This window comes from Podarcis raffonei, chromosome 12 (assembly GCF_027172205.1).
Source record: "Podarcis raffonei isolate rPodRaf1 chromosome 12, rPodRaf1.pri, whole genome shotgun sequence".
NCBI lineage: Eukaryota > Metazoa > Chordata > Lepidosauria > Squamata > Lacertidae > Podarcis > Podarcis raffonei.
The window spans coordinates 34686309-34952728 of NC_070613.1; the positions used below are offsets into that span (position 1 = coordinate 34686309).

A 266420-nucleotide genomic window follows, 5' to 3' on the forward strand; every position below is an offset into this window, starting at 1 on the left:
CGTGAATGCACGGGGAGAATGGTGTTGCACATAACCTTCTCTACACATTTTAATAAGGTCTGAAAAGAGAACCTATGTGTATAATTGCGCACAGGGTACATAGACCTCGCTCCATGTGACTAAAATGCCCAAACAACAGGGGTTCCAATCATGCAGAAAACCTTACAGTTGTATGTCCAAGGGGCTCTTTTTAGAAAGCTTGTCTACATGTAGGGAAAATAGAATCCTGAGGTAGCAGAGTGGATGGTACTGCTTCAGACTGCTGATGGGAGATCACTTTTTTTAAAACATTCCTCCATGTAAACTCCCCTGTAAGCTAAAAAGAATTAGTAGTACATCAGGAAGAAGGTTCTAGCCCAGACTTGCTCCCTGCTGTGCTTGTTTTCTACTTTAAGGAACTGTGTTCTGTTTTTTTGCTTTTGTTTTTACATAAAGGAATTTTCACAGATATTATCTTTACCCTGTAGACTAAAGTAGCAGCAGCTTGCTCTCTTTTTTACTACATTTGTAGCTCATGCTAGAGTCAGACAGAGCCAGTGTCAGATTTCAGGAGGCACTGAAGAGCTTCCTGGGAGCAGCTGGGTGGGTGGTGGCACTTGTGAGAAAATCACTTATAATTTCTGGAGTTCAAAGGCCTTATTCATGCATTAACTATTTGTAGGATGAGTGGAGATGAGAGAGAGTGGAAAAAATCAGACATTTTGTTTGTCTCAAGTTGAGAAAGAGCAATAAAACAAAATGGCTCAGCATTTATGGATGAAGTTAACTTAGGCAGAGAAGCTACAAACAGAAGGTGGCTGGATCACTAGACAAAGAGTGCCCTCATGTGGTTTAAAGTAACAAGTGTATGAAATGCAAACTCAAGAGAAGGAAAAGTATTTGCTTTTCTCTAACAATATATGGGTTCATGTCATCTTTAGGCATGGGACTAAAATTGCATGTGCTTTGCTCCTTCCCCTCTCCCTCCTACTGAGCTGCTGGGAGCTGAGTCTTGGTTTGCTTTAGTGTTACATCTGGGTTCATGGTTTGTTCCCCCCCCAAAAAAAAACTTCAAAAAAGAAAAATCTCTATGTCTTGGTGTTCATGTGCCAACCAAAATATGCACAAATACAACATGCACTCATTCAAAAATATAGCAGCACAATCCTATACAGGTTTTCTCAGAAGTAACTCCCACTGAGTTCAATGAGATCTTTGCATGCATGGAATTGCAGGCTAAACTTCCAAAGGCTCTGTGAAGGGAGCCAATACACCCTGATGAATGACAATGTTAGCAACTCTCACTAACAAAAATTTAACACAGCTTCTACAAAATAGGGACAAAATCGGGGACATGGATTTACAAGTGACCATAAAAGAGGGACAGGATATGCCATAATTGTGGTAGAACTTCTAGCTTTCCAGGGTTGCAATGTCAAAAGCAGCTACTCTTACATTCTGGAGGGTTCAATATAGTTGAGCTGAAGCTTTCTTTTCCGCTCAATAGGTTCTTTCATGCTTTCTGCGCCAACTGGAGGTACGTTTTACAGTCAAGTTAGTTCCTATTTATATTTCCTGCAGGAAGGCTATTTACTTTTTAAATAACAGCAAAGTGGCAGGCATCCATTATGAAAGGAATGGAATTTGTAGGGCATAAAAAGTGGCAAAATGAAAGGCTGCATTCTGGCTCCACATCTACTACTTGAACGATTACAAAAAGATTTGATGGTTCTGAGTTTTCCCCCTCCCTCAATGAATACTCAAACCCTAGAGGAGTGGCAACCTAGAAAAATGAAAACAGCTCCCTAGAAGCCACAGCCACTGAAATCTAGATGCCTTGAGGGTGGTTTTTGCTGGTCCACCCAGTTGATAACATAATAGTGCTGCCACACACTTCAGAATCAAGCCAGCAATCTCTTGTCAGCTGAGCTGCACAAATAACTTTGCTTCCTTTTACTGCTGTTTTAAGTAACTAGAATAAGAAAGAATAATTAAAAACTACTACATTAGCACTCATTGAAAAGTGAAAGATTAAAAGCTGCCTTGGCAGTCGACAAGTGCTGCTGAAAGACACAGCTGGGCCAGGTGGGTGTTTGGCAAGAGCATCTGGCCAAGCGAGCAGATCAGCAGGAGTTTCTGAGGGTGGGCTGTGACTTGCAGAAGAAAGAGCTGCTGTGAGGAGGATCAGTAAGCATTTCTTCCTACTCCACACTACAATATTGGATGTGATGGTCAGCCAAACCAGCAAAGCACACTGTACGGATAAGTTCAGGGATCAGGAAAGAGAAGATCTCTGAAATGGTGAGGCCCAAATATCTCAAGTCATTGTTGCAAATCAATCTTGAGGATGCTTTCAGATGCCAAGATTACTGGCTGTAATACTCATGTTTGTTTTCCAAAGCAACACTTGTGAATAGGGGGTGACCATTTTAGGCACATCCAATTGACGCACGATCACCGACATTCAGGTACTTTTGGGCCCAGAAGGCGGCAGTATGGGGGTGAAATCGGGTGGGGCGTGCTTATATGTGCTCCAGCAATATGCACAGGGGCTGGGAACAGAACCCCTGTGCAAAATGGTCACCACCTGTACCTTTTAGTGCCTGTTTTTAAATGATTCATTCACATAAAGACAGGCTTGCCATACGTCAGGAAAAATCCAGACATGTCCTGGTTTTGGGGTGTAAAAATGGCGCCAGGAGAGAATTTTGCCAAATTTGCCAAATGTCAGGGAAAACCCACAAAAAGCAGTGGAAACAGTTCCAAAAGCTTAAAATAACTATTTTGTGGGGAGGTTCCCCCCAAAAAAGCTCAACAATTTAGGTGTTTTTCTTTGTGAGTGTCAGCAATTTTACTTTTTGAAATATGGCAACTCTACATAAATATTTAAAGATTAATGTATTAATTAACCTGGTTTTAAGAAGCACCCCCAGTTGTTTGCGAATGATTAGTTCCCCTACACATGCACACACCCCAACATATCTCAAAGCTGGATACAAGTTCAGTTCAGTTCGGCTGAGAGAGCTGAGCAACTTGTCAGTGAGGGGATGAATGCAAGAAATGAGCCATGAGCCCTGTTGAAAATACCAGAGTGTTCTCACTGGAGCGGACAGGCTGCTGGAAACAGCCAAGCTGAGCAACTTGTCAGTGAGGGAAAAACAACGGCAAGGAAGAGCACTCTCAGGCAGGCAGGGACCAAAGGAAGGGAGCAAATGAAGGACAGTCGAGTGGTCAAATGCTCCGGAAATGCGTATTACAGTGGTACCTTGGGTTACATACGCTTCACGTTACATACGCTTCAGTTTACAGACCCCGCTAACCCAGAAATAGTGCTTCAGGATGAGAACAGAAATTATGCTCGGCGGCATGCAGCAGCAGGGGGCCCCATTAGCTAAAGTGGTGCTTCAGGTTAAGAACAGTTTCAGGTTAAGTCCGGACCTCCGGAACGAATTAAGTACTTAACCTGAGGTACCACTGTATAGAATTTATCGGGGTAGAAGGTGGAAGCTACAGACACTGTAGATTCCCCCCCCCCCAACTTCACAGAGGCCTTCAAACAAGATGTAGTTGTAGCCATCGCTACCCCAATTTTCCCTAGTACGATTGCTACATGTGACTTGCATGCAGGTCTGTTTTATTATTTTTGCTGCCACCAGAGATACTGCTGCTTCAGCCAGATTCGGTAGGTGGCTGAGGAGCCAGCCCTGCAGAGGTTCATAATTTCTGCATATAAGCGCTCATTCTGTGTGTGTGTGTCCATTTTCAGAAATGCCTCCAGTTATGGGACATGGTAGTAGAAGCTGTGCCATGCTGGAAGCAAGGAATCCTTACTCAGTGCTGGCAGGATATGTTGCCACCAGCAGTCTGCCTTTTTCATTTGCTTGTAGAGAGAGGCAGCATGTGAAATTACTAATACAGTGGTACCTCAGGTTACATACGCTTCAGGTTACAGACGCTTCAAGTTACAGACTCCGCTAACCCAGAAATAGTACCTCGGGTTAAGAACTTTGCTTCAGGATGAGAACAGAAATCGTGCTCCGGTGGCGCAGCGGCAGCTGGAGGCCCCATTAGCTAAAGTGGTGCTTCAGGTTAAGAACAGTTTCAGGTTAAGAACGAACCTCTGGAATGAATTAAGTACCGTATTTCTTGCTCTATAAGACTCATTTTTTCCCTCCTAAAAAGTAAGGGGAAATGTGTGCGCGTCTTATGGAGCGAATGCAGGCTGCGCACCTATCCCAAAAGCCAGAACAGCAGGAGGGATTGCTGCTTTCACTGCGCAGCGATCCCTCTTGCTGTTCTGGCTTCTGAGATTCAGAATATTTTTTTTCTTGTTTTCTTCCTCCAAAAACTAGGTGCGTCTTGTGGTCTGGTGCGTCTTATGGAGCGAAAAATACGATACTTAACCTGAGGTACCACTGTAGTAACTTCTGGCTGCTACTGAAAAGCAATTGTGTGGAGGAAGATTCCCGTGCTTATCATAAACTATTGGGAAGTGGTGGTTGAGGCAGGAGGCACCTCAGTCAGCGCCACCCAAGTATGTGATTGCTGACAGGTCAGCTGCCCGTGCTGATATCAGCAGCTCATATAGTTAAGGGTGCTGGGAATTGTAGCTCTGTGGAGGTCAACTACAGTTCCCAAGATTCTTTGGGGGAAACTGGGTGCTTTACAAGTATGGTGTAGGTCCTACCTATAAAACTGCTAATTACTTGTAATAAATATTCCCTCTCTTTTTTATTTTAAGAACTGTATGAGCCACCTTTCTGGACCATGCCCACCTAAGCAGTTGTCTCTTCTTTAAATGGCTTGGGGCACTGGCTTGTGCCGTACATTTGCCTCTGGGCAATAGCTTGGGTCTCACCAGCACCAGTGCTGTGCAGTGGCCTGTGCCACCTTGTAAGCAAAGTTAATAAAATACAGTGGTACCTCTGGTTATGTACTTAATTCGTTCCGGAGGTCCATTCTTGACCTGAAACCGTTCTTAACCTGAGGTACCACTTTAGCTAATGGGGCCTCCCGCTGCCACTGCACCGCTGGTGTGCTATTTTTTGTTCTCACCTGAGGTAAAGTTCTTAACCCAATGTACTACTTCCAGGTTAGCGGAGTCTGTAACCTGAAGTGTTTGTAACCCGAGGTGTTTGTAACCCAAGGTGTTTGTAACCCGAGATACCACTGTAACAAAGCTGGAAAGGGCAGGTGCCCAGTGCAAAAGACCCAGATTTCAGTCCCTCTTGGCCACCTCCTAATAACATCCCTGGTCCCACTGCCCTGTGGCCTATTGCAATCAAGGCCAGCTTCACAAGACTACAATTCCATCCATGTGCCAACTGCAGAGTGCACAGAATAAAACTAAAATCTTTAGAATAACGAAATTCTGAATTACTCAAAAAAAAAAAAATTGGCTCAGAGAATTAGGTAAAGGTAAAGGTAATATACCTAAATGACCCCTGGATGGCTAAGTCCAGTCAAAGGCAACTATAGGGTTGCGGCACTCATCTCAATTCAGGCCAAGGGAGCTACATTTGTCCACAGACAGCTTTCCGGGTCATGTGGCCAGCCTTACTAAACCACTTCTGGCACAACAGAGCACCATGACAGAAGCCAGAGTGCACGGAAACGCTGTTTACCTTCCTGCCACAGCGGTACCTATTTATCTACTCGCACTGGTATGCTCTCAAACTGCTAGGTTGGCAGAAGCTAGGTCAGAGCCATGGGAGCTCACCCTGTTGCACGGATTCCAACTTTCAGCCTTCTGATTGGCAAGCCCCAGAGGCTCAGTGGTTTAGACCACAGTGCCACCTGCATCCCTTGCTCACGGAATTATTCATACCTCGAAGTATGTCACCTGTACACCTTTATGACGGATGCAAAAATATCAGCCACTGGATAATTGCAGGACCATGAGGAAGGCCTCATCATAACTTTAAATATTTACTGTTTTAAAAAAATAAGATTTTAGTTCCATGGCATTTTTTGTGTGGCTCTTTTCAGCTTTGCCTCTCCATTATCTTGCAGCTGTAGCTATTGACCGCAATCTAACGAAGCCACACTTCCCCTACCATAGTGACACCTGCTAAGATTGTCGGGTACATGAGTTGCATTATAACAACAGCTTTCCCTCCCTCTCTCCACAAGGCTGCAAAATGTTTGGCGCTTGCCATCAATATATTACACCAGCACAGCTGGCGTGCTCACAACAAGTAAAAATCCTACACATTGTCATTATAAACTCACCCTTCGGCACCAGATTAAGTCATCCAGAAGACAAAGAAGTGCTGAGTGGAATGTCAAGGAAGCCAATGAGGACAGAGATATAACTAAGTTGCTAAACAGATGGTATTTCCGGCAATAGTCTATGCAGGCTCAGGCATTTTTTTCAGAGGAAGAATAAAGAGTTTCAGAAGTAGCATTTTCCAGAGGGCTGCTTTTCATGTTTCTTTTTATACACACACATCTTAAATTGTGTATGCAAGAATGTTCAGGTGCTTTTATACTCCTCTGACACACATTTGAACGGTTAGTTGCTAGAGCTTTTCTGAATGCTTGTATCCTGTGATGGCATTACAGTGGTACCTCGGGTTAAGTACTTAATTCGTTCCGGAGGTCTGTTCTTAATCTGAAACTGTTCTTAACCTGAAGCACCACTTTAGCTAATGGGGTCTCCTGCTGCTGCCGCGCCGCCAAAGCCCGATTTCTGTTCTTATCCTGAAGCAAAGTTCTTAACCTGAAGCACTATTTCTGGGTTAGCGGAGTCTGTAACCTGAAGCATATGTAACCTGAGGTACCACTGTACAGGGGAACCTGATTAAGTCAACATCAAGCTACTACAACATTCTGCCCGGCTTTCTCTGCTGAAAACAAACACTGAATATAGATGAATAATTCCAAGTCCTCAGTTTGGTACATTAAAATTAAACTCTACCATAAAAAGGTTATTTGTGTGCAATAATTAACTTTCCTCCTGGTTTCTCAGCTGATTTCAGATTAAGAATACCTGAATGGTAAATTCTTTAATAGGCCAGCTCATGACTGCCATTGCCTATGTGGATCAGACCAGACTGAAGACAATTTCACCTTGGGACAGATTTCTTCATCCATTCCAGAATTCCTTATAAGGTCTATCAAATGATTTCCAAATTAGAAGGCTGCCAAGCGATCGAGACAAGTTTGTAACCCACAGCATAGTCTTATATGTGTTAGCAATGGAAAAGTTATAGACTACTTTTTGGATCGAAAACAGTAATGCCTGCCAAGCAGATTTTTTTAAATCAAAATGATTTGGGAAACTTATGTCTTGATAATCTGCTTGGGAAACTGATACGATTTAATTTATGTTTTGATTGGATTGTCTGTCTGCTTTTTTTGTGATGAATGTTATAATTACCAGTGGCTCAAACAATAGAAATCTGATTGACTAACTGAATGTATTTATTATTAATATAATAATTAAATCTGCACCAGTAATACAAAGCATAACTAGAAATCTTCAACCATCAGGTTAAGCATTTGTTTGGATGTGGTTAAATTTAGCTGCTTTAATTTATAGCCCATCTTAATAATGAATATGCATTTGAATTAAACACAGGTTCTCACTATCATAGGGCTGGTGCATTTAGCTAGAAACAGCTATGCCAGGGTGGCTCTCACATTGGGGCTCGCTAAGATAAGCCTCTTTTCCTCCCTTTGTAGTTGGGTTTTTCATCTCTTCTCCGCCTCCACTGTCCCATCTTCCGCTAATTAATTTAGCAGCATATTTTTAAATTTTTAAAATCCTTTTTTCATGCAAGTACTTATAAAAATGCAGAATTCCATCCTGTACAAGAGAAGGATGGAGCCTCTTCAGTGCAGATCATTTAAAAAACAAAGAACTAGGCTTTTATTTCCTTCAGAACCTTTTGCATATGCAATATCCCTTCAATTTAATTGATCGAAATTAAAACTCACATAATTGACTAAGATTTCTTCAATCTGGTGACAGCCTAAAATACATTAACCACTCAAGTAATTAAAATCTATTTTCATCCACTGAATCTAATCATTGCTATTATAGAACAGCGATAAATATAAAAGCCACTAGATGGTGCTCAAGGATTCCTATTGCAGATATGTAAATATTAATGTACCAGCTGGAATATCCTGTTTCTTTGTGCTTTGCAACACAAAATGGAAACAAATCAAACACATGGTTATTGCATCTACTTTTCCTTGTAAGAGGATCATTCACAGTCCCTTTTCCATAGCAGTGTGGCCTGGACCGTACAGCACTGTAGCCCATTTCTCTTTTTTTGCTGTGATGCTTAGATGGGTTTTGCAGTTTAATATAGCCTATATTAGGTATAAAAGGTAAAGGTAAAGGGACCCCTGACCATTAGGTCCAGTCACAGACAACTCTGGGGTTGCGGCGCTCATCTCGCTTTATTGGCCGAGGGAGCCAGCGTACAGCTTCCGGGTCATGTGGCCAGCATGACTAAGCCGCTTCTGGTGAACCAGAGCAGCGCACGGAAATGCTGTTTACCTTCCCGCTGGAGCGGTACCTATTTATCTACTTGCACTTTGACGTGCTTTTGAACTGCTAGGTTGGCAGGAGCTGGGACCGAGCAACGGGAGCTCACCCTGTCGCAGGGATTCGAACCGCCAACCTTCTGATCGGCAAGTCCTAGGCTCTGTGGTTTAACCCACAGCGCCACCCGCTTCCCATATTAGGTATAAAGGTAAAGGTAAAGGTACCCCTGCCCGTACGGGCAAGTCTTGACAGACTCTAGGGTTGTGCGCTCATCTCACTCTAGAGGCCAGGAGCCAGCGCTGTCCGCAGACACTTCCGGGTCACGTGGCCAGCGTGATGAAGCTGCTCTGGCGAACCGGCACCAGAGCAGCACACGGAACGCCGTTTACTTTCCCGCTAGAAAGCGGTACCTATTTATCTACTTGCACTTAATTGTGCTTTCGAACTGCTAGGTGGGCAGGAGCAGGGACCAAACGACAGGAGCTCACACTGCTGTGGGGATTCGAACCGCCGACCATGCGATCGGCAAGTCCTAGACGCTGAGGTTTTACCCACAGCGCCACCCGCGGTATAGCTCTTTGTAATTTGAGTGGGGGGGGACTACAATTCCTTACATAAGACAGTCATAAGCAGATATAAGGATTACCATCATTTTTCATATTGTAGGCTAACAAATATTCTGACAAAATGCCTTTTGTGTCATTTAACACGCCAGCAGAAAGCTCTCTGTCTGCACAACTGTTGTTTACTGGTGCTGTAAACAGAAGCTTGCTGGTACAAATTCATGTGGTACCCTATGAAAAGAAAGCTAGATATGAAGAGGTGATTCCACCCTGGGAATGTAGGGTCTCCCCAGCATCCTGATTAAATCCTAAGAATGTGTAAGGAGAGCCCTGCTGAGTTAGGCAAGGGCCCATCAAGTCCAGCATCCTGTTCTCACAGTGACCAGTGACATGCCTATGAGAATCCCACATGCAGGGCCTTCATGCAACAGCACTGTCCCTACTTGTGCTTCCCAGCAACTGGAACTTGCCTGGCACCTTCATTACATCTCTTTAGGCACCAGGCAAAAACGTTTCACTACAACTAGGCCTTTGGTTGATTAACATTCTATGGCCTTATAAACTTGTTGGGTGGTGGTGGTGGTGGTGGTGATCGCTGTGCTTTTGTTTTATTATGTATTCTCCTTTTGTATTTTTATGTTGTGAACCACCCTGTGATGTTTGGATGAAGGGCAGTATACACATTTAATAAATAATGCTGCTGCTGCTGCTGATCTATCCAGACAATGAAATTATTCTCTGTTGTGGTTTTTTGCAAATATGTGTTTCTTCCTCTCTCCTCTTGCAGCTGCCTGGTTCCATTTGCCTCCTTCTGGCTTCCTCTCAATAGTAAGCCAGGATTATGTGCCTGCTGAGCATGTTTAGCTCCAGGGGTGCCAACTTGAACAAAATATTGGAGGACCTAGCTCAACCCCGCCCCACATAATCTATCGCATGACATGGCACACATACACTCTTTGACATATCAGCTTTGGGGTGGGGCCTCAAATATTTTATTGGGGGGCCTAGGGATCTCAACCCCTAGAAGTTGGCTCCTATACTCAGTCTTGGGGTGTTTAGGGGCATCTCACAAAATCTTTTTATTAAGGCTGTAAAAAGAGGTAGTTAAATATGGCCTAGTCCCTCTTGTTGAGAGAACAGATCTTTGCATGACTAGAGAAATGTCCAAGAAGGATGTTTCCAAAAGCAAAGCCTTCTATTTTGAAGGGCTGTCAGAGAACAGCCCTGATGTCCTCGATCTGAGAGCTTCTTTTGGTTTCTAAAGAAAGATGCATCTCACTAGAGTGGTGAATTGTGTCCCTGCTTAGTCCTCTGATCACAATCTGCTGAGCAACATCAAGGCTTCTACTCCTACTCTTTCTTATCTTTAAACCAGTAATTATTTCTAGAATTTCACCTACACTTATTGATCATTATATGCAAATATCATTCAAACTGTTGTCCTCTTTTGCCGTGTGTGTGTCTGATACAGTCCCCATGTTTGGCAATGTATAACTAACCGCCCTATGGCCAAGTATACATGATGTTTGGCCACAGAAACACCTAGAGATATTTCTGGAAGGGGACATATTTTGCTTCCCCTTCTGTCTTAGCTGGAGGTGATGTCATCAAACCGCATGTGAAACAAAATATTGGCAGTCTTGAAACCAGATCTGAAAGAGACACATACCGTAGTCCTGACTTGCTCTCTGTAAGAAACTAAAGCTATAGCATTGGTAGCCCCCTAGAAACCTAATGGGTAAGCAGGATCTGTTGAATTGTTGATGCTGTGAACTAGTTTTATGCTCAGCTTGTATATACATTGTCAGGGAACTGCCATCGGAGTCAAGAGTGGAGGTAAGGCTCCCCAACGATGCAGGAGAAGGGACCAGCAGGGAGAGAGAGATTTACTTCCTTTGGGGAAGGAAATCGGCGTGACACCAGGAAGAAAGGGGAGCAGGGAAGGACTTCGGAGAGATGGCTCCAAGACTCTTCCACAGAGACCAGCGGGGAGAGCCCAGGACCTCCGCTGGCCACGCCCACTCTGCGCAGAAGACTTCCGCGCAGGGAGGCTAGGCGGAGACTTGGCGTCAAAGAGCTTTTATGTTGGAAGAAGTTCAGGAAACGCCCACTGACGGATTCTGCCAGTGACTGACACAGCCACGGAGAAAGGGCTGTCCAGCCAGGGAAAGGTTTAGCCAGACAACGTTGCCTAGAGCAGCAGCCCCCTTACGCACGAGCAACCCCCAATTCCCTTTACATACATGTAATTTAAAGATTATATTGCAGAAATGCCCTTAGTCTCTAGTCACCTTCATTTCAAAGAAACCAAAGCCAAGGTATATATTTGATCCCTGAAATCTTATATATTTCAAAACGATATCCATATAAACTTACAGATATGGAAATATGCACTGATGTTTAATAAATCCTTCAATCTTGTAGATAACAATTTTCTAATTAGACCCAGTGTGTTGCTGTATTAATAAACACACAAAGAAACAAATAAAATTCAGGTCTTCAAGGGAGCCATGTTTTATAAGTACAATAATGAGAGGAAAGTATAAAACAGGAAATAGCTAAATCCTGTCAGGGTATGTATTGAAAGTACAATTCCCACCACCCAGAGCTATGACACAGGGTAGGGAAAGCAATAATAGCCATTAAAAGGAGGCAATTGTAATCCTGAGGAGATTAAAGGAAGCCAAGCCAGCTCTTTTGAAAGAGTACAAGCAATGCCAGGCAAGCAGATCTTTGTACTGCATGGAAAACAGAGCCATTGTCTCAAAATGCAGAGGCAAAGCCGTGCCATGCAAACAAGGAGAAACATCAATTGATGCCCAAATACACCACATCTATAGCATTATCTTCAGTGTGCCACCACCCCCTCACCCCAATATATCTTATTTTACACTGCTGCTTGAAATCAACACAGAATTGTACCATATGGTTCATCTTGCCTTGTGGGTGTGGAAGGAGAAAATTTAAGGGATAGCAGCTCTTCCCACCCAAATTGGCCATGCAGCTGAGGAATCTGGCTCACAGAGGTCAAAATCCAATAATTGTCATGAAACTCAGTATGGACCACCTCATCTTCCTTGCTGCCCCTAAATGCCTGGTAACATTCATCATAACACCCCCCACCCCACATATATAGTGCCACCTCTTGCATTCATCTTTATTACTGTTTTCTGTGAAGCCTATTCTTCTACACTCCAAATTCTGTACCAATTGAGTCTTGAGCTTTCATAGGATAGCTAAAAAGGCAGTAACATCAAATGGTAATTAACTGGCCAGTTGGTATAATTCAGGTTCTCACATTACTTTAACACACACCGAAACCTTATTTTGATTATTAGCCGAGTGTTAGGTTGCTCAGTAGACATGGTAGACCTTTGGCTAATGGTATGGGTGGAACTCCTACCATTACAGTCTGAACTACTCTGACTTGCTGCTGTGAGCGACATCTCAGAATGCCATAGTACTCTTCCTTTTAGCATCTAGACAGCATCGATGTGCACTCTCGTCATAAAGCAGAAAGCAAAAGCAACTAGGAAAAGGTTCAACAGAAAAGCTCAGTAAACATTCTCCTCCAGGAGCATAGAGCCAACAAATCTAATGCACAAATTAAAGCAAGTGTGGCACAGAATCAGCCCACCCTAAGAAATCACAAAATCACAGATTAAACAGTCAGCAGGGATCCTGCCTTCAAGACACTAGATGTCAGTGATGTCTGCAGTTTTGCAGTCTACATCCTGGAAAGAACATACTAGTTATGAGGAAATCCCTTTTGTGGCAAACTTTTGTTTTAGCTTCCACGTGTTTGGGCAGCAGGAAGATCTTCTTGACTACTAGTTTAGGCTGGTCACCACTGATTAAGCCTACCAGCTCATCTTAGGCATCTTAATTCAGAATTTTCCAAGTTATATTGATAGGGTTATAACAAAAGGGAAGGAAACTACAGGAAGCCCACAACTTACATGGGAGTTATGTTCCAGGGATTGCACCCAAAGCCAAAAACATGTATAGTCAAAACACATCGGGTTCAATGGAGGGTGGGATTGCCAAAATCATTCCACCCCACACCCTCCCCACCTGCTTTTATTTGTATTTTTGCCATGTGTGTAAAGCTGTATATGCACAAGTTAAATGTGCATAACTTGCAGACTTATGTGTATATGTGTAATCCCCGAACCCCAGTGTACTCTGAGGTAAGACCCAAAAGTGCACACAATCCCAAGGGCAACAGCAGAGGGTCAAAAAGTTAAATGATCAAATACAGCTTCAGGTCCAATGCAATGAGAAAGGTTCAAAGTGAAACTGTAAGGCCAGGTTACCGTCTCTGAAGAAGACCCAGGGTTGGAATCCTAGGATGAGCCCTGAAAGCACTGTCCAGTGGCATTTCCAAAACAGCCAAGCCACAGCCCATCAACGATGAAGGTTGAGCAGGCACAAAGTCTCTGCCTTGCGTCTCTTTTGTTTCTCCCAATCTTACTTGATGCACCTGAGCTTGCTCCAGCTGTGTCTCTCATCTTAACAAAGCATGTGATCCTCACCTGCCCTGAGCTTCATCAAGCTGAGTGTTCACAAAACTCCTCCCACAACTAACAAGTCCCACGATCTTCACCTGAGCAACTAGTAAGCTGGCTGTGTTCTTTTGACTGCCTTAGTATCTTAAAGTACATCTCCCAGTTCTCACTGTTCATGGAGACGAGGACCCTTCTGGTTCTTGTGATGTGTCCACTTCCCCTGTCTCCTGTGAGCTGGCAGCTGCCCCTTTGATGTCCTCTGATGTCCCTTAAGTACTTCCCAAGTCCCCAATCTCCCCTTCCCCATCTTCAGCTTGCCCTGGTGTGCACCAGTTGTGGTTACATTGCTCACTGGGATCCCCTTCCCATTCTTCGGTGTCCTGCCAGTTCATGATAGTGTATATCGGAACTTAGACTTCTCTGAGTAATATTAGAGAGGAAGCATGGGCTCTCCTGCACAAACATGACCTTCTCTAGTACCAACATGAACCCATCTCTGTCAAAATATGCACCTCCCTGAATTTTGTGATGCGGTTCCCCAAAACTTAAAAAAAATCTGAATAAAAAGTCTTTATTAGTGAAAATAGCATACAAGAATGCATTAGGGAACGTTGCTTGCAGATATATGCATATTCAGTAAAACTGCATACAAAAATGTGTATAATAGGAAGAATCTGCACTAGTATGCAGACATTTATTTTTTAGAATTGCTGCAGAAATGTGGTGAATTTAACTTCAAGACCAGAAAAATGAGAAACTAAAATTTAAAGTTTTAACTGTACCCACTCCAGAAGGAGTATGATCAATGATTTCACACAGACTCCCTGGTTTATACTGTTATGAGGTTGGGGGAAGGACATCAGTCTGGATAATACCCTAGACCTCCTATATTTGTGAGTGTAGGGGGAAGCATACCAAGCCAGTTCTTTTGTTAAGGTAATGGCTTTGGCTGGCTAGCTAAGTACCGCAATTTATCATAACCAAAGAAGTTGCTCTGTGCCACAGAACAAATGGGTGGGCCTCTCCCCACCCCCACCTGGCTGGTACATAGGAGACCAATAGCTAGAGTTGTGTGTGTAAGGGGAAAAGTTGGAATGCTGGAAGCTGCAGACAGAGAGACAGGTTGTTATGTGCTGGACATTGGAGGTCCCCTGGAAATTTAAAGGCGAAGCCAAGATCTATGGGGGTGTTAATGCTGTGAGCCCTCCATCCTATGCTCAGGTTATATGTGCGGAAATAAAACCATATATCTAATAGATACCAGAGTTTCCACTGAAACTGAACCCTGGGAAAGCAGGTACCTCTGGAGACTCTTGCTGCTCAGAGATTGGGTTGGCATATAACAAAATATGGGGACAGTGACTCCTTGTGATGCTTCACCCTAAGTGTATAGAACCTCAGAGATGTACTAAGAATGGGGTCGGAACAGTAAAAGGTGATTCAAGACAAAGGTGGATCTAGAGGAGTGTGACCGGTGTGGTCACATGTGGTGAAGAGCTTCAGGGAAGCCACAACTATGACATCCAATGGAAGATGAGAGGTGGGTGGGGCGGGGTGCGAGATTTTAGCATCCACAGGGTGCCAATGAAATTTGAGATGCCAAGGTCCGCCACTGTTCCAGGAGCACTAGAACCAGATGCACACACCATCCCTTCCGTAGGTCCCTCCCTAGTTTCTTTCTACTCATCCACACAAGAGATCACTACGTTCTGTCATAGTTAGACGACAATATAGAGGAAGACAGGTAACTTGGAGGCACAATTCATCTGCACCATCAGAAGCATTTATAACTAGGCCAAATCACGAGGAACATCCAGAAAGGGCATAATGAGGCTTGGGAGAACAATACTGTTCTTTCTATATAACTGAACCTATTTCCAGCAGCTCACAGTAAGGTATAGCCGTGCATAGAACAGTCATTTCCCAGTTTGAGCTTGGCTGCTCCCGACATTAGAACCGTTCAGGTTTTGGAAGATCGTTTTTGTCTTTCAGTTCAAACTTAAGATGCTGTATGTTCTGGCTATGCCGCTGCTGTGACTGGATATAAATAGCCCTAACTTATGGACTGCATATCTTGCTTATGAGGCTGCAGGTGGATAATATTATGGACCAGTGACCATCCCATTGCTTTCCATAACTGCTCCCAGCATTCTCTCAGAAATCATTACAGCAATCATCAGCTAAGCTATTATTATCAACCCCATATTTCTCTTTCTCTCTCTCTCTCTCTCTCTCTCTCTCTCTCTCTCTCTCTCTCTCTCTCTCTCCCTCTGTGTGTGTGTGTGTGTGTGTGTGTGTGTGTGTGTGTGTGTGTAAAGCCGAGAAATGATGTTCTGGCTAAGGTCACCCAGGGAGTTAATGACTGTATTGAAATTTGAAAGCAGGACTCTCATGCTCGTGTTCTACAGCAGCAGCCCATGAAGTCTGCGATTTAGAAACAAAGGTCAATATAGACTCACATAGACAATTTAATTAATATGGTTTTATATTTTGAAAAGCAATATTAAAAAAGTTTAAACATTAACATTTGCTTTTACAAGTTTTACCTTCGTATTGCTTGGCCATTTCGACATATAAATTATTGCTTATTAGCAATTGCTTCTTAGCTCTCATAAATACACAACACAATGATATATACAGAGGCCAACAAGCATGAAATATGTAAAGGAATACATTGGCAACCGTGATCCTGGTAAATCAGAGCATTTCATACATACCAGTTCTAATAATGTTGGATAAGTACAAGGTGTGGTCCCTGAGAAGTTAGGCAAATAACCTTGGCTTGGGCAATCTAGTCTATTACTGTTAATGCAAGTTGACACCATGAGGGCACTCTAGAGATGGTAGAATGGACAATGCAAGTAGTCTCTCCTCTATTTGTTGACAGTGCCCCAGTATCTAACAGTGTTTAGAAGAATGCAATAAATAGGCTATGCAAATAAATAGTAATTTAACTCTGCTAAAAAGGTTAATATTTACAGCTCACTCTGTAGCTTTTTTACATTTTTTTTATTCAATTGTTGCAGCTTTCCCCTTTGCTTACTAGAAACTAATACATTAAACTCAAGAAGAGACTGTGCATCAAAGTACTGCTGCAGAACACTGTTTATTCTTAACCCCTGTTTTAATTGCTGACTCTCTTACAATTACTGAGGTCTGTATATATAGATTAACAGAGGGGAACGAGCCAGACTAATTTACAGCACAATTTATGCAGGTTTAATTCCAGAATAGGTCACACTGTGTTCAATGAAACTTTCTCCCAGGTGAGTGTGTCTAGGACTAGAGACTCTTGAGTCCCTGGATTTTAATGGGAGAATAAAGCATATATTAACATTTTTCTATTAAAGCCAGTGAGATTTAGAGTATGTACAGAAATAACAGCAGTTTTTTCTCCCAGGGGGCTCTGTCAGTTTCCTTCCCATTTGTAAATGAAAGATGTACACACTACCTACCTGAATGCTGGTTCAATCATCAATCTTAACTCTCCCCTCATGCTTCAGAAGGGCAGCCCATGTTTTATTCTGAAGTGCCATATGTACATTTATTTATGTTCATCTGACATCTTTCCCTCCTTTTTTTCTTTAAAGCAACAATCTTTTCTTTTTAAAAAAAAAAAGTTGCAGGACTGCTCCAGGGATGGGGGAGAGGTAGGTTTGTGATGGCCCAGGTACTAACCAATCAGCACTGCCCACAGCTTGTCTGTGCTGCAAACTTACACACCTGATTTTCCTGAGCTGAACCCTGGAGACAAAATTGTACATTTTAACAGAACGCAATCTGAGTGCACTTCTCAAGAAGCCCTACCATTTGGTTGTTTAGCAGTAAGACAACAACTGAGAATAACTGTCTTCTTTGTAACAGTGTATCAGTGCGTCAGCATTATTAAAAAAAGTATTTTAAAAAGCACAATCGTTTCTGCATACTTTGTAGACAGAATCTAGCTAAGTCCCCAAAATTTTAAATCCGTGAAACCAGAAGACACTTCACCTCCCAGATGCCATATATAAGCAACCTTGAAATTCCAAAACAGCGAAGGGCTTTCACTCTGGCCTGCTGCCAGGCCCTTCCTTCAGCCATTCAGGAAGGCTGCTTTAGGGAGACACCGTATGAGGAAAGGAAAGGCCCATGTGGCTCTGGGCAACTAGAAACAGAACATGTCTTTTTTCAATGCCAGTATAGATATACGAGCTAGGTTCATCTTGCCTATACAGTGGTACCTCGGGTTACAGACGCTTCAGGTTACAGACTCTGCTAACCCAGAAGTAGTACCTCGGGTTAAGAATTTTACCTCAGGATGAGAACAGAAATCGCATGGCGGCAGCAGGAGGCCCCATTAGCTAAAGTGGTACCTCAGATTAAAACAGTTTCAGGTTAAGAACGGACCTCCAGAACGAATTACGTTCTTAACCAGAGGTACCACTGTACTACATAAATTCCCAGGTCGCACCGAACTTTATACTTCCCTGCTTCTTCAGGATGAAAACCCAAATGCTACATACTCAGTTGCTAGCTAAATTCTTCGCTGCCATGATGGATATTTGTCGAAGGATGGTTTGCGCCACAAACTAGGCCCAAAATGCATGACCTGTGCTCCTTCACACTCCCTCCCTTATAGTTGTTTTTAACTGTTTGTCCCTGTTTCTATCTTTTTAAGTATGTATTATATAATCTCCTTTTAATTGCTAGTTTTTATTCCTTACCTGTTTTAAGTCATCTGTGTTATGTTTTATGTTTTATCTCATGCTGGTCTGTGATCGAAATAAAGTTTGATACTACTGATACTGATGGTTGGGAGTTCTATACCATTCCCCTATTTTTTCATGGGCCTTATATTATACATATGCCAATCAACCATCTCTCATGTATGCTAGGCCAAAGCAAAGTCCATAACACTAGTTCATTTCTGGCAAACAAGGGATAGTGCTCGTAATTTAGTTTTGGCTTGTCCTTTTGCTTGAATCCTGGCCACTTTAAGATGTTATCCGTTACTTCAGTAACTGGCAACAGGGAAACTGCCTATGGAGTACAGCACTGCTTAGCCAAATCTAATAGAGATTTAAATATTTTTTAAAAAATAATTACATATTTGCATTGTACCACACTCAAGAATAAGCAAAACAAGTCCTCTCATGAAATTGGGAAGTGACTTTCCAATCAGCAACTGAACAAGGAAGCCAGAGCTGAAAATACATTATTGCCTTGCAAAAAAAGAAAAGAAAAAAGGATTAACTGTGGTAGGATTTGTACATTATACCAGCAAACACATGCTAGTCAATGTATATGTGTGGGCAAGGTGGCATTAACAAGTGAAGATTTAGTAAGTGGGGTGTGATGTTAACTAGTCTTGTATCAATCAAATAATCCCCCCAGTCCATTTTTACTCACACAGTCAAGCTTCTTACGGTCTCAAAACCCACATATGGATGTCAGGGGCATTTTGCTGACAAGAATAACAGGTGTAGGAAGGGTATGTTTTGATTTCATAAATTTATATCCTGCCTTTAGGAAAGTTTTCTGACAAGGTGATATATGATAACCTAGGAACTTTGCAGTTCTGATTCTCTCTTACAAAGTTCCATCTGCATTAGTGTTTTTAGGCTAACATGGGCATGAGAACCTCATTTCATTATGTTTAGATCTACTACCTGAAGGTCTGGTGGCTGAACACCACAGATGAGGAACTGATAACTTCTAAGCCTAATTGGGCCCGACAGCTCCCCCCCCCCAAGTTAGCCTTATACGCATAAAAAGGGTTATTTACAACAACTGCAATTAAAATAAAGCTACTTACATGTATGCGGTTGGAAATAATGCATGCAGCCCAACAGCTCTCTTTTTTCTTTGTTATAGCAAATCCCACTGCCTAAGAGACAAGCTGCTTTTCGGGGTTTTTAAAAAAATCCTTGCCTCTTCAGCTGAGTTGCTTTAGGGAAAACCTCATATAAAACTCCATTCATATGCCTAAATAGGTTATCTGGATTGTTTCTAACATGTGCAACCACCTACATAAATGCATACTGTATATTTACTCAAAGGGCAGCCAGTTTTTCCCTTTTACTGAGTTAAAAAAAGCAGCTGCCAGGAGAACATGTATAGCATATTCATAATATAGTTACAATTCTGAAACATCTTGTCTTTACATTCACTGTACAGTATTTCCACAATTTTCATACTGGGGAGGCCAAAATGCATTGGAAAGAATCTCCACCCTGCTGAAAAAACCCTACCACTTAAAGCTGATTTTATTTCTCTTCCAATAGGACACAATCCCTTGGGGAGGAGCTTGTGCAGAAAAAAGTTCCTGAATGATTATACCCTAGCAGCTGTAATAAAAAAGGAGAATTCATTTAATTTAGTAGACTCACATTTCAAAGAACACTAGATTTTACCCACAGTATCTCCTTTCTGGCATAGTATCACAAGAAGTATGTTCCCATTTCCACTATAAAATAGTATATTGTATAAAGATGCATATAAATAGATTTTTCACAGTGAAATGCATTGTTTTGCATCGTATTTATCACACTCACTAGGCAAATCCTTGCAACCCTTTACTATCATTCTTTGTTCACCTTTGACTCATGTTTTGACATTAAAGGCTGTGACCCTTTGCTACAAGCTTTTGAGAAAGGAGTTGAAACAAGTTTCCAGATAGCATATAGCCCAAGAAATCTGCAATCATCAGATTCAGGTATCTTCAAGAAACCAGTTTTGCACCAGAGAGTATCACATTTCCCTCGCTAGAGAGCTATACTTCTGCCAGAAGTGTGGCTATGGAAGTGTCAAAAAAGTTGTTGGATAGGACCCATCATAGTTGATCCTCTGCTATGCTGCACTGCACTGTGATTCCAAAAAGAGCGCTTGACTTTCAAGGAGTTTCTCACCCACATGAACCAAAACTGACTACTCTCAAGACAATATGAAAAGGTGCCTCTTGTCAGATTCAAGCCCCACAGCTTGAAAGTTTGAACTAATAGTGTGGATAAGCCCTTAGGTCTATTTGGTCTTTCTTAGTGAAAAAGAATGAAGTGTGTGCACTCACAACAGGTTAGGTTTCACATAGCTGTAAAGTATTTATCATTTTCAGTCTTAATAAATAATGACTGATGGGCATGCCACTTAGTAGCTCTTCCAGCTTTCCCTCAGGTAGTTTTGTATGCTAATTTTATTGGAGACCCATAAGACTCTTACAGAAATCTAGTTCCTTGAGTGGGTAGGTACGGGAGCTACTTCAATTAGCAAAAGTTTTCACTGGCAGTGTAAGTAATGCCCTTGGCAAACATTCCAGAACACCCCTCCAATATTGAGGTACAGATGTTTTTGCTTTTGTGACATTTAACCCAAGGGTGATTGAGGTCTTTCCCCCTGTTGGAAGCTGCTGGTTGTTGCAATCTCATAGATTCTTGCTTATTTACTTAACCATTGCTTAGAAGTCACATTACACCCATCTAAAGGCAACTGCAGTAATCTTATGGTACAGATATCAAGGAGTAAAGCATACTGCATTCCTTTTGTAATAAACTATAAGCATGTCTGTTCATGAACTTGATTATCTAAATTAGACTAATTGGAAAGGGAGTTCTAATTTTAAAAAAAAAAAGCTGAGAGAAACATCCAAGAAAGCACTGTGCACTCTGCTACTCAATCCTGTGTAGAAACGCTGCACTTGGCGCTGCAAACAGTTTAACAGTGTGAAATTTTGCTTTATGCTGTGGAACACATTCAGAAGGGAAGGCTGCTAAAATGAAGTATCACCTGCTGCTGGTCCAATTCTACAATTTGTTTGAATGAGTCTGTATGCTGTGCTCTAACAAGTTGTCATTCTTTATGTTCATGCAGCAGTGGTTGCTACACATCCCAGGAAAGTTTGCTTAGTATGTACTTCTTTTTCTCTGTTTTCATCTATTTTCTTTTTGGCAACAAACAATCCTTTTGGCAGCTCATGATGATTAGTGAGGCGCATCCATGTGTGGCAAATTATGAGTGCCTTTCTCACATAGTGCTGCTTGCTAAAAAGTTTCTTCATAGTGTCCCAATGTCTTCTTTCCCCCCAATTTAACACTGATAAGAGTCTGAATTGAAAGCTACTCAGGACCAAGATTATTATTTTTTTGAAGAAGTCAAGTCTTTGTATATGAAGAATGCTGTTTCTCTCTTTCCCCGTCTGTAGTTGAATGGATATGGCATTTCTCTCATCCAGGAAGGCTGAAGCGAACAGCTCCTCGTTCTGCTTTGCAAGAGATGGCTGTGCTTGTTATGGTATCAGCTACTGATAAAACTCAGTATTCACCTCTCTCCAAGGGAAGCAACATGCTTGGCATAAACATTCACTTAATTGAAAGTGCTGCAGGTATGTGAATCTGCGTGAACTCACACGCGAGGCTCTATCCTATGAGAAAGCTCAAACAACATCTGCTGGTTATCGATGATGTGCAAGTGATGGACGTAGGGCTTCAGCTCCTGATGTTCTTTCTGGGGAACTTCATTTCCTAGACAAAAGAAAAATGAATGAATGAGATCAGTTACTTTACAGCTTCTTCCCCCTGAACTCATGCCCAAAATGCAATTAACTACAGGCGTCAACATTTCAAATAAAAAAGAAGTTTATTTCCAGACTAACTGTGATAATCAATTAAACAGATATGGCTGAGGATGGTGACTCTCCAAAGACTTCTAATTTCACCTGGGCCTAAGGCGATTAGCTCTGCATATCTCCTCTCCTCAGATGACCTCTAAGCTAGCAAGTAACTTGTCTATGCAGACATTCTGTATATGTGTAGAAAAGGCCTATCATCTCAGACAAATAGCCTCAATCATGAATAATATGAACAAAATTGAAAATGTGAACAAAAAAAGATTGCATCAAACAAGAAAGTTGATCCCTTTTCAGCGTAAATCCTTTTAGTTCATTCATAGGATTATTTCTAAGCAGTCAAAAAACAATATACAATGGTGTATGTAAATGCCAGATGTACTGGTTCAGTTGTATTTCTCAAGCTTATGCTACAGTGAATAGTCTTTAAGATGCCCCCCATGAGTCTCTGCTGCTTTTGGGTTTATTGCTGTCATATGGGCTGGTCAGAGAGACCTGCTATAAGGAAAGTTTTTATATTTGCTCAAAGCTTAGCTAAAGAGAGAAATCTTTACTCACCATACTGGTTGTGTCTGCAGTGTCTCAAAGACCGGACTGTGTCTGCAATCATGTGCTGTGAAGATAATATACAAAAGGCACCACTGAATATTAATCCAATAGAAAACATTTTTTACAAAAAAAGCTACTCTGGTTAGTTGTACAAGAAGAGCAGGCATAACCTTTTCTTTAGCATGGGAGGCAAGCCATATTCTCTTCCCATTTCCAGATTTGGGGGGGTGGTGTAAATGCATGATCTAAGAGATCTTAAGAGAAAGCTATCATGGATAACTTCAAGCATTGATTCAGGGCTGCTTTGATACATTACAGGAGCAGTGGGAAATTATCTGAATTCTGCATGTATCTGCGGTATAAGAATTCAGTATGTGTGTGTTAACATCAGCATTGTTTACAAAAATGACTAGCAATCCAGGCAGGCCCCACATTTTTTCCATTAGTGAAATGACATTCAAATGAATGAAGCTTCTATCTAAATGGGGATTAGATGGCATGACATAAGAAGGAAGAGAATTCTTAACTTCAGAGAAAACATTCTACCCAGTATGCCTCTGGAATTGCAATAGTTTGGTATGAATAGTTATTTAAAAAGAGTTCATTCCTATGCTGTTCTTTTCTTAGGCAATATAGGTCACAGATGGCTGCACCGATTAGAGAGAGGAAAACCTTTCCAATTTCATTGCACATGTATGATTGGATCTTGGGCTGATTTGAACTGGCATAGATTCATGAAGCTACATTGATTTGCTCCAGCTGAGGGCTTGGTCCGTAATGTTTTCCTGTAATTATTTTTTGATCACCACTGCAATATAAGCAGAGGAGACATTCAACCAGACCCAAACAATTCTTAGTAGCTAAACTTGAAGCAACCTGTCTGAAATTAGCTCTCACTAGTGATATTATATATATATAAAAAGCACAAACTGCCTAGCTTCCAAAGAAGAAGAAAAACTGATTGCCTACTAAAAAATTAGCCCCTGTTTTGTTTGGCATAATACAGATCATGCCACAATTGTGAGTTATAAAAATGTGTTGAATGGAATAGCTCTGCAGAAATGCCAGATTACCAATGTGCAAATCATATTTCTGATAATGTGGCTCTGAAGTTGCCCTGTTTGCAAGACACGCCACCAAGAACTCATAATGAGGCTCCTCCCTGAGATTCAAGAGAGCAGCTCTTCCTAGTTTTCTGCCTGGTGCAAAAACATGCCATTTGTGGCAGTATTAATATAAACTTCGAAGCAGCTACGAGTCTTCAGTTTTGGTCCTTTTATACTCTGGGAGCAGGACGCAGGTGGCGCTATGGTCTAAACCACTGAGCCTCTTGGGCTTGCCGATCAGAAGATTGGCGGTCTGAATCCCCGCAACAGGGTGAGTTCCTGTTGCTCGGTCCCTGCTCCTGCCAACCTAGCAGTTCGAAAGCACCCCAAGAAGTGCAAGTAGATAAATAGGTACCACTCTGTCGGGAAGATACACGGCATTTCCATGCACTGCTCTGGTTTGCCAGAAGCGGCTTAGTCATGTTGGCAGCATGACCTGGAAGCTGTACGCCGGCTCCCTCGGTCAGTAAAGCAAGATGAGCGCCGCAACCCCAGAGTTGTCCGCAACTGGACCTAACGGTCATGGGTCCCTTTACTCTGGGAGCAGGATGAAAGAATGTGTCTTTCACTCGATCTCTCCATTGTTGTGCCCTGCTCTCAATAACTAATCCTGTCTTCTAACCATATGGCGCACCTGGGAGCATGTTTTCTTGCAGGCTGTGCTCCCCACACCAGCCATCTTGCTTCCCCCTCTTGCAAAGAACATTAAGACAACCTTTGCTTAATGGCCGAACTGTTGGCTTGCCACCTTCTTATCCATGACACCCTACCGCCCTGCAGCAGATTTGCCTCAGGAGCAGTAAAATTTGCAAAGTATGTTGAAGACCTAAATGCTGGGGATAAAGTCACAATAATGTGTGCATCAAGTGTTATTTTACTTTTCGTGTTAATGTGACACATTTCAAAGAGAGATCAATAATGTTGTAGTCAGAGTTAAATGTATTTGGGCAAGAAAGTACTTAATTAAATGCAGACACTATTTTATAAACTCATTGGCAGACAAAAATTGTAATATAAATGTAATAAATTAAAAATACGCCTGCCCAAAATATCACAACACAATATGCAGTTCCGCTTGTAGACAGGCAACCCAAAGTCTACAAGAAATATTATCACCTGTGACTAGTGAAAACAACAAATTGGAATTTATATTATGATTTATTCTTATGCAGATTCATTTTTTTATTGGACTAATCTTGTGTCCAGTCTTTGAAAATATAATAAAATGGCATCTAGCTGAACCTTTGGTTAAAAGCTCATTATCCTACTGTTATTGTAGAAACTCTCAATGGAAAGCAGAATCAAATGAGGAATAAACAGTACCCCTGCTTCTAAAGAAACACTATTTGGAAGAACTAGAATTTAAAAAAAAATAAAAAATGGAAGGTGGATAAGTGACAATGTAGCAAGCCTCCTGCCCTGCCACGGTATTGGACTTAAAAACAGAAAATGTTACATACCAGCTTTTCAAAGTTAACAAGGTTATCCAGAAAAGTTTTATTCCCTTCATGTATAAATGTTACATCTAAAAAAAAAACAAGACAAACATCAAAATTTGTAAACTGCACTGTGATTCTTAGTTGAAGGGTGGTATAGAAATTTAATAAATACAATAAATAAATATCCCCCATTTTTACGCTACATGGCATGAAATGGTGACAGTGATGTAACACAGTGTTCCGTTCTTCTTAGATTTTCTCTGAACTGATCGGTGAAAAACTCTGAGTAAGGGGAAAGCCTCAAATTTTAACGAACTGGGGGGGGGGGGCAACAGTATTGGAAAAGCAGAAGTTCATGTATTGTCAATTTCTTGATAAAATCATGCACATTAGGTTCTTTTCTCTTTTTTTACGTTACAAGAGATTCTGACTGACCATTAGGAAGAACTTTCTTAGCCCTAAACTGCCTCGGTCCTGTATACCTGAAGGAGCGTCTCCACCCCCATCGTTCTACCCGGACACTGAGGTCTAGCTCCGAGGGCCTTCTGGCGGTTCCCTCACTGTGAGAAGCCAAGTTACAGGGAACCAGGCAGAGGGCCTTCTCGGTAGTGGCGCCCTCCCTGTGGAACGCCCTCCCACCAGATGTCAAAGAGAACAACAACTACCAGACTTTTAGAAGACATCTGAAGGCAGCCCTGTTCGGGGAAGCTTTGAATGTTTGATGTATTAAGAGTATTTTAATATTTTTTTTGGAAGCTGCCCAGAGTGGCTGGGGAAGCCCAGCCAGAGGGGCGGGGTACAAATAATAAATTAATTATTATTATTATTATTATTATTATTATTATTATTATTATTATTATATAAGAGTGATTTGACAGTGGCATGGACAACCTCAGAAGGTGGTAGACTCTGCTTCATTGGATGTTTTTAAACAAAGGCTGGATGGTCATTTGCCAGGGATTCTTTTGCTGGGATTCCTGCATTGTAGGGAGTTGGACTAGATGACTCTTGGGGTCCGTTCCAACTCTACAACCCTCTGTACATTATTGCATTATTTGCTGAAGAGTTCAGCTAGGAAACCAGAATCTGTGAATTTCCACTTTTTCAGTCCTTCCAATTCTTTAAAATATGTGTTCTTTCCCCCCCATCCACAGCTGAAGCACACATCTCCCTTACTTTAAAACCATGGTTCCCAACGTGGGGCACACACCCCACAGGGGGGCAATTTGATTTTTAAAGGGGGCAATTCGAGAATGTGTTAGACCAAGTTAAATCTTTCAGGCTTCCTCCATGTGAATAGGAGTTCCCTTTTTGAATAATAAGAATTATATGTCACCGGGCGGGGGGGGGGGGAATCAGGATTGTAGAGATGTGTAGGTGGGGCATGGCCAAAAAAAAGTTTGGGAACCACTGCTTTAAAACAAACAGGAAATTTGTCCAACTTTTAAGATCAGTAGCTGGAGGCTTCTGGGCAAAAGCTGACTATCCTGAAAGAAGCCACCTAGAACCCTAAAGAGCACATCTGTACATGGCAACAGAAAAAGAAGCAGAAGCAGAAGCAGAAGAAGAAGAAGAAGAAGAAGAAGAGTTTGAACTTGATATCCCACCTTTCACTCCCCTTAAGGAGTCTCAAAGCGGCTAACATTCTCCTTTCCCTTCCTCCCCCACAACAAACACTCTGTGAAGTGAGTGGGGCTGAGAGACTTCAGAGAAGTGTGACTGGCCCAAGGTCACCCAGCAGCTGCATGTGGAGGAGCGGAGACGCGAACCCGGTTCCCCAGATTATGAGACTACTGCTCTTAACCACTACACCACACTGGCTCTCTTCTTCTGATTAAGGGTCGGAGCTAACAAACGGGCATACCTATTTGTAGAGAAGGGTGGTCCCTTTTGTTGTTGTTGTAAGGAACACACCCACATATACAAATCTGGCAGAACAATATAAACAGCATCAATCAGCTACCTACTTCCTATTGGATTTTTCTTCAGACGTTAGCATAAACAAAGGGCTGCAACGCTGCAAATACCAAGACCACTAATGTGTTCCTTTGCTTTCTTAAACTTTTCAGAACTGGTCCCTTTGAAACAGGATGCCTTGGTTGATGCTCACTTCTCCACTCTTTGCACACTGCTGTGCTTTCTGTCAACCTCACCTCCTAGACTCAGCTGCCAACATTGCATATTATACACTCCCCGCTGCAATGCCTTGCCTGCCCTGTCACTAAGGCAAAATGGAGAAGGTGAAATTGTTACTGTCAATGCTAATAAAGAAGGCATTCCGCTGAAAAGCCTGAAGTGTGCTTTTTTTTATTAAAAAAACTTTAAAGACTGAAGTAAAAGCCTTAAGAGGAACAGGGAGGGAGGAGAAAGAATGAAAAAAAAAAAAGGATAGAAATTTGCTTTGCTGCCAACAACTATGAGCCTGGATAAATTCAGTGGAGCAGAAAATTGCATCTGAGCTGTATTGTAAAGAGCAAAACAGTGTTTTATTAAATATTTGAAAAATCAGCGAGATTTTCAAAAGCACTGTCTGTGAAACAACAGAGTTTGCTGTAGAAATTCAATTACTTAAAAAGGGGTATTGTTGTTGAGGTACTTTTTACCTATTTAAGAAAGGGGTTATTTCAAATTTCCTTTCCGACACCTGCTTTACTTACTCTTACTTAAAAGGTGTTAATTCCCTCCCACACTTCTCCTTGGAGGGCCCATTCAAGGCTACTGGGGAGGGGGGGAAAGCACTTGATATAAAAAAGAAAAAAGGCACAGCTGCTTTTAAAATGACTGCTGCGGAAAAGCCGATAGGAGATGAGAAGCATCCAGTTTGGGACAAATCATCTTCCAGAAGTGAGGATGAAAATATTCAAAAACTGTCCAGAGAACAAGGCACTGGAAGTACATTGAAAGAAGCCAAAGCACTCTGGGATGAAACATATGCCCCAAAGACATCTGCAGAGACAGACAAGCCGATAAATGCATCAATATGCTAATGCTAGAAGCCTCCAAGTGAAGATGGGCAAGTTGGAGGGACTGGTCTAAAATAGAGCATAGAAATAGCTGACAAAATGGAAACCTGGTGGGATGGAGAAAAGCAGTGGGACATGGTTATTTCTGGATACAAACTCTACAGGAATAATAGGGAGGAGCATCATGGAGATACGTGAAGGAGGACATGGAATCCAACAACTTAGAAATGTCAAGATGGACAGACTTCTCCACAGGAGTGCTATGGGTGGTGATACCAGGCCCCAAGAATAATTTAGTACTGGGCATATACTAACACAGACACAGACAGAAAGAAACACACACACATACAGTGCCCAAGGAGAATGAAAAAAGATGAGGCATCCAAAGGAGGAAATGTTGTCATCACCCTCAGATATACCAGGTATGTGCACGTTCCAGTCATGGCAAAGAGGTAAAATTTCTAGATACCCTAAAGCAACTGTAACTAGGCATGGCTCACAAAACCCATATAAGCCACACAACATTGTAGGTGGCTGTGCTGACCTTGACCCTGACCTTTAGACTTTTTTTCCCTTTAAAGATTGCGCCCTAAAACACAGCCTCTTCAAAGATGACTTTATAACTAAAGACTTTGTTGCAATATGTTAACACTCTCAAACAATGAATCCCATTGTGCTAAGGAGATGTTTCTTTATATGAAGATATGCCAAAGGGCTTTAATCCCTTTGCCTACAGAAAAGGGAAAAAGGCAGCCGAGGCCATTTATGGTGACTCAAAGGAGTCTCTACAGATAGCTTTCCAGAGAAGAGGGGCGGGGTGGTTAGAGAAGATAGAAACAAAGGCCGATTATAAATCGTAGGATAGAGCTATTGGAAGAAGCCGAGTGCTCAGCAGAATTGCAGGCACTGCAATGTGTTCTGTTAAAAGGTGCACCCAAGTGTGACCTATATCCATTATACATAGCCTGTAGGGACTACAAGATCACAGGCACAAAACAGAGCAAGACATGCTGCTGAGAGTTTTGGCTTAGCATTACTAGTTAAGGCCTGAGGCGGCAGGAACTGAGCAAGCTGCTTTATGAAGAGGCAGTCCATAGGTCCATCTTGCTTGGTACTGTCTGCAACACAGACAAGTAGCTCTCAAGCAGCCTGTCCCAGACCTACCAGGTATGGAAGCCTGCAGCTTCTGCATCCAAAGCATGCTGTTACTGAGCTGCGGTTACGCCATAAAACAGAGCTGCCTTACACTGAATTAGATCATTGGTTCATTTAATCATCTTTTGACCAGCAGTGGGGCTCCAATATCTCTTTTTATTTTTTAAATGAAGATACTGAAGATTGAGGATGAATGCAAAGCATATTCTGTACAGCTGAGCTATGGGCCCTCCTAATTGTGGCCTCCATCATCCAAGGCTGAAGGCAGCAGAAGGTGCAACAGAAGATCAGCGGTCATGAAGAAAGCACAGCAAAATCCCAGGGTCATCAGAAAAAGGGGGGAGCAGGGAACCTATCAGAATTAAAGATGGCCAGCCTACAGTAGGGTGGAATTTTACTTTCGAACATGCGCTCTCCTTAATCAGGACATCTCACTTATTGGACAACGGAAACAGAAAAAGAACGGCTTTTTATTAAGCTAACTTTTGATTTCTCAGCTGAAGAACAAAAGGGTTTCTAGAAGCTATCTTAGGCCTCATCTTATCTTACAGTTCCATTATTCACCCTCTCTGCTGCCTCTCTTGTCAGCACATAATCTCTTTTCTTGATCCTTGGTTTCTCCATCCATAATGTGCAACATATATCTATTATCTATATGCACAGCTGCATTGCATTCAGTTACCTTGCACTCGCTGGTAAACCTGCACAGAACAGCAGCAATATGCATAAAAAATTATCTCACCCATTTGGTACTAATACATAACGTTAGGAAGATGTTTAATGTGGACAAACTGTATATTACCTTTAAGGAGCAAAGGCATGAAGGGGATTTTCGGTGACTTCATTTTCTTGAATGCATCTCTGTAGGCTTTGTGATTCAGGGAAGGGTCCTACCGAAACAATTTGATTGCGATGAAAGGAAAGAAGAAAATCAATACCCTTTCTAAAGGATGGCAATTTGTAATCTGTTACACACCCACAAGCTCAATATGCTTTAAATATAAAAGGTTTCCTTGGAAAACGAGGCAGATAAATGTTTCTCAAAGAAAGAGGACTGACTGAGTGAAATAAGAGGCCATTCACTCCAGGGGCGAATAGAGAGTTTGGAACTACATATGTCTGCAGTAAGCTAAAAAGCTAAGGATCCCAGCTTTAGATGATGAGGTTTACATCAACCAAGGGCTGATGAAACTCTAGATCTAGTTGAACTGCCACACCTATTATCTCTGACTATTGGGCATCCCAGCTGTCGCTGATGGGAACTGGAGTCCAACAATATCTGGAGGGCCACAGGTTCCTAATCACTGCATTAAGCTCTGGAAGAGAACATCTGGAGAAATCAAAGTCTTTTCTGTAGAAAGTATACTTACTGTCAAACTTTCAAGTTCAGCAAACAGCTTCTTAAACTTTCCAGGGATTCTCTGAAACACACACAAAAAATCAAAGGAAATGAGATTCGATGGGGGGGGGGGAATCCAAGTATGCTGAAAAGTATTTAATATTTCTTTCAGTGACTAGCCATCATAAAAAACTCATAAAAAATCAAGTTGCTCATCATGAATAATGTTTAAGAGTGATGCAAATCCTTTTGCATTTTGAGACTGCCCCTCTCATAATTCTTTTATAATTGCTTCCTAAAATCTGTCTTCATTTTATTCACTAACATCTTTGTCTGCCTCATTTGTCTTAAGGCCTTTCTGATTATTTCATTTAAAAAAGTAAAACGTATCAACAGTATATTAGTGCTAGCTTGAACTGATACTAAAATATCCTTGTAGTGAGCTACATTTCAGGGGGAAGGCTAGTTTTTCTGATTTTATTATTTTAAACAGGGAAGAATTGTGTCCTCTGCATCTATCTCCCAGTGTCACCCCAAGATTTAAAGGAACCACTTGGAACTGGGCCCTCAGTACCTGATTGTGCACCATGCTGACCTGATGGTTCTTCCATCACCCTCAAACTCAGGGAATGACTCCGTTGCAGCTTCTCCTACTTCACAACAACGCAGGCGCATGTGACAGAAGAATCTGTTACAATCCCTTTGAGGATTAGAGACAGCTCTCCAAGGGAGGGCAAAGCCACTTCGAAGGGTTCTGCCATTCCCCTCTTAAGCCTTCAAACAACTCTGGTCTTTGTGGGAAATTGCCATCAAACATAACTAGCAAACTTAGGCCTAGTTAATGCACGAAGGGGTTAAGACCACAGAAATGTATTCCTAGACTCAGCTAGGTCACAGCCTTCACCTGAAAGGAAGTTAAGTTTCCTACTTTGTTCATTCTCTTTCATCATGTGAACTCGCTGAGATAGGACAAGCCTGAGTTTGCTTGCTACATGCTTAGACCGCATACTTAGAGCTATTTCTGTATTTTGTAAACCCAGTATTTCTACCTGTGTTCTGCATGGGACAACATATGAATCCAACCTTTGGCATTTGTAAGTAAAGTATTTAAACTTACTAACTATGTGGTCTATTTATTGTGAGAGGGGGGGAAGTGCTATAAGTATCTAGAACAGGATATTTTAAAGGTCTATCAGACTATTATTCCCATGTTTAACTGTGCTGCATCATTTTGTGTTTTTCAATTCTCTGCTGGGGCTCTCTCGTGATGGAAAGTGTGTTTAGGTCCATACTTTAGACCTAGGGATTCAGCCAAATCTTTTCTCAATTACCCTATATGGGGGATCCATATATCTGTCCGTCTCCTCAGTATTTTGCTAAGTCAACATCTTTAGTGCTTTAATCCCCACTCATCTGCTAATGAGCAGAAATTAAATCTTGCTTCCTTGACTGCAGAATCTTGTTCCCCGCTGGGAACAGGGCACACAATCAATGCATGATTAAACCCTGTCCTCCTGCTCATCAGCTGATGTCACAAGTGATGTCAGCTGGAGAGTGGGTGGGTGTGATTTGGGGGAAATGACCTCATGAACCAAATTGGCCTCCTAGGTGTGCCAAGGTTGGCCTGTGGGCTGCAAGCTAAAACAAGAATTTTAATGAATTTTAAAAACAAAATACTTGTATTACCTCCCAGGTCTGAGAAAGCCGACTGACGGATGCAGTGTTGAGACCCATAACAATGGCAAAGAATGAATTCAGATTTCTTTGGGCTTTGCAGCTATGAAAATACAAAATACAAAAAACAAACACATGGTGTAACTTTCTATATATTCAAAGCCTTAATACTACTAGTGTGGAGAGGCATGGTAGATTAACTGTTCCAAGTATATTAACACTAAGTTCTGTAGTGACCCAATTAGGTGCAGGCCCAATAAGATGCCCCCCAAATCATTGTTTTTCTCTGTTCCTCAACTTTAATGTCATGAGAGTAACTTACTTCCTCCTGCCAAAACTCATGACTTTAATATAACCACTAGCCCCTTCAAAGGTGCTTCCAGAGTTCTTGTACCTCTATGCAGTCTGTTTCCCTGATCTGTGGCTGCCCTGGTGCCATTTTTGTTTTACTTAAAGGGACAATGCAGGCAATCTTCTTCTTCTTTAGCCCTATTGACAGCCCCCTTAGTGTGTGCAGTGGCATTTGACTTTAAAAACAACTGAGGATTTAAGACTAATAGAACAATCCTATGCAAGTCCCACTTGCTCAATGGACCTGACCCCATTTTTACGATTGCAACCTGAGATTTGTGGATGTGCATTCATGTGAATTTGCACATTTCACTTGTGCCAAGGAAGAGCCAAGCGGCTGCTTCTTGTACTCCATTCTTAATAACAGTTGTACTGTCCCTGAGGTTCACTGCCCTGTGCAATCAAACTGGCTGTGCTCCCCTAAATCCATCTCTAAAATTCATTCATATCTTGGATTATAATACAGAGATATGATAGTCCAAGTGCAGCAATAAGCACAGAAGTTTTACTATATTTATTAGAAACTGTGGCATACTTCTTCCAAATGTTTCCTTTTTCTATTATTAAGATTCAAATGTCTTCTCAAAACTGCCAATCATTAACAATCAATCATGTTTCTGTTTCTTTATCCTGGAATTAGTATTGCTTAGTAGCACAGCTCTGAGCTTATCTAAATTAAATCTCTCCCAATGTTGTTTACACATATGCCTACAATCCTGAATCATTTTTCTTTCTTTTGCAACCTCCAGTTTATTTTGTTGTTTATTGACACAAATTTAATTAATGTGCAACCTATATAGTCACCTGATCAGTTATTAGCTACCTTTGGTCACATTCGGATTATCAAACAGGTGCTTCCTGCTTGTCTATGTAACTCTGTTCCACACAGCAATTGCATTAACAATGGTAGTGCTGTCTGGTGGGAGAATTTCACTTTCTAGGCAACACAAAATTGCAATTTACATGCTTTCAAAATGCAACTCAAGAAACACTGCTGCAAAAAATGGATGGATGTCATGCATTTAATGAGTGACATTTGCAGAGTATACTGCATTATAAATGGATTATCTAAAATAGCTGTATTTTTCACACTAAGCTACACAGATGGGAATCCCATGTATTCCATGTATTTTAGGGTTTTATGTCATGCTCTTCAATAAGTTTCCAAGGTGGGGTATAAATGCACAGTATACTTTAACTAGTCTGAAGGAACACTTTTAAAAATGTGTTTTAACTGAATGCCAGTGTACTAAGTCAACTGATACTAGAATTGCTGAGCAAATGAGGTAATACATAGACAACATATCCATGTTTTAGTTCAGATGACAAAACATTTGGTAACTTTTGAGTACAGTTTTAAAAGACTGAATGTGAATTCAACATTCACATTGGTTGAAACTTACTGAGAAGCAATTTTAATGAACTTTTTCACTAGCTGTACACGTTTACAGAGCTGGTTGCAAAGGAGTATTTCTGTAGCAACCCAGAGTTGAACTTCATTGCATCTTTGAAGCAGAAGACTAAGATTCACAGTGTTTTCCCCATTGCCCTTTCTGCTGAAGGTGAAGTATATCAGCTCTTGCTGGAAGACAGTTAAAAGAGTAATTAGGCTTTTAAAAAATGCAAATGAGAATTTAACCATTCTGAAAAGTGTAACTGTTGATACTTGGCCAGACAACTCCTTTTAATAATTTATGAATGAACCTCAAGCAGTTCAGAAAGAGTCCAGAATTTCAAGTAATCTTGTGAGATTTTCAGCAATTATCCTCCTGGACATAGTTATTAAAAAATGCAAGAACGGTTTGTTTCCAACTTGGCATCCACTAATTGCTGCTATAGGTTTCAGTCTGAGAACTAATGACAGCCTGATGAACTCTGTTCTTTTTAGTTCCTCAAAGTCTCAAGTAATTTAGATTTTTTAAATTAATTTGGGTGGCAGCAAAAATTAGCTCCATTAAGCAATGAGAGACACTTTGCATTTTACTTATGCACATGAATTTTGGTTCAAAGTTTAACACATTTGTATCCTGCCCTTGTATTGGTCACAGAAAGTTGCATACTGTGAGATGACCAGAAGAAGGCATTACATGAGCAAACATTTGGTTGAAAACAGCCCAAACTGGAGAACTGAGCACTGAATACAGCAAGCATTTCCATCCATTGCACCTTACCTCATGAACCAAGTTGAAGAGACTCCAGTCAAAATTTGTTAATTCCAAAGCAAGGTCCCACGTGTTAATTCCCAGAATTCTCACTGACCTTTGCTGGGCTTCCTCATTTTCAGCAAAAGGGTTCTAAATCAATAACAGATTGAAATAGTTCCTGAACAAGCATACATAATTGAAATCTTGACCATAAAGCAATGTTTTTTCAGTACCTTGTCTAAACTGTTTGCCTTGAAAGAATTATGGGCTCTGAGACTGAATTAGCTTTCAATACTAAGGAGATCAATGCATTCTTATTGCATTAGGCAACTCTACCACTCTTAAGAATCAATTACTTCACACACACACACACACACACACACACACACACACACAAAACCCAACAAAAACACATCACAAAAAACTATAAGCCCAGTTCAGGCATAAAGCTTGCGCAGAAAATACAAGCACAGGTGAGTGACATCAGGCCACACATATTGTGCCCTCTCTGTTTCCCCATGTTAAAAAAGGAACATCTGAAGGGGACTTCTACTCATGCTCACCTGAATGCTCATGGAAACCTCAGTGTGATCAGACACAGTGTTTCCAATCATGCAGGGATTATATATGCACTGAAGTGAAAGCAGGTAAATATTCATCTTCAGATGTTTCTACTCTAGCCAGAAAGGTTGGAAGCTGAGAGGGTAGAAAGAGTGCTTATGCAGGCAATGGGGACAGAACCAGTGCACATGACCCTATGCCCCATGCTCCCACTAATATTTATGACTCAGACATAATGCCTGAGGAAGGGGGGAGATGGAGTATGCATTTAAAGACAAATCGATCAATTTCACACTTTCTGAAATATGATAATTGAAACAACTATCCCAGTATATTTGCATCTTTGTAAACATTGTTTGGCTGACGAAGTGCAAAATTGCAAATTATTATCAATCAATCAGTCAAATTATATAATTTGACTGATTGATTGATAATAATTTGCAATTTTGAACTTCGTCAGCCAAACAATGTTTACAAAGATGCAAATATACTGGGAAAGTGTGCATAAAAACAAATATATTAGTGAAAATAACATGCAAAAATGCATTGTATTAGGAGAAATTGCTTGCAGAAATGTGTGCATTAGTCAAAACTGTAGTTTGAAAGTGTTTATTAGGAGAAATTCACACTAATATGTTGGTTTACTGTGTTTTTATATATGCTGTAAGCCGCCCAGAGTGGCTGGGGAAACCCAGCCAGATGCACAAGATACAAATAATGAAATTGTTGTTGTTGTTGTTGTTGTTGTTGTTGTTATCATTGTGGCTGTTGTTTTCGTTATTATGCTAATAATAAATAATAATTTTCATGAGGATTAAAAAAAATAAATCCCAAATTTCTGCAAAATGTGGAGAGCTGAATTTAAGAATGGAAAAATTAGAAACCAAGAGAACAAAAATGGACAGATCCTGTTATTCCTAATAATGCCTGAACACAGCTATACTGAAACCAACATCTCAAATGTGTTTGGCCTGTGAACTGAATTTCTACACCAACGAGGTTTGCGTTCCAAGCAAAATGTTTTATTATGTTCAACAGAAAACAAATGCATTATATTTTATAGTACGAGTGCCAAACATGGTTCCATTCAGAATCCATGATAGAAGACTTCATTAAAAAATCTACGGTGAAAAATGATTGATTCTAGACACACTGGACATGAAGACATTTTTTAAAAAAGAAAATGAAACAGCTGTCCCTTAAAGGTGAGATTGGCTGTTACTTGTGCACATTTAGATTGCATCTGTTTTTCCAAAGCGAGTAAAACCAAGCTGTTATCTATTAGTTCTTAAGTTGATATGACACCAAACTCCTAGCAGGTATACACAGCATATGAGTGATATTTTCTTCTAAGACAAAGGCTTGTATTCAACACCAAAGCAGTTAGTATGAATGCCCTCTCCCTCAATGAGAAAGGCCAGTTTCCATTTGGCTGAATTACCCATCTTAAGATGCATGTAGTGCAGGTGTCACTTAAAACAAAATTCACAGTATAGATAAAACATATCTCTATAAAGCTTTGGTAAAAATAATTAATCTCATTTTCTAATAATGTTTGCCTGGCTGTAAAGGTTGTGTAAAAAGATTACTGTGAAGCGAAGTCCACAGGATTTAACTGTGCAATTTAAACGCTTTTTACAGCCATACAAAGAAAACACATTAGATGAAGCCAGCACATTAGACAGAGCCTCATTTGGCTGTTTATTACCTTCTCAAGACTCAGTTGATGTAGACTCAAGGCTTCAACACCAGCTGTTTTTTTTCTCTCCTTTCCGAGAGAGAAGCTTTTGAGGGAACTCAAAAGCTTGCACATTATTTTGGAACACTTTGGTTGGCCTAATAAAGGTACCTAGCATGGTTTTTAGTACAACCTTACAACTCACAGCTAATTTGGGTACTGAGGGAAACCAGAAGATTTTGGAACCCTGCACACACAACCTTACCAGAGTATCTGTCAGATTCTTCCGAAATACGAACATACGAGCCGACGATTCAAGGGATTTGGAGATTGCCAGGTCATTTGGTTGTAATTCATGCTTTTCTTTAGTACAGAAGAAAAACAGAAATATTGACATATTTTGCAGAACAAAATGCATTCTTACAGTCAGAATTCACTGTATCTCTCGTGAGTAAGTACATATATGCTTCTTATAGTTTCTGAAACCACTAAGAATAGTTTCTCCAGGAATTTATCTATCAGCCCAATCTCATTCACTTACTACTACTCCCCTACTGGCAGATGATAACTAAATCTCCCATTGCTCCTGTTGCTTTCAGGTCCGTCTCCTGTCTTAACATCCCTGAACTGAAAGGGTGTAATGGCTCTTGACCTACTGCTGTGAGGCTTATGCAGCAAAAGTGCCTCATTAATATGGGCAGAAAACAGTAAATAGCAAACATGTTGAAACAGAGCAGTCTATATGTGTTGGGCACACACATGTACATCAGAGGAGCACCTTTGAATTTACACTGTGTAATAAATCTACTCAGTCGCTTTTTGATAAACCCCATCACATTTTTGGTTTAACCATTTTCTATGCATTTTCCTCATATAATATTACGACGTAACAAAATTAAGCGTATTTCCAGGGACTCTAAAATCCTACTGTAAAATACCAAAGCCAGGCTGGTCAAACAGATCAACAGCAGTAGTCTAATTCCCCCCCCCCAAAAGGGGCAGGTAATTGGGCCTTGGTTGTTGTTTTTTTAAGAATTAAATGTGAAAACTTATTTCTCACAATGATTTGTGGACTCTAGGCAGGGGTCTTTTAAAACTGAGGGGGGGGGAACCCCATTACTTACATTGTCTTACAAAACATACATTTTTCCAGAAGTCATATTTTTCAGTTGCCTCCCCCTTCTTTCCTCCATGTACAAATACACTTCAGCTAGTCCAAATGGGAAATATCTCTTTCACAGTCGCTTCCCTTTTTACAGCTACCTCTCAGGTTAGCTTAAATTATGAACTGGGAGATTTATCTCTTAATGGCAAACCTTATAACATGTTTCTGAACACGAGAACACTCCTTTGCAATCCAGACCCGATGTGGAAATACATTATCCAACAGTACCAAAGAATTAGCAGTTGCCATGGAAACTCCTCTCTGCTAAGTAGCTCCTTATTGTAACTATGGTCATCCAGCTGTGGACCCATAGGGGAACAGCCCTATCCTTGCACTAGAAAGTGCCAGCCCTCTCTTTATAGATAAGATACAGAAAATGAAGGAGAATAAAACTGGGTCTGCTGATAGCTGAAAATAATTTACCCCCAGAGAATGAAAGAGCCACCAGAGCCAAGTCTTCCTGCGAATGCTGGAGCTTTTCTGCTACAATTTTCAAGATCTCTTGAGCTGAAGTGGATACTTTAGTTTTTACGCTGACATAAGAATGTTCTGTTATATACACACGACAAAAAACTGTGAAAAGAGAGAAAATAATTCAATCAACAGACAGACGCAGATTTCACTGAAGGGTGCAACATCTCCAAATTGCTGTGATGCTTTGGCTAACATCTGGTTTGACAGTCATTCCTTGACAGTTGAAGCCACAGCTGCTGCCACATGGACCTACAGGCACATTTCCTCTTCCTAGAAAAATGCAAGGACAAAAAAACCTAATACTGCTTCCAGACCAAAACCATGTCACAATTTGAATGTGTAGAATGCTATACTGGCAATAAAGGTGACCCCTGGATGGTTAAGTCCAGTCAAAGATGACTATGGAGTGAGGCGCTTACCTCGCTTTTCAGGCTGAGGGAGTTGGCGTTTGTCCACAGCATTCCAGATCATGTGGCCAGCACAACTAAACCGCTTCTGGTGCAACGGGATACTGTGACGAGTGCCAAAACGCATGTAAATGCCATTTACCTTCCCACCACAGCGATATCCATTTATCCACTTGCACTGGCGTGCTTTCAAACTGCTAGGTTGGCAGGAGCTGCGACAGATGAACAGATGCTCACCCTCCTGTTGCACAGATTCAAACCGCCGACCTTCCGATCGGTGAGCCCAAGAGGCTCAGTGGTTTAGACCACAGCACCACCATTCTGGTTTCTGTCACTGGTTTCCGTCACGGTGTCCCGTTGCACCAGAAGCAGTTTAGTCATGCTGGCCACATGACCCGTAAAGCTGTCTGTGGACAAATGCCAGCTCCCTTGGCCTGAAGCGAGATGAATGCCACAACCCTATAGTGGCCTTTGACTGGACTTAACTGTCCAGAGGTCCTTTGCTTTTTTTTTTTACTGGCATTAACCTGACCAGCACAGTATTTAGTTCTTCATGCAAAGGACACCCTTCTTCGGAGAGGATAGCTATGCTGGGGAAACATTACCCATTAGCATTCTCCCCTTAACTGGATCATTTTATTTTCATAAATCAGCTTGGGCAGGGGGAGAGATTTTTTGGGGGGAGGGAGCTAGAAAAGTACTCTAGCCAATGAATGAATTCATAGCAATGACTGGCATTTAGGAAAGCAGATCTGGCCCATTAGACAAAGAGGAAACTAGAGTGAATACCCATTATTTATCTTGGTTTGTTTTTAAGCAACTTAAGTTGGTATTAAGTTGGCAGAGAGGTGATTGGTGCACTATAGAAAACCATTCAGATATCCAGAATCTTAGTGTACCTGTGCATCAAATCAAAACCAAAAGATAGTAGCAAAGACTAAAGCTCTTTCTAACTTAGGTCAAAAACAGTTTTAAAAAAATGCTGTTGATGCCAATGCAGATACCACCCATCATTATCAAACTGCAGTAGGCAGGACCATAGATGAGAGAGTGTGGGTTACCTCAGTCCTGAAAAGTGTTGTTATACTCATTTTGCTGACAGGAGTGGGATGGATATATAGAAGAAAACACTAAAGTGTAGTCTAGTATTGTTAAGCTACCCAGGGAGGTATGAAGTGCAGTGGGGGGGGGGTTATGATGCTTACTGTAGCAGCAATGCAATTGATTAAGGGTTGGGGGGAGATGAAATTAGCCAGACAAAGTACTGAGGTTTTCAGCAGTAAGCCAAAAGCAGTCATCTGGGCACCAGATCCACCACTAGATGGAGAGCAGGTCTACCAATTGACAACCAATGAAGGAATACAACTTTTTCAGAGGTCAGGTTTAGCTACCCAGGCTGTGTAACCACTCGGTCAATTCCTGCTGATGCCCATGCTGATTAGAGTTGTCCTATCAGCCTCAGTCAACATTGTTAATGGTCAGGAATGAAGGGACATTTGGAGGGCCACAGGTTACCCAAGCAATCACGTTAAAGGCCAAACATATAATTTGGCAACTCAGGTTTCATCTTTAGCTGAGTTAATATTAAACTCTTAAGGCATTCCACCTGAAAGGTTGAAATCTAGATACATGAAATGATCCCAATATCCAATTTATTTTTCAAACTATTATATATTTTCACCTCCATCATGTGATTTTTTAATCCTTATTATAGATGCTGGGAGAAAATTTAATGTAGCAGTTGATGCTTTACATTTTGTTTTTATTTTGCTTTATGTATGAAAATTGGGGAAATCGTGGAAGGGAATTTAGGTCGACTTTAGAAAAAAGGCTTTAAGTATGAGAACAGATGTGCAATTATTGATGTTTATAAGTTATAAGTTATAAATTGATAAGTTAAAAGTTTAAAAGTTAAAATTGGTTTTTCTAACAATGACTGAAATGTAAAAAGGTTAAAAACTGGGGACAAGAACTTGTTGAGCCAACAATTTGAACTGGAATACAAGAGGGGGAGGTGGGGGGAAGTCAAGAAAGTATGTTATTGAAAGTGAGGTCTTTGAATTTTATGTGTTTTTAAATCTTTTTTTGCTTTGTTTTCTTATTTGTGTTTTTGTGTTTTTCTTTGACTTTTTTGGATAATGGAAAAATCTTAATAAATATCATTTTAAAAATAATACATTTTCATAGGAAGAGAGCCATATTTGACAAAAGACTAAATGCTATTTTCACTGCATTGGATGCTTCTCAACTCATAGCTCTATGGTCTTTTGAGTGGTTTTACCTTTGTCACTGAAAAAGGTTCTTTATTTCCAACATATATGCAAAAATATAGTATAATGACATCCTCCTTGTTTCCTTTGCTCCACATCCATTATGCTTACCTTCCTCTGTTTCATTCACAGTCCCTCTGTTCTGGAGCCAGTTCTCCTTGAGACTGAACTGATGTAAAATGGCTTTATGCTATGAGGGAGGGAGGTGGAAGAAAAGAAAAATGAACAAAATGCAATTACTGAAACATTGAAAATAAATCTGACTGCAAATGGTTGGGCAGTTTAAAAAAAAGAAAGAAAAAGAAACAAGAAATCCACCCACCCTGTTTGGGCTAAATAAACTGGGAGCTGTCATTTTGGACAAGTGGAGGTAGTACAAATTTGAAAGAATTCTGAGAATAACTGCAAGAAGGTTTTGTAATAAATTTCAGCACAATCTTATTTTCTGCTTTCTATGCTTCCACTGTCATATTTTGAAGAGTATTGTACCCCTAAGCTTTAATATAGTGAACTCTTTGACCACAACATCACATTTCCACAGCAACACATTCTGGCCTAAATTTTTGGATAACATATCTCTCTCTCTCTCTCTCTCTCTCTCTCTCTCTCTCTCTCTCTCTCTCTGTGTGTGTGTGTGTGTGTGTGTGTGTCTCCCCCCCACACTACACAACACCCTCTATTCCAACAGAGCCCCCTGACATTTGCAATCAGTATCTCTTACAGATTTGCTTGCTGAAATCTGCTCCGTTTCAGAGCTGTCTAACTTGAAGCAGGCAAGAACATGCTGACTGGCTTTTGCTGAATTCTGGCATCTCAGAACAGACTAGTTAAACACTAATAATGCCAGAGCGACTTTAGCTTAGCTTGCATGACTAGAAGCAGAGGTGAACTGTCAAGAACAAATGCTTTTAGCAATGCTACCTGTACAGGACAGCGTATTTAATGGCCATTTGCCATTATTGATTGAAAGAACTAGACAGTTTAAAAAAAGAAAGGTACACACCAGTAACCAATTATATGCATTACCTTTCTGTGAGGTGAATATTCATCTACAGTGCTGAAACAAAAAGACAATACATTAGTCTCGCTATTCAAAAACTAACTGTTGATATATTCCAGATCTTTACCGTTAACAAGAGCAAAGAGAAGAGGGCATTAAAAGCTATGCCCTAGGAACAAGTGTAGCATTACCTGGAAATAAGTCCTACTGAATTCAATACGACCTGTGCAGATATAAGCTTGCAGTTTACTGAGAAGTCATGATGCTGCAACTGACCTCAACTGTATGTAAGGCAGAAGTGCTTGTCATCAACTAGCACCTTGTTTCATATGACAAGAAATAATTTTACAAGATTTAAGTGCTTATTTTCCTATGGAAATTTTCTTACAATACTGCAGATCTTAACATTGCACACCTAAAAGCCAAATGGATCAGCATTCTGTGCTAACCAGCAATGTAGGAATTTAAAGTTTATTTAGAATCTATACGTAGAGCATCTTCAGCCAGTAAGTTCTTTGGCAATACTTAACATCCAGTCTTTCGACAATTATATAAATTTAATGACTGTGCATCATATAACATAGTGCATGTCTTAATGTAGGAGCCAAATGTATTTAGCTCACACTCCTGTAAGAAAAAAACACACAGTTATTTGTGCTTAAATCTCCAACTTGGGTCCACAATTTTGTCAGCTGCTTTAGGATATGGTGTAACCACAGTCAAAAAATTGAAAGGAATGTAGGATGTCTGAAAAAGGAAGAAGGCTGCAATGTGCAAAAATTTCAGAACCACTAGCGCAGCTAACAGGAAAATACAGAAGTAACCAGGAATACACTGTCAACCATTGTTGAGCAATTACTTGTTTTAAACTGTGAAATAATTTCATTCACTCGTCTTGTATTTTGAAAAATACAGGAAATGAGGTGTGATCACAACAGACTTAAAAAATGATAAGGATTGGCCACCACCTCAAAGGTTCTTCCCATATAGAGCAATCAATAATGGCTGCTCACCCAGCCACAGGGTGGGTGGCAGTTGCGGCCCATCAGCGAGGCACTGGTGGGCGCAGTGCTTGGGTGGCAGACCAGAGCGGAAAAGTCTTCACTCTGGTCTGCTGCCAGCTGTGCCTGAGTTTGGGACAACAGTCAGCCAAAGAGCACAGTGCGTGGGTTTGCGACGGGTTCTGTTGTCTAAATTCTTAAATACAATTCCCTCCCTACTGAAAATATTAAAGACATATTAATGTAACAACTAGCTACAAATCTTCTGTTTACAATACAAGTCATAGTAGAAGGATGAATTAGTGTGACGGAATCAGAATTACTCTATTTCTGCTAACGCTGTATGTGTCAAACATGTCGTATCAAATTATTCCTTTGTAGTTGCCTGAACAAATATTAAACGCATGGAATGACACTTACGCTGCTTCTGGCCTCGCTTCACTCAAGTAACAAAAGCATAAATTGTCAACTGAAAACTAATTATAACTCTGCAAAAGGCCTTAAAAAGCAAAGCAACAACTTACTGACGACGATGCATTCCCATCAATTTTTGAAATTCTTTCAGGTCTTTCTCAAGCACAGGGTATTCGTAGACATCGTCTAACACATTCCTGTATATTGTCTTGAAAGTAAGGAGTGGTTGAGAGAGAGAGAAACACACACAGAGAGAGAATCAATCAATCAAATTGATCTGATGGCTAAAGTACAAAACATCATACCACCCCTTTCAGGAAATCAGTTGTTAGCTTGTTAAAGCAAAACTGCACAAATGCTTTCAAGCTAAAATCTCTCAGCGCATAATTTGTTTAAAACACATCCACCAGTCAACGATAGCTGATGCCTTAAGAGGCAGTCTCCGTACCCTTCCTAAGTAACGGTGTTAAAAGTGTCAACTCTCATTAGTCAGTGCAAACATTCTAAAGTGACACTTCAGGATGTTACTTAAAGCCTCCCATAAGCTCCCAAGCACCTCTCTCCTCGGCGTAATACTAGATTCATCACAGCTCTGCCGCCCAACAATTGAAAGTACAACAGCAATACTAACAAATAGTAGACTGTACTTATACTGTCTTGAATGCAGTAATGAATTTCAAATCTCAGGATCAGATCTCTTTATATTTATAAGCCTTTAATAAAACAAAACAACAATAGAAACATAGGAAGCTGCCTTATGCTGGGTCAGACTATTGAACCATCCAAGTTGGTATTGTGTATATAGATTTGCGGTGGTTCTGCAGGATTCTCACCCAGCTCTGCCTGGAGATCCTGGGTACTGAACCTGGGATCTTCTGTGTGCAAAGCAGATGACCTGCTACCAAGCTACAGTCCTTCCCCATGTTAGGTTTAGCTCCTGAGCTTGTTTTAGCATAAAGTTCTGGGCAGCTCCCGCTCAGCAGGAGTCTTGGTCACTCTCTCTTCACTCTCCCTTACTACAATGTGCATGCAGATGGTTCTTTTTCAAAAGAAAGATTCTTCCCCCACATAGCCTTGTCTTAACTCCTTTAATAATGTCTTTCCAAACAGATCCCCCAACAATAGGATGATTAGTTTTATCTGAATGGTGGTACACTTGTCATAAATGCCACTAAAACTTCAATAATGCTGACACACTTACAAAACTTATAAAAGATCACAAAAATAGACCACCTCATGCATTTTGATCAAATAAGCTGCAGATCTTAGTCATGATAAAGGTAAAGGTACCCCTGCCCGTACGGGCCAGTCTTGACAGACTCTGGGGTTGTGCGCCCATCTCACTTAAGAGGCCAGGAGCCAGCGCTGTCCGGAGACACTTCCGGGTCACGTGGCCAGCGCAGCACACGGAAACGCCGTTTACCTTCCCGCCAGTAAGCGGTCCCTATTTATCTACTTGCACCTGGGGGTGCTTTCGAACTGCTAGGTTGGCAGGCGCTGGGACCGAGCAACGGGAGCGCACCCCGCCGCGGGGATTCGAACCGCCGACCTTTCGATCGGCAAGCCCTAGGCGCTGAGGCTTTTACCCACAGCGCCACCCGCGTCCCTTAGTCATGATAGATTCCCTTTAATATCAACTCTCCAACAGAGAGAATTGTGCTAGAGTCAAATGGTACTCATGAGGCAGAGTGATGATGATGATGATGAAGAAGAGTTTGGATTTGATATCCCGCCTTTCACTCCCTTTAAGGAGTCTCAAAGTGGCTAACATTCTCCTTTCCCTTCCTCCCCCACAACAAACACTCTGTGAGGTGAGTGGGGCTGAGAGACTTCAGAGAAGTGTGACTGGCCCAAGGTCACCCAGCAGCTGCATGTGGAGGAGCGGAGACACGAACCCGGTTCACCAGATTATAAGACTAACGCTCTTAACCACTACACCACACTGATTATGATCTTAGAAAAGTAGTGGTGAACCTTAGTGGCAAATATGCCACAAATCAAGTCCAGAGTTTGAGATGGTAGCAATCAAGTGAAGTGCACACTTCAGTATTGTACAGCTTCACCCCAGTGCCTTGGTAGGTTTATCTTTCCAGGCTTCTCCATTACGCAGCAAGGCGACATGGGGTAGGCAGACAGAAGTGGGGGACTGACTAGGCAAATTCACCTGCTGTGGTAAAGATGCATCATAAATCCCACAATGCATACCATGCCACACATGCAAAAGGTCCACCACCCATGCTCAGAGAGAGAGAGAGCAATGCCCTTAAATTATTGTAATTTGAAAAGTTGTCTTTGCATTTAATAAGTTCACTTCCCATCTGTTTCTCAATTTACAAGCATATATCAATGACATTATCATATAGTGTTGAAACGCAGCTGTGTGGACATACCTTGAGAAATTGCTTAAGATGCTCATCTTCATGTAACCAGTCTTTGTAAAGTGAAGTCCACTGAGACACCAAGTGCAATACTTTTCGTTTTCTGCAAGAAACATCTATAATTTCTTCCTTCCCTTGATGGTTTTTAGCACAATAAGTATTCCAAGTTAAGGAACCCACAACCAAGGAAACATTAAATCTCAGATTTAAGAAATGAAGAAGGTTCATTTGGTCCTCCTCCATGACTCATATTTAAAAGCTAATGTAAAGTGGGTTAGGGGAAATTAAATTAATGCACCAGTGAAGGATATTGCCTTAGGAGAGCTTGACACAAATCATCTGTTGTCATGAAGACTGTATATGTGAGAAGGAAGTCATCTAGAAGAGTCTCTGCAAAGAAAGTTGAAATATATATATATATTTTAAAATCACAGAACAACTAGAATGTTGGGTAGGCATGATGTCATAGCTAATACTCAAAACATGACAGGAATAAAGTGGCAATAAGTATGGAAGCCCCTTCATGGATCACTGCCTTGCCGTGGCGAAGGGGCTTGAATAACTCAAGAGAAGCTATGAACTATGCCGAGCAGGGCACCCAAGATGAACAGGTCATAGTGGAGAGTTTTGACCAAACGTGATCCACCTGGAGGAGGAACCAGCAAGCCACTCCAGTATCCCTGCCAAGAAAACTCCATGGACAAAGACAACAGGCATATAAAAGTTATGACGCTGGAAGATGAGCCCCTCAGGTCGGAAGGCGTCCAACATGCTACTGGGGAAGAGCGGAGGACAAGTACAAGTAGATCCAGAGCTGATGAAGCGGCTGGGCCAAAGCCGAAAGGACGCTCAGTTGCGGATATGCATGGAAGCGAAAGGAAAGTCCAATGCTGTAAAGAAAAATATTGCATAGGAACCTGGAATGTAAGAACCATGAATCTGGGTAAGTTGGATGTGGTCAAAAATGAGATGGCAAGAATAAATATTGACATCCTGGGAATCAGTGAACTGAAATGGACGGGAATGGGCGAATTCAGTTCGGATGACTATCATATCTACTACTGTGGGCAAGAAACCCGTAAAAGAAATGGAGTGGCCCTCATAGTCAACAAAAGAGTGGCAAAAGCTGTACTGGGATGCAATCTCAAAAATGATAGAATGATCTCGATACGAATCCAAGGCAGACCTTTTAACATCACAGTAATCCAAGTTTATGCACCAACTACTGGTGCTGAAGAAACTGAAATTGACCAATTCTATGAAGACTTACAAGACCTTATAGAAGTGACACCAAAGAAGGATGTTCTTCTCATTATAGGGGATTGGAATGCTAAAGTAGGGAATAAAGAGATAAAAGGAACAACTGGCAAGTTTGGCCTTGGAGATCAAAACGAAGCAGGGCAAAGGCTAATAGAGTTCTGTCAAGAGAACAAGCTGGTCATCACAACCACGCTTTTCCAACAACACAAGAGATGACTCTACACATGGACATCACCAGATGGGCAACATCGAAATCAGATTGATTATATTCTCTGCAGCCAAAGATGGAGAAGCTCTATACAGTCAGCAAAAACAAGACCTGGAGCTGACTGTGGCTCAGATCATCAGCTTCTTATAGCAAAATTCAAGCTTAAACTGAAGAAAGTAGGAAAAACCACTGGGCCGGTAAGATACAATCTAAACCAAATCGCTTATGAATACACAGTGGAAGTGAGGAACAGGTTTAAGGATTTAGATTTGCTGGACAGAGTGCCTGAAGAACTATGGGTGGAGGCTCGCAACATTATACAGGAGGCAGCAACTAAAACCATCCCAATGAAAAAGAAATGCAAGAAAGCAAAGTGGCTGTCCAACAAGGCCTTACAAATAGCGGGGGAGAGAAGGCAAGCAAAATGCGAGGGAGATAGTGAAAGATACAGGAAATTGAATGCAGATTTCCAAAGAATAGCAAGGAGAGACAAGAAGGCCTTCTTAAACGAGCAATGCAAAGAAATAGAGGAAAACAACAGAATGGGAAGAACCAGAGATCTGTTCAAGAAAATCGGAAATATGAAAGGAACATTTCGTACAAAGATTACCATAATAAAGGACAAAAGTGGTAAGGACCTAACAGAAGCAGAAGACATCAAGAAGAGGTGGCAAGAATACACAGAGGAAATATACCAGAAAGATATGGATGTCTCGTACACCCCAGGTAGTGTGATTGCTGACCTTGAGCCAGACATCCTGGAGAGTGAAGTCAAATGGGCCTTAGAAAGCACTGGAAATAACAAGGCCAGTGGAAGTGATGGTATTCCAGCTGAACTATTTTAAATTTTAAAAGATGATGCTGTTAAGGTGCTACAGTCAATATGCCAGCAAGTTTGGAAAACTCAGCAGTGGCCAGAGGATTGGAGAAGATCAGTCTACATCCCAATCCCAAAGAAGGGCAGCGCCAAAGAATGCTCCAACTACCGCACAATTGCACTCATTTCACACGCTAGCAAGGTTATGCTTAAAATTCTACAAGGAAGGCTCAAGCAGTATGTGGACCGAGAACTCCCAGAAATGCAAGCTGGATTTAGAAGAGGCAGAGGAACCAGAGACCAAATTGCAAACATGCGCTGGATTATGGAGAAAGCTAGAGAGTTCCAGAAAGACATCTACTTCTGCTTCATTGACTATGCAAAAGCCTTTGACTGTGTTGACCACAGCAAACTATGGCAAGTTCTTAAAGAAATGGGAGTGCCTGATCACCTCATCTGTCTCCTGAGAAATCTCTATGTGGGACAAGAAGCTACAGTTAGAACTGGATATGGAACAACTGATTGGTTCAAAATTGGGAAAGGAGTACGACAAGGCTGTCTCCCTGCTTATTTAACTTATATGCAGAATTCATCATGCGAAAGGCTGGGCTGGATGAATCCGAAGCCGGAATTAAGATTGCCGGAAGAAATATCAACAACCTCAGATATGCAGATGACACAACCTTGATGGCAGAAAGTGAGGAGGAATTAAAGAACCTTTTATTGAGGGTGAAAGAAGAGAGCGCAAAATATGGTCTGAAGCTCAACATCAAAAAAACGAAGATCATGGCCCCTGGTCCCATCACCTCCTGGCAAATAGAAGGGGAAGAAATGGAGGCAGTAAGAGATTTTACTTTCTTGGGCTCCATGATCACTGCAGATGGTGACAGCAGTCATGAAATTAAAAGACGCCTGCTTCTTGGGAGAAAAGCAATGACAAACCTAGACAGCATCTTAAAAAGTAGAGACATCACCTTGCCAACAAAGGTCCGTATAGTTAAAGCTATGGTTTTCCCAGTAGTGATGTATGGAAGTGAGAGCTGGACCATAAAGAAGGCTGATCGCCGAAGAATTGATGCTTTTGAATTATGGTGCTGGAGGAGACTCTTGAGAGTCCCATGGACTGCAAGAAGATCAAACCTATCCATTCTTAAGGAAATGAGCCCTGAGTGCTCACTGGAAGGACAGATTGTGAAGCTGAGGCTCCAATACTTTGGCCACCTCATGAGAAGAGAAGACTCCCTGGAAAAGACCCTGATGTTGGGAAACATGGAGGGCACAAGGAGAAGGGGACGACAGAGGATGAGATGGTTGGATGGTGTTCTTGAAGCTACCAGTATGAGTTTGATCAAACTGCGGGAGGCAGTGGAGGACAGAAGTGCCTGGCGTGCTCTGGTCCATGGGGTCATGAAGAGTCGGACATGACTAAACGACTAAACAACAACAACAACAAGTATGGAAGATCACTCAGTATCAAAAACACTGTGTTCCCAGGCTCATCCTAAATCACTGAACTGGATCACTGATTAGTTTGCTAAAGACTCATAAACCAGAAGGGTTCTGGGTTAGAATTGTGGTCCATCAGTGGGGGAACATGTCTCATTTCAGTTTCTTACACCTCCATCCCTGTACTAGGGGATATGTATGCCATGGGTTTAGAAATAATCACAATTATACAATGCTATAACCCAAATAAAACACCCAAAAGTTGAATTGTTTGACATATTCAGTCTGTGGTTCTTAGTTGTGTAGCTTGGAATACCCAAAATGTAGACAGTAAAAGGACAAATAATTCGCAACTTGTGTCTTTAAAAGAAAATGAAATTTATTACAGGAACATTTGTAGTATCCAATATATATAAAGTAACTATGTACACGGACTGCATGAATAAAAATATATTTCTCATTGGAAGATCACCAGCCAGGGCTCAGTCACCAAATCCCTACCAAATGAACTTCAGACGTTGGTGGGGAAAGGACAGAAAGGCCTTTCTTACAACATATTAAAACCTGAGTGAAATCCTATAGGAGATGGTAACCTGGTATCCAGCTGTTAGGGCTTTATCAATATACTGGGAAGGACACAGAAATATTAAAGTTTGCTTTCTAATGACAATTAGTGGCTTTTATTTGATCCCAAACTGGAAAAATAACTGAACTTGCCCTTTAGTATACTCAACATTTCTGTGATTTCCCAGTGCAGGTATTTGAATTTAACTACTTAAAAGTCAGGCAATTCATCAGTTGAAATTTCTAATGTCTGACAGCCCTAAGACAAAGGATTTAATAGGCTTGTGACTGATATGTGATTTACTGCTGTATGGCCAATGAATAATCAAAATGAAATCAAATGCAATTTTCAAATGCTGGTGCGATTAATACCTGAAGTATGGAAACATCTTCTATATATAATGCTAAACATTAAAAATCATCTAGCATTGTCTTTTTACCAGCTGAAATGTTTTAAAAAAGAGATAATAGGCAAAATATCCAAAGCTTCTAGTATTCTGGCAGCCTCTTGAATCCCACTGATTTCAAAGCAGAGTTTTCTAGTTTAAAGAATCAAAAGCCAATCATGCTTTAGATAGAAAGAGCTCCATGTTAGAAGTATGAAACTCCATGGGTCCAATTTCTGCATCATTTGCACATTCCCATTTTCACTGAACTCTACATGCATGCGTGAAATTGACTGGATAATAAGACCTCGGGAGGTTTAACGTTCAGGATTTCCTAATCACCATTCTAAAAGACAAGTGGATGTTCTCTTCCAATGAATGGGAGCGACCCTCAGAAGGTAACAAGAATGCTGATTGTAAATGCTCTCACGGAAAGGCAGGGAGAGGCATCTCCAGTAGTCCGTACTGCAGAGATAGCATGGTCATCTCAACCTATTCCTTTTGTGCAGGCCCAGCTTATCTCCAAATATCCCCCAGTGCCCACCAAATCCAACCCTCACCAACTGGCATCATTGTCTCATCCACTCAGTGAGACTACACAGCTGTGCCACTCTAGTTGGCACTGCATGTGGAATCAGCAGCATCCCTGAGAAAGCCATCTTTCAATCTACAACTCAGAAGCCTATATTTTGCTTCCAGAATATCACAACTACATTTCCCAGTGTCATTGGTGCCAACCTGCACCATAACTGGTGTCTTTTCCCCAACACATATCAACCAGGCTATCTAGCTGAGAGGCAACACCCACAACTTTCTCACCAAGCAGGCAAATCCTGCGGTCTGCAGACCCATCACATACCCAGCTTCCTATGTCCCTAAAGACATAATCGCTCACTACCAGCTTTTCTCAACCTTCTGGAGGAGTAGCCTTGGCATGAGAGGATAACTACCCATCACAACGGAATGTGTCCCTTCTTAAGAATCACTTCCTCCTTTTCTCAGAGTGATGACCTCCTTCCCCAAGACACTCATTCTCCATGGCAGCATGCACTACCCTCTCTGCTTCTCCAGGTCAACCACCTTGGCCTCAAGGAAAAATCCTCTTCCCTGAGGGCCAGGAGCTCATTTACTACTCTCTCAATTGATGCAAATCAATTAAAAGCAAACTATATTTGGATTGAAGGGACACAGGTGGCGCTGTGGGTTAAACCACAGAGCCTAGGACTTGCCGATCTGAAGGTCAGCGACGGGGTGAGCTCATGTTGCTGGGTCCCTGCTCCTGCCAACCTAGCAGTTCGAAAGCACGTCAAAGTGCAAGTAGATAAATAGGTACCGCTCCAGCCGGAAGGTAAATGGTGTTTCCATGCACTGCTCTGGTTCACCAGAAGCGGCTTAGTCATGCTGGCCACATGACCCGGAAGCTGTATGCCGGTTCCCTCGGCCAATGAAGCGAGATGAGCGCCACAACCCCAGAGTCGTCCGTGACTGGACCTAATGGTCAGGGGTCCCTTTACCTTTTATATTTGGATTTAGTAAATTATTTTATACTGTTCAATGAAAAGATTCCAGTATACTATGAAGTTATTGCACTACTGTCTAGTCTGCACTCTTTTGTCTCTATATAAATGGTTAGTTTTGCCATTATGGCCAAAGCCCACATTTTATTTAAGTAATATTTAAAGGATAATTAATTCGGAAACTTGCAATTATTTGCATAGCATGTTTTGGCAACAGAAAGCCTGTAAGACACTAATTTCTTACGTTTTTACTTACTAATCTCTTAATGTAATTCAAAATAAAAATAGATAGATAGGATATCCTAATATCTTTTCTCCTATAAGCTTAATTTTTGTCCCACAGTTTTGAGCCAGTTTTAAGTTGTGCAGTTTTTTCCTTATGGAGCCTATTGTCTTCACAAATGTAACAAATACACTCCTTCAATGTAAAATGCTGAACACAACTTGTAAGCTAAAGGGCATTATCCATTCTCCTCTCTACTCTTTGAAGGGCAATATGAATAGAGATTTTCACAATTTGTTTCTTTGTATACTTGTTTAAGGAATCAACTACCTCATTCCCTGCAATACCACTCCCATAGTTCATTATTAAAATACAATCGTTGAGAGAACCATTGAATTCGGAAACAGATTTACAGATCAGGCTCGGTTTATAACTGTGTAGACGATGCAAGCAGTCCTACAAGATTTAGATCACACAGGTGTTTATTCGCAAAATACAATTGTAAAGAGCAACTTCACACTTGTGCATTCCCATTAAAGCCACAAAAATGATAGCTACGGATGAAAATAAAATTTTGGAACACCTAGAAGTGCTTTCAGACAATTAAAGAGCCCTATATTTTATTCTCAGATATAACGCAGGCTGTCTGCATTCAAGCCACACTTCCTCCATTCAGCCTCCTGCCTGGCTGCAGCAAATTTCCATCTTAGTGACAGTTAAGCAGCTTTTTGGAGCCAATGGTCTGGCTCACACATTGTGCTAAGTCAAAGCATGGCTTAGCATGAATGTGTGATCACGTGGGCTCTGGTGGGAGATTGCAGCTGCTTTGCTCCGCCCTGGTTGTTCTGCTGCTGTCTGAACCTGGGCTTGTGATTTAGCTTTCTCCAAACTACAAGCTGCGACCTATGGCCTCCAGCTTGTAGTTTGTCCAGTGAGAGCTAAATTGGTCCCTGATAATCTCAGTTACCAGGACACCAGAGTTATCAGGAATCAGAATTGTCTGCAACAGCGTTTCCTTGGGCATTTATGCTAGTCTGGACTTAGTCCCTCTCTCAAAAGGCTTTATATTGTTTTGAAGCATTACGCATATTTAGAAAGTGATGTTTTGTAGAAGAGTAGACATGTTGCCAGAAAATCCCCTCAAAAGGAATATATCAAGTAGCAGCTTGCATATCATAATTCGTCACCCATATCACATTGTCCCTTAGAATATTTCCTCAGTATGTTTTCTGTGTAGAATTAAAAGCTCAAAACATCTGACGGCTCAATATACTATACAAAGAACACACTTTATGAACACTAGGCAGTAAATAAAATGAAATAACTTGAAGTAAATAATGTCTAATTACTGAATTGTAATACTGTGGAGTAGCAGACTAAAGCTCACTAAACCATTTCTCAATTAGTTTCAATTCCCTGAGAAGTATTTTAACACTTGACATGTTAGGGTACTATTATAGGACATTGCTTAGTAAATTAGTCTATCTTGATGAGCAATTTGCCTTTCTGGAAGTATCATAAGCCATTATAATTGTATTTTTAATATCTACTCATAAATAATTTTTACAATCATGAAAATAGATACATCCGCTATACCACAATAAACAAACGAAAAGCAATGTATCTATAATTACATAACTCAAAATCATAAGCTACCAAAGAAATAAATAATTTCTTACCACAATATCACTGTAGAACAGTTTAACTGGAAAGGAATGACAGAGAGGAGATAATTCATTGCTCTATAGACTATGGCTTCTTACAGACCACTTTTCCTGAACTGTTCATGGTGGCACTCGAGGTACCAAATCTGGAGTTTAGCTGTCGTGCCCATGAGGAAGATATGTGACTTCCTGCTTCAGATGAAGTATAGAACAAAGGAAGTCATGGGCAGTGGTCACCAACTGTTTTGGGCCCATGAGTATATTGCTCTGGTAACCTCTAGGTTAGATTACTGCAATGTGTTATATGTGTGGTTGCCTCTGAAGACGGTTTGAAAACTCCAGCTGGTGCAGAATTCCAAGGCCAGGTTGGTCACCAGGACAACGACAATTTGAGGACATTACACTGATCCTGGCTTGACTGCACAGGCTGCCAATTTGTTTCCGGGTCCAATTCAATGTAACGTTTTGGACTGATAAAGCCTTAAATGGCTCAGGACTTAAATACCTCACTCTCCCCATATGAATTGACCCGGACATCAGGAGAGGGTTGGAGGGTGGCAACATGGGAGTGGGCGTTTTCTGCAGTGGTTCCCCATTTGTGGAATGCTCTCCCCCAAGGAGACTCGCCTGGGGCCTTCATCGTCATCATAGTACAGTCGTACCTTGGATCCCAAATGCCTTGCGAGGTGAATGTTTTGGCTCCCGAATGCTGCAAACCCAGAAGTGTGTGTTCCGCGGCTTCCGCAGCCAATCGGAAGCCACGCCTTGGTTTCCGAAAGTTTGGGAAGTCGAATAGACTTCCGGAATGGATTCTGTTCAACTTCTGAGGTAACACTGTATTTTGAAAAGATATTCATTACATATCTTTAGAAGCCAGGCTAAATCATCTCTCTAAAACAATCGTTTGGCTGATTAACATTCTATGGTCTGTGGGAGGTTCCTTTTACTATTGGTTCATTTTATTTTGCTGCTCTTTTATTATGTATTTTATTTTTTAATTTGTATTTTTATCTTGTGAACCACCCTGTGATCTTCAGGGTGGTATACAAATTTAACTTAACAATAACAATAACAATTTTACAAACCACAAAAACAATTGGGGGCCCTACAAGCATACCTCCCCAGCTGTCTCTCTCTCCCTCTGCAGTGATTAGTTGGGGGGACACACACAAAACATTTTATTGGATAAGGCAGGCTTCTTTCACACCAAATTTAAGCTGAGTGTGTGTGGCAAGAGCAGGTCCATGAAAGCACATTATGTGCTTACAGGTGTCACAGTAACATGCGAACAAACTGAATTTTAAAGACACTACAGATAATTATAGTGAAAATGATGGAAAATTCAGAAGAAAACACATTAACACAAACTTTATATAGCCACCCACAAACTGGCATACTAATCTATCATCAGAACCCTCTTTTACAATCAGCCTAATAATTTCAAACTGAAAAAAGAATGCCTGAACCTTAAGATCTTGGCGTTTGCCCCTTTCTCTGGAACATGACTGTATGAACGATTAAGAATGTTGGCTGGAGTCCATAAGAAGTTTTCTTCTAAAAAAGAGATTCTGCCAATGCAATTTGTTTCACAGCCAAAGTTGATTACCATAACTGGAGTTGAGGCAGCAATGATTTCGCTGTGGATGTGTAGCTTATCTAACTCATTTTCATTATCTGGAACACTGTGTTCTACAATATAACCTGAAGGGGGCCTGATCTTGCCACAACATGCAGAATGAATTTGAAGGAATCTGAGACCTTTCCAGCCCCATCATTCTAAGATACCAAGCCTAGGTTCTGTATTAATAATTGCATACAATGGGCATTTAAGGAAACAGCCAACAGTTACCAAGCTTTATTTTAGAGCAGCAACATGGAATAACCAGTGTAACATGATGTTACAGTGGAAATAGAATGCCATGTAAAATATTTTAAGTGCTTTTGAACCACATCTGTAAATTTTCTGCTGACGGATGTTTCCACAAAGGAAACTAAATTCACCACAAATTACACACTGCAAATGATTCATTCAGCTGTGAGCAAAGCTCTGCAGAAACAGCTCTAAGAGTGCAACTTGGTTTGATTAAATATAAACAGGATTCCATCTATAGTCTTCATCTGAATTTTAAATAAATATATTCTGCCATGCAGCAGATCTTCTTGTTCTACTTTTTTTCTAAAAGGAACTAACACTTCATCTCGCAACTTTTAAACTGTCCCTCTTTGTTCTACCTCACACATACATTCACATCCTATAACAATACAGTGGTGCCTCAGTTTTCGAATGTAATCCATTCCGGAAGACCGTTCGAGTTCTGAAATGTTTGAAAACCGAAAACTCAACAACCGATAGCTAGGCCTCAGGATCTTACACTCAGAGGAAGCCACGTGGCATGTTTGACTTCCAAGGCGTGTTCAAAAACCAAAGCATTTCCTTCTGGGTTTAAGGCATTCAAAAACTGAAATGTTTGTCAACGGAGATGTTCAAAAACTGAGGTACTACTGTATTTTATAGCACAATCCAGGCAGACAGGGGCTGGGCTGAGAACTGACTGAGGTTGATGGGGCAACGCTTCCACTGGCAGAAGCTCTGGATGAGTTGCATTAACATATAACTACTTGTATATTTATACAAAAAGGTGGGTTCAAGGTAGTTTTAGCCATCTTCCAAAAACAGAAGAAACAATGGAAGTAAAGTGCATAGTAAAACAACACAATTTCCCAAATCCAACATAGATCAGCTGCCTGGGGAATTATTCTAACTCAATATAGTACTGTATTGTATAATATAATAATTCTTCATTTATCCTCACAAATGAGAGCACTCCCCCATGACAAGGGATCATAATTATATTTTACAGTTTCCAGCTGGAAGAAAACAGAGGCCATAACATGATTTGTCCAATATTACACATTGTTTTTTTTTCCTTGAATGAGCTGCAATCTGTATATCACCCAGGTCCAGATCCATTTTCACTATTCTGTTGGTATCTTTCTTTTCCAAGGTATTGTGACAACACCCAGAGTCTAAAGCATTTGGGTCAGAAGCCTCTTAAAGAAATGATAATTAAAGCACATTCTATAAAACTCCTAGCATCATTTGAAAATTTAATTTTAGACACAAAAAAAGCTTCTATCTACACTTCATAAAATAATTAATGCGTTAACAATTGGACAACGTAATTCTATAAAACAACAATGGGAATCTAACCTAGATATATAAACTGAGGAGGTGTACTGGAATAATTTATGGGCTAAAAAACCTTTTAAATCTGTGTCAACTCGCATATGAGAGAACACATTTAAATTACTACATCAATGGCATCTGACACCATTAGGATATAGCTACATCAGCAAAACACTCCCATCCCAGTGCTGGAGAGGCTGCAACAGGATAGGTACAACATTCCACATGTGGTGGGCAAGTGACCATGTACAGCCCTTCTAGCAGAGTGTATTTATGGACCATAAGCCGTATCACGGGGTCAACATGTAGACTGTACCCCAAGTTTGGGGTTATTAAGCATTTTCAGAGAAGAGCAACTGGACGTCTGTTACAAATAATTAACCACTTTTCTTCTGGTGGCGGCATGCATACTAGTAGCACAGAAAGGAATGGAACCTTTGCTTATATCTCATTGGATTGAACAATACAAGAGACAGATGACTTTATTGAAATTTGACATCCTTTTATAAAACATTCCATTGATAATTCCACTGACCTTATTAAAATTTGGCATGCTCTTATAAAATATTCAATTGATAATCCTGAAAAATAGCATCCACTGGAATCACAAACTGGATTTGGCAAAACTTAATAGACTGATCTGTCCTGGGGGAAAGTGGGGGGGGGGTAAGTTGGGATGGGAGGGAAACTCTATGTAATTGTGTTTATACATTGAAAATTAACAAAACTTCTTATAAAAGAAAGAAATGACCATGGCTAATAACCACTGATAGTCCTATCATGCTGTCCTGGCTACTTTGGGTGGGAGGGAAAGATATAATTTTAATACATGAATGATAAAAAATCATATGCCATTAATTTGTTAAACTCTTCAATAAAGCCATCTACGCTAGTACTCATCTTGTAGCAATTAATTTCATGTTAATTGTATGATGTATGACGAATTTGTTTTTGACTGCCTTAAACCTGTCACAAATACATTTTAGGATGACCTATAAATAAGTAAGTAGTAACCAATTTTTATTTTATAAATGTTGTCTCTGTGTGTGTGCACATGTGTGGTGTGAGATGAAAAACAAGGTGTTATTTTGTGTCCTGGGAGTGTCCTGGGAAACTGCGCTGAGATTTATTTTATCATTGGCGGGTTTCAAGCAGGTTTCTCTACAAGAGGAGCGAATATACATCTCACTTGCAGCTTTTATCCTGTATGATGGATTGTGACAGAATTAAAGTTTAATGTAGGAGGGGAATAGCATGGCAAAACAGTGACCAGATGACAGACTACACATAAAAGCGGGGCTTAGTATGCAGAAGTTTGAAGACTGTCATTTTATGCTCACATCTCCTGTGACCCTATTTGGCACTGTAGACTGCATATAATTTATCACAAGTGTCTCTCTCCCTCCCTCCCTGCAACCAGGGCCTTTTCTAAACTTCCTTCAGTGCATACTGAAGGAGCACAACACAGCCATGGCACCTCTGAATTTCCACCACCATTGGGGTGTGTACCACAGAGGTGTTCAGGCGCAAGCCTTGCTGCTCTCTTTGCTTCTGGCATGAGCTCATCCTCTACTAATTGAAAGGTGAAACAAATGGGAAACATTGACATCGGAGCAACACATAACCACATTTTCTATTCAATGCTAAGAGTAGCTGGCAGGGCCAACTCCTGGGAAAAGTGCCCTCTGACAATGGGTTTACCTGGCCATGATGAGCACTGGCTGTACTCAAACTTGTGCTAGGTAGCTAAATTTAGCCACCATTCCCCACCAGTCTCCCAATATGGGCCTTATGGGAAATTAAAATGGCAGCTAGACCCAGTTGGAGCACCAAGGTCTGAAATTTTAAAGGGGGGAATCTACAGCAAGCATCTGAGGTGGACCCTGATGGGTTCTTGTCAGCCACCTACAGATGCTGGGTGTTGATGGAAGCATTGGTAGGCTATGCAGACTAGTCTAATCTGCTTTCTATGTCAAACCCATCAATCTACTTGCTTTTGCCCGCCTACCACCTTTTGAAGAGAAGAGAAGAGAAACCCATCTGAGAAAACGAGGTTGGAAAGGAACACTAATCCCACAAGTCTATAGTGGCTATGATGTCATGAGCTTGTTTCCCTGCTCCTTGGCCCTCTTTCCTGTCAGAATACAGCATGCTGATCTGGTCGTCTCATCTCTGAGAAGAAAGATTGTAGAGCTGAAAAAAGGTGCAGAAAAGGTCAACCACAATGATCTAACATCTTCCCTACGCTAATGCATTTAAGGGAATTTAACTATAATAAAATATATCTGAGGGGAAACATTACAGAGGTTTTTAACACTATTCAATGTACACTGGGTGGAAGATTCCTCCCTCTTCTCTCTTCAATAAAATAACTCCCAGTCACCAACTGAAGCTGACTTTCAGGAGATTTATGACAGAAAAGGACATATTTCTTTAACTTGTGAAGCTGCTGTTACAAGACGTGGCAATGGCTAATATCCACTGTCTTATGACATTGTGAAGCCATTTAATCTGGTGCCTGCGGTAGCTAAATGGAACCTGCTAGTCACTGTGGGAACACGACTCTGGACTAGAAGGTCACTTGGTCTGCTGCCCCAGGGCTCGTAAGAGAATCTGGGCTAGGAATCAATTCAAGCAGCGGGAAGTGGGGGAGATTATGAGATTTTGGATTGCAAAACACACACACACATTGGAGAAAAGGAATACCTGGCCATGATGCATTGTTATCAATGGAGGCACAGATAAGGGAATAAGGGGATAAGGAGGCACAGATGTGCCAACTGTATTTTCATGGTCAACAGACTAGTATTAAGAACTAAGATGACAGGTCTTGAACAGTTGCTGGCATTCCACAAATAAAGCATCAATACTCCAAGGTTTATTACTGATACTGTACTTTTAGCTAGGGTTTCCCAAACTTGGGTCTTCAGCTGGTTTTGTACTACAATTCCCATCATCCCTGACCACTGGTCCTATTAGCTAGGGATGATGGGAATTGTAGTCCAACAACAGCTGGAGACCCAAGTTTGGGAATGCCTGCTTTAACCAATTTCATTCCTGTTCCTAGATATTTCCCAGCTCTGTTCAGGTCTTTTTGTTCTTTTACTTGCTTCTGTTTTTGTTAAAACAATTTTAATTACAAATTGCAACTTCCACCGTTACACAGCCATTTTTGTGCAGCCATATCGTAAGACCACCTGGGTCGGTGACAGACGAGAGTTTTATAATATCATCATTACATTCTGCATAACAATAGCTCATGCTAATCAGCTTCCTTTGAAAACTCTGCAGCACTCTGAACCCAAATCAATTCCACACTGGGTTTTAACATTTCAATATGTAGGGAACACAGGTGTATAATTTTAAATAAATCTACACAAAGCCATAACCTGGGGTGGGGGGTGGGGTATTAACTTGTAATACTAACATGCTGAATCACAAGTATTCAAAAAACGTGAGTTATAAGTATGATATAAAACTGAATGTGGGCCTGAAATAATGGCATTTTGGGAAATGCTGCAAGTCCTCAAATGACTGTTTAGGATGGAGGAGCTATAACAGATGCTGAACTATAACTCCCATCAGCTGCAACAAGCATGACAGCTGTAGTTCAGCAATAACTGGAGGGCCAAAGGTTCCCCATACCTAAGCTAGAACCAAGAGGCCTAACACAACTTACAAATCTCTGTTTTAAAGTCTGTAAGTTTCAGGTGCTCATGGATAAGAGTTTTTGATAAAGATATGTCTTTATTTTTTAAAAAAACCCTTTCCCTTTTAAGTAATAGAAAAGATGTCTTGTGAAATACATACAGAATACAGTGGTATCTCGGGTTAAGTACTTAATTCGTTCCAGAGGTCCGTTCTTAACCTGAAACTGTTCTTAACCTGAAGCACCACTTTAGCTAATGGGGCCTCCTGCTGCCGCCATGCCGCCGGAGCACGATTTCTGTTCTCATCCTGAAGCAAAGTTCTTAACCTGAAGCACTATATCTGGGTTAGCGGAGTCTGTAACCTGAAGCATCTGTAGCCTGAAGCGTCTGTAACCTGAGGTACCACTGTACATCTGAAAAGACTGAAAAGACAGTCCTGCTTCAGTTAAGAAGATGTATTTTTGCTATTTTAACATGGGGGGAGGGGAATCAACCAGGGCTTCAGCAAACATTTTAAAAAATCGTGTTAGATATCCATTGCTCTCTGGCTCATGGTTGTTTATCACTTCCTTAAACTAAAATTCATAAAATGAGGTAAATTAACAGTCATGCCTCAGGGCAGAAAATTGCCAGGCTGGGGGTTCTCTAGACATGACTTCTGAAAAATCTGTGCAATGTTCCAAATCTTTCAGTAGTGCAAATGCATTGCCCATCAGGTTTTAATAAGGAGGCGGTGTTGTTATTTTTAAAAAAGGACCAGCAACAAAGACACCGAAGCATTGGAATATATGTACTTTAGCAGCCTGTTATTACTGTAGTGAACTGAAACAGCAGCTGGACGTCTTTTGCCGGAAACATGCTTTTAATGCCAGTTACAATTGCATGACCAAACATTCAATGCCCCCATGCTCTTGACCACAGTTAAGAGATTGTAAATGGGCTAAAGGATGTCTACTTCCTCCTGATTCATGTTTCTCTCAGAAGTGAACTTCCCCTTTCCCATCTGTGATTAGCAATTACATTAGCATGAACATTAAGCCAAACCAGGGTATCATTTAACCAAGAACTGAAACAAATTTTAGCACTTCACCTTGGTTTCAAATCCTACCTAAGTAGGAATTCTGCTTTGCATTAATGCTTAACACCACAGTTAAAGAGGGATATTGAAATTCCCTTCCAAGGGGGTGGGTCTTTTGTATTTCTGCACTGAGCCTCTGTGGAATCATATAGTTATACTCAAATTTTTTTTGACTAACAATAATTGATATGCCTAACTGTGGACATGCGCATCTTTGCAGTTTATGTGGGTATAGCTTTTCTATTTGAAGAAAGCCGTAAAGCGAAAACTAGGCTATAAAATGAAAAATGTTACACCAACATAAGGACACAATATGAGAGAGAGAAAATGAAAATTACATTGGTTTTCTGTGTTCATGGTCCTTTTCCTCCCAACGTGTAATGTGCTGATAATGCATTAAAGTAATTGCCACACAGCTGTATCCTCCAACAATGGATGCATAGAAGTCTCTCTGCACCAAAAAAGCAAGTCATCTATTTATTTTAGGCATTAAAAGGTAAAGGTAAAGGTACCCCTGCCCGTACGGGCCAGTCTTGACAGACTCTGGGGTTGTGCGCCCATCTCACTCAAGAGGCCGGGGGCCAGCGCTGTCCAGAGACACTTCCGGGTCACGTGGCCAGCGTGACAAAGCTGCTCTGGCAAGCCAGAGCTGCACACGGAAACGCCGTTTACCTTCCCGCTAGTAAGCAGTCCCTATTTATCTACTTCCACCCGGGGGTGCTTTCGAACTGCTAGGTTGGCAGGCGCTGGGACCGAGCAGCGGGAGCGCACCCCACCACGGGGATTCGAACCGCCGACTTTTCGATCGGCAAGCCCTAGGCGCTGAGGCTTTTACCCACAGCGCCACCCGCGTCCCATTTTAGGCATTAGGGTACCCAAATTAGTTAATTTATAAATTTTAGGCATTAGGGTACCCAAATTAGTTAATTTATAAATTTTAGGCATTAGGGTACCCAAATTAGTTAATTTATCCTACACTCGGTAAATTAATATTCCCATTTTGGGAAATAATTAAATAGTCAGCATTCAATATGCTTGACCTTACTTTGAAGCCTGAAAAGAGAGTTAATATCTTTTGCCAGAGTTATGTACCAATTACTGCGACTGTTAAACATGGTCGCTAACTTGAAGTTACCTGAACATGAAAAAAGAGTTTGATTAAACATCCCTTTATTTTAAGTGGCATGCATCCATACTAGATGGAAAAAATATACTGCTGTTCCAATATATTTGCACCATCATTTATGTCTTTTTATTTATGGACTAGGAATAATCACTAGAAGCTATCCAGGCCCCAATTGCCTAGGGGTGAAGAATAAAAGTCTGCATTTTATATTTCCTTGCTAATAATTCAAGAGATGGTAACTATTTCATTTGACAGGCAAGTAGTGAGTCACTGTGCTCCAGCTCATCCTTTTGTTCCTATTTATGCTCAGAAATCAAAGCTTGGATGATTTCCAATCATATGTAGAAAAATAACTTCTTCCAGGGAAGTTTGGTCTGCACCCATTTCCATAGCTATCTCATAGCTGGGATAACCTGTATTATTACCATTATCTAGACGGGGCGCCTAACACTGTACCCTTCAGATGTTACTGAACGACAACTCCCATCAGTTCCAGTGGTCAGGAATGATGGGAGTTGAACTCCAGCAACATTTGGAGGACCACAAGTTTCTCACTCCTGATTTACATGAACACAGCTGAATGGGTTTATTACTACTACTACTACTACTATTGTTACAGTCACAGTTTGAAGAAATTAGATGCACAATACTGGCATCCCCCTCTTCCCAGCACCCATCAAAACAAGCAACATTTTCTTTTTGTCCTAGTTGCATTGAGCACATTCCATTGACAGTAAATGACAGAGATTGCTTCATTATGTTTTTCTCTGATTACTATTGAATACTTCTCAAAGTTCATTGACTTAAGATTGGGACACGTTGGCCAGGAAGCCTTGCAATCTAAGCTTCCGAATTAATTTTGGCTGGTGGCTGGCGTCCACATCCCTTTTTTGGTACAAAAATAAAGATGCTAGTAATGTGCTGGAAAGAAATCTTGCATTTATGTGCCAGTATTGGCTTGCTTTACTTCCAACAGAAGCCATAAACAATTCATACAGGCCAAAAATAGTGCGATAAGTAAGGAGCCTTTGGAAGCTTGGAGCTTATAAAATAGAAAGAGAATTAGGCTGCAAACCTGGGAGCGACTCCCATTCAACTCAGCGGGGTTTACTTCTGAGCAGACATGCATGGAATTGTGGTATTACTGTGCAGTTTCCTTTTGTTCATCAAGGAGGAGAGAAAGCAGCGGAGAATTAACACCTCTGACATAAGGCACGGTGAGCAAAACTATAAATGGGGTACTGCAGGGCCACATATTGGCCCTCATGCTGTAACATCTATTTCAGGGCTGTGGAACCTCAAGCCAGACCTCTCTGTCCAACCCTTGAGACTCTCAACAGGCTGCATACCCTGCCTGGCCTTGCCCTCTACCTTCTTGAGTGCTGAGGGAGAATGGAGAGCGGGGCATTTATCGGCATAGAAACCTCTGTTTTTTGTGGTGGGAATGTCATCTACAGTACAAAAGAATCACATCCATTGTTCCACCCACTTTTGTCTCTAGTCCCACCCACCACCTGGATGCGGCCAGTGGAAGGTTCCACACAAGAAGTCAGGGATCAAACAGAAAATGGTTCCCAAACACTGGCTTATATGAAGTGACTGGGCAAGGTCAGATGCATTAGCACTTGGTGCCATCAATATGCCATATGAGTCAGTCTATGAGGGCGCTGAATTGCTGTCTGGACACTGTAACAGATTAGATGAGGGACAATAAACTGAGACTGAATCCAACAAGATAGAAGTTCTGTGGTTGGCATGTCTGGGACTTGGGCAAATTACCTGGCTTAGATGGAATGGCACTCTCTTTAAAGCAGGAGGTGTGTATTCTGGGATTACTCCAAATCTATCTGGAGGTCCAAGTGACCCCAGAGTTCTGTTGGCCAACTTTGGGTGACACACAAGCTACAGCTGTTCCTGAAAAGAGGTACCTTGACCACAGTAGTCTGTGCTCTGGTAACCTATTGGTCACTGCAATGCATTCCATGTGGGGCTGTCTTTGAAGATGACACAGAAGTTACAGCTAACTCAGAATTGAGCAGTGAAGCTGCTTAATGGAACTGAGTCAGCCTTGGTTGCCCTAATGGCAACCTGCCCAGGAGGACTCCCCTGAGTGAGTGCCTGAGGGCCCCGCTCCTTCCTGCCACTTACCATCTGGCCTGGGGCGGGGCCTGAAGCCTCATAAGGACTGCGTGCTGCTTGCTGCCTGCTGCCCAGGAAGACTCCCCTGAGTGAGTGCCTGAGGGCCCTGCTCCTTCCTGCCACTTACCATCTGGCCTGGGGCGGGGCCTGAAGCCTCACAAGGACTGCTTGCTGCTTGCTGCCTGCTGCCCAGGAGGACTCCCCTGAGTGAGTGCTTGAGGGCCCTGCTCTTGCCACTTACCATCTGGCCTGGGGCGGGGCCTGAAGCCTCACAAGGACTGCTTGCTGCTTGCTGCCGCTGCCCAGGAGGACTCCCCTGAGTGAGTGCCTGAGGGCCCTGCTCTTGCCACTTACCACCTGGCCTAGGGCGGGGCCTGACAGGCCTCACTAGGACAGTTGTTACTGCCGGAGGGGCACAGAGTGTTTTTAAAATGTTTTTAAAAATTTTCTTTTGGATTTTTTGTATGTGGGGGGTGGGGGTGGGATGGATGTTTGGTTGGGCTTGGGGAATTTTTTTTTATTTTGATGTTTTTGTATTTTTTACATTTTTTTGTTTGTATTGTTTTATTGGTTTTGTTTGTTTGTTTAAGGTGTTATTTTGTTCTTAGGGGGAGGGGTCAGGGCTGCTGGGGAGTGGGCCCCAGCCCACAAAATGGCTGGGGCATGTTCCACGGGGGGGGATGCACTGGGACAACCGATCTCAGTGATCACGGGTAGGAGGAGGAGTTACGCTAAGACTAGACCATGTCATTACAGAGGGGGCAGGTTTAGTCGTTGTCTGAGGACTATTCCTGCCTCCGGGTCTGGTCCTGACCGGATGGATACTAGAATCAGCAAGGGATACCCACATGACCTGAAAGTGTTGTTGTGCAATGCCAGGTCAATGATTCATAAGACCGCTGCCATCCATGACTTGATCATGGATGGAGGACTTGACCTGGCATGTGTAACAGAGACTTGGTTGGATGAAGCAGATGGGCCTGTCCTTGCCGCTGCTTGTCCACCAGGTTTCTCTTACGCACAGCAACCCAGGTCATGTGGGCGGGGAGGGGGGGTTGCAGTGATTTTTAGGAAGTCATTAGTTTGCACCAGGCGTCCTATTGGGAAGACCCAGTTTTCCGAGTGCATGTTCTGGAAGTTGGGCAATAGGGGCAGTACAGGATTCCTTTTGGTGTACCGACCTCCCCGCTGCACCAAGGATTCCCTGCCCGAGCTGCTTCAGGTCGTGGCGGATGTTCTCCTGGAGACACCTAGCTTGGTTGTCCTAGGGGATTTTAACATCCATGCCGACACGACCTTACAAGGGGCCGCTCGGGACTTTGTGGAAAGCATGGCCTCCATGGGGCTGTCCCTGAATAAGTCTGGCCCAACCCATAGCCACGGACATGCCTTGGACCTGGTGTTTACCTCTATGGATGTTGATGATCTGACACTAAGTAAAAGCGAAATGAAAGAAGTGCCATGGTCAGATCACTTCCTGGTGCAACTGGACTTCTCTGCGACCCATCCCCTCTGCAGGGAGGTGGGACCAATTCGGATGGTCCGCCCCCACCACTTAATGGATCCAAATGGTTTCCAGAGAGTGGTAGGGGATGCTTTATCCCATGTTGATGGCCTTTCAGCTGATTCCCTGGTGGCCCACTGGAATGTGGAGTTAACCAGGGCTATTGACTGTTTGGCTCCGAAGCGCCCTCTCCGATTGCATGGAGCCCGGACAGCCCCGTGGTTTTCCACGAATCTGAGGGCAATGAAACAATCGTTGAGACGGCTAGAGCGCCGGTGGCGGATAACTCATTCCGAATCTGACCGGACACAGGTTAGAGCTCAACGTCAAGCCTACCAAGTGGCGATAGCGACGGTGAAGAAGAATTTCTTCACCGCCTCTATTGCATTTGCAGAAAACAGCAGCAGGAGACTTTTTCAGGTGGTTCACAATTTAGCGGAACCACCTGCAACATCGGGGCACAGTACGGGCCACATGTTCTCCTGCAATGATTTTGCAAAGTTTTTTGCAGATAAAATCGCTCAGATTCGGGAAGAAGTAGACTCCACCGTGGGAGCAGGGCCGGGGCAGGAGAGTGCTAGAGTTCTGTCTAGTCAAGTTGAGTGGGATCAATTCCAATCTGTTACCTCCGAGGATGTGGACAGGCTGCTTGGACGAGTGAAACCAACCACCTGTCTCCTGGATCCTTGCCCATCCTGGCTTATAAAAGCTAGCCGGGAAGGACTGGGTGATGGGCTTTGTCGGGTGGTGAATGCTTCCCTCCATGAGGGAGCCTTCCCAGACCCGCTGAAAGAGGCGGTTATTAAACCGCTTCTTAAAAAACTATCTTTAGATGCGGCCACGATGGCCAACTATCGCCCAGTCTCAAATCTTCCATTCTTGGGCAAGGTGATTGAGCGGGCGGTTGCCGAACAACTCCAGGCACGCCTGGAAGAAGCGGACCATTTGGATCCCTTCCAGTCGGGATTCAGGCCTCATCATGGGACTGAAACTGCCTTGGTCGCACTGGTTGATGATCTCCGGCGGGCTAGGGACAAAGGTGAGAGCTGTTTCCTAGTTCTGCTGGATCTCTCAGCAGCGTTTGATACCATCGACCATAACATCCTTCTGGACCGTCTTGAGGGGCTGGGAGCTGGGGGCACTGTCATACAGTGGTTCCGCTCCTTCCTCCTGGGCCGTGTTCAGAAAGTGGTGGTGGGGGATGAGTGTTCAGACCCCTGGGCTCTCACTTGTGGGGTGCCTCAAGGTTCTGTCCTCTCCCCCATGCTTTTCAACATTTACATGCAGCCGCTGGGAGAGATCATCAGGAGGTTTGGGCTGGGTGTTCATGAGTATGCGGATGATACCCAGCTCTACCTCTCTTTTAAATCAGAACCAGTGAGGGCGGTGAAGGTCCTGTGTGAGTGTCTGGAGACGGTTGGAGGATGGATGGCGGCTAACAGATTGAGGTTGAATCCTGACAAGACAGAAGTACTGTTTTTGGGGGACAGGAGGAGGGCAGGTGTGGAGGATTCCCTGGTCCTGAATGGGTAACTGTGCCCCTGAAGGACCAGGTGCGCAGCCTGGGAGTCATTTTGGACTCACAGCTGTCCATGGAGGCACAGGTCAAATCTGTGTCCAGGGCAGCTGTTTACCAGCTCCATCTGGTACGTAGGCTGAGACCCTATCTGCCTGCAGACTGTCACGCCAGAGTGGTGCATGCTCTGGTTATCTCCCGCTTGGACTACTGCAATGCACTCTACGTGGGGCTACCTTTGAAGGTGACTCGGAAACTACAACTAATCCAGAATGCGGCAGCTAGACTGGTGACTGGGGGCGGCCGCCGAGACCATATAACACCGGTCTTGAAAGACCTACATTGGCTCCCAGTACGTTTCCGAGCACAATTCAAAGTGTTGGTGCTGACCTTTAAAGCCCTAAACGGCCTCGGTCCAGTATACCTGAAGGAGCGTCTCCACCCCCATCATTCTGCCCGGACGCTGAGGTCCAGCGCCGAGGGCCTTCTGGCGGTTCCCTCATTGCGAGAAGCAAAGCTACAGGGAACCAGGCAGAGGGCCTTCTCAGTAGTGGCGCCCGCCCTGTGGAAAGCCCTTCCAGCAGATGTCAAAGGGATAAACAACTACCTGACATTCAGAAGACATCTTAAGGCAGCCCTGTTCAGGGAAGTTTTTAACGTGTGATATTTTACTGTATTTTTGGTTTCTATGGAAGCCGCCCAGAGTGGCTGGGAAGGCCCAGCCAGATGGGCGGGGTATAAATAATAAATTATTATTATTATTATTATTATTATGGATGACCTCTGTAGAAAATAGGGTGGGGCTGCCTGTATTTTTTTTATAAAAAAATGATATCACTCTTAAATGGCAGCTAAAGCTTCCTTTTCTTGCTCTTTAATGGCCAGTTGCTCATTATGTTTGCCCCATCGTGTTTTACAAAAAACAGTGGTCCTGATCTGGTCTAACCAAACACTAAACTATATTCTGCATTTAACTTACGTTTCTGTTCTCTAAATGTCCTAATTATTCTTACTTAAACTGCTTTTAAGACTTGTTAACATCAATGAAAGTACCGGTACTACATGCGTAATTATTATCAAGGACATGAAACAATATAGCACACAGATGCAAATATACCATATCAGTGCATGCTAATACATAATTAAAAATACATCTTCCACTATTATTAATGACAAAGCCAAGGAAATGAAAGGAGAGATTTCCTTTCACACAAGAAAACCATGACAACTTCAAACTGCAAGCTGATGTTACAGCCTCATAGTGACACTGCAATAAAAGCAATAATAAAAGTATTTGCTTGTTCTGTTTAAAGATGATACACAGATACAATGCAAGCAGGATAAACATTATTTGTATTTTAGTAGCCTAGGGCTATTCACAGCAACTGCCAAAGCTACAATTTTAGACAGCAAAAACACAGTATTACTGTGCAAAGACCCATTGTGCAGCCTTCATTGTTCCTTCCAGCCATCTGCTCCATGCAATAGATTAATGCTACACCTTCATGAAAGAGCTCTTTTATTTGATGCTGATCAAGTTACATTTTCATCCTTAAAGAGGTGTGACCTCAGTTGCGTGACCAAACTGTTCCATGTTTACTTAGATTTGTTGCTTGTGTGATTAGTTTAAATGAATCATTACTAAATATTGTTGGTGGTGTTTTACTTAAAAGATAGCCATTTCACTCCACTATCACCTCACGTTTTAATGTTCCCTGATCTTTTATTTATGCACAATACACATGCTCATTTCACAGGCTTTTGAACACAAGCATCAATAATATTCTATGGCTTTCCCTCAGAATTTCTGCTGTGTACAATTTGTATTATAAAATATACTAACTGAAGTCTCTCCTGAAGAGCATCTACAAGACTTTTAGATTACTACAAAACATTGTAAGTGGGGTTTTGAAAACTACTCAGAAACTTCAATTAGTTCAGAATATGGTGACGAGGTATTCGATTGGAACTAGCTGACTGGATCATATTGCACCACGATTCAAAAACCTGCACTGCTTCCAATTTGTCCCCAGGAATTCAATCTGCCGGTTTTAATCTATAAATCCCAAATTGCTTGGGACCAGGCTATGTAATTCCTCAAAAACTATCTATGCTTTGAGACCCTCGTGGACTGTCAAGTGTTCACATCACATATGCAAACACTGGCCAACTTCACACACTTCCAACTAGGTTGCTAAAAAAAAACTTTGAACGAAGTGTCTGTAGCCATGATTTGTTTCCCAGACCCACAGAACAATCTGAAAGAAATGTTTTCTGTTGGTCATTGCTAATTTAAAAACTGAAAAGGTTTTAAAAACTGAAAAGGTTCCTCACAACTTGCTCTAACATCTATATGAAGGTACTGGAGGAGGTCATGAGGAGTTGCGTACCCTGACAGTTCCCCGTCCCCCAGGAGCCTGGCCTCAGATAAATGAGTAGACACGACAACATATTTGGGATTAAAATGGCCACAACTTTATTGAATTCAGAAGTAGGTAAACCTTGGCATAGGCACTGGGCATGTATCCCTTTCAGCCCCTTGCTGGGGGTCTGAGGCATGACAGGGTCATTTGGGGGAAGATGGGACCAACGCAAAACATGTGTGTGTGCAGTTGATCCCTCTCCAAATTGCTGTGGGAGGCTCTATGGCCCACCCATCGTGCGCTTGTGAACAGAGACTCCCCTCATGACCCCTCCAGCGAAGTACCCTGTTACTGCTGCCTCAGGAAGCGGGTAAGTCACCACTTCACCCTTTCTACGGATGTTAGGCTAAAGGATTCTGTCCCAAGGCCTAAACTGCCAAAGTTGTGACAATCGCTATGGGGAAGGAAAATTCCTTCCTGGACCTACAAAAACAGGAACCATCGTTAAAACCATAGCAACGTCCGCATATCTGGAAAGAAAAAAGGTTAGCCTGCAAGAAAGAGAGAGGTGAGAGGGTGGGCTGGGCGGGTGATGCTCTGTGATCGACTGCGCTGCCAAGAGCAGCACTGGGCGCCTTTTAACCATTTGGAGTGGAGCAGAGCCTCCACCCGCATGGTCCGCCCCACAGGTCGCTGCACAGACCAGAAATTACAAATATGGGTTTGGCAGGAACCAGCAGGCACTGCAGCGGCCAGGGAAGAGAAGCTAATGGTAGGGGCAAACATGGCATGGCTTCGGGTTGATAGGGGAGCCATCGCGATGGGCCGCCCATGGCTGTATGGGGTAAGTGGCCAATTTGGAGCATCGAGTCACCAGTATTCTGATAACATGTAGTTCTAGTTCTCATTATCATCAGAAACAGATGCTTGGAAACAGTTATATTGCTCATTTCCCTGGTGTGGAGAGATCCTTCTGAAGCTCTCTGAAATCCAAGTTTGCTTTTACCACCATAATAATTTGGTGTCATCCACAAACTTGTCCACTTCACTGCTCACTCTAACTCCAGATGATTCATGGATAAGTTTAAAAGCACCATCCCCCAATACAGATCCTTGGGGTGCCCCACCTCTTACATCTTTATTAGTGTGAGTTGATGGAAAAGGGAGAGGGAGAATGCTAGAGAGTTAAGGATGGAAGCTTTGGCTCAACTTGTTAATAAACATATTGCAAAGGAGTGCTGTTTTTTAACTTTGCCATCCTTCAAATGCTGTGGGACGGCAATGAATATACGCTTTTATACTTCACAGAAAACATTACAAACAAGAAAATCTTTGTACTAGAAACCTTTGAGCCTATGCTACACTGGAAACACTGGAATGAATGTGCACAATGAACACAGAAACAGGGTTGTGCTCTCTCGCTAAAAGTAAGGGTTTTGTTCTACAATTTGGTGCATTCGGTGCTCTTGTATTCTGTAGTATTTTTATATATGATAAGTCAAATAAATGTGCATTCTCCAAGTACAGAAACATTCCCAGCTGCTAAGGAAAAAGGCCCCAGATCCAAGGATTGTTGAATCATGGGAAGGGGTGAATTCTTACACACCTGCGACCTGCAAGATATGGCTTGCTCCTATTCTGAGTGCTGTTTAAAATTAAGAAGCAGATTCCATGCAAGTTTTGAATATAGCTTATTAAACTGCTTCATTTTTACTGGTCAGGTTGAAATGTGTTTTGTAACAGTTGTCATTTATACTGAGCTAACGAAATACGACCAGAGGAATGCTAAACTATATTACTACATATGAAACAAAGGCATTTGTCCAGAGTATTAAAAGATTATTGTTTGCCAGTAGACATAGTTAGGACTTCTCACTGGGAAAGCCAACTCTAAATACTCGGCTACTGGCTAGCAAGGTGCAACATCCCAGAATAGAAACAGCTTGGATACCTCAGTAAGAGATAATAAGACACAATAAGAGATCTGAATTTAAGCTGACCACTGATTTGTTACTGGGGCAGAGGGTCACATGGCCAATCCAGGCAGGGCTGAGAGAAACTGCTGTATGAAGTCCTAAACAGCTGCTGCTGATCAGCATGGTCAACACTGAACAAAATGGGCGAAAGTGAGCCCTTCCACTTATCTTCTCTCTTTCCCCTATAGAGTTCAGTGGCAACAGCACACACTGTTAAGAGCTATGCTGTCTCAGACGAAGAACCCACCCATCTAGCATTGCATCCCGCTTTCCACAGTGGCTACGCAATTGCCTCTGGGCAGCTCACAAGCAGGATATGAGAGCAATAGTCCTCTTTAAGTGCTTGGTTTCCCAGCAACTGGTTTCCAGAGGCAAGATGCCTCTGATTCCAGACACAATACTCTCCAGAATACTACAGTGATATACAGTACAGTGCTCACACTATATACATCTGTATAAAGGTACAAGGCTCACTGTTTTTACATTGCAATTTTTACATAGGGAATTTCAGATGAAGTGGACTGTGCAGAGTGGCTGCAAGAGGATGGGAAAAAATGAATGCAGGAAGAGGAGGAGCAATGCATCCTATTCTATATATTACTGCTTTTTATGGGATTAGGTGGGCCTAGGATCTTTCAACAATGATGCAGAAAGAGAACCACAAATATGGAATTCTCAGGGTACAAAATCAATTCTGCAGACTTGCTTGAGTGCTGGAAATATTTAAAAACAAAACCAAACCACACAACTCTTAGGGTTGTCTCCAACTACTCTGAATAGACCCAATGAAATTAATGGACCTAAGTTATCTTACCTTTTAATCTCAGTGGGTTGAGTCTTTGTAAAACTTTTTAAAAACAACTTGTAGTATTAATGCTGTTACTACTACTACTAAGAATAAGCCTGATGTGGTTTATATAGGTCATGCTCCTTACTAGCTACTTGTTTCATAAGAATTTTCCCCCTCTATGAACACTCTTTACAATATTGTAGACAAATACTCTCCCCCCAGCACACTCTGCTTATCCAGTATATGAGGCAAATATTGAACGAATACATACATATTTCAGCCTATGAAAAGTGGGCAGAGGTGGAAGCATAAGCCTCACTTGGATATAAAAAATTATGATCTTAAATCCTGAAAATATGATACCACTACACACACCTAGTAGATTTTTCTTGCATGAACACCACACATAAAGACATAAAGACATTTCATCTCTGTGGACCAGGGCTGGGCGATAACTGGATATCAATATCGCAATATATCACCAGCTAAACCTAGCGATATACAGTGGTACCTCGGGTTAAGTACTTAATTCGTTCCGGAGGTCCGTTCTTAACCTGAAACTGTTCTTAACCTGAAGCACCACTTTAGCTAATGGGGCCTCCTGCCGCTGCTGTGCCGCCGGAGCACAATTTCTGTTCTCATCCTGAAGCAAAATTCTTAACCCGAGGTACTATTTCTGGGTTAACGGAGTTTGTAACCTGAAGCGTATGTAACCTGAAGCGTATGTAACCCGAGGTACCACTGTATCAATGTATCATGATATCTGAAATAAGGAAAGAACTACGCAGAGGCGAACAAGACAATGTCCTGGCAACTGCTACTACTTAAGGGTCTAAAACTGAGAAATGATGATATTATCAATCACCTTATGGTCACTTTCAGCAGCAGGCAAGCCAAAATGCATCCAAATGAGACTTTTGGTTTTGGACTTGGCTACCAAACGGTGGCATTCAGGACAAGCCAAAGTATGGCGATGAGTCATAGTGAGTATAAATAATCTGGGACTGCCAGACTGCAAGCAAGCCTGCTAGGCAGCAGAAGCAACAGCAGCCTGGTGGCGGCATACTCAATAGCTGGGGAAGGGGGGCAGAAGCAGCAGCAGCCTGGCAGCAGCGGCATAATAATCAGCAATCTGAAAAGCCACACCACAGTAATGGGCAGCAGAAGCAGCGGCAGCCTGCAAGACCTTGTCATGGTGGTGGCAGTAGTGGTGGCCTTGAAGGCCTTGCAGCAGTGGCAAAAGCGGCCTTCAAGGCCTTCAAGGCCTCACTGAGGCAGCCTGTCACAACGTCTGCCACCGCCTCCCACTACTGCCTGGAGGACTTGTAGGCCGCCACCACTTATTGCCGCCATGGCGAGGCCTCACAATCCCCACTGCTTCTGTCAGCACGAGGCCTTGCAGGCTGTCACTACTATTGCCGCCATCTCCCGTTGCCACCACAAGGCCTTGCAGGATGCCGCTACTATGGTCACCTCCTGTCACTGCCACAAGTCCCTACAGGCCTCTGCCACGAGGACTCACAGTCCACTGCTGCCACTCCCTGTCACTGCTCTGAGCCCTTGCAGGCTACCACGGTTACTGCTGCCACCTCCCGTCACCGCTGCAAGAATTTGCAGGCCACCACTGATTGTGCCGCCACCGCGAGACCTTGCAGGTTTTCGCCACTACTGCCGACATGTTTCTGCCTCCTAGCAGGTCTGCTGGCAGTCTCAGATTATTTGCATTCACTATGACTCATTGCCGTACTTTGAATTGTCCTGAATACCACCATTTGGTAGCCAAGCTCAAAAACAAAAGTCCTGTTGGGATGCATTTTGGCTTGTCTGCTGATGAAACTGAGTCTGTAATGATTGATAATATTGCCATTTATCCGTTTTAGACCCCTAAGTAGTAGCAGTTGCCAGGGCATTGTCCTGTTCACCTCTGTATAGTTCCATCCTTATTTCAGAGATTGTGGTAGATTGCAATGTTTAGCTGGTGATAACATTGCCATTTAGCTGGTAATATTGTGAGGTTTAGCTGCTGATAACATTGCAGTGTTTAGCTGGTGAGTTATCGCGATGTTGAAAACCAGATATTGCTTAGCCCACATATTGTGATTTGCGCTATATTGCCACCTCAAACATTATGAAACAATTATCACAATGTGAACTTCAAAACGGTTTTGGACGATATATTGATATATTGCCCAGCCCTACTGTGGACATACTGCTTTGCTGTTAGGAAACAGGCATCCAAAGAAAATGTGGACAGAATCTAAGAAAATAAAAGAACTTCCCCATATTACTGTGTGCAAATGATCCAAAAGGAAAAGCAACAGAATATATAATAATTATGTGCAATCACAACATTAGGAGGACGTAGCTATCAACAGCTGAATATTCAGCAGTGGCTGACAGCCTGCAATCTCTGTGCCTCAAAACCCACACAAGGATTTTGAAGAGAAACAGAGGTTTTCAGATTAGATTAAAGGGCTATGAATATGGAACAGGTGATGTCTTGAAAATTGGTTATTGTAATTAATCCTTTTTTGTTATGGACATTCATGACTTCACTGCAGTTGGGTATACTGTGCCGTCCTTGATCCCAGTATACAATGCAGCCATCCACCCACATTCATGCATTGCAGCTTTTGATCTCTGGCATCTCCACTAGCAAGGCTGGAACAGACCTTTGCCAGAGACAGTTGCTGGCAGAGAAGTCAATACTAGGTTAAAATGGCCTGCTGACTTGCCTCTAAATAAAGTGATTCCTTGCTGCTTTGTATTTCAGGTACTTTGAGGGTCTATAAACCAAAGAGCACATAGGTTGATTTTGACTGAACATAAAGAAGACAAATTTGAAAAAGAAAGAAAAGATTTTGCTACCCTCCCTTTTTTCAAGAACAGAAAACTTCGCACTCAGCATAATGAGGAATGGGGTGGGGGACGGGACCAGAACAATGAATGGAAACTGCAAGGAAGCAAAGTTGATAAATTTAGGACAACAGGCACAAACCTTGATTTTAGAAGCTGCAAAGAATATTATATAAAAATGGGTGTACTTATATATATTTGTGACAGTCAAATCAAGTGACTGAGAGGTGTTCTCAGCTTACAAAAGCCTATGTCCCACATCTTTGCTGAACCACAAAAACATCTATGCACCAAAGCAGAAGAAAGAAATTGAGTGCTTTGTCAGCCATTGCACACTGGTATGGAGGAGAGACTGAGAGGGATCCTCCTATGAAGGTATCATAGATATTGCTGGAAGGAACCTTGGAGGTCATCTGGTCCAAACTTTGCTCAATGCAGCATCCCTGACAGATGGCTGTCTAGCCTCTGCTTACAGTATCTTCAGCAAACAAGAGCCCAACACCTCCCAAGGCAGTCTGTTCTACTGTGAAATATCTGCTTACTATTAAGATGTTTCTCCTAACGTTCCGTTGAAATCTGTTTCCTTGCAATTTCTACCCATTGGTACAAATTGTGCTCTCTGGAGAAATGGAGAACAAGTCTGCTCAATCTTCAGTAAAACAGACCTACAGATATTTGAAGAGCCCAATCCTGTCCTGTCCCCCCCATAAAATTTGCTTATCCAGGGCAAAACAAGCAAATATTAGTCATGGGAATTGGGTTTCCAGATCTCCTCACCATCCTGGTCACCCTTCTCTGCACATACAAAAAAGATTCCTGCATTGCAATGGGTTTGGACTTGATGACCCTCGGGGTACATTCCAACTCTGCAATTCTATGGTTCTACTCCAGTTTGTCAATGTCCTCCTTAAAATGTGTCTTGCAGAAATGGACACAATATTCAAGATGCAATGCTGAACAGAAGAGAAGTATTACTTCGTGATCTGGACCCTATGCTTCTGTTAATGCTAGATTGCATTAGCCTTTTAAATCAGCAACATCACAATGCTGGCTCATGTACAACTAAGACCAATTTACTGCTCCAAAGCCAAGTCTCCCACATCCTGGACCTGGACTGTGTGTGTGTGTGTGTGTGTGTGTGCGTGCGCACACACACACACACACACACACACACTTAAAACACACACTTAAAACACAAGACTTTACTTTACCCCTGAGAAATTTCATCTTGCTCATTTTTGCCTAGCATTGCAGCCTGTCAATATCATTTTGAATCTTGATTCTGTCTCCTACAATGCTAGCTATATTTCCCAATTTCTTGTCCACTGAAGATTTGATAAACATCCCCTCTACGTCCTCATCCAAGTCATTTATAAAAATGTTAAACAGCACAGGACATAGGGCAGAACCCTGTGGCACTCTGCTCGCTTTTATTTTTTGGCTTTTGCCATTTGTTTCTTAACGTCTACAGCAGCTTCTGCATATGTTTTGTTTACTCCTATATATCCACATCCTGGAGAGAGGGTCATGGTTCAACGGCAGAGCACAAGCTTCGGCTGCAGAAAGCACCAGACTCAACCCCTGAGATTTAACTACAAATGTCACATGCCAGGCTGGGAATAATAGCTTTTGCCCAAAACGCTGGAGAGCCACTGCCAGTCTAAGTAGCTGATATTGGTCCATACAGGCCAATTGTTAGATTCAATATATGACAGTTTCATATGTATCTCATTTAAGAATGTGCCATGAAGTGTCTGGACATGACCATAAGGATGCACAGATTCAGAGCTTAAATGAAACTTTGTAGATGTGCATAAAAGCAAATGTTGATTCAAACCTTGTGCACAAACGGCCAAAAGTTCTCACTAAGGCCAACAAGTAGCGCAGCTCTGGCTTCGGCTTACTGAAAACAGCATGTGCTAGTTTGGAAATAGCATGTGCTGGTTTTGAGCACGCTCACTTGAAGCCAATCATGGCGAACTTCAAGGTGGAGGAGGATAATGAGAGAATGAATTGGAATGTTGCCAGAATATTGCCTGGCCACCAGCCAGATTCAGACGACAGCTAGAAAAGCTCATGGATTGCAGTGGGCTCAGAGGGACTGATAGGAGAGAAACTGTTCTACAGGATCAGTGATCTGGTGCCCTACCCAATCCAACCTTGCAGCACAAGCAAAACGTGAGCACAGGAACAGGCACAAGGCTGGCAGTTCAGAAGAAGCTGGGGGTAGCAACAGTCAACGCTGAACTGGTTGAGGGCAAGCACAGAAGGGTCCAAAACGCCCAGCCAGAGGTTGCCTCCAGTCCATCAGGTAACTATTTAGATCTATCAGCCGGACTAAGCCAGGGGAATCCTGATTAAGTCAAGTCCTGCACAGGACTTTGGAAGGGACCTATATTTACTGAGAAGCTTTATGGAATCGATCCTCAACATCAAGCAGCAAAAGGGACTGCAGTGAACAGCTGATGAGAGATGCTGCTCTGCTACCAGAATGTGCGTCCTGCAGTTGTTCATATGCCTAGTTCTTTTGCCTACATCCACAATGTAATATCGGAAAATATATCTCAAATCAATTTATTGAGCCACTTCTTTCAGCTTAACAGATTTTTTAAAAAAAATCATTTATAGTTCATTTATTGTACTTAGAAACGCACCCTGCTACATGGACATGACTGACAGCGTCAGCTTTCAAGTGGTGTGATAAGGATGGAAGGATGTAGAGGGGAATCAGCCAACCACAAAATATATTATCATCTCAGCCAGCCGTCCTCAAATGGCCATTTTTCACCTATAGAACAATAAAATGTTAATGAGCAGCTGGGTTTAAGTTTGAGAAACGAGGAGGCGGAAATGGGACGTAACAATGAGCTGTTGAACAGTTAAATGTTATCTGGGGGCACTCTTTTTAGAAACTAAAAGCATCTAACAATAATGCACTACATTCCCAGGGAGTCTATCCTCGTTCAGGAGGAGTCCAAAGATGTATGAATAAAGCTGACAGCAATCTACGGGAAGAGGTTAACCAATTGCTCCGAACCAAAATGCACAAGGAACCAGAAGGGATTCCCCTTGCCCCACGGGATCTATGCAACCTAGCCAAGAGCATTCTGGCATGAACCACCTCTATTATATAGCCTATGATTTGGCACCAGTAAAATTGCAAACAACATTATTATGATGATTATACCTGAGGAAGCACAGCAATCAGACAGCGGTGCTTTCTCTGCACAAAATATTAATCTCTGGCCACAGAGAAGCAGCTCAATGGACAGCACAATAAATCACACACTTGGTTTTTCTTTTGGTTTATTCTGTAGTAAAACCACATTGTGCAGTTAAGCACAAATGATTCATCCCTGACAATATTCCACTGATTTGTGGACAGAGAACCTGGCTCAAGAGTGCTGTAGGAATTCACAGATGTTATTTATGCTTAAATCCTTTTAATCCTTGTAAATGTGTTTATTTTTAGTAATCTCATTTGGAAAAGAGCACTAAGAATGTGCACTGAAGCTCCATTGAGAACAATAAGAAAAAGCAAACCCTGGGACCAACTCCATTTCCAGCCTGCTACGTTTCACAGTCCTTCTGCAATTATATTGAAAACTCTGAAGGATAACCACAAGGCTGCTTTAATTAAAACTGTAAATAAATTGCAGGTGATCCTGATAAACTACCAAAGGAGCTTCAGTGACACCAAAGTGTGCATTAAAGTCGGGAGATCAAGCTGAAAAATAACCTGCACGTCAAGCAGTCTGATCAATATAATAATTGCTTCAGGCTGGAACAAAATTACAATTCCTGGTTAAAGACAGATAAGTACTACAGCAGGTGACATTGCTGCATATCGTGTCATGAAGCGAAGTCTACAAGACACCTCAGAATGCTCTGTCAAAGCACTACAAGGATGGTAAACATCTGAATTTATAAGAAAACGTACTGAAACACAAAATGCACAATAAAGACACCTGATCAATATAGCAATAGCTTCAGTTTGCATAGATTCATGGTACAGGAGAAGAGTAATTAGTATTGCATTTTGTACACGACAGCATTGCTATGGGTGCAATAGGTAAGCTATTAATTCAAAGAAGTTGGTATTAAACAAGTAGCTGCTGAGTACATTACAAAAATAACTGTGGACGTATCTGCCTAGCAGCTATAAACCTCAGTTTACTACCTCATGCATGTCACCTCCTGCATAACACACACCCTTCTTTCAGTTCCTTGCATTTGATATCTCAAGATGCAAATGAGCTACTGAAAAGGATAAAGGGGAGCAGGCAATCATTTCTTAAAAGTAACTTTTCTTTCCCAGGTTTGATCTCCTTTTGCCCAAACCTGATGACACACTAGCTTAAAATGATCAAATATAAATTTAAACACAATGCACATGAAACAGTAACATCTTGCATACTGTAAATTATAATCACTTGAAGTGAAAACGCTGGCAGGGAAACATCATACTGAATACTTGCACATGGCTGAATACTTGTACTATGTGTTCCAGCAACACCAGGGGATGCAGACAGCTGCTTTTCAGTAGACGGTACAGGGTTGCAGTTTACCTGTTTCTTTGTCCTGCACTTCTTCCAGGTGCAAGTCGTTCAGGAGGTGCTCCAAAATCTTTTCTGGTGTCCCGGATACCACCACGTATCTGTCAGAAAGCAGAGAGTCCACAGAATCATCCTCCGTTGAGGACTGCGAGCGGCTGCTCCATTCATCCTCCTCATCCTCCTCATCAATGTATTTAAAATAAGGCACATCAAATGTGGGCAGAGGCAGCTCCCTGCCTAGAGACAGAGCAGAATCCTTCCTCTCTATGTGCGGGTCAAAGATCCTCAGCCTGGAACTTCCCATACTGCAGGGCAAAAACAACAAAGGTATTCCCCCTACATACTGCTCTGTCTTTCCCCTTCAGTTCTGCTGCCAGCGACCGAGTTCATCTGGCTGCTGAGGGGAGCTCTGCAGTCAGCTTGTGAGCGCGGCTGTGTCTGAGCACCCAAGGAAAAAACTCTTACCTCCAATCACTCTCGGCACTCCCTGATGTGGGGGCTGGGCTATGTGACGACACTTTCCTAAGCACCAGCACATCTTGGTCCAGTTCCTTCACTTGAATAGTAGTCACTTCATCATCCAGCTTTAATTTGGAGAGGGGCACAAATGACAAAGAGAGAGAGAAATGAGTGAAATCTCCAGGGACTGATAAAAGGAAGGTGGGGGAAGCTTTGATTAGAGCTACATTTTCTCTCTCTCTCTCTCTCTGTGCCGCGGTTTGCAGCAGTCACTGCCCTTGATTTACATTCTGAAAATTCACAATGCACCAGAATTTTAGCAGAGCTCCCCTTTCCCAGAGGCACAGAGAGTGTATGTCTACGCTTTAACTGCAAAATACAATATTCAAGCGCATAAATGAAGCGGGTGGTTAAGAACAAGAAAGGAATTTTAGTATCTTTACCAGTTTCCAGTTTGTTTCAATGGGCTGCTGTTCACTGTTACTGAGCATTTCCGCTTAATGCATGTTATGTTTTACTGATGTGGCCAATGACTAAACAAATAAAATTAAACTGCCAAGGCAGTTTACAGTCATAAAAAACATACTTTACAGCATTTCAACAAGGGTGCAGCTGCTACAGAAATAAAATATACAGTCTGATGAAGCTACTTTCATTCTTTGGGACACAATGAAGCCAGTCAGGGAAAAAAAACCCCACATGATATTGTTTCCTGCACTTAAAACTCACAACTTCAATAATTAACTTTTGGAAACAAAAACTTCTAAAGGTTTTGGACAAAATGTGCAAACAGATGACCATGATCCTATGCAAAACTATATCTGGGTTTCACAGATGACCCTGATGACTTTTTCCACCCTAGGTCCTCTAAATGTGAAGGTTTGAACATGACCATTGCTGCATATATAGCATATATACACAAAATGGGTGATGATACAGCACCTAATAAGGCTTTGGTATTGACTGAATAGTCTATAAAGAAACATATTGATGGATGAAAGGCTCCCATTAGTTGCTTCCGAGAAACCCCCCAGTGTAGCAAGAGGCTCAGCAAAAGCCATAGTCTAATTATATTTTAATTAAGTCCAATGTTAACAGTAATGTGGCTTACAGTGATACTGTTTAATATGCAGGAATATTATTTGTACGTCCTGAAAGAATACAAACATTGGATAGTATCAAACTGGTATTCTAAAATTAAAATGGCCCTTTGCAAGAGAAGATTTATGTTAGATGGGGAACATTACAATGCAATGTCATTTGATGGTTAACCTTTTTCTTCTCCATTATTTCTTAATGGCATGAAGGAATTCAGAAACTAATGAATAGTAGAATCATGCTCTGTTAGACACTGGAGGAACCTGCACACACAAAAATGGTCTTACCCCAAAGAGCTGTAAATTCAGGAATATCTTTTCTACTAATTTCTCTCTCCCTTACACACACACACATATTGCAATTATTAGATTTTTGCCATGTCAGACATACAGGTACTGAGGTAATTAACATAGGGTATTTGTTGAAAAATTCCCTGGGGACATTAGCAAGACATCATGTTGCAGGAATACTGAAGCATAATTGCACTTTCATTTCATGGTATATGCTTTTGTTGCCTACAATTTATAACACAGCCATAAAATAATGAGATAAGAGTAGACCATAATCTAAAAATTATTGCATTAAAAAGAAGTCCCCGCACACAGATTTCAATTCATTTTTTGAAGTATTCAGATGCTCACAGGCACTGAACTATACCTGCAAAAATAGGCTTTCAATAGCACTCCTCTCACATATAAGCTACTGCATCTCCAGTTAAAAACAAAAACTATGTAAATAATGAAGATCATTTAAACTGATGGTTAACTTCATTTTTCACTACTGGAACTTCATTCTATGCCATTTATTTCTCCACTCTATAAAAACAAAATAAATGAGTAAAGAATCCTGAGGTTTCTATTGTTTTATTTATCTCTATGCACCACTTTGTGAGGACTTGGTCCTGAAAAGCAACTAATAAATAACTGGTGCAAACAAGCAAGCAAGCAAGCAAGCAAACAAACAAACAAACAAACAAACAAACAAACACTCAGTATTGGTTGGGATACAAACTACCACATGCTTCAGCTTCCACTTTTTGAATTTTCAGAAGTCCACTAATAGTTGGGGTCCTCAGGTGGTATGACACAATTTTGTTGGAAGGAAAATACTGGCAATGCTCTCCTCCCAAGTTTTCCTGTGTACACACATAAGTGATTGGCACTTGCTTCCTTTTATCAGAAAAAAAATCAAATTTTCTTCATGAGAGCCACCATAAACAATGCTCCCTTACCCAGTCTCTGGGTGGGTGGCAGTTGCGGCCCATCACAGCAGGCCTCAGCTCCACAGAGCAAAGGCTTCCCCATCATGTGGCTGGGAGTTGGGCAATTCCCCCGGCCGGCGGCAAAGGAGAACGGAATAGCCCGCCATGCACTGGGTTTTACATTGGCCAATCAGGTGGCTAGAGGGCCAGGCTATGAAGGCTGGCTGCACCTGGCTTTTGGCAGTGGCCTCAGAGGGCCACCTAGGTATACCCACATCTTGAGGAGGTCCTATAATCCCAGCCATGACACTGTTTAAGTGTTAGCCCCCCAACTGGAGGCTGAGAATGAACATACACCCAATGTCTGAACCAAAGCCTACCTACAACTGTAATCAATAAAAGTTGCGGACAATTTTAAACCCCGGGATGTTGTCTTATGCAGTTTGGTACACCTTACATTGTCTAGTCCTTTGCTCCCTGGGGCGGGGGTCACTGCGAGTGGGTCCACAATTCAGCCAGAGTTCATGTTCAGGTCAATGGGAATGTTATGTGCATGAGTCAGCCAAAGTTAAGCACTAAGTGGGACTTAGAAGTACATAGCTTAGGCTGAATCACGTCCAGTATAAATGTTGATGCCCCTAAATGAAATGAACTAACCAGGACCCTTTACAGAGCAAGTTTTAACTTGTGGAGGTCTCTTTTGATTAACTGGATATATGACTCAGTTATCTTGAGCATAAAGCGTATTCAAGAATAAACTACAGCAGATACATGCTACTTATTCTGCTTACACTTGCCAGTTAGAATACTTTCCTTGCCTGTTATATAAAAGTATGCAGGACAGTTTCAGAGAAAATCTGACCCTGCCAATTTAAGTACCAGCAAGAACAAAAGAGAGATAAAAGACCAATTCAAATGACTGTGTTAACTAAATAAGGTATTCAAACTACACAAGTCTATACACTGACTTTCTGAATCATGAACAGTGACTTTAAAATACAAAAGGGAGCTCTTTGTAATAGGAGGCAGTGAAGGAATTTTTGTTGTTGTTTTTTAAAAGGCTATAAGTTAAATTCATTAACAAAAGCAATACCTTTATTATAAGGCCATGCAGAGCAGGAAACTTGTTTTCACAGCTGCATCTGCTGAAACTGACACAGCAAAAGTAGATAGTGCTGATGCATCTAACGCTTGTCTACTCTTCCACCTTCTCACAATCTGATGCTGGTACCAGGGCATGACCTTGAGTGATAAGGCAAAGGTACATCGGGGGGACTAAACCAGCAGCTTTTGAAGGTACCAGTAGCACTGAGGGCTCCTTTCAAAAGGCAACATATTCAGAAGTCAGATGCTAGTGATCTTACATTTCTCTTCATACATGTGGAATTAAACCTCTCTCTCTGGTTTGTCATTCAGGCATAATATTGGAAATGGCTTGAAAACTCTTTCATCCAACTCTGTGCGCCGTGGTAGCAATTGGAAAATTGTGGGGGTGGGGAGTTTCTTTAAGGACATCTGCATATAGTTCTATGTCAAATCTTCAAAATGCAATGGTTTCCAATGGACAGATTGCACATTTGGATGCAAGTAAGGTATTACGTAGGTGATATATATGCATGAATTAGTCATCTGTAAGAAGTCTTTGTAGCGTGTTCTACAAACATATTAGAGTTTATAAAAGCTAAGAAGAATGAGTAGGAATAGTGGGCTAGAATGCAGCCTACTGCACCAGGGAAAAAGTCACATCAACTGCTCCAGCCATTTTCGCCTTTGGCCCTGCTCACCACCAGCATGCAGTCCCTGGAAAGTTTTCTACAAAGGAACGCAGCCCTCAAGCTGAAAAACATTCTCCACCCTTAAAGTAGAGGCAACATAATGTGGGACATACCCAAGCAATATATGTATCTGTATTGTAATAGAGAACATGAAACCTCCTTTGTCTGGAGTTCTCTGAACCCCTTAAGTGTCCAGGTAGGCATTCTGGACATCCAAACCCACAGTGTCACCATTAAGGCCATACTAGGAAGTCATGCAATAGATATATCGTATTTACTAATCTAGGTCAAACACATTTAAATCAATGGAACAATTCACAACTTACTTGTTTAATTTGAACACTGCCCTTCATCCGAAGATCACAGGGTGGTTCACAACATAAAAACACAAAATTGGGTTGTACTCAGTGAAGTTGTCCTGTTGGTGCAATGACTTCCACTTGTGCAACAGAAGTTCCACTACACCTGCTCTCTACCGCACCCCCCACAAAATCTGTGCTGGAGGGTCAGGGAAACTACCAGAACAGATTTGGGAGACACCCAGGGAGAGGAGCAGGAAGAGAAGTTCCGCTGCACACACATAAGACCTTGTACTGATGCAACACCTTTGTTGGCTACAACTCATTATCTTAAGGTGCTTCATTTTGCTTAATTCTAAAAGGGAAGTATCTGAGAAAGCTGTTGACAAAAAAAATCACTCAGTTGGTATTATATTTTTTTCTGTATTTCTTTTCTGCTTATTTTGACCCTACAAAATTTTAAATGTGAATGCAAATAATTCAACAATTGTGGAAGGGCAGGTGCGTACAGAATGCAGACAATTTATATAGAGCATCTCTTCAAACAGCACTCCCATCATTAGCATAGTATAAATTAACATCAGATGAAGCAGGCTCTAGCCTTAAAAAGTCACAATAAATTAAATTCTTTAAGATGCCACAAAGCCCACCCATTGTTATGCTATTTTGCTGTTATAAATGCAGCTATTAAGATGGCACAAAACTCCCTCCCAATTTTGCTAAAATAAATGCAGCTATTTAGAATTTGCCATTTTGAAACGCGCTGAAGTAGTATTTCATCTGTTTCATAAGGAAACGTACCTGTGTGCGTGTGCATGTGTGCAAGCGCGTGCCTGGCTTGATCACAGAGAGCACCTTTGAGCACTTTAGCAAACCAGAAAGTCTACTCTAGTGTAGAAAGGGATGAAAAAGACTGCTGTGGCTTGTTGCTTATTCTTGCTACATATTCTTGCTATGGTTTGTTGCTTTTTTCTTGGTATATTTAGTAACAAGAATTCCAACTTATTTATATGGTTTGTCGCTGGGCTAGGAAAGTTATATCTGAACTGGTGACTGGGAGTGGCCGCCGGGACCACATAACACCGGTTCTGAGAGATCTGCATTGGCTCCCAGTACGTTTCCGAGCACGATTCAAAGTGTTGGTGTTGACCTTTAAAGCCCTAAACGGCCTCGGTCCTGTATACCTGAAGGAGCGTCTCCACCCCCATCGTTCAGCCCGGACACTGAGATCCAGCGCCGAGGGCCTTCTGGTGGTTCCCTCATTGCGAGAAGTGAGGTTACAGGGAACCAGACAGAGGGCCTTCTCGGTAGTGGCGCCCGCCCTGTGGAACGCCCTCCCATCAGATGTCAAAGAGATAAATAATTACCTGACATTCAGAAGACGTCTTAAGGCAGCCCTGTTCAGGGAAGTTTTTAATATGTAACGCTGTACTGTTTTTAACACTGATTGGGAGCCGCCCAGAGTGGCCGGGGAAACTCAGCCAGATGGGCAGGGTATAAATAATAAATTATTATTATTATTATTATTATTATGAACCAGGCTACTAAGTCTCCAGTGCTCTTCCTCCCAAGGAAACTAAACCATGTAGTGCAGCTTCTGAAATGTTATGTCACAAGTAGGAACATTCACAAAAGCACTCCTGATTAAATGCTTTCATGAGCAAGGCTTCGGGGAGTAGAGCCATACCCCTACTTGCTGTGAACAGGACCTCGACCTCCTCCTCCTCCTTCTACTTCAGCTTCTTCTTCGTTGTCTTCTTCGTCTCCTCCTCCTCCCCTTCCCCAGGACCCCTCAAACCTATCCATGCACAAGGAGAAGGTGGCAATGGGCACTTCCCAGGGTCCTAGAAGAACGTCTTCTCTTGCCATGGACAGGAACTATCCATAATTCCACTGGGGGGGGGGGCTTACACTCTGAATATCATTTCCACTACAGATAAAACCCTCCGTAGAGGCACGATAAGCACCCCCATCTCTGTTGCTGCCTTCCCCCATCCTGCCCAAAGTCATTAAATGCTAAGTTTAATGCTAAAGTTAAGTGAAATTGCTGTTCCGTGACAGAGACATACACCTGTACAGTGAAAAGCCCTCATCCTACCTTTAGAAAATGCAGCCATCATGAAATATCAACATTCATCAAAATATGCCGAGACAAGAAAATCCTTTTTATCTGAAACAAATCAGAACTGCTCTGCTGTCAATATTTTCTTAAACACAAGATCAAGTGAAATAAAGCATGCACAAAGCACTTCTTTTAAATAATAATAATAATGCTGATGCTGTCATTTTGGCAGCAACTTTATTATAAAGACATAATTAGTAAAAATCCTTTCAAATGGAACAAGGGGTGGGGAGGGGGATACCCTCCATATTAATTTGCAAGTATACTAAAACTATACTACTTAAGAAGAAAATACATCCAGTGTTTCTCCCACTACCTACTGCTGCAATGTACCTATGCAATCTGGGGTTGTAACTGAGGTAAGGTGGGCAAGGAAAATCCAAGAGGCAGGGAGGATGAATTCAGATTATTTTTTAAATTATTTTCCCAAACCGGTGGACGACAATTACCTGAAAGTAAAACAATGTTTAAGACACCTCAAGTTCACCTCTTTTCACATAAGACTATACAAAGAGGCTTTATTTAAGAAAGCGAAAGTAAGAGGAATCAAAACGACCCTTTTAGCAGCAATTTATCTAGGCCGGAAATTCCCACACTTGCTCCAGCTATATCCGTTTATTGGTTTTATATATAAACGCAAACACGTGTCATAAAACTAAAGCAGGGTGGCTAAGGGCCTGAGATCCAACTCATGGCCCTTCCTATGACTAGGTGACCACTTTCTCTCACGCTTGTTTTCCCTCCCATCTGCAAAACGGAGACAAAAACCGATTTACATTTTTTGCTTACTTCAACCTTACAGGGCCGTTGTAAAAAATACAGTTAGATAATGCATACAAAGGGCTCTGAGCACTCTAAAGTGTAAATAAAGCAATCCCGACACTGCATTACAAGCTTTTTTGTTGCTGGATGAAGACCTTCCTATTTGCACAGGCAATTTTAAGATCGTCAATTATTCTGGGGATTCTGCATTTTTTCTTTCAGGATTTTTATGTTGTTGCATTTTAAACAGCATTTGTATGTTCTGTGAATTGCATTTTCTTCTCAATTTTATACACCATCCTAAAATCATTTGATGAAGGGCATCTAAGGAATGTTTCTAAAATAAATAACCAATTATGCCTTGAGCACTTTCCCTCAAGGTGATAGGCAGTAAGCAGTTTTTGTGTCTATTTTTCTGTGACTATTGGAGAGTCGTTTCCACGTCTTCTTGTGGCCTAATTATCAATGTTTGATAAAGGCTGATCAAAGGAAAGTCAGGTCCAAACTACACCAGGCATAGGGAGATCCCTGGCTAAGGCTGAATCTCATAGCCCCCCCCCAGCCCCTGCAATTTAGGAACAGCTAAGTGCAAGTAGATAAATAGGAACCGCTCCGGCGGGAAGGTAAATGTCGTTTCCGTGTGCTGCTCTGGTTTGCCAGAAGCAGCTTAGTCATGCTGGCCACATGACCCAGAAGCTGTCTGTGGACAAACACCAGCTCCCTCGGCCAATAAAGCGAGATGAGCACTGCAACCCCAGAGTCGGCCACAACTGGACCTAATGGTCAGGGGTCCCTTTACCTTTACTATGTATTTGGGGATGGGAGAGAAACCAGATAAGGAATGTGCTTCTGGTAAAGGGGTTGCTCCATCACCGATCCATCACAATTCCTGTTTTGTATGGCTTCCCCTGCCTCAGCTCCACACTCTTCTCTGTTTGCTGATCTGATCAGCCTCTGGTCTGTCTCCTCAGACCTCTACTGCTCTTCCCGAGGCACAAAAACCACCAGGGATCCAGACCCACAGTTACACAATGTAATGTCACATGGCTAGGAACTGCATTATGTAAGCAGCAAGACCCAAAAAGATTTAAATAGAAGTCTCATCAACTTCAAACTAACTTACGTCTACATACATGCACTTATGGTGACACCTGAGGCACATTGGGTACATGTTAATCCTTTGAGAATTACCCACCACCTGGACTTTATTTTTCATCGGTCTGCAGGGCAATGAGTCATTTTTCATAATAAAGTGCTTAGCAAACAAGTGCATCAGCAGCTGGCCCAGGCTTAAGATAAATTCTAAAAATGAAAATAATGCTGTTGCATAAGTATCCTTGCTTGCTCACAGCAATTCCAAGATCAACCCCAGGACATTGTCTTCCGAATGAAAAGATACTACAGCAATATCTCCTAGAGATTATAAAAATACTTCCAAAAATTTGAAGGCAGTTCACCTAATATAAACACGCAATTACTTTAATAACTTCGAGGCAAGTTACAGTGTGGATAGCAAGGGCCTTTCCCAATTATTTGTCTGTATCTCAATAAAAGTGCAGTCCGTTGAGTATAGTTCTTCTGTTGTGAGGATATAGCATCTTCCTAGCATTCAAACTAATATTTTGTTGCTGGGAAAATAAGTTTCCCTCCCCACAATTCATGGGGCAGAATGTTAATGGCATCAGGAAATGTAGTGTGAAATGTGCTACTGCAAACACCATCAGAACTCAAGATGGGTCATGTGACATCATAAGCAAGAGATTATCTTAAGTCTGCATTATTTTACGAACTATTTGAATATTCTAAATTCTTTGATGAATCAGTCCTCTGCTGTACCACTCATACAATCCTTTAAAGGGGGGGGGGGCACCATCAACATTGTTATGCCTTATACCATTGGCATATTTGTATGGTCCTGCACAAGGTTATTTCCTGGTTTTGCTTTTTTTGGTGGTTTTCAACTGATTTTCTGTTGCTGTTTTAATGCTGGCTTTCAGTTGGTTTCTCTTCTGAGGTCCTGTCTTCTTTATACAGTCGTACTTTGGTTGTCAAACGGAATTCCATTCAACTTCCGAAAACATTCGACAACCAAGGCGCAGCTTCCAATTGGCTGCGGGAGCTTCCTGCAGCCAATCGGAACCTGCGGCAGCCATGTCGGATGTTTGGGTTCCAAAGAACATTCACAAACCGGAACACTCACTTCCGGGTTTACGGCGTTTGGGAGCCAAAACGTCCGAGTCACAAGGCGTTCAGGATCCAAGGTACAACTGTAACTGGTTTAAAACTTTGGATTGCATACTGTTATTTAAAACAACAACAACAAGTTGTGAACTGCCAAGAGATCTTAAAACACATGAGCAGTATATAAATGCAATACAATCAGGAATGGGGAGTATCTGGTCTGCAGGCCCAAACCATGACCACTCACACCACAACTAACATCATGGCATCAAAGGAACCATTGGGAGCCCAAGTGAACTCCCAATTGTTCGTTTGCTAAAGCAAGGGGCATTCTTACCGCTTATCAAGTCAATGAGCCGTGCCTTGCTCTGGGAGGCGGCAACCACTGCTAAGATGCATTCCCCCCCAATCATTTTAACAGTGGTTTCAGTAGGAACTCCTTCCAGGGGTGGGGGGAGCCTCCAAACAGCCTTTCTACCTATGTCACAAGGGCCAATCTCTTAAACTGCTGCAACTCAGGCTCTATTTGTAATGCTGCGCTGTATATACCTGAGCAGGAAGCAAGGAATATGTACAGACCTGCCCTGCTCTTTGAACCTCCGGTTTTATTCATTGAATAAATAAAGGAGAAAAATCAGGCCCGCACTGCTCTTTGAACCTCCTGCTTATTTCTTGAGCAAATAAAGAATGAAAACATCAGCAATACCCAGCTGAAGGAAGCATCCCTAGTATCCAGCAATACCTTAGGGGGTTTGGAAACCTTTTCAAAAATACTACGACATCTTTACTTGGCATTTTAAAACTATTATGGTTTTCAAAGGATAGAGATGCATACTTTTTTCTTTTTTACTCTGGCTTCTTGATTTATTCTCTCTCCAGTCAAGAGTGTACCAGGTATGAGCAGATAAGCTCAAGTACTAGAGACTCTCAAACCTTGTACTCTGACTGGAGCAGAAATAATATCTAGACTCCTAGACGCAGGAAAATGGTGTTCTGTTTCTCTAATACTCTTAAGTGCCAAACTACTGTAGCGTATCACTGAAAAGTTCTGTGAATTTTCTTTATTTTATTGTTTTAACATGTTAACTTGGCACAGGGAGGGGAAGGATGGATTAGGAACATGGCACATAGGCAGGAGGGTATAACTCTTTCCTTCCCTGCGACAGTATGGATGAAAATCACTCACTCTGTCTCACGCTCTCTCACAGCTAGTATTAGCCACAGGCAGGAAGGTCACATTACGGCAGCAGGATCCATGGCGCTGCTTTTCTATCTACAGCCAAGGCAATATCCCAACCCAGTGCAAATGGGCCAGTGTAAGGTACCTTTTTGAGAGATGTTGGTGAGGAAAGGCAGGTTTAGGGTCATGGCTCAATGACAGAGGATCTGCTTGGCATACAGAAGATTCCCATGTTCAGTCCTCAGATTCTCCAGCTAAAACTGGGGGTGTCCCCTGCCTGAAACCTCAGAGAGTCACTGCTAAGCAGCACAGACAAAATTGAGCTAGATGGACCCACTCGTTATAAAGGCATTCCTATGACCTATTGAGGGACGTGGGTGGCACTGTGGGTTAAACCACAGAGCCTATGACTTGCCGATCAGAAGGTCGGCGGTTCGAATCCCCGCAACGGGGTGAGCGCCCATTGCTCGGTCCCTGCTCCTGCCAACCTAGCAGTTCGAAAGCACTTCAAAGTGCAAGTAGATAAATAGGTACCGCTCAGGCGGGAAGGTAAACAGCGTTTCCGTGCGCTGCTCTGGTTCGCCAGAAGCGGCTTAGTCACATGACCCGGAAGCTGTACGCCGGCTCCCTCAGCCAATAAAGCGAGATGAGCGTCACAACCCCAGAGTCGGTCACGACTGGACCTAATGGTCAGGGGTCCTTTTACCTTTACCCTATGACTTATTAGGAGGTATAGGAGCAGAAGGACCACCTGAAAACCACTGTGCCTGTTAAAGACCACTTCCCCTTATGGACCTTGATCTGCTACAATTACACGTCGGTTTTCGGCAAGGGACTGGGATTTGAGAAGTCAGCGGCGTACAGCTGGACCCTTCTACCTACATCCCAAGGGCTACTCCTTTAAGCTGCTGCAGCTGAAGCTCTGTTTGTACTATCACAGGGTACATCCTAAGCAGGAAGCCAGAAGGGAATTAACACCCTGCCCCACTCTCCTTGTAGGAGCATTTCATCATTTCTTAATCGTTTTTTTTATAAAAAATGCTCAATCATGTCCCTGTGTGATTTGGCATATCAATGAGGGCTCAATCTCCTTTGTATTTGAAGGCACCAAGGGAGATAAAAAGGTGCTTTTTCTCCTTTTGAGGCTGAGTGAAGAATATTTCATTGCTTGAAAATTAACAATATTATACATCACACAGAAACATCCACACAGTGGGGGGAAAGGAACATCTTATCCAGGATTTATCAAGTGCTCCTGCCATTTTGAGGCACACTGCTTATTTTAGACCACCGCAGTAGCTCTATGAAACAGACAGGATTGCTCCTTATCTCAAAGCACTGCAAACACAGAGCAAAAATAAAAATCCATTGCATTATTCCTTAAAACACACATACACACCACCCGTTACTATCTGGCGTTTCTGCCATTCCTCTGCGAGAGAAATTATGCAGTGCAGTATTTTTTACGTCAGTTCCGGGATAGTACAATTCCAAATATTTTATCGGTTTCTCTCTAGTTACGAGGATTTGGCATTTCCTGTGTAACTAAAGCTAAAAAAAGATAGAATAAAAAACTTCATTGTGCAGTAATACTAAGATATATTTCATCAGTATAGTGATGCTAAATAAATCTTTACACAGAATACTCACACTTTGCCTGCTCTTTTCGTTCCAGAAGCTTTGCTATCCTTCCTATCAAACTAGATACAAACGCCAATTAAAAATCTACCCATGTCAGTGGGGCTTGTGCATAACACATTCTTGATATGCCATTTATTGAGGGCTGGACCACTAATAATATAGTAATGGTACATTGCTATCTTACCTTTACTACTGTTGCCTCTAATAATAATTTGTTCGTTGTTTTATTTCATTAAAAAGAGCAGGGGAGCTTAAAACTAGAATAATTGTTCTGACTAAAATAACTGAAATTGCTTTATATATCATCCATAGTTCTATCAGTTTAAAACAGAGCACATTTCTCTCTCTCTCTCTCTCTCTCTCTCTCTCTCTCTCTCTCCAGGCATTGCTTTCATTATCATTATTCTGCGCAGTGGTATACAACTTCAAGAAGGGAATAAGTTATCCCAACAAGGGCAATCTGAGCATTTATGGAAGTTAGGGAATGAAAAATGCATAGCTACCATGGTAACAACTAAGTCACATGGTAGCTGCCATGAAATGCAAAGCATCTTAAGTAAACACTGGCATGTTTTGTTTTGTCCTGCAATCTCCAAGAATTCTCTTGTGTTGAACAATGCAAAGCACATACTAGTAACCATCCATTTCCACACACACACACACACACACACACACACACACACACACACAAGGTTCTTTTAATTCTTCAAAATATATCAGTGAAAGAAAACTTTTCCCCATTATTTTGTGCATCTCAGGAAAAAAACTTTTTAGAACAGCTTGCAGATAGCCATCATGGCAGACCAGGAAATACGTAAAATTAAAATATTGAAGTACAGTGGTACCTCGGGTTAAGAGCTTAATTCGTTCTGGAGGTCCATTCTTAACCTGAAACTGTTCTTAACCTGAGGTACCACTTTAGCTAATAGGGCCTCCCGCTGCCACCGCGCCTCCGCCGCGCGATTTCTGTTCTCTTCCTGAAGCAAAGTTCTTAACCCGAGGTACTATTTCTGGGTTAGTGGAGTCTGTAACCTGAAGCGTCTGTAACCTGAAGTGTCTGTACCCCGAGGTACCACTGTAATCTTATGCCCAACGTAGGTCAGAAGGGAGTTCACATTTCTGGGTTGATCAAATATCCGTGGTCCTAGAGTGAAAAGAGACAGCTATGTGTGGGGTTTTAAAATACAGTGTGTCAAAGCATAAAAAACAGCTGTCACCCCCCCACTCCCCAACCTGTAGGCATGTTTACATCTACATAAGCCTATGTCAAAATGCCAAATATGGTTGGAATGAGCAAAAGTGATGACAACAGCAGCAACAACCGGAAGCATCAGATAGTGGCACAGCTCCTCAATCTCCAAATACTTAAACACAAATACAAGTATTGCCCACTCCCATGCACAAAGCCTTCGAGTTGGTTTGAAATTATGATAAAAGTAGGGGGGAAAGTACACACTGCTTACACTTCTCTTTTATGACATATGAAGCGGATCTCACCAAAAACCTTCCATGGTGTGTTAAGAGATCACATCCATTGCAAAATCCACACACATCCTGCTTCACATCTTCCAGAAATAGCAGGAGGGGCATAGGTAATAAGCAACAAGTGAATCAGAATAATTTTCCAGGGAAACAGTATTTTAGATTACAGTGGTACCTTGGCTCTCAAACAGCTTACTTGATGAACAAATCGACTCCCGGAGCCGAAAACCTGGAAGTAAGTGTTCCAGTTTTTGAACGCTTTTTGGAAGCCGAATTTCCAACGGGCTTCCGCTTGAGTGCAGGAAGCTCCTGCAGCCAATGGGAAGCTGCGCCTTGGTTTTCTAACGGACTTCCGGAACAGATTAAGTTTGAGAACCAAGGTACCACTGTATTTGCCTTTGCTTGTTTAGAACTTAGCTCAAGCTCCAAATCCTTAGTTCAAACACGATAATCTTTTAAAAAATAAACTGCACACCCTAAGTGTTATGTACTGAAGTTCTCACCCTGGGCTAGCAGGGGGATGCTGTAGATAGTTTTCACTCAGGTCTACATATGCAAATAAGGGATTGAAAGTGATGTTCAGTGATTGGATAGTTACAGAAAGCGTTGTAGTGGAGCACTATATAAGCAGGCTGGCTGAACCCTTCAGTTCTGTTCTGTTCTGGCCTGTGAATAAACCAGAGCTGTTTGAAGAATCGCTGTGTCGTCTGATATGTTCACCCACAACTTAACACTAAGGAGTTTAAATGCTTGTGTTTAGAAGAAAAATATATATACACACATTTGGTTTTAAAACTCACCCCATCCCAATGCAATATATTTACTAAAATGCAGCAGCATGCAACTGCAGGAAACTTATTGAAGCAGGGGCGAACAAATTAAATCCTAAAATTTTAAATATACCTAGGGGGGGAAACGGAATGCAGTGTTCTGTAAAATATGCATGCAGGCAGCTATGAGACTGTGTGACATTGGCACCATTTTCGCACGATGAAGCAGTTTTGCCCCAGCTTTCATTTCTATAAAAGCCCTCGCTCATTTAGCATTCGGTTCCTCTCTGCAACAATGCAGTGCAGCTGATGTACATTAGGCATATTGTCTATGGAAAGAAGGGGGAGCTTGCAGTGGCAAGCACTTAACATGCACATGGTAAATTGGAAGCGAGAGGCTGTAAAAGGATTGGAACCATTAAACTGTCATAAAAGCAGAAGTGACACATGCACTCTTTCCTGGCTCCGACTTGATCCAATTCTCAAAATGCTGGACTGGCACCAGCCCCATTTATTTCTACAGGGCTCATGTTTTCAGAGTAGATTCCCGTATTGACATGCCTGTGTTCTCTCCTGTGTCACACAGGAAATGAGTTAAGCCGCCAAAGGAGATAAATTCCCATAATGAACCATGTTTTATATCTTAATTAAGGTCTATTCCCAGGTGTGGAAAACACTCCACCTGTCTATACAAATCTGTTCCACGTGCTGGTGTATAAAATTCAAGAAGAGTTTCATCCAATAAATTATGCAGTAATGTGGTGGGCTTAAAAATAAAGTGAATGAAGGTTACAGCAGAATTTATTTTATTATTTTTACATTATTAGCAGCACAGTGCTGTTTATGTGTAATTATGTTGAATTTACACCAGAAATGCATCGGTTGCTTTACAGAACAGTAGAACAAAAGAAGGCAGCATTTTAATATGCTCCTTGTTTAACATTTCTGCACAAGACTCATACTTATTTCTATATAGCACTTTGATGATTAATTCAAGAGCTAGCGTCAAACAAGTGGATGATTCCAAAGAGGCTCCATAGCAGTAGATGAAGTTCACACCCAAGTCACCATTCTAATGTGCCATTGGTATATATGGGGCCACAGAACAGAGTTTTGTTTTTCAAAAGAAGAATAGAGTCATCAAGCTTGATTATCTAGGTTAAGAGTAGAAAACCTTTTTTGGCTCCAAGGGCCAGATCTTTATCAGGATTGGCCTCACTAGTCAAATGTTAATATCATAATGACCCCATGTGATTGACAGGTGGGTGTATACAGGATAGCAGCCTTAAAGTACCAAAAAGCCAAGGTGTTTTCCTCAGAACCAAGGGTGGGCCACCAAGTGGCAACTGCTCTATAGGAGTCTTAGTACACTGGACATCAGCAGCATCAGCATCACAACAACAACAATTTATTTTCTGTACCGTGCCCATCTGGCTGGGCTGTCCCAGCCACTCTGGATGACATGTTAGACTCCCCACGCTATAGTGTTAACAACTACACTGATTATTCTCCAAAAGGAACAAAATAAGGCTTTACTCTTAAACAATATAATACCATGCAAGTAGCAGAAGGGGTTTTTGAGAGCTATGTTTTTTTTTTGCTCTATAAGACTCACTTTTTCCCTCCTAAAAAGTAAGGGGAAATGTGTGTGCGTCTTATGGAGTGAATGCCGGCTGCGCAGCTATCCCAGAAGCCAGAACAGCAAGAGGGATTGCTGCTTTCACTGCGTAGCGATCCCTCTTGCTGTTCTGGCTTCTGAGACTCAGAATATTTTTTTTCTTGTTTTCCTCCTCCAAAAACTAGGTGCGTCTTGTGGTCTGGTGCGTCTTATAGAGTGAAAAATACGGTATTTGACCTTAAGGGCCCATGGGGAAATTTGCAAACCAGAGAGGCCACCACCTCCACACACACACACACAGACAGACAGCTCAACCTATATGCACTGTATGGACAGAGCTTTTTTAAAAAGCCCATCCCTATTTCGCAAACATGATGAGAGGATGGCTGACAAGTAAGGACTGAAAACAGAAGAAAACAAAAGCCCACTGTAAAGGGTCTGTGTCAGAATCACTCACATGCATCAAACTGCATGTATCCCACATCTATATGTTCATGTGTGACAAGTGCATTCGTGACTATATTGCCACACATAATGCAGGCGACAGGAAGCCTGGATTGCTGTCAAAATTCTGCAGCATGAGCACAATGTGGGATCACAATGCCCTAGTGTGGTCACCGTCTCTAACAGTAATGTGTGAAGAGGTCTTGGGCAGTGAGTGGAAGAGCTGGAGGCAAGTCTCCTTCTGTGAGGAGGTACATATTAATAGCAAGGTGTTTTAAATCACCAAGAAAAACATATAAATGAATCCAGGAATTATGATTTCTATAGCACAATCTTATACGTGTTGACTCATTAGTCCAGGAAAGTGGATATAGGACTACAGACATGATTTCCAATCCTATATATATATATATATATATATATATATACATATATATATATATTTAAAGAAAACCCTACTTGAGCTATCTTCAACCAGAAGAAAAATGACTTGCCCACTCAGTTTCATTAAAAAATAGCTTACAATTCTTATGTACCATTTCCATACTAAGCTGCTCCTCCATATGAAATAAGTTATGAACAGGAGCAATTAACAAAAGCGCTCAAGCCCAGACATGTTGCCTGGTCAGCTTCACATGGTAGAAGGAGAGAAAAGCAGAAAGAAACGTCACTTCCTTCGTCAGCTGATTTCTATATAGTGGTGAAGCACAGATGAGGAGCAAATCTCAAACCATCTGATGATAGCATGTATACCGAGTCTAATAGTTCCTTTCCCCTTTCCCTTCTGCACAATGGCAAGAAGCTTCTCAGTGAAGTCTTCTCCAATCAATTTGTAAGTCAATGAAAGAGTACATTTGTCTTTGGGCTTGAAATCAGAGGGTGAGGCGGGAGGGACAGGAAGAAGATCAAGCTGGAAGACCATTCCAAGCACTGCTTGCAAATGACCAAACTAGAGAGCAAGCAAGAGCATTACTACCGCTCAGGTACCTGCATCACACATAAATACATTTTGCTGATTTTGAAGATTGCATTGTCACTTATTCTGCAATTGCTCAAGGGTATTTCAGGGACTCTGCAAGCTTTTCATCAGCCAAATCAAATATAAATTAAATTGCAGTGGTGCTGCATATGTTCTTTGCTGGCAGGAATTACACATGAGGGAATACCGAATGTGAGGAAAATAGGATGCAGTGCAGTGAGTGTGCATGTACGTGCCCGGGCAGTGTGTGTGTGTGTGTTTGTGCGTGACTGTCTGTCCGTCTGTCATCTTAGGATTTGTAGCATCAAGAACATCTGTAAGATTCTCTTGATGGATCAGCCATTGATTACGCTCTAAGTAGACCTTCCTGTGGCATTTGGACTTCAAGGATCCAGCCCAAACTTAACTCCCATGGCACTGTGCCTAGCTCTGTAAGTGAAACATTAAATTTTAATGTCATAAGCAACAAAAATACTTAAGAACATTTTTATTTGTATAAAGTTCACTGAACATTGACTGTGTAAACTTGAAAGCTATATTTATTAAAAGATCTTAGGATATTTACCAACCTTTAAAACTCAATGGCTGTGAGTTTTTTAAGATTCAAAGCATGTGACTTAAATTTGTGCTGTGACTTTTATACTGTAAGCCTACAGGCAGCGACTGTCTTATTATTGATCATTGTAAGCTGCTCTTTTTCTGCATAAGTTTCATTTCAAAATGCTTTATATAAATTATCTCTCAACAATCAGAATGGCAGATATTTCAGTTATACACTAAAATTCCAGATTCTCTGATACATCTTCCCCTTGCATGGGAAATTCTGCTTCCATTGACCTTTTTTCTCCACATTGTCTGCAAATGTCTTTGGGCTGGGGACTCCTAGACCTTATGCAGCTGCTGTGAAAAGCTGTTCCTGGATGGCTGCTGGTGTCATGAGAGTTGCTCTAAGCCAACCTTTCTCAACCTTGGGACTACAACCTTGTTGTTGGACTACAACTCCCATTAGCCCTGACCACTGATCATGCTAGCTAGGGATGATGGGAGTTGTGGTCCAACATCTGGAGAGCCAAGGTTGAGAAAGCCTGCTCTAAGCATACACCTTTAATGAAATAATACCTGCTTTCACATTCTGCACTCTGCATACAATATGGTCCACTGGCTTATCTAAAATTGTGTCTTCTTTAACTAGCAGGCTATGAATCTCCCCTGTTACTAGCTTTTCACACAATAGTCTTTTATGAGGTGGCCCTCTCTCTGCAAAGCCAGCTTTATATTTGGTCAAGCAGGTTCTGCTTCACTTAAATCACCACATGGACATATAGAGAAGCAGGGAAAGCTCTTATCAATTTGCTTTCTCAAATTAAATTAATATGTAGAGATTTCCTGACTTGTCTCCCCCTAGCTTGCCATTCCTTCCTGCATTTTGAAAGACCTAAGTCTATCTCATGGCTTTTAAGTGATTACAGATTGCTTTCACGAGTCACAGTTTGCACTGGTAAGTTGCAGATAAAATGCCTTATTATCACACTGTAGAAAAACTGTGGGGTGTGTGTTCTGATCAGTCCACTCTTTCACTAAGACAAGAAGCTCAAATTCATTCAGGTACTCATTCATTTCAGGTCCAGCTGAATAACCATCAAGTTTCTTTGCTGTCAGTAATGATTTTTTTCCATTTTCAAGTTGTGATTACCAGTTGTAAAACTTGCTTAGTATAACAGACATAGAGGTCTTAAAATTAAACTGACAGAACTGCAAGATGAAAAATAGAAACTCAGCTAAGCCCTAAGAACACAAAACAGCACCACCTAGTGATCGGAGGTGCTGCTTATAGAATCATGACCATTTCTCCTCTCCATGTCTACACATACAGAGATTAGGTACAGTTTTGGGGCTCATTCATTTCCTCCCTAACTTCCCTCAACGCACAAAGACACCTGGGACAGGGAAATCACAGAGTTATCTGAAGATTCCATTCATAGTTATACCTCTTATAAGGTACTCTCATTGACAGCCATCATTAAAACCTAGTTAATAGAGCTCACATACTTCCTATTTTTCCACCAGTGGATCTATTTGTGTCAGTGTAAGGTCCCACAGGTATTGTGCACAGCTGAACATGTTCTAATATTCACTTCAACCCATTTGCAACAACTCTGTTATTAATACAATTAAAACAACCAGGAGAAATCTCAGTACCGAAAAATCCAAATTGACTGCTTCACACACACCCCAACGTGGATTTTGTGTCTGTTTATGGATTAAGCCTAATCATCATTCAATTATCTCAATGAGATAAGTATATAATACAATCATTCATCAACAGATCCAGTATTCTGAACCAATATGAGGCTTTATACTGAGTGATATCATTGATCTATCTATCTAGCTCAGTACAGTGGTACCTTGGGTTAAGTACTTAATTCGTTCTGGAGGTCCATTCTTAACCTGAAACTGTTCTTAACCTGAAGCACCACTTTAGCTAATGGGGTCTCCTGCTGCCGCTGCGCCGCCGGAACACAATTTCTGTTCTTATCTTGAAGCAAAGTTCTTAACCTGAAGCACTATTTCTGGGTTAGCGGAGTCTGTAAGTGTATGTAACCCGAGGTACCACTGTACTGCCTACAGTGACCGGGAGCAGTTCTCCAAGGTTTCAGACAGGCTACAATCCCAGTCCCAACTCAGATATTTTTGGTATGATGGGAAGCGACGCAATAAAAAGCATATTGCACCTCTGGGGGAAAATGAGGAAATGCAGTAGAATGAAATAAAGTAAAATAAATCCAGACCTTTTCCCCTCGACACTCAGTTTATATGTACAAAACTGCTGGCATACATTTCACCTCTTTTGACCTACCCACCCATCTCTAATGCAGTCATCCAGCAGTCTGAGCCTGGCTTCTACTCAATTTAATGCACAACAGAACTTAAGGGAAAGTACAGGGAGGAAAAGGCACACTTCCTCTTCAGGAAGAGACATTCAAAAACCAGCTGAGGCCAACAATTCTTAATAATCAGAAGTTCCGATGAAAGCAGAGGCACAGTTCAGGCTTTGCTTCACTTTACTGGAAAATTTAGACAGGTATATATATTTCATACCTTTTTTTAAAAAAAGATGATTTCTTTAAAATATGCTTCTATAACACCACTGTAATATTATTTTCGCTGCCACTTTGTTGGCCTTACTTGTTGCCAGATACCTCTCACATTAAAGCAGACTCCGAGAAGCAAATCCCTTGGATGCAAGGGCTAAACGGTTTCTCAAGAGACACATGCATGCTAGCTGGAACACCTGGAACAATATATACAAATTATGTACAGTGGTACCTTGGGTTACATACGCTTCAGGTTACATACGCTTCAGGTTACAGACTCCACAAACCCAGAAATAGTACCTGGGGTTAAGAACTTTGCTTCAGGATGGGAACAGAAATCGTGCTCTGACAGCACGGAAGCAGCAGGAGGCCCCATTAGCTAAAGCGGTACCTCAGGTTAAGAACAGTTTCAGGTTAAGAACGGACCTCCAGAACGAATTAAGTACTTAACCCAAGGTACCACTGTAATTCTTCATCACATTTTGCGTTTATTTATTTTTTAAAAGATGCAAACATTTAACAAGACCTTGGGAGCTAGAGCACAAGGAGAAAGGAGAGTGATGAAAGGGGAAGAACATTAGGGTCATGTAGGGAAGTGAGTCTAGCTGCCATTCACCTTTTCTAGCACAGGCTGTCTGTCTAGATTGGAGCAGGAGCAGAATCTACATAATTGCTGGGTCACAATGTGCCCTTTTTTCCTCTCTGCAATAGTACAAATAGCTTGGTTCATCACAGAGGAGGCAATGCAAGAAGCTCTGCAATTTTAAGGATGCTGTATAGTGAGAAGTGCAATTAAGGATGCATGGTGAGAAATACCACGCAAATAAAACCAAATATTATGCCATTCATCCTTATAGACCTCTTGGAATACCTTAAAAAAGTAGGCCCAAAACTTTATGTGCAATTTACATACAGGATCATAGTCTTGTGTGTTTTGTTGATAAATGCACATACATACATACCTACATAACTAGAAAGAGGGTGGCAGACTGAGGAAAAAACATATGAAGGGGCTGTGTGAGCTCTCACAAGAGCACCCACAGCCATTGCACGACTTTCCTCAAACTTGGAAAGCAAGGTGGAAGGCTCAAAAACCTTTTTCCCCACTGGGTTCTCTTTCATGGAAATAGTTTTTAAGCCCTTTGCCTTGCTTACTCTGGAAAGCCCTGCGAGGCTCATGTAATCTTGCCCGCTCTGTGCACTAACATTGGACAGGGAGGGATGGTTGCACTGGGTGGGGTTCCAGGAGTCTTCCTGACTTTGTGCGAAATTTCTTTTGCATGAGGACCCCTGGAACGTAACCCTTGTGCAAGTTTTGGGTCTAACTGTATGCCAAAATTTGCAAGATATGAAAAAGAAAATGCATTCATCCATTTACATTTTCAGAGCTGAATTCTTCTTCCTCTACATGCATGATACTGCATTAAAGATATATTAATACAGTCTTGCCTTGGTTCTCGAACGGAATCCGTTCCGGAAGTCCATTCGACTTCTGAAAACATTCAAAAACCAAGGTGCGGCTTCTGGTTGGCTGCAGGAGCTTCCTGCACTCAAGCAGAAGCAGCGGAAGCAGCGGAAGCCGCATTGGACGTTCGGCTTCCAAAAAACCTTCACAAACCGGAACACTTACTTCTAGGTTTTCGGCATTCAGGATCCAAAATGTTCGAGTCGCAAGGTGTTCGAGAACCAAGGTACGACTGTGTCTCACAAATTTGAGGTCAGAAACAGTTATTAAGAAACAGCGATGGAACATTTCGATGTTCCAGGTAATTTTGTAAACTCTGAGCTAAGGGTTGTCATCCTGGAGGAAAGGAACATCAAAGTGAGACTGCAACATGAAACACTGAATTAGGATACATCAAGAGATTCAATGCTGCCACTTCTGGATTGAACCAAGTTTTTTTTTTTAGCACGTTGTATGTGTTGAATAGGCAAACCAATGTTGGGATATATGTTCTACCAACAACTGTTTAGTGCATTACCACTGTTAAACCAGGTATTTCACACTGTCCATACTTTTCTATGTTTCATTCTCCCATCCCAAGCACTCTCTCTCTCTCTGTGTGTACCTACCTCATGTATCTGTAACACAGTACAGCGCTTATGGATTCAGCAAAGTAGTCTGTAGTATACAGAAGTTTATGCTTTTTGTTAGGGTTGTAGTCAACAAAGTCCTACTCAGAGCAGATCCACTGAAATTAAATCAGTTATGCCCATTAACTTTGCTGGGTCTCCTCTGAGTAGGACTAGCATTGAATAGCACCATTTAGTCTTTAAGGTGCTGTAAAACTCCGTTTTAATTAATAAAAAATGGCTGCAGTCAATACCCTGCATTTTGCCAAACATTCTTTTATTGTGTGCCAAGGAAGATCAAATTCTAGTCAGTCTTAATCATGCAAATTGCTGGATTGCATCCATCCATATGCTTATATATATATTTTTCTGCTTCCAAAACTTTTTGATGTGTTTCCACTGGTCTTGCCTGCTTAATATGTTGTTTTAAGGTTCCCCTTATGCATTAGTAGCTAATATTTACCATGCCATAACAAGCTATAGCCTGCAGTAGTTCTTTCCAGCATGCTAACCATTACCACCTGGGGGTGCATTTAGATAACATATTCACCACATGAACAGGAACGATAAAATCATTATATGGAGACATCAGTGCATCAAGTTTTTTTTAAGTCTGTACATTGTGTACAAAGCAACAGAGATCAAAGGTCTTAATGACTGGAATACAGCTGTCGTTATCAAGATGTAATCTATTATTGCCATAGGAAAGACAAGACTATAGGAAAGGGGGAATGTTGCAAGAGCCAATCTCCTAATAACGAGAAACAATGGCCTTGCCCTTGTTTTCTGAACCTTCACCACATCACAGGGTGGTTTACAATAGACAGACACCATGCTTACAGGAAGGTCCAGCTGAGGACATGTGGGGTTTTCAGAATGTGCAGACACCCAGAATGCAGGGCAGCCCAACGTTTTGTCCCAAGTAGGCAGCAAGACATGGAACCTGTGAGCCACACTCTGCATTATTGCAAGGGGGTGGGGAGGCCTAAACTTGACGCCCCCTGGCTAGCCCTCATGTTCCCTTCCTAAAGGCAGCTAGGCAAGGTGCCTGGTTTTGGAAAGCAGGTGCAAGGGCTCTGGCAGGGATCCAGAGCCCTCCCACATCCTTCTCAAAGCTGGGAAAGCATTAACTAGACTTTGGGAATGAGAAGGGAGGATTCTAAGAACCCTCTTAGAGCCCTCATGCCTCCCTTCCCAAAGCCCGGGGGGTGGACATCAAATGTTACCAAGGGCCACCAAAAAAGCTTCGGCCCTCAGGCTGTGCATTGGATCACCCTAATTTAGATGAAGGAAAGAAGACACACAAATGCCCCTCACACACCCTGAAAGTGTGCTAAAACCATGCAACCCCAACCATCAGAATTTATCTGAAATTTTCTCTCTTCTCTGATAATTTTCAAGTGCAATTTACGGTACTGTTGAACAAATTTCAGTGGTGCTATCAAATAAGGTTTGATTTCCTTTGTTTGTTTGGGGAAAACAAAAACAAAAAGCCCACCCCATTTTGGCATGTTATTTTGCTAGCTTGCCACAAGGATTCTGCAAGATCAGTTTGTGTTTAATGAAAATATTGGTGATCTTCACACACACACACACTGCTACAACCTTTTTGTTTTTGTTTCTGGGCGGTTCTAAACTAGCATGCAGCTAGGAAAAATATTTTCTACTCTACAACCAAAATATCATAGAGAGAACAAAACAAGTTATCCAATAAAGAACGTGGGGCTTTTATTTAATGTCTACCATCTGTATAACTACTTTAGGATAGAATTTGTTTCTACTCATTTCTCCACCTAGGTCTCGGGGAAAGGGAGGGATGGCTTTGAGGACTGTTCTAATTAGTGAATTCTGTATATTAATTTGTATTTAATGTAACAGGCAAAATTTAAAACAAGAGCACATTAGGTTGTCTTTTAAAGTTGCAGACTGCTGTGAGACTGCATGGATTGAAATATATACTTGCTTAAAAATAGATGAATAACCAACCAAACAAAAAATTCCCCCAAGTAGCCTCTAAACCATGTTCATTTTTAAAAAGAAGAAGACAGTAAGTACGAAACTGCCCTTCAGGACAACTCAGAAGCTGCAGCTGGTTCAGAATACCATGGCTTGTTCCCATAATAAATCCTGAGAGGCAATATATGCATCAACCTGGTTTTGCCGCAATTGCACAGGTTGCCTTGTCAGCTTCTGGGGCCAGTTCAAGGTGTTGTTGCATATTTGCAAAGCCCTTCATGGCTGGCCATCAACATACCTGCCAGATTGCCTCTCCCTTTACAAAGCCAACTGTGATACCGCAACCAGGCCATCCTACGTATACCTGGGCTATAGGAAATAAAATTTACTAGGTACAAGGCCTTTTCCACAGTTGCCCCTGAAGCCCTAGACTTGCCTCCTCCCAGGGAGATCAAGCCCATTCTCCCCACACAGTATTGCAGAAGGGCTGTAAATCCTACTGGATGACTCTTGGCAGCTGATTCAAAGGCTAATTTAATATGACTGCTTGATTTATTTATTTTTGGCCAGATTCTATCACTTACAGCCTTGGTTTATGTTTGGTCACAGTGTTAAATTTCTACGTAAACCGGGTCGAATGAAAAAGCAATATAATCATTTGAAATATTTATAAAGTAAAAACGGATCAATTTGAATGCATTTAATGCGTTTCTTAATATCTCAGATTCTACTGAAAGAATGTTATTTGAACAACAAAATTTAATCAGAACTGTTGGTTTCCACAAATATCTCCTCAGGAGAGTGCAAACTTTTCCTAAAGGGAACTTATTTCTGACTTGACATGCATAGACTTGCACTCAAATTAAGTTCCATTGATTCCATTGGGAACTAGTCGTGACTCACTTTGCAGAACTGTAAACACTGAGCTTACTCTTCTGGAAAACCAAAAACTGAAAAAATGTCCTACCTGATCTGTCTTCTCTTGCTCTTTTTTATCTGTCTGTAGAAGGTTTTCTCTTGCCAGTTTCTGGACGAGTTCAAGGCGTCCAATATCCTCTCGTTCATGAAGCTTGCACATAACTCCTGCCTTGAGAGTTGGAGGGAAAGCAAAGAGATACTTAAATCCACAATCCCAGGACATGACACTCCAGACTTCTAACTTTAAAAGAAGAACATATTCCACATCAAGCTTCCTTGCAACTCTGCAGTTTTGAACGGAGCAGAATTATAATGTTCTCCCTTGGGCGAAAAGGCTCCCAAAGTTCTTTTTCCTTCTTTTTGTGCTATATAGTGTCTGCTTAGCAAAATGAAGACAGCATGAACTAAATCAGCTGCTATTATGTGTGCAGCTGATATGCTAACAGTGCGTTTGTTCCCGTCAACCTATTTCCTGTTACATAAGAGAACCGAAGCAAATCCATGGGAAAGTTAGCCAAGAACAGCCCTGGAAAAGGATGGAGAGCAGGAGAGTCATCCCTAAAAATAACAGCACAATCTTCTATTTCTCACACTCCACCCTTCTCTTTATGGCTAAAATACAACCGCTGAAATAAGTCAAGAGCAAATGATAGAAGAAAATAAATAAATTCTTGTGTGCTTCAGACACACAGAACTGGAAAACGGTATAAAAGTGAGTGCTTTGCTTCGTGATCATAATACTACCATGGGAACCAACATAGTATTTTGATTTTTTTTTTATTTAGTGGTGTATGCGCATCTATTCTATGCCTACTCGTGTCACTGCAAATGGAAACAGAAGTCTGGAATATACAAACTAATTCTCACCCCAACAAGTTAGAGACAGCCCCTCAACTATCAGCATATTATCCTCATAGTATTTATCTGTATTATCCGGGGTTCAACAAGCCAAAAACCAGTCAAGAGAAGAGATAGCGCCAGCAAACCTCAGTAAATCACAAGTTATACACACTCTTTTCATATTTACAATGATGGGGAAGTGAAATCATGCTTGTTGGTCCTATCCTCTGTGTACTGGCTCAAAGGTAAGACTAGACCCTACGCACACATGACAATATAAGCACAGGATCTATACCTGTGATTGGGAAAACCTGATTATCCATGTAATTGGAAGCTCTCTGTAATTGGAAGCACATAAAGCCTTTTCTCACATTCCATACCAATGCATGGAGTCTGGCATTATAGCATTCTATTCCCATGCATTTTGCCTTACGCATACATGTGAGGTATGTATAGCAAGATGCTCATCAAATTAATGGGATGGAAAAATATTCCCACTCTAAGCTTTAATGTATGTTATTCCCATCAATGTGTGGGTGATCATATGTGGTTCCTACGAGGGTTGAATGGATCAGGCTCCTAAAGCACACAACGTGTACAGAAACACTCCAAAACAGCACAAGAAGTTTCTGTGTTTTTACACAAAAGAAAAATTACAAGCTATTTTTTGGCTTTGGCAACAGTCATTGACCAGAGTGTTGACACAGCCCTTTTGGTTGCAAAGCAAGTCCTGGAAAAGACGTCCCTAAAGGAAAGCCTTAACATTGATAAATGAATAAGCTAGAAGTGGCAAGAAGGTGAACTATTGGATCTCCAGAGAAATAGAGGGCAAATCGCTTTCACCACGTTCAACTCAAAGAAGTTCCAAGCAAGATTTACCCTCAGAGATATTCTAGCTTTACACAAGGACCACAGAAACTCCTGCTGGCTGCAAATAAAACTGTAAAAGCCATTCTCTTTGCTTCCACTAAATCTGTAAAGTTTTGTGTGCCCTCAATTAAACCATATAAAGCTGGTGTAGGCAACCTGTTCCTTCCAGATGTTGCAGGACTAAAACATCCACCAACGCCAGCCAATACGGCCAATGGTCAGGGATGATGGGAGCTGAAGTCTAGCAATATCTGGAAAGCTATAAGTACCATATTTTTCCATCTATAAGACGCTCCCATGTATAAGACGCTATTTCTGGGGACACAGATTTAAGAAAATGGAGGGAGATGTATCCATGTATAAGACACCCCCTAATTTTTGACATTATTTTTTAGGGGGGAAAACTAGTCATATACATGAAAAAATACGGTACTTCATCCTTGATACTGATAATTTAGGTAGTGTGCATATAATCAGTTAGTGTGCCAGTCATTGTCCTGCCAAGCGTTTTGACACTTTGCCACCTGATCAGAAATCTAGGGAAGCAGGAGACTGGCAAGATTCTGTTCCATACTTGAGCAAGACGATGCTGCTGACCGGATTCTCACTGAATGATAATAGATAAATAATCAACCGCCAGCCATTACAATTTATGTACAAGGTACAAATAAAAACACAACTGAACATATAAAATTGAATTTTTTTAAAAAAATATACAAATTAAAATCACTATAAATTTTGCAAGACTCTGCTACCACCTGATTGTCTCAATCTGCAAGGAGAAATGTTGCATAAACATCAGCTAAGCATCCTAGATCAGAAACTAATATTGGAGTAGTTAGTTCTTTGTGCAGATATCTGGAAAAAAAAGTATCAAACAGACCGTGTCTCAGGAAATCTCTTGCTTTGCTGAGACCTACAGTGAGTACGTTTTGTGATGAAATGTCACAAAAACATAACCTTAAGTGAATGGCTGTCATTCAACTGCTCTCATGTGAATTAAGCACAACTAAGGGAAGCAAGCCAGAGAGGTCTAAATACAACTAAAACCAGCAGTTGAATGTCCTGAGCCATGACTGTATGAAAATAAGAAAACCAGCTTCTGATTGCAAACAGTAATTTGAGTCACATTCAGGTACAGATAAGACTGGTCTAAGGATTTGGGCAATGGTTGCAAATAGACATCAATCCAAATTTGACTCCAGTAGAATAATTAAGCTCAGGGTTTAGTCTTAAAAACTTCAAGCCTGCAAGTATAAAATTATGGCCTTTTCCCACAGACAAAAATGCACTACAATTTTGAGGCTCTGCACAGTAGAGACATATTCCAGATGATTCAAAACTTATGACCTAAACTGTGTACACACTAAACACCTTTAAAACACATCTGAAGCACATTCTTTCCCTGAAAGCATTCTGGGTGTTGTAGTTTACCCATCACAGAGTTACTGTTCCCAGCAGCCCTTAACAAGCTTCAGCGCCCCGAATTATCTGATGGGAAACATGTGCTTAATATGTTTTAAAGGTATAGATTATACACAGCTCCCAGATTTGAAGACTTTAACTGGCTCAGTTAGCTCTCTGCCCAAAAACTCTTTTGGGTGTTTAGATAACACCAGTATCTAGTCCAACCCCTTGCAATGCAGGAATCTCAGCTAAAGCATCCATGGCAGATGGCCAGCCAACCTCTGCTTCAAAACCTCCAAGGAAGAAGAATCCACCACCACACATGGGAGTCTGTTCCACTGCCCAACAGCTCTTACGAACAGAAAGTTTTCCGAAGGTTTAGTCAGAATCTCCTTTCTTGTAACTTGAAGCCATTGTCTCGAGTCCTACCCTCAGAGCAGGAGAAAACAAATACGCTCCCTCTACCATGTGGCAGCCCTTAAGATATTTGAAGATGGCTATCATATCTGCTCTCAGTCTCTGCCTGTGTAATGGGATTCCTGTTCTTGTGCAGCCCCCCTGCACCCTCAAAATATGCTTGGGGCTTGGGGAACCCTCTGGAGCAGATTTGAGGGGCACATGAGAGCTGCCAGGGGAGGAGAGGAAGGCAAAGTCCCACTGCACAAGTCAAAGTCCACCCGCACAAGAATGAATTCCCCCCAGAGGATATAGTCCTGCCAATACCCTTTTTTGTCCCGTTTCAATACTCCAAACAATTTCCACGAAGTCAAAATAAGACAGTAACTAATATACCCTTTGAAAATTTCACAAATTTTGTCAAGTAGCTTCCACACAAATTGAATGACTGAATTCACTGAAATTAAATTACTGTTGTTTTCTATAATCCACCCATATAATCTTATTAGCATGCTGCTTATTAGAGCAGATGAACACTTAATGAATTCTTTTGTTTTTAAATATTGAGCAACAAAACCTTGAAATGAGCATTCAGATAAACTAATTATTATACCATGCAGAACCAGACTGATGAGGAAATTTATAGACATGAGAAGCAGCTAAATGAAGGATCATTTCAGCTGCACTGGGATAAATTATTTAATTATAATGGATTCTGTTTACTTCTGAATGAAATAAGCCATCCACCTCTATCAATACCTGCAGAGTTTTCTAGTGTATTGGAGCAACTAGACCTAGTGCAGGAAATACTTATGTATGTCATCATCTGTGGGGGAAACAGCAGGTTGTGGGGAACTTTGCATTGGCATAAATGGCATGGTGGAAGGTTGAATGCCCCTTCATCAGTGCCACAAACCTGATTTGGGATAGGCACTGCAACTACTATTAAAGTTTTAAAAAACATTCATCACAGATACTCTGTGACCTTATAAGAGTGACTGAAACAGATTCCACACATGAAATTCTGTAAGTTACAAATCTGATTTTAGGATATTCAGTAGGGACAATCAGCTCCATGAAGGAAGGAGTTAAGTAGGGATTGCTCAAACTGCGTGTGGCAGCATGCTTAGGCACCTGCCCATTTGCAAATCTATGGCAATGTTGTGTCCAAACGCAGCCATGTCTACAAGAGACTATTTTTAAAAAAATCAGGATGATGAAGTCTAATGGCATAACGCATATGTAAGAAATATCAAGAAGGGTCTATACAGTCACATAGATTGCCAAGATATTAGAACTTTAATTACAGGAAACTGCAAGATCAATACACTTTCAATATCACACTGAACTGCATAGGAGTCATCTTTCTCTTCAGGACAGGGTTCAAGTGTTACCCTAGCAAGTGATATTACTTCAAACAGAAGTCCAGGCTCCTGAATGCTTATTGGAAATATTTTTCTACCTGTGCATCATAGACATCCTTCAGATCGTCTTGAACTGCTTCTTCTTCAGTGCTGTTTTCACCACTTTGACTCATTGCTAAAATGAGAGGAAATGAAAGACATTTATAATACAGGCTTATTGGCTTCATTCCCCCACTTTCATCAGAAGGTCCCTGAGCAGAAGGTACAGCAATACAAAACACAACATTAAAAAGAATTACAATCACAACTAGAGTGAGTCTTAAAATGTCTCAAGGCCATGTTAAAGAGATGTGTCTTCAGCATTTGATGAAAGCTGCACAGTGAAGGTGCACCTCTGTGGAGACTACAGCTCTTTGGGGAGGGAATGCCACAACTTAGGAGCTGCCACAGGGCTCTCTCAAGTCGTCATCACTCACCTGTTAGGGACGAGGAACTACCAAGAGGGCCCCCTCTGCTGATCTTGGCACCTTAGAGTGGCTGTGAGTAAGGAGGCGGTCTTTCAGATATTTGGGGCTGTAGTCATTTAGGGCTTTAAACACTAGCACAAGGACCTTGAATTGGCCCAGAAATGCAGTAGCAACCAGTGGATATAAAAGTTCTAATGGAAGCCACAGCCAGTAATGTGGCAGCTGGATTTTGGACCAGCTTGACATGTGCAAGTCATCTTCATTTTATTTTTTTTAAGATATTTATTAAGGTTTTACAAAAAACAGAGATTTACAGAGTAAAAAGAAAGCAAAGAAAAGGAAGAAAATAAAAAAATACAAAAAATACAAAAATACATATAAAAAAAGAAAATACAAAATACAAAGAACAAATAGATAGGAAATTTTTTATAAAAAAAAACAAATCCATTTTTTGATATCTTTAAGCTCATTTGCTTGTTTCCTTGACCTCCTCACACCTCCCCTTTTTGTATTCCCATTTAAATAATCAATTCAGCAAATCCTTACCCTCTTTCATTTATCTTAACTCTATATCTTAACATATTATAGTTATATGTTTTCATCCATTATCAATCCATTTTTGCATATTCTTATTAACCTGATTGCTAATGCCACTTATTTTCAATCCAGCATCATTTTAACATTCATTAATTTTACAATATTTCTGCAAATAGTCTTTAAATTTCTTCCAATCTTCTTCCACCAACTCTTCTCCCAGGTCTCGGATTCTGCCAGTCATTTCCGCCAATTCCATATAGTCCGTCACCTTCATCTGCCGCTCTTCCAGAGTGGGTAAATCTTGTGTCTTCCAATACTTTGCAATAAGTATTCTTGCTGCTGTTGTTGCATACATAAAGAAAGTTCTATCCTTCTTTGGCACCAATTGGCCGACTATGCCCAGGAGAAAGGCCTCTGGTTTCTTCAGGAAGGTATATTTAAATACCTTTTTCATTTCATTATAGATCATCTCCCAGAAAGCCTTAATCTTTGGGCACATCCACCAAAGGTGAAAGAATGTACCTTCATTTTCTTTACATTTCCAACATTTATTATCGGGCAAATGATAGATTTTTGCAAGCTTGACTGGTGTCATGTACCACCTGTATATCATTTTCATAATATTCTCTCTTAAGGCATTACATGCCGTAAATTTCATACCTGTGGTCCACAACTGTTCCCAGTCAGCAAACATAATGTTATGTCCAACATCTTGTGCCCATTTAATCATAGCAGATTTAACCGTTTCATCCTGAGTGTTCCATTTTAACAGCAGGTTATACATTCTTGAAAGTATCTTTGTTTTGGGATCTAGCAGTTCTGTTTCCAATTTTGATTTTTCCACCTGGAAGCCATTTTTTTTGTCCAAATTATAAGCCTCTCTTATTTGATAATAATGAAGCCAGTCTCGCACTTGATCTTTTAATTTCTCAAAACTCTGCAATTTCAATTTATCTCCTTCTTGCTCCAAAATTTCCCAATATTTCAGCCACTTGGCATCCATATTGAGCTTTTTCTGAGCCTTTGCTTCCATCGGTGACAACCACCTTGGGGTTTTATTTTCAAATAAGTCTTTATATCTTATCCAGACATTAAACAATGCTTTCCTGACAATATGGTTTTTAAATGCTTTATGTGCTTTAACCTTGTCGTACCACAAATATGCATGCCACCCAAAAACATTATTAAAACCTTCTAGATCCAAAATGTCTGTGTTCTCAAGAAGCAGCCATTCTTTCAACCAGCAGAATGCTGCTGATTCATAATAAAGTTTAAGGTCTGGCAGGGCAAATCCACCTCTTTCCTTTGTATCAGTTAGTATTTTAAATTTTATTCTGGGCTTCTTGCCCTGCCAGACAAATCTAGAAATGTCTCTCTGCCACTTCTTGAAACAGTCCATTTTGTCCAAAATTTGCAATGATTGAAACAAAAATAACATTCTTGGCAATACATTCATCTTTATAACAGCAATTCGGCCCAACAAGGAAAGCTTCAAATTTGACCATGTTTCTAAGTCCTTTTTCACTTCGGACCAACATTTCTCATAGTTATCTTTGAATAAGTTTAAGTTCTTAGCAGTCATATTAACCCCCAGGTATTTTACTTTCTTGACCAATGTTAAACCTGTCTCCTTCTGAAACCTCTCTTTCTCAATCGGTGTTAATACATTTGCAAGTCATCTTCAAGGGCAGCCCCACATAAAGCCCATTGTAATCATCCTATGTGGAAGTTACCAAGGTATGGAGTCATCTCTGTCCAAAAGGAGGCATAATTGTCTGATCCCAGGAAGGTTAAGGGGTGGAGATCCACTCCCTGAAGGAAGCCAGGACAATGATCCACCCCAGGCCTTCCAGCTGGTGGTGTATGTGTGTGTGTGTGTGTGTGTGCGTGCGTGTGTGCGCGCACACTTATCACACCTCTGATGGGCTTAGGCTGTATAATAACGACACTCAGAAGGGCCTTCGCTATTCAGGCCCCAACCCTGGAATGCCCTTAGACTGGAAAATGTATAGAAAATAAAAAAGCGGCAACTCAGATGAGTCAGTTTCAATTGGTAAAAATATAGCTGAAGGGAAAAAAGAGTTAAGCTCTTATTCTCAAAGCCAGTTTGGGCCTCCATATGGTGGTCATTTTAAAGCTTTTAAGGCATCAGGGCATCTCCCACATCACATATACTTTGTTCTACACAAGGTCATAGATGTCATATACAGGTACATGCTGAACCACAATGTGCTTTAAAATTTATATTAACCATATATAAATATGCTTTTTAAAAATAATTCTGTTGTAGCATTTTTATCCTGTGGGGAAGTAAAGGAACTGAAAATGCCTCTTCTGCCTCTTTTGTGCATCAAGCAAATCTCAAGACAAACGGGCTGTCTATAAATCAAATTTTCAAGCTCTATGAAACTCCAGGCAACAGAGCTGGAATAATTATTTTGCCATAATGCCACTAATGTATATGACACTTAACAGAGTAGCAGAAACAAAGATACAGATCTCTGCTCTGAGGAGCTTACAATTTGTCCCCCTCCCCATTGTGAAAATGCAAAGGCAGAGGCAAGCCTGACAGAGAAAGGGAACATCATTTAGTGTCAAGCCAAAACTTCATGAAAAGCCAAAACTTCATGAAAGACATGGCTTCTAAGAGGAAGTTCCAGGCAGAACAGGAAGCAAGAGTGGAGATACATCGGAGCTAAAGATGAGTAAAGGAACAGGTTGCATTGTCTGTCTTGGTATCAAAACAATATCAACTCTTTAAACTGCAGCATGTTATGCTCAAATTTATGAATCACCTGAGAAGGAAAATGATATGCTGCATTTTTGCTACAGTTAAGAATTCATGAATATCCCCAAGAACTCATGAATACTAAAACAAACATATGGCTGTGAAAATTAAGTGGTGCAAAATGTACTGTGCAAATACGATGCTGAATTTCTCTCATAAAGTATCAAAATTGGGCAATAATTTTACACTTTCTGGTACTCAACTTTATTCTTTTTTTCTTTAAAAGTGAACATTCCCTACTTTATCACCACCATAATGCAAAAAGGTGGGGTGAGAAAAATGCTAGAATATGTTGAGTCTTTGAGAGTTCCTTCAAAATCTGACATGACTTACAATCTCTGGGTTGTAGCCAGGCCATGCAATAAAATTTCCTGCTCTGCCAACATAAACTGTGCTCCTCCATTCGACCTCCAGCCAAGAGCAAAGGAAGCTACTTTTATTGTTTTAAATACAAAAGCAGTGTTTATGAGAGCTACACATCTGTTTGGTGTGGCATGCACAGTGTGACTAGAGTGCAAAGACTGCAATCAGGTTTTATTACAGCCACTCCCCATTTCTACCTATCCTATAAATCCTGTTCTAGCCATGGAAAAGGTCACCATGAATAAAAGAATGAGAGGATGTTAAATGAGCATCAGCTTGCTGAAGTGCAATTTCAAATGCGTCCATCTGCAAATGAGCCGAAGGAGTTCAGGTTGTTGATTTTTTAATAGTCACTTAAAGATCAGGAGGCTATGCCTTGATTTAATTTCCTTGCTCCCTTGTGGGCTACAGGAAGGATTTTCCCTTCAAGATATTCTGTAAAACCAATAATAATGTAAAGGCTTGCTCCAGGAAAGAGACTCGGTATAGTTATACACAAAGGGGATTATTGTTCCTGCTAAGTAAGGCTTATTTAATTTCTTCAGAGCTCTTTTAGAGAGAGAAATAACCTACTTTGACCTTAATGGAAGATTCACTTAAGATGGGTAATAATCATATGTCATTTGTTGCCGCCTAAATTAAGACTGGTTCAGCACTTCTATTATAACTCCCTGCTTTCCAGTAGGTTACCACTCAACTGGAGATAATTCTGTTCTAAAATTACAATCTGGCAAACGGAACCCCCACACAAGAGATGGTTTGCAGGGGACCTTGAGAGATGAACATAAGGGCAAGGGTCTATAATCAGACCTGTGGGTAAAGTTACACAACCTCTAAAGCGAAATCAATTCCAATTATGCGTCTTTAATATGTATCAACTTTTTGAAATCTTCTGTTTCTAGAATTTGGAATTTTAACAAAAGGAGCTTGGGTTTAATAGCTGGAATAGAGATACTGGGGATATCTAGCCAATGAACTTGGGATGTGGGAGAAAAACAAATCATCACCAGAGATAGCAAGATATGCCTAAATATGTATGTAGTACATATAACACTATGCCTGGTTGTGATACAGAAAAGGGGGTTTTGTTTCCAAAGGAACAAAAGCTTAAATTTAAATGTAGTTAATATGTGATCCACTGTGTATTGCTTCCTGAGATCTTGGGTGTCCACTTCCATCCAAAATAGTATTTAAATACAAACAGCACACATTACAAGAGACACCAGGCAAATGCACTGAAATTCCTTTTAAAAAAAATAGTAGCGTAAGGATCATCTGAAGTTATAAGGTCCTAACAACATATTTATATTTTAAAGCTATCCACTAAGGCATTATTCAGAGCTTCTGAATATGTATGGGCTGCTTATATATTTTATAAAATACATGTATACCTCACCTTTCTTGTTAGCTTATTGCATATGCTCATTTTGTGTCACACATAGTCCAGAACTGCCTTGATTGAAAAAACAACATTGTTTTTAATCTGAAGTGTTTATTCCTAATTACAATAAAAGTCATAAAACTCTTGGCATTTGGCTTGTCCATTGCACTGTGTAGGTTTTTAAAAAAATTATACTACTTCTGGTTGGCGAGATAAATTTCTCTACACAAACAAATGAATTATGGTGAAGAATTTTTTGCAGCCAAACAGACTAGAAACAATAAAGTCTAGGAAGGTGTGAATTTCCTCCCTTTAACTTTATAGGGTGTTAACATTTAACACTTACCATTGACCATTTTGTGCTGAATGATTCAGCAGACACACAGGCTAGTACCCTTGTTGGCGATGTGACGACTCCACCCATGTACCATTAGTAATGTTCTTCAATCTGCAGGAAGGGATCTCAAAGCATTTAAGACTAATTGACCATAATAATTCAGAGTGTGTTAATGGGCCATGGGAGGTTCCTTCCTTGCCACAGGACTTAAGGGCAACTCTTTCTACAGACCAAATTCCAGGGACCATACACACAAAAATTTCCCAATGCCTATGCACTATCCATTCTTAAGGAAATCAGCCCTGAGTGCTCACTGGAAGGACAGATCATGAAGCTGAGGCTCCAATACTTTGGCCACCTCATGAGAAGAAAAGACTCCCTGGATAAGACCCTGATGTTGGGAAAGATGGAGGGCACAAGGAGAAGAGGACGACAGAGGACAAGATGGTTGGACAGTGTTCTCGAAGCTACGAACATGAGTTTGACCAAACTGCGGGAGGCAGTGGAAGACAGGAGTGCCTGGCGTGCTCTGGTCCATGGGGTCACAAAGAGTCAGACACGACTAAATGACTAAACAACAATGCACTAGAACAGGCATAGGCAAACTCAGCCCTTCAGATGTTTTGGGACTACAACTCCCAACATCCCTAGCTACCAGGACAAGTGGTCAGGAATGATAGGAATTGTACTCTCAAAACATCTGGAGGGCCGAGTTTGCCTATGCCTGCACTAGAACTACACAGCCAGTCATTTATGTAGATGTAAATATAGACCAAGCTATCAAGGGGAGCCTGTCAATGAGCTGCAACTGACAAGCATCGAGGCAAGTTAAGCAGATGAAGGTTCCACAGCATGACAACTTAAATAATAATAAAGCTTTCCACTGGTTAGCCACTGTGACAAAAGAATGCTAGACTAGACAGGCCGCTGACCTGATTCAGCAGGTTCTTCTTATGTTCATATAGCACCAAACAAGGTATAATACTTGCAATGTATCGTCAATCTTATATGGAGGATTGTAAAACCACATAAAGCAAAGAAACTAAAAAAACTCAGGAAAAGATTTGAAATGGCTTAGAATGCAAGAATTCAATACTGCGTATGTTTTGGGTTGTCATTAAGTTGTGTGGTTCTTCCTTTGTCCCGCCTATGCATATCTTTTGAAACGAAAGCATACAAAATGCTCTCTATCAGCTAGCTGGCAGAGAACTAAGGTGTTGCATAAAGTGTCACAAAGAGAACTATTCAAACCAGCTGAATACAAATCTTTCCCAAAATGAAAAAAAAAATGGCTAAAAACAGATGGGAGACATCATTGGTTTTGCATGTGCCAAAATGCATAGATAACAAGAATGGTTAAGGATGAAGGCTGCGACTTAAAAACATTGCTGAACAGATTTCACGATGGAGTACACGACTAAACCCTAAATACCAATGTATAAATATATATACACCATTGATTCAATAAGGTATACTGGTCTGAATCCAAATTAGTAATACATATATAGCAATATTAGTGGTTTAACCCACAGCGGGTGTCTCCCATTGCTCGGTCCCTGCTCCTGCCAACCTAGCAGTTCAGAAGCATGTCAAAGTGCAAGTAGATAAATAGGTACCGCTCCGGCGGGAAGATAAATGGCATTTCCATGTGCTGCTCTGGTTCGCCAGAAGTGGCTTAGTCATGCTGGCCACATGACCCAGAAGCTGTACGCCGGCTCCCTCGGCCAATAAAGCGAGATGAGCACCGCAACCCCAGAGTCGTCCGCGACTGGACCTAATGGTCAGGGGTCCCTTTACTTTTACCTATATAGGAAACACCCATATAAAATGGACTTTTACGTTGCTTTTGCAGCAACAGTTCCTGCCACGAGAGATAAGAGGTTTTTAGTTTGAAAGGCAAATTGTTTCTGATAGTGGAATCCGCTGCAGCAAATGCAAATATGCACACAAAACAAAAGCTCTTGCTACATATGCAGCTCTTTCTCCTCCTCCCACCAAGCAAGCATATCAATTTTTTACATCCTGGTTGTCATTTCTGTATCTCTCCTATCCATTGGGATCATTGTGGCAAGAACTGCCTGTATCAAATTTAAGTGTCATTGATGCTAGACTTCCCCCCTCTCGCTGACGTGTTCTTGGGTGTCCTCGTGATTATAGCGTGTAATTTAAATCAATCTAACTATACATTACTCCAACATAATGCTGTATTTTTTAAAATTGGAAGCCTTATGAAATGCAAGGAAAATTCCTATCTCTGGTGTGCAAATGGTCATTAACTTTTTTTTAACCTGAGGTGTAAAGCTAATATTGAATTTGCAGAGAAGGCTACTCATTATGCTAGTTTAGTTTCCAGATAGAGAATCAGTCCCGAAGGATCTGTTTCTAAGATACCAAATAGGAAACAGGATTCTACCAGCCCATCTCTGCAAATATAAGGGAGTATTTGGTAGTGTTTAGAAATAAGCAGCAGATGATAGCTTATAGCAGGATGTTAAGCAAGGAAGAAAGTCTTATCATTAAAAAAGCCATCTGCAATTAAAATTAAAAATTTAGAATGTGGCCTGTTTGACATTGCATTACACACGGAGTTAATTAGTGTTCATTTTCTCTACTCTAGCTAAATTGACCGCAAGAGAGATAAGCCACAAATTTAAGATAAGCCAGAAACTAGGCATGCTTGCATTAAATAACAAGTATTAAAATGCTATGTACACTGACTTATAATCTACAATGGGTACCAATTATTATTATTTTAAATCCATTTCCTGAAATAGGTTTTTTTTCTCCATGTCATCAGTTAACCTAATTGTTCCACATATAAATATAAGTGATTGTCAGTGATAACATGTCTCATGATAACATGACATGTGAAACCATCATCAATGATATTTGCCCGTCATTCTCTTAATTGTTTGTACCCAATGGCCATTAATATATAAAATCACAAAAAAACCAAGACAAGTTAAAGCATATCCATTTTTAGAGCTGCAAACTATGAACACTTAAAATTATAAAGTTCCCAAAATAATTTAGATTTTAAAAATCTCCTTGGCAGTAAATATTTTTCTGGCTTTGTAACTTTCTTGCTGCTAGCACATGTAAAGCTACCATCTAATTTTGAAATCATCTGATTGACCTTCTAAAGAATATTGGAATGAATAGGGGGATCTATTCCTAGGTGAATTGTATAAAGGGCAATAACGAATACAGTGGACAATGTATTCAACCTGGCCTGATCCACAAATACAATGACCGTTACTTGTTATGTTAGTATATTAAAGAATTTACCAGTCAGATATTTTGTGGGCATAGTTTGAAATCTGAACAAACAGGAATAAAAGTTAGGTAAGCATCCTCTCTGTGGTTGAATTTAAATTTATTCTACGAAATTTGGGATTTGGAATTCTTCATGAATTCTTCCAATATCATTTTGGCATCTTCAGCAAAAATGACATTACAGATCTTTCGGTCAGAAATATCCTAACATGCCATTACAAGGGAAACTAAATAAGTAGACGTTGTTACAACATTGTGCCTAGGCTTCTCTATACTGAGGGTTTAAATGCTGGCGGGTGGCGCTGCGGTCTAAAACACTGAGCCTCTTGGACCTGCCGATCAGAACGTTGGGGGTTTGAATCCCCGCAACAGGGTGAGCTCCTATTGCTCTGTCCCAGCTCCTGCCAACCTAGCAGTTTGAAAGCACGCCTGGGCAAGTAGATAAATAGGTACTGCTGAGGCAGGAAGGTAAACAGCGTTTCTATGCACTCTGTTTTCCGTCACAGTGTTCCGTTGCACCAGAAGAGATTTAGTTATGCTGGCCACATGACCCAGAAAGCTGTCTGTGGACAAACACCTGCTCCCTTGACCTGAAGCAAGATGAGCACTGCACCCCATAGTCGCCTTTGACTGGACTTAACTGTCCTAGGGGTCCTTTACCTTTACCTATTTATGACTGCATATTTTTAGAGGAAGGAGAGACGTACTTCAGGTTTAGGCAGTGCACCAGGTGTACTGTGCAACACACTAGACAAATAGTATGACATGTGAGACTCATATATTTATTATTCTGCTCACATGATAAAGCACAAGGTCAGAACACAACCCTGCTCCCTTGCGAGACAGGGGTCCTGGAAAGAAAAAACTTTTGGATAGCCACCAAGTCTAGGAAATATTTGCCATCACTGTTTCTAGCTCCTTTGGGTCCCCCCCCTTTAATAGATGCGTATTCATCTAATACTGTAGTGTCAGCTTAATAGTGTATGAAAGGTATGCACTTTTTCAACCTGCAAAACAATGTACTTCTGTTGTCTTTATAAGAGCCTAATAAAGAACTTTAAAATTAACTCTTTTAGTTTTCTGCGTTTGACTCACAGAACAATCCCCCTCATTTAAAGAAAGGGTTACAGCAGGAGCAACAAAGAATCCCGTGGATTTTCTTTTTTAAAGAAACTTGCTTTCCTTCAATGTACCACAAACCGCTGCTGAAAACTCCCCAGGCTTTGTAACATGGGCATCAAGCAAGCACGATTATTCCAAAGGTCTCCTGGGCACATAAAACTACTTGTGAGGTTCTTTGGAACTTTGTCATGGTATCTTTATAATCCCAATACTGTTTCTTCTGCATCCTATAGTAAAAGGAGTTTCCCCATTACTGTCCTGTTTAGAAGATAGATCTTCTCTTCTCTGCTGTCTTAGAAGAATTAATTGCATTTTTGATAACCTATACTTCTCCTCAAATCTGTTCCTGTTGTGACAACAACTTGACACTATTTTTCTTACCAGCGCATGACTTGGCTTCAGAGACACTTCATTCTTCTGCTTAACAATCCTACACAAAAGTCTTTTTAAATCGGATGGAATAGCTTTTGCAATAAAAAGTCCTTAAATTATCATTATGACGGTCTCTTTTCATATGCTGCTGTGGGGTTTTTGCTTTGGATTTTTTGAATCATGTCCAAATCTCATTTAAGTTCCTAAATTATTTGGCACAATCCTCCTGGTTCAACCCCAGAAAACACTATTACTGGTTATGCTTTTCTATAATCCAGTTCTTTCCACCTTATTTACTTTTTGAAGAAGCAAACCATGAATTCTCCACTATAACAAGGACACATCTGATTCTCATACACAGCCATCTGCATTGTGGAATGGATCTTTTGGGATTTCTAATTACATTTTCCTTCATAGTCAGTTCACAGTAGGCACTTACTTGCAAGTGTGTACATCCCACACCAGCAAAATTTGCTTGAAGCTTTAAAATAACAGCAATACTGTTGCCAGATAATCTGGCTGCAAATCTTTACTCAAAAGCTAATGCTTTTCCATACATGAACATCACATCCATCAACAGAGCTCTCAAATTTTGCAACATTGAAAAAAGTAATCAAAGCACCCTATTATACCAGCTCCTGTTATCAGAGTGTGTATTGATAAAACTGTACTATAATTACGCCTGCCTGATTTATTATTTTAAAAATTATTAAATCAACTTTTACAGTCACGATTGGTCCAGAAATCACCTTACATGCATTACTTCAAAAGAAAAAATGTTGTAATATGAAGTAAAGTGTTCAGTTCAATAGTTTAAAAAGCCTGCATGCACACTCAAACCTCCAAGTACTGTACTTGCCACTTCAACTACTCAAAGCAGCACTGCAGTGTGACTAATACCTAAAATACTGTACTACACTAATTAAGATCTAATTCCACTAGCAATAATACTGTTCCAGATCTGGGGTAACAGAGTTTGGGGGTGCAAGGGCACTCATAACTGCTAGAGTTAGTGAATGTCAATCTGGAGTATTGACGGAAAGATGCCAGGGCAGTGGGAAATACAGGCTAAGTCTTTTTTCCAGGCCAGGGCCTCACCTGGGATAGAAGTCGTTAAGAATGACAAAAGGTGTTGGGAGCAAATGATTAAGCTATCAATGGAAACTATCAACCAGGAAGGCTCTGCAGGTGATGGGGGCATGATGCCATATATAGGAAAAAATGTATCAGTTAAGTTGTGGGTGAACATATCAGATGACACAGCGATTCTTCAAACAGCTCTTCTTTATTCTGAGGCCAGAACTGAACTGAACTGAAGGGCTCAGTCAGCCTGCTTATATAGAGCTCCAGTACCTTGTTACTGTAACAACTTTCTAAAACTATCCAATCACTGAAAGTCACCTTCGATCCTTCATTTGCATACAAACTATCCAATCACTGAACGTCACTTTTGATCCTTCATTTGCATAACTATCTACGGTATCCCCCTGCTGGCCGAGGGTGAGAACTTCAGTACATAACAGTATCCTTTTGAAATTTAGGGGTTGTGGGAAAAGGAGGAAAACTGGATGAGTTGATGTGAAGGCCAGAGCCATATTGGCAGGCTGTGAGAGAGGCACAGATGTGCCTGGGAATCCAATGCTGGGCTGCGGTGAAAGACAGGGCCCCTCCTGAGGTGAGAATGCTGTGAAATCTCTCTTTACTTAAAGCTTCTGTGTGTAAATAAGTCATATTTCATATTTCAAAGACACTGTAGACTCCACCATGCCTCATTGTCCCCAAAGGAACACAGACCCTGGTTGAGTGCCAAGACCCCTAAGAATCTCATGCACCCTTCCACAGATATTGGGGCAGCCAATGACACTATTCTAGTTCCTCCACCAACCCAAAGCCCAAGCAGTTATTGGTGCTGTTCACTAACTGTCCACAACATCCACATTTTGGAGAAACTCATTTTGTACCTGACACAACATTAAATGACTGATGTTGACAAATGCCTGAAACATGGAACAAACTGAGAGTAGCCACAAATCAGGCAGTTATGCTTTTCCATGTATCCCATTTGCCTTTGTTGAGGATCAGCAATAATAATAATAATAATAATAATAATAATAATAATAATAATAATAAAAATTTTTATTTTTATCCCGCCCTCCCCAGCTGAAGCTGGGCTCAGGGCGGCTAACAACAATAAAACAGTACAAAAGTACAGCACAAACAACACTCTAAAATCATTCATTATAAAATTAATTAATTCAAGCCACTGGCAACCATTGCGCCAGAGCTCCGCGAAGATTGCCGAGGGAGGGAGTCAGGCTGTGCCCGGCCAAAGGCTCTGTCTTGCAGGCCCTGTGGAAAGATGTCAAGTCCCGCAGGGCCCTAGTCTCTTGTGACAGAGTGTTCCACCAGATCGGAGCCACAGCCGAAAAAGCCCTGGCTCTAGTTGAGGCCAGCCTAACTTCTCTGTGGCCTGGGACCTTCAAGATGTTTTTATTTGAGGACTGTAAGTTTCTCTGTGGGGCATACCAGGAGAGGCGGTCCCGTAGGTACGAGGGTCCTAGTCCGTATAGGGCTTTAAAGGTTAAAACCAGCACCTTAAACCTGATCCTGTACTCCACCGGGAGCCAGTGCAGCTGGTATAGCACCGGGTGAATGTGATCTCGCAGCGAAGACCCCGTAAGGAGTCTCGCTGCAGCATTCTGCACCCGCTGGAGTTTCTGGGTCAGTCTCAAGGGCAGCCCCACGTAGAGCGAGTTACAATAATCCAGACTGGAGGTGACCGTCGCGTGGATCACAGTGGCTAGGTCAGGGCGAGAGAGGTAAGGAGCCAACTGCTTAGCTTGGCGGAGATGGAAAAATGCCGCCTTTGTTATAGCTGCGATCTGCGCCTCCATGGAAAGGGAGGTGTCGAAGATTACACCCAAACTCTTAACGGACGGTGCTGGCACTAATTGCACCCCCGCAAGAGATGGGAGTTGCCCCCCCAATCCCATATCGTCCCGTCCCAGCCACAGGACCTCTGTCTTCGAAGGATTTAGCTTCAACTGGCTCCCACATAACCATCCAGCCACAGCTTCCAAACATCTGGTCAGTGTGTCTGGGGCCGAGTCAGGATGGCCATCCATCAACAGATAGAGTTGGGTGTCATCGGCATACTGATGGCAACCCAGCCCAAAACTCCGGACAAGCTGGGCGAGGGGGCGCATAAAGATGTTGAAAAGCATCGGGGAGAGTATCGCACCCTGAGGTACTCCACACACCAAGGAGTGGCGCAATGACAATTCCCCCCCAAGCGCCACCCTCTGTCCCCGACCAGAGAGAAACGAGCGCAGCCATTGAAGGACTGTGCCCTGGATCCCCACGTCGGCAAGGTGGTGGTCCAGAAGTTTGTGATCGACCATGTCGAAAGCTGCTGACAAATCTAGAAGAATCAGCAGCCCCGACCCGCCTCGATCCAGCTGTCTACGAAGATCATCTGTTAGGGCAACCAGAGCCGTCTTGGTCCCATGACCAGCGCGGAAGCCGGACTGGAATGGATCCAGAGCCGATGTTTCATCCAGAAACCCACCAAGCTGTTCAGCAACCGCTCTCTCAATCACCTTACCCAGGAACGGAAGATTCGAAACCGGGCGGTAATTGGATAGATCTAAAAGCTCTAATGATGTTTTCTTTAAGAGCGGGCGCACCACTGCCTCCTTCAGTTCCCCTGGGAATGTCCCCGTGCCAAGGGACAAATTGATGATATCCCCCAGGAGGGCCCGCACCTCGTCTGGACACGCTCTAATCAGCCAAGACGGGCACGGGTCGAGAGGACAGGTGGTGGGCTTTCCAGCTCGGAGGAGTCTGTCCACATCGGCTGGGGATATCCGGTCGAAGTGGTCCAATACTGGATCCGAGGACAGTCGAGGGGCCTCCAGTTCCTTTATTGTATCCAAATTGGCAGGAAGGTCATGGCGGAGCAACAAGACCTTGTCCGCAAAAAAGCTTGCAAATGCTTCACAGCTGTGTGTCAAATTGTTATTTAAATTTGGCTGTCCCTCAAGGGACGTTAAAGACCTGATTATACTAAATAATTACGCTGGGCGAGAGCTAGCGGATGCAATGGAGGCCGAGAAGTAAGACTTCTTAGCAGCCTTCACCGCCATCTCGTAGGTTTTCATAAAAGCCCTATAAGATGTTCTTGAGGCTCCGTTACGGACACCCTGCCATACTCGCTCTAGCCGTCTGAGGTCCCGCTTCATTTTCCGGAGCTCCTCGGTAAACCAGGGAGCCCGGTTTCTGCGGGGTCGCAGAGGGCGCTTAGGTGCGATCTCATCGATGGCTGCCAGGAGCTGGATATTCCAGCCCTCAACAAGCTCAGTCAATGATTCGCCAGGGGGAGCAAAGTCCCGCAAGGCTTGGCGGAATCTATCAGGGTCCATCAGCCTCTGTGGGCGAGCCCAAATCGGCTCGCCACCTAAGCAGGGTGGGGGTGGAAATCAATCCTGGCTTTCAGAGCGTAGTGATCAGACCATGGCACCTTCATCGAAGGAGACATGATCACATCTATACCTACGCCAAAGATCAAATCCAGCTTGTGGCCTGCTTGATGTGTGGGGCCCGAAACAAACTGGGAGAGCCCTAGTGTTGCCATGGAAGACACCAGGTCCAGAGCCTGTGAGGAGGGAGTGGCATCAGCATGGATGTTGAAGTCCCCCAATACCAATAGGTTAGGGAAGGCCCAGCCAGCCACCGCCTCCAATAGGCCTGACAGGGTGGCTGCTGGTGCGCTAGGTGGCTGGTACACCAGCCAGACAGCCAAGCTCTCCTCAGAGCCCCACACTAGGCCAACACATTCAATGCCGGGGATCGATGGCGATGGTAGAGCCCTGAAAGGACAATCTTCCCGGATTAATAATGCCACCCCTCCCCCCCGGCCCACAGTCCGCGACTGGTGGAGGACGGAGAAACCCGGGGGCGCCATCTCTCGTAAGGTAACTGTTGCCCCTTCGCGCACCCAGGTCTCCGTCACACAAGCCAGGTCGACCCCCTGCGAGATAAAGAAATCTCGCAGGGTGGCGGTTTTGTTGCCTATAGACGCGGCATTGCACAGCACCAGTGACGGAGGTGAGTAATCCTTGCTCACCCTACCCTCGTCCCTCGGGATGAGGCGCAGATTGGAAGGGGTACGAGCATATCCATACATACAAGTAATATTAACAGAAGGTAAAGGAGTGGGGGGACGACAGGAAATATATTAAGGTATATCCCTTTTGTATATTTCTCAAAGTCCACACATCATGTTCATGCCTAAACCGAACTATGATGGGCTCAGCTTTAAAAAGAACAGGTTCATGCAACCTTGGCAAGCCTTGTGATTTAACTCATGTATTATATTTAGCAAGAAAGATTTTTTTTTTAAAGGAAAAAGTCATATGGTACCATTGCAAAACATAACTCTTATGCACGGGTGGTGACAAAAAAAACTTCAAAATCTGAATTTATACGTTTCAACTGAAGGCAATGGATATATAAGCATTAATTTACAAAATATAAAAAGATAAGCAAAAAGAACCCTTGACTTGTAGGAGAAACTGTTACAAACAGCTTAGACTAGTGGATCAATTATTAAAATAGCTCATCAAGTTCACTGAAGAGTAGGAAAGAAGGAAAACAGAAGAAAATGTCAAGCAGTTCTTGTCACATTAAATAAGCTTTATACTATATTTCTTTCTTTTAATATGGTTTGAAAATGCAAAATCCAAATCTGGATACACTCACCTGATTTTCTTGCCTTAATAGCAAGAACAGCCGCCAATTCTCTCTGCACCTAACACACCAAAAAGACAAAGTGTTACAGTCGTGCCCATAAGCAGGAAGTTGTTACATACACAGAGCAAACCATCTACTCTAGCAATCTGGATCTCTTAGAGTTAGGCTACAATCCTCAGCACAGTTGTCCAAAAGAAAGAGCCGCTGAAAATTGTTCATGCTTCTGAGTGAACTCAGATAGGATAGTGCTATTTCCTAAGTGGCAGTATGCTCATAAAAAATATATTTGATTCAGTTCAGCAATTAGCAACCACATTAACACAACTGGCATAAGCAAAGATAGCTACACAAGAGGAAAACAATTTGCAATTGTTCGTTTCATCAGTGCCATCATCTCCTCTCCCATGCAGCTTAATGGATCAGCACTGGGTGTTTATAGAACACAATGGGTGGTTTCCAACGAAGTGCTTCTGTTAGCACTTCTGGCTAAACAACAAAACTTATCCTCTTCCTACAGGCTCCCTAAATCTGTTCTGGGGGTTCTCCCAAACCACTGAGGTAGATTTGGGAGGGGGGAGGGAAGGCACACAGGGCACACATGGAGAGATGGAGAAGAAGTTCTGTTGCACAATCAAAAATCCTTGTGCTAGAGGAAGCACTTCATTGGTTACCACCCAATATTTATGTCATGAGATGTTCCTTTTCTACAATAAAGGTAAAAGATTGCTTCTACAACACCCCAAACATCACTGAATGTCCTGAAATTATTATTATCAGCAGCAGCATACAGCCAATGAATCTATTCACATGTGTGGTGCTTTGTTATAATGCAAAGATTAATATCCAAGCAGTCTTCTTTCCTGGCAAACAGCTGTTGCTGTGACCATTATGGCCAATGTAGGAAATACTGGGAAAGCATGAGATTGGATCCCATATTTCAAAAAAGAAATACTAATTTCGGGAGCCACATAAGCACGTAGAAATAATTGCCTATCAAGTGAGAAAGGTTTTGTGCACATACTTAATTTCACCAAAAAAAGTTTTTTTAAAAATTTACCAAGTATGCATCACTGCCTTTGGAACATGACTTTCAGCTTATCCCTTATTATGGGGGTGGGATAAGGGTACATAACGCCATATCTGGTGGTCCTGTCCACAGACTCAATCCTTTTGGGTTGCTCTTTTTGATGAAGTTCAAAAGATAACACATCACTGCAACTGACACTTCTTAATCTCTTTTTGAATAACAACAGGGATACCACTAGCAAGATTTCTATTGGCCACCTTTTAAGGGCTGTGAGGTTAACAATAGCTGAACTTTGGAAAGACCTCAAGGGAACAACCATTGACTGCTGCAGGGAAGATTATTTTCTTGGTGCAACAATCAGATTAGGTTTCTCTTCTTCTACAGCCACTTCATTGGCTGCCAGTTAACTCAAATATTTTATAAACCTCTTATCTTTACTTTTAAAGCTCTTCATGGTTAGCCTCTTTCCTATTTCTCAGCCTTAGTGTCCCAATGTACATCTAGTCACTCTCTTTGTTCTTCTAATTCTGTGCTTCTTATTTATCCAAGCGTTTATTGTGTCTCCATCCTTTTTCTCTTGCTACTCCATATGCTTGGAATCATCTTCCAGAACATTTGTGGGCTGCCTCCTCACTTCATATGCTCAAATCTCTATTTAAAACATTGTTTTCCCCTGAGTTGTTTTGGTCCGGCTACCTAGTTTTATTCACTGGGTATAACAGGCTGTGTATTGTGCATATTAGACTGATTTTTATTGTACTGTTCATATTTGTTGTTTCAGATTGTATACCCTTTGGTGAAGAATTTATTCTTTTAATTGTGCACAGAGTCACATACATTAATGGTGCTATATAAATAAATGTTAATTATTAATACTGGTACCATAAAGCAAAGGTGAGGAACTCTTGATCCTCCAAATGTTGCTGAACAACAACTCCCATCATGCCCAGCATGTGTGGCCAAAGAATAAGGGTGATGGGAGTTTTAGTTCAGCACCACCTGGAGGACCAAAGTTCCCCAAAACTGCCATAAAGTCTGATATTTGGCATATGTGGAAAAATTAACAAGTAAAATGAGAACAGCACAAGGCCTCATAAAAAGAATTCTGAGGCATCCCCAAGAATTCCTTTAACTTTCAATATTGGAAATGGAATTTGCACATTGGCATTAGCTTGAGATTGCTCCAAGCACCCAGCACTTCCATATATCAGCAAGAGTTCATATTCATATTAATCATTTTTGATATCCCCTTAATAATCCTTTTAATAATTTAAAGTCTACACAGTTGAAACCCAGATGGATCATCATGAGGGAAAAGGTCAGATATCATGGTTACAAGATTAGAGATGACATGGCCATGGAAAAGATGAATACTATAGTTCAGTCATCGTGGAGATACCATCTGAGACTACTGTCAGATTCACAAGGAATCATTCAATCAATTTATGCAATTAGTATGTTCAGGACCTTTCCTGCATATGCAGCCCAAAACTTACTGAAAATTAAATGTCAAGAGATTGACACTGTGTCGACCAGTAAAACCGAAGCAGCTTTCATAAAGGTTATAATCACCCAAATTTAATTATTACTTTATGGAACCCACGGATCTCTCTTTGAAAAGGAACAGTAAAAAAAAAAATCATTTTCAGGCCAGGAAAGATTTACATTAAAAAAGCACAAATTAAGGCTTTCTGCAGATTTAAAACCTGAAGTGGAGAATGCCCTTGTATATTCAATATCCTGCGAACTTTGGGGGAAATTTAGTTTTTGTTCTAACAGAGTGCAAGACTAATTCTTTCTCATTATGCTTTCCACATATTTTGCCAGCTTTAAAAATTAGTTCATTTTGAGGCTCCTAAATAATATTAGAGATGGGGGGGGGTGTATGGATATCTTAGGCTAGTAAGGATGATGGGTTAATATTTGCATCCTGATGTTAGGACACTTGCTCAAATCTTTTGCTGCTTTGCCTCTCAAGGGTTGTGCATGTGTGTACCAAATCTTCCAAGAAAGCCAAGTAACATACAATAGAGTTAAATGTTTGTGTTCCTTCCTGTTCTTGGGTTTTTCTATTTTTTCCATGCTTCTATTTTATTTATTAAATCTGTCAGTCGCTTTATCTTGCCCAGGGAAACCCAAAACAACTTGCAAGCATACAAATAGACAACAAGCCCCCACACAGATACATTTCAAAGGGAATTTCAAAGGTGGAATTGACGTCTGGGGGGGGGGATTTCTGAAAGACAGTGCTTTGTCCTGGATTTTAGGCAAGTCAATTGAAAAATTGCATCAACTCAGGCAGGGAAACTGCTGGGCAGCAAGGCAAGTGGTAAACCAGTAGAATCCCTAATTTATCCCAACTGCCCTACACCAGAAACACACACACTAGATCCCCACTCAACTAGACAGAGAAGTGGGGAGAGAGAGGTTGCATTTCTATAGACGACAGCAACCCACCTCCTTGACCCTCAAGTTTTTGTACCATTTTCAAATGCAGCCCACATATCTAATATTCATTCTGTTATGTTTCACATGAACAGTGGTACCTCAGGTTACATACGCTTCGGGTTACAGACTCCGCTAACCCAGAAATAGTGCTTCGGGTTAAGAACTTTGCTTCAGGATGAGAACAGAAATCGGGTTCCGGCAGCGTGGCAGCAGCAGGAGGCCCCATAAGCTAAAGTGGTGCTTCAGGTTAAGAACAGTTTCAGGTTAAGAACGGACCTCCGGAACGAATTAAGTACGTAACCAGAGGTACCACTGTATTACACTTTATTACATACTATGCCACATTAGGAGGGATTTCTCATCAGGTGGAAAGACAAAGCAGTAAATGTAATTTATAATAATTAATATATTATGTTTCTGACACAAAAGCAAATGCTTTGCTGTTGTTTCCTGCAACTTGACCAACTTGGCACCATTCCACACAGCTATTATCGCTCAAGAAGTCCCTCGCCCTTCCATTGTTTCAAACAAGTATGTGTTTCCTTTTACCAACAGGTTCTAGCCGGACTCGAGAAAAAGAAGCTTGTACTATTAATTCTGAGAAAATATACCTTCTAAAAGCTCAGTTACAGATACTGAACCCTTGTGGGAATTGAGCGGGGGGAGATACAAGAAAACATACCTCATTGGTTCTAAAAAGCATTCTGCCAAGTGACAGGAAAAGCAGTATTACACACGCAGGCATAATTAGTTCTTCACTAGCCTTGGCTTCAGTTCATGTGGCTAAAATTCACATTAGTATTTTATGTGTCGATTATTGTTACACTCTGAATTGGCAAACAATCCTTCTGCACGTATTTCAACACTGATAAAAGCAGACCTTTGTTCACTTTGTGGAAATTTTGTATGGGGTTTAGACTCCCAACAATTCCAATAAAACTATTTACTCAAATAGTTCGACTATTTTGCCTTGCTTTAAATATAGGCAACCCCCTATTTACGTGGTGGTTATATTCTGGGTCATCGTGCACATTGGCAGAGCGTGCATAAGCCTGCTTGTCCCCGTTCCATCCTCTTCTGGTGCTGAACCTGGCACGCGCATGCGTGGTCACACATGAATCGAACATGTGCAAAATGGGAGTTGCCTACAATGGCACTGCCACACCCATTGTCAGAATCAGCTAGGAGACCCTCAAGTGGGAGCCTTGTGATCAATTTGTTAGTGCCTCTTGTGTGGAAGAATCAACAAAAAACAGTGCCAAATTCCAATATGTCTACATTCCCCTCCTTCCCACACCTACACTTTGGGGTTATAAGGTGTTATATTTTAAAACTGCCTTTGTTTTAATGCTCTACTGACCTGTATTTTAATACCGATGATTTATTTTAAAAAAGTAACTGTTTTAATTTTTAGCCACTGTTAGAGGTATCGGTTTGTTGGTTGCTCGAGAGCAATCAGGCAATATGCCTCCAAAGCGTGTTCTAAGGCTTTCTTATTAGTGATAAAACCTTTAGAATGCAGAGCGCCTGTATTCCGTGTCTTGCTCATTCACTGACAGAATCTGAGAGTGGGCAGTCCTTAAACCTTCCCCAGCAGAGTAGTTTCTTGACGCCCAATCTGCGCCTCCCCTCTCTGCGCGGAAGTTTTCTGCCCAAGGAAGGCTTGGGTAACGGGGGACCTCCCTCCTCCCCGCTTTGCTCCGGCAAGGTGTCCTGGCACCACCTTGCCTCCTCCGCCCCCTGCCTCTCCTCTCCACTAGAGGCATGGCTACCTTCCTCCGCTGAGGACATGCTGCTTCCCACGATCTTTGGGGGCTCTCTGTAATCCACCCAGCCTTCTCCCTCTCGCCCCTGAGCCGATGGCAGTTCCCTGACAGCCACCCTGAGAATCTTTCAGCATTGAAGGCCAAAATACAAATATATTACAGTTTTAATCTATTGCCATTAAAATTATGCGCAAGAGATTAGAACCATGATGTGAGCATTACAGTTTCTTGAGACCACAGTCGGTCACAAACATATCACTTTTCAAAACAGTAAAGAAAAGCTTGTCGAAAGACTCACTGCAGAAGTGAGACGGGAAAGAATTTCAGCATTGGTCTCAGTTGTGTCTTCTATTTTTCTATTGCTCCTGTTAAAACAAAAAGATTTTTTTTTTAAAAAAGGAAAGGTTTGTAAATGACTGCTCTGATTTGCCTGGTGCCCTCCAGATAATGTGAACTACAACATCCATCATCCATTAGGAATGTTGGTTGAGGTTGATAGGAGCCTTTAACATATTGGGAACACCACCTTGGAAAAGCTGAATTAGACCTTAAGTTAAAGGATGTGCTTAAAAACAAACAGGGAAGTGAGGTGTGTGGACTAAAATATTCTGACCAAGACATGTCATGCTATAACTGAAGTGTCCCATCAATTTGTCTTCCTCGAAGTGCTTTTATTTTATTCAAACTTGCCCAAGTTAAGAAGAAATGCCACAGTACAATAATCTAGTACAATAATTTCCAGTGGCATATACAGAGGCTGAACTGCAGCCCTGCTTCAGGAATGATACCCAAAGGAATTAAACTCTTGCATTTTAAGGTCAGTGAAAGGATGGCAAGACACCACCCTGTTATCTGTAATCAAATGAGGGGCGCAAGGAGGTCTGAGCTGAAGCAGGACTTGTCTTCATCATGGCAGCTTCTCATGAACTACAGAGAAAACCTAACTGGAGTAACTGGGACCCAGCCTAACCCCAGCTTGCCCTTGGCACCCTCTCTTATTGTTGTGAATTTGGCTAGTTGATTCAAATCAGTTCATGAAATTAACATCCTTTCTTTGATGCCTCTTGACTTTCAGGTCTACAATGGAGGAGGCCTCTGGCTTATGTATCTCATAAGTGTAAGGTAAAGGTAAAGGGACCCCTGACCATTAGGTCCAGTCGTGGCCGACTCTGGGGTTGCGACGCTCATCTCGCTTTATTGGCCGAGGGAGCTGGTGTACAGCTTCCGGGTCATGTGGCCAGCATGACTAAGCCGCTACTGGCAAACCAGAGCAGCGCACGGAAACACTGTTTACCTTCCCGCCAGAGCAGTACCTATTTATCTACTTGCACTTTGACGTGCTTTCGAACTGCTAGGTTAGCAGGAGCAGGGACTGAGCAATGGGAGCTCACCCTGTCGCGGGGATTCGAACCGCCGACCTTCTGAGCAGCAAGACCTAGGCTCTGTGGTTTAACCCACAGCACCACCCTTACCTCATAAGTGCACAGGAACACTTACAGCAAGGAGACCCATCAGCCCTATGCCTCCCTTATGCAGAGACAGCACCCTTGCCTGTCCACTTCCTTTCTACCTGACCTTAGACCCTCTATTACAGTGGTTCCCAAACTCACACACACCCCCGGTTTGCTTGAAAATTGCTGAAGGTCTTGGTGGACCACTAAATGATTTTGCTGCCTGCTGTAGCAATTGCAATGCTATATTTAATTGTATTTTTATTGCTTCTTTAATTTCTTAATAGATAGAATTCAAATTGTAATACAATAAATATACAATATGAAAAATAAAAAGCAATAAAAATACAATTAAAAACAGATATGAATATTTAATGTGAACTTCTTCTTCGTGGACCACCTGAATGAAGCTTGTGAACCACTGAGCTCCATGTACCACAGTTTGGGAACCACTGAGATACAAGTTACTATAGTAACTCAAACTTACTTAAAATCATTCAATAAAATATGGCTAGCCTGCTGCAAGACTTCTTTCCCATAAGAGTGCTTCCTATAAATAATACAGGGCCAGCTATAGGCTGATTTAGGTAACACAAACCAAGTAGCCACACAGTTTATACAATGTAAGTAGCAAGATTATGGTAGGAGTTTTCACAGGCAACAGCCTCTGTGATAATATGCATAAAGTAGAAGGGAAGACTGGTAGATTATTTAACAGATATAACCCAGTCATCTGCCGAACTTTCAGTAAGAATTGCATGGAGAATATACTTACAGATTACAGGTATTAATCCTTGGAGGAATAACAGGCACTAGCTGCAATAAGAGTTTCACACCATTTTTCCATCCATCATCTCTTTCATATTCACAGAAAAGATATGTACACTCATCAGCTGAGAACTGGTAGAAAACGTACTTGTCTTGAAAATAAATCTGTTTATCCACTGTGTAAAAAGAGGGGGGATAATTCTATTACTCTTAGAAAGTGTTTTCTATCAGCTTGCCACAAAAACAAAAACTTGAAGTAACTGCTAAGCAAGCATTGAAAAATACCGGTAATCCAGTAATTTAGCTTCAGTTGACAACGAAGGGCTAGTTCACACGTACAGACCAACCATATAAGATACGTTTTGAATACAGATCATGTGGAAAACACACTGTGAACTGGGCTATACACTGGGCTATATACAAATACCATTTCAACATTTTAAGCAACATAAAAAACCCAACATGAAGTCATGTGAAGCAGCTTCTCCTGCAATATCAAGCATACTAACAAAAGCAATTACCCAAAACAGGAATTGCTTTAGCATGGCTGGAAGTGTGTGAGGAGGTGCTTTACACAGACAGCTTGAAGTTGGAATAATCTTCACGAATTGCTTTTTTAAGCAGCTACCATGCTGCAAAGGCCATGTACAAATCAAGTTATAGTCAGTGGCAATGACACAGAATCCCTTCAAAGTAAGACAAGGATAAATAAAAACCGGTGCAGAAGTGACATGAAGCTTGAAAGAATGGAGCAGACACAATCCCAGCCATGGAAGAGAAAAATTACATTACACAGGGAATTTTGAAATTCCCAAAGACATGAGACAAGGCTTAATGGAGCCCCAACATGTAAAGAACCACAACAGAGATGAGAGGTGACTAGGTGGTTCAGCAATAAATGGAGAAAGGGAGCCATCTCTTGTTAAGGAGGCAGAAGACTTGGCAGTGGCCTGAACGTGGATAAATGATTGTGAGCCTGAAAACAGCGACAGAAGAAAAGCTGCAAAGGTAAAGAGTACTCTTTATTCAAAGCCATCCTTCAAGAATTCATTTATTTATAAAATATAGGGTCATCGGTGTGCATACACTTTATGGAGTACAAGATGTAAACTCCTTGTTATGCAGAGCTTGCTATCTAAAACATAATACGGGGGAAACAGGGACAGAATTTGCAATTCTTCAGTCAAAGGTTCCTTTCAATATACTAAAAAGGCCCCACCATAATCATATGGTGAACTACTGTATTGTTTACTCAGCTGCACAGTATTTAGCAACAGGATAAGGAAAGTATCAAGGTAAAAGGAGGGAGGGAGTAGGGGAGAGAAAAGAATGTACATTCTGAAAGTTGACAAGTATGTCCCTGGGCAAAAATATCTAGTAAATATCTCATCATAATTATTCAGGATATGAAAGATCGCATGTGAAATATATACCAAAGCAGCACAGAGGGAGCCCAACAGAACAACAGATATCTGTCTTTTTCTCTCCCCCTTTGTAAACATAATAAATCTAATGCCCAGGGAAAGATGAGGACAGGAAGGGAAATTGAATACCTTTGTAAAACAGGTTAGACTTGCTTTCATAAAACTGACCTGATAACACAATTCTCATATTCAGTAGGAGCTGCCAGATACCAGCTGCTGTAGATCTGCTCTTTATGAAAGGACAGCGCTTTAAAAGCCAGTCTACGAGTTCAGATCCAATGCAACTTCTCCTAAACAAGCAAAAAAAAATTATGGATTTATGTAGTAATATTTGTAAGATTGAGCGATTTGATTTCCTCCCTTTTCTTTATGCTTTTCTTTATGCTTGGCTAGTTGATTACTTTGATGATAATTCCCCGATTGCTTTATTTGTTCGTGTGTTATTGAGCGTATATTTTGGGGAAATTTCATGTTGTCCACTTGTTTTTACTCTTATGTTTGCTGTAAACAAATGTATAGGTTCCTGCAGCCAATTGGAAGTCGCGGAAGCTGCAGACTTTCGGGTTCCAAAGAACACTCACAAACCAGAACACTCACTTCCGGGTTTGTGGCGTTCAGGAGCCAAAACATTCAACTCGCAAGGCATTCGGGATTCAAGGTACGACTGTATGTCACCAAAAAGCAGCAACTGTCTGCAAGTGCCCAATCTGTCCAGGAATGGGGGACCTCATGCCTTCCAGATAATTTTACACTACAACTTCCATCATTCCTGACAACTGACCATCATGTTTGGGGCTGATGGGAATTGGAGCCCAACAGCATCTGGAGGGCTACAAGTTCCCCAATCCTGAAGTACAAAATGAACCACATCGTTCAACAACTTGCATTTCATCCTGCAAACAATTTCTCCTCCTCCAGAAGATTCTTCCTTATTATCTCAAGATGCAACTAGTTGCAACTAGACATCCCCCCCAGGCTAAACTTCTACTAGCTTCCCTACAAGCTAATCTACACATATAATGTAACTTCCCTAGAAGTCACTTATTTCATCTTCTCCCAACCTTAAAGTCTGGCTGTACCATTAACATGGGATATTATGTTGGCAACAGAGAGGCAACACATTTCAACATCAGGCACATGTATGAGATCTTTGCACAGTCAACAAACCAACTCCTACATTTAAAATGTGAGCAAACTTCATCCTTTCAGGAAAGAATTGGCAGACAGCGTCACCATTTTTCAGTTTGGCAGAATAATAAATCTGCATGCATTTTTTAAAGATGGCAATTTACAAAAAGAACTGCATTTTTTAAAGATCCTTTCAATTATTTGTTATAAAAACAAGAAAACCAGTTTTGCTATATGTTTGGTTAGCTAATCAATTTGTTCTCAAGTAGTCTGGAAGTTTCTCTACAAATAACATATACCAAATGTTATAAATAAAACATTATTTTTTTATTGATTGCATTTCAATCAAAAGGTAAGAAACATTGCTCAAGTCAGAAGCACCGCTACACTGCCTCCCTGAGGGCAGATTCTTATGACAGGGTCATGAAAACAATCTCCATCCTTTGTAGATTCCCTCCCCAGTTACCAGAGAAGAGAAACTCAAACATGATGCACTTATTATTTGGCAACACATACATAAATTATATTAGATCCAACAAAGTTTGTTAAACCAGAGCACAGGTTACTAACAAAATATTTTCAGGAATAGCACACAAAAGCAACACAACACAAAATGGGAATAAAATTAATAATCAAAACTGTCAGCTTTGATCACATCCAAGTTCATTGTCATTAGTAATAGGATCCTGGTATACGAAAAACATTCTAGGATAAGGAGGGACAGTTTGCTTCTCCTTGCCCCAGGAAGATATCTGCCAGTGCAGGTAACGTATGGTAGCCAGTCCAGTGCTGCAAATGCAAGGAGGTGAGAAATAGTAAGGAGAAAACTGTTTTGTTAAACTAAGGCAAACATGGCTACCTGCAAAGTCCCATCAGAGACATTCTGTCTTTCATCAGATCAGAAGCTTGTAGAATGAAAACATTTCTGAGAGCTCTCCCAGCGCATGAGGCACCCTCTCCATAAATCTAAAAGAAAAGACAAATTGGACAAACAATAAATTATGCAAGCATACAAGGTTATAGCATTAGCACTACATAAAAGTTACAGAACGCATCTGACAAGTACAAGCATGATTTCACCAAGCTTTTCGTATTTGGATAAGGGATTCCTTATCAGCGATATTAAAATATATTTACATTAGAAAGCTGTAACCCACATTAGCTGTTACAAACTCGAAGATGAACAAATGTACCTAGCTTCAAGGCAGCATTAATGAAATACATATCTCAAAAGAATGAAGGCATGAAAGAGTTGTTAAATGAGGTTTTAAAAAAATTACCTTGCCTGGAGGATTTTCCAGATAGGGATTTGAAATTCTTCTGGTTATAATCTGCAAGAAAAAATATAATACAATCACCATCATTATCTAACAAACATTCAAAGCATGACAAAGAATCTGTTAGGCTGCTGGTGCATTAGGGTGTACGTTTTGAAAGCATTAGGGCAGCAAATTCATAGGAACGTTCAAAATATTGGTGCTGGTACTTTGTCTATGAAGCACTTAATTTCTTTTGCTGTTTTTAACACAACAACCTACCCTGTTCCCTTCCCCCAGAGAGCTAAGCCCTCAGCTTAGCTCACAGAACGCGATCTACTTCTTTATTACAACATTTAATAATACACAAATTTCAGACTGAAAGCTCTCCAAAGATTACAAATATTTCAATTATACATAACAATAAAATACTTTAAAACACACACATACAATATCGGGGTTTTTCCCATTCCCATTAGAACATACCAACCCATCACTTGGCTCAGGAAATTGATTCCCTATATATTCCAAGGCTTCTCTTTTAAATTCCACACTATTCCTATTTGTTTCTTAAACTGTTAACTTTGTATTACACTGTTTGAACATCCTGGGGGTAGGGAAAGGATAGAGAAGGTATGGCTAGACAACAGATCCCATTATGTTTGACCACTGGCCATGATGACTGTGGCTGGTAAGAGCAGGAACCCAACAAAACCAGTTTTGTTTTACAGAAGAGACCAAGAGGTCCAACCCTCTGCAATATTACTGTCACATTTTAATATAACTATATTAATAAAAAGGGCCAGATCTAGAACAGCAGATGCATTGTTCAGATCAGTCTTATTGTACATTGCCAACAAAGGTCCGTATAGTTAAAGCTATGGTTTTCCCAGTAGTGACGTATGGAAGTGAGAGCTGGACCATAAAGAAGGCTGATCACCGAAGAATTGATGCTTTTGAATTATGGTGCTGGAGGAGACTCTTGAGAGTCCCATGGACTGCAAGAAGATCAAACCTATCCATTCTTAAGGAAATCAGCCCTGAGTGCTCACTGGAAGGACAGATTGTGAAGCTGAGGCTCCAATACTCTGGCCACCTCATGAGAAGAGAAGACTCCCTGGAAACGACCCTGATATTGGGAAAGATTGAGGGCACAAGGAGAAGGAAACGACAGAGGACGTGATGGGTGGACAGTGTTTGCGAAGCTACCAGCATGAGTTTGACCAAAATGTGGCAGGCAGTAGAAGTCAGGAGTGCCTGGCGTGCTCTGGTCCATGGGGTCACGAAGAGTCGGACACGACTAAACGACAACAACAACAGAAGAGTAAGTGGGTCATACAGCATAAGCTATAATTATAATTAAATTTGTACCTCTCTCTCTACAGGGGGAAACTTGCAGGTAATGGTAAGTCTGTGAGCTGCATATTGAAATAATTGCCTGGCTGGGTCCCACATTTGTGAAATATTACAACTCCCTCTGCCTATATGTATGCAAAGTAAAACAATATATTATTGTTTCAAAGGTTGCTACCGAAGTCTCAGGACTCTGCCTTCTATGAAATTCAAACAGCACAACAACAAAAAAGAGCAGCACAGAACATTGCTAGATCTCCTTCGCTCTCCCTGTGATTAAATATGCATATAATAAAAAGTGCCAGAATGCTTTACAGCCCATTTACTCTTGCTAGCATGCATATCTTCAGCACCCCATTCCTCCATCAGTCTACGTGCTAATGTCTCTGTTTGTTTCCAAACTTTACTGTTTATTTGATCAACAGAAGAGGCACAAATTTCCTTTTTTCAGCACACCTGGCTGATAAACAGAGAGAAGAGTTAAACCTAAACAATACACACCCCACTGCTCCCAAAGACTGGACTTGTTTGGGCCCATTAGGCCAGAGGAGAGAATTATAGCTGCAGCTCCCACAGGGAAGGGTCACAGAACATCTGCCTTGCATGCAGATTCAATCACTGGTGTATCCAGGCAGCAGCGGCACCGCTCGAGTGCCTGGGGCACCTCCTCATACCACCCCACAGGGGCCTCGGAAGATGCCCCCAGCCTTAGAGGCCCAACAAGGACTGGCTAAAGGTGGATGTGAGACCACCATCTTGCTGCTGGTGCAGCATGGTGGAAAGGCCCCCCTTCAGTGCTGGGCACTCTGCTCCCAGGCCGGTACTGCACACAGCAAGCACAAGAAAGGCCAGAACACCCTGCCTGCCCAGCCACCCACTTGTCTGTCCATTCCCAACAGCTGGGGCTAGTGGACTGGCTGGCTGGGCTCCCTCACCCAATTGCTTATGTCAAGGTCACCTCAGCTCCTGGCAACCAGCACCCCCTGGCCAGCCCCAGAGGAACCATTCGCCTGGGGAGCTTGTAGCCCGAGCTTCTGCAACAAAGTCACACAAGCCTTTGGGAGGCAGAGACTCAAAGGGCATCAGAGGAGGGAGGGGAAAAAAGTGAACAGAGGCCAGTGTTGCCCACGGCACCCCTGACTATCATTCAAGGCACCCCAGGGTGCCATAGGGCACTGGTTGAAAACCACTGGCTTAAATTATCAAAATCACACACAGAGCCATTTCACGAAGTTTCCCATGTGGAACGGCACACAATTTTTCAAGTGGAAGCTATCCCACTGTATCAATGTATGAAGCAAGGCTGTGTTTCTTTCTTTTTGTTGCATTTTGCCCTACCTTGTTTTACAGCCTTAGCTCCCTATTTCTGCCAGCCAAACTGCTGAACATCCTTAGAAAGGGCTGCACTTTGGGTAGAATCATGGCGTTCCATACAAGAACTTCCCGTCCCTTTTGTTTCTTCTTCCTCAGCATTGTGTTATCTCATCCAGCAGCAGCACACATAAATTGAGCAAATTGAAACTGAGGGAAAGCACTTGTGCAAGATATTGGATTTATAAATCCAACTGGCAAGCATTTGCACTTTGATCCACTTTCTTGGATTACAGCATATTGTTCTTTATATTCCCTGTGGGTAAGAGTATTTTCAGCTCTGCCAGAACGGCAGAACAAAAAAAAAAAAAAAAAACCCAAATCAAAACCCAAGTCCCAACATGCCATGGAACATACCTTTCGAGTATTCCATGCATGAGAAGCACATCTGATTTGAGTGCCTCGTCGCCTACTGCTCTCCACCTAGCCCACTTTAAAACAGTTGGTGCACTGGCTTCCTACTCTGTTAAAATCAAGATACTGCAAATCTATAAATCAACGTCCATTTTCAAAACATACATGCTTTTTAAAACACTAAGAAAAAAAAACAAATCAAGAGAGCACTAAAAAACACATACACCTAATTATATAGGTAAAAATAAAGACATGGATATACATACACATCCATGTTGGGGAAATACAGATTTTGTAAACTTTTTATGTTGCCAAAGTAATTAAGCCACCTAAAAAAAGCTCCGCTAACCCAGAAATAGTACCTCAGGTGGTGGTGCCATGGCGGCAGTGGGAGGCCCCAATAGCTAAAGTGGTGCTTCAGGTTAAGAATGGACCTCCAGAACGAATTTAGCTCTTAACCCGAGGCACCACTGTATCCCCTTTTCTCCTTTATGCTTATGGTGCTCCATGTGATATGTTACAGAAGGCCCAAGTCCCTCGCTGGTCAACTCTAAGCCAAATTTTTTGCATTGTTTTTAACCCACTTCTACTCAGAAGCTATATGGCTCTTGTTAACCTCATAATGGTGACATAATAGTGAAATGCCATTCATGCAAAACTAGGCAGACACCATTACAAAAGCTAATAGCGAGTTCCTTGGTTGTTGTTTTTTTATTAACTGCAAAGTATCACCAAAAATGGAAATCAGTAGTTCACATCCTCTTACTTCCTCTAAGATTACAGTGAAGTCGTTTCCTCAAAGAGAGGGAAACCCTGGAAGGAAATGCCTGCAAAAGAAAGACCAAGAGGAATTTCCAACGTCATTTTTGCAATAATGGACCTCCAAACATTCAGACAGAAATACCTCTACTTTTAACATCATGTTTCCAACATCCTGCCATAGGTGAGGTCATTCAATTCTTTTGACAGAAAGGGAAATTAGTGGCAGCAAAATGCACAGGGAATTGTGTTCATAAATCCATTGTAAGATGCAATGCGAGAGAGAAAGAGAGCCATTGCAACATACCCCATAAAGTACGCCCAAGCGTTTAATAGGAAGAATCAAAATGGAGATAAAAGGTCCAGCAATATTTTCTCATTTTTTCAATTTAATGTTAAAGCTATGCCAGTAAATGCTTCTGAAATTCTGCAAAAAATACTCTGACTTTAAATTAATTTTTAAATGCCAGCATTAACCAATTTAGGATGTAATCCAATCCCCACTAACCCAGAGGTAAGCCCCACTGAGGTCAATGGAATTCAGTTCTGACCAGATACAGAGGGGGTTGCAGTAATTCTATCTATACAATAGAGAGTGGGAAAGTTTGAGAGTAGCATAAGGGCAGAAATTTATTCTGGCTCCATAATAAAAAAAAGAAACCTCTCTGAAACAAAATATGCTCTGAAATCACTATTAGATTCCTTGCATACTGCAACCTTGTCTAAAAATGTACCGTATTTTTCACTCTATAGGACGCACCTTTTCCCCTTCAAAAATGAAGGGGAAATGTGTGTGCGTCGTATGGAGCGAAGACGCCATAGCCCCGCGACCCTCTCCCGGCTGGAGAGGTGACGCGCGGCTATGGCAGGAGCCTCTCCGCTGTGCCTTTCCGCTGCTCCCTGACCTGCTCTTTGGGGCTGGTGGTGGGCTTCCCCCCGCCAGCCCCAAAGAGCAGGTCGAAAGGAACCTGAAGCCTGGAGAGCGAGAGGGGTCAGTGCACACCGACCCCTCTCGCTCTCCAGGCTTCCAAGGTAGCTGCATGAACGCACCTTAAACGGCACCTTGTTTTAGAGCGGGAAAACAAGAGGGAGAAAATTCTCCCCCTCTCTGTGCAGCGCCTCCTGCCGCTTCGCTGAAGGGGCGCTGGGCAGAGAGGGGGAGAATTTTTTTTTCTTGTTCTCCCCCCTCTAAAACAAGGTGCGTCCTATTGTCCGGTGCGTCCTATGGTGCGAAAAATACGGCACTCTAGCTCCAACATGCTTCTGAGGACTTCAGCCCTCATTTGTCTCCTAAGTCCCGAGAATCTGTATTGTGAGGCATAGACCTGCTGATGAGATTGAAGCCCCTCACCTGCAAAACATAGTGATCAGGTATACACAAAAGGTGAGACTATTTTTCAGGTATCTTGGTCCAAAGTGAATGGGGCTTTATACACCAAGACCAGCTTCTGGAACTTAGCATGGAAGCTAATTGGCAGCCAGTGCCACTTATATGTGTAAATATATAAGAATATGCACTATTCTCTGATATTTGGACTGAGTCATCCAAAGTCTTTTGCTGAGTCTCCTCCAGGGACCCCAAATAAGCAATCTGAATACAGATTGAAGAATAGTAAAATCTTATTTTAAAAGTTACAAAGGCCACTTGCATCTCTCAAAACCAACACAAAGTCTCCTTGAACAGATGCCATCAAAATTCACTGTCAACACTGGATCTAGTGGTGCCAGTGTGGTGTAGTGGTTAAGAGCGGTAGTCTCGTTATCTGGGGAACCGGGTTCGCGTTTCCACTCCTCCACATGCAGCTGCTGGGTGACCTTGGGCTAGTCACACTTCTTTGAAGTCTCTCAGCCCCACTCACCTCACAGAGTGTTTGTTGTGGGGGAGGAAGGGAAAGGAGAACGTTAGCCGCTTTGAGACTCCTTAAAGGGAGTGAAAGGCGGGATATCAAATCCAAACTCTTCTTCTTCTATTACCGTATTTTTTGCTCTGTAAGACTCACTTTTTCCCTCCTAAAAAGTAAGGGGAAATGTGTGTGCATCTTATGGAGCGAATGCAGGCTGCGCAGCTATCCCAGAAGCCAGAACAGCAAGAGGGATTGCTGCTTTCACTGCGCAGCGATCCCCCTTGCTGTTCTGGCTTCTGAGATTCAGAATATTTTTCTTGTTTTCCTCCTCCAAAAACTAGGTGCGTCTTGTGGTCTGGTGCGTCTTATAGAGCGAAAAATACGGTAGCTCCACATTGCTCAGAATGAAATTTCCTCCCGCTCTGCTTTATTGTGATACTATAACTGCCTAGGTTGCTTTCTCTGAACTAGAGGCCATTCCTGGAAAAGTCCCAAAAGGCAAGTTTTGGGGGTTTCTAAGCAAAGGTTGCATGGCCACCTGTCATCTAGCTGAGATTCCTGCATTTAAGGGGGTTGGACTAGATAGATGACCCTCAGGGTCCCTTCCAATGCGACAATTCTATGATTCTACGGTAAAAAGAATGCTGTCAGTGATAGCGAAAAAACTCCCACAGCACTCTATCAACTGTTTTGGTTGTGATTCCCTACACACTGTAGTGTCTATGAAGGTCAGGTCACATACCTCTACCTAGGATTAAAGGGCTAAAAAAAATCCACACAATTAACACAGCATGCAGGTAGGCCTGGTCTAGAGAGGTAGTTCCAAAAGTAAGGAGCACATGGAGATAGAATTGAAAGAGAGGTAGTGCTGGAAACAAGCACTAAAAGGCTTAGGACAGAGGCTGAAGTCAGATAGACTGGAAGACCAAAGAGTCCCAGTGCAAGGCAAGGGTAGATGAACCAGGCAGAGAGATGGGAGTCATATGGTACAGCTCACCATAAAGATTTGATCTGGACGTGAATGGGTAATTCCGTTCAGTACCATCAAGAAAGGAATAACGAGGAAGCCAAGTAAAATATTCGCTACTTTTATTCCCATGTCAGGTTCACCTTAGAAGTGTCTGAATAATATACTATTCTGTAGCTTTTGTACTTTAGAAGGGAGAAGAACAGATCAAAGAATAAGTTTTGGCAGTATACTAGAAAACATTCAGTAAACAGGTTTTTTTAAAAACTTGAAAAACAATCTGTATGTTGTGTTTCCTAAACTGCGTTTCAGACAGCTGCTCTGGTTTTCAGATGGCAGACTGAAATTTGTCTTCCAGTGAATTAACACTGAAGCCTAAAAGCGGAGGGTCATCACACACTGGACTGTACAGTGGTGCCTCGCAAGACGAAATTAATCCGTTCCGCGAGTCTCTTCGTCTTGCGGTCTTTTCATCTTGCGAAGCACGGCTATTAGCGGCTTAACGGCTATTAGCGGCTTAGCAGCTATTAACGGCTTAGCGGCTTAGCGGCTATTAACGGCTTAGCGGCTTTAAGAAAAAGGAAACAAACTCGCAAGAACTCGCAAGACGTTACGTCTTGCGAAGCAAGCCCATAGGGAAAATCGTCTTGCGAAGCGACGCAAAAAACGAAAAACCCTTTCGTCTTGCGCATTTTTCGTTTTGCGAGGCATTCGTCTTGCGGGGCACCACTGTAATTGAAAATGCACTACCATAAGCATATTTTCTAAGAAGTCACTATCTCTACATTCACTGGGTGCATAGGATTGTGCAGTCTTTAGTAGTTAAAACACTGTATTTATCTTTAAGCAACTCATTAATAATGTGTCTCATTAATAATGTGCACTATATCCCACATGCATGCCCCTTCTGAATTTAAGCTATCATAAAGCACAAGAGCCCTCATCCACTAAAGTTAGTTGCGACAAACTCCTATTAAACTCAGTAAAACCACTTGGTGAATAGCTTAAATCCCATTGCTTTCAGTCCAATCCTATTCAGGTTTACTCATATGCTACTTTATCCATTGTTTATGTTTAGGTCCCACCTTTTCTCCAAGGAGCTGAAAGTTCTCCAAGGAGCTCCAAGGAGGATAAACACCTTTTATCCTCATAACAACTCTGTGAAGTAGGTTAGGCAGGTAGGCTGGGCTGAGAAACCACGACTGGCCCAAGGTAACCCTGTGAGCTTCATGGCTGAGTGAGGATTTGAACTGTGGTCTCCCAGGTCCTACTCCAACACTTTAACCATTGCACTTCGCTGGCTGTCTACACCACACTGGCTCTCTATAAATCCCAATCTGTTGGGTTCGCTTCCAAGTATGCACGCACAGAATGGCAGTCTTAGCTACAACTAATGTCAGTTTGATTGGGGTTGAATAGTTTAATGCCTTTGTGTCATCTCTCTAGATCAGGGGTCAGCAACCTAAGGCCCACGGTCCGGAAGTGGCCCGTGGAGGTCGTTTGACTGGCCCATGAGCTGCTCCTGAACTGAGGCGCCCGCTCATGTGCTGTGCTAAACCAGCGCAGCACGGGGACTTGCTTGCCCAGCGCTGGAAATCGCGTCTACACAGATGTCGGAAATCGTAGGCACACACGCACAGATACTGAAAAACGCGGGTGTGCACACTCACGCGCCATCCAACCCAGAGGGATCTCCATGGGACCGATCCAGCCCAGGAAAGATAAATCTTGCCTAGGTAAAGGGACCCCTGACAGTTAAGTCCAGTCGTAGACGACTCTGGGGACTCTGGGCTCATCTCGCTTTACTGGCTGAGGGAGCCATTGTTTGTCCGCAGACAGCTTCCGGGTCATGTGGCCGGCATGACTAAACTGCTTCTGGCGAAACCAGAGCAGCGCACTGAAACGCCATTTACCTTCCCACTGGAGCGGTTCCTATTTATCTACTTGCACTTTGAAGTGCTTTCGAACTGCTAGGTTGGCAGGAGCTGGGACCAAACAACGGGAGCTCACCCTGTCGCGGGGATTCGAACCACCGACCTTCTGATCGGCAAGCCCTAAGGTCTGTGGTTTAGACCATACCACCACCTTGCCTACCCCTGCTCTAATCTCGGCTCATAAACAATTTCAGAGACTTTGCTGTGTGTGGATGTGTTGGGAGGTGGGGGGTTCATATCACACTTAGCTGAAGAGTTCAAAGACTGAAAGAGGCCATCAGCTCCAGCATCCACCCAGCTGCAAGAGAAAACGCTGCAACACATGTTAACCAGACCTAACTATATACAGAGGCAGAGACATTCCACCATAATAGATCCAAGTGATACAGACAAGAGGAAGAGGACCAGACAGAAGAAACTAGACACAGAACCTGTAAGGCTATTCCTGGATTGATGAACCTGAAGTACCAAGAACACCAACATACCTGCGTTTTACTTTTAAAAACTGGGCCGATTCAACTATTTCAGATTTAGTGTGGCTTGTTTTGTTTCAGTATTAATGAAAAACAAACTAACAGCAGCTATGTCAGCTGTTCTTCAAAAAATATGCACATTAAACACCTCGGCTATTTCGGGATGTTTACTTAATGCGATAAGTTAGCTTTGGTATCATGGAAGAAGTCAACAAAAACTGGCTCAAGAAGAACACCTGTTTAGATTTCAAGAAGCTGTGTATTTTGTAGCAGCTGACTCAAAATTATAAAGTTAATTTTTTCTGTAAATATGCACCAAACTCAGCATTAGATCAAAATCTTGTTCTTCAACTTAAAAAGGAATTGAGCTCTGCTTCACATCTTCAAATGTCAAGATGCACAGCCTTGAATAAATTGTAGGTCTTCCTCTCTTTCCTTGAATAAGTGGTATTCAAGACTTATAGTGGCTTCACTATTTGGCTGCCGTTTGGACAATTACTATTTAGGCTAGTCAAGGGCTTTCAGATGTTAACACAAACCAACAACTGGGGTTGTTGAATAAGTTTCTACATATAATCATGCTCTCCCAAACTTTATCCATTTACTGCTCCTCAGAATTAAAAATTAAGAGGAAAAAGTTTGTGGTTTTGAAACCCATGAATGAGTACAGTACGGTTATGCTTCAACTGTAGTCCATGTCAGTCCAAACGGAAAACACTCTCAGCACTAAGGACAGGTAGAAATTTGCTTGAAGCTACTAAAGCATGGGTAGGCAAACTAAGGCCCGGGGGCCGGATCTGGCCCAATCGCCTTCTCAATCCAGCCGTGGATGGTCTGGGAATCAGCGTGTTTTTACATGAGTAGAATGTGTCCTTTTATTTAAACTGCATCTGTAGGTTATTTGTGGGGGCTGCCTGGTGTTTTTACATGAGTAAAATGTGTGCTTTTATTTAAAATGCATCTCTGGGTTATTTGTGGGGCATAGGATTCATCCCCCCCCCAAATATAGTCCGGCTCCCCCACAAGGTCTGAGAAACAGTGGACTGCCCCCTGCTGAAAAAGTTTACTGACCCATGTACTAAGGGGTGAACACAGAACAAGTTGAAGCTAGGCACTGCATGTGGAGACACTAAACTTGGCATCCTGGCTAAAAGAGAGAGAAAATCATGTCCTATCCTGCTCCTCCTCCGCCTCTACTTTTTTTTAAGAGGAACATTGATCTACATTCACTGAAACTTATTTTATGGGCTTGTTGCTGGACTTAAATGGGATCACTGGAGCCCAGTCTGGTGTCTGTTTCCAATGTAAAGGTTTAAATTTGGTATATGAACAGATTAAATTATCCACTCAGAACATGTTCAGACTGCATTTTCTTTACTTCTGAGTAAATAAGAGGGAAAGTAGTACACCAGGGATTAGGGTGTTGATAAACTTCGGTCCCAGCATCTCTTCCCTCACAAAATTAAATACTACTAAAGAATTTAGTAGTATTTTTAGATTTAGGAAGGCTGTACAGAATTTGTTCTAAGGCTGCAATTCCTTAAAGAGTTACTAAGGAGTAGACCCAGCAGGCAGTCATTTCTCATGTGTGTGGTTTTTTTGTTTTTTGTTTGCTAAAGATACAATAAATTCTATAATGAGAAATAAAATATTTTTAAAGCATAGTAACAAAAGAAAAATATGAGAATGAGAAAAGAATCAGCAGAATGCAAAGGTGAAAAATGAATATACAAAAATTAAAACATGAAAGAACAGCAGAAACTTTTAAAAAATCGATACATAAATAATTTAAATTTAATGGAAAATGGAAAATGTGACTAGTTAGACCAGAAGAAAAGCCTGCTGGATCTGGCCAATAACCTATGAAGACCAGCATCCTGTTTCTCAAAGTGGCCAACAAGATGCCTATAAAAACCCCACAAGCAGGGCCTGGGCATAAGAACACTTTCCCAAACTGGTATTCATAAGTTTACTTCCTTCAACAGTGGAACTCCAAAAGTAGCAGTTGAAAAATGGAAATACATTATCGTATTATAATTATATTGTCTATTTTTGTGGATTTTAATTGTTCCAATGCTATTTACATTGTGAATAATGACATTGGGTTTTCTTTTGTTTTTGTTTTCATTTTGTAACCTATCTTAGAACCTTTCAAAATAAAATTTCAGATGTGGGTGGATGACAGGTAGCAGTAGAATGCAAGACAAAAATAGAGGCTGAACGTGAGAATCCTAACCATGTCTACTCAAATTAAATCCAACAGCCCTTGATGGGACTTACTTACATGTTAATAGTGTATACTTATAGGATTGCAGTCTTAACCTGGAAATAAGGCTATTTTATGTTATTCAATTATTAGATTTAGATACCACTCTTCATCGTAAGATCCCAGGGTGGTTCACAAAATAAAATACAGGATTAAAAACATGAGAATAAGTAAAACGAAACAGCGAAACAATAACCCCCCTTCCCACAGACACAGTTAAAAGGCTGAAGAATATTAATCAGCCAAAGGCCTGGTTGAAGGGGTATGTTTTCGCCTGGTACCTAAAAATATATAATGAAGGCGCCAGGCGAGTTTCCTTGGGGAGAGCATTCAACAAATGGGGAGCCACTACAGAAAAGGCCCATTCTCATGTTGCCACCCTCGAGACCTCACATGTAGGAGGCTAGCCAACAATCCCTGCCCAAATTGATGGGTGCTATCGATCTTCAAGCCCTACTGGAATTGACTAAACTGATAAAAGGGAACTCTTGAATGTGGTCAATGCCCACCAAAAGAGAGGCTTGAAGACAGCGCAGATCAGCTGATCATCGGTGACATCAAGCTCAGATGGGATTGGCCAGAATATTATTTTGCAGGAAAACTTGATCTCAAGCTACACAGCAAAGGAAAAATGCTTCAACTGACACCATGGTGATTCCAGTTGATTGACAGGTAGGCAGCCATGCCACATGTCAAAGTGACCCACAAGGAGTGAGGGAGCCAAGGATCTGGTCCAGAAGGCTGAAAAGGTTCCCCATCCCTGAAATTTACATTAATCCAAACAATGCAAAAGAGAGATAATTAACTAAAAGTGTGGGGAGTGTTGGTTCTATTTTAGATCAACATTAAAGGAAGAAATACTAGCAACATTTAACAACTGAAAGAACCTTAGCTGCTGATTATATCTGAAATGAAATAGAAGTATTTTATCCTTTGTTCGCGTACTTCAACGGTTGCTGCAAGGACCAGTTAAAAGGGTAAAGAAAAAGCCAAGAGATTCTAATCTTGATTTATTTCACTTAGGGAATACATAAACAGAGGATTACAATAAGAAAAGCTCAGTATTATACATATGGGGTCTATTTTTAGTTGCATAATGACACCTGCTACAAATTATCCAAATGGAATCTCCATGGCAATAAACGCTCAGGCTGTACAAAAATAAAAAATAAAGGCCACCAATGTAAATTACAGCTTCAAAGTAAATGCTACTTCTGTACAAACTAAGTCACCCATTTCAAATATTCATGGAATCATTGGGACTGGCTTACTCTACTGACCTAAGGTTTTCCATGCAATAATGCAAACCATACAATGAATATCTTAGATATAAAACCCATTATTCGACTATATTATGAAAACAAAGCAAAAAGCCTCTCACAAGACCAAGCAACAGGATGCATTTATCCCCTTTATTTAATACTTCTATACAAAATATGGCATACAGGTGTAGCAGTAGATATAGGCCTCACATATACAAAATAAGCTTCAACAGAAAATACCAGCATTACAACACTTGATTGACACATGAGTTTTTTCTGCACTATCTACAGCACAGATTGTGGTCCCTTGCCTTCCTACAACATACGAATATAGGAAATGGTTGGTTAGTTGGCTGGTTGGTTTATTGCATTTCTATCCTACATTTCCTCTAAGGAGTTCATGGCTCTCCCTCCCCCTCCCATTTTATCCTCCCAACACCCCTGTGAGGTAGGTCAGCTGAAAGATACTAGCCCAAGGCCACCAAGTTAGCTTCATGGCTGAGGAGGGACTAGAACCTTAGTCTCCCAGGCCCTAGTCCAGCTCTCTAACCACTACGCCACATTGACTCCCTGGTTCTCTTGGTCTTCAACACATATTTGCTATCACGTAGCTTCACAATTAATACTGTGGGTACAGCAATAACAATAACCACACATTAGCATGCACAGAGTGCTAGCAGCATCCAATTACAGCAGCAGGACTGCTTGCATGTATGCATGAGCCCTTGCTGCTCATTAACCCTCACCTTATTATACTCCCACATAAATCAATTGCATTATATGGTCAAGCTCACATGTGGGTGGGTCCACAGCCATGTCACAACATGCCAGGTTGGCTGAGGACCGAGTCTCTCAACATCTCATCCATCATACCTTTCACACCAACAGTGCTTTCTAAATGCTTTGCCACCTGTGTACAGCATCCCCCACAACTAGCAGCAAATAGAGGGCATTATATCCAATTGCAGCGCAATAATTTCCACCTTGGACTTCTCTACAGTTCTTTGATTTTGCTGTTCGAGTCATCGTCATACCAGTGGCCTTGAGAAACCGCAGATAACCTTCCTTCCTAGAATTTCCATGGCAAAAAGTTTCACAATTAAAACTACCATGTAGAATCTCCCTGTCTTTTTCAAAAATTACCCAGTTCAATAAAACTAGCATACACTGTTTGGTCTCCCAACTTGTTAGTCAAGCCTGAAACTTTCTTCTGCTGCTGTGCTGCCAGCATTAAGGATAGGCAAGCAGAGGCAACAATCTGGAAGTCAGGGAACTATGCAGTCTTTATGCTTTTTTCAAGTCAAAGCGTCACATGTTCCCATTGTAAAGATCTATATTTCCATTTCCACTGTGATCAGAGCACATGCATACTTACTGATGAGGTCATCAATGGCTACTGGTCATAATGGGTACAGCTTGTGAATACCAGTTGCTGGAAACCACAAGAGGAGAGAGTTGCTGGAAACCACAAGAGGACTCTTGTGCTCAAGTTATTTTTCAGAGATTCCCACAGGCATCTGGTTGGCCACTGTGAGAACAGGATGCTGGACTAGATGAGCCATTGGTCTGATCCAGCGGGGATTTCTTATGTTCTTACCTATATCTGATCAAGTTTTCAGAATGTTTTAATTGCCTAATGAATAAACGTCTGCCTGATGTTGTAGACACAAAATAAGCCACATCACCCACATATATCAGGCTGCCAACTTTACAATTTATTTTTCATCTGTTCTTGTTTGTGTACACCTGACTTATGACTAATAGCTAGTTTCTGAAATGTATGACTGGGAGGCAAGGAGTTTTAGCTACGTTTCCGGTTCTGTCACTCAGATGCCTTGCAATTGTCATGTACCTGTACTAAATATCCGGATGCCCTTACTTGCAAAATGGGAGATGACAACAACAATTACGCTTTGATAACTCATAGACTAATGAAGGTCTGCCTTAACTAGGGTGCTATTTCTGAGCAACCTCATTTCAAAGCTTCTAGATGCCATACAAGTATAATCTTCATATGTAATTACTGTTTGAAGAGAGCTTTGGGCACGCATATAATATTAAAGATAATTATTCTGATATATGAACAACTTACATACAACAGCATTTAAATGCCATGGGTAACCTATCCCCATGAAGAATCTTGCCTCCAACCTGAACTATTCACATGTTCCCAAATGTCAGATCCAAGTGAACAGTTATAGCTATGAACAATCCCTAAAAAGACTTTCAGAGCAATGAACATGGCATCAAATGTAACATATGGGTGATATAATCACATAACTCAGCTATAATTAATCATAACTACCTCTAGTATTAAAGTTACATGTGAAAAAGGTTTTGTTTTATGAGCCTTGATAGCTCAGTTAGTAGAGCATTAGACTATCAGGGTTTGAGCTGCACGTTATGGGTCTGAGCCCCACTTTGGGCAAAATGCTCATGCGTTGCAGGGGGTGGACTAGACGACCCCCGTGGTCCCTTCCAACTCTACAATTCCATGATTCTATATCTACAAATTGAATGAGATCATAAAGACAACCTAGGACTTCTTTACAGAGATGCATAATTGCAATAGGTATGTTCCCCCCCACCAGCAAGTACATTTTTAATACAAGTACTTCTAAAAACTGCAAATAGCAAACACCATCTTAAGAGGGATTACCCATTCTCACAAACTCACAGAAAGAATGCCTCTTTTAAGATGATGCCTGCTACAGCACATGTATACATCATCCAAAAACAACGTATGCTTCTTGCTTCAGAATTGTATATGCAAAATTACCGTATGCAAATGTAAACAGTAGATATGGCTAAAAATTATTTGATCAGATTGCAGCCCTAACCATTAACTGATGATTCATCAATGGAATACAGAATCTATACTATACATATATCAAAGATGGATGAAGCAAACAAGTAGGGCCAGTAGACACAAGGTACGGTAACTATCTGCTCTGACAGGGACAACCCTTATAAACTGCCAGTAGAAATTTCCTTGACCAAGGACCAGGAGAATTGCTGCTGATTGTATCTTCTTGTTGTTTAGTTGTGTCCAACTCTTCATGACTCCATGGACCAGAGCACGCCAGGCACTCCTGTCTTTCACTGCCTCCTGCAGTTTAGTCAAACTCATGCTGGTAGCTTCGAGAACACTGTCCAACCATCTCGTCCTCTGTCGTCATAGATTGTATCTATGATCAACCAATTCACATGCTACCTTGTCCCAGGGGATGATGACCAGAAGAACCTATTATCCTTGCCTGGGAATAAGTTCTACTGAGCACCACAGCACATTAAACTGCAAACCAGCAAAAGGAGTTGAGATACATTTAGAAATGGCACAACATTTTACTTGTGGAGACAACCCCAATGAACGCAGCAGGGCTTACTTTTGAGTAAGCATGTCAAAGATGGGTCTGCAAGCCTAATTTCTCTTGAGTAAATCATTCCTCAGATAAGCCAGTGGCTTCCTCTACTCTTCCTTTTCTGTCCACAGCCAGAATACCATATAGCGCAAGGCCTCCTTCCAACCCGCGACCACAACTACAGGACGTTAACTCTCTTTAACTTCAGCATGTTTGGGAATTCAAGGCCCCAGAATCGCCACAAATACTGTGCATATTCCACAGACTTTAACGAGATTTGCGCAAGGGTGCCAATATATATAGGGCTGCAGCTTCACCGTTGCCCAATCCCATTCTTTTATGTGTGTAAGTGTCTCGCGCGCCGCGTTGCCATTGCATACCCCCCTGCAAAGTGCAAAGCCTGCGCACGGAGAAAACTCCCCAAGGCTTTGCCCTGTGGAGGCCGGTGGGGGTGGGGGCTTAACTCCCAATTGCAGGGCAGATCCCCTACCTTGGGAGGCATATGGCCGGTCACATACACACACACACGCGCGCGGGCACACACTCTTACCCGGCCCCCGGCGGCTGAGCTCTTCCTCCGCAGCGTGAGTCCGCTCCGGAGCAGCGCCGGCAGTTCCCTCAGCTTTTGCCGCAGCTGCACTTGCTGCTCCTGGTCTCTGGCGCCGGCGGAGCTCTTGCCGATGAGCAGAGAGTCGGCCCTGTCACACAGGGGCTGCATCTTGACGGAGCCCCCAGCCATGCATGCTACATTCCCGAGGAGACACCCCCTTCTCTCTCTCTCCTTCCCTCCCTCGCTTGCTCGCTCCGGCCGCGTCCCTCTTCCTGCCTCTCAGCAGCCTCACTCAAGCCCGCTGGCGCGCGCGCGCGCGCACACACACACACACACCTTTCGCTTGTTATGCAAAGCGCGCCTTGCAGGCGAAGGCGTTCGTAGCTGTCAGAGCAGTAGCGGCGTCCCCCGCCTCCCTTCTGGGCTTGGGAAGGGGGCAGGGAGGAAACACGCCTGCCTGCTCCTCAAATTGCGCTGCCCCCAGCCGAGGTAGGCCCGGGCGGGAAGTCTTGGTCGCACAGGTGCAGGAAAATGCGGCAGGAGCCTGGCGCGCTTTACCCCGCCACTTTCCCCTCCCTCCCCTTCTCTCTCGTTCCTCTCGCCGCCTGGCTATGACGGGGACAAACAAAAGTCCAGGTAACCTGAAAAGGGGCGGACACAATAGTCACGACGTGCTGTTTTACCTGAAACCTCTCCCTCTTTTTCTATTCCTGCCCAAACGCTCCTTCAGGCACCTTAGGGGCCACTGCAAGGGTGCTTCCACTCACCCACCCCCGTTTCGCTTCTAAGGAAATCACACAGGAGACTTCAAATTAGGTGTCTTGCCCGAAGTATGTTCTGAAATAAATAATAACAATGTTCACTTTGCTGGATTATTTCCATTAAAAAATAATAATGAGCAAGTTTTACTAATGGAATCCAGAATGTGCCGCTCATCCCTCTCTAGCTGATGCTTGGTAAACAAGGCACATGAGCAGCGAATGCCATGTCTTAAATATCCACACCTCCCATCAATCCGGCAAGCCCATTTTCACATTTTTTATGTTGTCAACAAATTTGTTGAACAATAAATGTTTATCGTAAGGCAAAACGGCTCTCCCTTAATGTTCTGAGATTAACAAAATTTAGTACACTCACGGGTGAACTAGGTCCCAGTTGAGGCACGTGTTATTGTGCCAGCCCAATAGCTGACTTGTAAGTTCGTAACTAGGTACAAATTCAGTCTATAACAACAACCGTAGAAATGGTTTAACAATATGGTACAGTTCCCATTTTCTAACAACTTTCTGTTATGTACATATGTATTGCATATACACATATGCTACAACAAACTGTTGCCACTTACAATTTCAGGATGAAATAATGGAGGGAGACCTTTGACCTTTTCTCTGTCTCCTGGCTAACTTTACTCAACATGCAAGGAGTGGCTGGTGCTGGCACTGACCCAACCAAAAGGCCAGAGGGGCAGGGCAGACAAACTCTTAATCACAGGGTTGTGGGTTTGAGCCCCACATTGGGCAAAAAATTCCTGCATTGAAGGGGGTTGGACTAGATGACCCTTGTGGTCCCTTGCGACTCCACAGTTTTGTGATTCTAAGTGAGAGGCACCTGGCAACAAAGTTAGCCTGAAAGTAGCCCAAGGTCTACAGCTGGTTCCTGGCCCACTGCTTGAGAGACAACACCAGTAAAGTGGTACATGTAAGAGGCAGACCTTTAAAATTCATATTGTATTGCATTATACCAGTCTATCAAGTTCAATAGGTGAAAAGGAGAATGGAGGGATGAGTTCTAATCTTTTCTCCAAATTGGCACCCTTGTTTTTCCTCCAAAACTTCCTATCAATCACTGAAATCATTGCCCTGATAGGGCTAGTAGACCTTTTTGAAAATCTGATCTTGTCCCTATGGAGCTAGAGGGGAGGAAGAAGGCTTTACATCCTAATTCCTATATTTTAATTTTGCTGCCAAGGATGAGTCTATAAACTGTGTTCAACTCACACATGTGGGCACCTAGAGGGATAGATTGCAATTCATATATGCCTCTCCTAGCTATTAAAACCCACCCCACAGGACAGAATCCTGTCTGAAATCCTGGCAAGCTGTTGCCAGTGTAAACAATACTGCACTTGATAGAGCAATGGCCTGACTCAGTATAAGGCAACTTCCTACATTACTATGTCCGGTGTGTGTGTTGTATATGCTCTGTACAAACACTCTACTCAATGTGGATGCTCTACTATATGATACTCCCGTTATGGAGGGTTGTGCTCCAAAACAGTGGTTGTGAGGAAGATAGTGGGATTTGAACATTTGCCTGGAAGGATACCTGGAGACTAGTAGCAACAGGGTTATTGCTGGTTGTGCCACTGGGGCTGATGGGAGGAGCTGTGGCATCATGTATGTTGTTATACAGGGGATGGATTGAGGGCACATCCCCATTATAATAAGTTCATTGGCTTCTGGCATTTATGGGTGATGTGGGTATAATTGCTAGCACAGTTCCTGATTGGTGGACACTGGTATAGTTTCCAAGCATTCTGGGAAGATGCCCATTATGCTTCTGATTTTTATTTTTATTTTGTATTTTCTGGTTGTGTGTCTTTCCCCTCCCAGGCAAAGCAACCACTGGATATAGTGGCTGTTCCACCAACACAGAGCAACTGTACCTCCTTCTTTCCAGGAATAATGTAAGTACAGAATGCTTCTGTTAAGTTCTGCCTTTGCGTTTATTAATCTTCTGTGTGTGTGTGTTTTTGTTTGTTTGTACATTTTGGTTTTAAACAAAGAGTAAAATGAACTAAGAGTAAAATGAACTAAGATTAAAATCCAAGCTGGGTTTTTGTGTTTGTGTTTTTTCAATTTTTGAAATATGTGACTCGATCTCTAGCCACAGTCCTGCATTGTCGCTGTTGTTTTAATATATCTGAAAAGAACATTGGCCTAAACAAGAAAACTGCTTTGACCGCAGGATCTGCTGTACTTCAGCTACAAATATTGGCTCACGTCACCAATAATATTGTCATTTTAACAAATTAGAGGAAAGGGTTGGGGTTGTTATGTCTCCTTGGGGAAATTAAAGCTGTTAACACTTTTATTGGGCATCTCTGCTTCTGTGTCATAAAAATGCCGTTGCTAATATACTGCCTTGCCCCCCTTGCAGATCAAGGTTAAACTGAAGAAATGCTCTGTGTTGAGACAAGCTAACCATTTGTTTTCTAAGGATCTGAAAACGTGTACTACACACACAAAACTCCTAGAAATAAATCAGGGGTTCAATAGGTGCATGATCCAAGTTGAGATGTAAAATGCATAGGCTGTGTGAATACAATGTTAAGACTGGTTTTTCAATTGTGCTGTTTGGTCCTCTATATGCATATATATTTCCTTATGGGTCATGAAATTGAGGGCCAAACCGCATGTTATTTTAAGCACTTATACTTTAAAAAGCACATGCTTTTTCTTTCATACCATTATCCTTTTACAAAAATCAACTGGTGGGTGTCGCTGGTTTAGATCAGAAATACTGCTATGGCCTAAGAAGAATCTTTAACTCATTATTTCCTTGTATTATTTTCCCATTGAAAAGCCACCAGCAGCACCACCCCAAAGATGCTAGTGTTGGGTCCCAAAGATGATGCCTAGTCAACATCCAGCATCAATCTATCCCTGGGATATAAGCGGGGGGGGGGAATCTTCAGGGGAAAGGCCAGCTTTTAAATTGCAGGGCTGATTAACATAAGAGACTCCATAAGAAACACAGGCCAGCACACATTTTCATTTGGCTTGGCCTAACAGGCAGTTTGCCATGGCACCTGCCAGCAACGCAGCACAGCCAGTTGCAGCCAGGATCCAAAGAGCTGCTTAAGCTTACACAAGGAACATGAATGAGCCCAGTAGAAATCTAGAGTTTCATTTCGCTTTCAACAGCTGTTCTTCTACCATGCCATATCACAGACACTTTTGAAGCACCCGTCAGTTCCACAGCAAAACAGTTTTCACTTGCAAAATTAGATTCATGGCTCCTGAGTGATTTTCTGTGAGTTTCTTATTTGTTCTTCTGTGGGTTTGGAACCTTATTTGATATATGTGATATATTAGATACGTGCATTTCAGTTGTGTGTGGACAGGGGCAAACCACCTGCACAGCCAGATGTGCGTTTGATGCTTTTGCTGCAGTATCAGAGGCAGATTTGGGGGAGCGTGACTGGTTCGGATGCACTGGCCACAGAGACTCAATGGCTTCAGTTGCAACATAGAATGGAAGACGAGAGGCAGGGGAGCTCCAAATTTTGGCGTAACACGGGACGCTGCTGAAATTTGAGACCCCTAAGTCCGGCACTGGCAGTGATATAAGTCACTGTTCACCTTCTACAGATTCACAACTTTAAATAATAGCTTGCCACTCAAGCAGAGGGGAATGCTACAGAAAATCTCTGACAATGTTTATGTGCACTCCTGCTCCTAATATTTCTTTAAATTAATTAAAATTAGATTCGGCACACCATATGTTGTGGAGCATAATCCAAATGCAATGATTAAGTGCCATCATTTTGCGATGAAGGAGGAAAAAAGTACAACATCTGTATAATTTCAAAAGAAAGTCAGGAATGAGGATGGATACACAGCTGCAATGTATTAACACTATAGAAGATTCAGTTTTAGAGCATTGGTTAGCTGCAACGAATGCGGGTTGCCCCAGGCAATTGTTCATGGCCTCACTCTTATGGGGACAGAACAATACATTTCTCCAAGGCAAAACAGTAGGAGGCCAAGAAGCACCTGATCCATCTTTCAATGCATTTGATAACATGGGGACAGCACTAAGCAATTGTTTGTAATACATGCAATTGTTTGTAGTACATGGTGATTCCATTTGTTTCTTGGGTACCAAATCAGCTTGTTTCTCTAGGGTGTGCCAGCTGTTGGACTGTTTAAGATAATAATTGCGAAAGTCAATACAATTCCTTTTTAATTTTCTGCCTGCCTGTTAGGAAATCAAAGACAGCTGTGTTTCATCTGCAAAACTGTATTTGTGGACACTATTATTGAGTGCCCCCAACATATTTGATCTCATACAGAATACAAACATCCCATGTCTCTTGCCCAGAGGATTTATAATCCAAACCTTAACGAATAATATTCATGGTTACTTAGCAAACATCAGTGACCTCCATCTAAACAATTTTCATTTCTGCTTTGCTCACATCCACCATGGGCAAGGAGTAATAAAAATAAATCCCCTCGCCCCCACGTTCTTATGGATAAAGGGTGGGCACTTTGAATTACATGAGTGATTGCGACTACCAATCAAGAGTAGTTACTACTCCATATCACACAATCTTGAGCAAAAGCGTGCAGTCTTCTAAATATGGCAACACAGGGATGACTTAATGACTTAAAACATTTGGGAGTAATTCAGTCCAGTTTAATCGGTTTCAGATCCCACTGGTTTCAGTAAAAAGAATAATAAAGTACGGGTCAAATTTGAAAACTTTTAAAGTCACTTTGGCTAACCTTCTGTATGTGGAGCACCTGCTTTACATGCAGAAGTTCCCAAACATCTTTAGGTAGTGCTGAGAGCGACTTCTCCCTTAAACTCTGGAGGGCCACTGTCAATGAATATAGTCAATGTTAAGCTAGATGGAGCAATATTCTGGCTTGGTATGAGGCAGCTATGCTTCTGTGTAAGAAGAAGTGTGATGGGGTAGAGAATTGTCCATCTCATAGCCATGTATTATTTCGGGAAGGACAGAAAACATCACAGGAAATATTTGAGCAGTTGAGTGTAGATCTTTGTGCATCCTTCTGAAACTTAGTGGGTGGGAGAGGCATACAGTTCAGTCCCTCATTGCAGTTATTCTCACTTGGATCCCAGTCTAGCAGTCAAAAATATGAAACAGTCTAGCAGTCAAAAATATGAAACCACGAGATCTGAAAGCTACAAAAGGAGAGCTATGGAAAGTTTTTTTTTTTTTTTTTGAACCTTGAGGAGAGACTCATAAGTTTTTTAAAGCTTTTCTTCCCAACCTTGAATTGAAGGGCAGAATAGAAATGCCTTAAATTAAACAATGATATCTAGAGACTTCTCTGTTTCAGGTGAAAGAAAGCTCAGATACCTTGGCTTTTAACAACTCAAGTGATTGTTGAAAAAAAACAGCTATAGGAAATGAACTCCACGTGCTTTTGTTGCTGGCATAGATCCTTTAAAATGTTATATTTTTTATCATCGTTTGTATTGAGTCAGGATTGTGTCCTTATGCATAGACAAAAATAGTCATATTGGCAATGCAGCTTAGGAAACAAAAAATATTCTCAGATTTGATACCGACCTTGAAATGGTCCCTTGAGCGAGAAACAAAATAAAACTCTTCAAGGTGTACATTTGCCTCCCTCAGCCACACTTTAACACCACCTGTTCTATAAGAAGAATAGCAATTTGACAGTCTGCCTTCAGGAAAGGCATTGAAGTAGACTCAGCTGGATTCCTTGGGAATTTCAGAAAGCTCAGGCATGTGAAAGAGAAGGCTTTCTAAATGGTAGATGTGTTTAATAATACAAAAGCTGCAGAAGCTCCATCCAAATATTTGTTTTATCTCCTCATATCCTAATATGTTCAGTGCTCTCCTGCATTCTTCTTGAATTTTATTTGGCTTCCTCTTTGTAGCTTTGTCCCCCCCCCCTTGTTTTTGCAGGTAGTTAAAATGCTCCCATCATACTCATCATAATATAAGGAGCGACTCTGGAGGGGGGGGAGTTAGGTGTGGTCCCTCTGCTGATATTAACAAGGCTAAGCAGAAGATGGAGGGTTCACAGCATTAACAGTCCAACAAATCCTGTTCCCCCATTAGTTTTCTAGCAGGCCAAAAAAACCTCTGCGTCATTCCATCTGTAGTCTCAGGACTGATTTGCTACTGTTCTCCCTCATGCACTCAGATACATTGCTAATGCCATCTCCAGTCAAGAAGCAGAGGTGACAGGCTCCCTTATTAATTATTGTTGTTATTGTTATTATTTGTCTACCACTCTTCATCCAAAGATCCAGCGTAGTTCACAACATATAAATACAAAATGAGAACACAAAATACATAATAAAATCCAGCCCTGAGGAACCCCATGTTGAAGGCCCAAAGAGCCCTCCCCAAGCATTAAAGGTAAAGGTAAAGGGACCCCTGAACAGTCCAGTCGTGGCCGACTCTGGGGTTGTGGTGCTCATCTCGCTTTATTGGCCGTACAGCTTCCGGGTCATATGGCCAGCATGACTAATCCGCTTCTGGCGAACCAGAGCAGCGCACGTTTACCTTCCCGCCAGGGCAGTACCTATTTATCTACTTGCACTTTGACGTGCTTTCAAACTGCTAGGTTGGCAAGAGCAGGGACCGAGCAACGGGAGCTCACCCTGTTGCGGGAATTCGAACCGCCGACCTTCTGATCGGCAAGTCCTAGGCTCTGTGGTTTAACCCACAGCACCACCCGCTTCCCTCCCCAAGCATTTCCCTGTGGAAATGTTCATCCAAGTAATACTGGAACCACCACAAAATGGTGCCGCCCACGCCTACCTCGGACAGCTCCTCCAACTGCCTATATCAGCAATTGTCAAGGCTGAATTAGGTCAACTGTGACTATCTACTAGTAGAAATGTGAAGGCTTCAAGCACTACAGGAGCCAAAACCATAAAGAGCTCCTCAGCAATGTGTGTTTATCATGCTATCATGAATTTGAAGAAAGCGCAATACACATTACCTTGTGCATAGTACATACATATTCCTCAGGAATTTTGCATTACATACATACATTGCACAACCACAAGCAAATGTTGTAAGATTTCTTTCAGTTGGCTATAAAGTATATGCAAAAGTCCTTTTTAATAGTAAATCATGAAGCTTCTAATAACTAGATTTCTTTAAACCTTTGAGATACTGCCAATTAAACATTTTTTTTCTATTTTAAATCCTTGAGGTTTTAAATTTTGGAGGTTTAATTTATGTTTTAAATTTTTTATATTATATATTTTATTGTTCTATGCTGCTTTGAGACCTACATGGTAAAAAGCACAAGTAAACAAACAATGATAATTAACAATAGCATTATTCAAATATGAATTAATCCAAATACAATTGAACCAGACTATAAACTCTTATTTTGCTAAATTTCATATTGCGGTCATAAGTCTTAACTCCCAATCCCAAAATAAGTTCACTTCATTTTTCTGTTTGGTTTTCACAAAGTCAAAATAGTCAGAACATTAGTTAGGGAAAAAGCAAACCAGCACTGTAGTTTCTTCCCACACATTTCACAAGTGTCATCGAAGCCTAAAGCAAATTATAGATGCAGCCATATAAACTCCCCAAAATAGGTTTTTATGGTAAGAATTGTTGACAATGTGTGAAGTCAGTGAGGCAGAGTTGCTGCAGGTGTTCCTATAATGAATCAGACAGCATAGCTTAATATTTGTCCCACCTGTGTTGCTTGGTTGAAATGCTGTCTTCACTGTCATAAAAACAAGTATGGAATGCTCTTTTAAATGTGTAATAGAATATAACACTTTCAATAAATAGGTCGTTCATTTGCTAACTCACAAGACACATATATGAAAGATCCCACTGCTATGTTTTTCACCTATAGAATTGTATAGTTCCATAATTAATTGAGGGGTGTTTTTTTTTAAATACCACAGTCATTTCCATTATCTCACATGTCTTTTGACTTATTTTAAAGGTAGACCCTCCTTGCTAACCTGTAAACAGCCTTTAACACTCTCCCAAGGTTCATAATGTGTGGGTTGCCAGTCAACACAAGGAGGGGAACAGGAGGTAGCAGGAACCTCCTTTTGAAAGAAAAATAAGTTTAAAGCTCCACTGAGTGCACAGAGTTAGTTAACTGTGCACATCTCTGGACTGTTTCAGTCTGTGCAAGTAGTCCAGTGTAGCTTCAAAGAGTTTTATTCTGAATGAGTTGACCTCTTCAAGAGATCTTCATGTGCCCAACGTATCCTATGATTCCATTCTACTCCAGATCATACCACAACATATCTGAAAATATTTCTGGATGAGTTATCTCAACCAGTGCCGGATTTACGTATAAGCTAAACAAGCTAAAGTTTAGGGCTCCACTCTCTTCGGGGCCCCCCAAAAAATTAAAGAAAAAAACAACTGGATGTACATTTCCAAAATATAAGATAAAAAACAAATAAAATATAACCTACATACAGCAACAGGGTTTTGTGTTGTGTAGGCTCCTATGATGTAAGTAATGGACCCCGTCTGCTAGCCTGCTCCCTAAAATATCACACATAAAGGGCCCCATTACTTTCAGTAGCTTAGGGCATCATCAAACCTAAATCCGGCCCTGATCTCAGCATATGCAAATCCACTGAAAAGGTCTGGTGTTGACTTCTGTTTAGGGTAGGAGGAAGAAACCCGTTGTGCAAACCAATCTTTGTGAAAAACAAAGAAAAAACAACAACAGTGTCATTTAACATTCACTACCACAACCAGCAGTGGCTATCCCAGGTGGACTCTAGACACATATAAAAACCTTTCTGATTAAAAAAATTTAAAGCGTTTTTAAAAATATGTTGAATTTTCCATAAGGTTCACCATCGACATCTAGTGTCACATTGTATGTTGCACTTTAAAAAACACTTAAAACGTTTTCTTTGCAACTGTATAGATGAGCCCCCAAGTGGTTTGCTGGTATGAATTTGTCTCTTTGACTGAAGGGCAATTCTAAAGCATGTTAACTGGGGGGGGGGGTCATGATTCATCTTGTGATCAAGTGCTTGAGTAAAGTTTAAGCAGCATGGCCAAAGCCTTATTGCCTTACCCCAGGCATGGCCAAACTTGGCCCTCTAGATGTTTTGGAACTACAATTCCCATCATCCCTAGCTAACAGGACCAGTGGTCAGGGATGATGGGAATTGTAGTCCCGAAACATCTGGAGGGGCAAGTCTGGCCACGCCTGGCCTTACCCCCAGGCTTAGGTCCTAAACCTCACTACTTCATTTCTAATGTAGGTAGTACTTTTATCTAGCCTTTTATCCGCATGTTGTACTGCGCATTCATTTTTAATGTTGTACCCCCCTCTCTTATATCTATACATATAGCTATAAAACACACCCACAAAACAATACATATTTTATAAATAATGTCCAAAATGGTGAACCGTGACATCCACATGTAAATGCCAACACCACTTGACGGATTTGTCTGAAGACAGATATACATTTCCCTACTTTTCAGACATACTGAATGCAGTGTTACATTAAATGTTGGGCCCCACATTAAAAATTGTCTGGGATTATCAAGAGTCACATGCGAGAGTCACCCTTCCCAAGTTGTGAACATGCACTGTTACATCAGCTGCAAACAGGAAATTAGGTAGGACAAGCCTATAATATGATTATGTTCCCCCCGCCTCTTGTAATGTTAACAAAACAAAAAAATCCTCATGTCTACATTCCGTGATTTCAAATCTTCTTTCATTCAGTAGTGAAAAAGAAGAGATAAAACAAAATCTGCATTCTAAAGAAGTTTGAAGTCAAAAAGCTCGCAAATCTAAGCTCCATTATTAAACAAGCTGTTTCAAGTAAGGCACTGCACAATTTAAGCCTTCCGACAGAATGATCCAGTCCTATCTTGTTCTCACTAGGTATTAGGAGAACAATGTAGCTGATAAAAGCAGCAACTGTATTGCCTGTAGTTTTTGAGCAGATTAAAATGTTGCTGGGAACAATTCACAAAAGAGGGCTATCAAGTTGCCTTTCCTGTTCTACGTGGGATGTTCGACTATGACCCAGTTAAGGCAGCCATCTAGAACAGGATGCAAATAGCCCTCAAGGTCAATCACACTTATTGGGAGACAACCCGCCATAGGCTTCCGACATTTCCCGTCATCAGACAGCTGTATCGTTCTCACTAGAGCCAGCAATTGTTAAAACATCAGTAATCAGCAAGGTACTTGTGTTTCCACTGAGGGCAGCCAGTGCGCATTCAGCCCAACAGAGCCCCAGGCACTCCTGGGTGATTACTTTCAGTGTAAAAACCAAAACTGTAATGCAAGGAACAATAGGCCTTTCTGGCTTCCGTGACAACTGAAAAGATGATGTGGAGGTTCCCCCCCCCCCTTCTGCTCCCACACATAACAAAGGCTAGTTTGCTGAATCCAGATATATTTTGCACAGCACAGCTCTTGTTGTAAGACCTGACAGGTGTTCAGTAGCAAAAATGCACCTCCTGGCCCAGTAAGGTATAAACAAGAACTCTCCCCCAGCAAGCTAATGCTTTTTCTCAGTTCTATGGAAACTGATCAGGCCTTAAATCCCATTTCAGGCTTAATTTCAAAAAAAGAAAATTAAGCTGTGTTTTCCTATAAGGTAAAGGTAAAGGTACCCCTGCCTGTCCGGGCCAGTCTTGCCAGACTCTAGGGTTGTGCGCTCATCTCACTCTATAGGCCGGGAGCCAGCACTGTCCGCAGACACTTCCGGGTCACGTGGCCAGCGTGACAAGCTGCATCTGGCGAGCCAGCGCAGCACACGGAACGCCGTTTACCTTCCTGCTGGTAAGCGGTCCCTATTTATCTACTTGCACCCGGGGGTGCTTTTGAACTGCTAGGTTGGCAGGCACTGGGACCGAACGACGGGAGCACACCCCGCCGCAGGGATTCGAACCGCCGACCATGCGATCGGCAAGTCCTAGGCGCTGAGGTTTTACCCACAGCGCCACCCGCGTCCCATTTGTGTTTTCCTATAGATACAACAAAAAGCTACTGGTGAGCCCCATCAACATGCAAAACTTCCTAAGGTGCCTAATATGAGAAAATAACAATAATCAATGGAATCCCCATTAAATATGTTGCATAAACAGTGTACTTTGTTGTTCTAGTGTGCCAGTTCCCTAACTTTATGCACTAAAAGCACTAATTAGTCGATACCAATTAAGTGTTCAGAATATATTTACTCTTGTATATCAAAATGCCTAGGTTTTGCCGTTTTTGTTTGGTCATATTGACCTTTGCTACACTCTAGCCACTTAGCTGTTTGCTTCAGCCATTGATTTAGAACCTCCTGACACAACCACTTTGGCAGATAGTAACTATAGGAAAAGCCTGCACATATATCAGCTGTCAGCACTGGCCCGTAGGCAGCTGAACATTTGAAAGACTGATGAAGTGCAAGATCCAGTACAATTGGGACTGAGGCTGGATGAAGTACTGGAGCACAACGGCAGGATAGTCAATTTAAAAACCAAGAGGCAGGTGCAAAGACAGAATCTGAGCCGGAAAGTCCATTCTGACTGGAAATTCTGAGGCAGGAGGGGTTAACTGAGAGGGGATACAGCTAGAGAATGATGAAGAAGAAACAGACAGAGACAGAAAATCAAACTAGCAAGCAAGGATTCAAATTCCTGGATTCCAGGATTCAAATTCCTGGAAGAGCTAGACTAGCTCCCTGGTGAGGTGATAGCCTAGGCCAGGGGCCCTCAAACTTTTTAAACAGGGGGCCAGTTCACTGTCCCTCAGACACTGTCGGGGGCCGGACAGGAAGTTTTGGAGAGTGGGCTGGCGTGCTCGTGGGAGCTGGGCACCTCGGAAGCCGGGAGCCTTCAGGAGCTGGCCAAGAGCACACTGCCCAGTGCACCTCTTCAAGGAGCATGGAGACGGAGACAAGGACAAGCTGGTTCCTTACCTGAAGCTGCCGCCCCTTGCGGGCGTTCTTGCCCCTTTGTCCTCCTGCTCCCTGGAGGTGAAGGCCGCTGCCTGGGGCACTTCGCCACCGGCCTCATCAGCCTCCATCATCACGTTGGCCACCAATGGGAGCACAGCAGCTGCAGCCCCACTGAGCCCTAGCCCAGGCCAGCTGTCCTCCAGCAGAGCGGCAACAGCCACAGGAGCACCAAGGCGGCGGCGGGAAGAAGAAACCAAACAGCAGCAGCTCTGCCAATAAAACGCCACGGCTGCTTTACCTCAGCACCATGCGGCATTTGATTGGCAGAGATGTGCCCGCACTGAGGTAAACCAGGCGTGGAGTTTCACTGGCTGAGCCATCGCCCCTCAGCCTCTTCCTCCCGTCGACATTGCCAAGAGTCTCAGCTTCGCGGTGGGTTTTTAAATGGCCAGGTGGGCCAGATTTAGAACCCTGGCAGGCCTGATCCCCTATGCCTGGGGGCCGTAGTTTGCAGACCCCTGGCCTATGTAATGGGCTATTAAGGGATCAAATGAAGTGGTTCTGTGCCAGAGGACAAATGGGTGGGGCCCACCTCCCTCAAACTCCCTGGTAGTTAGGAACACAAATGCAAGAGTGGAGAGTGTAGTCATGTGACCTGGAATCAGAGCAGCAGGCTGGGAAGCCAGAGGGTCAGGACCATGACTGATTTCTGTTTGAATCCAAAGCAGTGGCTATTGGAAAAGCAAGACCTTTTTGGGGTGTTAATGCTGTGAGCTTTTCCATTGTAGGCTCAGGTTGCATATATGTGTAAATAAACCATGTACCATAAAGGTCGGTGCGCTGCTCTGGTTCTCCAGAAGCGGCTTAGTCATGCTGGCAACATGACCAGCTGTACACCAGCTCCCTTGGCCAATAAAGCGAGATGAGCACCACAACCCCAGAGTCGGCCACGACTGGACCTAATGGTCAGGGGTCCCTTTACCCTTTACCTTTACCATAAAGGAAAGCAAACCCTGGGTATGCTCCTGGAATCTCACGCCACTCAGGGTGGTGTGTGACAATTCAAAAGTTAAAATGATGGTGATTATCAGCATCAGCATTAGATTTCTTACTTGTCTTTCACCATAAGGTCCCAAGGCAAGTTTTAACATTACAATGTAGAGTTACTAAGATAAGTAAAACACAGTTACAGTCATAAAAACAAGTATTGCTTTGGGAGTGGATCCAGACTTAGTTGTGCTTAGAGGAAACCCACTGAAAACAAAGGGATGTTATGTGATGCTTTATTTCTACAAAATGGTATACAACAGTTTAAAGAAAATTAATTCACACAACAATTTAAAATCACCAATATGCATAACAAAAATACTCCAAGACAAAACAAAAGCCCCAAAATATTGAAACAGAACAGAACACGATTCTAAACATCTACAATTTAAAGCACCTGGCTAACTAAAGTCTACTGAAACCATGACTGAATCTAGGTCAGCCTAATGTCATATTATATATATTTTATTATTTTCATTTACTTGCTTTCATTTGATGTCCTACAGAGGCAATCCTCCTTAAATATGGAGGATTACATATTTAAGCTCCACATGATCAACTATCATGGGACTGTCAAACCTTACTAAGATTTTCCTCTCAGACATTTACATTTATTTGGTTTAATGATGCATTGCTTAACGTTATGCAGTAGCAGGAAAGTAAGGAGGAAAATGATGTGTTGATTGTTAAGTTCCTTGACATTTTACTTATTATTTTATGAGATCAGAGGCACTTCTAGTTATCTATACCCAGCATGGAAGTCTCTTTCACTGCTGTGAAATAAAATATGGAATTCATTGCGGCCATAAAATGTCACTCACTTTAGATGAAGTTGAAATTTCTCAGCTGTCACATAACTTCACCACTGAGAAAAAAGTACCATGCAAATTGTATTTCAAACTTAAGAGTAGTATTAAACTATGAGCTGGCTTGTACTTAGCACTAGGCCAAACTATGGCTTAGCATAAACGTGAGCTTCTGAAAAGGAGAGCTCCTCCCCTAGTCTTCATGCTGCTGTGCTGCTGTGGCTCAGCTTATCATCTTATCCAAATCCAAACTCATGGTTTGTCTTGCTCCAGACCACAAGAGGTAACCAAGGTTTGCTCTTGGGGGTATACTCCACGGTTTGTCTGCAGGAGGCAAACTACTGGCTTTGGAAGACACACCACACGAAACCAAACCATGGCTTCACTCTCTGCAGTGCAGCAGTAGAAAGACAGGGGAGGAGTAAAGTGGCCACAATCTCATCTCTGAGAACCCTCATGCTTGTATGTTCATGCTAAGGCATAATTTAATAAGCGAACCAGCGGTATGAATATTTCAATCGCTGGCTTCCCTTCTGTGCTGATCCACAGTTTGAGTTGTTCCTGATGATGCTTCCAGATATAAACAATGTCCAAGAGAAGAATCTGAAGGGCTTCAATTTATTTATCAGAAAGGGGCATTGGTAGTGATCACACTGACCCACGGGTGGGGGAGAAATAACTTAATAAGGATAACAACCAAATATTATAACTGTGCAAAGGTGCCTGAGCTTCTTGGGCTTGATGATTGGAAGATCAGCGGTTCAAATCCGCTGTCCCAGCTCCTGCCAACCTAGCAGTTCGAAAGCACAGCAGGGCAAGTAGATAAATAGGTACTGCTGTGGCGGGAAGGTAAACAGCATTTCTGTGTGCTCTGGCACACATCACAGTGTCCCGTTGTACCAGAAGCGGTTTAATCGTGCTGGCCACATGATCCGGAAAGCTGTTTGTGGACAAATGCCGGCTCCCTTGGCCTGAAAAGTGAGATGAGCGCTGCACCCCATCATCGCCTTAGTCTGGACTTAACCGTCCCGGGGTCCTTTACCTTTACCCTTTTTTTTACCTATTATAATTATGCAAACACGTAAAGGGCACCTTTACAGAATGTGGAACATAGGAAGCTGCCTTATATTGCAGGTCAGACCTCTTGTCCCTCCAGCCCAGTGCTTACTCTTGACTGGCAGAAACTTTGCAGGGTCTCAGAGGTCTTTTCATCACCTGATCCTTTTAATTGGTGGTGCCCGGAATTGAATGTGAAAGCTTCTTAATGCAAAGTATGTGAGTAATGTAGTGCCTTCCCTAAAGTGCGCATGGAATATGTTAAACCAAAGGCTAGAATACAGACAATGTTCTGTTAAATGTTCATTGCTTATATTCTCTTCTACACGGCTGATGCTTTGCAACATTATTATGAGAGGGAATAAGCAACTCAGTCAAAGGCACATGTGCCTGGATGTAGTAAGTTTTTAAACAGATGTTCTGGCTGGTGTCGTAAGTTAGATCACTGTGGCAGGCAGAGTTCTACTACACAAATGTCTAGGATGTAGTGACAATGATATGGGGTTGATTAAACTTCCTGGATGACTTCATCCGAAGGGCTCTGCAAGCTGCTGATAAGGATCAGAGAGCTTTGGCTAGAGCCTCAAAAGGGAAAGGGAAGGGAAGGGAGGATAAAGAACTTTCTGCCAACATGTGCTTCTGTCCTTGTTCTTGCTTCTCAACACCTGCAGTAGACCGAAACATTAAGAGCTCTTTACTGCTTGCTCTGACTGAATTTAAACAAAGGGAGCCAAATAGGTCAAATATGCAGGTGGATGGACAAACATGTGACCTTGTAGTGGCACATTTCAAAATATTAGGCTTCCTCCTTTTGCACACACCTCTGTTCTATGGAACTGCCATTTTTGAAGAAAGATGATGGTTTTGTCTCCTTGCCTGATTCTGGATTAATAATTTTGCTAAACCCAAATTGCTAACGGCAGACACCACAGCTTGCACAAGAACCTTGTTTTAATTACTATTCTACAGGACACTCAAATGCCAGAAAGCATTTTCCTAAGTCTTTTATCCTCATATTTGCACAATTATGCACCAGAAGTATGTTTAGTATTATGTTAAAAATTATATATAGGATGGCAGATAATTAAACATTTCACCAAAAGGGTGTGGGGAAAGATAAAAGGTCAACATCTTCTGGCCTCTGGGATCAGAAAAATTGCTGCCCGACAAAAGCCATACTAACTTGGATCAGTTACATTCACATGGGCCCAGAGAACTCACACACTCTTTTAAAGTTTAGCTACTTGTTCATCTCCTAGATTTGCAGAGCTACCTAGTTGTAAATAGGCTTTGGTGATCATACTATAAATTTCAATCCAACCTGTATATTGACTTCATGTGCTTGTTTGGTCTGTGCGCCTAATAGTGCAACCCAAACCCTGTCTTACTCAAAAGTAAGTCCTATTTAATTCAACGTGGCTTACTCCCAGGTAACTGGGGTTAGGATGTGACTTTGTGCCACAGAGACAACAACCCTGTGAGGTTAGCAATTAGAGGGATCAGGCTATTAAGAGAATATCTAACTCAGGCTTGCATAACTTGTGACCTATCAGCCATGTATGGTGGCCCATCAGGGACTTGGTAAACGTCCACACTTTTTTGCTTGCCTGCAGGAATGCTAAAACAATTGAGTTGTTAAGCACACTGCAAGCCACAAGTTAAGGCTAGTGAGTTGTGTAATACTGTATTCAGATTCTCCAGTTACAAGTTGTGTAAATCTACGCCAAGTTTTTATAGAGCAGTTGTGTTTCCTGTTGTTTTTTTTAAAATCTATAATGTGCAAAGTCAAGAAGCCTTTTTAAAAGCTGAACTTTTACCACTAGTCCCAAGATCAGACAAAATTGTCTTAGCTCACAGATTGCCAGTTGCCAGGTCCTTGGTGTAATCTGCATATTGATTGGGTAATTTAGGGTTAGTGGCATTGGCGCTAATGGACAATCCCAGCTATTGAAGAAGTCAGTGATAGTTACACTTAGCAAAATCACATGCTTTAGATGTCACAGGAGGAGCTGCTGCTTACTGTTATTGCCTGTTTTAAAAGATTGCTAGATTTCCAGGCAGCTAAAAAAAGGCACATGCATCTTTGGACAAAAACAATGTCTAGCTAGCCAATGCAGGCTAATTATTAGTTTTAAACAATCTAACTCAAATACCTAGGACAGAGAAAGCACAATTAAGGATGCAATGAACAGGCTGGGGTTTCAGTCCAATTTTCACTAAACAAGCAATTATGACCTTAGGAATTATGAGACCTGGCCAGGTGGGATAAAGCAAATACGGCCAAGGATGAAGCGACGGGTAGCTCTCCCATCTACTTAGCCTGCAGTCATGGAGTGGCTCCCACAAGGCTCTAAGCCAGGTGTGAGGAACTTCTGGCCCTCCAGATGTAGCTGAACTACAACTTCCATCACCTCTGGGCATCGGCTATGCATGCTAAGGTTGATGGGAGTTGTAGTTCAGCAGCAATTGGAGGGCCAGAGATTCTTCACACCTACTCTAAGCCCACAAGCAGCATCACACACCAGGTACTTATGAGATGTGACTAAGGGGTGGGAGTGGAGCTACAGGCAAGAGTACCCTACTCACTTTTTTCTTTTGTCTGCTGTTATTTAGAGGAAAGAGACATTGCTGAGCAACAAAAGCCATATGAGGGTGTAGGCCTTATACTACAGAGAAGGGAATGAGAACCTGTGTCTTCTAGATGTTGTTGAACTCCAACTCATATCAGCCCTAGCCAGCACAGACAGTGATCAGGGATGATGGGAATTGTAGTCCAACAAAATCTGGAGGGACACAGGTTTACCATCTCTGCTATAAGGTTGGAGCATGTGTATTTCACATGCAAAAAAATAGCCTTTTGCTGCATTATGTATTAGTGTGCTCACAGAACCAATGAAGTAGCCTAGCTGGTGAATTTTGACCATTGTTGCTGGGATGTAGTACATATCTATCTATCTGTCTGTCTATCATCTATCTATCTATCTATCATCTCTCTCTCTCTCCTATCTATCTATCATCTATCTATCTATCTATCTATCTATCTATCATCTATATCTACACACACACACACACACACACACACACACACACAACTAGTAGCATCAGTTACACAGCACAATCCTATGCCATTGGACTAATTTCCAATCATAAATAGCAGAACAAGCTCCAGTGGTATCCAGTGGTATCCAGTAGACAAAATACCACTCATCTGAAGCACTGGTTCACTGAGATACCTTGGACAAGTCATGATCATGTTATCTCAAACCTGTGCATGCTCACTCACAACAGAAGTACATTTTACTGTGTTCAGTGGGACTTACTTCCTAGTGTTCACGGTTGCTGCCTTAATCTGGAATATATTATCAGTGAATATTGTTAATGCAGGATCGAAAGAAGAGAGCAATTTATGAACAGAATATGAATTCTAGCCTTTACGAACACAAGAAACATATTTAAGCACCCCTTGCAAAAAAAAGTATGCACAATAGGTCTGATGATCATGATTCTGCTGATTTCAGGTCGCCAGGTCAGCCTAGTGAGAATTATTTAGAAATTGTGTTATATATTCCTAGCACAGCTTTGCCTTTCTGGCAAGCTTCCCAGGGTTTCTGCTGACTGACTTTATGTGATCTGACAGCCTAAGTGGAACCCTCCAAGCTGAGCAGAGATACACCACTTCTCATGTTTATGTACTACTTATATAAACAGACAATGATAGCTTTCTCACAAGCAAAAATATTAAATAAGTTTTTACTGAAATCTCTCACCTGTACCATTCTAGTCCATGTTTTATTAATGCTCTATTTAAAAAAACAGCCTGGTACAGCTAAAGTTAGGTCTGAACTATGTCTCCTTACGCATACATTTTTTAAAAGCATATTTAAGTTTGCCACTTCTATTTTGAAGGAAAAGCAGCCACTTGGGACAGCGGCGGACTTTGGGCTCTCAAATTTCAGCAGCATTCTGTGCCATGTGCTCTGTTCTACAGCTTTGTTGTGGCGCCCCCTGCAGCATGGCGCCCAGTGTGGCCACAGCGGTTGTGCTGCCCTAAAACGGCTTCTGCTTGGGACTCTGATCAGGAACATGATCCAGATCAGGACCCCACACAAACAGAATCGCCTTTCCCTGGCTGTTGGGGGCAAGCGGCAACTGGGAGTGGCAAATGCTGGTGAGAAACTAGTGCTGTTTCCTTATCAGTTTCCCAAGTGGCTTCTTTTCATCTATCCATCCATTTGTCCAAATTCATCTACTACTCTTTATTTAGTTACCCAAGCTTTGTTATGTACTGAAGTTCTCACCCTGGGCCAGCAGGGCGATACTGTAGATAGTTTTTACTCAGGTCCACATATGCAAATAAGGGATTGAAAGTGACGTTCAGTGATTGGATAGTTACAGAAAGTTGTTACAGTTACGTTGTACTGGAGCTCTATATAAGCAGGCTGGCTGAGCCCTTCAGTTCAGTTCTGTTCTGGCCTGTAAATAAACAAGAGCTGTTTGAAGAATCGCTGTGCCGTCTGATATGTTCACCCACAACTTAACAAGCTTCTTCTGACTGATATTTTTAATTGCTGCTTCTTCTTTTTTACTGCTATTTTTGGTGCTTATTTCAGTTTTTTGCACACTGCTTTGATATTTTATGTGAGTGGTTTATAAACCTTTAAAAAATAAAACAACTTCCTGTTGGTTTAAAATGGGCTTGCTTCTGTGTTAACATGCACAGGTCAGAGCTATAAATTACCCTAATTTCAACAGGAATTACACCCACATAAATATTGTAGGTCTGCAGCCTTATTCTGGAGTCCCACACTTAGATGGGAGTAAGCTCCACTGAACTCCACAGTGCTTCAGAATGGGCCTGTTTTGTGACTGCACTGTTAGCCACTATGGTTTCTGGATCAGGGCCCCTGTTACTGAAGGCCCTTCCCTGTCTCTGAAAACCTTCCAGGGTGGACAGATTTCATATATGGTTTCACAGCTCTGAAAGGTGGAAGATTCTCATGTTGTTACCTTCTATGCCCACATTTCTCATGCGCTCTTTGATTCCCAGAAGTTCAAAATGATTTCTGTATAGTTACCAGCTTGAGATATTAAAAAAGAAGGAAAATAACTGAAACAATGGCTTTCATTCTGAAGCAAGCATGTATGGAATTCTTTTTTGAAAGGAGTCATCAATATTTATTGGGGGCATAGTTTTCATTGAATAGCATTGCCTACCTCAGTATCTCAGAATATTTGGTGGTCTCTCAGTGCTTCTGAATAAAACATCAATCATCCTTGATTTAATTCAGACTGAGCTTGTTGATATCAATTGACTCCAGACAATTACTCATTGCCCCATCAGCAAAGTGTTGCAGCTTGGAAGTTATCAGCAATTCTTTCTTTCTTTCTTTCTTTCTTTCTTTCTTTCTTTCTTTCTCTCTCTCTCTCTCTCTCTTTTTCTTTCTCTCGCTTTCTTCCTTATTTTAGTTTATTATTCTAATAATTTATCTCCTGTTTTCTCTTATCAAAGAACCTTACAAAAAAAAGCTTACAAATACAGCATTAAGGTTAATAGTCAATGTACACTTATAAAGGAATATGCTCAGATGAAAATAATTACTTCTGAGTAGACTTGTATAGGGTTGCACTGTAAATCAAGTGACATTCATATATACTGTAAGCAATACAAAAGCAGTGATATAACAGAGAAAAAACAAAACATAAAATAATAAAAGTACCTACCTACCCAACAGGAAATAAGCAATATCAGCTGCATGACAACAACAACAACAACAACAACAATTTATTATTTATACCTGGCCTATGTGACTGGGTTTCCCCAGCCGCTCTGGGTAGCTTCCAACAAAATATTAAAAATGCAATAAAACATCAAACATTAAAAACTTCCCTAAACAGGGGAAAGTGGCCAGGGCAACTCAGCCAGATGGGCATGGTATATATGATAAAATTGTTTATTATTATTATTATTATTATTATTATTATTATTATTATTATTATTTGCCAGCAGAATTCATTGTAACTATAGCAAGATGAAAAAAAAAAAGCTGAAAAAGCCAGCTTCTCTATTCATGCCTTAAGGACTACAATACTGGAGCCTGGTGCATCTCGTTGTCAAGGCTGGCCCACTCATTAGCCGCATTGAGCCTTTTGTGGCTCAGGATCAGTGAGCCACACATCCACAGCCATTTAACCCTCTAGAAGCTTTGCTTGCAGTGTGGCAGTGCTCCTGCAGGGCTGTCCAGCAACACCAGGTCACCCATGTTTTGTTCTGTGGTTTAACCGTTTACTATAGTTCAGCAGTGTACTACTGTGAAATTTGTTCCCACTACAGCAAACCAATATTAGCACAGACACTCTTCAAATCCACTTTGCCCCCAATGCCTTCCTTTCTTTAGACCAGCGTTTCTCAACCTTTTTCTTCACTTCTCACTTCCCTCTGTGGCCCCCTAGTCTTGAGCCATGGGCCCCCATTTATGCAATTTTCACCTGTGCCTCCTTGGAATATCCTGTGGGGGGCCCAGGGAACCATATGGCCCCTGTTTGGGAAACACTGCTTTAGACCCAACATCTCCTAGGGTCCATTGTCAGAACGAGTCATTGTTTGGTGCATGATCCTGTACATGTTTGGTACTGCCATGCAGCCACTGTTGATGCAGCAGCAGCAACGGGGGGGGGTAGCGCACAGCAGCTGCATGCAGGAACAGAGGTTGCCTGCCTCAGTTGGCCTCTTGCATCTGCCTTGCTCTCTGTGGAAAGCATTCCACAGAATTGGTGCCAACACCAAGAAGGCCCTGTTGCCAGCCTCAGTTTCTGAAGAGTTATAAGCAAGTAAAGCAGCCATGTTCGTTCCCAGAAGCCAAGCAACAACAAACATTTCAAAGAGTGCCTGCTGTCTTGTGAGGAAATAATCAATTTGAGGTTTCCACCTCCTCCCGCTTCAGTAAGTAAAGCTTCAGGTGGTGATCCATAGAGGTGACATGTGTGCAGCCAGAATTGTGCTTGCTTACTGTTTCTGTAGGGACGCGGGTGGCGCTGTGGGTTAAACCACAGAGCATAGGACTTGCTGATCAGAAGGTCGGTGGTTCGAATCCCCGTGAAGGGGTGAGCTCCCGTTGCTCGGTCCCTGCTCCTGCCAACCTAGCAGTTTGAAAGCACGTCAAAGTGCAAGTAGATAAATAGGCGGGAAGGCAAATTGTGTTTACGTGCGCTGCTCTGGTTTGCCAGAAGCGGCTTAGTCATGCTGGCCACATGACCCGGAAGCTGTACACCAGCTCCCTCAGCCAATAAAGTGAGATGAGCGCCACAACCCTAGAGTCGGTCACGACTGCACGTAATGGTCAGGGGTCCCTTTACCTTTACCTTACTGTTTCTGTTATAAAGAGCTTCCCCTGCTGAAGAGACAAGATATTTCAACAAACTGAATGGTAGCTTGATCATTGCCTTGGGGAAGTGCTACAACAGCTCAACAAAACAGCTTTGGCTCCATGTGTGGCTCTGCACTGCCTCATCTTAACACACCTTTGGATCATAGCCATAGCTGATTAATTACACTGATTAGTGGATTAGAGCTTACAGCTTACAGCTTGCTTTCATATGGCAGAGCCTGCATGAGTCAATCTCAAGTGGTATGGCGGATATTCTTGTAAGTGCTCTGACACGTGCCACGCTGCAGCTCTCCGCATCTTGAAAAACTATTGAAATGGGGGTTGAACAATGCAGAATAGCCCACTGAATTGGACTCAAGTTAGACTTAATACTTCCACTTCTTATTGGGGGGAGCAATCCCTTGAAGGAGAATCACACTTCAAGAGGTTACATATAATATAGAGGAGAGAATCAAAGCATATTATTACCAGTGAGCAAAAATAATATTCAAGAGGTTTATCGCATGGGTAGTGGCTTCAGATCAGTATGAACGTTGAAAACCTTGACAGTCAGGGGAATTCCCAGAACAGCTTTGTATAAATCCCTGCAGATATTCGTTTTAAAGAGAAGTGCAGAATCCATGACCTGAAGCAAACAAGCATGATTGAACTGGTTGAGGATCCCAGCTCTCACAGGGAAGAGACATTTCTGAGATTGCTGCAACCTTATACCTTGATTTATTCCAGCAACTTTGGAATCTCCGCATTAAGGGTGGGAACAATAATAAGACAATAGAGAAAGAAGGGGGGCGTCAGGAAGTCTTGTTGATGCTTGAACCGTGTATGTCATTGGCCTGCGTTGCTTACCTTAGGCCTAATTTGTAAAATGTTTCCTGACCCAGGCAGTGAGGCACACAAAAGGAATTACTAAAGTAAAAAAAGGGGGGGGTTGTGTGTGTTCTTTTTTAAAGAAAAGGCCTGGATTCGGTGGTTAACAAACAAGTCAACCACAGCTTTCAGCACAGTGCTTTCCTGAGAATGGAGCAGGATCAAAGCCTGGCTTTCAGACTGCAAAAAAGGCATAATTAACATTTAGGGCAGGTTCACTATCCATCCCAAATTTACCACCTTTTTAGCTAGTTGCTTAATATCTGATTGCAAATGGCACCTGTGATACCACTGTCAGTGGCACCGTAAACCCTTGTGTTCTACTTTATAGAGCATAGTCCTCTATCTTGGATGGCTGTCAGAGTACAGTCCTTTATTTGAAGATGCCCTCGATTTTTCCAAAATTGGAAACAGAACTGTTAGATCCCAAAACAAAGATACTTTCAAGAATGTATAACTTGCTGTTAAAATGGAACACACAGGATGAAACGGATAAGTCTGCTATGATTAAATGGGCACAAGATGTTGGACATAACATTATGTTTGCTGACTGGGAACAGTTGTGGACCACAGGTATGAAATTTACGGCATGTAATGCCTTAAGAGAGAATATTATGAAAATGATATACAGGTGGTACATGACACCAGTCAAGCTTGCAAAAATCTATCATTTGCCCGATAATAAATGTTGGAAATGTAAGGAAAATGAAGGTTCATTCTTTCACCTTTGGTGGACGTGCCCAAAGATTAAGGCTTTCTGGGAGATGATCTATAATGAAATGAAAAAGGTATTTAAATATACCTTTCTGAAGAAACCAGAGGCCTTTCTCCTGGGCATGGTCGGCCAATTGGTGTCAAAGAAGGATAGAACTTTCTTTATGTACGCTACAACAGCAGCAAGAATACTTATTGCAAGGTATTGGAAGACACAAGATTTACCCACCCTGGAAGAATGGCAGATGAAAGTGATGGATTATATGGAACTGGCAGAAATGACTGGCAGAATCCGAGACCAGGGAGAAGAGTTGGTGGAAGAAGATTGGAAGAAATTTAAAGATTATTTGCAGAAATACTGTAAAATTAATGAATGTTAAAATGATGTTGGATTGAAATTAAGCGGCCTTAGCAACAAGGTTAATATGAATATGTAAAAATGGATTGATAATGGATGAAAATATAAAGTTATAATATGTTGAGGTATTGAGTTAAGATAAAAGAAAGAGGGTAAGGATTTGCTGAATTAATCATGTGAACGGGAATACAAAAAAGGGAGGTGTGAGGTCAGGGAAATAAGCAAATGAAATTTAAGATATGAAAAATTGATTTGTTTTTTAACTATTTTTTATCTATTCTTTCTGTATTTTTTATCTTTTTTTCTATGTATTTTTGTAATTTTTGTATTTTTTCTTTTGCCTTTTTCTGCTTTCTTTTTACTTTGTAACTTTCTTCTTTTTGTAAAACTTCAATAAATATCTTTTTAAAAAAAGAAGAAGAAGAAGATGCCCTCGATTTTTCATGGCTGTCTAACTGAAGTCTGGTTTAAATATAAGAAACTTTAAAAAGGGGAAATAGGAACCTTAAAGTTGCCCAGCAAAGATCACCAGACTAATTGAACACACAAGTCCCATGTTCCTGCATCTTCTGTAAATAAATAAAGTAGTTTGTGTATATTATCATGCTCTTTTAGCCATTCTATAACTTGACTTCAATATTTCAAACAAGAAACCGCAACTCAAGGCCAGATAGGCTTATACAACCCGCATTCTTGCTATGCAGGCTTGGTTGTGTGAATTGGCTTTTAAAGAATAGTGGTTTTTTTAAGCCTTTCAGAACATAGCATTTAATAAGAGTAACTGCCATTTATGTCCCAAATAATGCTGGAACGACTCTATGTCCCATGCATCTTAATGTCATAAAGAATATGGCACATGGACAGCAAATGTTAATCTTGCTTCTTCTTTTTTTACCAGCAGCCTCACAGTAACTGGCTTCTACAGCTTTCCTTTTCTTAAAAGCTTCTTTGCCAGCCAGATAAGTACCAGTGAGTACACTGGCACCATCTAGTGTGCAAAACTAGAACAAAATCCTATTCTGAATCTGTAATATGTGTGTTAACAGTTATTTGAAGTTGATCCTCAGTTATATTAAGGCAAAGGGACCCCTGACCATTAGGTCCAGTCGTGGCCAACTCTGGGGTTGCGGCGCTCATCTCGCTTTATTGGCCGAGGGAGCTGCGTACAGCTTCCGGGTCATGTGGCCAGCATGACTAAGCCGCTTCTGGCAAACCAGAAAGCGCACGGAAACGTCGTTTACCTTCCCGCCGGAGCGGTACCTATTTATCTACTTGCACTTTGACGTGCTTTTGAACTGCTAGGTTGGCAGGAGCAGGGACTGAGCAACGGGAGCTCACCCCGTCGCAGGGATTTGAACCGCCGACCTTCCGATCGCCAAGCCCTAGGCTCTGTGGTTTAACCCACAGCGCCACCCGCGTCAGTTATATTAGTGTTAGCTAAACACTATTTTATTTTGAGTAAGTGAATGCCCTTTGATTTGAACTTCATTCTCCAGTAGCATTGGATGGCCAGAGTTCTAATGCAAATATTAGCACCAGATGTGGAGAACCAGTAACCCTCTGGTCCCATCAGCAAAAGGCAGCATGGTCAGTGGTGGAGGATGTTGAGAACTGGCTGTAGTCCAGCAATATTCAGAGGGCCAGAGGTTCCCAAGCCATAATGAATACATACAGCACCCACAAGAAATACTTTCTTTTCCATCTCTTTAGGTCCTCATTTTCCTTTATAGCTCTCTGTGCATAGCATTATTCTTTTATCTGTGTGCTTCACACACACACACACACACACACAGAGAGAGAGAGAGAGAGAGAGAGAGAGAGAGAGAGAGAGAGAGAGAATGAATATTATTTAATATAATTAACTTTAATCAGAAAATATATTTCCTCTGAACTAGCTCAGTGATCTGGAGAGAATAGCACAATGATATCTTCCAGCATTCTACCACCTTAACAGTTTTATGGAGAAATGAATGTGAATAAGAGTTAACCTAGAAATGCAATCCTTTAGTCTGTGGTGGAATACAGAATGAAATTACTGTGACCTAAAGCTTTATAGACCCATAGCTTATTTGTTCAGTGAACATAATGCCAGTGTTTTACTATGTATCTGAACAGTGTGTCATATTACACAGTTCTCAAGCAATTGCAGTATTAATTTCTACAGTCAATGCAATTTCTAGTAAATAATGAAGAATCGCAGGGCAACCTAGTATTCCCTTTCCCATTATAAGTGGGACTAAGGTAGTGACTTCAATTAGGGGTGAGGTATTTCATGGTAGCAAGCCTCCTCCACTGACACATTTCACATACACCCATTCTAAAGATAAAAAAGGTAAAGGACCCCTGGATGGTTAAGTCCAGTCAAAGGTGACTATGGGGTGCAGCGCTCATCTTGCTTTCAGGCCAAAGGAGCCAGCATTTGTCCACAAACAGCTTTCTGGGTCATGTGGCCAGCATGACTAAACCACTTCTGGCGCAACGAAACACCGTGATGGAAACCAGAGTGCTCAGAAATGCTGTTTACCTTCCCACCGCAGCGGTACCTATTTATCTACTTGCACTGGTGTGCTTTTGAACTGCTAGGTTGACACTAGCTGGAACAGAGCAATGGGAACTCACTCTGTCACGGGGATTCAAACTGCCAACCTTCTGATTACCAAGCCCAAGAGGCTCAGTGGTTTAGACCACAGCGTCACCCGCATCCCCACCCATTCTAGCTGACAGGAAAGAAAGGAATCCCTCCTATAAACCATTATTTTTTACTCCACCTATAGAACAAGCTGAACACACCTACAATTTTAAACTCTAAGCTCTTGAGGGGGACACCCCATTTTAGACCCTATACTCTTGGGGGGGACCCCATCAATATTTTCCATTTCTGCATGCTCCCTTTGGTATAGCCAATATACCTTGGTTCATTATTTAATGATGGGGGGGGTTAAATCTATTTTGCAGATTGCTGTTAAGACACCTGAACACTGATTACAGAGGAAGGGTCAGGACGGAAAGGTTCTTAAAGTAAATAGCTTACAGAATAATTTATATTGGATAAATTAGGTTGATAAATGGGTTAACCAGCCTTTCATAGTTTCTTTAAAAATGTCCACATCATATAAAAAGCAAGAAAAAGAAAGCATTTCCTTTGGGAGCAATCATTTTTCGTTTCTTGCAAGTTTCGGATTTTTATTTTTTAAGATCAAAAGGAAACTCTGTAAATTGCACTGCTTCACTTAATAGCCATTTGCATCAAAAGGAAAGTGTAAGTTGCCCAACATCTGGAAGTTACCTTTGTACCAATATATTTCTTCATTATCTGTTCTCATATGCAGGGGGGGGAAACAGGCCAGGTTCTGAACTGCCTGCCAAAACCAATGGTGAGATTCTCCCTCCCAACATATATTCTCAAAGCGGTTTATCTTGTATGCACCCTTACTTAACAGTAAGGCCTTTTTTAGTGGCCCTCAGCAACCTTTGACCCCCCTCCTCCCCCCAGCCATCTCCTCGCCTTCCCAAAGCCGGGTAAGCAAGGAACTGGGCTCTGAGAAGGAGGTGTGAGTCTCTGACAGGGTCCTAGAGTCCTCCCTCCTGCTTCCTGAAGCCTAGTTAGCACTTGCCCAGCTTGGGAAACAAGGTGGGAGGGCCTATCAAAGCCTCACACCTCCATCCCAAAGCCCAGTGCTTCATTTAGCCAGCTTTGGGAAGGCAGCATGAGAGCTGGGATGGAGTAGTGTCAAATTTTGGCCTCAGCCTCCTCCTTGTGCACATTACAGCTCTTTAGCTTCTGTGTACATGCTCAACAGTAGGGCTGGGTGATATCTGGTTTTCAACATTGCAATAAATTACCAGCTAAACTTCATGCTGTACTGATATATTACAATCTCTGAAATAAGGGTAGAGCTATATAAAGGCATTGGCTGGCTTGACGGGATTTCCCCCACATTGTGATTTTTGCGCACACACATCATGAATTGCAATATATTGCCAGGTAAAAAATTATGAAGCCTATATCATGATATGGACTTGAAACCAGTTTTGGATGATATATCAATATATTGCCCAGCCCTACTCAACAGGTGTAGGGGTGGGGTGGTGGATTGCACTGGGGGGCCTTAGCCTGTGCATTGTGCACCCACCACCGCATCCCCACTGTCTTCAGAATGCCATGCCTGTTACGAGGAGCAAACACAGGTACAGCTCTATGAACATAGCTTCCACTTTATAGACATTCTACCAACCATTATAGGAAGCTCCATAGCTCAGTGGTAGAGCAAATTGCTTTCCATGCGGAAAGTTCCAGGTTCAATCCCTGGCACTCCAGGTTGGGCTGCCAGTCAGCAAAGGCAATACTGAGTTAGATCCACTAACAGCCTAACATGGTGTAGGGCAGCTTCTTAAGTTCCTAGGTCCCAGAGAGGTAGTGTGTGCTCTCTGCAGACACTCTGCCCTGGGAGTTATGTGGGTGCTGCATTAGGTGAGCAAGATGGTGTGAACATGCATAAAGAAACTTCCTATGTTCCCATGTGGATGTTGGCAGCAGGCCCAAGAGTTGTGGCCCCTGTTCTCCTTTGTATGTGTTTGGGGAATGAAATATACTCAGAGTCGCAAAGTGATTTCATGCTCTTTATTCAGCTCATAGTGGTGAGGAGGAATGAATGGAAGTCCCCTCAAAGCATAGGCGCCGACTCCATGGGGCTTGAGGGGGCCCGAGCCCCCTCAAAAATTCGTTTGGGGGGGCTCCGCCCCCCCAATAATCTCCGGCGCCCCTCCAGCAGAGCGCCATCGCCGCCCCTCCCCCAGCCCAAAATGCACAGGGGGGGCGGGCTGCATGCCTCCTGCCCTCCCTCCCGAGCAAAAGCTCCACCCAATTTCCTTTGGAGCTGATTAATAGGCGCAGCACGCTCTCCCCTATTCGCTCACGAGGAGGCGGCGCCACTTTATTTGCATATTCATGAGCTTATTTATTATTCATGAGCTTTCCCGGGCCCCCCCAATATTTTTTATAAGTCCGCGTCGCTGCCTCAAAGTATCTGCTTTATATACATTATTTACATAACGGGCTGCACATGATTGGCTAATTCTGGAATTCTACTGTAAGCCAATCAGGTTGTGGATTCACTTCTATCTGGAGCATGATTGGGTGGTTCCTGCCAACCAATCATACTGCTGCATTGTTCTAGGACCAATCAGGCTGCTGCAGTTTGGATCCTATTCAACTCAGTACATAACAGGGAATATGTGGAAGAAGGTCTAAATAGGACTATGAGCCAGTGTGATGAAGTGGCTACCTTTTGTCGGATTTCATAGCAGGACAACCCAGGTTCAACCATGAAACTTACTGATTGCTTTTGAGCTAGTCACTATGTGTCTGACTAATCTTTCTCATAGTTTGTGTGGGAATAAAGTTTGGGGAGAGCCAGGTATGCTGCCTTGAGGGCCTGGGGGTGGGGACGGTGGGATTTAAAAAAGAAAACCTGTCACATTCAACTCCAACTGGTTTTGTGTCAAACTGGAAGGAAGCCAAAATGCAGTTTTCAGCAAGTAAAATATATACAGTGGTATCTCAGTTTTTGAATGTAATCTGTTCCCAAAGACTGTTTGAGTTCCAAAACGTTCAAAAACCAAAAACTCAATACGGAAAACTCAATACGGAAGCCGTGTGGCATGTTTGACTTCCGAAAATTCTTCAAAAACAGAAGCATTTACTTCTGGGTTTACGGCGTTTGAAAACTGAAACGTTCATCAATGGAGACATTCGAAAACCGAGGTACCACTGTATGTGAAGTGACTTCAGGATGTCATCTTAACCAAGGAATTGCTTGCAAGGGTATATAACTATTTACAAATTTAGTACTAACCTTGACACTAGCATTTAGCTAGGTGTAGAAGAACCATGAAATCTGCTAAAAACTGCTAGCAGCAGCTCCAGTGGGCATTTCCCACAACCTACGCAGGTTGACCTGCAGGCAAAATCACTTCTGTTTTGTTTTGTTTTGTTTTAAACTACCCAGAAGACTAGCTATGCAAATAAGGCTTGTGGTCTTGCACTGGTTAACCACAACACCAGCTACAGCTGACATGAGAGCTGTGTAGGAAAGGAGAATAACCAAAGGTCACTTTTCCAGAAGTACAACTGGAGTGGAGGGTACAATCCAGAAAAAGCAAAATCCAGGTGGATGGTAGGGATTCATTAATGGTGACTTTTGGTGATAAAATATCTTCTCAAGTGGCTTAGCCTCAGCATGTCCACCTCCATCTTCCCTCTTCACTGGAAAAGCTCTGCTCCAGCCAGCGACCCCCAAATGTTGTTGGACTTCAGCTTCCATCAGCCTCAGTCAGCATAGCCAAAGGCAAGGGATGATGAGAGCTGTAGTTCAGCAACATCTGGAGAACAACAGGATCCCCCATCCCTGCTCCACTCGCTTTGAGTATCATTATGGTACCCCCATGTTTAATTCCATTGAAGTAATAGGAGACTTTGGGGAGGAGTGAATTAAACCAGGAAACAGTGCAGAAGGAAAGGGTTTAACCTTCCCACTTTGCTGTTGTGGCCCCAGTATTAATCTGTCTATCTATCTATCATCTATCAATCAATCAATCTATCTATCAATCTATCAATCATCTATCTATCTATATACAGAGAGAGAGAGAGATCCATGAACAGGGTCTCATACTCACATTGTCAGAGAAGTGTTGTGGGGATACAGTTTCTCTGGCATAGTCTACCATTGCCTTTGGACTACAAACCTAAAACCAAACAAATCCATTGACCACTGAAAAGCTGAGCCAATATAAGCCGCAGTTAATCTGACTGAGAATTACTTATATTAGAGCTTTCCTCAGGGCAATCCCCTAGTCAAGCATCTGCATAATTATGATGCACTCATTAAAAGACCAGTGAGGGACAGCCAGAAACCTCATTCTAGGGACTTACCACAGTGCATCAGCTACAGATTTCCTTACTGTGTCAGCTGTCTTTCTTCTGCTTTGTCTGTGAGGGGAAAGACCTATTTAGTCCCAACCAAGCAATAGACATTTTCCATTTTAGTCTGTATTTTTAATATATAATTCACAACCACATGTCACGTTGATACAGGTGATGGCAGCTTTCATTGGTGCTGGTCTATCGCATGCAGTACTATCTTCCTTCCTTCCAGAGAATCACTCGTTCCCCTTTTTCTCTCAAGAACACACTCAGATACACCAGCTCTGTCACACAATGGGGCACGATGCTTCAAAAGCCCCAACCAACCTGCTGCCCTGACCTACTCAGCACCCCATTGCAATTATTTGCCTAGGGGCAAATGAACAGGAATGTGTTAGGCCCAAGTAGCATCAAAGCAAGTACAGTATTCCGATACTGGACCTGCTTAATCAAGTGCCTTATTTTCTTACTGTCATTTCTGACAGGGAAGAAAATATGTATTTCACAGTAACACTCCCATCTCAAACATATTTGTTCTGATACAAGTCGATATAGAATATTATACTGTATTTATTACAGAAACATTTCTTTCCATCCTTACACTGCCATACATTGCATTCCAAAAATGAACAAAGCAATACCATCTTTCAACAAAGTTACCATTCTGCAATCTTCCTTCTCTCCTTTGAATCTAGTCTATTGATTTATCCATCTCAGCCAATTCTAAATACTTTGTTAACCATTCCTAGTCAGAAGGGGCTTGGGATATTTCCATTTTCTTCCCCGCACTCTCGTAGCTGCTACCAACAATACTCAGACCAATGGTTTCTAATTCATGGTCACCTCATCACGCTGACCAGGATCAGCATTGGGGTGAGACTTAATGTGACCCCAATCATGACTGAAATATATCATACTATCTATTTCCAGTAACTAGTTACAATTGTACATTTTCACTACACATGTAACACATGTGCATTCCATGCTGCATATTTCCAACATTTGAAGTCAGTCACTGAGTGAATTTAATTAATCTTGCACCACTGCAATACTACCACAATAATTTCTATTGTGCTGCAGGAATGGATAAACTTAATTACAATCTTTCAACCTGACTCCAGCTGCTCTGTTGTTGTTCTGAGACTGACCAACCCAGTTCCCTTTTCCATCTTATTCTACTAACTGTATTTTCCCTCCTCAAATCCACCAATATCTTACTGGGTTTTTTTTGTTTTTTAAAAAAACAAGACCCCCATTGTTTCGTTTACTTGCATTTCACTCCCAAGCTGATTCATGTCTTAAGCATACGTTGGGCCCAGTATTTCCAGCAACAACAAAAATAGAATTATTTATGTCATAGTGGCAACCATCCTGCATTCTGAAAATTTTCTTGTCTTGTCTATTCAATCTCCAAATATTGAAACCCCTTTCTTTTCCCAGTTAATGAAATCTGACACCCAGCTTCTTCTAAGCATTCTATTATGTCTTATTATAGAAGCTAGAGAGGTAATATCTGGACTTAATTTATTTTTATACTCATCCCACACTTCAGTAATTGTGACAATATCATGTTTCGTTTCATGGCTTCTCCTCTCTCATTTCTTGCTGCCCACATCAAAGTTTCTCATGGGGGTTTCAGTAAACGATTGTTCCAGGTAGTATAAATCTTCATCATTATGAGATAACCAGGTCCTCAGCCACCTTAACTTTGCTGCCTACTAATGTATACTTAAATCAGGGATCACTAAACCTACCTTCTGTTTGGGGGCTTGCACAGTGTTGACATAAAATCTGGGCCATTTATAGTGCCAGATAAAGCTGCCCAGGGTCTTCTATCAACTTTTTAGTTCTATCCACTGATGGACGTACTACAATAAACAGAAACAGAAATCTTGACAGAATAACCATCCTCATTATCCTATTGATTTTGATGGAATTAACTTTCAATACTTATAGCAGCCTTATTTTAAATTTCCATTTTATGATTCAGTTCTAATTTGTATGTGGAAGGTGCTTTTTCTTCAAGTAACCACAGGTATCCAGCAATGGGGATGGATGGGGATGGTAGATTGAGAGTGAGCTAACTCATAATGTGCTGTGAAATTATCTTCTTCACTTGTCTGTGTCACTCTGCCTTTGCCAACCAGGTGTCCGCCAGATATTTTTAGACTATAATTTTTATCAGCCCCACCCAGTCCAAAACGTCTGGAAGTCACCACCACAGTGAGCACAACCAGCAAAGATGGCCTGGCAAAAACTGGCTTATTTCTCCTGGCAATCTACAAAACAACAAAATGTCGAAATATGGCATGCTTCTCTATAGTATGCCAGCCAGCCACGCCTTTTTGCAGGCCACACCATTCCATTCCCTCCTCTCGCCAACCCCACTTTCCCAGTTCTGCTCCTTTCCCTAACAGCCAGTCAGGATTCCATGAACATTGATCAGGTTTGGCCCTCATTAGACTATTTGAGGGGATTTTCCCCTTTAGGGATTTCTTCCTAAGGATTTTTTGTACTTCTGCAAACTATGGGGTTTCCCTGAGACTGTGGCTACCTCCTCTCTTGGGCATGGATGGTGCCAATTTGGCAACAAAACCACAAATGTCACAGTTTGACTACATTTGTTTCATGAAGCTACCTCAGTATTCTTGTGCTTCACCAACACGTAAGCATTCAAGGCTCCTTTAACACCTGAAGGTGACCATTTACGGGGCCTGTTTTTTTTCTTGACATTTTAGGGGTGACCGTAGGACCCCCGAAAGCCCAGCACAGCAATGACTTCTCTGAAAGTTGAACCAGGTTCTGAAAATAAATTGCTGCTATGCATTCTCCCAGAAGGTGGCTGTAGTTCACTAGGAGCATTGTAGCTCTTGTGTAATACACATTTCATCTTGGACTCTTGTTTCTTTGAATAATCTACGGAGGTTCTGAACAAAGAACAAATGAAGAGAGACTTAGCAATAGAGATTCATACTGTGCACGGTGAAGCAGGCGTGAAAATTATGGCATGAAGTTTTGTAAAGAGTGATTGAGCCTGTGGGAGGAGTAGTTTGTTGCACAGATGCGAGCAATTGTTGTTTCTAAGTAATACTCTTAACAAATTGACTACTGCTAGGAGCTTCTTTTGTGCTGCAACATTTTCTCTTTGCTTGGAATTGGTACATTCAGTAATAGCCCTGCGGCTTAGAAGCATAAATGCTATTTGTTTCAGAATTAATAGGTTTGCCTTTAAGGTCTTTTCTTTCTTTCAGAGGGAAAAGGCAGGGGAAGGATGATTCACCCAACTGCCCATTTGCAGTTCCTGATTGTTCAGAATCAGACTTCATTTTTTGCAAGCCACTAACTCCCTGTTCCTGCCAACCTAGCAGTTGGAAAGCCCGTCAAAGTGCAAGTAGATAAATAGGTACCGCTCCAGCGGGAAGGTAAACAGCGTTTCCGTGTGCTGCTCTGGTTCGCCAGAAGCGGCTTAGTCATGCTGGCCACATGACCCGGAAGCTGTATGCCGGCTCCCTCGGCCAATAAAGCGAGATGAGCACCATAACCCCAGAGTCCTCTGCGACTGGACCTAATGATCAGGGGTTCCTTTACCTTTAACTCCCAAATTGCAAATATGATACCTTTGGACATACCTCTCATGAGAACTGCCAAGGGTGTCTTCCTGCATTTCCACTCCGTTTTCTCAGGTGCAATATAGAAGCGGGAATAAACTTCCAAAAGACAGATGTGGGCTGAGGGGAAAGTCCTCTGCATAAGGATCAGGGAAACAGCAATGCCTTTTAAAGATAAGCTACTTAAATGCATCTTATTCTTATTTTCAGTCCTTTTTTTCTGTGGGGATGCAGGGGTACACATACCCCTAAATATTTTGTGAATCTATGTACTTTTGTCTATTTACTGTATTTATTTCCCCCGATTTGAACTATAAAATAGTGGTTTTTCTTGAGTCAAAATGAGAGTGCCCCTAAACAATTTGTAAGGGGAGAAAAGCACTGCTTATTTTTATACAGATCCTAGAGAAGCTCCCTATCCCTGTAGAAGGGTCTACACTTTGCAGTGCAGGGGAGAATGTGTGCCTTTACAAGCAAAATGCAAACAGGGCATGCACAGATTATTTATATGTAACATCAACCTCTGCCCCTACAGGAAACTCTGTGAGGTAGTCACAGTGGCCAATGCATTTAGGGGTGAGGTGAACCAAAGCCACCTACCATGATTAAATTCACAGGGCTCTGAGTATGACTGGAAATTGTCTCCATTAAGGGGCAGGGGGTCTTTCCAACCACAGCCCTTTGAATTCTGCTGATTTCCATTCCAAAGGGTCTTCCAACCTTCAAAAACATTGGGGGTGAGGTTACAAGGGTCTGCAATGAGAAGGGTAGGCCAACAAAGATCCTTTGCACATGTAGCCCCTTGAATCCCAACTAATGTACCGGCACCCCTGACCAATGCCACCCCACCCCAGATTGCCAAACAGTGATTGGGTGGGCTGGCAGAATGCATTTTGGAACTGGGGAATTTAGCAGTGAGGGTGACTGGAGCAGTTATGCAGGCTGCACTGGAAGCCTCTGAACCTGTGGATGGTCCATATGTGAACTACACTGTACAGCATGGGAGGCAGCGCATCCATTGCATTAAAAAATTGTATTGACTTCTGGCTGTATTTTTTGTTGCTTTTCTTTTTTCTTATATTTTATATATTACAAGTCTGTGGAATTCAGATTGTAATACAATAAATCACAATGTTTACAAAATAAAAGAAACAATACAAATATAATTACAAATCATACATCTTCTAGCAAAGTATATTACAATTACCACAAAAGGCAGAAAAGTCATTATGTGGTCCACGAAGACCCTCAGCATTTTTCAAGTGGCCTGCGAAGCAAAAAAAAAAAAGTTTGGGAACCACTGAGCTAAGATATGCATTTGAGAGGGAGCTTTTCCCCCCTCCTCTCCATTATTTGTCCTTTGGAGATGAGCCCATTCCAGAGAGGATGGAGTCTCCTGAACCTGGAAAAACAGAACACATTTTAATCCACATGAATGCTTTGCAGAAAGTGGTGCGATACACTATATTATTGGTAGTAATAATAATAATACGTGATTTTCAGGGATAAAAATAGTCAGGGCATTTATACTAAATTTCTCTCTGTCGTCAGCAAAAACTGTAATCATTTTGCTGATGATTCCCATAATGCTGAAAATAGCACCTTATGTAAATCAAGAGGTTTAAGTAGGTGGGAGACAGCAACACTCCAATTCCACTCCTCTTGCATTTTAAACTATGACAATTCCTTTGCCATCTGATCCAGAAAGACAAAACAAGATGATATGACAAATGCTTTTTTATAGTAAAATTAGCAAGTACAATAATAAGATGACTGCGGTAGCTGTTCAATCTATGTGATTAATCTATCACATTTAATTTGTGAATGAAAGCAAAAGTATAAAAGAAAGGAATACTTCCTACATGCAGCACTTTTGATAGCAAAAAGCACAAAAGCACGGCAACATTTCTGGTTTTCACTCCTCCTCCATATGACCTTCACTACACCCAGCAATGTAGAGGTGCACTGAGGAGGCAGCTTTTGAAGTAGTGTGGGGGAGGCAAATTTCTAGCCTCTGTGATTTTAGCTGATGGAACTAGGAATAGAACTGCAAAGCTTAAAACAACATCCTCTCTACATATATTCTATGTGTTTCATTTCAATACAGTTCATTAACAATTTACAAAAGGCTCTAGTTGCCATTTGATCCTGCCTTTGCTGCATTCGAGTTGTGACGGGTGTAATTCAGTGTTCATTAGCCTCTTCCATGAATCACCTTGATATATACCATGTTTTCCTGGTCTCATTCTCATCATATCCAATATATTACCCCAATCAACAGTATCCAACGTTTACTACTTTGTAGTACAATATTGATTCATTCATTTTACAGTGGTACCTTGGTTTGCAACCGTTTTGGATTACAACCATGTCAAACCCGGAAGTGTGTGTCCCCTTTTTTTGGATTACAACCCCTTTTTTTATTACAACTCCCACCCCTTTTTTGGAGGCCCCATTGGTGAAAGTGCACCTTGGCTTACAACCTGTTTTGATTTACAACCAGACCTCTGGAACGGATTATGGTTATAAACCAGGGTTCCACTGTATACCCCACCCTTTTCTCCCAAAGGAGCCCAGGCCAACAAACAAGTAATAAAACAATAAAAGCATATTTTTTTAAAAAAATCCAGTACAGATTCAAGATATCAGCTTAAAAGGCTTGTTGAAAGATGAAAGTCTTCAATGTGTGCCAAAAAGACACCAGAGGTGGTGTCTAATATTCAAGGGAAGGGCATTCCAAAGGCTAGGTACAATAACACTAAAGGCCCAGTTCCTACAGTGTAAGGAACAGAACTTCTGAGAAGATGGTATCTGCAGGAGGACCTCACCTGGCAGAGCAGAGTGACTGATTGGTTATATAAGGGGTGAGATTACCTCTGCGTTATCCTGGTCCCAAGCTCTATACAGTATGATCATGTCTTATGCAGGAGTTCAGTTCCAAGGGTTTCGTGTATATGCAAAAATATGTATTCTCAAAGCCTTGGAACCAACTCCCCATGTGAGCATCCTGAGGCTTCTGGCACCAGCCCCAGAATTAAGATCCCATGGGGCAGGCATCCCCAAACTCGGCCCTCCAGCTGTTTTGGGACTACAATTCCCATCATCCCTAGCTAATAGGACCAGTGGCCAGGGATGATGGGAATTGTAGTCCCAAAACATCTGGAGGGCCAAGTCTGGGGATGCCTGCCATGGGGCCTCCCAAGTTCCCATTAGATCTCATGGGAGCATCCCAGACCTTCCAAGAGGAGAGCCTTGCTTGGAAAGCAAGACTCTCTTCTCATGCCAGCTCTGCATTTAACTTGTAGGATTTCAACCAGCTTGACTTCAACTGCATGTAGCTGAAATCACACAAGTTAAATGCATGTTAGATGCAATCATACAGTACACCAAAACCAGCCCCTTGAACTTAGTGCAGCAGCTAATTAGTGATATTCTGCCAGAGTGAGCAGCTGAGCCACTGGATTTTGTACCAGCTGCATCTTCCAGATCAAACTCAAGGGCAGCCTTGCAGTAACCCAGCCTTGAGGTTACCAGTACATGAACAACAGTGGTCATCACACAGAGCATGATTTGCAGTTCCTTCTACATAGTACCAAGAGCTGTCCAGTGCAGAAAATATTATAGCTTTGTATTGTGGTGCAATGGGATGGGGATCCATGTCAGATGTACTCTGAATACAGACATTAAAAAGAAGAAGTAGTTCACAACCAGCAGCTAACACACGTAGGCAATGTTGGAGCAACAGTATATTTAATAGAAACTATGTCAAATTATGCAACCAAGCAGGAGGAAAGCCCTCAAGCCTTACTACAATATCGTCACAAGATGTTTCTGGGTATTTTGTGGTGGGGAGTGCCTTTGCATAATACACTTAGAAAGTAAAACCAAGGCGCTATGTGAAAAAACATAACTGTTTACTAAGATCTTTAAGAAACCTAAGAAGTCCTTCGTTTGCATATATGCTGCAATCCAAGTCATTCTACGACAAATGGTGCTGACTCATTGCAGACTCTTGCATGACATCTGACTTTTCCGTTTTCAAGTTAATTGGTTTTCTCACTATTCATATAGGGGATTTTTTTTACTCAGGAGGAGCAAACTAGATTTTATGTTGGGGCATGTCTAGGGCACATCAAGAGAAGAATCAGTCAACTGCTGTGATATATTCTAGATGCAAAAGTATTCTTGAGGCAACTAATTAATTCCATCCATTGCTGCTGCCACTCAGAAAAATGCATCATCTGACTTTTGCCAAATACCTCTTAAACTGCAAATACAGCTCTGCCACACATGAATGCTCTAGGAAGTACAGTCATGTGAAAGTCCCCTATACCCTTCATTGCCACTGAGTGAAATTCTGCAGAACAAGTAATAACCACCCTTACTATTAAAAAAGGAAAATCCTTTTACTTAAGCCGATAATGCCTGTGACAATGGGTCGTATCTGGCACCATATTAAGTATTGTTGCATGCCATTCCAATCTCTGAGCAGTACAAGATTCCAGGAGTTCCAGGGTTCATGTTTCCTTTTGGGAATGAGGCACAGTGGAGACTGCAATGTCTTTATGATATACGGTTTATTTACACATATATACAACCTGAGCCTACAATGGATGGGTTTCACAGCATTAACACCCCAAAAGGGTATTGTTTCTCTCATAGCTGAAGCCTTGGAATCAGAAATCAACCATCGTGCTCTTGCTGTCTCTCAAGCTTTCTGCCTTTAACAGCCTGAAACCTTTCTCCCTCTATCTAGGTCATATCATGGCCAATCTTAAAAACTCTCTTTCAAATGCTACCTTTGTCTTCTAACTACCTGTGAGTTGATTTGTCATCTGGAACAGAGCCCCCTCTCTTTGGCTTTGCTCCTGGCTCATCACCTTCCCTTTGTTCTCCTCATGGCCCATCACTCCAGGCGGTTTCCTCATCAGGGGTTCAGTGTCTGGCACCCATAACCCAGGGGAGTCTGAAGCTCATAACACAGGGGCGTATGGTATCCATAACAATACCTTAACATAGAATATGAGTTGGATCCAAAGAAGCATGTGAATAGAACACTGCTGTCTGCCCAGACCATAAATGGAAGAGGGAGACCACCAGTTTGTGCTCCCTAGGACTCACCAAAACCTGAAGTGTGGGGTTTACTGCATGCCATGCAATCATATCCCTCTGACAGCAAGGAATCAAGGAGGAGGTATCAGCATACTTGGGAAACCTGAAGTTTATAGAAGTACAAATTATTAAAAAAATTAAACCCCCCAAAACAACACAATGAAGACTTTGCATGCTGAGTTGCCATGGAATGCTGGGTATCAATCAATCAATCAATCAATCAATCTTTAGTGTGGTCAATTGGTCATCAGTTGGAAAGGCAAAATGAAAAGCAGGAAGTGTGTGGAATGGAATCCTCTGCTGCAGCCAGTAACAGTTTATAGTTATTGAAGGAGCATGTATTTGGCTACAACGCTGAACAGAAAAGCTTCTGCTATGAGGAGAGGATATGGTATATTTTTTGCAGGTCCTACTTGTTCTTAGTGCAACTAGTAATGGGTGTACTGACCTTATTACAGTTCAACTCCCAATTTATGTGGGGGTTACCTCCCAACGCACCACACGTTTAAGTGAAATCACGTATATTTGAAACACCATTAAAAAGGTCTACAAAGAATCCATTCTGCCCCGGCCCTGTTCCACCTCTTTTTGTGATGTTTTTGCATTACTTGCATGCTGCACACATGCGCAGTCACATACACATCAGAAGTGCTTAAGACTTCCTGTATGGTATCTGAAGGTTGAATCTAATGTTATAATCTCATATGAAAATTCTCCCGGATTATGAGATTTCAAATGATTTTTGAGATTTTGTACACAATGCTCAGAGTATGCTATGGTTTTTCAACCCCAAGCATCACAATGTCATATTACAATATATACTTCTCTGATTAACTGTTATCACATATTATTTCTTTACAATAATGCTCTGTTTCCTGAACCTTTTCTGAAACTATCCTCTGAAACTTTCACCAACTAAACAACCTCCCTTATTAGAATTATTCATTGATTCTGACAACCCTAATAGAAAATCCTCTTCAGATAAAACCCATAATCTAAAACATTGTAGGGAAAAAATGCTGATGGAATGCTGCACACCAGTTTGGTGAAACTTTCTTGTTGCTTTAACAACAGTGAAACATTTTCTTCCAATATTCATTGCCAAGTATTGCCTCAATCTGAGAAGAGTTCAGTCGGTGTACCAACTAGATAATCACATCTAACCTATATTTAAACTATAGTCTCCCATCTGAAAATTACAATGACATTTAAACTGTGCTTGAATTTTTGACAATGAGAAAATTGTCTTAGGATGGATCAGACAGTAATGTAATTGGTCCCAACAGCTTTATGTTCATTTAACCACTTTCTGTTTCTATGGGTGTAGAACTCACCATCAGAGCATCCTTCTTCCTTGTCATTCCTCCAATCAAAACACACACAAACTCTTCTTCAATACTTCTTCACACAGCACATAGTTAAACTACTATACATAGTAGTGATGGCCACCAACTTGAAAGAGGATGAGACAAATTCATGGAGGAGAGGACGATTGATGCCTACTAGCCATGATGGCTATGTGCTCTATCTCCACAGCTGGAGGCGGGAATGCTTCTGAAAACCAGTTGCCGGAAACCACAGGAGGTGAGAGGTCTCTTGTGCTCAGATCCTGCTTGCAGGTTTACCACAGGCATCTGGTTGGCCACTGTGAGAACAGGATGCTTGACTAAATGGGCTTTTGGCCTGACCCAGCTGGCTCTTGTTTTTTATAGCATGCCTATGAATAACAGACAACTGCCTGGCTGCTAAGGGAGAAGAAGAAGAAGAAGAGTTTAGATTTGATATCCCACTTTATCACTACCCGAAGGAGTCCCAAAGTGGCTAACATTCTCCTTTCCCTTCCTCCCCCACAACAAACACTCTGTGAGGTGAGTGGGGCTGAGAGACTTCACAGAAGTGTGACTGGCCCAAGGTCACCCAGCAGCTGCATGTGGAGGAGCGGAGACGCGAACCCAGTTCACCAGATTACGAGTCTACCTCTCTTAACCAGTAGCAGAATGCTGAACTAGAGAGGCACTTGTCCTAACCTAGCAGAGTTCTTATTATATTCTTATAAAACTGTATGCCGACCATGACAATTTCCCATTTGTAAAATACTCATCTGTATTCATTCATTTGTATTCACAGTATACCTAAGGCATTCCTTTGGTCTGAATTCTCCTGAGAAAATGTGGCTGCCAACATATCACAACTTAAATACACAAGTTATCCCTTAGTGTCTGAATGGCTCCTCTCTTCTCATCTGAATCCTTGATGTCTAAACTTCACGTTTTCCGACAAAGTTTTCATGTCTCTCTATCTTTGTAGATGTCATTTGTTGGACAAATACAACAATCTTCACAAATCTTTAGCAAGAGTTGTTTCATGGTTTGGCTGTAGAAGTACCGGTACATTATGGCTTTAAATCCTCTTTGTGACACGGCAGGTGTATGGGGGAGGTATCTACATGCATTTGTAGCTAAAAGACTTCTAGATTTATGCCTAGTTACTACAATTAGGTACACATGCACTGTGGAGAACAGCACGCATTACATATATATAAACAGTTGAAATTAATTGCCCCTTCAGGGTCTTTACAGTGAACAGTAGAAGGTCAAAATGCATCGGTTGTGCCTCTTCAGAAACAAAATCAAACAAAAGACAAACCTCCCTATACCTAGGCCTCCCAATTCTGGGTGGGGAGTCTAACCCTATACTCAACATTATGCAGAACCTGACGCTGATAAACCAGTGGAATTGCTAGCATATCAAATGTGTGTTCAGTCCAAGAGGAAAATGGGAAAAACACAAAATCCCAGATCCTATAGCCCCAAGACTCAGTGTAACTCTAGAATTGCACCCTTAATTTGGGGAAGATTTGACTGTAGATTTGACATTGTGAATGCCAAGACAAACTGTTATGATTAGAGATCCTTCCAAACTAGATTCCAAACTAGATTCCAGCACTGATTTGTGATTACATTTTTTCAACGTAATTGTTAAGCCAGCTATAAAGTATGAATATATCAGTAAAGAGTTACTGCTTTAGCTTTTGGTCAGTTGAATTTGCCTGATAAGATTCTCCCTTCCAATATAAATATTTTTGTATTAAGGTGCAAACCTAGCAATGTGCACTCAGAAGTTCCACTGAATTTAATGGTGCCTACTCTCAGCTATGTAGGATTACGAATGCTGTTTGAATAAGTGACAAGTTGTACAAGGAAGGGTAAAATATGGTTCTCAACTGACTTTATATGGTAGTATCAATACAGACTGGGGAGGGATATGTCATAATTTTCTCATCTTAAATGAAATTCAGCTGTTTTAAATATCATCCAAGTTTTAAAGGCATATGAAATATTAACAATTTCCACATCGGTTATTGAATCCTTCTAGAGCAAGTTGACATGTGGGGCTCTTTTGGCTTAACTTCAAGAATTTAGAGAATGGTTTATCTGCTGATAAATACTATTCCTCAGAACAATTATTTTCTTTAAAGCAAATTCTTTGGAAAGAGAACTCTGGTATATTTTTAGCATAGTCAGGAAAAGTGTAAAAAAAACCAACAACCTCTCAACAGTGCAACATACTGTATTACTAGGTCAATAGCATTAAATGCATTATTGGCATAATTTGTGTTAATGAAAGCTACAGGTTAATATGGGCCTTTGGTCTCCTAAGTTACCCTCACACAAGCTGGTATCACTAGCACGGTGATAAGAGGCACCTTCAAGGGAAATAAAAGTTTTAAAAGCATTGTAGAGGAAAGCTAGTATAGTATAGCTTTATACAATACTCAAAGTAAAATAAGCAAACTAATTGTGAAAACGTTGACAGGCAGCTTGACTAACCTTGGGAGTCAACTGATTTGAGTTGACACACACAGCAGGGCTAACCCTGGTTGGGCAGCAATGAGGATTGATGGAGCAGCATAGCTACTGCCGCACCCACGGCCCTGCCATTCATGCTGCTCAAGGTGGAAGGTGGGTCCCAGGCCACCTCAGTTCCTCCCTCTTTTAAGTCTTTGTGCCTTAAAATCCCACCAGAAATACTTCCACCCACTTGCACTTTGTGTGGGTGGAATTGGGAGCTCCGTGCTGGATTGTCACAGTCCGGGTTACAGGCGGTCAGAGTCCCGGCTTGGTATGTCAGGACCGGGGTAGAGGACGGGAAGCAGGAATCAGCAGTCCAGGGATCCAAAAGCCAAGAGTCCATGAATCAGGAAACCAGGAGTCAGGACCTGAAGCACAGCTAGGTGGGTAACATGTTGCTGTGGCAAAAAGCCAGAGAGAAATGCTGGTCTTATATACCCCTCCTGGCCCTTGCCACCAGGTGCTACGAGTCTTCTGTCAAGCCTCACCTGTGCAGCCATGCCTTGGCCTTCCAGGCCGAACTCAGGAAGGCCCCAGTCCTGCGAGGCCCTACCAGTCACAGGGCCCAGCTCCTGCACGCACTCCTGGCATGGATGAAATGACTCCAAAGACTAGCGGCAGCGGGTGGGGGTAGGTCAGGTGTGGTAGCATTGCCCACCTGGTTTCCCAATGCTGTACATGGCTGCTGGCTACCAAGAGAACGAGGGTCAAGGCAGTGGGGAGCTGGGTGTGCCGTGTGGGCCAACCCACCACTCCTGCCACTGTTGCCTTGCCTCTTCCCCTCTCTGTAACTGCCAGCAACACACAACATTGGGAAGCCAGGTGGGTAGCTCTACCAGCTGCTGCCACCGCAGGCAAAGGTTGGCAGAACTGTTTTGGTCTGGGCAGAGGCACTCCCCTACCTCATCCAACCCACTCACCCCTGCCCCATAGCAGAGCAGGGATTTGGATTGCAGCATTGTTTAAATGCATTGTTGTTGTTTTTCTGATAACCACAAGGAGGGCATAAGGGCAGCAAGGCAATCCTGTTTTTTGGTTTCCAGCACTTAAAGGTATACTGGTTCTGAACACTGAAATTCCATTTAGTTCTCATTAGTAACAGCTGCTTATGGACTGATCATTATACTTCTAGAACATCATCTTTATCCTAGTTGTTTTGCTAATGTGTTTCTTTCTGCCCTCTTCCGTAGTTTCAGTATTACTTTTAGGCACGCTTGTTCAGCCTGCCCATGCACCCATTCTTTCTCCTCTGTTTTCATACTGATTTTTCAAAATAGGAGACTTCAAATTGAACTAGTCACCAACAGCTCTGAAAAAAATAAGAGGACACGCAAAATATGAAGAATGCTTAATTTCAGAGAGGTTGTTTTTGTTTTTTTACTTCCAGCTGATCCAAATAACTGATTCAAAATCTGAAATCACTGCTGTTACATTAGACAGAATACAGTGACATTACTAAAATATGTATTTTTGTTATTTCTCATGGGAGCAGAAACTGATTTTGAATGGGAAAATGATGAGTCAAGCTAAATACAAGAGAACATGCTGAACCTTTAAAATGTAGAGCTTGTTCTGCCAGATAAATGGCTCACATATGATGAATGACAGCCCTTGTTTCACAAACTACAGATACTGGGATGTGAATCACATAGAATCAGCAACAGAAAAGTCTTGTGCCACTGTTGCAGCAATACTTAGGAGCAGAACACAATATCAGGCATGCAGAGAAAAGTGCAATCCATTCCTATTTCCAATCTACAACCACCTATCATTATACAAAGGCAATTTTCTCTATGAAGTTGCCATGTTTTCGTAATGCAAAACGGTGGCAGAAACTTGACCAGAATGCAACCAGATGAGCAAGGCAGCCATTCTGGCTCAATATATTCCATGGTCAGCTTAAATACACACACACACACACACACACACACAGAGAGAGAGAGAGAGAGAGAGAGAGAGAGAGAGAGAGAGAGAGAGAGAATAATAAGTAGATGACCACTACAGCAGTTGACCATGCACACTACCAAAGAAACATATGGGGAAAGTTATGAGTTCAGGGGTTTTTTGTTTTCGTTTCCCAATCCCCTATTTTGATAACCAGGTAGAGATAAGGGGAAAATCCAGGAAACTGGCAACCCTGCATGCCCCATGTGCATCACATAATCACAGGGTCACATTCTATGCTATTCCACAACCAGTCTCTGTGTTTGTGGCCAGCACCTAGTGCTGGAGCTAAGCCGGGAAGTTTCAGGAACTGCGCCAGGGTGAACTCAGTCGGGAGCTGTTAACCCAGTTAGGGTCCAGAGAAAACAGAGAGACTTGTAGTCCCACTGCTAGCTCCAGCTCTTTCTGGTCATCTGCTTGGTCACTCTTTACAGCTCGATCTTCCCCTTGCTCCTAAATAAAGCTTTCCTCCCAAGACATCTGGCTATAGAGCCTCCTGCTAGCACAAACAGATGTTTCAGACTCCCCCGAGCTGCAAAAACAAAGGGGGAATGGGGGAATGCCCCCCTTCCCCCGACGGCTCGGGGTAGGCTTGGGAGTCTAGGGCAGGCGGTGCACCAAATGTCACCCCCCTCAGCGAAGACACCTGGGGCGGTCAGCCCCCACCGCCCTCCGCTTCCTCCGCCCCTGCTTGACGTCACCCGCAAAGGCGCACTCCTCCATTTCTTCCTGAGACAGAGGAATGCCAACAACTGCCTCACACAAATCTACCTACTTTCCTTCTGGTTTTGAATTGTGGTGCCATTAATTTCGTACAGAAAAAAACACAGCAAAGAGTTAAGATTTTAAAGAGAAAGTGGAAAAAGAGGAACAAAAACTTAAGTCACCTCAAGGGTTTACAGTTAGGATGACTGAAATTTAAACTATGTCTTGGGGGGGGGGAATAGATTACATTTCGGTTACATCAAAAGCCTTCGGTCATTTGACATCCTGTCTCCTTGTCCTCCAGTGACGTCTGTGTTGCTTTGATTCCACTGTGTTGCTTTGATTCCACTCGTATTCAGAAATCTGAAGGGAGTGAGGGAATTAAAGTATTGAAACCATTCTTAATTCTATTCATGTTCAGGATATTTCAGAATTTCAAAACCCCAGTTGCCATGTTTCATTCATATTTTTTTCCATGGGCATATGCAATACAGTTTCCATGGCACAATTTCAAAATAAATATCCTGTTTTCAGAATTATATCCTGCCTACTATGACTACTGGTTTTTTGATATTCTTCTTTCGTTCCTGGAAGTTGAAAGCAGAAGGAAGCAAATATGGCAAGCAGAGTTTAGGAGTTTATCACACTTAATAGTATTTGGGGGGGAAACAGGCAGCCCCTTGTTTTATATAAAACAAAACAAAGTGAAATATTATAACATTAACATTATTATTGATTTATTAAAAATACATATTCTGCCCTTTCCACTCATAGAGCACTCAAGACAGATAACATAAGAGAAAACAATAAACTGTAAGAACAACAAAATATGAATAAATATATAAGGTGGGCAAAAAAGAACCCAGAAAGCAATATAAAGACAATTCCACAGACTAGAAATCTACCTAAATAAAAACATTTGCAATTGCCAGCAGAAACTCAGAGGCAAGGAAATTAGATGGATCTCCCCGGGCAGGAAGTTCCACAGTTTGGAAGTTAGAGCAGAAAACACTGTCTCATGCGTCTCTACCAACCACAACTCAGAAGGTGGCATAGCAGGACATTAGAAGAGGACCCTCAGTGGCCAGGACATTTCATACAGAGGTAGGCTTGGGAGTCTAGGTGTGCGGTGCGCCAAATGTCACCCCCCTCAGTGAAGACACCTGGGGTGGTCTGCCCCCACTGCACCCCGCTTCCACTGAGCTCATGGGTTTTCCCCAGACTATAGCCCCTCTCAGCCACCACTGAGCAGGTTTTGGATGCAATACTATTTCCACTGACAGACTACCAACAACCACAGATTCCTGTAGTTTGGATTGCTCTGCCTGATCATTTTTGAGTGGAGAAGGGACCATGCGGCTAAGGAAGACCGGCATTTAAACAATGCTACAGGTCATTTCACTTGTAAAATAAGTTATACATGGGTGTTCCTGAGACTGTCTTAACAAATACTTAGAGAAACCTCAGAATTCTGCCACAGATGTGAACTGTGTGGAGGTAGTTCTCTGTGTTCAAAATGTACACCTTACAGAGATGATTTTTACGTACTTAATCCCTTGCAAAGCCATCTAACTCTTTGTCCTGAGCCTACAACAAAATGTTTACCTTTTAAAAAGCATCTTTCAGCCAAGAGTTAAGAGAATAAATTAAAACTGTAACTAGACACAAAGGAATGGGTTTTTAAGCACTGGATTCCCATGCATATTGTTTACTGTAGTTTCACGCAAGGCAAAGGTTGAAGAGACAGAAATTAGTAATGGGCATTGGAAACAGGCCTGAAATAAAATCCAGGTATGTGACAGTTAATAAGATAGTGCAACTGGCTGCGTAATAGGATCAGACAGATTTAATTAGATGTTATCACTTACAGATCACAATAAAGCTTTGCCATTTGTGCCACATTTTTGCTTCTAACAGATGTCTCAAATATTGGAAGAGATACCCAGTGAAATGAAAGTTGTGATATTAATTATCTACCAACACATCAGCACATGAGACATTTCTGCTTTGCTCTGATGATATGGACTGTCGCATAGATGCTAATGTCTGTTATCATCACCCTGCTTTTCATAATTAAAGATCACCGGAGCCAAAAATGGCATGAGGATGGTGAAAGGTGTTTGTCAGCTGCCAAGATACATTTCATACTGCTGGGCATATAAACCAGAGGTCAGAGCATCCATCATTGAGCATTCATTGTTAGTTTCTCTACACTGAAAACACTAAAAACCTAGCTGAGAAACCAGCCCTTTCTATTAATATTGGGTTAGAGCCAGACTTACAATGCAATCCTAACCACGACTACAGAGAAGTAAGTCGCACTGAATTCAGTGGGACATACTCCCAGGTAAATGCTGCAGAGTAGCAGCAGAGTCACTATCATACACAGTTCCAGGCTGGTGCAGCAATCAGGCCAGGATCAGGCCTAGTGCTAGCCAGTGAAGGCTGTGAGAGTGACTCAGTATCCAGCAGATTCCAAGCCAGCTCAGTGCCTGCCCTGGGAATACCCCATTTGGTGGGCATAAGGGGGAGATCTGTGCTGAAAGAAGTTCAGCTAAGCCAGCAGAAGGAAACAGAGGGACAACTTTGCCCAATCCAACACCCCCTACCTCATCCCAGCACAAGGGAAGTTTGGATTGCAGCCTTGGTCACCTAATGATTTCTCTGAAGTGTAACTGACTCCAGGAAGAATGCCAATTACCCAAGAGCACTTAGTCATAATAGGGTTAGAATTTTACATAAATCTGGAAAGTTAGATTTTTTAATTTATTTATTCCTAATTACAGAATCTACTTATTTTGCAAATTTTTAAAGCAACTGAAGAGTCTTGGACTCAGAGTCTAGAACAGGAATTGCAGAAGAAGAAGAGAATGGCACCATGGCATATCAGACACTGAGGTAGACAAGACTTTAGAGCTTTGGAGCCGCCAACAAGAGAAATGCAAAGACAGAAACACACGTGCTTTTTATTACACTAAGCTCTAAATAGTTTAGAACCAGGATATCTGAGGATCCATTCTTCCAGTCCCATTTAAACCTGCCTTTGCCCTTAGGTTCAAAAACTGAGGACCTGTTCCATGTTCAGAGATGGAATTTAAGTGGAAACAAGAGTGAACCTTTTCATTTGTGGCCTCCTCAATTGTGGAACGAACCCCAGAGATGTTTAGTTCTCACATGGTTTTTTGAATATGTGAAGTTCTGAAACATAATACGAAGATGCTTTTGTTTAGCTAGGGTTTGGGTCTCTGCTGAATCCTCCCACCTAGGTGTGATATTTATGGTTTCATCACAGACTCCTGCGTTTAATATTTTAATATTTCTGTTCTATGCTCTCATATTTTATTGTAAATATAAATTTAATTGCAAGCTGCCAAGGGCTCTTGTTAGGACCAAACCATGAGGGTACAAAGTAGCTTTTGGGGAATGAGTCACAAAACAAAATACTCTTATTGGATCCCTTTGTAAGACTAAGTGAAATTGCTTTTTTTTTTTTATGTAGTCTGGATACATTGCCTGTTGTGATACTGGAAGAGATCTGTCCAGAAGTCCTAAAGTGAGGAAGGGGTTCTTATTTCAAATTCTGCATTGATTTGCCCAGTTAAGAAAAGGTGGCTTATTGGAAAGGGAGAAATAATGACCCAACAGTGTAGTTAAAATCTCTTTTTGCAAGACTAGTTTTAGCTAAGTTTAACAGAAAGATGCTTTATGCATGACCTTTTGTTTGCTCAAAGGTTCCCTGCCTGAAGGGCAAAAGACAAAGGACAGGGAGTTGAGAAGGAAATGAGGTGGAATTGTTCAGAAACACCTGCAGAAGAATAAGCCTCGGGCATATTCATTATCTTCCCACCTGGTACAGCAATTCTTGAACACTGCTCAGAGAAAACAACAACTCTTGGCTCCCCTACCCTACACACACACTGCCCTCCCCCCAATGAATGTGGTTGCTGCATGAAATTGATTTTATGCAGCATATCATTATGGCAGTCATGACAAAGCTGCTTAATACTTTCACAGGAAAACTCTTCTGCCTGTACTAACAGGCAGTAATGTGAATTTTAGTCCTCCTGAGGTTCGTTTTTTGTTTTGTTTTCGAATGTAAATGTCGGAACCACCTCTCCTTTTTCTGCAGATTCCCAATATTGTTACTGTCATTATATCCAAAAAGGCGCTGTCTCCGAATTCCAAGAACACAAGATGGTTTGGTGAGAGCCTCCTCTCTGACTATATAACATGCAGGGCCATTGTTTTGTAAAGGCTTCTCCATGTTCCAAGCAGGAGCAATCCTAATCAGATCAATGTGTGAAAGGATGCCAAGTAGGCCTAATGACCAGTGGAGACCAGTCAGTCAGTCCTTGACCAGTTCCCACCTACCTGTCTTCTTACTTACCAATCTAGGGCAGAGTTCCCTAACCTGTGGTTTGTGAAACCTGTGCAAGCAGGTTGTGGACTTTATAAGCAAACCCCAAATAATGACTGATTGTAATCCTTAGCTACTATGAAGACTACATCCTACAACCTCCCCCCCCCTCGTTAGCAGGTTATCATGCTGTGTTGACACCAATCACCGAATGTCAGAAATACTCACATTTTAACACTTTGAAACTGTTCTCTAACAACTCTATAAAAACTGGAATCTTTCTAGGTATTCTCGTCAAGTTGCCCAATGGATAGTTGACTAGATTACCTCCCTCCATTTTTTTTAAAGAAGGGGTCAACATTTGGCCACCTCTGGTTTTGTGTTCCTTTACCTGCTTTCCTAGAAAATTAAAAACATGAGATAACATCTAATAGTACTTTCAGTATATCAGGATGCAATTCACTTGATTCTGAAGACTTGGTTTCATTTAGAGTGGCTAGATACGTAATCCCATTCTATCTTTTTACTTATCTTGGGCTACAACTCCTTCTCCATACAGTGGTACCTCGGGTTACATACGCTTCAGGTTACATACGCTTCAGGCTACAGACTCACGCTTCAGGTTACATACGCTTCAGGCTACAGACTCCGCTAACCCAGAAATATTACCTCAGGTTAAGAACTTTGCTTCAGGATGAGAACAGAAATCGTGCAGCAGCAGCACAGCGGTGCTAAAGTGGTGCTTCAGGTTAAGAACAGTTTCAGGTTAAGAACAGACCTCCAGAACGAATTAAGTTCCTAACCCGAGGTACCACTGTAATTTGATTTGTTCTTGCTAGGTAGAACACAGTTTCCCCTGTGTGATAAACTGATGCAAAGTAGCAACTGAGCAATTCCATTTTCTCTCTGCCACTTGCTAACATTTCTCTATGGACCTACCCTTTCCTTGTTCTTCCTTTTGCTTCATACATACCAAACCCCTCCTCCCTTTTGTTATTCTTTTCTCTCTCTCTCTCTCTCTCTCTCTCTCTCTCTCCCTCTCTCTTAAGCCTGAGTTTATTTTCAGCTGTAGCCCCCAGTAAAGTCATATCCCATATAATTCAGTAGGGCAAGTGGATACCTCAGTTTCATATCTAAAATTCCACCTATGAAAGCTAAATCAGTCCTGACTCTGAAGATGGATGATCAGGATCTTCCCTGGCTTCATTTTGCAAATGAAAATTTCATAGGACTGCTTTGGAGTGTTCTAATACAGTGTGTTTAGTTCTTTCCTCCTTTATTGAACAGCTTCAGGGTGGGGAAAGATTTTAAATTTTCTCTCAAACAGGACCAGCCCAATAAATTTTGCTACTCAGTCAAGGTGCATAACCATAGTGCCCAAGGCCAGTGATGTAACTTTGACACCTGAAGCAGAAAATCCCACAAGTGCCTCTTCCCATCCCTGACAAGAGGAATAAATTAGAAAACAATTTGCTTCTATTTCATAACACCCAACATCAGCTGCCTGAGGTTGTTGTCATACTGTACTCTCTCAAATGATAGGCAAACCCTGTGACTTGCCCAAATGCACCAATTCCCCAAGCTGGAAAGCAGCCCTGTGGAGTTGCTAATTAGCAAACCAGAAACCTCTGAAGTTCCTTAACATGTTGACCCTGAGAGTTCATGTCTTATATAGCAAAGGCAGCTAGTACTCTGTGACCTTCCGGATGTTGCAGGACTCCAACTCCCATCAACGCCAGCCAACATGATGGGAGTTGGAGTCCAACAACATCTGGAGGTCCACAGAGTAGCCAGCCCTGCTCTATAGGGTTTCTTCAAGATACTGTAATATATTTGCACCATGGACCCTGTTATGTACTGAGTTGAATAGGATCCAAAAGGCAGCAGTCTGATTGGTCCTAGAACAATAGGATCCAGAATGCAGCAGTCTGATTGGCCCACAGGAGCCACCCAATCCAGCTCCAGGTGGAAGGGAATCCACAACCTGATTGGCCTACAGGAGAATCCTGGTATTAGCCAATCACGTGGGGCCCATTGTGTAAATAATGTATATAAGGCAGACATTCTGGGGGAACTCGATTCCCCCTCACCACTATGAGCTGAATAAAGAGCATGAAATCCACTCTCGACTCCGAGTATATTTCAGACCCCAAATATCTTTTGTTGCAGAGTGCAGCTAAAGAATGAAGACTGATAAATATTACTTGGACAATCTAATTGGCTGTTGTTGTTTTTAGTGCCAGTTACAACTCCTTCCTCCTGCCTTTTCCCCTCTTAACATGACATAACAAATAATGGTCATGATATAATTTAAATGTGATGCAGGAGGACAAGGGGAGTTTACCTGTGCAGCATTGCACATGTCCAGCATTTTAAAAATTACTGCTGTGTGTGTAGTGACAGCACACTATTGCAGCACCTGTCTGGGCCATGTGTCCCAGCTGTGCTAAAATGTACACATACCAGCTGAGGGCCTAGTGTATATGAGACTCTGGTACATGAAAGGCAGCATGGGTAATTTCTTCTTGCCCAACCTTGTCATGTTTAAATTCGGCCTACAGTGAAAATCAGCCAGGGAAGGTTGTAATTGAATCTGTAGCTCTCTCGGCCTGTACAAACACACCCGTTTCTCCCACAACTTCTCTTTCTTTTTGACACGTGGAATAAATCCTCACTTCATGGATAACAGCCTGTGACAAATTATAACGAGAACAGGCAGACCGTGATGCCATCCATTCTCGAATTCATTCTTCCCAGTCCCGTGGAACTGGGGGATAATGTCACATGTGACAGAGATAACAGCACCATTCCATTAATACAGTTTGATGTTGTATGTCACCTCTGAAGATCGGAACATATGAAAGTGCAGTCAGTGTTGTGTGAAATATTGTGGATTGAAAAGCGCATGAAGCATAAGGCTGTCAAACTCTGTTTTGCAAGTAGCGTTCCCTGACACAGCAGGTTGCTAAGCAACCTCCACCATGGCTCACCTAAATATATGTACTTCCTGAGAAAGCCAAACAATGGCATGCTTAGGATGCATTCTTAGATTCTTCCCTTTTATTTCAGAATCAGTCATCTAGAATCATTTAGGATTGTACTCCCATAACCGCTATCTCAGGATGCATCTATTCTTAACATACCTTTCCCAGAAGTAGTTCTGTCTCTGGCTTACACCCACAGTTATTCCTTTACTTCAGATCGTCTTCTCTTCGACACCCCTTGGTGTTGTACGCTACTCAGACAAGATACGAAAAGCAGCCTCATATTGAGAATTCGCAGCAGAAACCTGCACCGTAGCCACAGAAAGATGGAAGATGAGTGTCTGCTGTTTAGATCATTTGGTGATCTGCAGTAGTTTGTGGGTTTCTGACTCTTGGTTGTCTAATAAAAGTAACAGGAAGCAACTCAACCCACTTAAATAGATTGCTGAAGCAAAGAGACCACTAGGGGTTCAACCACACTTCCGCTTGTCCAGAGTCTATAATGCATAGGTCCAAGCAGTTTCCCCCTTGCTCCACTCCTTTCGCATGTGTGAACCCATCACCGTTCCTTAACCATTATTGGTTTGACCACTCCACGCCTGATGTTCACCTTGTTCTGCAAAACAAATCATGAATTGGAGAAACAAGAAGCCATGATTTGTTTAATCGTTAACCTGTGCTTTGTAAAACCATGGCTTAGTGCTACATGCAACCATAGAAGGGAAGAACACACAAGGGTGAAAGAAAGGGATTTCTTTTTTTACATAGTCTTCAGATTAAGACCTCCTAAGAGAAAGCATTTGACAACATTCACCAACGTATTAGTCAGCATTCAAGTTGTCAGAAGTTTCCTTTATTAAGAAAACAACAACTGAAAGTTTGTGTGCTTGCCAAGCCTTGTTAAAAAGAGCATGCAGAGATGAGAAATCAGTTCCAAGGAACAGAAACTGTGAACCGCCCTGAAACCTCCAGGAATAGGGTGGAATATAAATCCAATAAATAATAATAATAGGAAGGCCAGTTATCCCCTACACAGAATTATAAACAGGGGATGGTGGTTCTGGATACAGTGGAATGCTAAACAAGGAAACTGACGGTCTCTTTGCTAACTCAAGACTCTGGTTGCAATTACTGCAACTAATATTCTGGTGGGTACATATAGAAGATACATGAGACAAGCCATGCCATTAATTTATGTGCAAGAGCAACTTTAGGAATGAGATACTTGGGACACACTTTATTTTCCTGTGGTTCCCCGTACCCCTGCCTGCAACACACATTGTCCTGATTTTGTCTTCAGTCTGAAAACATCATTTCAGAATAATGTTTGTTTGAATAATTGTTTGTTTATTTATTTGGGGTTGGAGTGTATATCTTCCCATGACTGCATCCTTTTTTCTTTTTGAAAAATCCTACATTGTGCAATGGCACAAAGGAAGCTCAGTGGTCTCTGACCTGCTGAATGGTCTTCTCAGGAATAGCGCCACTTGTAGAACACACACCTCTGGCATATACAGTATGTAGTTTAGAAACTTAAAATAGATCTTAAAGTTCTCCCTCCCCTGCCCCCCAAGATGGGCAATTGGTGGAGCCTGTTATAAAAAGGCCAGTAGGTATAGCAGTCACCCAAATGTGCCATGGGGTTGAGATCTGGGATGAGGGCAGAACCACTTTATTAGAAATGCTTTAAAATGGGTTCATTTGCTTTATTCCCTGGGTAATCCAACTCTGCTGGCAGCATAGACATATCTGCTTTCTATTGAGTCAAGCGTTAATAAAAGCAATGAGTCAGTATTGGTGCAGACTGAACTGTCTGATTGAAGACTTCCAAAGAAGTGTTGGTATGGACAACTAAAACTGGGACGATAGAAGAGAATGAAGACATATTCAATTTCTGCTGGCCAAGTGTCCGTGCTTGGCTTTCAAGCTAGGTCTAATGAGCACATTGAAAAAGTTCACATATCCCTTCATAGAGAAGTGATCTGTGGAAATGATTGTATACAGGATTTAGTTCATTATTTATTGCATTGCCCTTTGTATGCCTCTCCTATAAATAAATTCCTATCTTATTAAGTGTTGCAATGCTTCAGGTGTTCAATTCAGGACATAGTGATTCATCTGTTATCTTATTAATGAGAGTACATAACCTGTCAAGTTGTGTGGCGTACAGTGGAGGCTGTTAGGAAAAGTGGGGCATAGCCCTACCAAGATTCTGAGCCCCCCAAAACATCCAGAGTCATAGTCCAGCCTTTCTCCTGTTGTCTACAGTCATTATTAATACATTTCCACCAACCAAGAGGCTTCCTAAATGCTTCTTCCCATCTCCTCTGCTTAGTCAATCAAAACAATCAGCATCTGCAGGTCTAGCCTCTGTCTCCAGCACCTCCCTCCCACAGAAACGGTTTTGGTAGGGCAGTGGATAGGTTTGCTCATTTCCCTTCCTTTTTACTCTGTAAGAAGCTAGGGAGAGAGAGAGAAACCCGCAAAAATGTATGGGGGGAGCACAACACTGATAAGTCCTCCTTGTCAATCAGTCCACCCTAAGCCAATCGGAACTTCTAAAACTAAGCAATTCAGTTATTCAGACTCCAATCACATCTAGAAGCCATGGAATTTAGCGGGGCTTACTTCTGAGTAATGTATGGTCATTGTGATGTTAACACACACTAGAAATTGAGGCAGCAGGGACCCCTCAACCTTTGCTGTTCACTTTCCAATGGACAACAAAGATTGCTTCATTTCAGCAAACATTCTCCAAGTTGTTTTTATGTTGCTGATTTTCAGTCTTTTGAGCTGCAATCCTATATTCACTTACCTGGGAGTAAATCCAATTGAACTTAATCTGCCTTACTTCTGAGTAGACATTTACTGTACAGGATTGCACTGCATCTTAGTTTTCAGATGCTCCAGAAACCGGACAATGTAAAAAGAAAAAGAAAAAAAAGCGGTATAGTCCTATATGTCTTCCATTTAGATGTTGGTTTTTTATTGATTGTGGGATTTTTCTTTGCTTTGTTTTCATTTATATTACAGTTCATCCTTCACTAACCTGGTGCCCTCCAGATGTTTTGTCTACAGCTCCCATCAGCCCCAGCTGACAACAGCTGTAAATAAATGATAATGAAATTAAATAAGCCAAGGAAACATGTTATCAGAACCGACTCAGATTTGAACTCCATGGTCTTGGGTGAATTAAAGGGATGTTCTCTGTCTCCTACAAGATGTGATCTTTGAAAGTGGGATTAGCTACCAAGACCTGTGAAGCAACACTTTCAACATGCAGGGCTCCAACTAGAGTAACTTCAGTGGAGCTAAAGGAAAGCAGAACAATATCAATGTCTGTTGAACTCCCAAGTAAATAGGTATAGAGTTCAGCCTTAGCAATATGAAAAGCTAGCAATCAGATGCATATGAGCTTTTGCGATTTGTTTTGTATCTTGCCTACCAACTACCCTATGTGCATTATTATTTGCATCCCTTTCACCGCTCTTCAGCTTCACAGCTCTAAGAGGTAGCAACTTGCCAAAGATAAGCAGTGAATGTTGCAACCTAATGGTGTGAATATCTCATTTCATGTCCACATTCTAACCACAATACCACAAAGCGCTCTCTCGCTCATACAGTGTGTGTGTGTGTGTGTGTGTGGTCAGTATTTATTCATAAGCAAAGGGCAGCATCTAAAATCTAGACTGAAGACAGAGGCAATATGAAAAGAGAGCTGGCTATGTGTCCCTTGGAATGCGGTGAGCCTAGCATTCAAAATGACATACATTACTAGCAGCTAATCAAAGGCTGTCTATAGCCATCAGTCTTAAGGTGTTTCTGTATAATCCGGAATCAGGCTGGCTTTTTCTTACAGGTATATTCTGCAACATGTCATAGACACAATAACAGAGTATTTGTGGTGGATTTATACTGGACTGTCTACACTTCATTCTGATTTGTTAATTGTTCTGCTATGCTTCCCTAAAGTTACCACTTGATTGCCATCTTGCCCTGGTTGGCATCTGTCTGTCTCCAGAGACAATGGAGTGTGTCTCCAGGGATGAAGTCAAACTGCTGTGTTAGCAGCACTGACGTGACCTCCCCAGGGCACAAGCCTGGACGGTGTGTATGGAGGGAGGTTCTGGATGACAAGACCGCCCTCTCGGCCTCATCGATGTGGTCCAAAGCAACAAAAGTGGGATTTCATCAAGAAGCTACAGGACTAGTAGTATGACCACTCCAAAGGTTTTGTAGGTTTTCAAGTGCATTGAAAACGGGATTACATATAATTGCCTTGATACCATTATAATTACAAATCAGCACACCATAAAAAGGATGCCAGGATGCCTGGACGAGCTTTTACTCCTCTTCTCATGCTTCACATGGGACATATAAAGGTAAAAAGGTAAAGGTAAAGGACCCCTGGATGGTTAAGTCCAGACAAAGGTGACTATGGGGTGCAGCGCTCATCTTGCTTTCAGGCCGAGGGAGCCGGCGTTTGTCCACACAGTTTTCCGGGTCATGTGGCCAGCATGACTAAACTGCTTCTAGCACAACGGAACACTGATGGAAACCAGAGTGCTCAGAAACGCTGTTTACCTTCCCGCTGCAGCGGTACCTATTTATCTGTTTGCACTGGCATGCTTTCAAACTGCTAGGTTGGCAGGAACTGGGACAGAGCAACGGGAGCTCACTCAGTCACGGGGATTCGAACTGCCGACCTTCTGATTAGCAAGTCCAAGAAGCTCAGTGGTTTAGACCACAGCGCCACTTGCGATGGGACATATACGCCCTAGCCTGACCCTTTAAAAAATGCACCAATTTTCATAGATAAGCTTTCTTGGTAACCTTATGGGGAGGACAGCCAGTCAGTGCCACAAACAGCCAGATCTGCTTCAAATATAACAAACTTTCCTTATCACAGAATTCAAGTCTCAAAAGAAACTGGTCTGTTTAAACATTTCACAGTAGAAGGGCGTTCAGAGTATCCCTACTTCTCTAAAACCCTGGTGTGTATTTTCACCTTCACTCTCTGTTTTGAAAGAGGCCAGGACTTGAAACACTGACTTACGTAATAAATTTGGTTGTGGATTTGAAAAAGGAGTTTTGGTTTTTTGTGGGTTTTGGATTTTTTTTTTTTTTTGAATTTCATAACTTTAAGCATTGTGAGGAAGTATAACATTGCGCCAGACGTGGGTGGGTGTTTAGTCGGTGTGAGATTCTGAGTTTCAGCAGGCTATTTTGTAGCAGAGAAAAGTCAAAAGTCCATTAGGCATTTTGGTGGCCCAGGACAGATCCTCAAAGATGAGAGAAGATCACATATTTATAATGGATTTTTATTCTTGGGTGTGGTTTCTGTCTCTTTAATAACTCTGGAGCATAAACAAGAAGCCTGCATCCATGGCACACCGGCTGTATTCAGATCTCTTAAATAAAATATACAAATCTCCAGGATAGCTAACTGTAAAACAGTGGCTGCCTCACTTTCCCTTACAAAATATTATTCAACCCTTTACACGGTTAATTGGAAGCAGGCCTCATTGTGTTCAGTGTTCAGGGGACTTACTTCCACATCAGTATAAACAGGATTTGATTAATCACCATAGTAGATTATAGTCCTGTTATATTTGATGAGTTTCGGTTGTTATTTCTTATTTATTAACTTTCTATACCGCCTTTCATCCGAGGATCACAGGGCAGTTTAAAATATAAAAACACAAAAATACATGCCATAATAACAAACAAAAACAATAACCCCACCACACACTGTGGCCATAAGGTTGAATGTTAGTAAGGCTCAAGGATGTGGACAAGGTGCTTGGATCAGTGAGGACAACCACTTGCATTCTAGATCCTCGTGCTCTTGGAGGAAACTGATTTTTTAGATCCATTTCAGTCAGGATTTAGGCCTGGTTTTTGCACAGAAAATTGTTTTGGTCGTCCAACAGAGGACTTCTGTTGGAAGAGAGACAGGGAGGATGTGTCCTTGTTAATTCTCCTAGACATCTCAGCAGCTTTTGATGCCATCAACTATGGTAACCTTCTGGAGCGGCTGTCCTAGTTAAAGGTGAGTGGCACCTCTTTGCAGTGATTCCAGTCCTACTTGGATGGTCATTTCCATAGGGTGATGCGTGTGGAGCGCTCCCCATGCAGCCTTCAATGTGGGGTTTCCTCAGGGTTCAATTTTACTCCCCATGCTGTTTAACATCTATATGAAACAGCTGAGTGGGATCATCTGGAGTTTTGGCGTATATTGTCAGCAATATGCTGATGACACTCATCTCTGCTTCTCCTTTACATCTGCAGGTGAGGCAGTGATGTGCTGGACTGTTGTCTTGCCTCAGTAATGCACTGGATGAAGCTCAAACCAGATAAGACTGAGGCACTGTTAGTGGGTTGTTCCCTAAACCAGATGGATGGCAGGTTGCTTGATCTTGATGGGGTTATACTTCCTCTGAAGGAGAGGGTATATGGCTTGGAGGTACTTCTGGGTCCATTGCTGTGGCTTGAGGCTCAGGTGGCACAGAGTGCCTTCCATCAGCTTTGGCTGGTGCTCCAGCTGTGCCCCTGCCTGGACAGGGATAGCCTAACTCCTGTTGTCTGTGCTATGAAAACGTCTAGGTTAGATTACTGCAACATGTTATACCTAGGGCGGCCTCTGAAGACAGCATAGGCACCAACCATTTTCTATGGCCCTTGTAATTGGAGGGGGGAGGGAGGGGGAGAGAGAGAGAGAGAGAGAGAGAGAGAATGCTAACTGCTTGCTGTGCAGGTTCACAGAGCTCTGTGGGACTAAAGAGGAAGTGGCTCCTGACTTCCGGTCAGCGCCAGCGACTAATGGCGGATTCCCTCTGAGCTCCGGAGGGAATCGGCTCCGCGGGGACTGGGTCTGGCCGCTGCGGCGAAGCGAGGACCAGAAGAAATCACAGGCGGTGAAGCCTGTGAACTTGGAGACTTGGCGGGCTCCATTTGCGCCCCCCCCTGCTGCGAAGGAGCCTTTTTAAAGGCTTTGGAACGGAACGGGGGTGAGCGGCGCGGGGCTGAGAGTCGTCTACCTTCTTCGCGGAGTGAAGCCGCATAGCCATGGTCGGAGAGCGCTGATTTCTTTCTGGACAATTGGAATCTAAAGCAACTACCCGTGAGTAGGATCAAGCAAATTAATTGGAGAAAAATTTCAGTAATTTTGGCACCGAAACGGGAAAGGTAGAAACAGGAAGTCTGCCTTTCCGGCTTGTAAATAGATCAAAGCAAAGAGACTTTAAAGCTGTAACTTTGAAAGACGTTCTCTAAAGGCTTAAAATCCAACACCAAAAAAGCGATTCCCCTCCTGTTTGCAGGAGTGGAGGGGAGAAATTTGAGCATTATTTACCTGCAAGAAAAGAGGGAAGTAAAGATATATCTGCTGCCTCTAAAATCTGGGAACGGACTGCCTATGACAGGGAAAGCCGATCAGTGGGAAGAACTGTCAGCACGTTAAGGGTAAAGAATCCTGATACAACTCTGTGAAAGATACACTGTTTTTAGAACTGTTTTTGACTATAAAGTAACTTTTAAGGACATTGAAATTGTGGCTTTTAAGGGATACCGGGGACCTATAAGGACCATATTTGTTTTAAAAGTTGCAAAGTGAAGTTGGAAGTGTGTCCCCCAGAGGAGACTATGTTGCAACAACAACTAAGCCACTAAGTAACCAAGCTTGGAAAATTCCTCTTCAAAACAAATCTACCAGGCGTGAGACTGACCTTGGGTTTTGCATGAGAGTGTTATGGCAAATGAGAAAGGGAAGATAGAGCTGGCACAGGAAAAAACTACCAGGCCCGGTAGACAATACAAGACTGATATTACACATCGGAGAAGGGTTTCAACATCCGGAGCAGCAGGCACAGTAGGAACTGCTGCTTCACAAGCAAAACCAAAAGCTATGTCATCTGAAGATTTATTGGCTCAGGCACTCGGCAAAATTAATGCATCTTTGGAAAACTTAGCCAAACAGGTTGCAGAGACAAATAAACAAGTAGCTGAGGCCTCAGCAAAAATTGACTTGAACACTACAAGTATTAATGAACTGGGAAAGAAGGTGAATTCTAACACACAGTCCATTGAAAAACTATTGGAGGAATCGGCCTCGACTCGAAAGATAGCAGAGGAAGCTAAGGAAATTGCAACCGCTGCTCAAGAGAAGATACCACCGGTATATAAGAAACTAGAGGATCACGACCTAACACTGTCTATGATTGAATTACAAGAAAAGGAGAGAAATTTAAGAATCAGAGCAGTACCTGAAAGCGAGAAAGCCCTGCTTCGGCAGGGCTGGGGAAAAAAGAAGCGAGAAAGACAACCTGGCAGACTTCCTTACAAAGGAATTTACAGATTTTTGGCAACAGGACCTGGGGAAGGAAGAATTCAAGATAGTGAGTGCATTTAGGCTTGGTAAAAGACAAAGGAAGAACAAAGCAAGAGACTGTTTGATTACCTTAAGAACAAAAGAAGAGACAAAATCTTGAATCTGCACTATCAAAGAACTCTGGAAATTGAAGATTCATTCGTGGAGATCTTTAAGGATATACCCAAATATATTTTGGATGTAAGGGCCTACTACAGAGATCTTGTTGTTCTATTGAGAAGAAACAGAATACTCTTCAGGTGGGAATTCCCCCAAGGTCTATCCTTCAAATACAAAGGAAGAAAAATAAGAATAAGGACAGTGAATGATAAAGACAAGTTCTTGAAAGACCACGAGGAGGATCTATAGAAGGAAGTGGAATCTGGTGAGGAGCCAATCGCATCAGGAAAAGGAATTTTAGACATAGCAAACTTATCATTTGGACTCCTTGGCCCAGGGAAAGACACACCACCGACAGAAGAAGAACAACAACTTGGTGCAGTTGGAGGGAAAACTAAGTAACTCACCATGGCTCTGCAACTTCTAAGTTGGAATTGTAATGGACTTAACTCCCCTCGAAAGAGAAAAGGTGTTTTTCATATATTAAGAAAAGAACAATTGGACTTGATTTGTTTACAGGAAACACATGTAATGAGGCTACACAGGAAAATACTTATTAATAAGAGATTGGGACAAGAATTTATTTCGTCTGATAAGGTCAAAAAGAGAGGAGTGGTGATATATGCAAAGGAGAAATTTTCACCGAAATTAATTTTTAAAGATGAACAAGGAAGATATTTGGCAATCGAAATTCAATTTCAAGGAGAGAAATTTCTGATTGTAGGGGTGTATGCACCGAACGAGGGGAAATCTGAATTTTTTAAGAAGTTGCATGAGACTCTTTTGGACTATATGGACTATAATATAATATTGATGGGGGACATGAATGGAGTTGTATCTACAAACATGGACAAGGCACAAAAACAGGTAGTCACCAAAGATGGTAGACTACCAAAAACTTTCTTTGAATTGACTGACAATATGGACTTGATTGACATTTGGAGAACTAAGAACCCCCTGGGGAGAGAGGGAACTTTCTTCTCTGAAGCTAAGATGACATGGACTAGAAATGACCAAATTTGGATTACTAGAGGAATGGCACCAAAGATAAAGAAAGTGGAAATCTGCCCTAAAACTTGCTCAGACCATAACGCTGTAAAGATGGAGATGAAGCAAACAACACCCGGCTCCTTTAGATGGAGGATGAATGACACCCTATTTAGAGATGAAGAAGTATACAAAAAGGCCCAAAAAACTTTGAGAGACTATTTTGAAATAAATATGACTACTAATGTTGAAAAAAGAGTAATCTGGGATGCAAGTAAAGCTGTGATGAGAGGGTTCTTGATACAACAGAACGCAATAAAAAAGAGAAGTCGAAATGAGAAAAAAGATAAAATTTTGGAGAAAATAAAAGAAGGGGAGAAAAAACTGAGAGTAAAGCCAAAGTCGCAGGAGATTTTGAGAGAAATAAAATTATATCAAGTACAATATATGGAATTGATGAATCAGGAAATAGAATGGAAAATTAAACAAATGAGACAGAAGACATTTGAATCAGCGAATAAATGTGGGAAACTACTGGCTTGGCAATTGAAAAAAAGACAAAAACTAAATACCATCACAAATTTGGAAGTAGAAGGAAAAGATATACACTTATACCGAAAACGGAAACTGAAAAGACACAACTTAAGAACTACCGTCCCATATCCTTATTAAATGTGGATTACAAAATTTTTGCTGATATTTTGGCTAAGAGACTGAAAAAAGTATTGATTGAGGAGATTCATAAGGACCAAGCGGGCTTTCTACCGGGAAGACATCTATCTGATAATTTGAGGAACATAATTGACATTTTGGAAAAGCTAGAAGTGAATATAAACACTAAAGCAGTTCTGATATTTGTAGATGCGGAGAAAGCTTTTGACAATATCTCTTGGAGTTTTATGAAAAAGAACCTACAGGGTATGGGGGTAGGCCAAGGCTTTGAGAATGGTATAGGTGCAATATACTCTGAACAAAATGCTAAATTAATTGTAAATAACGTGGTTACGGAACAATTTAAGATAGAAAAAGGGACACGACAAGGGTGCCCAATTTCCCCATTGCTTTTTATATTGGTCCTGGAGGTCCTGCTGAACATGATTAGAAGGGACAGGTTGGTTAAAGGTATACAGGTCGGAGCTAAACAGTATAAACTGAGAGCATTTGCAGATGACCTAGTTTTGACGTTACAAGAGCCAGAATCTAGTACTAAAAGAGTTTTAGAACTAATTCAAGAATTTGGTCAGGTGGCAGGATTCAAATTGAACAAGTCAAAAACTAAGGTTTTAGAGAAAAACTTAACATTGACTGAAAGAGAGAAGTTTCAGAGTGAAACAGGTTTAACTGTGGTTAAGAAAGTGAAATACCTGGGGATTAATATGACAGCTAAAAATGGGAATTTGTTTAAAGACAACTATGAAAAATGTTGGATGGAAGTGAAAAAAGGTTTAGAAATTTGGTCAAATTTGAAGCTTTCCTTGTTGGGTCGAATTGCAGCTATAAAGATGAATGTATTGCCTAGAATGTTGTTTTTGTTTCAAACATTGCAAATTGTGGACAAGATGGACTGTTTCAAGAAGTGGCAGAAAGACATTTCTAAATTTGTCTGGCAGGGCAAGAAGCTCAGAATAAAATTTAAGATATTAACTGATGCAAAGGAAAGGGGTGGATTTGCCCTGCCAGACTTTAAACTTTACTATGAGTCAGCAGCGTTCTGCTGGTTGAAAGACTGGCTGCTTCTTGAGAACACAGACATTTTGGATCTAGAAGGTTTTAACAATGTTTTTGGGTGGCATGCATATTTGTGGTATGACAAGGTTAAAGCACATAAAGCATTTAAAAACCATATTGTTAGGAAAGCATTGTTTAATGTTTGGATTAGATATAAAGATTTATTGGAAAATAAAACCCCAAGGTGGTTGTCACCAATGGAAGCGAAAGCTCAGAAAAAGCTCAATATGGAGGCCAGATGGCCGAAGTATTGGGAAATTTTGGAACAAGGAGATAGACTGAAACTGCAGAGTTTTGAGAAACTAAAAAACGAAGTGCAAGACTGGCTTCATTATTATCAGATAATGGAGGCTTACAATTTGGATAAGAAAGTTGGTTTCCAGGTGGAAAAATCTAAATTGGAAACAGAACTGTTAGAACCCAAAACTAAGATTTTGTCAAAAATGTATAACTTGCTGCTGAAATGGAACACTCAGGATGAGATGGTCAAATCTGCTCTGATCAAATGGGCACAAGATGTTGGACATAACATTATGTTTGCTGACTGGGAACAGTTGTGGACCACTGGGATGAAATTTACGGCATGTAATGCCTTAAGAGAAAATATTATGAAAATGATATACAGGTGGTACATGACCCCAGTCAAGCTTGCAAAAATTTACCATTTGCCCGACAATAAATGTTGGAAATGCAAAGAAAATGAAGGTACATTCTTTCACCTTTGGTGGACGTGCCCTAAGATTAAGGCTTTCTGGGAAATGATCTATAACGAATTGAAAACGGTATTTAAATATACCTTCTTGAAGAAACCAGAGGCCTTTCTCTTGGGCATGGTCGGCCAGTTGGTGTCAAAAAAGGATAGAACTTTCTTTATGTATGCTACAACAGCAGCAAGAATACTTATTGCAAAGTACTGGAAGACGCAAGATTTACCCACTCTGGAAGAATGGCAGATGAAGATGATTGACTGCATGGGATTGGCAGAAATGACTGGCAGAATCCGTGACCAGGGAGAAGAGTCGGCGGAAGAAGATTGGAAGAAATTCAAGGACTATCTACAGAAATATTGTAAAATTAATGAATGTTGAATGATGTCGGATAGAAATCAAGGGGTTTTTAGCTGTAATGCTTTGAAATAAGGATTTGCTGAATAAATAATTTGAATTGGAATACAAGAAGGGGAGGTATGAGGAGGTCAGGGAAATATTTCATTGAAAACTAAGTATTGTGAATTTTATGTGTTTTTAAACTTTTTTGCTTTTTTCTTTTTGTTTGTATAAAAATTGGAAATTTTAATAAATATCTTTTAAAAAAAAAGAGGAAGTGGCTCCTGGTTTCTCTGCAGATTGCCATTTGTTTTCCAGGGGAAAGTGGTGGGACAACATCAAAACCACTTGGACTTGTGCTTTCCAGGACAAGCAGAAGTGTGGACCAGCATTAAGTCTGAGAAGGACTCCCTCCACCTCTTAATCTGGATCACTGATAAAAAAAAAAATGAGTCCAGAGAAACTCAGGCTGTTTTCTTTCACCTTTCATCATCACAGTTTTGTATCTCTTTCACTATTATTTTTTTTGAATGGGCCAATGACCCCTCCTTCCTTCGGGGGAAATCATTTTCGGAACTATTATCTGGAGAGAGAGAAAATCTGAACTTCCCCAAAACAAGCGTCAATGGCAATTCTTAGGCTATTTTTAGGCTGGGCACTTGAAGCAACAACCAAGAAACTAAACGTTTTTAATTAGTTTTCTACTGAAGACAAGAAAATGTAAGAAGACAGTAAGGTCACTTCCAGGCAGTGTGTTTATTGAGCATTCATCTTGATTTGTTTGAGCGGAGATTAGATGACATTGCGCCAAGCAAATGTCACCCCGTGTTTTCAGCCGCATCTCCCCTTCACTTTCCTTATTGCAATAAACCCAATATTTTGGGGGAGCAGACTTTTTGCACAAGACCCTCTAATCAACTATAATTGTGACAGACAGCTGAATTTGCCAGTGTATGATCGAATCCTTCCTTTAAATAGCAGCAGTGCTCTTTGAAGCAGCTGCAGAGGGTACACCATTAGAATTCAACATTAGAACCCTGATTCAATGTTTTCCTCAATACTGACGACCCCCCCCAGCACATGATTTGTGTGCAATGGGGTCCCATGGGGAGTGCGCTGGTGGGTGGGAGACAGCCTTAAGTTAAGTTTGAAGGCTACATTTATAATGCTCTGCAGGGGTGGGTGGGTGAGGGCCTGTCCCCCTGCCCTCACGTAAACTCAAATCTGCATTTTATTTTTATTGGTTCAGGTGCAGGAAGGAGAGATATTTTTTCATAGGTATTGAGGAGGTGATGAGACCCGGTGAGGAGCCATCAGAGTTGTAGAGGCAGAGGGAGCTATGGAGGGGAGAGACAGTTCTATTATCATCAAAGAACCAGGATTAAGTCCTGGACAGCTGTGGTTTTACCATTCAGTGGCCTGCTGTTGACAATCACAGAACTGATCCACAACAGGGTGCTGGTTGGCCCCATACCATCCCCCTGTTTTAAATAGTTTTGGATTGGGTTGGGCTAGATGAGGGGCTGTCAACCTGGTCCCTACCACCCACTAGTGGGTGCTTTAGGATTCTAGGTGGGCAGTAGGGGGTTCTATGGCACAAGCTGAATCCTCCTTCCATCAAGCACTGGTGGGCGGTAAGGAAATTTTACCATCAAAGAAGATGCATTAGTGAGCGGTAGGTATAAAAAGGTTGACTACCCCTCAGCTAGATGATCCTCAGGGTCCCTTCCAACTCTACAATTCTGTGATTGTCAACAGCAGGCCAGTGAATGGTAAAACCACAGCAATCCTGGTTGAACAAGCTGACCTGGTTTGTATTACAGAGGACTGGTTGGATGAAGCTGGTGTGTGTGTGTGTGTGTGTGTGTGTGTGTGTGTTAATCTCTCTCAGCTCTACCCATTGGGATTCTCTGCACACAGGGTTGGACTAGATTGCTTCTGAGGTCTGTTCCAGTGCTATAATTGTGTGCCGAAAGCACTCTTTAAATGATTTGACTGATTTGCAACTGTCTTTCCTGGCAGATCAAAGCAACTATCAATTATAATTAGAAACAAAAGCAAAAAGTCACATGAAATGTCATCCTTTTAAATAAGAACTGCCTTCATTGCAGTAATTGGAGCAAGTGTATATCTACCGCTGCGATTACATTTGATCACATAAATAATGCCTCTTCACATTTGTTGCTCCTGGCTGTGCTGTCTCATGGCAACTGTATGGTCTACGTCATGTGTGTACCCAACATTTGTGACTTAAGAGTAGAAAGAGATCACAATGCCACTAGCATTGCTATCCCATTTTCCTGTGTAGGATTTGATAAGATTGTTCAAGGCAATTTATTATATAAAGATTTTATTTTTTTTAAGGGCCACTGTCAATTTTTAATCCTTGGCACTGATTTTGTGGCAATTCCAATATGTAATGCAGAAGACGTTTTATAACTCTTTTGGTTTTATTTGTTTACTGTTCCGCTTTTTCATAAGAACAGAAGGCTTGATTTGAATACTTTCCACATAGAAAAACACGATTGTATGTCCTACAAAGCCAAACGGCAACATGATAAATCATTTTTTCTCCAGGAAGTAAGCATAAAAATCTGAAAAGCTGCACTGACTAAGGGTTTTGCAATGCACCCAGAGAGTTCCCCAGTACGTCACAGGCAATTTGTGTGGTACAGTACTTTGAGCAAATGTCTAGTTATATACTATCTAGGAGGCCTGTAGTTGTCATTTTTAAAAATAGTTTCAGCCGAAAGCAAAAAAAGGGGAGTAGAAGGGAGAAGAACAGATTCTTCCATTAAAATTTCCCAACTAGTTTGTATTGTGTGGCAACAAAGCAGAGGAACCAAAGATCTTGCCATGCAACAGCCACAAAATTCCTGTTGCATTATAAAGAAATAACCTGGATAGAGGTAGTCATGATGGTTGGTGGTAACTATCTACTAGCCTAACGTAAACGTGTGATTCCAATGACTATCTGTATGTGTACATGGAGCAGGTCATGGGCATTAAACTAGAGTGCTTCTTTCTGCAATAAAATGGTGCAAGAAATCACTTTTCTCTATCTGTATCTAACAATATATAAAGTTAGTGATGTGTTCCCATTAAGTATTTTACCAAGACTTTAATCATCTGCAAGCGAGCTGACACGGCACTTGTTGTGAAAAATGCTTTAGATAATAAGCATATTAGAGAAAATCCTTTGGTTTTTTTATTTTTCTGTTTGATGTCCATTGCTTTTTGTTTTAACCACTTTTATAGCATTTTGCGGTGAAGATGTCCTTAAAATGCCTTAACAGAGAGATTTCTTAAGCCACTGAGATTCAGAGACCTCTATCTACAGAAAGAAAACTGAGTGCACTTCAGCCATTTATCCTTGCTGACTACGTGCAGCACCTTGATTCACAGAAGGGCAACATATGATCTTCTTTCTACTCCCTTCAACCTGATTCACACTTTAAGCATGTGAACAAATTAGAGGCTGACGTGAGGACAGGTAAAATGATCCCAGGATAACAGAGAAGAGCAGCCTGCAGAGGCTCCCTCAACCTTAAAAGCAAGCCTGATGTACAGCGAGAGACCAGAGTGCTGTTGACATATTCCAGGAACTCTATTTACTAAGATTTTTTTCAGGGTGGATCTATGAGTTTGTTTGGACCCTGGACAAGGGCCTGGAGGCTGAGAGGTGTTGGGTGGAGAGGTGTGTCAGAAGGAGAAGGGACGGCTATCTCTGCATACTTATTAGTAATTTGTATTATCAGTGGAGGAGAGCGGAATGACCTGCAGGCCCTTGACAGCTCTATCCCATCCATCCAAAGAAATCTCCCCAGGAGCCACTGGTGACCTGTGAGTCAGCTCTCTAGCAGGTGCAGGAGACTGGAAGCCTCCAGGGTCTTGAAGTCATGCGCACTGTCAAGCATCATGGCACTCACATAAGATGCCCTGGGCCTCATAGGTGGCCAAGGCATTGATCAAATACTGATGGAGCTATCATTGCACCTGAGGCAAGTCCCCAATGGGCTGCACATGTGCTGTATACCAGTACTCTGTTCTCTGTACTGCAGGGCGGCCCTTTCTGTGCTTGCAACAAAGGCTCCCACCTACTTTTTGCATTGTGCTGTGTGCTTTCCCATGCATCACAGTCATAGGAACTGCTTGGGGTGGGTGTGATCACTCCCTGCTGCTATGGAACAGTTTGGATGCAATTTGGACTAGGATTTCTTTATAGCCAGCATTGTTCCATAACAGAGCTTTTCCAAAGAAAAAGCTGAATTGCTTTTTGTTTATTATCTCAAATGACTACTCTCACTCCTTCATGAGAACTTTTTTTTTTTTTGCTCCAACACACACAGAGAGGAAATGAAAGAGGGGTCATCAGTCTCCCTTGCACATGCCTCACTTTAAAGTCTGTAAGCGGTCCACAAGAACATTAATCGAAGTAGGCTAAAAGGCATCTTCAGTTCCCTGTGACCTCACGCCTTACTCCAGTATTTCCCAGCAGATGCCCCCATGGTTCATTATACTACTTTTTTTAAAAAAGAAACCACCGCAAAAAAAAACCGCAGTAGTTCTTAATCAACGTTGGATTTCCCCAAGTGCAGTCAGACCCATCCAATAAATAGGTTCAGAAATGCCCTACAACTCACTCAGCTCTACAGCCCCCAAAGCTACAAAGCTTCTCGAGGCAGCAAAGAGGGTCAAGCCTAAGAAGAGAAGGCCATGCAGGCTCCGCTGGCGTGTGAGTTGGCAGCCGCCTTGGCGGGCTCCTCCTGTTCTGCAAGGGAGCGTCTCCAACTTGGCCGGGCAGCCTGGCGCGCAGCTGCAGCCGGCGGGAACCTCCTTGGTTCAGCTTGCCTAACTTCCTCGTTTTTCTCCCATCAGGCGTTTTTGGGGCTGCCGTCGCTCTCCTGCTGCTGCTGCTCCTGAGGGCAGAGGCTATGCCCGTCGGGGATTCCTCCGGGGAGTCCGAATTCAGCGACGACTCCTCGGCCAGGACGGTGCCGCCCGAGCGCCTCCAGCTGCAGAAATGCGTGGACCTGGCGCGCTGGCTGCAGGGAAGAGCGGCCGGCTTGACTCGAGAGGTGAGAGCAAGCGCGCAGAGCGCAACGAGAAACGAGCGCGCGTCTTTTCTTGGGGCGGGGACTCGGGCATCTCCTTTGCTTCTCTTAGCTGGGGTGTTGCAACTTTTCAAGCTCAGTGCAGGAGCTCCTTCTGCTCCTAAGCCTGGAGAAGGGAGTGCATCTTTCCAATGGTTCAAGGGCTGGCAGAGCCTCGCAACAACGCCTTGGGGCGTTTGCGCTCCCAGGACGCCGGCTAGAGACAGATCTCTTTGCAGAAGGACGGTTGAGATAAGAAAAGCATTTATTGCAAACGAACAGCAGCGGTGAAGTGGATTCTAGCAGGCCAAAAAGCATGCAGGCACGTCCAACAGGTAGATCGTGATCTAGCAGTAGATCACTGGATGTCTGTGGCAGATCACCGGTAGATCAGTGGCTCCCCCCACAGAAGTTAAAAAACTTTGCCTCCCCTGAAAAAAGCTCAACACCTTTGCCTTGCACCCCTAAAAAACGGGGCTTTCCTCCCTAAAAAAAGCTCAACATCGCTTTCCTCCTCCCCAAAGGTCAACAACTTTGAACTGAACCCCCAAATAAGGGGGTAGATCACTGCCAGTTTTTATCTCTGTGAGTAGATCACAGTCTCTTGGAAGTTGGCCAACCCTGTACAAGAACCCAGGAAAGGCAGGCTACAGGACTGAGCAGTGCTTTTTATTATTATTTGGGAACTCCCAATAATGTAAGTGTCCAATAACAATTTTGTTTGAAGTGCCCCCAAGAATTTCTAAAGCATTTTAAAATTACATTTATATCCCACCTGTCCTCCAAGGGGCTAAAGGTGGGCTACAGGGTTCTCAAACCATTTGAATGGCAATGTCCATCAACTATGGGAAGTGGCCCTCTCAAATTTTTTTTTGGGGGGGGGCGGCAAAGGAACCTCAGCCCTTAGGAGCTGGTTCCTATGCCCCATAATAACCCTGTGATGTAAGTTAGGCCTAGAAGTGACTAGAGATCTCCTGCTGGGCTTCAGAGCTGAGTGGGGATTTGTCCCCTCGTCCAACACTGTGAGGATACCAAAATGTAGAGCAGAAACCTTCAGAGCAAAACCAGGAAAGGCCAGTATGCACATAGGAAGCATTTAATAGAACTATATTTATTTAAAACAGCTTGTGTACATAAAGTATGTCACAATGCAAAGGATGATAAAGCAACAGGTAAACCATGTGGGTAGGCCGTTCCCATGTCAGGAAGTTGGTCGTTCATTACCTGCTTGGGACCAGGGTTGTGCTTCCTTGAAGAGCTACTTTTGTCACTTGTGGCTAAGAGTGCCTTCTACCAGTTTCAGCTGATTGGCCAGTTATGGCCATTCCTGGGCAGGGAAAATCTCAGGAACTGACTACTGCAATGTACCCTATATGGGGCTCCCCTTGAGTTTGGTCCAGATGGTGCAGTTAGTACTGCTATCTCATCAGCCTGTTACACCTTTCCTCCAACAATCTACTCTTTCAGTGTGATTACGGTATGACCTTTCATTTACTCAAGCCTTTTCTGAACGAATTTTAAAAAATATCTTCTGGCATTCTACTGTTATTTCAACTGTTATTCTTTTGTGCATTCTTTATATTTTTGGTTTTCTGAACACCACTGAGACATTTTACTGTGTCATAAATCTGTGTAATTTTTTTAAAAACACACATGCCCGCCAATACTTTCAGAGCCTCCATACAGTAATCCTCTAAACCCTACATTCCTTGTATATATTACAAACTTAAGTTGCAGTCTTATGTGCTGCCATAGGTGCCGCCAGCTCCCTGGGTGCCTGAGCACCCACAAAATTCCCCATGAAGGAGCCAGGCACTCACAAATTTTGGTGCCAGGGCCATGCAAGCTGCATGGCACCCACGGCCCCGGGCACCCACAGTCAGGGGGCCAAGCTAGCACTTTTGTGTGCCACTTACCTGGGAGTTACTTCTGAGGCTACATGGTTAGGTATGGGCTGATAGGCAGAGTTTGAGCGATGGCGAAGCGCTGGGTATTTCTAGGAGAATCGTTCAGCATGATGTATCCTATATTGGTCACTCTTTATTTAGGAATACACATTTGTTTTAGTAGCAGTATGTGCTTTTCTATATATATAAAAACAGTGCTCAATACATTCCTGTTCTCTCTTTCCTTATTCACTTATTACTTCATACTAATATTCACCAAAGAAGTTAAGATTTAGAGAAAAATGAATGATTTGAGATTTGAAGTCTTGTTTTTTGTTTTGCTTTCCAGGGTTGGGAAATTTGGTACCCTGGCTAAACATAGTGAAGAACCCAATTATTTTGCAGGGAAGTTCAAAATGCAGGGGCACACCTAAGTCAGTTTTTATAGGAAATGTTTAAAAAGTGGAGTTACAGTTGCAAATTGACATTCAGAATCCCTTTTTCTCAGTATACATTACAATTCCAATTTGAAATTGACCTAGCATTGCGAATACTGCTGCATCTACAGATTAGGGATAGCTGCCGGGGTCAGAAGACCACAGGAAAAGCAATTTCGGACCGCCTAATGAATGTCAGTGATGGAGAGAGGTTTACATCTTCCATGGGGTATATGGATGGTCTGGAATATAACATTAAAGTGGTCATGGGGGGGGAAGTCTGATTAAACCTTGTTGTGTTTTACTAGCTGTGTAAGAAGGAGGCCGTCTGTCAAGGCAAGATGGAACTGTCCGTGAATAATCTCAACCTTCCAAAGATCACTCAAGAAGATAAATGCTATGACACTGGATTTGAAAAGGCAAGTTTATTAATACATTACCAGTGGGACCAACAACAAAATGCTGGTTGAATTCTGCTGTTCAGGATTCCTGCCACTCCATCCCATTCCCAATAGTCAAGGAGCATTCAATCTATGGTTACTGAACATGCTCAGACCTCATTGTGCTCTTTTTGGAGTTTCCCTTTTTAGAACTAAGCATTTTTAATATGTTTGCAAATGCTGAGGTTTCCCTAAGCCTGCTGATGTTAACTACATAAGCAACAGCACTTATAGTCTGGATTGATAAAGACTGCATTTGTGTAGCATGAAAGCAAGAATTAAGTAGGAATGATTGTTTGGTGTATATAGTCAACCATATTATTTCCAAAGCTGTTCATAATATTTTGTTCAACTCAGAGTATTTTGACTGCTTACCCCAGTCATACAGTTTTATTGCACCATAAAATATTTGTTAAGGAATGTAATGAGTGTAATATTTCTGACTCATAAATTTCCGTTAACAACTTTTTATTTATTCTCCTGTTTTAGGAAACATGTCTGGGAAGACTTTCAAGTGGTCTTTATGCTTTTGGGACATTCTTTGAATATTTAGAAGAAGCTTCTGTTGAGACTGCAGAAACTTTTCGGCCAAGCACACAGCACCTGGCAAATACCTTGAGAGCAATGGTAAGTTCTATTACATTTAATCCTACATAAATGTTCTGGGAGATAAGGAGATGGAGGGAGAAGATTATGAAGTTCTGGAAGACAACACACAATGCACTCTGGTTAAGGACACATAACACTATAGGCACTAAATGGAAACATTTTTTCCCATTTGGTGTTTTACTTCTTTTTATTTAATTTATTAAATTTCTTTACCACCCTTCATTCGAGGATCACAGGGCGGTTTACAATGGAAAATCAAACAAATATATAACCTAAAAAACCATTGTTAGTTATGCTTATGACAGCTGTAACAATAAGCCTTATTAATGAGGGGGGACTATGTATTAGGTTGATAGACAAAGGGGGAAAAAGACTTTTCAATTTCCCCCTCCATGTAGAATTAGGACCTGTCTATGTGTAAAGTTCTATGGATGTATTTTAAAATACAATTTAAGTAGGTTCTTAACTTTTGAAACAGTGAGTTATTACCATTACCCAATTAATTCCTATATAGGAAAAAGGGTTAGGGGTTATAATGCAGAACTTGTCCCTTACAAAAGTTAGCTGTGTGAACAGTTTGGTTTAAGATAGAGAATACGGAGAGAGAAACTGTATCCAACAATATTTTGGGTTCTGGATGGGAAGAGTGTATGCATAACTGTTCCTTTGAGTGATCTGCATTATGTGCTTATAAGCATTATAATTTGTTTGTTTGTTTGTTTGTTTGTTTGTTTATTTAATAAAATTCATCTACCGCTTGATTATAGAAAACCTCCACATTCATGGCTTACCCCCAAGAAACCTGGGAACTGTAGCTTGTTAAAGGTGCTAAGAGTTGTTAGGAGACCCCTATTCTCCTTGGACAACTACATTTCCCAGAGTGGATTCACAATCAATCCCTTTCCTTAGAGAACTCCTAGATAACTTAAACATATAACATTGCATGTTACAAAGGGTTCTGCAATCTGTAAATACGTCCAACTAGCATCTTGCCTGAAGATGAGTAAAATCCATTTGTCTGATAAAAAAACAGCACCATAACCAGCAACTTTTATTATTTCCTCCCCTTAACAGATGAACAATCCTGAAACTGTGACCTTGCCAGATCCAGCCGCTCAGAAAATTCTTGCCACAAAGCTTCGAGAACACAGAGGCTGGACTGTTACACTTATCAAACACTTCATACTTCAAGATTTTACTTTATTTATGCAGAAAACTACAAGGGCTCTTCGTGTCTTATGAGAGGCCAGGAGTTCTAATGCCTTTTAAAAATTGGGCACATCAGTTCTCAAAACATCTGCAGTTGAAGCAGAGGTTCATGTTGTTCTCCTTTTTGAGAACTCACTATGTTGTTTCTTTAATTGGGAATATGCTATTTGCAGTTATTTATGATATTTAATATATTTATTAAATTTGTGTATGCATTTTTACTCCCAAGACTCACAGCCAATTTTAACAGGGAGTCAGCACCACACCATTTCAGTATTCACTGAATATTTTACTTGAAAATTATAGATCGAGAATATACAGCTAAATTATACCATATTTTTTTGGAAAAGTATATTTAATATATTTTTTAGAAAACAAAAATTTGTATGGGTTTACAGTGAAAGACAATCTGTTTTATTGCTGCTTTAACTGATTTTAATATTTAATATTTTATACTGTACTGTTGTAACCCACCCTGGGGCCTTATGGAGAATAAACCAAATAAATTATTAAAAAACTACTTTATTGCACTGCATCTGTATTATGGGTTAATACCATGTTTATATCAGGTTTACTGCAAATGTCCTTTACTTTTAGTAGATCAAAATGTTTTCAACATATGTTCATTCCAAAAGTGAGCTAGAAAATGTTAAACATGAGATGTAATGTTACCAATGGGAGCTGTAACAAAAGGTTGCAGTACAGAGTGCTTCTGTTCTTTCAATATATTCTACTCCATTCTTCACAACAGACATTTTACATTCTGGGGCCAGTGAACATACAGAATTTTCAGTGGGCTGTTTTTCAAGGGGATGAGAGAGAGAGAGGGAGAGAGAGAGAGAGAGAGAGAGAGAACGAACTACAGTAATGGTTAAAATTAATGCTAGAGACCAGATGCATTTCAGACTGCAAGGGCTCTTCATATTTTTATGTTTGCTTTTATTTGGGGAAGATTAAATTTGAATTTGTATATGTGTGTGTGTGTGTGTGTGTGTCAAACTACATATATCACATTGCTCACACTCAATTTTGTGCCTTTGATTTATATTCCACTTTTTGGCATTTTCACATCCTAAGGTAGCTTAGGTAAAGGGTAAAGGGACCCCTGACCATTAGGTCCAGTTGTGGCCAACTCTAGGGTTGCGACGCTCATCTCACTTTATTGGCCAAGGGAGCCGGCGTGCAGCTTCCGGGTCATGTGGCCAGCATGACTAAGCCGTTTCTGGAGAACCAGAGCAGCGCACGGAAACGCTGTTTACCTTCCCACTGGAGCGGTACCTATTTATCTACTTGCACTTTGACGTGCTTTCGAACTGCTAGGTTGGCAGGAGCAGGGACCGAGCAACGGGAGCTCACCCCGTCGCAGGGATTTGAACCACCAACCTTCTGATCGGCAAGTCCTAGGCTCTGTGGTTTAACCCACAGTGCCACCCGCGTCCCATATTTAATGACAGGCAGCTTACCTGTCATTAAATAACAACGGTGGGAAACTACATCAACAAAAGAAATAGTAACAAAAAGTAGCAATTTGATTAAATTACCTTATGTTGCTTCTCCTTTGCATGTTTCAGTTTTCAGGCCACCTATCCACCCCTTCATGCTGCTGCTACTGAGATTTGAAACAGCACTCCCATTCAGGTACTGGTTAGAGAGAGCTCATTACGCTCCGTTGTACAAATTGCTTCAATTCAGGGGGGGCTGCTTCCCCACATCCCTCTGGTAGTCTGCACAATGGCAGATGGAGGGTGGTAACAGGCTCTCCGAAGCTGAATGTAGGAACAATGGAAGGGAGCCTGGCTGATGTTTCCTTTTCTGATAGCCACAATAAAGGCATGATGGAAGACTGATTTTCTTTTCCCAAAGGGGGAAGATGATATTCTTAAAAGACAGCAGTGGGTTTTGTTTGGGCGGCTGCTGCATGTTGGAATGTGCCTGTATGCACTGTATGCCTGTATGCACTTTGATAATTGATATTTCTATTATATAAGTAACAAGCCTGCCTAATAGACATTTGCAGTTAGAGTGAATTAATAATACTTAAGACTGCAGTTTTCTGTACATTTTTGGGAGTAAGTACTACTGAACCAAATAAGTCTTTCATCTTTGTCCTGCTTCCTCATTAGATCTCTTGATGTAGTACTTTTTCTAAATACTTAAATCCAAACGCATTATCATAGTAATCCTCAAAAAAGCCCTGATAGGCAATGCTGTATTACAATACCCAACCTATAAGTGGGCAGCTGAAGCCAAGAAACAGCTACTTGTCCAAAGCCACTCAGCAAATCCACAGCTGAAGTGAAGCTTGGACCAGATATTTCATAATTCATTCTCTTAACTGCACTACAAAGTTGACGCAGCTTCCTCTCACCATCCTTCTACTTTACTGGGCACTCTTCAGGCATAGCAAGAAAGAAATAGTCTGACTCGCTCAGAACTGCCATCTGGCTACGTACACCAACTCTTCTGCATCCTGGACTTTTCTGGGAACCGAAAGAACATGTATCACGGAGTTAAATGTACTGACATATCAATCTTTATTGGATGTCAAGTATGAGTCCAGACATAGTAAGGTCCCCAACCTTTTTAGGCCTAGGGTCACTTTTGGAAATTTAGGAAGCTGTCGTGTGGGGCCTAAAGAAATATCCCAAACGGTTTATGCTTAGATCCTCTCACAAACAACTGGCAAATCACCTACATCCCTCCAAAAATAAAACACGAGAACAAAAAAACAGGAAACACCCAACCTCAAAAAGACACTCCCACCCCAGCCCCCAGCCCAAACTGAAACCAGGAGCAGAGGGCCTTGCTGAGTGCTAAGGGGTGTGTCTGAAGACACTATACTGGGAACAGTAGACCTAAGGGAATCTTGCTTGTTGGCAAGTCAGCAGCCAGAGGTCATCACCAAAGTGGTGGATAGGTATAGGCATGTACATATTCAGACCTTATCAAAATCTTAGCAGATTCTGACAACTGGTTCCTCAGCTAGTTACCCCCTTTATTCTTTGGGGGAAGGCAGAGTGTTTTTTTTGAGCCCCATCTCTGTTCAACAAATTGTCAGTACACTGACTGGAGAGCAGTGCTCTGCATCCCCCGTTAGGGCACTGGGCTTCACTCACGTCAACACTGTATACTTCTTTTTCTGCCACTGCCAAGACTAACAGGGGTCTGATCAAATCTTCCTGACGTTCCAAGCTTTTGCTTGGCCACTGATGTAAACTGACGGGCTGACCCAGTGAGCTTTTGAAATGTTGGACACTGGTAAAGCAATTATTGATCTTCTTTCTGTGCGTGCAAAGGACGAACACATAGCAGTGCCCCCTATACTACGTCAAACACATTCTAATGGAAAACTAAACAGTGGCTTATTGGTTGGTACATTCCTTACCACTTAGGAATGGCTTCCTCACAAGTAGCCAGGACTCTTTTTGAAGTATGGTGTTTTCTCCAAGCCACAACAAACAGATATATCACCACCCCGCTCTTGCCAGGAAAGCTAGGTTTGTAAAAAAAATAACGGTACCTTCTAGGTTTCTGTAGCTTCATAGCTGCAGTCTCTGGCTCCCAGACATGCCTAAGGTTTGTCAAGGTTCAACTGTCTGTACTATTATTGTAGGTATGTGGAAAGGAGGGTATTGTTGAAGATAATGCTTATTGATTATGCATATGCAGCATTTTTCCTCTGCAGTGTCACCAAAGAGATTACTTTGTTCAACCCATGAACAAACAACCCAGTGTCTGAAGACTACAAAGATGAGGTTGAAATAATAAGGCTATGTTTAGCCTGAACACAGTAAAACTGGAGGGCTGTCACACATAAGATGGAGCAAGCTTGTTTCTGCTGCTCCGGAGGATAGGACTCAAACCAATGCATTCAAATTACAAGAAATGAGATTCTGACTAATCATTAGGAAGAACTTTCTGACTGCAGGAGATGTTAAGACAGTGGATCAAAGTACCTCGGAAGATAGTACTCTCCCTCGTGGGATTTTTTAAAACAGAAGTTGGATAGCCATCTGTCTGGAATTTTTTGGCTGTGATTCTTGCACTGCAGGGGGGTTGAACTAGATGGCCCTTAGGGTCCCTTCCAACAATTCTATGAAATCCAGCAGTTGGATGTAAAGGGAAATGAGTCTTAACATGTGTCATGACCTGCAAAAATTAGATTTCCTCATTAAAGAATTTCAGACAAAATATTTATTCTAAAGGGAAAAAATGAAAGTGTAACACAAATAAATTAGACAGATGGAAATTCCATTATGTTGTAAGCATATTCCATGTTGTCAGGGAAGTCTGCTTGCCAGTGGCATAGCTCAGTGTTGTTTTTCCTAGCCTTTGGAATGCATGCATCTCCATCTTTTTTTCCTGCTCAGCAGCCGGCTTCCATAATGCTGTGGTTAACTCCTTCATCCCCATAGTAGACTAAGAGAGGTGGAGGAAGAAAAAAGGGGGAAAAATTAAGTTGATCACAACTCTTATAATGCTGTTACCAGCAGAACAGCTCTTTCAAGAAATACTAAAAAGTACAACTTTGTCACTTACAGCACAGTTCTATACATGTCTAATGAGAAGCAAGTCCTGTTGATTTCAATGTTGTAATTATTATGTAATTGAGTACAGAGCTGCAGCTTTACACATTCAATAATGTATTCAACCGTGGAAGGTCAGCCAGTGCAGATGCAAGTAAGTCATATTAATTAACAGAACAGAGCAAATGTAGAATCATTAGAAGAGACTAGGGATACTTTATTCAGTTCCACTCTGATAATCACCTGCAGCTGAGGGATAGTCAGCCTAGGCTACCCAACAGTGACAGAGGTGGGGTTTAGGCTTGGATTCAGGTTTGAATTCAATCATCAATACATAACAGATACTGAGGTGGCCATTAGGAACACCATCATATTTAAAGTGCTAAATGCACCCAACCATATAAGATGGAATTAACACTCATGTGACTGTAGAATACATTTGGGGGTATTTTATCTGCCTTCTAGTTTCTCTCTCTCTCTCTCTCTCTCTCTCTCTCTCTCTCTCTCTCTCTTTCTTTCTTAGTATACTGTCACATTCTTTCAGTGCAATTCTGAGGTGGCTTCAAGAAATTGTAATATTATGACTGATCTTGAAACTAACCTAGATTGACACAGACAAGTAATATTAAGGCTTATCCATATTACACTGCTCTCCAAAAATGCTCACAATCCCAACTATTATTTTCAAGGGAACCTGGCAACCCATCATGGACTCTAGAAATAAAATTCTAGATAAAATTCTATCCATTATCACGCATACCAGAATGAAATCAAAGATGAAACATGTAACATAATAAGCGAGTGAAGTTATGATAGTCAGCTCAGTTGACTGGTTGGAAAGGCCAAATAATAGCTAGAAAGACAGTTTCTGCTTTTAAAAGTCAGCAAGATTATTTAGGTACTATAAATAATATGGTTCAAGCCACAAACAAGAAATTGGTGGAATCTTCTCAATGCTTCATCTCATTTACACTCATTTAAATCCCGAGCAAATTTATGATATTGTGTATTTAGGCTGCCATTTTACCTAGGAGTAAGTCCCATTAAGTCCCAGTTTTTGAGTAAACATAAGAGTTCACTCTCAGTGTCCACCCCAATTATGCTACTAAACTATCCCCCAAAATAGTAAACACTATGATCACATCCATTTTTCTATCTGCCCATCCATTGGTCTTCAAGATTCCAAGGACTGACAAAAATATAAAATAGTTAAAGGGGAGCACATTCTTCCCTTCCCTTCCCAACCCATTTCATTACTACTACAAAGACTTCTTAAATGTGTTGACCATTTCAAATATGTGTGACACATCTAAATGAATGAATGAATGAATGAATGATTTAATACCACATGTTGGTTCAGGCCACAGTAATGGAAACCCCATGTTTTAGTGCAGAAATTAATAGCACTTTGGTCCCAGTCACCAAAAACAGTGATCCCAAAGTGTCGGAAGAAGCTCTAAGGCACTTGAGTGGGGAATGCTGGAAACACACCAGTTGTGTGTATCTGTGCCTGGTGAATGTATGTGCTGTATGAGTGGGGGGGATATGCTGTATATGCAGTGAGTGTGGGGAGGGGTGTTTGCATGTGCACATTATGTAAGTGCAAGTGTGGTTAGTGTGCTGGATGCTTGGCGAGTACATGTGTATTGGGGGTGTCTGTATGTATGCTGCATACAATCCAACAAAGCCACTTTGGGCATCATGCACTTCACTTAACAGAACAAGTCTCATTTAATTGTATATCCTAAACATACTGGATAATACAAGAAAGTCTTGTATTAAGAAGAGGATGCATTTTATCTTTTAAATCTCATAAATGCAAAAACAGAGGCAGATGACAAGACATAAAATTGAATAAATTGATCACCTGCAGATTTTTTAAACAGACAATGGGATTTTACATGACAGTTTAATTACAGGAGTCTAAACAGCAGTCAGACAGCAGCCAGACAGTAGAATATTAAATGATAAAATGTTACATTAATGCCAATTCTCAGTAGCATCCATACAATAAAGTGTCACCATACAGAAGCACCATAAATGCAAGGAGAAATTAATGAAAAGCTTGAATGGTTTTTTTCTATTACTTCCAGAATTTTATAAGAAAGGAAAGTCCTTCTGCCAATCTGGTTTGTTTTGAATTTAAAAAACAAAACAAAAAAACCAGCAAATTTTAAACCACCTCTGAGATCACATAGGACACAGGTGGAGAACCTGTCACCTTTCAGATGTTGTTGGACTTTAACTCATATCAGCCCCAGGAATGGTGGGAGTCCACCAATACCTGGAAGTAGATTCTGACTGGTCATATCCAACTAAATCATACTCAAAACAGACCAACTGAAATCAATTGACTTAAGTCCACTGATTTAAATTGACTTACTCTCAGTAGGAGTAACATTAGTAGTCATTCATAAACTTTATACTTATTCATGCCTCAGCAACAGCAAAAAAAAAAAAAAGTTTCTCCCACTAATCCACTCTGAAGCCTAACAGTCTGTTTGGAAAACAAACTGTTAGGCTTCAGAGTGGATTAGTTTTATTAGGCTTTATTAGGCTTTTTATTAGCCTTTATTAGTCTAGTTTTATTAGGCTCCTACTCTCCACCTCATTCCAACTCTTAACATGTAACCACTCATATTTTCCACGAGGTCTTATTAGTGCCATCAGGCAACAACAAAATGAAACAGAAGGCCTATGCCTTGTACATTGATCAAACAACAAACAACATACACTGCCTTTTTAAAAATTCAGTTTCAAGCAGGGTAAGCTGTCGGTGTTTAAATCATTCGATGGTTACCAGTTCTTGGTTTGTAATGTTACTGAAGCAAGCTCATTCCAAGAGAAAGAGGACTTGACACAATCAGGTCATATCCCTTGATGATATACTTAAGTCAGCAACCAAAAGATAGAACATTTCCTTCTTATGGTGTGTCCCTTAAATTAAAAAATGGTAGCACCAAATCCTGACCTACACCTTACATGAGAATATAGCAACAGTTAAAATGTAATTTGTGTGATATTTCTGTAAGTGCACGTGTAAGAGATGTATAAATGGAATGGGACTTACTCTTAGGTAAGTGAGTGTAGGATTGTAGCAAAAGTTTCAAACTCTCCCCTCCAAGTTAATCACAAAGCACATGTTCTATTTTCTCCTTTAGCAGGCATTATTTCTGCTGAGGTATTAACTAGTGAAAACATACCTCAGAACGGTTGGCTCAGGCATTCCAGGATCTGCACCTCTCTTAAATCCTAGTTACAAACAATGTATCTGTCAGTTTATATCATGAATATATTATTGCTTTTACATATAATAAATATTTCTAGAATTAATGCACACATGACTAGCCACAGTAATGTAATAGATAGCATTGCACTTTGATACAGTCTCCTGCACTCCCCACCCCAACATGCCATAAAGTAGAAGTGCAAAGAAAGGGGTCCATTCTATTGCGTGCTCAGCAACACACATTGAAAACCCCACTCCTCTGCACCAGCAGGTGACTTGGGCTGCAAGCCTAACCCCATACTTACCTGAGTGTAAGCACCATTAAATGTATTAGGATTTAGATAGATTCCAAGTTAGAATTGCACTGATAATCTGCCTGGGAAGAAAGAATACTCTTCTAAAGAAATAATACTCTTCTAAAAGTATTTCTGACATCTAAAACAGTCCTTATTTTGTGGCATGATGTATGTTGCCCACCAAATCCACCAGACAGAGAAAAACAGTCTCTGATCTTACTAATAAATAGGACTTTACTGCATTGTTAATGGAATTCAGTAAGAAATGTCCTGCACAACAGGCCCATGGATAATGGAATAATTTATTTCCCAGCAAATGAAAAAGAAGTTGTCAATGACACTTCATAGAACAGAATCATTGCTGAACTAATTGAGCTTGGCCTGGGAAATTCTAAGAACATTCTAAAAATTGGCCTCTAGTTTTCAGAAATCTGCTGACTTCTAAGCAAACTCCTGATACCACAAAAGAAATAACATACCTGTGAGCAATTTTAACCATGTTTACCTTTGTGTCATGCTTAAACACATTTAGGAGTTCACATAATCGTGAAATACAGAATTCTGAAAGCTTAAACTATTATTTATAAGCAACTTGCAAACTGGGGTGGGGAGATTGTCAGTGATTATTCCTCCATTCAGCTCACTCAAGTAGAAAGCTAGCACACCAGAGAGACAAATGTAGCCCAGCTTACTGCTGGATATAATTATTTCTTCTTGCAAGGTGTTATAGCTTTCAGCGCACAAGAGCATCCAACAGTTGTGTCGCCCACAGACAGTCTGAAGCGGTGTTTCCCAAACTCGGGTCGCCAGCTGTTTTGGGGACTACAACTCCCATCATCCCTAGCGGGCAAGACCAGTGAGGTCAGGGGTGAAGGGAATTCTAGTCCGAAAACAGCTAGAGACCCGAGTTTGAGAAACACTCAAGGTCACAGGAGATCCTTCTATCACCATATTCACACAAGCTCGCCTTCTAACGAGTACTAGGAAAGGAAAGGAAAAACAGAAGGGCTTTCACGATACAGCCTGCTTGCCTTTTCTCTAGGTTAAATCCGAAACTAGCAGCGCTAAAGTGAGCTGTGAAGCGGAGAATTTGGGTTCAGGGAACGGAAGCGGACACGGGCAATGAGCTGCTTCTGCCCCACAGGGAACTCTCCCCGCTAATCACGAGGAGCTATGGGGAATCGGCCACGTGACTCGCCGGTTGCGTCACTGTCGCCGCCGCGTTCCAAGAAGCCGCGCCGCGCGCGCGCTCTAAACAGCCGTTGACGGGAAGACCGTTAACGGTTCGGGAAGCTGCCCCGCCCCGCCCCCGTCGCCTGCCTCAGGCCAGAGTATACCGAGTCTTCCGTGACCAAGCCGCCCGCGGCAACCTACTTGCTCTTCCCCAGCTCAGGACTGACCTAGATATAGTACTACCGGGATGAAGCCCCACCGGATGGCAAACTGCCCGCCCTTGAACAAGTGCTGCAGGCGCTGCTTGGACTCTTTGCTCAGCTTCGGCATGGCGGCGGCCGCGTTGTCGTCTCGGAGGCAGCGAAGAGCGAGAGGCGAGGGTGGTAAAGAAAGGCCTGCCTTTTGCTTCCTGGCGCTACGACGCATGCGCGCGGAGGGGAGGCCTACTCGGCGAGGTTATGTTGTAGGGCAGCGGCGCCGCCTCAGGCTGGCTGGGAAAGGCGGGAACGGCAGCCGCTGCTGAGGAAACCTAGAGCCGAGCTTGCCGCGTAGGCCGAAGCGAAAAAGAATGTGTTGAAATCGGCTCCGCTTCATGACCGGCGGATGAGGACGCGCCAATATTGGATGGAAATCCCTACATGCAGGAGTCGGGTTTTTTCCACCTTTTCCGCCGCATGGGGTCCATTTCGTTGCTCTTCCCGGCTAATAGTAGTGCCTGCCTATCTCCGCCGGAGTAAGTCGTGGCAAATATCCCCCCTCCACCCCGTTTCTGAGCATTACACACACGCACCTCGCTACACGCTTGTTCTTCACACATGATCTAAAACGGAGTTTCCCCCTCTTTAACATCACAGAAGTGTTTTTTAAGGGCCAGCTCGTTACGTTTTTTCGTGGAAAAGTTGTTACCACGTGGACCGACCCTCGTGGTAGGCCATCTACACTTGAGGTTAAGAGGGAGAAGGCAGGGGATGTGAGTTCCGCAGGCTCCCTGGCAGACGCCGAGTGGAAATTCAGTTTTGCTTCCAAAGCCCGCATGGAAGTCAATAGCGTTTCCTTTTGCATGTAAATTCTGTGTTCTACCACTGGCCTAACCTAAGGTTACCAGATGTCGCCGTTTCCCGGGGACAGTCCCCGGATTTACAAATCAGTCTCCTGACAAAATCCATCTATTTAGTAGGAAGTTGAAAAGTGTCCCTGGATTCATTGAAAAAAATCTGGTAACCTTAGCCTAACCCTGTTTGTCTGGATTTAGCACTCTGACAGGTGCTGCCTTCGAAAGTGGATTTTCTGTCATGTATTTTTCTGCTGCTGCTTAAAACATTTCCTGGCTATTGGCCTTCACCAAATGGTGTAGTAGCCAATTACGTTTGGATGGAGAAATATTTTCATTTACATATCTTGAACCTTCAACCAAGAAATTAATTTAAAAAAAAAACCCTTGAAAAAATAATAGCCACTTTCTCTACACTATGCACAGTTTTTTAAACCTTTGTCATGTCCTGCTTTTGTCCTCTCTCCCCCCACCCCAGCCCCAGCTGATGTTCAAGTAAACCAACCCTTGTAGATCTGCCCTAGCGAGTTTTGATTAAATTTGCATATGGGAAAATGATTGAATAAGAAAAAAGCATGCTTCCTTTGTTGGGTGGATCATGAAATCAGTATTGTAGAGTTGGAAGGGATCCTGAGGGTCATCTACTCTAACCCCTCAATTCAGGAATCACAACTAGATCATATATATGATAGACATCCAAACTCTGCTTGAAAACCTCCAAGAAAGGAGAGTCCATCACCTTTCATGGGAGTCTGTTCCACTGTTCCTGTCAGAAAGTTCTTCCTGATGTTTAGTCAGAATCTCTTCTTGTTAACTTGAACCCATTGGTTTGGGTCCTAGGCTCTGGAGCAGGAGAAAACAAGCTCGCTCCATGCAACAGTGTTTAAGATATTTGAAGGTGGCTATCCTATCTCCTCTCGGTCTCTTCTTTTCAAGCTAAACATACCCAATTCATTCAACCATTCCTCATAAGGCATCTATCTACTCCAGCATCTTGTTCCCAGATGCCAAAGGGTATCCCTACAAGCAGAATATGAGTACTTCAGCAGTCTCCCCACTTGGCGTGTTTATCAACTCATATTCAGAGATCTATTGCCTCTAACCATGGAGGTAGTATAAAACCACTATGGCTAGTCGCCATGAATTTATCTACATGAATTTGTCCATCCTCCATGAATTTATCTGCAGTGAATTCAGATGCCATTAGTGTATAGATTTGGCCAGCATGTGTCATTTTGCTCTTACCTGCATTGAACCTGATTTGCCATTTTATCATCGGTTCACCCAGTTTGTAGAGACTTTTCTGAAGTGTTTCAGATGCACTAGGGAGATTGCCTGTCTTGGGTTTCTTCTTAGCCTACCCTTCACTGAAATTGTATGAGCTGTTGCCTATCTTTAGGGGCCATACTTAACAAGCTGGAGAAACTCTTTTGGGCATCACACAAACACTGCAACCAAGCACTAAAACCAGTACTGATAACTCCAGTAGAATTTGGGTTTTCAGCAAGGGAGACACCAGGGAAAGCATGTGTGCCCACAGGTGCCACATCAGCATTTCCTGATACACATCTCGATTAGAACAGTTACATTTTATCAGTTTTGCATTGGCATGAATGTAAACCAAATTGAAGTGCAGTTGAATCTCAGTTATGAAATATATAAATGAGCTAACCTGCCAGTTTCAGAAATTTTATTACTATTTAAAATTCTGCTCCTCTACATACACTGATAGAGAATGTTGGAGGCAGTCCTTGCACTGTCTTCCCAAAGCTGGGTAAATGAGGTGCTAGGCTAGGCTATGGGCAGGAGGCATAAGGGCTCTTGCCAGGGTCCTAGAGTCCTTCCTTCTTCCTAAGGCATATTGAGCACTTTTCCAGCTTTGTGAAAGAGGTGGGAGAGCTCTATGACCCTGCCAGAGCCTTGCACCTCCTTTCAAAAGCCTGGCACCTTGATTAGCTTAACTGGCTGGTGGGGGGGTGACCCATGGGTTCCATGTCAAAATACTATTGCAGCCCACTTGGTATGAAGCTAGAGGCTTGTGTGCCTCACTGTTTAGAACCCAGCTTGGGAGAGTGACTTGTTGACCCACAATTTACCCTATTTTGTCAATTGGACATTTTAGGTTTGGGAGGCTGAATAAACCCAGAACAGTTGTGTCCAGACTAACAGATATTTGCAGCATAAAGAGCATCCACAAACCAAGCAGAGCCCATCCACTAGCTAGCTGGTTTTTTGTCTTTCATACCTTCTGCACTGTTGAATTCCAAAGCTGGGGTAATTTGGAAACTTCTCAGTCTCCAATGTGACAGTTGAAGCATTAGAAAAATGTGTGATCCTCTAAGAAGCAGCTAATTGCAAAATGCTTTAAAATTGCCGTGCTAGGAGGATAACATTTAGCTGAGAGAGAAAGCTATTATTTACAGCACTGTAGTCTTGGTGTGCACAGCTTCTTATACTTCTTCAAATTCTAGCACAAGGAGTTTGCAGTATAAATTGCTGAGTTGCTAATTTGGAGTGGGAGGAAAGGAGGAAAAGAAAGGGGGGAATGTGATGTCTTAACTTAGCTTCTTCCTTGACAAGGTATATGTAGAAATGTCAAATTACCAGGGCTCTTTTTCAGGAGGAACTCAGTTCTGGCACCTCTTGGGTGGGTTCTGGCACGTCTCAGGAGGGTGCCATTACCATTTAAGAGAACAGGGGAAGTGTTCATGGTGAGTTCTGGTAGTAGCAGCTCAGGTTGGTGGCAGTTGCTTAGTTCTTAGTGTAACATTTGATGTTGGCCCAAATTTTTGACTGCTTACAACTTTTATGCCTGGCGTGCTCTGGTCCATGGGGTCACGAAGAGTCGGACACGACTAAACAACAACAACAACTTTTATTTGAGTCAGTGCTGTACAAGTTGTGCTACAGAGGTTGTATAAAATAAGGTCTAAGAAATAAAATTTAAAAATAGTAAGGATTTTCAGGAAGCTGATAATAGTTTATTAAAATGGTAATTGAAGCTAAGACATCAATACGAATTCAACTCTTAAAAAAAAAGATGAATTTAATCACTGAAGTTTCAAAGAATGAGGATTGTATGTGAAGATTATCTTGCATGAAGGTGGACCAACTTTTCCAAATGTTAATCCTAGATTTCCTTTTTCTTTTTGTAGATTCTATAATAAAAGATGCAGACTTACAACATTGCCATGTCTTACTTCCATCTAAGGTATATTGCAATGTTCTTGCCTAGTATTGCCTCAGTTTATGTCATTGTGAATAGAATATCTGGCCAAGGATGAAAACCATGAACTGATTGTGGATACTTCTATAAAGTGTTATACACAGATCTGATGGCTCAAAGGATTTTCTGAGGCCAGATAGACAGATAAAGTATGTATAAAATTACCTTTACAGTTATTTTAATTCTGTTTACTAGATTTATAGACACTTGTCTTTCTAGAAAACCTAGCTAAGTACATCTAGGTTAACTATTAGTAACCTAGGAGCAATATCATAGTTTCATAAAGTGCAAAGCAGAGGTAACTAATGAGGTACCTAATGTGGTGACCTGCTGATGTTGCTGGACTACAGCTGTTAACAACCAGGAACCATACTGGCTTCCCCTGATGTGAAAGGTTTATCATGTGTCACTTCCTCTGTCTTTCAAAAAGCAAAACCTACAGAATATATTTAAGCTAAAAGGAAACAAATATCTCCTAATACTAAGTTTTGCCATTGCTTTTATATTCCTGGGTTCCTTTGGAAGGAAGGGTGAGATATAAATTTAATAAAATAAATAAATTTCTGTCACACAACTCCTTTGGGCTAACTTTATTCCATAGTGACCTGGCTGGTTCTATGTGCCAATGTGCATCTTTGTAGAAACTGCTCCTCAAGATAATACAATTTTATGTTCCCTCTGCCCAAAGACACTAAGCCTTCTAAGACACTAAGCCTTCAAATCATTTCAAAAATGATTTGAAAAGACACACCTTCCTTAGCAGTTTGGCTAGCTACTTTCTTCTACTTTATTACTTTATTCTGCTTCTGGAAATAATTTCCCTCTCCCTCTCTTCAATGGAGTTTGCTTGAGCTCCCTCTGGACCTCCTTCTGTACTACCAGCAAATCTCTGCCCTTTCTGAGTTAAGGGCAAGGGGCAATAGTTAACATAAAAAAGATAATAAAAGCAGAGCATAAATTTGGAGTGTGAGACTAGAGGATGGTCAGTAAAAGGAGTACAGTTGCAGGAAATTTTGTTTTGCTAGGTTAAGTTGCTAATAATTTGAGTAAACTTACAAAAATATTTTATTCTGGAGTTTTAGAAAGATGGAGGAGATAGTCAGCAGGATATCAAAGAGAAGTTCTTCAGAGTTCGGTTACCAACAGTGCAATTCTACGCAGTCTAATCGTTTAATGGGACTTCCTACCAGGTAAGAGGGTATAGGATTGCAGCCTAAAGAGGGTTAGACATTTATGGAAATGTGGAAAAGAATTGTGGAATGTAGGATAAACTAGTAGTAGTTTTTCAAAGGTGTGTCAGCAGTTGGAATTTACATAATTTGAAGCGTTTTTAAGACCAAAGGAGTTAGCTGGGAGAGAGTTTCAGGAATAAGATTTAAGATAGCACAATATAGCAAGAGGAGCTAGGGGAAGGTGGTATTTTAAAGAAATGTTTGAAGTGCAATTTTTTTAAAGTTCTGATTTTTAAATAAAATATTGAATAATAAATTTATATTAAATACATAAATATTTAAATGAATTCAGAAGACTAAAATGCATAAACATTTACTAAACTGTATGTTCTTAACCAGAGGAAATGGTAGAATATTGCCGTTTTAAAAGGGTAGTTTTATCTTTCACCACTAGATGTCAGTGTTTAACAGAAAAGACTTTAACTTCTGCCACAGTCTGCCGATTTCTTGAAAAAGATCACTTGAGTGAAGCCAAGGATGATGACAGGTATTTAAAATTCTGCAATTCACAGTTTCTCCTCTAAAGGACATCAGAAAACTTCATCAAAATTTGTTTGTCTAAGTTTGTCACTTTCAATGTACAGAATGCGGACAACCTCTCTTGAGACATTATGGCCCTTAATTCATTTTTAATTCTTTTGAGTCTTGAAAAACTACTCTCTCCCAAGCTGTTAGTGACCATAAAGCTAAGAAATAGCCACAAAATTGCTTCCACATTAGGAATATCTTCTGGGTATGCTTCCATAAACAGTTCAACACCTTGCTGAGTTTCTTGTTTGGATGCTATCAGGATAGCAAGAATGGAAAATAATTGTGGAATATCACTGCACACAGTAGTTCTTTTTAAATTGGCTTCAAGTGCATCCAATATAGGAATAAATGATTTTATCCTAAACTTATCTCTTAAAGAAAGTGCATCTAAGGCATCAGGTGCACTTCTGTCATTTCTTTGTCGTTCCCTCACTCTTTGTCTCCTTGTTTTGTGGTTAACATTTGGCAAGATTGCTTTTGCTTTGTTTCTCAAGCTCATCAAAATCTTCTCCAATTTTCCTTAAAAAAATCCAGAAGTGAACTGTACAAGCTTGCACAAGAACTCAATAATAGGACTGATTTCTGAATGGCTTTGCTGACCTTGTGAAAATGACTTGGCACAGGGATTTATATCTCTAAGATTTTGCAGACTTTGGCTGTGAGCTAGGGCCCCACACAAAAATTCAAGTTGGGCCCTCGAGTTTAAAATTGGACCCCACTGGCTGGCCCTGAGTCTCATAGTTGCTGGGCCCGAGTTGCCCTGCCCTTGCATGAAGTCTTGGGTTTGCAATGTGGGGAGAGGGGAGGCTGCCCGCTGGGCGGGCTGGGGAGGCCCCCTGGATTTAGAGGCCGTAGGCTTCAGCCTACTTAGCCTATACATAAATCTGGCACTTTCTAGCCCACTCGGTAAACTCAGTCACCTTACTATGCATTCATTACCATATGGAAAATACAACTTGTCCTCCCTTAGAATTTAGGCACAATAATACAGCTTTTCCCCAGCTGGCATAAATAATAGTCTTCCATTTCTGATTGTCTTTTCATTATGAATTTTATTCTGGAGTATTTTCTGTAATTTTATTATAGACATAATCTGCCCTGAGCCCGTAGGGTGAAGGATGGGCTATGAAAAAATAAACATCAAAGCTTTTGAGTGTGGATACTTAGCAAACAAAATTAGCAAAACAATTGCAATTGTATTAATCAAAGTCTTAAGCATACAGAAATTTGGCAAAATGACTGTTGTACCTTCTGTGCTTCTGCATATATAAATGCTTTTTCAGCAGGCTTCAAGCCAGTGAAGCAACTTCCCATTTATTACAGTGACCTCTTGATTGTAGCTTTTTACTAGTAATTTCATGTATTAGCTTGTGTTGGTCCAGGAGCCAAAAAGTTCTGTGTGAGTTGAAAGCACTTATTTTCTTGGACAGGACAGTGAGCAGAGGGGGAAGAATGACTATTAACCAGTATTTCCAATAGCAGCCATTTGTGTAATACAGTGGTACCTCGCAAGACGAATGCCTCGCAAGACGGAAAACTCGCAAGAAGAAAGAGTTTTCCGTTTTTCGAGGTGCTTCACCAGACGAATTTCCCTATGGGCTTGCTTCGCAAGAAGAAAGCCCATAGGGAAATCTCCGGGGACCTCTTTTAAAATGCTGGCGGTCAGGAGCAAAGACTTTCGCCCACCGCCCGCCTTCAGAAGAGGTCCTGGACCTCTTCTGAAGGCCGGCGGGGGGCAAAAGTCTTTGCTCCCGACCGCCTGCCTTCCCGGGATAGCGGAGAAGCGCAGCGCGTTTCTCCGCTATCCCGGACGGCTTTTGAAGGCAGGCGGGGGGGAGCAAAGACTTTCGCCCACCGCCGGCCTTCAGAAGAGGTCCAGGACAGTCTCCGCTGTCCTGGGGGCTTTTAAAATGCTGGCGGGCGGCAGCAAAGCCCTCCTGTCCCCGGAGCTTGCGGGGCGGGAGGTGGGGAGAAGGGCTTTTCTTCCCCCCGCCAGCCTTCAGAACAGCCTGTCCCCCGACAGTCTGTCCCCCGACCTTTTCTGAAGGCGGTTTCCATAGGAACGCATTGATTGATTTTCAATGCATTCCTATGGGAAACCGTGCTTCGCAAGACAAAAAACTCGCAAGAAGAAAAAACTCGCGGAACGAATTAATTTCGTCTTGCGAGGTACCACTCTATTCCAGGAGCAGCTTCACAGGGGTGCAAGTGCCTGTAGTGTGAGAGGAGATTGGAAAAATGCCCACTGTAAGCTTGGAACTCCACATCCTGGCCATGGAGTGAAACATGATATTTATTCCATGATTTCAAAAATGAATGGCACTACAACATTGGGTATCAGATACAAATTTCATCAGGCACATTAGCGTTGAGCAGAAAGTTGACAAAGGTTGGAATTAGACAGCAACCTCGTGTTAATTTTTTCTGTTTTTTACCCATAAGGCAGGGGTAGGCCAATGGGAGTTGTAATGTTAACAACATCTGGAGGGTCACAGGCTCCCTACCTCTGCCATAAAGTTTACCCATGTTGTTTCTCCACCTTGTACACGATCTACATGGTTCACCATTGGTGGCTGATTGTGGGTAGTTGTGACGGGGACAAACAACATATGTAAGTAACTACATATGTAGTCAATATGCCCAAGGATGGAATATGCTTCTGCACAGTGAACATCAAGACTTTCAATTAAGAGTACTTCACTCCACCCACCTTATCAGGGTGACCTCCACTATGTAACTAGTCCTCCAGTTACTTTATATAGCCCTTGTTAATCAATGGTTCAAATAGAACATTTAGCATTCCTAAGATATAAGAACATAAGAAAAGCCCTGCTGCACTGGACCAAAAGGCCCATCTAATCCAGCATCCTCTTCTCACTGACCAACTAAATGCCTATGGGAAGTCTGCAAGCAGGACCTGGGTTCAACACTGCACTCCTCACCTGTGATTCACCAAGGCATACTGTCTCTGGCATCTGGCAGTAGAGACAGAACATCATCCATAAAAGCTTGTGCCATAATAAAAGTGCTAGTCTTTTAAAATGCCAGAAGACTATTGTAATAGAAATAAAATACATCACACCATAGTGGGGAGGACAATGACCAGATATGCTGTACAGGTACAAACTGTTGAAGGACAATCTTGCCCTCCCTACGTGTGGTTCTTTAGCTTTAAGTTGAATTTGATCTAGTTGAGATTCCTGTGTTGCAGGGAGTTGGACTAGATGACCCTCAGGGTCCCTTCCTGTTCTGAACCACAGGGCCAAAGGAGAACCTGTGTGAGTGGATGCAGGGATATCAAAGGAGTGATAAATTCTAGTGTTGTATTAAAAGAAAGGTGTAAACTTACAGCAAATCAGCCAACCAGGTCTCCCAGGCTTTACAGGCACGGGACAGGCACTGCAACAAATAGATGGCTTGTCCCCAGCTAAGCAAACATTCATACATTCTTTATACACAAAAGTCACTTTGCCCAGGACTTCATATCACTTCATGAGGGCATAGGTGGCAAATAAAGATAGTTCCCCTTTCTGGGCTCAGAGCCCAGCACTCCAGTCCCACAGATAACATCAAAACAGTCCAATTAGCTTAAAGCAAGTGAATATAAACATATATGAGGTCATTGTTACAACAACTGCCAATTAATTGTGGGGTTATCTTGACTACCATGATGGTGTTGCAGAGCTTCCGGAACAGTTTATCTTTGGTTCAACACAATTCCAACTCTACAACTCTATGATTCTATGAAATGGAGGATTCCTTCACAATGTATAATTCATATATTACTGAAAGAAGAACACATATTAAGTGGCTCCAGAAAGAAAACAGTAACTTAGGACATTTTAGGGATGGATCTTGGAAAGGAACAAGTGAAGGAAAACAGTGTAAGAAGAAAGTGCCTTTGTGCAACAACGAACTGCTTTTCTTTTACCATTCACTAAACAGAACTGTCCTCAATTCTGGGATAAGCATTAAGAGTTTCCAGGGCAGAGGATGAAGGGCGCCTCTGCCAATTCTAGAACAGTATTGTGAACAAACTGAAGCTTTACTTAAGCCTTGCTGCTGGAGGACCAGCTGAATGCATCACAGAATTCTAAAGCAATAGCTTGTCTGCAGTCCAACTAAACAGTTTGGTGAGTTACTTTTCAGAACAACGTTCTTCATAAAATTTACTCTACTTGCCCTATGGGCTATGGGAAGGGCATGTCAGGAACATTTCAATGCTTGTTGCACACACACCCCAACCATCCTATATAGAACAGCACCGACAGCACAAGCTATTAACATTTTTTCCTTGAAAAGACATTGTGTTGGACCATACTTCAGTTCCAATCACTGGGGGTGGCTAGTCATGACAAGTCCTATTGTTTTTAATTTAAACTCTGTGCAACTAACAGTCTGGAGCAACCTGTTGCTTTATCTGACATTTAGGAAAGCCACTTCAAAACATCCCCATCTGTCCACCTTTGAAATCAAGAAAGGTGTGGTGGCCTGGGACTCGTGCTCAGACTCAGAGCTGGAGGAGTCTCAGTCTGCACCGGATCCTCTGCCTCAGGCGGCATCTGAACCGAGTCTGGGGCCTGATTCTGAAGAGCCCCAGTCTGCACAGGTTCCCCTGCAACAAGCACCAGCAGGGCCGAGTCAGGAGCCTGAGCCTGCCCTGGCTCCAGATGTGAGGATTACCTCGTTGCCCTCTGCTGTGCAATCACGTACAGCTGCTCCATTACCAGTTGGGTCAGGAGAGGCTGAGGCAGCCTCTTGGTCTAGTAACCCACCGACATCTCCCGAGCTGCAGAGACTCAGGTCTGAGAGAAGGAGAGACCTGAGTGCTCGCCTTTGGGCAAGACGGAGATGAGTCACCGGGGGATCAGGACCGGCTGTTACCCTGTTAGAGATAAAAGGCTGCCGGACCCCGCCCCAGGTTGTGGGAGCAACATTGCTGCTTGCTGGAACCTGCCTGAGACCTTGTGCCTGACCTAGCCCGGTTTCCTGCCTTGGCTCTGTTAGACTGACTCCTCATGGAATCCTTGGATTCGGTACCGAACCTGGACCGTGTGGCTTGGGTTAACCCCCGGGCCTAGCACAGTTTGCTCCCGCCACAACTCGCACTCCCCCTTCCTGGGGGTGCGTTTGGGTAATTCAGAAGCCATGGCCGACCCAGTGGCTGCGCTGGTGACCTTGGCTCAGGACAACCAGACCATGGCCCATACCATCCAGCAGTTGAGTGACGCCATCACGGCGTTACAACAGCATTTGGCATGCCATATTGATGAATATCGTCGAAGAGGTTGGCAAGTTGGACAACAGGAGATCGCTTGATACTGCTGGCTTCCAGAACCACTTTGTATCACTAATATATTGGAAAAGAGTCACAATACAAAGTTTGGTGGGGATAAAGGTAAAGGTACCCCTGCCCGTACAGTCTTGACAGACTCTGGGGTTGTGCGCCCATCTCACTTAAGAGGCCAGGGGCCAGCACTGTCCGGAGACACTTCCGGGTCACGTGGCCAGCGTGACAAAGCTGCATCTGGCGAGCCAGCGCAGCACACGGAAACTCCGTTTACCTTCCCGCCAGTAAGCGGTCCCTATTTATCTACTTGCACCTGGGGGTGCTTTCGAACTGCTAGGTTGGCAGGCGCTGGGACCGAGCAACGGGAGCGCACCCCGCCGCGGAGATTCGAACCGCTGACCTTTCGATCGGCAAGCCCTAGGCGCTGAGGCTTTTACCCACAGCGCCACCCGCGTCCCTTTGGTGGGGATATAGGCCTTCTAAAGAATAACTGTACAACTTAAGGAAATTCAGAGCTAGGGCATCCTCAACAGATACTGTCCAAGATCTGCCTTGCTGTCAAAATCCTGGTGAACAAGATCTAAATCTAATGTCCACTTGGAAGGCTTGTATGAGAATCTGTTACATTCTTACTACAGTAGTACCACAGGTTACATATGCTTCAGGTTACATACGCTTCAGGTTACAGACTCAGCTAACCCAGAAATAGTGCTTCAGGTTAAGAACTTTGCTTCAGGATGAGAACAGAAATCGTGCTCTGGCGGTGCGGCAGCAGCGGGAGGCCCCATTAGCTAAAGTGGTACTTCAGGTTAAGAACAGTTTCAGGTTAAGTACGGACCTCCAGAACGAATTAAGTACTTAACCCAAGGTACCACTGTATAAGGATAGCCAATGTTGGGCCGTCCAGATGCTGTTGGACTCTTAACTTTCATCAGCCCCACACAGCATGTCCAAAGATCAGGGATGGTGAGAGATGGAGTCCAACATCTGGAGGGTGCCAAGTTGGCTACCCATTGTTTAGTAGCATAAACTCAATGGCAAAAACGCAGTGAAAACACTGAGTATGTTCTACTGGCAATGGTGCTGGTGGGGAAAATGTGAAGTTAATGTGGTTTGAAGTAGTAGGAAAATCAAAGGCGTTTGAAGACAGAATACATTCTATTTCTACAACAAATTTTCCTCTGAAGTCAGTTGCTGCTTTACAGTCCAAGATTCATTTAACAGGGTTGAGCAGGACAACATACAAAAGGTTACTCTAGATAATTCAGCATTGAACAAACTAGTTCCATAGACCACCATATAGATCATTAAATAATGAGCAACAATGATACTGTATTCCTAATGAGAACCCCTAATTTATAGAGAAGCACTCTTCTGTAGTGTTTTATTTGAAGTATAAATGAGTCATCTACCCCGATTCCTGGGGGTAGGATGCAAGCCTAATATGTTTTTAAAAAGACACAAAGCTGGCATTATTATATTGGAAATCTAAAAAGCAAGCATGTGTTCAAGAATGTAATTCAGAAGCAAAATGCAAAAATCTTCTTGACTAATTAGAAACGCACCGTCTGGCAGAAAGACAGATTACTCCTACTATAAGTCTGACACTAGGAATGATAGTCCTGATTACAGGCAAGCATGTCAGGACTGCTTTCTCACCACCCCTCTACCCACACTGAGATGATAACTTCCCAGCCCATGTTAGCACGGTACATACGCTTCAGAAGTCATGGAGTGACTACAGCAGTTTTCCCTATGGATTCATTGTAGTCTCAAACTCAGCACTTTAAAGAGCACCTTTTGTTCTGAATGCTCATTCGTTTTATGTATGGACAGTAGGCTATCCTAGTCCAATCCCCTGTACAACTTAAGGAAATTCAGAGCTAGGGCATCCTCAACAGATACTGTCCAAGATCTGCTTGAAGATTTACTGTGAGAGAGCCACTATATATAATTTGTAAATGAAAGGAGAACAGGGGACTTATAGCAGACCTGATCAGTCTTCTCTAACATGGTGAGATGTATTATGTATTTCTATTTAAACAATAGTAATTTCTAAATTTCCATGTATGCAAATTTGTCCCCTCTCTTTTTGGGGAAGATGCATTTCCTCTTGGCAGTGTGCAAGCGGACATCCTCTGCAGAAGTTTCAAGTGTCAAATAAGACATATCTATAACATTTGTACTTTCTCAAGCCTTCTGACTATTTCAGAATGCATAGCAGGACACAGCCAATCCTTCTGCACACAGCATTTTCATGGTTGAAATATCCCTGTCACTTTTAGCTCTGTGGAGGAAGACGTATGTGTACCTGTATATTTTGCCTTGAAGGGCAAATAGCAGTTGGTGGGCTGGTGTAAACCAGAAGCGTGAGACAGAAAGGGAGTGGGGAAATGCAAACTCCCCCAGCTACAGCACTCCTCTGCCCTGTAAGTGAGAACACACCTGGGCTTTAGATAAAGTGGTTAAAATAACTTTGGTTCCCCCCTCCAAGAAAACATTTTAAATCCATAACATATAGGATTTCAACCATAAGTATTATCTCCTTGTAGCGGGAAGTGACACAGACTCTGGTTTCCTGGGCTCACCAGTTCTCTAAGCCAAGCTAACTCACTGACTGGCTCTGGCTCTGATTGGTTAGAAAGAGCCCGAGGGCACACCCACCATTGTCAACAGAGAGAGCATTTAAAAGCCAAGGTTCCCTTGCAGCTTTGTTCCATCTCATTACAAGGGATCTAGGCCATGTCTTCCAAACTACCATGATGTTGATTATCCTCATGGCCTATTCAGACTAGATCTGGTATACAAAAGTGGACAGGTCAGAATTCAGGGGAGCCCATCCCATTTTGCTGCCTGAGGAGAAATGGGAAGGTGCTGCCTCCCCTGCCACTCCCCCACCAAAGTCTTGCTTACCAGAGTTGTGCAGCAGCAGGGGCACCACCCAGCAGGATTCCTCCACCCAAAACAGCTGCTTCTACCCATTTCATGGGTGGGCTGGCCCCTCCAAGAGTAGTTTAGTTGTGGAGCCACAGTGCTCAATTTATTTTGTATTCTGTTTGACCTGTTGCCTGCTTTCCCCCACCTGTTATTTCAAGTAAAGTTCCACAGTTGAGCTAGTGGAGTCAGTGTGTGATTGCCCCTCAGGCTTTGGGAATCCTCACATGTAGATCTCTTTGGTTCCAACACTATTGGAAGTCAAAGGCCAGAGTGGTAAAACCAGAAATCTGACTTATTCTCAGGAAGGAACAGGGCTGGAGAGCTGGCTTTATGCTCTGTGCAAATTGCAAAGGATTGGTTGGAGTCGTGGTGTGTGCTGGTCCGCGATTCTTGGCTTTAACTATTACTACTACTACTAATAATAATTACTTATACCCCATCCATCTGGCCGGGCCTCCCCAGTCATTCTGGACGGCTTCCAACAGGATATTAAAAAATAAAATAAAACATCAAACATTAAAAACTTCTCTAAACAGGGCTGCCTTCAGATGTCTTCTAAAAGTCATTGTTTCTCTCTTGTTTCTAGGGCTGTAGGTGACTTTTAAAAAAAAGAGGTGGTGGCAGCAACTACTGTACTAGTAAGATCTGACTGCCAGCAGGGCTGTTGAGCAGCAGTTGGGGAAGGAAGGGGATGTGAGAGGCTCATTTGAGTATCCTCCCCACTTCCCCACAGGGAAAATTTAGATAAGGAAGTTCCAGATAGCTGAGGTTATATTATAAGAAATGCAGCTACCATCAGCATATGAATATGCAGAAAATTCCCTTTATACCCTTATCTAAGACCAAAATTACAGAGTGCTCAAAAAGTAATTGCAAACCATAATTAGCCATTGTAACAAGTTTTCACACCACACAAAAAAGCAGTGGTTTCTGTTTATACAAATAGATTAGATTTCAGCCCAGTGCTGTCTGTTCCGCATATTTTGTAATTTAAGAAATTAAAGATTCTCTAGCTGTTAATATATCATTATTATGATAACCAGATTCCAGTAATTATAGTGCAGCAAATATCCTTGCTTGTTAAAAGGGATATTGGTGTTAAAAAGTACACAAGTTTCATTTATTTACCAACTCATGTGCCGTAGAAATTAGTCATAACCAGTGTTCTTAAGACACATTATAAACCAGGCATACAAGATGGGGGTGGGGGATTTATTGCACACAGCATTGTTTGACTCAAGTCCATCATGTGCTGCAAAAGAAAAATGGTTTTGGACAAAATGAATAGTGTCTGAAACATGCATATATAAATGGCATACTGAGTTTTGTGACAATATTGGCAATGAGTTTCACGCAGTCAAAAAGAAAGTATTTTCTGTCTCATGTGACCCCCTATAGTACAATGAGTTGGTACTGTGAGGTGATTTGATGCTACATAGATTAATCCACTGGGAAACTTCTCAAGCCAACATGAAAAGTTTCCATCTATTCAGCTTAAGAGCTGGCAGCTGCTGTGCATTTTGATGTTTCCATATGGCATCGAAACATTGTGCTGCAGCATTCAGTATGGTTTTAAACAAAATGGCAAGGCTATCCTTGTATGACGGTTACAACAAAATCTATTTTAACCAGGGAAAGCACCTGTTTGGAATCTTTCAATCCAGTGATTTCAAATCTGATGATTTCAAATGTTAATTTTAGTTTTTCAAAATATATGATGGGTTTCTGTATTCTTTTTGAATACATATTTTAAAAGCTAATCTAATGGACACTTTCTTTAGAAGTGGACATAAGTGCTGGGGGTCTTGGAAGTCCTACCCCTCATTGGAATACATCACTCAGAAAGCATTGTAGGAAAAAGCAATTTTTCCACTTTGGACTAAGGAAGTCTCTTGCTGTTATGATGTGGATGCAGGAGAAGGGATAGGAGAATGCAGGTGGATGGAAAGCTTATAAACAGCGCAGAAAAAACTCACATGCTCTGTGTAGCTCCTTGTTTTTGTCATACTAACCCGACACTTTTTGCTCCAGCTGTAAGGAACTCTGTAGGCTGGGGTGACTAATCAAGGCCCTCCAGATGAAGTCATCTGTGACCATTGGCCTTGCTGCCTGGGGCTTATGGGAGCCGGAGGCCAACAATATTTGGGCAGCCATAGGGTAGTCAGGCCTGCTATAGGCCCTATTGTCAGCAGTGAAACTGGGCAGTGCATTTTGGCTCATGTATTTGTGCCTATACATACAGGAATAAATTGGCATCATATAGGCTCTAATTAGCAATTAAGCACAAAAAGAACAAACAGCAACATGGAAGGGGCAGTAATAGCAGCAACCACTATTTTAACTTATGGAAGAGGCTTGAACTGGGGGAACAGGAAAATTCCCATCTCGGGTTTTGGAGTGGCTATAAGCAGTAGGAATGTTGTGAAATTTGACTAGAACGTGGGAGGATTACATCAGGGGTGAGGACCCTTATGAGCTTGACGCCTACATTCCCTTATGGCAGCTTTCTGATAGCTACATGCCAGCTATAGGCAGAGTGTGAGGCCGAAGTGAATATTCATTTCCCCTTTGTAAAGTAGTCTAGCTTGTACACACTCAGGTTTCATGAATACTGAACTACTTACGCACTAATGGAAAGGAGTCCATTCTGCACAACATCTAAGAATTAGTTTAATTAGACACTAATGACAACTTTATCTAAATTGTTAGAGCAATTTTAAATAATCCTCTCTAGTGCAATTTGGTGTAGAGATTTACAGTGTTCTACAATCCTTAGCAATCACTAGTATCCTGGGCAGCTCCCCAATAGCTAAGAATCTAAAACCAAGTTAAAATCCCCAGATGGCTTATGTTTTGCACATTAGAAGATCTTGTTCTAATTTTAATTTCCCTTTGCTTTGCTTTCTTCCTCACCTGTTTGTTCATTCTAATCCTGGCTTTGACGCAAAAGCAGGATTACCACAAAGCAAAACACATGTGCTCAAGAAGTGCATAGTTCAGGCTGGGAATTTGAGCTGCGGAGTACCAATACTCTATCAGTTATAGTAGTGCCTTGTGATGTTACAGGAACACATTTTGGAATAAATATAGGATGAGTTCTAATCACATCTGATTACTCAGCATTCCACTGTTGGTTTGGGATGCTTTCTGCAAGAGGAAAATTTGATGGTGGTGGGGGAGTGCTTTCTGCAAAATGAAACAGAACATCAGACACATTATTCATCTATAAAGAAAGAGAATTTAGACCGTTCATCACCCATCTCATTCTTTAAGAAATCAGTGCTGTTACCTGAGATGCAGCAAAATGTACTCCCATTTGGTGTTTAAATCCACTGGAGAGACAGCTCATACACTATTTTCAGGTAAGTATAGCAGTTTGCCTGGCCCATGCCCCTCATCTTCATCCAGTGCAACTTCTCATGCAAGGTAAATGTTCCAGAAATAGGTATCCATGTGAATGGGCTTCCATGTGCACCTGGCCTTTCTTAAGAGATGGAATTACACAAGTTTTGTTCCCATTTATGAAACCATTTGGTGAAAGGGTACGTGAACATGAAGCTGGATGGCTTTCCTCCCACTGCATGCATGCTCTTGGTTTCTTTCTCCCACATGATTTCCCTGGAGAGACCAACTGGAACATGTTCAGCCAATACATTTTTCAATAGCTTCTAGAACAACTTAGTTCCTCTGATTTGGATTTAGACTTAAAGTAACTGAACTTGTGTCCCATAGATTTTAGTGGAACCTGAGTGATGGTTAACTTGTCCCTTTGATTTCATTGGGAACTTAAGTGCAACAAGTCTGAATCCAACTCTCTGTACTGAATGAAACCCAGGCTACATCAACAAATCCTGTGAGACTGGACATTTGCACAAATGTTTGCTTCCTGCATACACACAACTATCCACATAGAACATTTGCAGTTGTAAAAACACTGCAATCCTGACACAATAGTCATCCACCTTCACATAGATTAGCATTTTCAATTATGTCCTTAAGAAACTAGGAAAACTTTTCAGTTGTTGTTTTTCCCTGTTTACCCAAAACTACCTATTGAAATGAAAGAACACAAAGAAAATTTGCCAGAACAACTCTGGGCTTTCCCCCATAAAAAAGCTCAACAACTCTGGTCAGTCCTCCCCCCACAAAGCTCAACAACTCTGGGCCCTCCACTCTAAAAAAAACAAAAAAAAAACAATGGGTAGATCACTGCCAGTTTTATACTGGGAGTAGATCACGGTCTCTATAGAGAGTTGGATGTGCCTGCTTTAGGGCAACTCTCACACTTAAAGTTAAGGGGCCTTACATACTTTGTGATCGGTTGGAATATATAAATTTAATACCACCATTACAGGCCACCTTTTAATAAGCAACTCTTCCTAATCTAGTTTACATAAAACATTGGTCATCCATTTGGCAAGTGGCTATCCATTTGACATAAATTCTAGAATATGCATCCTTTGGTGCCTTGATGTGGTTTTGCCTTTGGCCTACTGAGCCAAGGAACAGGCCTTGGAACAATGCTGAAGGGTGTAGCCTTATGTCATGGTCAGGCCTACAGTTCATCTTGTCCCTGTCAGTGAACTGTGCCATCTGTTTCACAGGCTGAACATGTATGACTTAAATCATCCAATACCCAAAGGGTCAAGAACTTCTGACTTTACTAGGAGCAACTCAACTCAAGAAGCTGCAGATAGTTGGGAGGTGATTTTAGTTGGGATCCTGACTGGGTGGGAGGAGAATTAAACTCCACAGCCCCAGCAGTAGCTGTTTACATAACAAAAAGTTCATGTAATCATCACATTTTATTTGTCCATTAGCAAGTGCACTAATCATACAATCTTTTTAGCCTAGTAATACTGCAAAGAAAGTACTGGGGTAAGAAGGAACAATTTTTACCACATTAGGAAGTGTTTTTGAGAAGAAATCCTACATTCATCTTAGTCTCTTTTGTGCTTCATGAAGATTGGAATTTATTTTACCCATTGGTTTTACTGTATGCAATTGCATGAACTTAAGAAAAATGGATGCAGCTGCACAGGAGGGAAATGCTAAATTACAGTTCTTACCAGGAATATAAAAACTTTGGGGAAAGGAAACAGAAAGATCAAGGCTCAAAAGTTTACTCACAATTTAGCCATCTTAGAACCACCCAATTGGGTTGACCACAAAGGATAAAATTCTAATACTAGAGCAGTGGTAACAACTGATGAGGTAAAATTCTGTTGAAAGTTGTAACCCCCAATTCCTAGTGGATCTGGCAACTGCAGTGAGTAGAACACATCAACCAGCAAATGGGCTCAATGATCAGATCCCTGCGCTGTGCCGCACCAAACTTACTATTCTGTATTCTGTAAATAAAGTAGTCTTATTTCAATAGAAACTCTAGTCTCGTGTCTCTATTTTCAGTCTGATTCCCTCCTGCACCACTGCTAGTGGGTTCACAAATTATTATAAAATTCTGATCCAGTAGTAACATACTGGAGATTGTATTTGCTTTATATATGTGAGGCTTTGACAACAGAAATACAAAGGATGTTATATATACATAATAGTATTAATAGGCATGGTTTAAATAAGGTATGGTGTTTGTGGTGATACTTTAATTGCATTTAAAAAGTGGTAAATACTGAATATTAGAATCTCTCTTGGCTACAATTTCAAAAACCACACCACAACCAAGAAGCATAATTTCAATTCACATGTAAGTATTCACAGTGTACATAATCTCAGAAACCAAGACCCCTGTTGGTTTATTAAAAAACAACACCAGACTCCTTATTTTAGGAATGTGAATTCTAGATAGGCAATTTATTTATTAAACTATACAAAACAAGCATTTTGTTACCAAAACAGAAAATATCACAAACTACAGTACAAAAGAGAAAGTGGCACACTTAATTTAATCTTTCTCATATTGTTAAGGAACAATGTATCAACTGGTGTTAAGTCTTCCCTGTAATAAGCAAGTTATTAAAAATATACATAGAGCCAATTGTTTTCAAAAGTGGAACTATGCAAAAGGATGCAGTAAAGATTCAGAGAAAGTAATCTAGCCCATTTAAAAACCAAAACATGAAAAATATGTGCCCATCACTGAAAGATACATTCATAAATTTTATGTATCTGATCAAAGGTTGGCTCCCTCAATAAGATTGCTAAAATCTTTCAGTACTTGTTCTTCCCAAGTTGTGGTCTTCAATTTTTTGATTAATGTTAATTTCTTTTAAAGAAAACAACTATTTGCCACCACAGCAAAGTCTAACAAAGGCAACCCAACTATGTTATAATTGTCTCACTATGGGACAAGTGTTAGTTCAACTGACTTTGATCAGAATTCAAACTCAGCAATGAGTCAGTAAATGAACCAAGTACAGTGTTGTGTGTGTGTGTGTGTGTGTGTGTGTGTGTAATGAAATGTTTCTATTTTGTAATTTAAATAGTAGATAACATTCATCCAGTCACAGAAGCAACCTCCCTAAAACATTATTTAGCAAACCTTTTTGAAGCCTAGTTTTCAGTTGCCCCAACCACAAGAATGTTTCAGTACTGATAAAATGTAATTATCTAACAAAGCAAAAGTAGCTTTTATATTCCAGAGCTGGTTTGAAACATGAAAGTGAGCAACACAGTGTTATTTCAGAATGGAAACTGCTACTTACTAAATAAAATTCTGTTATACGAGTCTAAAGGTCCCAGGCATTATAAACCTCATGGTTATGTGATGATTTTTTTCCAGGTCCAAGATCATAGTAGGCATTTTGAGCAAGCTGAGACAAAGTTCAAGAGCATATCCCCATTATACTTTACAGATTGTGCAATTTAAATACTTGTATCATAAGGCCAGAGTGGGAAAAAGGGTCAGTTTTATGAGAATTATTTAAAATATTCCAAATCAGTATTCCAGATAGGTAGGATTATACAAATCACCCTTTCATGGCTTATAAAAGTGCAAGTTGCCTTTGAAGGCTAACAATATTTATGAAGAATTGTTTTTGATCAAAATGCCTGTCTGCCTTTGATTTTGTCCATACTTAAGTATGCCTGAAAGTTCTGTAGCTGTCCACTCCAGCTGTACTTTGGATCATATATAAATATGATTGCACATCTACAGAAAATCTCTTCTTGTATCAGGATGTATGCATGGAGGAAATATGGAAACTGTCATATATCCTATTTCAAAGTTACTTTGAGCAACAAGCCTGATTGCTAACTGAAGTTTGTAGATATATGTTATTTTAACCTTTCTGGCAGTTTATGGTGTAATTCTAGAACGAGGGTTTTCAACATGGCGCCGAGGTAAGACACGCTTACCGGTGCTCTTCAGATTTCTTTTAATCTTCTTTTAATCCTCTATATTTTATCTTAACTGACCCAGTCAGTCTTTGAAGCTTTTTATAATTGCTGCTAGCTCATTCCCTCCCGGGCTTTAAGGCACTCCCTCCCAGTTTCTCGTTGACTCCGCGTGACAAACTTACTCCAAGGATTTTGAAGGACTTCTAATGGGCTCTTAACCCTAAAAACTACAAATTTATAAAACCACAAATTCCTCCCACCACCTCCAATTTCGTGGACCCCCAAACATCTCAGCTGTTTTTAACAAACTGAGAAGAAGGGGGGGGGATACTGCAAAGGAGTGCTCTAATTGGACCCAGTTTTTAAACTCCTCGCAGCAGCCCACCTAGGACGGAACGAAAATTGAACGAGATTGCGACCTGAGAACTTTAATACTTTAATACTTAATCACTCTGTTTAGAAGTCTGATCTCATTGATTTAAGAAGAATCTGCAATGAGAAGAGCCAAAAGACTCAGGTGTCTTGACACAGAAACTGACGCAGAGCCCTCTGGTTTCAAACAGAGTAATCTAGATAAGTATCTGCTACCTCAAAAACAGCATATATCTCCTCCCAAAAACTCCCTCAACTCTTTACATGGAAAGACAGTTGAAGAGATATCCCTAGGAATAAATGAGGACAAGGCCACTACTCCCATAACCGAGGCACAAGTACTAATTGATAGAAAGGTGGAGCTGCTGGAGGAATGCTGCCTACTGACTGCTCAAACAGTTCAAAAAATCTTTGAACAATTACAAAACATCTTCAAGAAGCTGGATAACCCAGATGAAAGGAGGCAACTCACTCCCTTTTTGCCATCCTTAACAAGCCCTGGAGATAAACAGAACAAATACAAATTTATACCTCTAAACCAGCTAAAAACCAGAGGAAGCCCCCCTCACTCAGTTAACTTGATACTGAGGCCATGTGAGATTGTTCTCCACATTTTTCCATACAGAGGGCCTCTACCTTACTGGGAGTCAGCCTTCTGGGCCAGACACCATCTAGATCTGCTCCTAGGCCTTGAGGGGGGAAGGATTGACTTAAAAGCAGCCAAGAGGCTCACTAACGATGGATATTCCAAAAAAGTACTACTAAGATTTGGTAGTCATAGAATCCCAACCAAAATCTTAAGGGAAAAGGCTCATTTAGCCCAGAAAGGAATTATTCCACATCGACACTTTGAAGATATATCACTCAGACCACTGATCGCATCTAAAAGACAGAACAAGATGAACAAGGCCATTCCAACAGAAGCCGATATCTGCCCTACTCCCGTGGAAGAACCCAGTAGATGGGAGAAATCGCTGCCAGCTACCCCGGAAATCACGCAAGAAAAATCCAAGTTCCCAAACCATGCGATTGTAGCATCAATCAACAGCCTCGCCCTTGACACAACAGACTGGACAGTCCCAGAAGAAGAAGATCTGCTGAGTAACTTTACCAACTTACCAGATAAAGAACAAATAAGCATACTCAGTAAACTGACGAAACTACAGGCCAGATTGACCGAAATTCACCAACAAGGTCAACAAAACGCAGTAGAAACAATACACAATCAAACTTCACACCTACCAGCCCTCTCCCCAAAATGCATAGTCAAAAAGAGAGCTACTAATGGAACTTTCAAATGTATAGATGCAGAGCTCCAAATCCAGCCTCCTTTAAAATATGAAATGACAAGGAAAAACTCCAGCAATGAGACCACAAATTCCTGGCTGAGATATCAAATACTAGCTCCAAACGAAATAGGTACCCCTTATTTAAGTACTACAAAGGGTTCTAACATTGCCGAACAAAAGATGACCTCCAACAGACCTGACACACTGAGCTCAACATCAAATGAAATCAAAGAAATGGAAGTAGAGACCGAAAACAATCCTACTGTCCATAATAGTCCACCAACTACAGAAATTTCTCAGGAGCAAGGAACAGCTAAGGAAGAAAATCAAGAAAGGGAGGAAATTCTAATTTCCCGCACTTTAAAAAAGAATCTAAAAGATCCATCATTATGTTCCCCACCGAAAGTAGCGACAAATGGCTGTATCGGCACAAGACAAAATCCCTCGCTGGACTCAATAACAGAATTAGAATGACTAAAAGCTGTCAACCAGCCACCAACTCAAAAACGGATCCTACGCTTGCTGTCCTGGAATATTGCAGGGTGGGGAAACAAAGACGGAGACCCAGACCTAATGAACTTCTTCAAAGATTTTGAATTAATACTTCTACAAGAAACATGGTCAACTAGAGATATTAAAATCAATGGATTCTCCTCCTATATGAAACCCGCATTGAAAACGAACACGAAGGGCCGGCCGAAAGCAGGGTTCTGTTGTATGATCAAAGACAACTTAGGGTTTGAAATCAAGCAGTTAGAAAAATGCCTGCCACTTGCACAAGCCCTACTTTTAACCCAAAAAGACGATACTTTGCTACTTGTAAATGTCTATATCCCCCCATCCAAAAACAACAGCAACAGTGAAAATTGGTCACAACTAACCTTTTATATAGAAAATTTGACCGATAAATACCCAAACACCTCATTGATAATAGCAGGTGATTTTAATGCCAGAGTGGGAACCAACAATGAACAACTATGTAGCAAACTAAATTGGAATACTGATAATGATATCGCACATGCCCTGAAAATAGGACGATTCTCCAGAGATAGGGTTGTAAACACCGAAGGCTTACGCCTACTTGAATTATGTAACAACTTTAATTTGCAGATTGTGAACGGTTCAACAAAAGGCGATAGAAGCGGGGAGTTTACATACTTCTCCCCCCGGGGATGCAGTGTCATCGACTATATTCTTGTCCCTTATAATATTATAAATTCGATCATGGACCTCAAAATTGGAACGCGTACTGAAAGCGACCATCAGCCATTATTGTTGTCTATTAACTTAAAGGACGAAACCAAAATAACCAAGCACAATATTATAGAACCCTCTCAATACAAACAAATGACCCAATTAAAATGGTCCCAGGAAATGAGTGCAGTAGTGGGGCAAAAACTTACAGCCAACCTGAGAAAACAAGTATTATCCAACTTAAAGACTACTAATTCCTACAGCGATATTCCGAAAATTTATAATGAAATCTTCCAAATGTTCGTAGAACTTAGTACTCCACCTAAAGTTTGGGTACTTAAACATAGCGCTA

At 41.8% G+C, this 266420-nt stretch overlaps 3 protein-coding genes, 3 long non-coding RNA genes and 1 other non-coding gene across 7 annotated transcripts; 4 read left to right on the top strand and 3 right to left on the bottom strand.

Annotated features, from left to right (window-relative positions):
• Window positions 1-16017: 16017 nt before the first annotated feature.
• Window positions 16018-18274, bottom strand: LOC128424369 (uncharacterized). Its single transcript, XR_008332995.1, has 2 exons — window positions 17566-18274; window positions 16018-16850 (listed from the first exon to the last, which is right to left on the bottom strand). It is a non-coding gene; the product is annotated as an uncharacterized LOC128424369 (long non-coding RNA).
• A 1165-nt stretch (window positions 18275-19439) lies between these two features.
• RAPGEF5 (Rap guanine nucleotide exchange factor 5) lies at window positions 19440-156805 on the bottom strand. Its single transcript, XM_053410445.1, has 26 exons — window positions 156128-156805; window positions 139657-139707; window positions 139236-139342; window positions 137417-137538; window positions 135832-136000; window positions 133904-133970; window positions 128374-128422; window positions 112069-112145; window positions 107143-107262; window positions 81506-81624; window positions 81053-81141; window positions 46526-46604; window positions 46227-46371; window positions 43947-44044; window positions 42448-42478; window positions 41533-41611; window positions 38694-38843; window positions 37371-37468; window positions 34894-35016; window positions 34126-34304; window positions 32384-32474; window positions 30729-30779; window positions 30161-30248; window positions 25262-25326; window positions 22705-22759; window positions 19440-22042 (listed from the first exon to the last, which is right to left on the bottom strand). The coding sequence occupies exons 1-26, from the start codon at window positions 156314-156316 to the stop codon at window positions 21924-21926; spliced, it is 2610 nt and encodes an 869-aa protein (XP_053266420.1). The 5' UTR covers window positions 156317-156805; the 3' UTR covers window positions 19440-21923.
• On the top strand, window positions 21795-27616 carry LOC128424370 (uncharacterized). Its single transcript, XR_008332996.1, has 3 exons — window positions 21795-21903; window positions 23323-23465; window positions 27310-27616. It is a non-coding gene; the product is annotated as an uncharacterized LOC128424370 (long non-coding RNA).
• LOC128424371 (uncharacterized) lies at window positions 28347-31662 on the top strand. Its single transcript, XR_008332997.1, has 2 exons — window positions 28347-28625; window positions 29532-31662. It is a non-coding gene; the product is annotated as an uncharacterized LOC128424371 (long non-coding RNA).
• Window positions 156806-227526: 70721 nt separating the features above from the next.
• IL6 (interleukin 6) lies at window positions 227527-232900 on the top strand. Its single transcript, XM_053410447.1, has 4 exons — window positions 227527-227830; window positions 230477-230587; window positions 231098-231235; window positions 232292-232900. The coding sequence occupies exons 1-4, from the start codon at window positions 227687-227689 to the stop codon at window positions 232457-232459; spliced, it is 561 nt and encodes a 186-aa protein (XP_053266422.1). The 5' UTR covers window positions 227527-227686; the 3' UTR covers window positions 232460-232900.
• A 3705-nt stretch (window positions 232901-236605) lies between these two features.
• On the bottom strand, window positions 236606-242120 carry TOMM7 (translocase of outer mitochondrial membrane 7). Its single transcript, XM_053410444.1, has 3 exons — window positions 241878-242120; window positions 240156-240204; window positions 236606-236845 (listed from the first exon to the last, which is right to left on the bottom strand). Exons 1-3 carry the CDS (start codon window positions 242074-242076, stop codon window positions 236830-236832), a joined length of 264 nt encoding a protein of 87 aa, XP_053266419.1. The 5' UTR covers window positions 242077-242120; the 3' UTR covers window positions 236606-236829.
• A 3852-nt stretch (window positions 242121-245972) lies between these two features.
• Window positions 245973-246062, top strand: LOC128398597 (small nucleolar RNA SNORD93). Its single transcript, XR_008327178.1, has one exon. It is a non-coding gene; the product is annotated as a small nucleolar RNA SNORD93 (small nucleolar RNA).
• The last annotated feature ends 20358 nt before the right edge of the window (window positions 246063-266420 follow it).

Coding starts and splice junctions, on each gene's coding strand:
- RAPGEF5 (XM_053410445.1), bottom strand. CDS start 156,316: ATGGCTGGGGGCTCCGTCAAGATGCAGCCCCTGTGTGACAGGGCCGAC. Junction 42,479..43,946: donor ATGGGAATGCATCGTCGTCA/GTAAGTTGTTGC, acceptor TTTTTGTTTCAG/CACTGTAGATGAATATTCAC. Junction 35,017..37,370: donor AGAATCTGACAGATACTCTG/GTAAGGTTGTGT, acceptor TTATTGATTTAG/AACCCTTTTGCTGAAAATGA.
- IL6 (XM_053410447.1), top strand. CDS start 227,687: ATGCCCGTCGGGGATTCCTCCGGGGAGTCCGAATTCAGCGACGACTCC. Junction 227,831..230,476: donor CGGCCGGCTTGACTCGAGAG/GTGAGAGCAAGC, acceptor GTGTTTTACTAG/CTGTGTAAGAAGGAGGCCGT. Junction 231,236..232,291: donor CAAATACCTTGAGAGCAATG/GTAAGTTCTATT, acceptor TCCCCTTAACAG/ATGAACAATCCTGAAACTGT.
- TOMM7 (XM_053410444.1), bottom strand. CDS start 242,076: ATGCGTCGTAGCGCCAGGAAGCAAAAGGCAGGCCTTTCTTTACCACCC. Junction 240,205..241,877: donor CCCGGTAGTACTATATCTAG/GTCAGTCCTGAG, acceptor GTTTGTAACTAG/GATTTAAGAGAGGTGCAGAT.